At 40.9% G+C, this 288,358-nt stretch overlaps 3 protein-coding genes across 9 annotated transcripts in view; 2 read left to right on the plus strand and 1 right to left on the minus strand.

The window, feature by feature from the left end:
* Positions 1-4,178: 4,178 nt before the first annotated feature.
* ca5a (carbonic anhydrase 5A) lies at positions 4,179-33,609 on the minus strand. 3 transcript variants are annotated; one of them, XM_062961986.1, is made up of 8 exons: positions 25,880-26,007; positions 24,340-24,537; positions 21,568-21,667; positions 19,600-19,718; positions 16,532-16,627; positions 16,075-16,137; positions 10,945-11,100; positions 4,179-6,516 (listed from the first exon to the last, which is right to left on the minus strand). In XM_062961986.1, exons 1-8 carry the CDS (start codon positions 25,883-25,885, stop codon positions 6,316-6,318), a joined length of 939 nt encoding a protein of 312 aa, XP_062818056.1. In that variant the 5' UTR covers positions 25,886-26,007; the 3' UTR covers positions 4,179-6,315. The 3 variants fall into 3 exon arrangements, with proteins under 3 accessions (XP_062818056.1, XP_062818053.1, XP_062818055.1); XM_062961983.1 differs by lacking the exons at positions 21,568-21,667; positions 25,880-26,007 and adding an exon at positions 33,163-33,609; XM_062961985.1 differs by lacking the exon at positions 21,568-21,667 and having other exon boundaries at positions 25,880-26,053.
* A 1,838-nt stretch (positions 33,610-35,447) lies between these two features.
* On the plus strand, positions 35,448-214,907 carry banp (BTG3 associated nuclear protein). 5 transcript variants are annotated; one of them, XM_062961638.1, is made up of 15 exons: positions 35,483-35,579; positions 37,853-37,942; positions 45,574-45,702; positions 45,859-45,953; positions 46,648-46,847; positions 65,243-65,365; positions 65,965-66,140; positions 85,037-85,276; positions 105,189-105,356; positions 119,124-119,267; positions 120,238-120,368; positions 126,828-126,890; positions 132,270-132,314; positions 205,603-205,746; positions 214,130-214,907. In XM_062961638.1, exons 3-15 carry the CDS (start codon positions 45,633-45,635, stop codon positions 214,199-214,201), a joined length of 1,671 nt encoding a protein of 556 aa, XP_062817708.1. In that variant the 5' UTR covers positions 35,483-35,579; positions 37,853-37,942; positions 45,574-45,632; the 3' UTR covers positions 214,202-214,907. The 5 variants fall into 5 exon arrangements, with proteins under 5 accessions (XP_062817706.1, XP_062817708.1, XP_062817707.1 ...); XM_062961636.1 differs by lacking the exon at positions 37,853-37,942 and having other exon boundaries at positions 35,448-35,579; XM_062961637.1 differs by lacking the exon at positions 35,483-35,579 and having other exon boundaries at positions 35,586-37,942.
* Positions 214,908-221,040: 6,133 nt separating this feature from the next.
* znf469 (zinc finger protein 469) overlaps positions 221,041-288,358 on the plus strand; it is a 179,138-nt gene continuing 111,820 nt past the window's right edge. Inside the window, exons 1-2 of the mRNA XM_062961632.1 lie at positions 221,041-221,231; positions 265,224-265,290. The gene's annotated coding sequence lies outside the window, so the exon portion shown is untranslated. The remainder of the gene's footprint in view (positions 221,232-265,223; positions 265,291-288,358) is intronic.

Genomic DNA, 288,358 nt, shown 5'->3' on the forward strand with positions numbered 1-288,358 from the left:
TATCCACCATTGATGGATGGATGGATCTAGCTAGTATCCATCCATCCATGGGCATATTTGTCTGTCTGTCCACCCATCTGTCCTTCCGTCTATCTGTCTGTCTGTCTATCTATCTATCTATGGATCGATCTATCTATCTCTCTGGTCATCCATCAATGGATGGACAGATGGATGAATCTATCTGTCTGTCTGTCCGTCCATCCATCCATGGACAGATCTATCTATCGACTGATCAATCAATCAATGGATGGATAGATCTGTCTGTCCATCCATCAGTCCATGGATGGATGGATGGATCTAACTACTTATCTATCCACCAATGGATGGATGGATGGATGGATCTATCTGTCCGTCCGTCCGTCCATCCGTCCGTCCATCCATTCCTCTAACATTACAAACTGCATGTCTCTATCTTGGGAGATTCCTAACAGAAAATATAGGGCATGGAAATAAACCTTCACGCTACGAAGATCTCATGCTCCATCCATTGCCTCTCTTTCTGCCTTTTGCAAACAAACGGGGTCGGACGATTCCTTGCCCTGAGCTTTGAAGTCCCGGCGCAAGAAGGTAGAAGGAGCAGCTCTGGACCTGGATTCCCTCCGAACCTTTGAAGGGGATTTGATTAGAGAAGCCAGCGCTCCATGTGCGAACGCTCAGAGTTTGTCACATCAAAGGGGGGACATTCTTCCCAGTGGTGGCAGAATCGAGCTCCAAACCAAAGTGGAAGATAATGCAGAGGCCACTTCGAACGGAACGCAACTTGCTTTAAAATGCAAGTTATTTACTACAAGGTCTTTTCTTCTTGTCCAAGTGGTCTCTGGATCAAGACCTGATCCAACAGCAAACAAATCTCAGGGAACAAAGGACATGTTTGCTTCTTCCCAAAGTATCTTTAGTGTAGGCACAACCCATCATTGCTTGCAATGCTTATTTCAGATGTGAGAAGAGGCAGGTAACACATAACAATAATAATAATAATAATAATAATAATAATAATAATAATAAAGATCGAAAAATCAGCTGATGACCCAAAAGGCAGACTGTGCAAGGAAACCGATGAAACCATGGATCATATCCTCAGCTGCTGTAAGAAAATCGCACAGACAGACTACAAACAGAGGCACAACTATGTGGCCCAAATGATTCATTGGAACTTATGCCTCAAGTACCACCTCCCAGCAGCAAAGAACTGGTGGGATCACAAACCTGCAAAAGTCTTGGAAAATGAGCACGCAAAGAGACTGTGGGACTTCCGAATCCAGACTGACAAAGTTCTGGAACACAACACACCAGACATCACAGTTGTGGAAAAGAAAAAGGTTTGGATCATTGATGTCACCATCCCAGGTGACAGTCGCATTGACGAAAAACAACAGGAAAAACCCAGCCGCTCTCAGGACCTCAAGATTGAACTTCAAAGACTCTGGCAGACACCAGTGCAGGTGGTCCCGGTGGTGATGGGCACACTGGGTGCCGTGCCAAAAGATCTCAGCCGGCATTTGGAAACAATAGACATTGACAAAATCATGATTTGCCAACTGCAAAAGGCCACCCTGCTGGGATCTGCACGCATCATCCGAAAATACATCACACAGTCCTAGACACTTGGGAAGTGTTCGACTTGTGATTTTGTGATACGAAATCCAGCATATCTATCTTGTTTGCTGTGTCATAATAATAATAATAATAATAATAATAATAATAATAATAATAATAATAATAGCGAAGTCACAGGTTGACTTTACACATTGCAGTGATTAAAAAGTAACTTTGCACGGTCATTCTGGAATACTTTTATTTGGGCTCCTTTTACAGTACAGTAGAGTCTCACTTATCCAACACTCACTCATCCAACCTTCTGGATTATCCAAGACATTTTTGTAGTCAATGTTTTCAATATATCATATTTTGGTGCTAAATTCATAAATACAGTAATTACAACATAACATTACTGCGTATTGAACTACCTTTTCTGTCAAATTTGTTGTAGAACATAATGTTTTGGTGCTTAATTTGTAAAATCATAACCTAATTTGATGCTTAATAGGCTTTTCCTTAATCCCTCCTTTTTATCCAAGATATTAGTTTATCCAAGCTTCTGACGGCCCGTTTAGCTTGGATAAGGGAGACTCTACTGTATTTTCTGTTGGAAGTTCTGTGTGCCAAGTTTGGCTGAAATCCATCCTTGGTGGAGTTCGGAATTCTCTTTGATTGTAGGTGAACTATAAATCCCAGTAACTACAACTCCCAAATGTCAGGGTCTATTTTCCCCAAACTCCACCAGTGTTCTCATTTGGGCATATTGAGTATTTGTGCCAAGTTTGGTCCAGATCCATAGTTGTTTGTAGTCCACACTGCTTTCTGGATGTAGGTGAACTACAACTCCCAAACTCAGTGTCCAGTGATTAAATAAAAAGCTCTCTTTCGCCCGGCAACTGTCCCGAATTTCCCTCGTGAGGCCCCAGCAATTTGCAGAATCAAATATGCCCAGTAGACAACTTTCCTTGGTCCTTTTTATTTTTAATAGTTACCGCTCAAGCGGAGAGGCAAACACAATGCTATTCCAAACACTTTGCTTTCGGAGTCCGATTTTCGTGCCGCGGGCACTGCATTATCCTTCGGCGACACAAGCGGGCGATTGTTCTTCCGTCCCGATGCCATTCGAGAGGGACTCGCCAAAGGCACTCTCTCTCCGGACAATGAAACAGTTCATTTTGCCTCTTATTTCCAGACGAGAGGAGAAGAGGCTCGCAAATACGGACTGCGTTTGTTTGACTAACTAATCCGAAAGTTTACAGATTCATTTGGCTTGGAGTTGGGACTGGATGGCCCTGTGGAGAGTTATCTTCTGACTCTATAGCATTATTTCTCCATGTGCCTGCTAATTATGAGGTTGCATGGCCATCTGTCGGGAGGGATCGGATTGTGTCTTCCTACATGGCAGGCTTGAGAGTTGGACAGGATGGACCTTCAGGGTTCTCTTCTGATTCTAGAGCATTATTTCTCCATGTGCCTGCTAATTATGAGGTTGCATGGCCATCTGTCGGGAGGGATCGGATTGTGTCTTTCTGCCTGGCAGACCTGAGAGTTGGACGAGATGGATCTTACAGGGTTCTCTTCTGACTCTATAGCCCAATTTCTCCATGCACCTGTGAATTATGTTGGATGGCCATCTGTCGGGAGGGATCGGATTGTGTCTTCCTACCTGGCAGACTTCAGAGTTGGACTGGATGACCCTTGGAGGTTCTCTTCTGAATCTATAGCCATATTTCTTCTTGCGCCTGTTCATTATGAGGATGGATGGCCATCTGACGGGAGGGATCAGATCATGTCATTCTGCCTAGCAGATGGCCCTTGGGGTCTCTTCCGACTCTATAGCCCTATTTCTCCATGCAGCTGCTAATTATGAGGTTGCATGGCCATCTGTCGGGAGGGATCGGATTGTGTTCTCCTTCCTGGCAGATCTGGAGTTGGACTAGATGGACCTTGGAGGGTTCTCTTCTGACTCTGTAGCCCTATTTCTCCATGTGCCTGTTCATTATGAGGATGGATGGCCATCTGTCAGGAAGGATCTGATTGTTTACCCCATGTGCCGGGTAATGTCTATGAAGCTGCATGGCCATCTGTTGGGAGGGATCGGATTGTGTCTTCCTGCCTGGCAGACTAATGGGGTCAGACTGGATGGCCCTTGGGGTCTCTTCCAACTCTATAACCCTATTTCCCCATGAACCTGCTAATGTCTATGAAGCTGCATGGCCATCTGTTGGGAGGGATCGGATTGTGTCTTCCTGCCTGGCAGACTAATGGGGTCAGACTGGATGGCCCTTGGGGTCTCTTCCCACTCTATAACCCTATTTCCCCATGAACCTGCTAATGTCTATGAAGCTGCATGGCCATCTGTCGGGAGGGATCGGATTGTGTCTTCCTGCCTGGCAGACTAATGGTCAGACTGGATGGCCCTTGGTGGTCTCTTCCCACTCTATCGCCTGGAGGGCCGAAGTTTGCCCATGCCTGGACTGGTCGAACTAGTTGAACTACAATTCCCAGGATTGTATATCATTGAGCAACGGCGGTTCAAGTGGTGCCAAACTGCATTAAATGTACAGTGCGGATACATTTCTATGCAATCGCTCGAAAATAAAATTAATCAGAAAATATCAGGTGCACAGTAAGTCATATTAGGTGTATAGCAACATTATTTTAATTATTTTTCCTTATTGATTTTACTCAGACTAGGATCCTAGGAGAAGGCACTTCTTTGTTTGTCGTCCCGAATATATATATCTATCTAACATAAAATAGTCCAACTGTGAAGCAGAGATAAACAGTGAAAAGAAGCGAGATAACCGCTGTAACATTGGAATCGACACGTGTCAGAGGTAGATAGGATTGAGCCAGACGGACCCAAGGTAAACACCGGATCCGACATATATATATATATATATATATATATATATATATATATATGTGTGTGTGTGTGTGTGTGTGTGTGTGTGTGTATGTATATATATATATATGTTGCATGTTTGGTTTTCGAAACGAAAGCAATGCTTTGCAGAGTTTCAAAGGACTAGGCTGTTAGGAATGGTGGGAGTTGCAGTCCAAAACACCTGAAGTTTTTCGGGCTATATGGCCGTATTCCAGTAGCATTCTCTCCTGACATTTCGCCTGCACAAGGCATTGGGGTTTGTATCTATATGGGGTTTGTTGTTCATTGTGTAGCGGCAATGAATGTTTGGCATGTATGTTTCTGTAATCCGCTCTGAATCCCGCCACGGAGATATAGTGGAATATAAATAAAATATACTGTATTATTGTTGTTGTTCTTGTTGTTATTATTATATCTAAATATGTTTGCCATGTATGTTTCTGTAATCCGCGCTGAGTTCCCCCCAGGAGATATAGCGGAATGTAAATAAAGTATATTATTATTGTTGTTGTTGTTGTTATATCTAAATATGTTTGTATATTATAATTGTTGTTATTGTTATTATTATATCTAAATATGTTTGTCATGTATGTTTCTGTATAATCTGCTCTGAATTGTCCCAGGGAGATATAGCGAAATATAAATAAAGATTATTATTATTATTATTATTATTATTATTATTATTATTATTGCTAGATAATAAATACTGTGAAATTATGATGTTGTGTTGACTGTTTATTGCCTATATTTTGTTTTGCCCTTGTGTTTTGTATTTTGTGTCACACCTTGAGTGTATTATTATTATTATTATTATACATCTGTGGAATAATGTCCAGCAGTAAGGGTCTGAGTGTTTTTTATTATTATTATTATTATTATTATTATTATTATTATTATTATTATTATTATACATCTGTGGAATAATGTCCAGCAGTAAGGGTCTGAGTGTTTTTTATTATTATTATTATTATTATTATTATTATTATTATTATTATTATTATTATTATTATTATTATTATACATCTGTGGAATAATGTCCAGCAGTAAGGGTCTGAGTGTTTTTATTATTATTATTATTATTATTATTAATAATAATAATAATAATAATATATCTGTGGAATAATGTCCAGCAGTAAGGGTCTGAGTGTTTTTATTATTATTATTATTATTATTATTATTATTATTATTATTATTATTATTATTATTAATAATAATAATAATAATAATATATCTGTGGAATAATGACCATCATCATTATTATTATTATTATTAATAATATATCTGTGGAATAATGCCCATCAGTAAGGGTCTCTGCATAGAGTTAGCTTGCCTGTTGTTGCCTGGAGGCACCGTCTGCGGAATGGTGTCCAGGGTGGGAGAAAAGAACCCTTGCCTGTAGTGAAGCAATTGCAAATGTTGCCATGAGCCTGCCTGAATAGCACTGAGCAAGCCGTGAAGTTTGCAAAGTCAATCAAGTGAGGGTCTCTGCAAGGAGGTAGCTTGGCTGTTGTTGCCTGGAGGCACCCTCTGCGGAACGATGTCCAGGGCGGGAGAAAGAACCCTTATCGGCTTGAGGCAATCTTGCAATTGAACCAGTTTGATAAACTTTGAGAAGCCTTGCAGCTCCAAAGCCTGGCTGCTTCCTGCCTGGAGGCACCCTCTGTTTGGGCTTTGATTGATGGCAGGATTCTTTCTCCCACCCTGGGCATTATTCCACAGATATATAGATATAGATATGTATCTATCTATATCTGTTGCCTCATTTGCAACAGATCTCTGAACAAGCTGCCACAGATGCAGGGGAAACGTCAGGAGAGAATGCTGCTGGGACATAGCCAGACAGCCCGGAAAACTCACCGCAACCCAGGAACGTCTTTGTTTTTGATTCAAAGGTGGGCGGTCTCCTGCTGAGGCTCCATCTGGTCCTTGTGGGTGGGCTCGCGTGGCAGGACGCTGAGGCGGTGGGGCGTGGGGAAGGAGGCCCGGACCGTGCGGCCCATGATGGGCTGGAGCGGGCGGAAGTTGTCCACCATGCGCTGCTCCTCCTCCCCGGCCGGAGAGAAGAGCAGCATCCGGAACATCTCCAGCTGCAGAGAAAAGCCAGCGGGTTAAGCAGGAGCGGCATGGCCATCTGTCGGGAGGGGTCGGATGGTGTCTTCCTGCCTGGCAGACTAATGGGGTCAGACTGGATGGCCCTTGGAGGGTTCTCTTCTGACTCTATAACTCTATTTCTCCATTATGCTAATTATGAGGTTGGATGGCCATCTGTCGGGTGGGATCAGATTGTGTCTGTCAGCCTGGCAGAACAATGGGGTCGGACTGGATGGCCCTTGGGGTCCCGTCCGAATCTTTGACACTATAGCTCTATTTCTCCTTGAGCCTGCTAATTATGAGGTTGCATGGCCATCTGTCGGGTGGGATCGAATTGTGTCTGTCAGTCTGGCAAAACAATGGGGTCGGACTGGATGGCCCTTGGGGTCCCTTCCGACTCTTTGACATTATAGCTCTATTTCTCCTTGAGCCTGAAAATGCCTATGAGGTTGCATGACCATCTGTCGGGTGGGATTGGATTGTGTCTCCCAGTCTTCCAAAATAATGGGGTCGGACTGGATGGCCCTTGGGGTCCCTTCCAACTCTTTGACATTATAGCTCTATTTCTCCTTGAGCCTGAAAATGCCTATGAGGTTGCATGGTCATCCGTCGGGAGGGATCAGATTGTGTCTACCTGCTAATGTTTGTGAGGTTAGATGGCTATTTGTAGGGAGGGATTTGATTGTGTCTTTCTAACTAGCAGAATAATGCGGTCAGACTGGATGGAGTCTTTGGCACTATAGCCCTATTTCTCAATGTGCTTGCAAATGTCGATGAGGCTGCATGGCTGTCTGTCGGGAGGGATCGGATTGTGTCTTCCTGCCTAGCAGATGGCCCTTGGGGTCTCTTCTGACTCTATAGCCCTGTTTCTCCATGCGCCTGCTAATGTCTATGAGGTTGAGTGGCCATCTGTAGGGAGGGGTCTGATTGTGCCTTTCTAATTAGCAGAATAATGGGGTCGGTCCTGATGGGGTCTCTTCTGACTCTGTCACTATAGCCCTATTTCCCCATGAACCTGCCAATGTCTATGAGGTTGCATGGCCACCTGTCGGGAGGGATCGGATTGTGTCTTTCAGGATGTGAAGCAGGAGAAGAATGCAACGGCTGGGTTTCAGGGGTGTCCCTTTCTATAAGCCCAGTCTCCTCCTTAAACCACAGGTAAACAGTCAGTGTGTCCTGTTACTATAATTCGGAAGATAACCCAAGAATCATCCAGTTTCAATCTTCCAGTTAAGCCCTGCCTTAGTCCAAGGCAGGGGTCCCCAAACTTTTTAAACAGGGGGCCAGTTCACGATCCTTCAGACCATTGGAGGGCCGGACTATAGTTGGCTACCGAGCAATAATAATAATAATAATAATAATAATAATAATAATAATAATAATAATAATAATAATAATGAAAAAGAGGGTTGGAAGAGACCCCTTGGGCCTTTTAGTCCAACCCTCTTCTGCCTTTGTGCACCAAAAGCACAAGCAAAGTACCCCTGACAGATGACCACTCAGCCTCAATGTTAACAACAACAACAACAACAACAAAGAGGGTTGGAAGAGACCCCCTTGGGCCATTTAGTCTATTTAGTCCTACTGGGATCTGCAGCATCATCCGAAAATACATCACACAGTCCTAGACACTTGGGAAGTGTTCGACTTGTGATTTTGTGATATGAAATCCAGCATGTCTAGCTTGTTTGCTGTCATAAAATAAAATAAAAATAATAAAGAGGGTTGGGAGAGACCCCTTGGGCCTTTTAGTCCAACCCTCTTCTGCCTTTCTGCACCAAAAGGCACAAGCAAAGCACCCCTGACAGATGGCCACCCAGCCTCAATGTTAATAATAATAATAATAATAATAATAATAATAATAATAATAATAATAATAATTTAGTCCATTTAGTCCAACCTCCTTCTGCCCTTGTGCTGTGGGGGCCGGATAAATGGCTTCGATGGGCCGCATCCGGCCCCCGGGCCTTAGTTTGGGGACCCCTGGTCCAAGGTATCGATGGCTTTATTGTTAACGGTGATAATTTTAGTCCCAGGCCTTCATTTGGTTTGTTTTTATTGCTGGAACTTAAAGGAAGTTACTTTTTTTGTTGCTAATGGAGTTGGGTATTTTGCGGCCAAAGTTCTCTTCTATTGATCATATGGCCAAATATGGGAATGATCAGTTTCTGCCCCCTTATCCCTCCAGATCTCCTCCTCCTCCTTCTTATATTATTATTATTATTATTATTATTATTATTATTATGCTTTAGCGTTATTTTATATTATTATTATATATTGCAATCTATTTTTATTGTAATTTATATACAATTTATTTATTTTAGCATTCTATTATCATATATTATATATATTATTATAATGTTATTTTTTACATCATCCTTTTATTATTTTAGTATGTTTATATTATTTTAGTATTATTATTATTGTGTTAGAATAGTATTATTTTATATTATTATTATATTGCAAAATTAATTTATTATTAGTATCTTATCATCTATATATATAAAAGAGTGATGGCATCACGGCAGCAGACAAAACAACAAAAGTAATCACCCCACAACCTCGAAAATTGACATCACAACTCCTCATCCATGCCTCTAGGTTGATACAACAAAAAGAAAAGAAAAATAAAGTCCTAATTAGAGGTAGAGGAATAATTGTTTTTATCCAATTACTGCCAGTTAGAAGGCTAAGCTCTGCTCACTTGGTCTCCTAGCAATCCACTCAGCCCAGGGGACCCTTTACCTTAACTACCACCAATTCCTCAATACTTTATTTCCCATACCACCATACTTAGCCACAGCAACGCGTGGCTGGGCACAGCTAGTTGTTATTATTATAATGTAATTTTACATTATCATTGATTTATTATTTCAGTATTTATTATTATAGTATAGTATTACAGTAGAGTCTCACTTATCCAAGCTAAACGGGCCGGCAGAAGCTTGGATAAGCAAATGTGTTGGATAATAAGGAGGGATTAAGGAAAAGCCTATGAAACATCAAATTAGGGTATGATTTTATAAATTAAGCCCCAAAACATCATGTTATACAACAATTTGACAGAAAAAGTAGTTCAATACGCAGGAATGTTATGTTGTAATTACTGTGTTTACAAATTTAGCACCAAAATATCACAATGTATTGAAAACATTGACTACAAAAATGGCTTGGATAATCCAGAAGCTTGGATAAGCGAGGCTTGGATAAGTGAGACTCTACTGTATTGTGTTAGAATAGTATTATTTTATATAATTATTATTATATTGCAAAATTCATTTATTATTAGTATCTTATCATTGTTATTATTATAACGTAATTTTACATTTTCATTGATTTATTATTTCAGTATTTATTATTATAGTATAGTATTATTATAGTATTGTTGTTAGATTATAATATATATATACAGTAGAGTCTCGCTTATCCAAGCCTCGCTTATCCAAGCCTCTGGATTATCCAAGGCATTTTTGTAGTCAATGTTTTCAATATATCGTGATATTTTGGTGCTAAATTCGTAAATACAGTAATGACAACATAACATTACTGCGCATTGAACTACTTTTTCTGTCAAATTTGTTGTATAGCATGATGTTTTGGTGCTTAATTTGTAAAATCATAACCTAATTTGATGTTTAATAGGCTTTTCCTTAATTCCTCCTTATTATCCAAGATATTCGCTTATCCAAACTTCTGCTGGCCCGTTTAGCTTGGATAAGTGAGATTCTACTGTATTGTTGTTATATTATTATTAATATATATATATATATATATATATATATATTATATTATATTACTAATATGGCGTGGGCTGGTCCATGAGTCGGAAGCGACTGAACGAATAAACAACGTTATATTTGTTGTATGTCTTTCGGGCTGTGTGGCCATGTTCCAGAAGCATTCTCTCCTGACGTTTCGCCCACATCTATGGCAGGCATCCTCAGAGGTTGTGAGGTATGGAATATGGAATTCCTCACAACCTCTGAGGATGCCTGCCATAGATGTGGGCGAAACGTCAGGAGAGAATGCTTCTGGAACATGGCCACACAGCCCGAAAGACATACAACAACCCTGTGATCCCGGCCATGAAAGCCTTCGACAACACAACGTTATATTTATTATTATTTCATATCATTTATTTATTTATGAATTTCTGTCCCGCTTTTCTCCCAGGATTGGACTCAAAGCGGCTTACAGCATATTATTATTATTAGTAGTAGTAGTAATAGTAGTAGTATTGTACAATATAATATTTATATATAATTATAGTATTATATTTATAGTTGTTGTTGTTGTTGTTGTTATTATTACTTGAACTGATTGACAAATGGATTTACATTGTGCATTTTTGTTTGGGCTGTTTTATATGCATTCTGGGCCTGGCTCTATCTTGCAACTGGTGTCTCTCTCCCCATTGAACGCACCTGGTCTTCGTCGACCTCGATGGGCTTCTTCTTGATGATCCAGGTGACCGACTCCGAGAGCGGAGGGGTGGTCAAGGACCCCGAGTACGTCCAGTAGTCCGTGCAGGACGGCAAGAGGCAGGACGGGTCAAACTCCTCAAACTCCACCAGGTCATCCTAGGGAAGCCAAGCAGCAGGACGACGGTCAGTCTTGGTTGCTTGCAATGGGCATTTTCCCTTGCAAAACCCAAGGCTTGTACGTCTGTGCAGGTCTCAGCCCTTGGCCTTCTGCAAGCTCTTTCTCACACATTACATTTTGCAAAACCTACACGCATCATTCAGGCAATCTCTACATTGCAAAGTCAAAGTTGTGTATTTTAAGCTCTGTTCTGCGTATGTGAGATCGTCTACGTATAGTAATAAAAATAATGTATTTCTAATTATTACCCTGCAAGCATGAGATCGTCTACATATAGTAATAATAATTACAGTAGAGCAGGGGTCCCCAAACTAAGGCCCGGGGGCCGGATGCGGCCCTCCGAGGTCATTTACCTGGCCCCCGCCCTCAGTTTTATAATATAATATATTGTATATACATATAATATAATATAATAATTCCTGTGGCCGGAATTGTGAAGCTGGAAAAGATGTTAAAAAATGCCTCTGTGTCTGTCTAAAAACTGAATGTTGTTTGTCTGTTGGCATTGAATGTTTGCCATATATGTGTTCATTGTAATCCGCCCTGAGTCCCCTTTGGGGTGAGAAGGGCAGAATATAAATACTGCAAATAAATAAATAAATAATATTATAATGTAATACAATATAACACTAATAATAATACCATATAATAATATTAATTATATATTCTATATTACATATAATATTACTAATAATATTACAGTATAGTGGTATAGTTCAATATAGTAATATATAATGCTAATATTGTTCTATGCTAATAATATAATATATTGTATATACATATAAATTGTAACCCACTCTGAGTCCCCTTCGGGGTGAGAAGGACAGTATATAAATGTAGTAAATAAATAAATAATAATAAATAAAATTTTGACTTAGGCTCGCCCAAAATTTGAAATGACTTGAAGGCACACAACAACAATAATCCTAATTAACTTGACTATCTCATTGGCCAGAAGCAGGACCACACTTCCCATTGAAATCCTGATCAGTTTGAGTTAGTTAAAATTGTTTTTATTTTTAAATATTGTATTTTTCTTTCGTTGTTGTTGTTGTTGTTGTTGTCTTTGCACTACAAATAAGACATATGCAGTGTGCATCGGAATTTGTTTGTATTTGTTTCAAATGATAATCCGGCCCCTCAACAGTCTGAAGGATTATGGACCGGCCCTCGGCTTTAAAAGTTTGAGGACCCCTGCAGTAGAGTCTCAGTAATCCAAGCCTCGCTTATCCAAGCCTCTGGATTATCCAAGCCATTTTTGTAGACAATGTTTTCAATATATCATGATATTTTGGTGCTAAATTCGTAAATACAGTCATTACTACATAGCATTAAAGTGTAATGAACTACCTTTTCTGTCAAATTTGTTGTATAACACAATGTTTTGGTGCTTAATTTGTAAAATCATAACCTATTTTGATGCTTAATAGGCTTTTTCTTAATCTCTCCTTATTATCCAACATATTCACTTATCCAATATTCTGCCGGCCCATTTATGTTGGATGAGACTCTACTGTATTATAATAATATATTCCTAATATAATAATTATCTATATCTATATGTATGTACAGTAGAGTCTCACTTATCCAAGCTAAACGGGCCGGCAGAATGTTGGATAAGCGAATATCTTGGATAATAAGGAGGGATTAAGGAAAAGCCTATTAAACATCAAATTAGGTTATGATTTTACAAATTAAGCACCAAAACACCATGTTATACAACAAATTTGACAGAAAAAGTAGTTCAATACGCAGTAATGTTATGTTGTAATTACTGTATTTACGAATTTAGCACCAAAATATCACGATATATTAAAAACATTGACTACAAAAATGGCTTGGATTATCCAGAGGCTTGGATAAGCGAGGCTTGGATTAGTGAGACTCTACTGCAGGAGTCTTCAAACTTTTTAAGCCGAGGGCCGGTCCACAATCCTTGAGACTGTTGAGGGGCCGGATTATCATTTGAAAAAAAATACAAACAAATTCCGATGCACATTGCATATGTCTTATTTGTAGTGCAAAAACAACAACAACAACAACAACAACAACGAACAATACAATATTTAAAAATAAAAACAATTTTAACCAACATACATTTATCAGGATTTCAATGGGAAGTGTGGTCCTGCTTCCGGCCAATGAGATAGTCAAGTTAATTAGGGTTGTTGTTGTTGTTGTTGTTGTGTGCCTTCAAGTCATTTCAGACTTTAGGCGAGCCTAAGTCTAAAATGTATTTATTTATTTATTATTTATTTACTGCATTTATTTACTACATTTGTATCACACTCTTCTCACCCCAAAGGGGACTCAGAGTGGCTTACAAATTATATGTACATACAATATATTATATTATTAGCATAGCACAATATTAGCATTAGATATTACTATATTGAACTATACCACTATCCTGTAATATTATTAGTAATATTATATGTAATATAGAATACATAATTAATATTATTATATGGTATTATTATTAGTGTTATATTGTATTACATTATAATATTATTATCAATATTATATGTATATACAATATATTATATTATTAGCATAGCACAATATTAGCATTAGATATTACTATATTGAACTATACCACTATACTGTAATATTATTAGTAATATTATGTGTAATATAGAATATAATATTATTATATGGTATTATTATTAGTGTTATATTGTATTACATTATAATATTATTATCAATATTATATGTATATACAATATATTATATTATAAAACTGAGGGCAGGGGCCAGGTAAATGAACTCGGAGGGCCGCATCCGGCCCCCGGGCCTTAGTTCGGGGACCCCTGCTCTACTGTATATGTATATCCATAATAAAAGTGAAAACCCATATGTGTGTATGTGGCACGGGTGTCCGTTCACACAGACAGCCTCCGTCTGGCCTCCACAAACAGGCTCCCGTTCCCAGTGCTGAGGAGCCACCAAGTCACTCTTTTCCACTGACATTACGGTTACAGCGAGCGCCATGAACATGCAGCCCAGCCCCTGCCAATGTCCTCCCCAAACACTACAACCCACCACCCAAGGAACGCTTTCATTTAGGGACAATTTCATCCTACATTTTGCTATTTCTTCCACCACAGGCAGGCATCCCAGGGTTCTCCATTGCTGTGGAATTTGCATGACCCCGCCCACTGCCCTTCCCTTTCAAATCTGCCTGCAGAACAAACACAGCAGAGGAGGAGTTTGGGGGATTGGCTCTACATGGTGGAAGTTGTAGTTCGCCCTGCACCAAGTCAGAGCCCTGGGACTCCCACTGGGGAATGTAGAGGAGTTGTAGTTCACCTACACCCAGAACGCTATGAACCCAAACAATGATGGGTCTGGACCAAACTTGCCATGCAGACCCGATATGCCCAGATTTGAATGCTGGTGAGTTTTGAGGGGAATTGGCCTGGACATTTGGGAGTAGTAGGTACCGGGATTTATAGTTCAGCTGCAATGAATGAGCACTCTGAACCCCACCGATGATGTACGACAGGGGTCCCCAAACTAAGGCCCGGGGGCCGGATGCGGCCCTCCGAGGTCATTGACCTGGCCCCTGCCCTCAGTTTTATAATATAATACATTGTATATACATATAATATTGATAATAATATTATAATGTAATACAATATAACACTAATAATAATACCATATAATAATATTAATTATGTATTCTATATTACATATAATATTACTAATAATATTACAGTATTGTGGTATAGTTCAATATAGTAATATATAATGCTAATATTGTGCTATGCTAATAATATAATATATTGTATGTACATATAATATTGATAATAATATTATAATGTAATACAATATAACACTAATAATAATACCATATAATAATATTAATTATGTATTCTATATTACATATAATATTACTAATAATATTACAGTATAGTGGTATAGTTCAATAAAGTAATATATAATGCTAATATTGTGTTATGCTAATAATATAATATATTGTATGTACATATAATTTGTAAGCCACTCTGAGTCCCCTTTGGGGTCAGAAGGGTGTGATACAAATGTAGTAAATAAATGTAGCAAATAAATAAATAAATAAATGCATTTTAGACTTAAGCTCACCCAAAGTCTGAAATGACTTGAAGGCACACAACAACAACAACAACAACAACAACAACTCTAATTAACTTGACTATCTCATTGGCCAGAAGCAGGACCACACTTCCCATTGAAATCCTGATCAATGTATGTTGGTTAAAATTGTTTTTATTTTTAAATATTGTATTGTTCTTTCATTGTTCTTGTTGTTGTTGTTGATTTTGCACTACAAATAAGACATGTGCAGTGTGCATCGGAATTTGTTTGTATTTTTTTTTCAAATGATAATCCGGCCCCTCCACAGTCTGAAGGATTGTGGACCGGCCCTCGGATTAAAAAGTTTGGGGACCCCTGATGTACGAGGACCAAACTTGGCACACAGAGCCGCCATAACCAAAAGAGCGTATTGGACAAGTTTGGGGGAAAGGGAGTTATAGTTCACCTGCATCCAGAGAAACAGTGACCCCTCACCGACAATGGACCGGGACCAAACTTTGCACAGAGAAGCCTCATGACCAACTGAACATACTGCAAGGGTTTGTGGGAATCAGCCTCGATTCTGGGAGTTGTAGTTCACCCGCATCCAAAGAGCACTGACCCCAGCCAACGACGGATCTGGACCACACTTGGTACACAGACCCACAATGGCCAACTTTGAATACTGGCAGGGTTTGGGGAGGATTGACCCACGATTCTGGGAATTGTAGTTCACCCACTCCAAACTGAGAATACCTAACATTCAAAGACAAATAATGCCTTCTTCAAATCACCCGGGCATCGCTGGGTCCCCAAGCTAGTAGATAATCATAATGAAATATATGTGCAATGTACATGATGAAGTCGTCCACGTTCATATTAAGACTTGACCTGACCTTGTGCTTAATCGATGGCAAAGCGTCGACCAGCTTCTGCAACCCGCCGTGATTGGTTCCGAGCTGTGAAGGCAAAAAAACAAAAACCGTGCATTTTCATTTGAGATTTCAAGTTTTTATTAAAAACTCTGCAATTTTATGGCATGACTTGTTAAGGAAGAAAAGGTGGGATGTCTGTTGGGGGTGTCAAATGGGTTTGCCCCTGCAGATTTCCCCATTTTATAATTTTATTTTTTCTAACTATACATTTATTATTTTTCAGCAATAAAAATATCATGATGCATCTGTCCTGTTTTCCCGCTCTGAAGTGGGCAAAAAAGATTATATCTCCCACTTATTATTATTATTGTAATTTTATTACACAAATCAAAACAAAATGGGTTATTTGCATTGTGTTTGTGGTGTCAACAACCTTCCAAAAGCAACTATTGGGGATCTAATGGTGTGAGCCACGTACCTTCAGAAAGACTCCGATGACGGCCAGGCCGTTCTCCTCCATCAACGCTTCCTCAAAGCTTTCGTATTTGCAAGAATTCCAGTGGACTAAATGCAGCTGGGAGACACAAAAGGGAAGACACTTAATTTTACATTCCAGGAATGAATTTAATATAACCTCCAAAAGTCTTGCAAACCCATTGCCAGGCCGAAGATGGCCACCGAGGATGGCTACTGGCCCAATACGTATATTATGCCTCTCTGCTGACTGGGCACAAAGAGAAATGTTTGCAGAGCCGCTCAATCCCTGGGAACGGAGTTAGACAAACAAGGACAAAATCCATTTCAACGTCAGTGGAGCGAAAATCCCTCCATGAGCTCACTTGCACCGCTTTGCATCTTTGCACAAAAGTAACTACAGAAAATGGAAATTATATCGGCATTGGCTTTGCAAATATGTGACCGTCGGCACAATAGGCTTTGCATGCCCAGTGACATAACTAGACCCAGTTGCTGCATTAAACTGGAAAATTCCAGTCTGCAAATATGGCTTGGGAGCCTCCAAAGCTCATAGTTGCTGTGTTCTTTTACAAGGCATTACTAAATTATTATTATTATTATTATTATTATTATTGTGTTGTCGAAGGCTTTCATGGCCGGGATCACAGGGTTGTTGTATGTCTTTCGGGCTGTGTGGCCATGTTCCAGAAGCATTCTCTCCTGACGTTTCGCCCACATCTATGGCAGGCAACCTCTGAGGATGCCTGCCATAGATGTCGGCGAAACGTCAGGAGAGAATGCTTCTGGAACATGGCCACACAGCCCGAAAGACATACAACAACCCTATTATTATTATTACTATTGCTACCTATGCCCGGCCACATGTTGCGGTGGCGTAGTCCTAGGTGGGATTTTCTTTGTGGCATTCAAGGTGGCCTAGAAAGGATTCTACTTGGTATGAAGCAGCTGTGATGTCTCATGGGCCATGTAGTCCTGTTCCTAGTACTGTTGTGACAGATGAAGAGGAAAACTTGGGTTTCCCACCGTTTCTGCCAGATTTGGAGCCCTTGCAGCTGCAGGATGTTTGCCCACAAGAAGACAGCCAAACAAGCCTTGAGTCGAAATCTCCCCCATTTTCTCGCCGCCTTTATTATAATCAAGATAGACACGCGCGGGAGGCGACTCGCAGAAGCGCTCGGATAGCTGCCAGACAATTAGATGATTAAGTCTATTTCCCTTGGGAAAGTTTAAGGAGTCTTGCATCTGGACAGTATAGGTTTCGGTTCTTGTTCCCCAGAGAAAGTGTGCTTTGGCGGGAAAACAAGATCCTATATAGATGTTGGCCACAAAGAATTCCTTGCGGAGTCAATTCGTCAGCTCGTGGAGTGAGATCGCGTGTAGACTACGTACTCCAGTTCCCAGCTCCTGAATCAAGTTCCCAGCCCTGCCTTGTTCCACGGATCTCTATGGACTCAGTTCTTGTTCCACGATTGCCTTGTTTCTAGTTGGACCTTGCCAAGCCTCAAGTTTTGTCTTGCCTTGCATTTTAAACCCACGGACCCTGTTTCACGGATTCCAGCCTTGTTTCCTTGATCCGGATTTACCTTAAGCCTCAAAGACTATGGACAGTTCCCCACACTATTGCTTGCAAAATAGTGTGTGTTTCGGTGAAGTGGATTATAACTTTGGACTTTAATATCATATATTGGACATTGTTTTTCTGGACTATATTTGACCTTTCCTGAAAGGTCTACTTCTGAACTATATTCTACACTTACTTTTATTGACTTTATATATTTCTTTAATAAAGATATTAGATAGAATCTGGCCTCTGTGTATGGTTATTGGTGCTCTGCAGCCTGGGTCCTGACAGCAGCCAGGCTTTGAGGCTGCAAGGGTATTCAATGTTATTCAACTTGGGTAACAATGGAATCTCCTAGGCATGAAGCAGCCAGGCTTTGAGGCTGCAAGGGTATTCAATGTTATTCAACTTGGGTAACAATGGAATCTCCTAGGCATGAAGCAGCCAGGCTTTGAAGCTTCAAGGTCACTCCTTAGAAAGTGATGAGAATTGTGGCCAAATTTGGTGTGATTTGGCCCAGTGGTTTTGTTGTTAACTCGATCCTAATTATGCACATTACATTTTTATATATATAGATTATTATTATTACGGTATTATTATTATTATGCTGATTTATATCCCACTTTCTCTCTCTGTACGGCTCACAACTAAAAGTATTCCAATACAACTTGAAATATACAATATACTGTACATACATTAACGGCCATACCACCCTGAACACACCCGATCTCGGAAGCTAAGCAGGGCCGGTTAGTACTTGGATGGGAGACTGCCTGGGAAATATTAAAACTGTATTAAGGTAAAGGTAAAGGTTTCCCCCTGACATTAAGTCCAGTCATGTCTGACTCTGGGGTTGGTGTTGTGATGGAGTCTTCAAGTAGAGATACTACTAGTTGTATTAGAACTAGAGTTTGGGTTTTTTGAGTTCTTTTTGGACATTGTTACTTCACACTGAAGAGAAAGTGTTTTGAGCCCTTTTTTGGTTGCTTCTTAGGCTCTTTTGTGTTGTTTTTTGCAATAAACTGAGTTATTTATTTTGGCTGGCGTCTGACTCGTAACAGTTGGTGCTCATCTCCATTTCTAAGCCGAAGAGCCGGCGTTGTCCATAGATACCTCCAAAGTCATGTGGCCATAAGCATGACTGCATGGAGCGCCGTTACCTTTCTGCTGGAGCGGTACCTATTGATCTACTCGTGTTTGCATGTTTTTGAACTGCTAGGTTGGCAGGAGCTGGGGCTAACAGCGGGCGCTCATTCCGCTCCGCAGATTCGAACCTGTGATCTTTCAGTCTGCAAGTTCAGCAGCTCAGTGGTTTAACACGCTGTGCCACTGGGGGTTAAACTGCTGAGCTGCTGAACTTGTGGACCAAAAGGTTGGCAGTTCAAATCTGGGGAGCGGAGTAAGCGCCCGCTGTCAGCCCCAGCTTCTGCCAACCTAGCAGTTCGAAAACATGGAAACGTGAGTAGATCAATAGGTACTGCTTTGCCGTAAGTGTCACATCATCTTACCTCTGCCGGGAAGACCTTGCAGTCGATGGTGTGCTCTGAGCCCCACTCGTTGATGGCTCCCCAATGGAAGTGGAACTGCTTCAGCCGGTAGTTGTTTTCCAAGGGCCCCCCGGTAATAACTGGGCGCCAGAAAAGGAAACGTATTAGGAGATAAAGACACTTTCGCCATCATTATATACACAACTACCTGTGTCTCTGTCCTGTGTGAATATTACCATTATTGTTATTGACACAAAGACAAAGTATGACATAGCAAATGACATATAGAGGCTGGATTTTGTTATACAAGTCTCCTACCAGCATCCTAAGGCATTTATTATTATTATTATTATTATTATTATTATTATTATTATTATTATTAGAGAGAAAAGTGCCATGTTGTTATTGTTGTTGTTGTTGTTGTTATTAATGCCTTAGGATGCTAGTAGGAGACTCGTATAACTTTTAAGTCTTCCCATTCCTCTCAGTGGGTCCAAACCCATCTCCAAAAGAAAAGCTACATTTTCCAAAATAAGCACAGAAACATATTCTGTATTTATATAGAAATAGCGAGAGAAAAACCCACAAAGAATTAGGCTGTCCACGATTGCCATCTTGTGGCAAAACAGTACTTATGCGCCTAACTAGTATATTAGTAATACTGCGTTGCTGTGAGTTTTCCGGCCTGTGTATGGCCATGTTCCAGAAGTAGACCTCACAACCTCTGAGGATGCCTGCCGTAGATGTGGGTGAAACGTCAGGAGAGAATGCTTCTGGAACGTGGACACACAGCCTGGAAAACTCACAGCAACCCAGCGATTCCGGCTATGAAAGCCTTCAACAACACATTAGTAATACAAAAATAAAGTTGTTGTTGTTGTTGTTATTATTATTATTATTTTGCAATAAGTAGTATAGGTAATGCATTACACATTAGTAATACAAAAGTAACATTATTATTATTATAGCAATAAGTAGTACAAGTAATGCATTACACATTAGTAATACAAAAATAAAGTTGTTGTTATTATTATTATTTATTTTTGCAATAAGTAGTACAGGTAACGCATTACACATTAGTAATACAAAAATAATGTTGTTATTATTATTATTATTATTGCAGTAAGTAGTACAGGTAATGCATTACACATTAGTAATACAAAAATAGCGTTATTATTATTATTATTATTATTGCAATAAGTAGTACAGGTAATGCATTACACATTAGTAATACAAAAATAGCGTTATTATTATTATTATTATTATTATTATTATTTCAATAAGTAGTACAGGTAATGCATTACACATTAGTAATACAAAAATAAAGTTATTATTATTTATTTTTGCAGTAAGTAGTACAGGTAATGCATTACACATTAGTAATACAAAAATAATGTTATTATTATTATTATTATTATTGCAGTAAGTAGTACAGGTAATGCATTACACATTAGTAATACAAAAATAAAGTTGTTATTATTATTATTATTATTTTTGCAATAAGTAGTACAGGTAATGCATTAGACATTAGTAATACAAAAATAAAGTTGTTGTTATTATTATTATTATTATTATTATTAGTAGTATTATTATTTATTTTTGCAATAAGTAGTACAGGTAATGCATTAGACATTAGTAATACAAAAATAAAGTTGTTGTTGTTGTTGTTATTATTATTATTATTATTATTATTTATTTTTGCAATAAGTAGTACAGGTAATGCATTAAACATTAGTAATACAAAAATAACATTATTATTATTATTTATTTTTGCAGTAAGTAGTACAGGTAATGCATTAGACATTAGTAATACAAAAATAAAGTTGTTATTATTATTATTATTATTGCAATAAGTAGTACAGGTAATGCATTTCAGAGGAAGGAACAAGCAAAAGCACTTCTGGATATTTCTCGCCCATCGACTTCTCATTTCCCATTTTGTTTACGTCCATTCTATCTATACCCAGAAGCAAAATTTCAGCTCCTCACCTTTAGTGTGAATCCCATTTGCGTCGAATGAGGCATTCCTACAACTTAAACTTTTAATCCATTTCTTTTTTCCTCCTCTATCTGTTTCTATTTTTTGGCGCTGAATGCAGAAGTAAAGGAGAGAGAAAAACACAAAAAGGAAGAAGGGAGCGCAGGAGAGAAAGAAGGGCGGGTTAGGACGATTCCGGAAAGGAAGAAAGGAGCAAAGAAATGCAAAGAACAGGTCGACATTCTCAGTGGCATTTAAATAATAAAATATTCTTATGACTGGAAAAGACTGAGGGTGGCAACAGAAGGAAGAAGCAAGTGTTAATTTCCAAGTTTTACATCTAATTATAAAGAATATAACTCCATGAAAATATGGTTAGATCATGAAAAGGAGTTGCAAAGCACAATAGTCTTAATGTGTTTAATGTAGTGCCACCACAGAGGGTCACTTCACCCAGCAGCATCCAATCTGGCGACACCGCAGAGGGCCACTTCACCCAGCAACAGACAATCCAGTGACCCTGAAGAGGGCCACTCCACCCAGCAACACTCAATCCAGTGATACCACAGAGGGCCACTCCACTCGGCAACAGTCAATCCGGTGTCATCGCAGAGGGCCACTCCACCCAGCCAAAGCCGATCTTGTGTCACCACAGAGGGCACCCCACCCATCAACAGAGGGCCACTCCACCCAACAACAGCTGATCGAGTGACCCTGCAGAGGGCCACTCCACCCAGCAAAAGCTGATCTGGTGTCACCACAGATGGCACCCCCACCCATCAACAGAGGGCCACTTCACCCAGCAACAGCCGATCTAGTGACCCTGCAGAGGGCCACTCCACCCAGCCAAAGCCAATCTGGTGTCACCACAGAGGGCACCTCACCCATCAGCAGAGGGCCACTCCACCCAGCAAAAGCCGATATGGTGTCATCACAGATGGCACCCCAATCATCAACAGAGGGCCACTCCACCCTGAAACAATCGATCCAGTGACCCTGCAGAGGGCCACTCCACCCAGCCAAAGCCAATCTGGTGTCACCACAGAGGGCACCCCACCCATTAACAGAGGGCCACTCCACCCAGCAAAAGCCGATATGGTGTCATCACAGATGGCACCCCAACCATCAACAGAGGGCCACTCCACCCATCAACAGCTGATCCAGTGACCCTGCAGAGGGCCACTCCACCCAGCAACACCCAATCCAGTGATACCACAGAGGACCACTCCACCCTGCAACAGTCAATCCGGCGTCATCGCAAAGGGTCACTTCACCCAGCAACAGCCAACCCCTAGGTGCCACAGAGGGCCACTTCACCCACAACAGCCAATTCAGTGACATCGGGCCACTTCACCCTATGTGGTACAGACAGACAGAGAGACAAACAACCGCAAGACCCTCTGCCTTGGCAGCTTTGACTGTGGATAATCAAAGCCGTGCATTTCATTCAAACGTTCTGTCTAGAACTCTTTAAATATTCTACTTACAGTTAACGCCCATTGAAATATTATATGCAGGAAATGCGCTAATATACTTTTTCAATACAGTTTATGTTGACTATAATATTTTTATTTTAAAAGTGGTGCCATGGATGCATTCAGTTCCCTTTGGGCTTAAATTATTCCAAAGGGATCGAGAGTCTATTAAGTAAAAGAGACTTCTTATCTCACCTTCTAGGTGATTTCAAGAACATTATTCCAAAGCTTATCAGCAAATACTGGCCAAGCGATAAGCAACCAGTGATTTCATTAGCATTTAATGATGTCGTTAAGGAACTTTTTCCATCGGGAACTCCTACAATGCCCGAGCCCTGAGCCAGGGCGGATCAAAGCGGTGTTGAAACGGATCAACTCTACAGTGTACACACACGACGGGACTGGATTTGCACTGCCATATAGTCCAGATTATCTGCTTTGAAATGGATTATATGAAGCTTCTTCTACACTGCCATATAATCTATATTATTTACTTTGAACTGGATTATATGAGAGCCCTTCTACGCTGCCATATAATCCGGATTATCTGCTTTGACCTGGATTATATTAAGTTTCTTTTACACTACAATATAATCCAGATTATCTGCCTTAAATTGGGTTATATGATGTCCCTTCTACACAGTCATATAATCCAGATTATCTGCTTTGATCCGTATTATATGAGGCCCCTTCTACACTGCCATATAATCCAGATTATCTGATTTGAACTGGATTGTATGAGAGCCATTCTACGCTGCCATATAATCCAGATTATCTGCTTTGAACCGGATTATATGAGGCCCTTTCTACACTGCCATATAATCCAGATTAACTGCTTTGAACTGGATTATATTACGACCCTTCTACACTGCCATATAATCCAGATTATCTGATTTGAACTGGATTGTATGAGAGCCCTTCTACACTGCCACATAATCCAGATTAACCGGATTATATGAAACCCCTTCTACACTACTATATAATCCAGATTATCTGCTTTGAACCGGATTATATGAGGCCCCTTCTACACTGCCATATAATCCAGATTAACTGCTTTGAAATGGATTATATTACGACCGTTCTACACTGCCATATAATCCTGATTATCTACCTTAAACCAGATTATATGAGAGCCCTTTTACACTGCCCTATAATCCGGATTAACTGGATGATATGAACCCTCTAGTATACTGCCATATAATGCAGATGATCTGCTTTGAACTGGATTATATGGCAGCGTAGATGGGGCCCCAGAGGACAATAATATTGGAAAAATTACAATATAATATTGTATTGCGATTCAGTTACTTGACTTGTCGCTGGTGTCCTCAAACTCGACCAGGAAGGAGTATCCATTGTTCCAGATGTGGAGGCACGTGGCCGGGTCGTAGCGGACCTCCAGGGGCTCCAGTCGGGGGTCAAAGAGGCTGTCTCTCCACTGGATGTTGATGGGTGATTGGCGGCTGCCACCCGGGATGGTGATGGGGCTCTGCCACAAGGGATGCACTGGGAAAGAGGAGAAGATAAGGAAGGCCAGGTGCGCAAGGCACGATCTCATGGCCTCTTGGTCGGGCTTCAGTCGGGATATTCTATGCGTACTTCGGACACATACATGTATGTACATGAGTGGATACTCCATATATATATATATGTGTGTGTGTGTGTGTGTGTGTGTGTATTAGTATATATATATACACACATATGCAAACATCTATGTTTACATCAGATTAGGACCATTTTAAGGTACATTCACAATGTAAAATTAATGTGGTTTGACACATTTGTAGTTTGGTGACACACCACACTTTTTAGCAGAAAAAAACTAAAGACCTTGTGAAGCTACAACTCCCAGGATTGCATAGCGCTGAGCCCTGGCAGTTAAAGTGGCATCAAATGGTTTTAAATGGTGGGTTCTGTGTTTTTATTTTATTATCTGTCTATATGCACATCTGTTTATGTCTAATGTTTTAATTGCTGTATTTTTTAACTGACTGTATGTTTTCTGATATGTTGGAAACTGCTCTGAGTCCCTTGAGGACATAGGGCGGTAAACAAATAAATTATTATTATTATTATTATTATTATTATTATTATTATTATGTTTACATACAGTGATTTATACATGTTATGTTCATAACTATACAAACATGCATACCCATGTACATACATATCATTGTATATGCACACACATGTATACCTAGTGATGTAAAATGTACAGGTATGTACTTGCACATACATACATATGCATACCATATGTATACACACACTATGTACGCATGCACATGTATGTATTCATACAGCTGCAATATACATGTATGTGTACGCATGGATACCCCACATATATACATACATATATTTGTACATATACACACATACAGCTATGTGGCATATACACGTATGTACATGAGTTGATACTCTACATATACACATGTATATACTTGTGTATATATGCACACACATGTATACATACATCTATGTAATCTATACATGTATGTACATAAACATACATACATATGGATGCCCCATGTATATACACACATCATTTACACATGCATGTATTCATACAGCTATATATGACACATACATGTATGGATACTTGATGTATACACATACATATATTTGCACACACATATGTATATATTCATACCTACAGGTATGTACATAAATATGTATATACACATACATACAAACATACATGTATTGTGTGGATAATATACCTATGTTTGTGTGTGTATAAACACATACACAGATATATATATATATATATATATATATATATATATATATATATATATACACACACACACACACACACATCTATTTATTTCCTTTCCTTTCTGGCACTCACCCCCATCCCGGAGGCGGTAAGAGGCGCAGCAGCCCAGGCTGCACCAGCGCCGCTTCCCGGGTCCCCGAAGGGCTCTGAGCGGGGCGTCGCGGCCGAGGAGGCGCCCCAGGAGCCCGGGAAGGAGCCCCGCCATGGCCGAAGCGAGCGCCGCCAAGCAGGACCGGACCAGGCGGAGCCAGGACGTAGCCCCTTCCGCCCCGAAAAGCAGGAGGAGGAACAGCCAGAAGCATTTTAGTGTTCCTCTGGTTAAGAGTCATGGGCGGAGACTCCCATTTCCCAACGCCTCCGGTGCCAAAAAACTCCAACCCAAAACTGAATTGGGAAAGTTTCCCAACTCAAGAGGTTTAGGTTGGGGATAAATAGATATTATTATTATTATTATTATTATTATTATTATTATTATTATTATTATTATTATTATTAACATTATCATTATCACTATTAGTATTAGTATTAGCATTCAGGGGAAAACAGGTTTTATTATTGTTGTTGTTGTCGTTGTTATTATTGGGTTGGGAGAGAAACAAGTATTATTATTATTATTAACATTATCATTTTTAGTACAGTAGAGTCTCACTTATCCAACATAAACGGGCCGGCAGAATGTTGGATAAGCGAATATGTTGGATAATAAGGAGGCATTAAGGAAAACCCTATTAAACATCAAATTAGGTTATGATTTTACAAATGAAGCACCAAAACATCATGTTAGACAACAAATATGGCAGAAAAAGTAGTTCAATACATAGTAATGCTATGTAGTAATTACTGTATTTATCAATTTAGCACCAAAATATCACGATATATTGAAAACATTGACTCCAAAAATGCGTTGGATAATCCAGAATGTTGGATAAGCGAGTGTTGGATAAGTGAGACTCTACTGTATTAGCATTCAGGGGAAAACAGGTATTGTTGTTGTTATTATTAGTATTATTGGGTTGGGAGAGAAACAAGTATTATTATTATTATTATTAACATTATCATTTTTAGTATTAGCATTCAGGGGAAAACAGGTATTGTTGTTGTTATTATTAGTATTATTGGGTTGGGAGAGAAACAAGTATTATTATTATTATTATTATTAACATTATCATTTTTAGTATTAGCATTCAGGGGAAAACAGGTATTGTTGTTGTTATTATTATTAGTATTATTGGGTTGGGAGAGAAACAAGTATTATTATTATTATTAACATTATCATTTTTAGTATTAGCATTCAAGGGAAAACAGGTATTGTTGTTATTATTAGTATTATTGGGTTGGGAGAGAAAGAAGTATTATTATTATTAACATTATCATTATTAGTATTAGCATTCAGGGGAAAACAGGTATTGTTGTTGTTATTAATTTTTGGATTGGGAGAGAAACAAGTATTATTATTATTAACATCATCATTTTAAGTACAGTAGAGTCTCGCTTAACCAACATTCTGGATTATCCAACGCATTTCTGGAGTCAACGTTTTCAATATATCGTGATATTTTGGTGCTAAATTCATAAATACAGTAATTACTACATAGCATTACTGCGTATTGAACTACTTTTTCTGCCAAATTTGTTGTCTAACATATTGTTTTGGTGCTTCATTTGTAAAATCATAACCTAATTTGATGTTTAATAGGCTTTTCCTTAATGCCTCCTTATCAAACATATTCGCTTATCCAACATTCTGCCGGCCCGTTTATGTTGGATAAGTGAGACTCTACTGTATTAGCATTCAAGGGAAAACAGGTGTTGTTGTTATTATTGGGTTGGGAGAGAAACAAGTATTATTATTATTATTATTATTAACATTATCACTTTTAGTATTAGCATTCAGGGGAAAACAGGTATGATTGTCCAACGCATTTTTGTAGTCAATGTTTTCAATATATCGTGATATTTTGGTTCTAAATTCGTAAATACAGTAATGACAACATAACATTACTGCGTATTGAACTACTTTTTCTGTCAAATTTGTTGTATAACATGATGTTTTGGTGCTTAATTTGTAAAATCATAACCTATTTTAATGTTTAATAGGCTTTTCCTTAATCCCTCCTTATTATCCAAGATATTCGCTTATCCGAGCTTCTGCCGGCTCGTTTAGCTTGGATAAGTGAGACTCTACTGTATTACTACATCACATCAAAAGGCTACTTGAAGACATAGACAAACCCTCCAGCAATGTAGCTGGGGATAACTAGTTGTCAACTTAACCATTTGGATAAAATTAAAGTGTCCTTTAAATGCAACAATTACTTTGTGTGTTTGATAAACAGGCCGGTTTTTGTTATGTAAATAGCAGCCTATTGGTAGTCTGCTAAATTATAAACAAAATCGGTGCCTTGAGTCTACTACAGTACTACAGTACATTGAGTTTGTAAAAGATTCCTACGTATTACTTTGCACTATAACTCCCAGAGTCAGCATTGGATGGCCATTATTTGCGGGATTCTGGGAACTGCAATCCTTCTAAGTTGCCATAGGACTTTTTGCAAAGCGGCGGGGGGAAATCATATGATGTTTTGAGAAAAAGAACAGACCTGTTTGTCCGTCCTGTTTGCCTTAAATAATGTAGGGAAAAGGGCAAGATGAGCTGATAGGAAGGATTGCAATCTTCTCTGTCTGTGCAAACAGCCACGGACATCGCATCACGGCTCACCTTTGCCATTTCAAACTGCATTCTATGGATTTACGTGGGCCATGCAATGCCGTTTCAAACTGCCTTGTATGGGCTTACGTTAGCCATATAATGCCATTTCAAACTGTTATCATACATTAGTGTAGACCAGGGGTCCTCAAACTTTTGAAGCAGAGGGCCGGTCCACAATCCTTCAGACTGTTGATGGGCCGAATTATCATTTGAAAAAAAAATACAAATTCCTATGCATACTGCACATGTCTTATTTGTAGTGCAACAACAACGAAAGAACAATACAATATTTAAAAATGAAAACAATGTTAACCAACATAAACCTATCAGGATTTCAATGGAAAGTGTGGGCCTGCTACCGGCCAATGAGATAGTCAAGTTAATTAGGATTGTTGTTGTTGTGTGCCTTCAAGTCATTTCAGACTTTGGCCAAGCCTAAGTCTAAAATTAATTATTTATTTACTGCATTTATTTACTACATTTATATCCCACCCTTCTCACCCAGAAGGGGACTCAAAGCAGCTGTATGTACATACAATATATTATATTATTAGCATAGCACAATATTAGCATTATATATTTCTATATTGAACTATATCACTATACTATTATATAATATGTAATATATAACATATAATTAATATTATTATATGGTATTATTATTAGTATTATATTGTATAACATAATATTATTATCAATATTATATGTATATACAATATATTATATTATTAAAACTGATATAAAAATATCTATATATATAAAAGAGTGATGGCATCAGGGCAGCGGACAAAACAACAAAACTACAGGCCCCCCAACCTCGAAATTTGACAACACAACCCATCATTCACGGCTCTAGGTTGATACAGCAAAAAGGAAAAGAAAAATAAAGTCCTAATTACAGGGAGAGGAATAATAGTTTTTATCCAATTGCTGCCAGTTTGAAGGCTATGCTCTGCCCACTTGGTCTCCTAGCAACCTACTCAGCCCAGGGGACAGGCACAGTTAGGCCTCACTTAGGCCTCTTCTACAGATGATCAGATTTTAACTGGATTATATGGCAATGTAGACTCAACGCCCTTCCACACAGCTATATAACCTATTTAGAATCTTATATTATCTGCTTTGAACTGGATTATCTTGACTCCACACTGCCATATAATCCACTTCAGTGTGCATACGAAACATAAAGACAACCGTACAACAGACATTCAATACCACCACTACCTCAACAATTTCTCAGCAATACTACCAGACAACGGCACAGCAACGCGTGGCCGGGCACAGCTATTATATTATAAAACTGAGGGCAGGGGCCAGGTAAATGACCCCTGGTATAGACCTTAGATCAGAGTTTCCAAACTGTGTGTTGGGATGTACTAGCGTGTCACCTGTAGTGCCCAGGTGTGTCATGTGTCATGTGAAAAATGCCCACCACAAATAAAAGTTATTTGGCCAGAACAACTGAGTATCCTTCTTGAAATAAGCAGCCACCCAGCCTGAGTTCAAAAAGCTCCAGAGAAGGAGACTCCACTGGAAGGGACCCCTCAAGGGCATCTAGTCCATCCTTCTGCCAGGCAGGAAAGATACAGTCAAAGTCTTCATTTAAAAGCCTTCTGAGAGGATTTATCCTGGCAGAAATGGAGCACAGGTGCTGTTCAAGTGTTGGTACTTTGGATCTGTTATAATTTGCACCATTTGTGGATTGAGTTGGAATCATTATCACTAAAATGTATATGTTCCTAATTCAGAATATGCGTTGACAATGGCCATACAGCCCGGAAAACTCACAGTCCACCCAGCCTCTATCAAAGAGATTTCCAAGTCAAAGTATTATTTCCAATGTTTAGCTGGAATTGGGTTTTTGTTTTTGTAATTTTAATCCATTGGTCCCTGCATCTCTTTCAGCATCATCCGTCGCTTTCAAAAGAAACTTCTTACTCTCTATTTTTGCTTATGGGTCTTTGGAAGGAGATATGACAATAATGGTGTTATCTACTTCCAAAGATATGCCCTTGTTGTCATTTCTCCTTCCAAAGATCTGTAAGCAACATATATGAAGTGTGCAATTCTTGGTCTTTTCATCTCTTTACTTGGCAAAAATTTTTCGGAGAGGATGGCATGCTTTTGAACCAGGAAATGGTCCGCTTTCGGTGAGCCCAAGCTTAATCCCTTAAGAATATATAAATAGGGTTGGCATTTTGTGTTATTTTTCTGCACCAACTCCCGTTCCCACCCTTGCAAAGAATGCAATGTGAATGGAGCATGTAAGACTTCCTAATGCTGGATGAGCAACAAAGAGGGTTGCTGAGTGACCTTTCATTCCCTGAAATAGAGCCATTTAATTTATATATTGAGACTAAACATGAACATGAGTGTCTAAGGCAGAACTTTCCAAACAATGCATGTTGGTGACATATTTTTTAGACTTGCATCCTTTCGCGACTCTGTCATTCAGTTTTACTAACAAGGGAAAAGTTAAACCACATCTTTATAAGAGTTTTAAATGTGTATATATATATATATACTGTATATACTCGAGTATAAGCCTAGTTTTTCAGCCCTTTTTTAAGACTGAAAAAAACCTCCTCGGCTTATACTCGGGTGAGGGTCCTGGTGGGCTTATATTCAGGTCGGCTTATACTCAAGTATATATGGTATATTTATTATTTTTATCTATTATTATTGGTATTGTTACATTTATTATTTTACTCTATTAATTATTATTATTACATTTATTATTTTACTCTTATTATTGTTGTTACTTTTACCTTTATTTTACTCTATTTTTGTTATTATTATTAATACATTTATTATTTTACTCCATTATTACATTTATTATTTTACTGCATTTATTATTATTATTATTACATTTATTATTTCACTCTATTATCAGTAAAAGGATACATAAGCACATTTACATTGAAGAAGATGAAAACAATGATTTAATCAGAGTTGGACAGTCATATCTTAAATTACAGTTTGATGTAAAGATTCAAAAAACATTTAAACTACTGAGGCCTCAATTAATGTAATTTTATTGATATCTCGGCTTATACTGGAGTCAATTTTTCCCCAGTTTTTTGTGGTAAAATTAGGTGCCTCGGCTTATATTCGGGTCAGCTTATACTCGAGTATATATGGTAATTTATCCCACCCAATTTACCTATTTTACCCAATTATTCTACCTATTTTACACCATTACCCCAATCCTACCTATTTAACCCTGTTACCCTAATTTTCTACCTATTTTACACTATTACTTCTCCTTGTGTGCAGATGTTGAACACTCCTTGCAACTGGTGAAATAGGTTGCAATGAACAGGAGCTGCTGCCAATTAAAACCTATAATCCTTTAAATACCTTAAGAGTCCTATTATAATTACACACACACAATATATATATATATATATATATATATATACACACACACACACACACACACACGTACACACACACACACATACATACAGTAGAGTCTCACTTATTCAACATTCGCTTATCCAACATTCTGGATTATCCAATGCATTTTTGTAGTCGGAGAGTCTTATCTTAAATTTGAGTTTTATGTAAATATTCAAAAACATTTAACCTACTGATGCCTCAATTAATGTAATTTTATTGGTATCTGTTTTTATTTCTGAAATCTACCACCCTCGGCTTATACTGGAGATTGTTTTCCCAGTTTTTTTGTGGTAAAATTAGGTGCCTTGGCTTATATTCGGGTCGGCTTATACTCGAGTATATACGGTAATTTTATTGGTATCTCGGCTTATACTGGAGTCAATGTACTGTATATATATATACACACACACACACACACGTGTGTGTGTGTGTGTATATATATATATATATATATATACGCGCATATATACATACAGTAGAGTCTCACTTATCCAACATAAATGGGCTGGCAGAACATTGGATAAGTGAATATGTTAGATAATAAGGAGAGATTAAGGAGAAGGCTATTAGACATCAAATTAGGTTATGATTTTACAAATTAAGCACCAAAACATCATGTTATACAACAAATCTGGCAGAAAAAGTAGTTCAGTACGCAGTAATGCTACGTGGTAATTACTGTATTTACAAATTTAGCACCAAAATATCACAATGTATTGAAAACATTGACTACAAAAATGCGTTGGATAATCCAGAATGTTGGATAAGCGGATGTTGGATAAGTGAGACTCTACTGTATATATATACACACATACATATACATAAACATATATACACACAAACACACATATATATACATACTCTTGATACAGTAGAGTCTCACTTATCCAAGCTAAACGGGCTAGCAGAAGCTTGGATAAGCGAATATCTTGGATAATAAGGAAGGATTAAGGAAAAGCCTATTAAACATCAAATTAGTTTATGATTTTACAAATTAAGCACCAGAACATCATTTTATACAACAAATTTGACAGAAAAAGTAGTTCAATATGCAGTAGGATTATGTTGTAATTACTGTATTTACGAATTTAGCACCAAAATATCATGATATATTGAAAACATTGACTACAAAAATGGCTTGGATAATCCAGAGGCTTGGATAAGTGAGACTCTACTGTACTACCATTCATGCTCTCTTATATGGATTCCTCCCATTCAAATATGAGATGTGGATGCTACTTACGTGATGCGTATCTGTTTTTATGGCCAGCGCTGACCAAGCCGCATAGCCTTGCTGACATCGGCCGCCATAAACTTTTCACTTGTTGGATCCACTGCATTGGTTTTGTTTTCCTGGCGTGGACCAGAAGCAGCATTTCGGATCGGAACCAGGGCTTCTAGTTGAATCTCTACCAGCAAATGTTCCAATGACATGCTGCATAAAGTCCAGACTTTTAAGAGCATTGGTCCCATTTCTGAACACTTGTGATCACACCCATTCAGGGAAGAAAAAAAAGATAAGCCAAACAAATAGTTAAAATTCAACTTTTCCCTCTGAAGAGTTTTTGATTGGTTCTGGGTTTTTGGCGGAGGGGCCGGAGAAACCGGCTGAGCCCCATAGCCAGTCTTTCTCTCTTTTTCTTCTTTTTTTTCAGCTGCACTCTTTGCCTTGAGAAATGGTTAGGGAATGTTTTTCCGGTAAGTGGACCTGTTGCAATATTGGAAGTGGAGGCAAAGGTTATTTGCACATTGCATGCTCTTCCAATGGTCCCAATTTGATAGACAGCCCTCATTCATCCTCTGTTGTCACGCTTTTGCAGCAGCTTTTTAATTATCCCAGGCTGGATCTACACTGTCATACGATACAGTATGAAACGGAATTATATGGTCAATGTAAACCCAAACAATACAGTTTGAAATGGCATTATATGGTCAACGTAGACCCATATTATGCAGTTTGAATTGCATTATATGGTCAACGTAAATCCATATAGTAATCTAGTATGGACTGCATCAAATGGTCAATGTAAACCCATACAATGCAGTTTGAAATGGCATTATATGGTCATTATATGCAAACCCATATTATGCAGTTTGAATTGCATTATATGGTCAATGTAAATCTATACGATGCATTATATGATCAACCTAGACCCATACAATGCAGTGAAATGGAATTATTTAGTCAACGTAAGTCTATACAATGTGTTATATTATCAATGTAGACCCATACAATGCAGTGAAATGGAATTATTTAGTCAACATAAATCTATACAATGCATTATATGATCAACATAGACCCATACAATGCAGTGAAATGGAATTATTTAGTCAACGTAAGTCTATACAATGCGTTATATTATCAATATAGATCCATACAATGCAGTGAAATGGAATTGTATGGTCAATGTAAACCTATACAATGCATTATATGATCAACATAGACCCATACAATGCAGTGAAATGGAATTATTTAGTCAACGTAAGTCTATACAATGCGTTATATTATCAATGCAGTGAAATGGTATTATATGGTCAATGTAAACCCATACGATGCAGTTTGAAATAGCATGATATGGTCAACGTAAACTCATCATGTAGTTTGAAATTTATCATATGATCAATCTAGACCCATACAGTGCAGTTAGAAATAGTATTATATAGTCAATATGGACCTATATAATACAGTTGGAAATGGTATTATACTGTCAACGTAGACCCATATAATACAGCTTGAAATTGGATTATATGGTCAATTTATACCCATATAATACAGTCTGAAATTACATTATACAGTCAACGTAGACCTATATAATACAGTTTGTAATAGTATTATATGGGCAACGTAAACCCATACAATGCATAACATGACCAGCATAAGCCCATACTATGCAGTTTAAACTGCATTATATAATCAACATCAACCCATACAATAGTTAGAATATACATATATTATAATAATATACATACTATAAATAAAAAATATATTATAAAATACATCTATATATAATATATATTTTAATATTATTTTTGAATTTTATTTGAATATTATTTTAAAACAAAAATAATATTTTAATATTATTTTTGAATTTTATTTGAATATTATTTTAAAACAAAAATAATATTTTAATATTATTTTTGAATTTTATTTGAATATTATTTTTGAATTTTATTTGAATATTATTTTTAAAGTAAAATAATAATATAATATTATTTTACTTTTAAAATAATATATAGAATATATATAAATATTGTATTGTATTTGCTGCATCTGGGGTAACACTTGCAGTTGCAATGTCCAGGTGCAAGCCTGAACTACGCTTTGAGTCTAAGGACTCCAATTCCCAGCGCGCATTGCGGCCCTCCCTGTTCCCCTACAACCCCCAGAAGGCGCGAAGGAGTTAAGACTTCTTTAGCTGCCCTTCGCGCAAGGCACTCTGGGAGTCGTAGTCCGGCGGCAGGCATACCATTGGGACTGAGTGGTGGGGACTTCCACTGCGCCTGCGCGAGGGAAGGAGGGAGAGCGAGCGCGCGCGCGCCCTTCGCCTGTGCGCCTGCGCAGTCGCCTTCTCCTTGGAGGATCTCTCGCGAGGAAGGACGCCATTATCGCCCAGAGCCGCCCGATTTCCCAAACACCACGAGAATTCGTCCAGGCAAACGGTAACCTCGTTTCTCCCTGCGGCGGGCGGCTGAGGATGGAGCTGCCGGGTCGGGGCCTCCTCCTCTGGCGGGGTTTCTCCTCACGGCGCCGGAACCGCCACAAAGGCCCGGTTTTCTCCCCCAAAAAGACTAGGCCTCTAGAGGGGGCGGGGCTTCGAAGGGGGCGGGGAGTAGGCATCCTGGCCCCGCCCCTTAGGGCTAGAGTGGGAATTGTGTGCTTCTGCAAAGTTGAATGAAAGCCTTTACCATTCCAGTTGTAGTTCAAACTGCGTTAAGTTTTCAGTGTAGATGCATTGTACACAAATGACATTACTCAAAGCATTGCATAAAATTGCCTTCTGTCTATAATAGTAACAATAACATATTATATAGTGTTTTCTATATCTTCTAAAACAATTCCTATGTTACATAGTGTTTTATATTATATATGTTTATATATATATATATATATATATATATATATATATATATAGGAGCCCTCAGTTGCGCAGTGGGTTAAACCGCTGAGCTGCTGTACTTGCTGCCTTTTTTTTCGTGTCAGGAGCAACCGGAGTTGCTTCTGGAGTGAGAGAATTGGCCGTCTGCAAGGACGTTGCCCAGGGGATGCCCGGATGTTTTTTGATGTTTTACCATCCTTGTGGGAGGCTTCTCTCAGGTCCCTGCATGGAGCTGGAGCTGATAGAGGGAGCTCATCCGCGCTCTCCCCGGGTGGGATTCGAAACTGGCAGCCTTCAGGTCAGCAACCCAACCTTCAAGTCACAAGGCTTTTATCCCCTAGGCCACCGGAGGCTCCTACTTGCTGACTGAAAGGTTGGCAGTTCGAATCTGGTGAGCAGGGTGAGCTCCCACTGTTAGCCCCAGCTTCTGCCACCCTAGCAGTTCGAAAACATGCAAATGTGAGTAGATCAATAGGTATCGCTCTGGTGGGAAGGTAACGGTGGTCCATGCAGTCATGCCCATGGCCACATGACCTTGGAGGTGTCTACGGACAATGCTGGCTCTTCGGCTTAGAAATGGAAATGACCACCAACCCCCAGAGTAGGGCACAAATAGATGTAATGTCGAGGGAAAGCTTTTATATAGATAGATATTTATATATATAATATGTTATAAAACAATTCCTATGTTGCACAGTGGGTATCCGGCAGTGCCTGGTTTATTTGAAAGGGCACTGTTTTTGGATGTTAGGTAATATCAGTTTGATCATATGTTACGCTGTCTTTGAAAAAAACTCAGTCTTTGTTGTTCATTATGAATGCTACCATTAAAATGCATAAGGATGCAGGTGAACTACAACTCCTGTACATACTTGGGTCTGTGTACCAAGTTGGGTCTGTGTACCATATTGGGTCTGTGTACTAAGTATAGTCCAGATCCGTCCTTTTCTGGGATCAGTGTTTTCTGAATTCGTGTGAACTGTAACTCCCGGATGCCAAGTTCAATTATCCCCAAACCCCGCCAGTATACAAAGTTGGCCACGTTGGTCAGTATGCCAAGTTTGGTCCAGATCTGTCACTTGTTGGGTTCAGTGTTCTCTGAATACAAATGAACTAAAAGACTTTGATGGCATGTTACGCTTCGATTTGTGTGTAAGAGACTAGAGTGCTTCCAAAATAAGTCTTAATGGAATGAGTAATGCGCCGGTTGTTTTAGAAAAAAAAGATGCATTTTATTTGTGACTATACACAAATACCACAAATAAATCAATGGACAAGATTTCTTCTGCTGCATGGTGGCTCTCAATTTAAAAAACATCCTTTTCCACTGAAATAGGTAACAGTTGTGACATGATGTAAGGCAATGTTTGAAAACAAAATGAACTTAAGTAGCAACAAAGCAAATACCACAAAACAGCTTGATGTTTTGAAAAACAGTTAGTGTATCGGCTTTATGGGTCACAGATGTAACAGAATGTTGCGACCATGTCCAAAGTATTTACTGTAAATAGCATTTGTATAGTATCTATTCTTAGCAAATTGTTTACTTCCAAGTTTCCCTTGAAAAAAGAAGAATGCCCATCCTTTGATCCGACAAGAGTCAAACATTTCTATAAAGGAGATCAAAAGACTGTTTCATCAATTTAGAAATTGAGCATTGCATACATGTTGGAACCTCCCATTCTCAAACCTGGATGCCTTTTCTTTGTTTTGCGTGTAATGCAAGGAAACATCATGTACGAAATATATAAAGTACATTTAATACCCTTCAGCTGCATTCATTTGTGGCTAAACCAGAGCTGTTTATATAAATGTACGCATTTGTTTTCATGTTAGGTTTGGCCTTCTGAAGAAAAGGCAGAACACCCAGACAGCATATTTTTAGGACAGAAGCAGTACTTGTTCTAACCATTCCTTATTGTTGGTGTAAGTTAAATTAATAATAACATAATAATATTTTTTATTTATTACCTGCTTCTCCTGATGGCTCAAGGCAGGGTACAACAAAGTCAAAAACATATGTACATAAGATATATACAGTAAATTACATGGATAGAAATACAAAAATATAAAAAACTTGCACCAAACATAGATACAGAATTGACTTATAATAGCAACAGAACGTAGATGAAATCTCAAGATTGACAGTTGACTGGGTAGGCCTGCTGTTCATTAATTTAATTTAATTGAATGCTAGTGTACGCAAGGACAATATCTCTGATTTTGTGTTGTCAAAGGCTTTCATGGTTGGAATCACAGGGTTGTTGTGTGTTTTCCAGGCTGTACAGCCATGTTCCAGAAGTATTCTTTCCTGACGTTTCGCTCGCATCTATGGCAGCCATCCTCAGAGGTTGTGGACCTCACAACCTCTGAGGATGCCTGCCATAGATGCGGGTGAAACGTCAGGAAAGAAGACTTCTGGAACATGGCCATACAGACTGGAAAACACACAACAATCCTCAATCTGTGATTTTATTCTGTAGTATGGAACTGCTGGATCCCAAATGTCCCATCTGTAGTTTTAAAAGGACAGTGATGCTGACGCATACGTCATGCACATCATGGAGGGGTGACAGTATTGAACAGGTAGCAAAAAGGATTTGGGGAAAGATGACAGCTTAGTGACAGTATGAGATTTGCATGCAAAATGTCCCAGGTTTTATCCCAGATTGAAAAGGGTTAGGTAAACAATTATGGGGGAAATAGGCCTCTCTCCCTGACCTTGGGGCAGACAGGCAGTGACTTGATTCCATTATAAGGCAGCTTATTTTATTCCTAAGATGGGCAGCCCTTCTGAAAAATGTCTGAAGCTGTTTCTCTCCCTCTCTGTTCGTCCTTGTCCTGTTATGGGTCAAAATATATATTTCCTGCTGACATTTCCCCCCTGCTTCGTTCTGTTCTCAACCATATGGTACAACTCCCATATCTGCACAATTCTATGGTACTCTTGGGCCAGAAGTTTTTCATTTCAAGAGAGTTTTTTTCTGCGCGTTTGCATATTCAGGCAAAGTCTGGGAGTATATCCCCTGCAGATATGGAGTTCATATTGTACGTCATTCCATCGTTACTATTTTGATCAGGGAAATTAAACCAAAAGCAAAGTTCACCTGATTCTTTCACTATGTTTTTGCTGCTCAGCAGAGGTAAAAATGATAAGTGTGCAAATATTCCTTCTTCATCAGGTGGCGCTCTACTCCTTGAAGTTACTTTTTCCATCATGCGATATTAATTTGCCTCCAACTACCTTTTCTATTGTTGGATTTTGATCCCCCCCCCTTTTGTTTGAAAACTGCTGGAAATCTTCTGAAGGATATTGAAAACACAACCTTCGCTTAAAATAAATATTTAAACTCGGAACTGTTCTGCTGTGTAATTTGTTTTGACAGCGTCAATCAAGTCCATTTGGCATAGTTACACCGTAATCTGTGTCTGGATTCCCTGAAGCGGATTACAGGCGATCCAGGGCCATCCTTGGGGCATGCGGTTTTAGTCGCTTTGGCTGCCCTGTCTGGATTGTCACAATAAGCGAATCAAGTCCAAGTGTGACTCTTGCAATCAGTGTTTACTCATATTCGAGTCTTGGCGGGTGCAATGAAGCTCACTCGTTCTAGGTGTGTTGAGCACTGGAGCATTTCCTTCTGCATTTCTTTTCTCTGTCCTGCTTATTAACTCCAAAAGAGGAAAGTAGAGGATGCTCTTTGGTTGGCTAGATCAGGTGTGGGAAGCAGTCAGCCCTTCAAATATTGTAGGACGAACCTTAGCCAGCATTGGCCTGGCATGATGGGAGTTGCAGTCCATCAACATCTGGAGACCTTGTTTCCTTAGAGGAAAGCTTACTTGGAAATGAACCTTGTGTAACTTAACATCTCTTATGGGTTGCATGTGTCCAAGGCAAAGGAAATATTGGTTGCTTCTTTCTAGGTACCCTCTTGGTTTATGGATCCCTTGGCACCTTCCTGTAAATGAAACTTTCTAAAGAGAGTCAGTACTGATCCATGTTCTGTACTAGGCAGGTTTTTTTTAATGAGCTAGCATCTCTTGTTACTAATGTTTGCAAGAATGTACAGCATTGTAATTTAGAACTGGAAGCCCAATGTTGAGAAGGGACTGCTTCCAGGAACAGAAAGGAACAGAAAAACAAAACCCAACGTGGTCTATGATATATAGATGAATAAAACTAAATATACGAACATTTGCAAGACCATTTCCAGTTCTGACAGTCTCCAATATTCAGGAGGGATTGCCATAAGGAACAGAATGAAAAAAAAGCCAATGTGGTCTATGACTAGTGGAGGAATACAGCAGAAGATCCTAACTGTTTTTGGATGCTAAATACATGGTGCTCAGTTTTTGCATGATCAAAAGTTTGGGATATTTCTAACTAGTAGGAAGCCATTGTAATGTACCTGTTAGGACTCAAAGAAGAATAAGAAAGACCGTAACAAGAGCAGTGGCGTTAAGTACACATGGACTCCCTTTGTACTTCTCTTTTTCTTTCCAATTGGCATCCTCCTGAGATTTTGTATCTTGATTAATTACTCCGGCCTTCAAAGTGGCGCAGGAAGTCCCTGGGAGAATTGGCTCACAACGGCGGTTGACCTTCTCCGACGAAAGGGCTGCTTTTTATTATGTTATCCTTATTAATCAGCCTTGCAATATGCTGACATATGAGGTAATTGGTTATGGAGTGATGGTCCGGCCTCGAAGGACTCAGATCTAGCTGCCAGGGGCTCTGGAGCCTTGAGCCAAGCTTTGGGTTTATAAAGCTAGAACGGATTACCGTCAAAGAGCCTTGTTCCCCGCTCACGTCAGAGATGGACTTGAGGCCAGCGGGCTACTAAAGGATGGAGGCCTTGGCTGCCATTTGGGGCCTGAAGAAGAAAAAGCCATGTATGAAATTACCATGACAACTCTGTATGAGAATGTTAATAACTTTTTACTTTTTTGTTGGATTGATTCTACTCTCCTGTGGAACGGGGTTTGCTCTCAGTCCAGCATTTTCCACAGGATTTGTATTGGTACAGTGAATTACTACAAACATGTGGAAGAGAAGCAAATTGGTTCGGAAGGCACTAGAAGAGCCAAGAACGGCACTTCCAAGTAAATACCCTTTCAATACTGGAAAAAAACTCTTCCTTATGTCTTGACAGGTGTCCCAATTTAACAAGTGTTTCCTTCATTTTGTATGTTGGAGAACAATGGTGACGGCTTTCATACTCCGAGTACAGATTTTTGGATTGAGACGGTGAAATTCCTGGAAGACAATGCTGAGATGGTTTGGTTTTATCTTTTACAAATGTTTGGATGGTTTTGTTTTCGAATTGGAATGAATTCCTGGACAAAGTTGGTTCCCAATTTGGAATTGAAAAATAATTTGTGGTTCCGAGTTGCCATGCACAAATCAGCTTTATGAAGAAAGGGGAAAATGCTGGTATTTTTAGGTGTCTGAGCAACTTGGTTTTATTCTTAATGACAAAAACATCAGTACCAAAGGAAACCCCAAAATTCTCGACGTTTTGGTGTTTGCTACAAAAATAACAGAAGACCTGGAGAACTCCATTCAGTTTTTGTCAGATGGTCCATGTTTTCTCAGAAGTAAGCCCCCATCTTCTAGGATTTGGGTTAAAGATTGCCAATTGAATTAATTTGGGATGAGTGATCCACAATTTTTCATTTTTTTCCTAACAGGCAAAAGAGACTACACCCTGAGATTTGCTGAATTTTCCCCAAACTAATATTTAAGTCCGTCATTTATTTCTGTGAAATGTTCCAACTGGAGATGTCAAGAAGATGTGTGATATGACACTTGGATGAAGTCAGTTGCAAATTTCAAGCGGTTTCCGAGATTTGGGTCTCGTCCTTAAACTGATCCAAAGCAGCTTCGTTTTGGAGCTGAACCCATTTCAATAAATGGGCCTTATTTTCAAGTTAAATGTGTTTTGAGTGTTGAAGTGCCAGTAAAGAATGGATCTGACAGCTTGCAAATCAACTTCCAATCCAATTCATTTGGCCTTTGACACTTGACGGAGTCAAAATAATTTTCACTTTTCATTAAATGAAAAGCAAACACCTTGGTAACAGCATAAAGGATAAGAAGTTATATTTTTGTGGCCTTGGAACAGAGTTTGGAAAGTATGTCCATCTTAAAGCCTCAAGCAAGCTTTCAGGAATTTGGGGAAAGGAAATCTGTTCACATGTGGTACCCAGTTGAACATGAAATGAATAAACCAACCTGATACTTAAAATCGTCTTAGTGTGAAAAGGCAGGAACATGCCTTTCATGCTATTAAACAAACTAAACCTTGCATGGCTAAAGAAGGCATGTAGTATTTTCAGACTGTTTCAGGAAGTATCCCAAAATATCTGACTGTGTTAGTGTGAGTTGAACCACATTTAAGTAAGACAAATATTGAGAATGATGGATTTTTGGCACTTTGGTACATGAAGTTGCATATAAGTTAGCAAGCAACATTAGAAGAGGATGAACTATACATCCCATTGCTCTTCTGTGTCAAGTATGCTCCCAACCCTCCTGAGCTGTCCAACCTGCTGCTGCTGCTGCTGTTGTTGTCATAATCACCACAATTCCACCTTTTCCCAAGATTAAGACTCAAGATGGGTTGGAAGAAATAATAGACATACATAGTTAAACATTACAAAATACAGAAGTTTAAAAAATTATTAAAGAGTTAAAAAAACCGAACCCCCACTTAAAAAACACATCAAAAATAACCCACCAGATGTACCTTCCTGGCAGATCTCAAAACCTAAGGTTGGAACGGGAGACTACAGCCCTTCAAATAATATGGACATAGCCTATATAGTCTCAAGGTTGGATTCCTGTCTTCATGCCATTTGTGGATTTTCCCAAAGGCATCTGGTTAAGGTCTGTGGAAGCTGGACTTTGTGATCAGAGCTTTGGCAAGTTACCTTTTTGGGCATCAAGTTTCCGAATCTTGCAGGCAGCTAGGTTATCTTGGCTATCTGTTTGGGAAGGCTGTTCTCAGAATTGTAGTCCAAAAAAGTAACTGTTCCAAACTCTGATCCCCTTCCAGTTGGGCTGGTTTTCTTTCCTTAGTCTCTGCTGCAAGTAGAGCTGGAATAAGGGGAGCACAAACATTATCCAAGAATCTCTGTGTTCAGATTGGAGTCACTGCATGTATGTACAAAAAACGCAGAAGGTACCTTCCGTGGAAAACACCCCAGAATAAACTAAAAAAGGAGTAGATCCAGCCAGCTAGCTTTATATGGAATTCTGTAATAAGTTTCATGTGAGACAAGCTTCTCAACTATTTTTAAAAACAAAAGAGGAAATGTCGGAGACTAGACGAAATTCCTCTTCCCTGGCAGGATGCAACATGGATTCCTGAGTCCGATAAAGATCCAGCGTGACTTGAGAGAGATATGCCTGTATCTTGTCTCTGTAGAGATGACAACATGCTAAGTTACCCCTGTGTTGACTAACAGGTTCAATAAAGTATTATTCACATAGTTGAATCTGGGCTTCTGTACGTTTTCAAAAAATAATTATCCAGCGACATCCATAAATCTGGAAAAGGCCTTTGATGGGCTATAATGTAGGGTAGACAGAAGCCATGAATGTCAACAAATAATCTTTCACTGTATTTTAAAATATATGACATAAACATCTAGGATGGTCAGACTGCAAACTCAAACATAAAGAAATTACTTAAGAAATGCTTGACACGTGAAGTACATACTGTGGAAAATTTATATAATTGTGGACTCCCTTATCATGGCAACCTACTGAATAGTGGTTGTAAAATAGAGATATTTCAGAGCTGTATTGATTTCATTTCTGTGCAGTTGTTATTTTCTTTGGGGGACAGTAGAATGGATGAGACAGTGAACGTGACTTGGTTTTCTTCACACCAAAAGATGAATCCTCTTGCAAGGGCAGGGCAGGACTTTCCAAATTGCGCTTGCTTTTAGTGACATTATGAAACCGTAATCCTCGCACAGCTGTTTTACTATGTTAGCACTGGCCGCTTCCCAGGACTTCTGAGAAACGGCAAACCTGATTTGCCAAAAGGATCGAAATGGCAACCACATGCCCGAAAGCCCTTGCCAGGCAGCTCGGGCACATTGCCACCGTGAATGCAATCATAATAGTTTTCCGAATTTCAAATGAATCTCTCTTGGCAGCGGAAGTGTTTTGAATAAACAGCTCCGATGCCGTATGGTGTCCTCATTTGGATGAATTTAGAATGCATGCATGCATACATACATACATATTGAACAAACAGTTGCTGCCTTGGCTGGTCTAGAGGTCTGAATGATGCTTTGGTGTGTGTGTGTGCCTGCCTGCAAGTTATATAGCCCACCTGCCTCTTTTAATTTCATTTTTACATTTGGGCAAAAGGAGGGGAATGGGGGAAATCATTGTATTTAGCTGGCATTTCTTCAGAGATTCAGATAGGTTGCCATTTCCACTGGCAAACCAGATTGGCTTGCCATATATTTTTTTAAAAACCCATTCTGCATCTCCTTGTGTGCATGTCCCCCACACTATTAAATCTCTCCATCCCCTCCATTCCCAAACTGTGGGAAATGCAGATGTGAATTGCTTCAGCCGTTTTAATTCAGCTTTTGGATGCGAGGCCTTTCCCTTCAATAGACCTCTAACAATCCCTGACAGGGAACTCCTGAGGGATGCCGTTGGAAAAATATTTGGCCCTCGAACCGGATTGGAATTAAATCTTGCAGGAGCCGAATTGTGGAAACTCTGGAGACTAAAGGCTGATTTAGTTCTAACCGGAGAAGCTTCCAAATCTCATTTTGCACTGACAAAGCGATCCTATAAGAGCCATCACTCCTTGTGTGTGTGTATATAGATAGATTGATTGTGAAAGCTCTGAGTGAGCTGAAACCCAAAAGTCAGACGAGAGTTAATATGCTAAAAGCAGGACACATGTTAATCCAACCTAAACATTGCTAAGGCCCACAGACGTCAGTGTGCTTTATTCTTTTTGAAATCATGTGCAGTTCAAAAGACTAAATCCTGGCTAGATTCTGCCCATAAACAGGTTGCGTTTCCCTAATCTGAAATCTTCTAAAACATAAAATTGTCCACCTGGGTTCCTGAGAGAGTAACACCTTTATTTTCTGATAGTTTTAGTGTTTATAAACTTTGTTTCATGTACAAAATATAAAATACAGTCTATTAAATTACCTTCAAGCCATGTGTACAAATTGTCTGTGAAATATAAATGGTTTTCATGTTCAGATTTGGGTCCCATCTCTAATCTGTTTCATTATGTACATATATGCAAATACAGGGATTCTACAATCTGAAATAAAAAACCCAAATCCAAAACATTTCTTATCCCAAGGGATACTTAACTGTATTTAAATAATTAGGTGAAGGCAAGAAAGTTCCATTAGGACTCTTAAAATTAGCATTTTTAAAAATAACTCATAAATCCTTTGGATGTACCCTTTACCTAATTTTGAGAACATGACTTTTTTTTTTGAACAAGAAACATACATAGCACAACCCTGGAGTGACTCAAACTTTTCTTTATGGTGTTTTGCAGGATCTGATCTGCATGAATTAACAGATCTCTTCCGGTCAAACCCTGCGGCCTGTTTCTGAATGATGACAGAACAGGATTTAGCGGATGTGGTTCAGATTGCGGTGGAGGACTTGAACCCAGATCATCCAGGTATGTGTTTGGAAGGATACACAGCACAAAGAATAGTTCAGAGTTTAATGCTACCCTTGTGATTGTGTGCATGTGCTTCATTACGTGCTTTGTTACAATACATGGATGCCATTTATAGGAATTCTGAAAATGTTTTGCTATGTTTTTGCTCCACAGTGGTGCTGGAAAACCATGAAGTGACAGATGAAGATGTAGATCCACCTTTAAAACGTCAGCGGATAGAAATCAATTGCCAAGACCCCTCCATTAAGGTGGCAGCTGTTGATATTTTGCTTTTGTTGTTGGCTAGTACTGGAATGTTGTGTTGTAAAATATTTACTGGGTTGTTGGGGCATAGATTAAGATCCTACATAGAAAGCTTGGTTAACTTGGTTTGGAAAAGACAATATGTGCTTTTTGGCACCAGTTTATATACTGGTTTTGGAGGACCCTTGCATACAGACTTGGAGAAAACAGAGTAGTGATTTGCCAATTATCTTTAGGGATATAATTTTGTGATGAGCTTTTCAATAACTAGATTTTGTCTTTCATGATTTCTGCTAACTTCGGCTCAATTTTAACTTCAGTCCACCAGAGGGCACATCAGAGACTTTAAAAAGGAAATTAAGAGGAAATTAAACAATATAATTTCTATTTTAAGTCTGAAAAAGGTCCCTCTCCACCACTCGTCATTGATTAAAAAAAACTCAATTGCTCTGAATACAATAATTGCAGAAAAGAGGTATATAAATAAAATTGAGTTGCTTCAAAATACCTCTCACGGCTGCAATTTGTTTCTGAAAGCATTCCAGGCTCTTGAAATAGCTTAATTTAAAACATATCATGTTTCTTTTTTCAGCAAGCTAGAATAACTGATAAATTTCTGTTTGGAGAGAGTTTGATGCAAAAGTCTTGTTTGATGATAGATTTGACTTGAAAGAGCTCTTCTTTACATCTCCTCCACAGTCCTTCCTGTACTCCATCAATCAGACCATATGCCTGCGCTTGGACAGCATCGAAGCCAAGCTGCTGGCCCTGGACGCTACCTGCAAGTCCCTGGAAGAGAAGCTGGACCTCGTCATGAACAAACAACACAGCCCCATCCAGGTCCCCATGGTGGCCGGATCCCCACTGGGCGCCACCCAAACGTGCAACAAAGTGAGATGGTAAGGCCACATTGTGCGAAGATGACAAGGGAATCCGTCTGGTACGGACATAGTGCCCAAGACTTGGTGTGTAGTTTAGAATGAGGATTAGACTGGTCTTGATAGAAGTTGCTTTGCTAGAAAGGAACACGTCGCTTTGTGCTGTTGGGGCTGTGGCCCAGTTTCCTTTTATTCATTTATTTATTTGCAACATTTATATCTCACCCCGAAGGGGACTCAGGGTGGCTTACAAGTTATATGTACATACAATATATTATATTATTAGCATAGCACAATATAAGCATTATATATCACTATATTGTACTATACCCCTATACTGTAATATTATTAGTAATATTACATGTAATATATAATATACAATTATAATAGTGCATTATTATTATTATTGTATTACATTATAATATTATTATCAATATTATAGGTATATACAATATTAAATATTATTAGTATAGCATCATATTAGTATTATATATTATTATATTGTTAAATTGACACAGGAGACATGATGGAATGGTGTCTTCCTGGCCCTTTCGGGCAGGGGGGGGGGGGGGCTCCCATCTTTTGGTTACAGCTTGTACTGGTTAAGCTGTCATTGGTGGGTTTTTTCCAGCAGAACTGCAGTCGTAAACTATTTTTAAGTGCCCTATATACCAGGCACAGGCAAACTTTGGTCCTCCCGGTGTTTTGGATTTCAACCTCCACAATTCCAAAACACTTGGAGAGCCGAAGTTGGCCCATGCCTGCTATATATTCATGTATAGGCAGCCCGCAAGTTATGAACAAAATGGGTTATGTATGTTTATTCATAAATTGAATTTGTATGTAAGTCAGACCAGGTACATTTTTAAAATGTAACTTCCAGATGTTATTGGTCTAAAACTTCCAGCATGCCTCACTGGGCTGGCAAGGACTCACAGGCCTTGCAGTCCTATCTTTGGATGGTTGCTCTTCATCTGTAGGATACTCTGGCAAAAAGTCCAGATTTCTTCTTGATGAGTGTAGGGTTAGATTATTCTGTGTCCATCAGGGATGAGTCACTGAAATTTTATTTTGGTTCTTTGAATGAAGGATTCAGTGTTCTTGGGATTTGAGAATAAAAGTAATATTTCAAAATATGTGAAAAATGTTTGACAGACATGTTTCTTGAGCATTAGCAAGCTCTGATGAGAAGAATCCTGTGTTGGGGATTGTAGATGATAGATGGAAGCTCTTACATGTGCCCATGAGCCCAGAGACACCCTGCAGAATGATGCAGCACTCAGCTTTGCAAAACAAAGTAACTTAGGAACTTTCACTAAATCCAGTAGCTCAACAGAACAATGGTATAGTAGAGTCTCACTTATCCAAGCTAAATGGGCCGGCAGAACCTTGGATAAGCGAATATCTTGGATAATAAGGAGGGATTAAGGAAAAGCCTATTAAACATCAAATTAGGTTATGATTTTACAAATTAAGCACCAAAACATCATGTTATACAACAAATTTGACAGAAAAAGTAGTTCAATACGCAGTAATGTTATGTTGTAATTACTGATATTTAGCACCAAAATATCATGATATATTGAAAACATTGACTACAAAAATGGCTTGGATAATCCAGAAGCTTGGATAAGCGAGGCTTGGATAAGTGAGACTCTACTGTATTTACAATAGTCCCTCTATTTGCTTACAGAGAACAGCGGATATAGGCGATCCTTTCTTAGTCCATGAATCTGCTTCAGTGAAGATCAGCAGCAAACAAGGCCTCAGAAATAGTCAGGCCTCTCTGAGTACAGAGCCATCTTCTTTCCAGCCAGCACTTAGTAGACTCACACACACACACACACACACACACACACACACACACACACACACAGAAACCTGTTCAAACTGGTTCTCCAGCAGCAGGATAGCAACAATTAGAAACCAATTCCCAGGTCCTTGCAAACTCGCCCAATCGGCTTCATGCATTTGATTTTCCAGTTAACACACATATAGAATCTTTGCAAGCTCTGATGAGAAGAATCCTGGACTGATGAAAACTTTGATAATTAGGTCTGTGTGCAAAAATTATCATATGTTGCAGAAAAGGGCTTTTTTGGTGCAGAAAACAGCATTCTCCTTGTTTTGATGAAACAATTACTCCAGCTTTTGCTTGTGTTTTGTTCTCAGTTTCTTCACTGGAGTGGTTCCTTTTCACTTTATTGTATCCATAACCTAAATAATATTTGTGTGTGTGTGTTTGTTTATGTGTGTGTGAGAGAGACATGTATTGGTAGCCTTCCTGCACATTGCTGAATATTTTTCCTGGTATGTGCTGCTAGAAAGCGATCTCAATATTGCAGGTGCCCTGCAATACAGAAAGGAGCTGTTCTCTCTTGACTCTGTAATGACAGCCTTGCACATCCGTAGCACAGAACAGCTTTTGTAGACATATAAATCCCTCTTGTATCTGATTTGGCACCCGCCTTTTGCCTTAATGCTCTCCTGGATGGCTTCGTTGTCCTTGGTTTCTTTCCAAAATGGTACCTCTCTGATGCTCTGAAACATGTCTTTTCAGTAGCTGCAATATTTAGTTGATTTCATCAGTGTACAGTTCAAATCCTGACTTATATTTCAAGCAATCAGTTTATTAATGCTCCGACCAATGGTAATATTCATTTACAGAAACAACACCAAACAAACATCTATAGAAAACACTGTAAGATCCAACAGTTAAAGTAGGATGCAAGCTGGATAAAACAGAGCGTGCAAAATATACATTGTGAGGTGCAGCCACACAAATGCAATATGTGCTGGGAACTACACATTTACTGGTAAAAAGCCAATATAAAAGATCAGACTTATATTTAAAATGCATATATTGAAATGCTTCAGGACAGGGTTTTATGCAGTCCTGGTTTTCTCAACTATATCTGTCTAAGCATCCAGTCCCCAGCAATTTTATGGATGTGGTGTTAATAATTTTTATTCTACCTCTGGAGACTGCGGAGGGATTTTGCCTCCTGCAGAACTAAATATTCTGCAGTATGGGATTTCTTCATTATTACTTGAGCATAAACCCTTCAATTCTAAAAAAAAAAATCTTTTCTAGCTAAGGGAAGCAGAATTTAGGTCAGCCATCCTATTCATGATATATTCATAACAGGCAGTTATTTATATGACAACCGTCTCTAGTAAAGTGCATGTTCTTCAGCCTTTCAGCAGAGTATTTACTTTAAAGGAGGTTTCTTCAGCTAGATAACTTGCTTACAAACCCATCCAGCCATTGTCATCCATTGCCTCTTTTTATCAAACAGAATCTGAGACCTCTTTGATAGTTTTAGCTTGCATCCTGAAATTGTATTTTAATCTGGGAAGCCTTGGGGGCCCTTTGAGAAAGCATTCCAAGGCAGTTTAGCAGCTTGTCTCTCACCTGGGGAAGTCCTTTTTTCTAAAACTCTTTCCCTGCAGGTGGATGAAGGATGACATCTGAGTTATATGCTGGTGATCTCTCTAAATGCCACAAAAGGAGCCTTGCTGCTTTTATGGGTTCCCATAAATAATCAACTTCCATAAGAGAAAGCCAAAATGCTGTAGGTAAGAAAAAGATCAGGAGAAGGTTGTTATCACTTGGCTTATCTTTAAGAGCCTTTAATTAGATTAGTATGACTTATTAAATGACTTTGCCCCCGAGGTTTAAAGCTAAACTGGCCTTTCTCTTCCATATATCTGCCATATTTCATTTGCTGTCTAGTTCTGTGAAATACAAGTAAGAGGCGTCTTATGTCACTCCTCACTAGCCTGAGGGGCTTTGGCAGACATTAAGGAATGCTCGTACTGTCTTCCTTGCTCTGTTACTCCGGAATAGTTTGGTTTTCTGGGAGCTGAGTTCATAACAGAGGAAAGACTCAGCTTCTCCAGTGCGAATGATAACTGCAGCCTTATTGTGACTTGATCCATTGACAGGAGATGATATAGAAGCCACTTTAAGATAATGATAGGGGTTGAACTCTGGTATTTTTTTGTTATTAGAGCTGAAGTCTATTTCTAACTGAAATTAATTTGCAATGTCACACAGAGTATAAAAGTATGAATAATAATAATAATAATAATAATAATAATAATAATAATAATAATGAATTTATTTATTACCTGCTTCTCCTTGCGCCTCGAGGCAGGGTTCATCATGGTTACAGCAGATAGGCACAGCATTCTTAAAATGCATATACTGAAAAACACCCAGAATATACCTCACAATCTCTGAGGATGGCTGCCATAGATGTGGCGAAACATCAGGAGAGAATGCTTCTGGAACATGGCCATACAGCCTGGAAACACACAGCAACCCAGAACACTGATCCCAACACCAATAAAATGCAGGTTAGAATTCACACTTTAAAATTGACTGGGTAGCTCTCCCTGATGATGATGATGATGATGATGATGATGATGATAATGATAATGATAATGATAATGATAATGATAGCTTGTGATGTATCTATTCCTTGTGCCATTTGCTCCCTGCTCTAGGAATTCAGGCTTTCCTTGTTTACTTTACATCTAGTAGGCTTGCTGTTTTCTCAAAGGTTTAAGATAGGATTTTAGACTCTTGCGAAAGTGGAAGAACCACGAATTTAAAAATGCTATTTCTTTTACGTGAAAACATTTCTCTAGGTCTTTCAGTGTGACTCTTATGATCAACTTTTGCTGGAAATTGACTATGGAGTTGCACAGGAGGGCCTGGAGCTTCCTTGACATACCATATAAATAAAAATGCAAATAAAGCAAAAGTTAAATCTGCAAAAGTGGAGCGCCAGCATGAGCATAAAGATGCCAAAAGACTTGGGAAGCCTCTTCCGGCATATTCTCAGCAGTGATTCTGTTGCTGTGCATTGGGAAATGTATAGCAACATCTAAAATAAAGCTTTGGGGCCTTAGCATGATCCAAAGAACCATGCAGCTAGGTCCATATGTACAAACTTCACTTGACCAAGCCGCATCTCAAATAAGCTTTGTACTTTTTACATATATACTTTTCATATTCATATGCGGCACTCAAAAGACTGCTGCAGACCCTTCTCAGTGTTTCCCAGCCCCTTGACTGCTGCTGTTAATCCGGACATGGATGAAAAACAAGGAAAGTTCATTTCTTTCTTGGTGAGGTTAGAGAGATGAGACTCTTGCGTCCATCCTTTTAAGGCTTGCCAGCACATTTCTCAGTTGGAACGTGTGCAATTAAAATGTTTCAGCTTTGGACTCAGTGGATTGCTGGGCTCTGCATCTGAGACCTTGTGTTCTGCCATAAAAAACACCAGACCAGATTTATGGACTGAACTAGACATGCCGGACTGGTTGGGGTAACTCTGCTGTCTTTTTTGAGCCAAAGGTTATCAACCTCAGGAGATGGAGGGGCTTGTCGACTTGTCCAAAACACTTTGTAAGGTGGAATCATGTCTGTTAAGATTGTTTGGTGAAAGGTTTCCTCCTTTGGTCTCCCTTGTTGCCTGACCCTGAGGTTAAGACTGGGAAAAGATATGAAAGCTGGGAGTGGACTGGAGCAATGGGAGTGGACTGTTCTCATAGCTATGAGAAGAAGAATATCAGTCACAGATACATATTTCGGTTTCTTTTAATGCCTTCTGCCCTATATAACCCTTGAGAAATCTGTCTTTCTTTGGAGTGCAAATGGATTGCAGGCCAGAGGTGATACAAATAAATGGCAGTCAACTTTCCACATCCACTGACGTGAGGGGCTCAGGACCAAAAAGTTAAAAATCATGAATACATAAATTACTCATTTTTATCTGAGAGAGAGCACCTCTCTAGGAAATTCTAGGCTTTCCAGCATGCCTCTGTGATTGAATTCTGCTGGAAACTGACTATAGAATCACACTGGAGAACCTAGAAAGTCTCTAGAAATCTTTATTGCAGAGCTTTTCAAACTGTGTGTCATGACATATTCATGTGTCAGCTGTAGTGTGTCGCACTAATATAATGAGAAACCTCTGATTCTGTGTGAAATAAGCAAAGAATCGTATATATCTAAAAATATAAATGGAACATTTTCACAAGGTATGTTGTGTCCCTATATATATTGTTATACAATTTAAATATGTGTCCCTATCTCAGAAGAGGGTTGTTTCAACCTCTGGTTTGCTTGTGAAATTGAATCACTATGTCGTGAAATGATGCATGTCTAAAAATGATGTATCACCACATGAAATTTTTGGATAGCCCTGCTCGAGGCCCTCCAGCATGACCAAATGTTGACTATCACATTACGTTGGAGGAAGTAGAAATTCCTTAAAAGACAAATTTTCATCAAATTTGCCAAATCCACAAAGGTCAAAACCACAAATGTGGCAGGACGACTGTAGTTGTTTTGGGGCCCAGTTCTGTACTTGGCTGTAAATGGATGCTGGATCTGAAATGCTTCTCTCTTGTGGACCATCATGGACCACAATAAAGATTCCCTTACAGCAGTAACATACCAGTATTTGGTACTAAATGAAGTCTTGGGAGTTCCAAGGATTGCAGTCAGTTCCAAAACCGAACCCCCAGTTACTTCAAGATTTGTTATTGGCTCCTTTTGCTTACCCCTCTCCTCCATTCACCCTCATTTCAGGTTGGTCATGAATTTGCACAGTAAGGAGCAGTGATGGAAATGGGCTGTTTGTAACTGTAGGAGGCCTTGGTGTGTGTGTGTGTATGTTTTGTAGGTGTAGTTGAGTGATACGAGGTGTGTTACCTTTTGATAAATGGGATGCAGCCTGCCCTGTGTCTCCGTTAGGCCAGCTGGAATGCGTTTTGGCTCTGGACACACACATACTCTTTTTTTAATGTACATCAGAGGAAGAGAAATCAGGGGAAAGGTTTCCAAAAAAGCTACAGAGAAGGGAATTATTATAGTTATTATAATTCAGCAACACACAGGAAAATTACTGTGGCGATGTATATCGCCCTTAGGAAGTTGCACACAAATACAAATGAAAATATAGACCCAATAAATGGAATTAATGGAAACGTAGACCCCTAAGGGGAAAGTAATTAAGTCATACATACATACATTTGCCATCAGCACCAATACATTAGCGGGACTATATTCTGGCTGTCAGCAGCAAAGCCCGCTCTTTTCTTTATAGTTGAATTGTAAAGATGTTCATTGATTACAATAAACTACCGCACAGCCTTGGCCAAGTGTTTCTGAAAAGTAAAAAATGGTTTTGTCAGTTTTAATCACGAAACTCCAATGGCTTCGTCTCTGGGGTCTGCAGTAATCCTCTATTTCCTACACTTAGAGGAGCAGATGTGATAATTCACCCAATAATATGCTTTCCACGCAAACGTTTTGGTTTACATCTGCATTCTTTCCCCTTCCTACCCCTCCTCCCGAGGCTAAGGCATGCAGATGGGGTCTTTCTGTGACAAATGAGTTGGGTAGGAAACCATCTTTAGTCCATCCTTCTTATCTTGTGGCATTTGGAACATTATTTGTGCGTAGTTGCATTCTGTATTGTTCTGCCAGAGGACATTATTATTTTTCTTTAAATCTAAGTTAAATAATCATTCTGGAATAGGTTGGCTTTTGGTCTGATCCAGCACGGCTGTTTTTAGGGTGGAAATCCTTGCTACTAGTCAGTGCAGACTTTATGGTGTTAGATGAACCATGGTTTGACTCAGTACTATCAGTCCACATTTGCCAGTGTTGGGGATGCAGGACCCTTAACAGAGGCTGGATGGCCATCTGTTAGGCATGCTTTGATTGTGCTTTTCCTGCAGGGCAGCGGTTTGGACTGTATGGCCCATGTAATCTCTTCCAATGACATTCTATGATTCATGGAAATGGAAAAAAGCATGAATGGAAAACTACTATTTTCTAATCTCCCTAAGAATCTTTAGGTCCCCCAGCAGGACATTATGGTCGACTTTTGCAGGAAATTGATCATAGAATAATACTGGAAGACCTGGGGATTCCTAGAAAGGTGTTCTTCCTGGCTACTTCTAGGTCTTCCAGCTTGACGCTCCAGCAGAAAGTGGCTATAAAGCTGCATGGAGTTGGAGATTCTTAGAAAAAGCAGTTTAATCAAATCGATAATAATCCAAGACAACACTTCCCTAGGAAGCGCTAAGTCTAGACTTCCAGGACAACTCCATGGTCACCTTGCACTAGAAAACGGCCTCGGAGTTGCACTGGAGGATCTATAGATTCCCAGAAAGGTGTTTTCCAGAAGAAATTGAGCACAGAATTGCGCTGGAGGACCTAGAGATTCCCAAAGAGGTATTCTCCGGAAGAAATTGACTATAGGCTTGTGCTGGAAGACCTAGAGATTTCTAAAGAGATTTTAATCAGAAACATGAATAATCAAATCTGAAAAAGTCAACCCCATAAATATAGAGAGACAGCTGTATAGGAATGATCCAATAGATATCATTCAGATGAGAAGATGCAGTTGTTTGCCATATACCTGTGGAGACCTGCTTCATATGGTAACTTGCCCAAAGTAACATCCCTGATGAGGATTGTCAGCCTTGATGAAACAAAAGGGGGAATTACCTCCTTAAATTCCGCAGCTTTTTCATTGCTTCTCCTCCCTGGAATTTTGCATTTCTTGCTCTTCGAGGTGAAAGGGCCAAGCGCTCTGTAATGCAGTGTCCACGTCTTACGATTCCTGGAAACACGTAGCTTCTTCCAATATGCGGGTTTGGTGTTGAGTTTCCCAAGGTCAGTTTACAGAATTAAGAATAGCGGCCTCAAGCCAACGCAGCTTATGGGGCTGAGAACGGAGCACAATTATTCATGCAAACAGATTGCGGAATTAGATTTGTCAAACTTTCTCAAACTGACCGAGATGTGAACCACATCCACTTGACGTTTCCAAAGCCAGCTGCTATTAGCTAAACGGTTTCTAATGAGTTGTTTGTTTTTAAATTGTTGAAGGCTTCCCTGTCTCGAGTTGAACACTTCGGGCAATTGATAGATAACTGATGAGATCAAATAGAACTCGCTCCTTTTCATACGTGGCTTGGGGCGGGAGGGGGAGCCGAAGCGAGCACCTCTGAATTTTTAATCGCGTCTCTTGGAGCAAAGAACAATAAGAAGTTTCATGTTGCAGGAGATTACGGCGAGAAGATCTTGTAAAAATCTCGAAATCTCCGCAAGCCAAAAAGTTCATAAAAAGATTTCAAAAGAACACAAAAATTAACAAGGTGATAACCCTAACCAGAAGAGAAGGGCTGTAAAGGCATCAAAGGGAGGACATTTGAGATTGGATGTTGCATTCGGAGGATTATGTTTCCTTCCAAGCAGTCAGACATAACAAATGCTAAAATGGGGGACTATAAAGGGTCTCGCCTTCATAAAACAGAAGAATTGCTGAGCCCATTCCTTTGGAAGGATGGACTTTTAAAGGAAGAAAATTGGGTGGGCTGGCATTTATTTATTTAGACCAATTTTGAGGTTCTCAAAGGAGAACGCAGATCCTTGCTGGTTGAAGCCAAGAAAGTTGATAGTCTGTGTCCAGAGAGGAAATCTATTCGGTAAAGCTTTGTACGAGTTGAGGCAGTATTTTAAGAAATCTGGAATGTGAATTGTTAAACCCATTCTTTGGGCCCACTTTTATTTCTTTTAAATGTTCCTGCACTTTGCAGTCAACTTATATTTTGCAATTTACATGCCTTAGGGGCATCTGATTTAATTTGTGGTTTCAGGAAATTCACCATCTCTTGGTAGCCCTCCATAACCCCCAGGTTGCCCTCGAAGATTTTATTCCAAAATGGGGCTGGGCAACAGATCTGTAACTTCTAGGATTCAGAGCATTTCGGTTGTGTGTTTCCTTCTGTGTCCATCTCAAGCGGATATGTGTTTTTTCCCAGATTTCTCCATTGCCAGTTGAATGACTAATTTAATAGGGCAATGGTCACATTGTGGCTGATTTTTTACTGGGAAGATTTTTACAACGGATAATAAACTGGGGGAGACCAGGAAGTCATCTACAATACTGTCTCCCTATGATGATAGATATGTATAATGTCAGATGGTTGGGAAAGACTATTTTTGGAAGGGAAAGAAAAGTCTGTCTGCAAATTATGTAGCACTCCGCTATATTTTGCATTAAAGTGATTTGTTTGTGTGCTCGTTTTTTATATTGCTTTTCTTTTAGAGTGAGAGCCAAGACAGCTCACAAAAAGAAGCCATTAAATAACGCTAACATTTCAAAACACAATTGATTTATAGTTTTGAATGCATGTTGACGGTTTCATGGAGCATATAAAGATTGTTCCTTAGTGTATATTTTATGCTCTAGTGTTGTTGCACCTCACTTTGAAATCTTTGGATCAGTTTATAGACTCTCATAGATAATATACGTTGAGCATTTAACTGGGTACGAATGTCATGTGTCCTTAATAGCTTCTTTCTTTGCTTTGTAGAGAACTAGTGTCCCTGTTAGTTTTCATTGTGATTTTAGTTCCATGTGCTTCAAAGCAACATACACTGCATATATTTTGTATATTGCAAAATGTTTGACTGGTTCATTACATTGGGAATGTACTCCTTGAAACTTTATTTCCAAGTCTCATTGTTCTTGGGGAATTTAAAAGTTTCCAAAGGATTGTAATCCAAGTAAAAAAGGGGAGATGTCTGTGATCATCATTTACCGAATTCCGCTGGTACTTCTGAAGGTCTTAGTAGGTCTTAATAGGTTTAGTTTGCCACCAACTGGAAGAGCTGTGTGGTGTTTTCCTAGCTCTGTTTAACAGTAAACAGAAGGGGGCAGAAAAGCGTTATATATCAAGCCAAACCTTTGGCACCGAGAACTGAAAATACTTGGCAAGTCTAGCCTTTGCTCTTGGGGATTGGGTTTGACAGTTCAAGCTTTAAAAGCCACCTTCCATATAATGCGCCTATAAATCACGCCACATGACACTTCGAGTGTCCTTCCAGTTATTTATTTATTTTAAAGCTGAAAGGGAAGCTTGTAGGTAAAACCGTGATGGGAAAGAATGGATGGGCAGAATTCCTTGTATACAGAAAACATCTGAGTCATAAATAAGACTGATGGTTTATCACACGCCACATGCGCCTCAATATGGAGCACATGTCCTCCGCTCTCAGCGTCTGGTGGAAAAAGAATGTCCTCGCCTGCAACATAAACGCTTGCATACTTTAAGAGAGTTAAATATAGCCTTGTGAAGGATGCTAATTTCTGGATCCCGCTCAATTCATTTGGGAGAAATTAAGGAAATTAAGCAGAGCTCCAAAGATGAAAAAGGTGCGTTGGCCTCACTTCCAACAAAGAAGAGTTTGGGATGTTGCCATTCATTTGTCTTCTTGTGGGTTCTTGATCTTGTCTCGCTTTTTCTCCCAACCTATTTTTTTTAAAGAGAGAATAATAATAAATTAATAGTCCTCACCAAACTACAAACTGCATGATTCCATAGGAAAGAGCCATGGTACTGTAACAGTGTGATGTGAAAAGGCTTTGGGTGTACAACCAATTTTCTACATTTGCAGTGAAAGTGAGAAATTGCAAATAAAAACTGTTGTTTATTTACCTATCTCAGAAATTCTAGATCTTCCAACACAACTCTGTGATCATCATCTGACACACATTGACTGTAGAATTGCACTGGACAACCTAAAAATAACAATGACACAAATAATATCCTGCCTTTTTCTCTGTAGAAAGAGACCCAAAGAGACAATTTTTTAGACGATCTTCTGTGATCAATTTCTGGCAGAAGGTGGCCTTAGGGATGCACTGGAGGCCCAAGAAATTCCTAAAGACAACTTTTTAATCAGATCTGTGAATAATCAAATTCTAAAAAGTTAAAGCATCAAATGTGGAAGGACAATTATATGATTTGCCAAGTCTATAGACTGAGAATGGATCTGCCGCCAAAGATATCTTGACCATTCAAGGCTTTACATTTTATTTTGAAAGGCACCTTTGTTTGTGTTTAAAAATAAAGGTCCCCCATAAAGGGAATGTATGAGCAAGCAAGACGGACATCCAGGTATTACAAAGCATGTGCCGACCCAAGCTTCCTTTCCCCACTTTTGGGATCTCTGAGTCACTGAAGCTTTGGACCAATGATTGGTCTATAAAGAGACTTTTTGCCATGCAACGTTTCCTCTCCCTTCCCTTTTCTCAATGGGTGCTTATGTTAAGGAATGCCTCGGCATTATGAGTCTCTGTATTCAATGGCTTCCCTGGAGACAGAACAAACCATGACAGACTTTGTTTAAACAGCCCCCCCCCCCCACAGTTTGGTTGGTGAGGTTGGATTTGAAACCAGTAAATCACCCCCCACCCCTCTCCATGTCTGTATGTTCAAAGGGGGTCTTTGTGGAGCAAGGGCTGGGGACCTAAACCCCAACATAAATGTCTTCTGTAGCTTAGAGAAAGCCACAATTTTGCAGCAGAGCTGAGCTGAAGAGTTTTTTTTTTTCAAGGGGAAAAACATACTTAGAATGTTTGGGCTGTTTGAATAAATGCTGCTCTTTTTTGGCTGTTCGGTTTTGCAAAATTGACCACAGCTTCATAAATCTTACAAGTCCGTGAGTCACCTTGGGCGGACGTCTGGCATGTTTTAACATGGCTTCTGACTGTAAAGGACATCATCATCACTGCCACAGAAGGCATTATTATTAAAGTGTCTGGCTAGTCGTCCCAGTGTCCAGACTCTAGTAACCCAAAGAGAAGTTTCTAGGTGTGGACTTAGGGATGCCATGGAGATGTAAACGTAGGGTTTTTGAGATGTTTGCCATTCAGCTTTTGAAAGAGTTTTCCACTGCAGTTGTCTCCTTTGCTTTTTGCTGGTATGGTCAGCCCTTCACATTCGCAGGGGTTTGGGGCGCAGGACCCCTGTGAAAGTGGAAAAACGCAAATTATAAATGGCTATCAAGAGAGAACATTTTTTAGGATTTTTTAGACTCTACAGTGTCATTCTATGGTGTGAGTTGGCACAGAGTTGCACCAGAGAACTTAGATATTCTTAAAGAGGATATTTTAATCACATCTGCAAAAGTCAAAACTAAAAATGTGGAGAGACAACTGTGAGACTTTTTATTTCTGGGTAAAGAGTGGACTGTCAATGAGAATAGGTGTCCATACTTGGGTTCCAGACTGAAAACTATAGATTGTTTTTGTACCTTCGACAACTAGTATCCCTTGTCACCCAACAAGGTAATAAGCAGCAAACTTGACTTTCCCTAGAAGCCCATTGGAAGCGGTTGGGCTGAATGGCATTCTCTGGTACTATATATATCAATCATCTATCTATCTCTGCACTATCTAGTGATACGTATATTTAGAAGCGATGTCACAAATCTGCAAATTTATTCTTATTTGTAGGACAAGCGGTAAAGTGATTTTCCTAGTTAATCTTTGACATGATAAACAGTCTCTTACAAAACGCTTGGTGCCATCAGCTATTTTTGCAAAGGTCATCTTCTCTTTTTGATGCATTATTGTCATAAGAGAAGACAGAACCTGTCTCAAGTCCAGTCCTTGAAATCTCCTGCTTTGTCCATTCAAAGTAGTTCTATAAATAGGGCTTTTTTCCATGTCAGGAGTGACTTGAGATCAAGTCACTTCTGTTGAGAAAGAATTGGCCGTCTGCAAGGACGTTGCCCATGGGATGCCTGGATGTTTGATGTTTTACTATCCTTGTGAGAGGCCTCTCTTATGTCTCCTTATGGAGAGCTGGAGCTGATAGAGGGAGCTCACCTGTTTTCTCTGGATTCGAACCACTGATTTGTTGGTCAGCAGTCCTGCCAGAACAGGCTACTATTTTGCAAGAACTGACTGCTTGTCCTGCATGAGTTTTTCCATAATATCTTTGAAGGCTTTACCTTGCGGGAGGTGAAATGTCAGTGCCTTCCTTTCCCGAGACCTTCCGCCCACCTTTCTTTCCTTTTCCTGTCAGACTGTTAAAATCCTCTCAATGAAGCCAGGCAGAGCCATGCCACTTGGAGGGTGCCAAAAACTTTCTTCTTATTTTATTGGCCGTCTTCTGGAGGCGAGACAGATCATGGGCCAAACAAGCCACAAGCAAAGGGCTGTGAGTCACACATTACACTTTTCCATGTTAAAACTTGCCTCTGGCAGGAGCTTACTTGCCAAATACAAACGGGTCTTTCCTCCCCTCCAAACAGAGGCCAATGTTATGACTGCCTGAAAAAAACACACTCTAAATCTCTTGCTTTATTAATAACTTAAGTGACTATTCAGGTTTATTGTCTCAAAAATATGCCTGTTATTTTTATTTCCCCACAATATTGGGATGGCATTGCAACTAACAAGTCTGTGTGATCTGCAATTCCAGAAAAGAGGTTCTGTCGGAATCTAATGTTAGGTCCTTATTTCTCTCCTTCCTTCGTTCATTCTTTGGATCTGGACAGAAAGAAAAATCTCAGGTTGACAGAATTTTTTGGGGAAAACTTTCTCTTAATGTTGAATCCTGAAACATGCTCTGAAAGTCTCATTTAAGCTTTCTTTGAGTCCCAATTCGGGAGAAAAGTAGGATACAGTAGAGTCTCACTTATCCAACACTCACTTATCCAACGTTCTGGATTATCCAACGCATTTTTGTAGTCAGTGTTTTCAATGCATTGTGATATTTTGGTGCTAAATTCGTAAATACAGTAATTACTACATAGCATTAATGTGTGATGAACTAATTTTTTTGTCAAATTAGTTGTATATCATTATGTTTTGGTGCTTAATTTGTAAAATCATATCCTGTTTTGATGTTTAATAGGCTTTTTCTTAATCTCTCCTTATTATCCAACATATTCACTTATCCAACATTCTGCCGGCCCATTTATGTTGGATAAGTGAGACTCTACTGTATAAACCAAATAAGTAAAAAGAAATAATTAAGATGTGACACCATTTGCAATTGGCTTTTAATCCAATTCTTCCACTTTCTTTTTGATAGATGAGAGATGATTGTTTGCTTGTTCAGATTTTTATTTATGGTTGGTTTGGGATTTGTTTAGATGTGAAGGGAAACAGTTTCATGAGGTTGTTCCTTGCAAGAAAGTATAGTATGATTGGTAGACAATGACATTCTTTCTTTCAGCCTTTAACTGTGTGGATTATTCTGTTTAATGCCCGGGGAGTTTTATTTTGGATTCACATTTAGAATACAAGTTACTTTGTTGCACGTACTGGATTCACATTTAGAATACAAGTTACTTTGATGCACGCACTGGCTTTGCAAAGATGCCTGCAAAATAGGCTGCTTGTTTTGGGCAGGATTTATTGTTTCCTTTAAACATTGCAATGAAGAAGAATCTTGTCGGAGACATATCTAATGTATAAAGAAAATCATTATCTACCTCATATGGGAGCCACATCCAAGTACAGTAACTCCCACAAAAGAAGCAAAGAAAAGATGGGAATGCACTTGTTGCATTTACGGGGACATTGAACCATGGTAGAACATCACATCTGAACCACCTTCTTGACAATCCAGTTGCTTTCCCATAAAGTGTGGGCTTTACTGAAGGTACATCAGCGAGAGACCCTGTGCTGGAAATATAATCTCTGTACTCACAGTCTTCTCTCACCTGTAGAAAAATACAGAAAAGTACAGACACCTGCAGCAACGTACAGTGGTCAAGCACACCTTCCGCATCTCACTAGCTCCTGCTGCCTCTCTCCTTTTGAATAGTGCATTCATGCGCTCAATGTGAAGAGCCATTTCAATGGCAAGGATTTTTCCTCCAGGTTTGTTAATGTATCCAGCACATGCCGTATCATCAATGGCCACATTTAGAAGTTCATCTCTTCACGGGGCTTCGACGTATAACGGCTTGAGTCTTGGCACTTCCTCGTTGTACAGATGAAGCTGTGAGCGCATGCATCACGCACGTAGCTCCAGTCAGTTTGAAGTGCCTTTTTTGCCAGGATATTTTATTGAGCTGGAAGAAGATACGTGTGGCCTAATTCAGTGTCGCTTTGGGAAGGGAACGCGAAAGTTGTTTTTTGGGGAAGGGGGGGACACAAGGGGCACTGAGCAGAGTCCTATCCTCTGCAGTGCTGAAGAACCAGAACCCTTTGCGTTCGTTAAATTAATTACTAATGGCTTATATCAGGGCATTTCTTCTTCTTTCATTTTTAAGTTGTTTTAAGTTAATTAAATGCCATCAGGCACACTTTAAAACGGTCTACAAAAAAACGAATTAGTTCTTTTTTTTAAAAGAGGACTTTCCCATTTTATATCAATTTTCATTTTTAAAAGGTTTTCTCTATTCAAAGGAAACTCCGGAATGAGCAAAAGCCCGAGGTGTCCATAAACGGAAGCTTAATTTTATTGCATTTATCTCTATGGCTGCAATTAATTATTCAGAGGGTTCATTAAAATCACAGTCTCGGTAAGTGACACTTTTAAAACAGGCATTCCGAGTTTATTGAAATGGAGGGATGTGGGCGATAAAAGGATCGGACATCCAGAAGAAGAGCCGTAAAGCGTCTGAAGGGAGGTTTGGGGGAATTTTAGACACCTGAACGGGTTTTGGAAAGACATGAAGCCATTCGGATTAGGATGCTCTCCATTGTGAGCCTCTTTGCGCTGTTTGAATTGGAGCGGGGCATTTGATACTCATGCAAACAAATGCAGAAGCAGAGCTGACCTTTAGCAGAAGCGCCTACAGAATGTAGAAACATCGTTGTAAGAGAGAACAGTGCAGGTTGCACGTTCTTTATCTGATATTTCCAGAAGCTAAAATTACTAAAAGAGTCCTGCTGCTTCAGAATCAAGGCCTATCTTGTCTGACATCCTGTTCACACAGTGACCAACCAGTTGCCTGCAGGAAATGTACCAGCAAGACGTGAGTTCAGCATCAGCCTCCCTCTTACATTCTCCTGTAATTGATATAGCGAGAGGGAGAGAGATGTCATCCCTAGAATCGCATGGGATAAATCCTACTCCAATGTCTTCAACCTCCAAGAATGACTCTACATCCAGCCGTTCTCATTTTTGTGTGAAAATGGAAAAATGCAAATAAAAATAGCTTTTGTTTTCAACTTCAGAGAACACCTTTAATTGCTAGGTCTTCCAGCACATCTCTATGATCAACTTCTATAGAATCGCACTTTAGATTCCTTGAGAAGTGTTCTCTTTAGAGATCTTTAGGTCTTCTTCCAGCATGACTGGAGGGCGTTGTCCATTGAGTCACACCACTGAGTCACACTGGAGGACCTAGAGATTCCTGTAAATGACATCAAAATCCGTGAATCCACCAATGTCAAAACTGCAGATGTGGAGGGATGGCTTTACATCCCTTTTTAAAACTGTCCAAGTTATCAACCATCACTATGTCTTGAGGCCATGAATTACAAGATTGACTTCGCATTGTGTGGACAAACACGATCCTTATTCTCCTACGATTCAACTTTAGCAAGTATCTTAGGATTCTGCTTGGATTTTAATTGGAACCGGCTTCATTGGCCATCGAGACCAACCCAATACCATGCAGAAAGGTGCTGTTAAAATATGTCCTATAGATTGTCATACAGTTCCTGTTTAAAGACCTCCAAAGAAGATGAGCCCACCGTCTTCGGAGGCAGTTTGTTTCTCTGTTGAACAGCTCTTACTGATGGGAAGTTCTTCCTAATGTTTAGGTGGAATCTCTTTTCTTGCAATTTAAATTCATTAGTTTGTTTCTCCGGACCACAGAAAACAAGCTTGCACCATCTTCTTAAAGATGTCTGTCATACCATCTTCTAACCTTCTCTATGCTCAACTCTCTAAATTGTTCCTCATAGGTTTCCAGACCTTTCACATCTTGGTTTCGTCTGGACTTGTTCCAGATTGTCCCTCTCTTTCTAGAGAGAGAGAAAAAGAAAACTTCTCCCTATCTGCATTCTGCACACCATACATAATTGTATACATCTTTATCAAGTCTTGCAAATACTTATCTTCATCTTCTCCCTACTCTCCCTTTTCTGCTCATAAAACAACCCCATAACTTGTGTTGCTTTTTTGTTTTTATTGGGAGGAGAACATAAATTATCACTGTAGGAATGTGAGGCATTGTCAGATTTTGGGGCTAGCCGCCTTGTTCTTCTCCTTCTGTATACTTTGAGCCGATTAGAGGGGGGGAAAAATCATAATTCTGCTAAAGGTCAAAGAGCATTACATAATTCCACTGGAGCAGTCAGCTCCTTGAAAGAATTACGAGTTCTTGGAATGGTACGAATATCCTAATATGATAGATTACAAGCTTTCGTGCATGATACATAAGTAAACAGCCTTGAAACCAAAAAAGAAAAAAATGTGGAGAGGGGAGGTGATCCAACACATCTATGCCGATAATGGTTTTCATGGAAGAACAGATTAAAATTCCAAAAGCGGATTAATGAATGGTGGAAGAACATTTCAATCCTTCTGTTATTTCTCTCTCTGCTTTATTGTCTTTGCAGCGTTGTTCCCCAGACCACAGTGATACTCAACAATGACCGCCAGAACTCCATTGTAGCCAAGATGGTCGGACAGGAAGAGCCATTGAGCAGAGCAGCGGATTCTCTGGACAATATCCTGAGCAGGTTGGTAACAACTCTAGTATAGTTTTTTCCTCCTATGAACGCAGGCTACATTCTCTTGCACACAACTCAAGTCCAGATACCGGTGCTCCTCTACCATCTTTCCAAAATGGTGACAGGAAGTGATGTTATGTAGAAACTCCTTCCTCAAATGTCAACAGAAAGTGACACAACATCACAACAAACAGAGCAATTAGACGGAGTATGGGGTTTGGAGGACTGAGAGATGCCTATAAACTCTTCTGTTTTCTTGGTAATGAGTAACTGAAACTGTGGGAAGTGAACCTATGGATAATGGGATCCTCCAGCATATATTTATAATTTACACTTGGAGGTCTGTATATAGCATCTTGCTGTCATCATGGTGTATATTGCAAGTTCAGAGCTTGGAAAATGTAATTGTTTGGAGTACAATTCCAGTGACCATGCTGGATGAGACACTCTGGGAGTTGTATTCCAAAATACCTTTGCCATCCTCTGAACTGTGAAACACACCTATGTAAACACACCTGAAGATCACCTTAAGGCCGAAATTGATCAAATGTTTTTCCCCTCCCAATTCATAAGTGAATGTGTCCTCTCTCTTCCTCCAAACTCCCCAGTGCTGTGCCTGGGAGGAGGCAGAACACAATTGTGGTGAAAGTCCCGGGGCACGATGACAGTCACAATGAAGACGGGGAGAGTGGCTCCGAAGCCAGCGACTCAGTTTCCAACAGCGGTCAGTTGGGAAGCCAGAACATCGGGAACAACGTGACTCTCATCACACTGAATGCCGAAGGTAAGCCTAGCCTTGGGTTAAATTTGCTTTGAGAGTCGATACCACAATAATATTTGGACTCTCGGGCTGGGTGGACTCAATCCCATTTTGAGGATGTCCAGACCTTTCAATTCCAAAAATATTTTATTAGAGATAAGATTTTTGAAGCTTGAACTTTATGTGCTTACTGTCTCTTTGGTACTGCCTTCTAAAAAGAAAAGAATGTTTTCAACTGTATTTCTATGGTGTCAAAAGGAAAACCTTTACTGCCCCCCTATTTCAGACAACACCATTGGCTCACCTACAACCTTGGACAGTGCAGTTATAATGCAAAGATTTTGAGCCCTTGTGAGAGTGCTGAGAGTAAGAAAATCCCTGATTTTTTAATATTAGTGACTCTTAGAGCTTTGGCATGCCAATCTGGCCCAAAGCCTCCCCCCCCCCAGTTGCCCACCCTTGAACTAAAGAGTGATAGGAATTGGACAGCTTTCTAAAAGCTCACGAAATGGCCCTCTTGGCTGTGGTTTAGCGTCACTCAAATACTGCTTTCTGCAGATCTTGAGGCAGCAGATGGTAGGAGCAGCTCAGCCTCCTAAAAGCAATTTCCTACTTCACCGTCCAGCTTTCTTTCATTACTTCTTCTTATGGGTCCAAACAGTCTTTGCATTCCTGGACGCATCCAGGACAGAATTCTTTTTGCCAAGAGACCCTGGAAGTCGCACAGATCAAGAGCACTTGATTTCAATTTCAAATGTATGTATGTATGTATGTGTGTATGTCAGGCTTTCAGAACGGTGACCTAATTCTGCGGTTGCGCCTCGGAGTTGAAACGCAGCCTTGTGAAAACAACTCCATCCCTTTAGGAAGCAACATAATGTACCCGCATGCTCCCTCCTGCAATTCATTATGCCCTTCGATTAATGTGGAGCCCTCTGGAAAGTAAACACTGACTTTAGTAACTCTAAACAATATTTTTTGGAAACAGGAAATTCCCATAAAAATGTATTGTTTATAAGATAGCCTTGTCAGCGTTTTCACCGCTTCCAAAAAACCAACAAACCTCTCAGTTCTGCTCTTCAAATCTCTAAAAGAAAGGGGGAAAAAACAGCATTTCTGGAATGCAACCATTTGGAATATGTCTCTAATAATCCTCCCTTCTGTGAGTTGCATGTTGTGCTCATATATATTTCAAAATTAAAAATAGGTGCAACTATCATTTGAGCAACAGATGGACGGAAAAGCATGGCAAACCCAAGGCAGAATTCCAATGAGATGTTTCATCAATGCCTGGTCTGGAGTGGTGTTGATAGCAATTGGAAGGTAGATGAAGGGCTGGCATGATAGACTATTTCTTTGGAAATTAATAGAGAAAATTACACGTGAAGGAAACAGATGTGTTAATGCCAAGTCTGGTGTGCTGGTAGTCTGTAGCTGGTGGCCAGGCTGGTTGGAGAATGGTTGATTTTGCATTAGGGAAGAATAACATAGGGGGCTTCAAAAAGATGGACTTGATTTGAAATTGCTTTATCTCTGCCCATGAAAGAAACCCTTGAAAGGATGAGGCATAGAGTGTAAAGGATTACCGCTAGATGCTTCTTCCAGTGCACAAACAGCCCCTAGCTTCAATCATTTGCAAGATGGTGACCCTCCAACGTAAGGTGCAGCATGTGTTTCAATGGCATTTGGGGAGATGCATCTAGTGGCAATCTTTTGAAACTCTACACCCCACTCTTTTAAGTGCCAAATGTTTCACTCATGGGTGGTTCTTGGTTGCAGAGATACAGCGATTTGAAATCGGACCCATGTTTTTCTCTCAATTTTTACAGCAAGGAGGCCAAGCATAGGGAAATTGTTTCTAGGGACCTCTTCTTGGTTTGCCTGTCAAATAATTTTAAGCTCCAGTTATTAAACAGAATCATAGAGTTGGAAGAAACCACAAAGGCCATCCAGTCCAACCCTTCAGCTATGGAGGACAATACGATCAAAGCCCTCTGGACAGATGGCCTCCAGAGAAGGAGACTCAACTGGACTCCCAGACATCATATTCCACTGTTGAAAAGCTCTTACCATCAGGAAGTTCTTCCTAATGTTTAGGTGGGATTGCTTTCCTGCCATTTGAACTAATGGCTCCGTTGTGTCCTAGTCTCCAGAGCAGCAGAAAATAGGACTCCATTGTGTCCTGTCCCCTCTCAACCTTCTCTTTGCATAGGTAAACATATGCAGCTCCATAAGCCACTCCTCATAAGCCTTGGCTCCTCAAGTGTGTGCTTTGTGCTTTTTATTTGCACCCTTCATTTTGAACTCAAGCAGGATTAAGCAGTGCTTTTGTCCAAAGTGCAGCATGGTTTCAACATTTTCATCACCTACCCTGGGATATTTTTAATGCTCCAAGCAGAACACGGAGCAGAATTTTGCATTCCCAAACTGTTTATCTCTTAGGGAGTAGGAGACTTTCTCACAGCATCATCACTTTGTCTTCTTGTAGCATTTGCGTGAAGGCAAGGTGTAAATTTGTGTATATTCGAAGGCTATAAAACTCCAGCAGCTCCACTGAAATGTCTTTTTTATTTGTTGCTCCAGACTGAATCCAAATTTTTATTTTATCCCTTTCTCCCCAGTAAAGAGGCAGAACTTTCGAAGTTAAACTCCTTTGTTTTCATTTAATTATGGAATACTTTTATAAAAGTCTCAGAAATGATGAATTTTTATTAGAAATGATTCTGGTTTTGTGCATACATGGCCCATCTTGAAATCATATTCTTTGCAAAAAAATAATAAAAAAAGTTCAGATATGAATGGGGTCTTCTTCCTGCTCCGCGTGAGAATCGAAACATTTTGCATGTTGTGGTCAAATTTTCTAACCAGCAGGCAACTTTTAAAATGTTCTCCCACCAATATAAATATCAGAGAAGGCAATAATTTTGAGTAATCCTCTCGACTGTTTATTTAAGTGAAGCCGTTTCTAATGGGGTAAGAAGAGGTTGTCGCAGTCTGACCTTTTCAACACCATTCTTTGGCAGCAGACCTTCAACGCAGACAGATGTTGGCCTTTTTATAGGATCCTTGTATATATAAAGGCTGGTGAAAACTGCCTTTTGGGAGACCCATCCAGTAAAAGCTCTTGCTGAGATTTATGTAGGCTTGGGGAATGAGGATTTGTAGCATGAATTACCCTCTGGCCATTGCCTCGGTCCCACCCTCGCGCTTCCGGCTTTGGAGGACAAGAAGTAGCTTTGCTCTACTGGGGAGAAGAACGGAAATAGAGACGTTCCATATAAAATTCCTTTTTAACATTTATGTTGTGCTTTATGGTGTCTGTCGCAAGAGGTTTCTCAAGGAAGAAGGCTAGAGCCATTATTATCCAGTGGAAGCCTTTTTTTTTCAGGGCCTTTTGGACTGTGGTTGAAGAGTAGCTACAGAAGAAAGAGATGCAGATAAAGAGAGGGTCCAGTTACCTGGTTGTTGCACTAGCTGCTTTCAGATTGTTGTTGTGTGTCTTCAAATTGTTTCCGACTTATGGTGACTCTAAGACAAACTTATCCTAGGGTTTTCTTATTTATTTATTATTTATTTACAGTATTTATATTTATATTTTCTTGGCAAGATTTACTCAGAAGTGGGTTGCTTCTGCCTCCCTCTGAGGCCAAGAGAATGTAACTTTCCCAGGGTCGCCCAATGTGTTTTGTGACTGATCAGAGCTTCGAACTTTGTTCTGGTCCGGCACTGAAACCATTGCACCATGTTTATAATGTACAAATGTGTTGGGGAAGAAGGATGTTGAGTCTAAATGGCATCAGAAAGCCCTGTGAGATGTTGTTTTAGGAAGGAAGCAAAGGCCAGTTCAGAATTTGGAAATAATACATGTCTTGGACCCTAATTCCAAAATCCTCAGCTGGCATGGCTGGACTTTCCCCCAAGTTCTGATGAGGTTATCCATTGGAAGTTGAAACAGGGGATGTCTTTGGGTCTCTTAGCGTTCCTTGGGCTCATTTGGTCATTCTTAGTAAATTATGTGTTTGATTTCCTCCAGTGAACTCCAGGTGGCATATATTGCTGTCCTATCTCGTATTTTTATCCTCTTAACCTTGTGAAGGATGTCAAATTGAGACAGAGTGACTGGACCCAGTGAGTTTCATGGCTTGGGGTTTGCAAATGACAATCTGACACAATGAACCAACCCATCAAGAGGTGTTATTGTTCTTATTCTTATTCGCTGGCGATGACAGGTTTTTAAAGCAATTGTTGTGATTATGTGTTTTATGCTGTTTTTAGTTAATTGTTCATACGGTTTTAATTTATGTACTATCTTTTAACCTATGTTACTGTTGGGCTCGTCCCCATGTGAGCTGCCCCGAATCCCTTTGGGGAGATGGTGGCGGAATACAAGAATAAAGTTGTTGTTGTTGTAATTATTATTATTATTATTATTATTATTATTATTATTATTATTATTAAGAAGCAGAGCAATGCTTAATTGTAGTGCCAGAAATAGATGAGAATAATATCTTGCCTATCAGTTCGAACCAGATTCCTTCCGTCCTCCCTTCCTTCCTTCCTTCCTTCCTTCCTTCCTTCCTTCCTTCCTTCCTTCCTTCCTTTTTAGAGGAAATATTATATGAGTGTCTTTGAATACTGTAGAGGGAGCTCCGTGTCAACGGAAACGAAATCCTTCTCATTTGTGTGCAATGCCCATTGCACGGGGCGAGAGCTGTAGTATTTTACCGATAAGTAGGTCACTTTCTTCACCTTTTCCAGACCCGTGAAATGATGTCAGTATATTAATGTTTCTCGACCAGCCCCCATCAACCTTCAGGTCCCTGCTGCTTTGACCGCAGGATTTCCTCAGGCACGGGGCAGCTCAGCGCCTTGACATAACATTAAATAGTTTCTGTATGCTTCTATTCGTAGCCTTCACTTCCTTGCTAATTCATTCTTAATTTTATTTATATAATACATTTGTATCCTGCCGCTTCAAGGAAAATGTTGGATGTGGTTTTTTCCAAATGGCATGCAGTCCTCTCTCCCTCTACTTAGAAGGAAATTCTGTTGCCTTTAGTCTTACTTCAAAGTAAATGGGTTTTTTGGTTGCAATCTAAGAAAATAAAAATGTTTATCTTTTGATTCTTGGGCATATATATATATATACAGTAGAGTTTCACTTATCCAAGACTCGCTTATCCAACATTCTGGATTATCCAACACATTTTTGTAGTCAATGTTTTCAATATACCATGATATTTTGGTGCTAAATTCGTAAATACAGTAATTACTACATAACATTACTGCGTATTGAACAACTTTTTCTGCCAAATTTGTTGTATAACATGATGTTTTGGTGCTTAATTTGTAAAATCATAACCTATTTTGATGTTTAATAGGCTTTTTCTTAATCTCTCCTTATTATCTAACATATTCGCTTATCCAGCATTCTGCCGGCCCGTTTATGTTGGATAAGTGAGACTCTACTGTGTGTGTGTGTGTGTGTGTGTGTGTGTGTGTGTGTATATATATATATATATATATTCCATCAGCTTCAATGCCTTATACAGGGGGAGAACAACTCTTCCTCATCTTCTAATTTGGACTTTATTTTTCTAGGCTTTTTGTTTGAAAGACATAGATTGGACGACTATGTCTTTTGTGGCCAAATTTGGCGTGATTTGGTTCAGTGGTTTTGTTGTTTACTCCATGGGAAAGGCGCACATTACATTTTTATATATATAGATGGTAAAATCAAGCTTTGTTATTGGAGTGTTTTTTGTAGAGATGCGTTCAAGTCACGCAGAGTTAAATCCATTAATACCGAATCTGTGGATGCTTAGGTCCGACTGTTCAAAGGCTTTCTCTTGCTTTGGGGTCTTGCCACCAAGAATGCTTCTTCATCCCTCTTTTGACACAATGGATAAGAGGCATTATGATGCATTTTAATGGATGCAGGCTTTAACTGGGCGACATCATCTCATGGGAGTATTTTAGGCCAAAGTGGAAGACCACAGTTCATGGAAATGGTACCTGTGCAAGTGTTTCCATGGCAGAAAAACCAAAGGATTAAACATCCACACCCTCTGAAGTGCTTTCAAGAAAGTGACAAGGGTAATGGTTAGAACAATTTCCAAATTAACTATTAAGTGTTCTTTAAGAGCCACCCTTTTTTTCCTGCAAAGAAAAGGTTCTCGAAAACTGACATATATATTCTTAACCGTTTCCATGTGCGTTAAAGGGCTCCCATCTGCTTTTGCCTTGGAAACTTGCTCGTTCTTTGCTTATACAGGCATTTTTTATTTTAGTGTAAATGTTTGTTTTTTAGGCAAATAATTCTTACAAGTTATAGCAGAACCTGTCAAATATTTCAGCAGAGTGTTTTGTCATGCCAAGGTTTATCAGCGTAGATAGGGGCTCGGCTTCTCGGAGGTTTTGGTGGATCACAACAGAATAAACAGTCAGGATTTTTGCAGCGTGATAACATTTTTCTATACTCTAGAGAAATCAGAGTTCAAGCTGGAGCATGGGGATATTTTTTCCTGTTGGCCACAATTAATACAAATATATATATGTATGTGTATTGGGATAGATGCATATGTTGATATATTGCAGAAATTTGGAAAGGGAAATGGTAGCTAAGCAGCCTCTTTATCCTTTTTGTTCCAAACTCATTGGTTTGTGAAAGTATCGAAAATACAGATGAGGACTTCACAAAAGTATAGGTAAATGTAAAGTTTTCCCCCTGACATGAAGTCTAGTCTTGTCCAACTCTGGGAGTTGGTGCTCATCTCCATTTCTAAGCCAAAGAGCCGGTGTTGTCCGTAGACACCTCCAAGATCATGTGGCCACTGGCATGACTACATGGAGTGCCATTACCTTCCCACCAAGCGGTACCTATTGATCTACTCGCATTTACATGTTTTCGAACTGCTAGGTTGGCAGAAGCTGGAGCTGACAGCGGGAGCTCACTCTGCTCCCCGGATTCGAACAGTTGACCTTTCGTTGAGTAAGTTCAGCAACTCAGTGGTTTAATCCACTGCACCAGAAGTATAGACATGCATTAGACTGCATTAAGAGGCCCCTTTCGACTTATTTGTGTCTATCAGACTAACAGAATAGGAATGCGAGAGATACAAACTTCAAGCCCCAAAGAAGGCAAGAGCTGACCTAAGGAAAGTTTCGTGTTGTTGTGAAAGTTATACATATTACAGAATTTAGAAAGTAAACCAATAGCGGTCATTCATTTTTTGCCTTTCATAAATAACTTACTGCTTTACTCTTTATGTTAGTCATTACTTTCCCGCCACTGTTCCTTACTTTCAGAAACTTCAGACCCTTAGATTGATGAGTGAAAAAAATGCCGTTGAAGCAGAAAATGCAGCCTGTGTCATCAATAAAAGTAACTTACTTCCAGCTTGTTTAGTTTTGAAATATTAACAGGATAAAGAGCTACAGCTCAAGATTTCATCTCGGAGGGAGGAGTAAATTGGTCCTACCCAGTTTTCTGAAATGTGTGGCGATGGGGAGAGAATGGCTACGGTGTTTGTGATACTTTCCGCCAATCAAATGTACCCCATATGGGCTTCCAGAATAACTACCAGCTGGGTTACATATGGATTTTGACATATTGGCATGGTCTCTTATATGAACAAATTATTTCCAGTTACATTGCAGAGCAAGATGGCATGATAGGTTTCCTAAGCAGCAGGTGCCCTCCTGAGATAACCCTTTGTGTCTTAATATAAGATTTCAGATTTTGAGTACCTTCTTTTTCCATTTTAGAGAATGAATAGTTTTCTGCTGTAGAGGCTGCTATAAGCTTTCAAGTTTGCATTTAGGTCACCCTCCTATTTCTCAAAATAAGCCAATGCAGATCATTCCGAAACATTTTAGGAAAAAAAAGATCAGCAAAAACTAATTAATAAATTAGGAAAAGTTGTTAGCCTTTGTGGGGATAAACTTGGTCACCATTGCTGAGCCCATTAAGTAGTGGCGTTGGAGTCCCAGATTGCTTCCAGACACTATGAATGACAAAACTGTTAGAAAAGCATATGTGCATGAAAGCAGTCTTGTGCAATTGAACGACCCATCTGTAGGGAATCTTGCCATACTTGAAGAAAACCATTCGTTTGCAATGGGAGAAAATATTCCTGTCGCAGTCACGGCTGCTTTCAAATTTTGCCACTCTCCCACAAAGACAGCAGAGTGGGACCAAGGTCTGTGGAAACAAGAGGAAAAGATTTGTTTCTTGCATTCCACTAAATTTTAACTTATTACCATTATACAGTAGAGTCTCACTTATCCAAGACTCGCTTATCCAAGGTTCTGGATTATCCAATGCATTTTTGTAGTCAATGTTTTTAATATATCATGATATTTTGGTGCTAAATTCATAAATACAGTAATTACAACTTTACTGTATATTGAACTACCTTTTCTGTCAAATTTGTTGTATAACATGATGTTTTGGTGCTTAATTTGTAAAATCAAAACCTAATTTGATGTTTAATAGGCTTTTCCTTAATCCCTCCTTATTATCCAAGATATTTGCTTATCCAAGGTTCTGCCGGCCCGTTTAGGTTGGATAAGTGAGAGACTACTATATTTGGTACAGAACTAATATATCAACAAGAGATCCGTTTCTAGACTCCCATAGATACCTGAAAATAGGAATACAATAGTCTCGCTAATAATAAATATAATAATAATAATAATAATAATAATAATAATAATCTTTATTTATACCCTGCTCCATCTCCCGAAGGACTCAGGGCGGCTTATACTGGGACAAGCCCAAAACAGTATTACATCAATAAAAACAGTAACACAATAAAATCACAATATAATAACACATCTTACAAAAGTTAAAATAACTTAAAACATAGACAGTAATCCCAATCTGTATCCAGCATAAACGGGCCAGCAGAATGTTTGATATGCAAAAATGTTGGATAATAAGGAGGGATTAAGGAAAAGCCTATTAAACTTCAAATTATGTTATGATTTTACAAATTAAGCACCAAATCATCATGTTTTACAACAAATCAACAGAAAAAGCAGTTCAATACATGGTAATGTTATGTGGTAATTACTCTATTTGCGAATTTAGGATCAAAACATTGCAATGCATTGAAAACATTGACTACAAAAACACTGACTACTAAAAGGCAGACTGTGTTGGATAATACAGAATGTTGGATAAGCGAAGGTTGGATAAGTGAGACTCTACTGAAATAGCAAAACCATATTTTGACTAGTTCAGCTGTAACCAACCCATAAAATTGCACTGGAAGTGAAACTCTGGACACTGAATCTGTGGATAATGAGGCTGTACTGTACTTTACTGAACTGAGTCAGTGCTTCAGTTCCACTTGGGATTAATAATTGGATTTAAGAAAAGTTATCCAAGAAAAACTGCTCTTGAAGGAGTAGGTGGAAAGCTGATCTCTGATCGTTGTAATGCCTCACTTGCCAGTCATGGGGATTGCATTGGAGTTGTTTTGCATGATTATTTCATGTATTCATTTGACATATAACCTGCCTCTGTCTCAGGACAGCTCACAACGATTTTAGCCAAGAAGATGCATCCAAGGTGATAATAAGTTTATGTATTTATTTATGTATTTATTAGCGATATTTATATCCCGTTCTTCTCACCCCGAAGGGGACTCAGGGTGGCTTACAAGTTACATATACATACAATATATTATATTATTAGTATAGCACAATATAAGCATTATATATTATTACCGTATATACACGAGTATAAGCCGACCTGAATATAAGCCGAGGCACCTAATTTTACCACAAAAAACAGGGAAAACATTGACTCCAGTATAAGCTGAGATACCAATAAAATTACATTAATTGAGGCATCAGTAGTTTAAATGTTTTTGAATCTTTACATCAAACTGTAATTTAAGATATGACTGTTCAACTCTGATTAAATCATTATTTTCATCTACTTCAAGGTAAATGTGCTTATGTATCCTTTTCATAATAATAGAGTGAAATAATAAATGTAGTAATAATAATAATAATAATAATAATAAATGCAGTAAAATAATAAATGTAATAATCAATAGAGTAAAATAATAAATGTAAAAGTAACAATAATAGAGTAAAATAATAAATGTAACAATACCAATAATATTAGAGAAAAATAATAAATATACCATATATACTTGAGTATAAGCTGACCTAAATATAAGCCCAACAGGACCCTCACCTGAGTATAAGCCGAGGAGGTTTTTTTAAGTCCTTAAAAAGGGCTGAAAAACTAGGCTTATACTTGAGTATATACAGTATATTGTACTTTACGACTATATTGCAATATTATTAGTAATATTGCATGTAATATAAATATACAATTAGAATAGTGTATTATTATTATTACATTGTATTACATCATAATATTATCAATATTATATGTATATAATATTAGTATAATAAGTTGTAATAAGTTATAATAAGTTGCAACATTAAACACAGTTCAACAAAGACATAATGAGTTTTTTAAAAATGTAAATGTCCTGAATTCAAAAAATTAACAGAGGTATGTCTGATACAGAAGGAGTAGGCTACGAGATCAGAGTCCCCCAAATCTTTATTCTCACCAAGTGTTGCATAAACGACTAATAAAGCTGACGTTTCAGCCAGCGGGGAACCTCTCAGTGTTTTTGCGCGAGGTAAATAACCTTTGCCAAACAGAAGCCTATTGCAGCAAAGCAACAGTTGAGCACTTGGTTATCTGAGAATTGCTTACATCACGCTTCCATTTCCTTGGACACAATTATTGGCCTCCAAGGAGCCGTTGTTTCTGTGCAAATCTCCTTATAGATGGTGAATTAACAGAATGGTACAGTGGGGAAAATAATGGCTAATTGTTTTTCCTAAGCGAGATTTATTTTACTGGAATCGTGTCTCCTCCATCCTGCCTTTGCCTCGGTTCCTCCTCACCCCACTCTTCTCTATTTCATTCTTCCGTCATCTGAAACTTGTTTATAAGGCCTAAGGGAATGTTGGAGCTGGAGATCACGAGTGGATCCCTTCTCTCTCTCTCTCTCTGCTTGTTTTCCTCTGTGTGTCCTTGATGTGTCTCCCGCAAATGGTCTCCTGGTCCCAGGGGTGATCTGGTGCTCCTTCCAGTGGACTTTTGGTGGTAACTGGTTCCATATGTTGCGAGCCCTTTGGGTGATATTGTTTTGCCAAAATAATTCTTGTTCCCAGTTTCCAAGCGGTTGAGATCATTTTCCTTGGATTTGTTTTCTTGATCGTTTTGTCAGTTTCATAAATCTTCCCCCATAATGTAAGGAAAAAAACAATTAAGTCACCAGCAAATCCATTTGTCTTGGCCAAAGATAATACGTCGAATGGATGAGCGGCCAGGGTTACAGTAGAACTTGGAAGCGGCGCCTGGTTGGGAATCACGGAAGGGCCTTGTACGCGGCGGACACTCAGGCGAGTTGAGAGAAAAATAAGGGCAGAGAGTGAGTCCTTTCACAAGTAGCGCTGTGCTTTTCATGACTGCGATGGTATCCTTACTCAAATTAGGAATTCACATGATATATATACAGTAGAGTCTCACTTATCCAAGATAAACGGGCCGGCAGAACCTTGGATAAGCGAAAATCTTGGATAATAAGGAGGGATTAAGAAAAAAGCCTATTAAACATAAAATTACATTATGATTTTACAAATTAAGCACCAAAGCATCATGTTTTACAAGAAATTGACAGAAAAAGCAGTTCAATACATAGCAATGTTATGCAGTAATTACTGTATTTACGAATTTAGCACCAAAACATTGCAACATTGACTACAAAAACAATGACTACTAAAAGGCAGACTGCCTTGGATAAGTGAAGCTTGGATAAGTGAGACTCAGTGCTGTTCAAAGTGGTAGCTGCCAATCCCTGATCAGTTTCCAGGAAAGGAAACTATAGTTAATACTAGCTTTGCCCGGCCACGTGTTGTTGTGGCTTATGGGAAATCTTTGTTGGCCAGGTGGAATAGCAGTGAATAGCCTTTCAGTCTCAAAGCCTGGCCGTTTTCTGGAGTAGCTGGAGCTGTTTATTGTAAGAATGTAGAGGCATGGATGAGGGGTTGTGCTGCCAAGTTTAGTGTTTCTGGGATGTGTCGTTTTGTTGTTTTGTCCTAGGCCGAAATTTCATTACCCTTTTTTATATATAGATAAGTTGCTTTGAGTCTCCTTTGTGGAGAGAAAAAGCGTTGAATAAATAAGCACAACAACAGCAATAATATAATGGATCATTTGTTTACTGCTCATTCAAAATTAATTTTATTTATTTATTTATAGCATTTATATTTTGCGCTTTTCACCTCGAAGGGGACTCAGGGTGGATCACAGGACACATATACGGCAAACATTCAATGCCAGTTATAACAATGACAAGACAGATAACAGATAGAGGTATATATAGGCTTTCCCATCTCTTGGCATCTTTGGAGGCTGTGCTCGGTTCAGGCCACCGGAGGATGCTGTCACTCCATTTCCCTGCCGAAGAGCTTTCTTTGTTTGTAAACCTTCTCCTTTTTCTGATCAAAATGCTGAGCCTAAATAAATACCTCCCCGCTTTTAATGCCGTCCCTATTTATCCACTCACATTCACATTTGTTTTCGAACTGCTAGGTTGGCAGAAGCTGGGCTAAAGGTCAGGAGCTCACCCTGACCCGGGCTTCAAACTCTCAACCTTCTAGTTGGCAAGATTATTGCAGCTTGGTGATTAACCTGCTGTGCTAAAGCCTGGCCACTTCTTCTCAGGCTATTTGATGTGAGGGACCCCAATGCCACGGACAGGCACCATATATTGCATACATGTATCATGTTAATTTTAATTTCCAGGCTCATATCCACTTTATTGCAGTCACATATCAGTTATCAAACATAAGAAGAGCAGGTAAAAAACAGCTCCCAGGTTCAAAAATTCCTGGATATGCTACATTGGTCCTCTGGTATCCATTGGAGTTGGTTCCAAGACCTCTATAGATATCAAAATCCATGGATGTTCAATTCTCATTATGTACAGCAGCATAACAATGGTTTCCCTTATATAAAATGTAGAATTTAGATTTGTTGAGGAATATTTTAAGGCTGTGGATGGTTGCATGCATGGATGCAGAGTCTGTGGATGTGGTTGACATATGTATATGTGTTTGTTTCTAAATCAGTACCAGGATTAGGATGAGCCATGATTGGATTTGTCTCAGTTGCTTCTAGCAAAACATGTCAATTTATAAAACTTCGTAGCCTTCAAAACCAGTTAGAGGAATCTGAAAAAAGAAGAGAGGTACGAATGAATGAAGCTACATTCAGTTAAACGAATGGAATCATCCCAAATAGGTTTCTGGCTCGGCAGTGTTGTTTTCATCTCATCTCAAGTGGTCACTTACTGAGAACGAAAAACAGAGGCGTCCCTGTTTTGTGCTCTATTTTCACAAAGCATCTCGTTGAAAATAAAATTATGTGGACTATAAGGCTGTTTTTATGTTCTCAACGCCTTTAAGTCGTTGACAGCGCTAATCAAGATAATTATGGTGTAAAAATAATTGGGATGGTTGCAATGGTGGTCTCTTTCCAAGATGCTCATGGATAGCGATTTAGAGAAAGAGAGGGGGAAATCAAGTGCACAGAGCACTTAGTAATGACAACCAGAGTCAGAACAGCTTCCACACACGATGTCTTTTGTGCAATTCTCTTCCACATAAACACCTCCATGTCTTGGCGCACCAGGCCTGGGAAGGAGACAGCATGAGAAGATCCTCAGAACTTTATGAAGTGTAAAGGGGTTTACCGTCTCTGTCGGGGAAAAGTTTGGACATATTTTGATTTTTGGCAGGGGTTCACGTGTCAGAATTGAGCGTCTGCTCTTGGAGCACCTTACCTGTATTCCCTGGATTGAGGTATTTTGATTGTCCAACCAATTGAAGAAATCCCTTGGTGCGATGCTAATAGCTTACAAATTAGGTTCCTCGGGTTGTGTTTATGATGTCTTCCTGGCTTCCAGCGAGAAGGATGACATCAGTGGGAGAAAGCAAGTGGAAAAAGCTCCTAGACCGTGTTCCAAGCTGCAACCCTTGGCTGACCTGCAAAGCCCATAATGAATAGGCAGCAGCACTCTCCGTTGAGGAGGCGCCATAGTTTTAAGTTAGTTGGACACTTGCCCATCTAGGGTTTGTCTGAGCCCGGTTTCAGGCCCGGCTTTTCTGTCCATGTTGGCCGTTTAGTTCATTCGCTCTCCTTGCCCAGTTGAAGTAGACTCATTGAATCAATGGGAACTTGGTACGCTGACTCTTAATGTATGTCCCACTGGTTCAATGTGTCTACTTTTGTTAAAACTAATTGGATTATGGACTAGTGCAGTGATGGCCAACCTATGACACGCGTGTCAGCACTGACACGCCTAGCCATTTTTGCTGACACGCTGCCGCATGCAGATTGATTGGATGACTAATGTCTTTTGTGGCCAAATTTGGTGTGATTGGTCCAGTGGTTTTGTTGTTTACTCCATGGGAATTATGCACATTACACACACACACACACACACACACACACACACACACACACACACACAATTATTCTATTATTATTGTAGTATATTATATTATTACTATTATATTATTATTATATTCATTATTCATGACTACATTGAAACTACAATAGAGAGAAATCAGCGTGGAAATTGCAAGAGGTACCATAGATTGTTGTACATGGAAATAATGGTAGTAAATAGTTTTTGATTTATTAAATACAGTTATATATTACAATTACATATTTTTGTTATTTAAACTATATATATTGTGAAATTATGGTTTTTTTCTTGAAGTGACACATCACCCAAGTCATGCTAGGTTTTTTGGTGAATTTTGACACACCAAGTGCAAAAGGTTGCCCATTATTGGACTAGTGGCTTGAACAGTGGACCCTAGAAACCCGTCTTGGGTAAGTCGTGCTCTCTCAGCCTCAGAGGAAAGACAAAGCAAACTGCCTTTGGGCAAAAGTTGCCAAGGAAACCTGTCAAAAGGTGCTCAATGACTTATCGAAATAATGGGTGCTTTAAAATTGTTTTGATTTGGTAAGCCTTAGTTAGATCTGTCAGATATTCTTTATGTTCAGAAGAAAGTCTACATGTCTATGACTTCTTTATCATGATGCCTTCAGTCATTGGTTCTCAACCTTCCTAATGCCTTGATAACAGTTCCTCATGTTGTGGTGACCCCTAACCATAGAATTATTTTCGTTGTTACTTCATAATTGTAATTTTGCTACGGTTATAAATCGTAATGTAAATATCAGATATGCAGGATGTATTTTCATTCACTGGACCACATTTGGCACAAATACCCAATATGTCCAAATTTGAATACTGGTGGGGTTGGGGGAGATTGATTTTGTCATTTGGGATTTATAGTTCACCTACAATCAAAGAGCATTCTGAACTCCACCAATGATAGAATTGAACCAAACTTGGCACACAGAACTCCCATGGCCAACAGAAAATACTGGAAGGGTTTGGTGAGCATTGACTTTGAGTTTTGGAGTTGTAGTTCACCTACATCCAGAGAGCACTGTAGACTCAAACAATGGTGGAAGACAGGCGGAGAGATCTTCAGCTTTCTCTGCCAAAGGGGTTCTTAAGACCATCAGAAATACATGTTTTCTGATGGTCTTTGGTGACCCCCCAGGGTTGAGAAACGCTGCCTTAACTGAAAAGATCCTAAATTATCTCTTTTCTGCGTAAATGCAGTGCCATCAGGACCATCAGGTGGACCATCATATAAAGTTTTAATATAAGTAGAATATGGCTGAATTCAAGTAGCTCGCCCCTCTGTTAGTAAATATACCAGGAATATCATAGCAATGTTGATGGCAGTCCCTAGAAATTGCATTCCCAAATCTGGGGCTATTTGGAATTTGGCTCAGTCACCAAGCTCATGTATGCAGTAGTTTTTTAATACTTGTATTAAAAAACCAAGTTTTAGGGGAGAAAAAGCCAAAAGCATTCCTCATTCTTTTTTATATTAATTTGTATGTTTCAGGCTGTGCTTTTTTCGTCAGTGTCATCTTTCTTTTTGTTTTGGAAATAATTACAACACCCCCTTCAGCGGGAGAATGTATGTCTCTCTCTGTTTCTGTTTTTCTTTTCTCTCTCTATTAAAACGTTTTGGCCGCAGCGTACCATTTCGTGAAAGCCTAAAGCTGAACTTGATGCTCTTGAAAAAAAGCTGGAGTCCATCATGAATCCATCCAACTGACAATAAATGGACTTCTTGTTCCCTTTGCAGAAGAGGGATGAAAACCAGCACGACCCATCCTGTTTATACCACACAAAAGGGTCCCGAAGGAAACCGTCTCTTGGCCAGTTTTGTTATTCTTGATTAAAAGCAGTTTGGAAAATACAAAAAAGAAATCTAAGATTATTTGTGACCGAAAGGATTTTCACAAAGGAAGATGGTACTGAACTTAAAATTTTATGTGCTTCAAGTGAAAGTGCCAATTGTTTTCAATAAGGGAATCCGCATCATTTGAAACGCAACCAAACTGAGGAAAACAATGATATGGAATCCAGCCATGCGTTCTTCAGGCTTTGAATTGCTTTCAGAGTGAAAAGTAATGGAAATAGGAATCTAAAAATAATAATAAAGTAAATTGTAAAGTCTCTGCAAGGTAGGCTAACAGCTATTCTAATGATCAGAAGGGGAATTGATATGATTTGATCGCTTCGTTCTTAGACAGACAGGAAGATGAGCGCAGCATCCTCCCTTTGCTGGCTGCAAATGTTCACACGGAGACAGATGCATTTCTCCTTCCCAAAAAGCAATTTCTGTAAAAATATCTACCGGATAGCTTGAGAAGCCCTTTTCAATTTAGCGTCTCGTGTTATCGCAGTTCACCTAAGTTAAGCCCGCATCCCGCGCTGGTTACGTCAGCGCGGCTCTGATGAGGTGTTCGACAAGTGATCCTGAGCACCGGAGCTCGCCTCTTGGGCTAAGCTTTTATTGCTTTTGCTTCTTGGCCTCTTATCTCATGCAACGCGGGCCGTTTAGCTGCCTCCGATGGCAGGAAATACAGAGCGTGCGGCTTCGGAGGTCATGGAAATCCATCCGGCTTAGAGCAGCTCCCCGTCTGAACTCGGCATGGCTTTGGAGCCTTTGAAGGAAAGACCCGTGGAAAAAGAATCAAATGAGCGGCTCGCATCTGCTGCGGAAGAAGAGCAGAGCTCGAAGCAGATGTTTCCTGGAGGTCTCCTGGCAGGGTATGAAAGCAATAGCCCTTCCCAGGTATCCGTCTTTCTACGCAACTGGTATTTCAGGGGAGCCATAAACTGCTCCAATCAATGTCTATCAATGGAAATTCTCACTCTCATTGCCTTCTGGTATGGGAGCATATCATATAATGGCCTGGAGGACCTAGAAAATTCCTAGAGATGACATATCTTGTCAAATGTGGATAGGTAAAGCTGCAGATCTCTTAGATAGATAGGCAGACATTCTTGGGAGCTTTCGTTCACCTCAGAGGAATCAGTCTTGTTGGGGAATTCCATTGAGTAGATCAAGAAGAAGATGGCTTCCACCTAGGAACACATTGAAACTGGTGATAGGTTCACATTTTCCTCTTCAGAAATTGAGCTGCTACTCCCAACTACAGTAGAACTATCGAATCAATGGGATTTACCATAACTTACAATATTATCTGTAACCAGTTACCTTTTGGGCAGCAAAGCTTTAATAAAGTTACTTTATAAAGGTGGCAGAACAACTAAGAGTGAAATTAATTTATTTGGGACAATGAGCAACAGTTTTCAGTTACAGTAGAGTAACTTATCCAACATAAATGGGCCAGCAGAACGTTGGATAAGCGAATATGTTGGATAATAAGGAGAGATTAAGGAGAAGCCTATTAAATACCAAATTAGGTTATGATTTTACAAATTACGCACCAAAACATGTTATACAACAAATTTGACAGAAAAAGTAGTTCAATACACAGTAATGCTACATAGTAATTACTGTATTTACGAATTTAGCACCAAAATATCACGATGTATTGAAAACATTGACTACAAAAATGCGTTGGATAATCCAGAACGTTGGATAAGCTAATGTTGGATAAGTGAGACTCTCCTGTATTTTCAAAAGTGACTATTATTTTTATTTTTAACAGGAAGTTTTCCTGATGTGTGGAATTTTCTTGTTTCCCTTAAGCTTCTTCCTCATAAAAATAGAATCTTGTTTCATTAATTATATAATATAATAATATAATTTTATTTATATACTGCCCTATCTCCTTAGGGGACTCAGGGGAGTTTCCAAAAGGATAAAAACCAACACGATACAATACAATACACACAATAAAAACAGAACTATACAACAATTTTAAAACAATACACAACATAAGATCCAACAATGAAAAATAAAACTGGTAGCAGTACTTCTTTTATGAGCCAGTTATGGTGACCCAGAGTTCAACGTTGGGATTTTAACTAATTATTAAAATTCTTGATTTATTTTGATTGCTGTTTGGACCATCTCAGCCCGGGGCTGTGGCGCAGACGGGAGAGCAAACCAGCTGCAATTAATCACTCTGACCAGGAGGTCATGAGTTCGAGGCCCGCTCGGAGCTATGTTGTTTGTCTTTGTCCTATGTTAAAAGGCATTGAATGTTTGCCTATATGTGTAATGTGATCCGCCCTGAGTCCCCTTCGGGGTGAGAAGGGCGGAATATAAATGCTATAAATAAAATAAATAAATAAATAAATAAATCTCAGGGGTCCAGAATTCTGTGGAAACATAGGATACAAATGTATGTTAGCAGAGTCTTGGAAAAATGTCAGAGAAGTCCTGGGAAGGTATACGAATGATCGAAATGTCGTCCAGGTGGACGGGATGTAAAATGCCTGTTGTGTCTCTTTCAGAGGACTATCCCAGCGGGACGTGGCTCGGAGACGAGAACAACCCTGAGATGCGGGTGCGGTGTCCCATCACGGCGGCCGACATGCTCCACATCAGCACCAACTGCCGCACGGCTGAGAAGATGGCCCTGACGCTCCTCGATTACCTCTTCCACCGGGAAATCCAGGCCATCTCCAACCTCTCCGGGCAGGGGAAGCACGGGAAGAAGCAGCTCGATCCGCTCATGATTTACGGCATCCGTTGTGAGTAATCGTGAGATGATAACACTTCTAATTACACTATTTCCACCAAAGGGTGGAACATCAAACACATCAAAACAAAGGCAATAGAACAGACATGGGCCAACTTTGGCCCTCCAGGTGTTTTGGACTTCAACTCCCACCATTCCTGGCCTCAGGCCTCTTCCTTTTCCCCCTCAGCCACTTCATAAAAGTGAAAACCCATATGTGTGTATGTGGCACGGGGTGTCCGCTAACACAGACAGCCTCTGGCCTCCACAAACAGGTTATTTTTCCCAGTGCTGAGGAGCCAGCAAGTCACTCCCGTCCACTGACATTGCGGTTAAAGCGAGCGCCATGAACATACAGCCCAAACCCTGCTAATGTCCTTCTCAAACACTACGAACCACCACCCAAGGAATGCTTTCATTTGGGGACCATTTCATCCTAGATTTTGCATTTTCTTCCACCACAGGCGGGCATCCCAGGGTTCTCCATTGGTGTGAAATTTGCATGACCCCGCCTACTTCCCTTCTGTCTGCATCACAAACAGAGCAGAACTGAGCAGCAACTACACTTACTGGAGGAGTTTGGGGGATTGACTCCACATGGTGGAAGTTGTTGTTCACCCTGCATCAAATCAAAGCACTCTGACTCCTACTGGGGTATTTAGAGGAGTTGTAGTTCACCTACACCCAGAACGCTATGAACCAAAACAATGATGGGTCTGGACCAAACTTGCCATGCATACCTGATATCTTGCAGGAGGTTGGACTCGATGGCCTGTGAGGTCTCTTCCAACTCTACGATTCTATGATTCTATATGCCCAGATTTGAATACTGGTGGGTTTTGAGCGGAATTGGCCTGGACATTTGGGAGCAGTCTGTACTGGGATTTATAGTTCACCTGCAATTGAACCCTACCCATGATGGACCAGGACCAAACAGACCCAAAATGTCCAACTTTGAATACTGGCAGGGTTTGGGGAAGATTGACCCACGATTCTGGGAATTGTAGTTCACCCACTCTAAACTGAGAATACCTAACATTCAAAGACAAATAATGCCTTTTTCAAATAACCCAGGCATGCCGGGTCCCCAAGCTAGTAGATAATAAAATAAGTCAGCCTTAGGGTTGCTATAGGTCAGAAATGGCTGGAAGGCACTCAGCAATGACAACAACAATATGTAATATGTAAATTAAAATTCCCATCTGGGGAGGGGTCTCTCCATCCATCCTCTGTCTATTGCTCAGTGCAATCTTGTCAAGTGTTATACAGAGTGCAGACTTACAGAGGGCCTTTGACATTAATCCTCTCCTAACGGAGCAATGTGCTCGCTGTCTCCCACAATTGCTCTGACATGTTGGCGTATGCATCAGTCCCATGGTAAATCAGTTTGGAATTTCATTCTGACTTTCCCGGGAGGGAATCTGAGGCCAGTTTTCTCTGTTGATGGGATGGGTGCCCCATGGGTCCAACATCTGCATAGCTGTAGTCTAGACCAAGGATTCCATCACAACCGATGCGTCGTTTTTCCTTTTGCTGCAGCATAAGGTGTCAGAATTCTTATAAATGGATTCTTCACTTTGCAAGTCCAAAATTGCTGGAAATTACACACGAAGGATGTTCGCCTGCCTCAAACGATCAAATCCCGGTCTTAACAGCCCTGCAGATGTTGGGAGCGGGTTTGTTTTCTCTTACCTCCAGGCAGATGTTTTTTCTTAAGCTTCTATTTTGAGTTCCTGAAGGACCAATTAGAGTTGTAATGTTCTCTATGTTTTCTGTGGATGAGGCATCCCAAACCCTGCTTCCAGCGCAAGGTGTCACTCCAAATTCACGCTAGCCGTGTTGCTAAAGAACATGCCCAGGTGTAACACACATTCCTGATGGAGAAAGTGATTGAAACAATAAAACTTGGGAGGAATAACAGCCGCAGCTCAAAGCACAGATGTTGGGCACGTATTCGGGATAGCCGCAGATTGGATTCCCCATTTCTGTTCAGCTTAATACAGGGAGTGTATCTGGCTGCTTTGGCTGCTATTCCTGCCCATTGCATGTTTGTTTTCCATGTATATCATTTCAAAATACTAAATCTTGCTCACGTTGAACCAGAGCAGGGTTTGCAGTTGCAAATATATGTAGAAAGAGAGCATTATAAAAGAATGCTCCACTTGAGGGAAGACATCAGAGCCAACTTCAGTTATGTCCCCTTAATTTGACTGGGGATGGGTGCATCTGTGTTCTGCCTTTAGTTTCTCATAAGCAAATGTGGCCATTCTGTGAAATGAATATTGACAATCATCATATGCCTCTCCAGTGTTGAAAGTTCAGACATTAGAAAGTTCATGGTTTCTAATTCAGGGATGGATCCTGTACAATACCTTCTGCTAACTGAGAAGAAGGTTGATTCAGGGGATTGTCAAGAGGGAATGAATCTGGAACCACAATAAAGGGAATCAGTTTCAAGACCTCGGGGCTTTTCATAGTTGTGCTCAATGTTGGTACATTTATCCCTTGTTCCACTATATTTCTTTATTCCGAGTCCCTGTATTTTGAAAGGAGAAATGTAAATCGTCCTGATTCCTTTCATATCCCAGAGAAAGAGGGAAGTCACTCTTTTAGTTTTCATGAACTTACTGTACAAAACTAAGGAGACCTTTTTTCTAACTTCATACAATTTCTGAATGGGCACAAAGTGTTTCTTATCGTCCAGCAAACCAGCATCCAAGACCATGTTTTGAAGTGGGCTTGCCAATCATGTTTCTTGCTTACTAGGATTTAGCAGGAAATCTGATAACTAGGATCTGGCAGAACTCCTCCTTTGCCGTTACCAGCTGAACCACCAAGATGAACTGGGTTGCTGTGGGTTTTCCGGACTGTATGGCCATGTATCAGAAGCATTCTCTCCTGACGTTAGGAGAGAATGCTTCTGGAACATGGCCATACAGCCCAGAAAACTCATAGCAACCCAGTGATTCGGCCATGAAAGCCTTTGATAACACACCAAAATGAACTTTGGAAAGATGGGCTTCAAAGGCAGAGTTGTAGCTCCAAACTGTGACTTCTTCTGAAAAGCCATAATAGGGTTTGATTCTGAGCTGTTAATGTGGACTCTCTCATTTTCACTGGGTTAGGAAGGAATGCCAGCCTCCAGAAGTGACCTGGTGACAAGTTCTGGAGAGCTTCTGGAGGCAACCATCAGCCGGCATCCCATTTCTGAAGGCAGCTTGAGCAATAGCAGCAACAGCAACAGTTTTAGCAGATCAGAAGCTTCTTGAGCGTAGCAATAGAGCCAAACGAGCTTACAGGAGTCAAGCCGTAAAAGTTGCAAAGGACTTTATTGAAAGAACTACATACATAGGAAAGTTGGGGCCTAGCTATCTATCTCTCTGAACACATCTTGTTTCTTTCCATGCTTACAGGAGAAGAACAAAACAGGGCTTCTTGAGCTTTGATAATTGCTGTGACTTATGCTTGTAACTTGATCCTCCAAAAGTTACGTTTTTGGACTCTAATGTCTACAATTCCTGCACCCTGGTTTCTGGGTGTTTTGATCCAATATTGTTCTAAAATTCTGGGATTGTACAGGAGGCATATAGGTCAAGCTGGCACTTCTATTTAGAAGGGCATTGTATGGTTTAATTTTCTGCTTGGAGGCTCCTCAGATGTTGTCAAATGCCAGCCGCATGCTGCGTTTGCCAGTCGCTCTTGAGCCTCTTCTCTTCTTTCAGCTTGTCAGTGGAAAGTTTCTTGTCCCTTCCCTCCTTCTGGGAAGAGAGCCCCCAACCAAATCTGTATTTAATAGAAAATATTTTGAAAAGTATAGAGTATTCCGAAGCCACACTTTCCAAACGGAGGGAAATCGGCTTATTAAAAATTCTTGATAGACTACATAAGCCTTCCCACAAAACCATTTATCTTTTGAGGTACATGTTTTCGTTTGGTCGCTTGCTGTAATGGCAGAGGGCTTCGTGGAGAGAAAAAACTTTGGCCAATTAATCAATCAATCTATGTACAAATCGGGCAAAACGTGCCTTTTTCAGTAACTCATTACATCAATAACAAAACAAAGTTTTCTTATGGTGGTTAAGTTGAAGGGTGAAAAGTGATAGGCCACAGTTAGAGGTTTCTTTAGGACTGAAAATATAGGTTTGGGCATTGTGATCTTTTGTAATAACAGCTGCAAACATGTGCCTGAAACATATTTAGCTCAGAAGATTTCATATTGAAAGATATCTTCATAGATTAGCTATTTGCATTGAGATTGGGGTATCTCATGGGCTACCTACTCCTACAACTGGGTAGAACTTGGGAAGGTTTTGTCACCGAAAAAATGTGATTCTTTCCTTGGGAACTGTATGATTTTATGCCAGTGCTTTCTTGGGTGTTTTACTGCTATACTTTTTACAAATGTGATATTTTTTCAGTGATGTGAGCAAGCTTTATTAACAGGAGACTAAATCTTCTAGTTCTCCATCTTCTTTGGCCTTCCCAGTAATGCTAGCCAGAATGGTCTATGGGAAGGGATTCCGGGAGTTGGTCCAAAACGTATGAAGAACCAAAGGTGGACCATCCCTGCTCTCTTGTTAAGCTGTCAACCACCTGTTGTTTTGGCAGAATATTTTACTGGTACACGAGTTGGTCTGAACTTGGGAGTCTTCGAGTCATCTGTCAACTTATGGTGACCCCATGAATGTCACAGACTGAGTTTTCTTAGGCAAGGGATCATCAGAAGTGATTTTGCTAGTTTCTTCCTCTGAAATATAGCCTACAGTACCTGGTATGTGTTGGCCGTCTTCCACACAAATATTTACCAGGATCAGAGAAGATTTCGTGCCTTTAAGTTGTTTAGACCAAGCCTGAAATACCTTTGCAGCTCTTTAAATGTATAAATATGACTTCTCCAGCCCTTTCCCAACCTGTGACACCAAGGAATAGATTATGTCTACTTTGAGATTCAAGACAATGGGAAAACTTGTTTGGTTCACTGTGGAAAAAGCAGGCAGGCATTATCCTGCCCGAATGTACTACCAATAATAGCATTGGGTAATAAAAAGGATTATGTCTGGAGGCCAAAAAGGAGGAGGCTATAATAGTTAGGCTGGACCTGGAAACCTAGGAAAGGCTTAGCCTTGGATCCTTTTGCAGACGGTTGAACTCATTTGGCGATCATACTGGAAAAAGGCAGGAGCAGGCACCAGAAGCACAGAACGGCCATTGTTGGAGCAGCTGGAAGAATTTGCTAATTTTAAAGCACATCTTTTTGGAATTATTATTAATAATAATCTTTGAGATGTTAGAGCGTTGCCGCCTGGCTCGCTCCGCGCATTGAACCTGCTATCGGCCTGATTCATCTGCCGTTTGGGCGTGTTTCATCTGGAACCCATCAATGTTTAAAGTAGCGCAGACAGATGACTGCAACCTCGAGTGCCGATTACACCAACCTATCAAAATAGAACAAGGAAAATAAGCTTTGAGCGCTTTCCCGCTAAGTCAAGATGAACTTCATCGCCGAGTATTTGATTTTCAGGTGATGTAAAAATATTGCTTGTCTTCTGGGAGATCAAGATCGCAAAAGAGGAGGAGGAAGAGGATATTCCTCACAGACTGAACGGTGTGGTGCTGAGTTGCAGTGTTGACAGTGTGAAAGATAAGGCCGCTGTGGAGAGGCTGGCTGTCACCAAGACAGGGAAACAATGTGCAAAGACATGGGGTATGAGCCTTCTTCAGAAAACATCCAGGCAGCTCCCGTACAATAATGAAATATCCCTCTACTTTGTTGAGCTTAATGTGGAGAGGCAGACCACCCAAAAAGATTTAATGGAGAACATATTGGAATCCTGCTGGATGGTTGTGTTTCTCCCCCAGAACTTTCCCTTCGGTGTTCTTTCCCTGGTTGTGAAAACGACCCTCTCTCTTTGCTCCTTGTAATGCCAGAATTGAGGAATTATGTGCTGAAATTGAGTCTTAGCAGTGACCCCTCTGGTCCGGGCAAAGGAATATTTATTTGACCCCAAACAAGCTGCATCTTTATATCGGTGATTCAAATTTTTTTGGACTTCTGGTCAAACTAGTTAGGGATTCTGGGAGTTGAAATACAAAACGCAGAGAACCAAAGTTTGTGTTGCACCCCAAGGCAGCGAGAGCACTGGAAACCAAACAGAGACCAATAATCATATAATATCTTTATTAAAACAATTGTAAATTCAGGAATGAATAAGTGGAAAGGATGAGTGGGCAATAGTCCTTTGTAAAGAGGTATAAATTAGTCCAAAGAGTTGAAGAGAAATGTCCAATATTATTGTCCAAAGTCCAGAAACCGAAACACGCTCAAAACTGTTGGAAAGTTCTTGAGCGGGGAGAACTACAAAGAAGCAAGGCTGTATAACAAAGTCCAAAGTCACTAGAAAGTCTTTGATATCAAGGCAGGAATGAGACAAAGCTAAAATTAATCTTGATTCAGGAACAAGGCAAGGAAGTGAATTTACTCTGGTTCAAATCGGGAGTTGCGGCTCGGCTTGGCCGCCAGGAACAGGGAACTTGGCTTGGTGAAATCAGGAAACTAGAGTCGGTGAACTGTTCTCAGGAAATTGCTACGTTGACACCGCAAAGTGTTCACAGTGTAGGGCACTTTTATGGAACTTAGATCTGATCACATTGAAGGGAAGCCACAGGTTCCCAAGGGAATCTTCTATCCATTATCCCCTTGAGATGCCAAATATTGACTCCTTCGAAGCCCTTGTTTTTCTGATCACTGGCGATGCAGAAACTCCCTTCTGTTAAAGGATACATTCCCTGGAGAACTTGGAACATCTGGTTGAGCCACGGGAGTAATATTTTCAGTATCTCTCCCAATTAAGGAAGCATCCGAGCTATCAACAGCTGGGAACTGTAATTGGAAGGAGCTCTGTGGAATAGGTAAAAAGTCAGAATAAGCTTAATCCTAGTCAAAGTTCATTTCTGAATCAGGTTCAGAAGTCAAAGGTGGCTGGGGTATGACAGTTTGAGAACCACAATTTTACGTGCATCAGATTTTCATTGGGATTGATTTCTAAGCCGTTGATGTTTGGCCTGTAGCCTTAATTTGCCGAAGGCTTGAAAAGGTGTCTCTTAATCCAGAGACTCAGATTCTGCAGAGCTTACTTCAGCCCCAAAAGGTCTGCTTGCTTCATGTGTGCTGGGAAAGGGTCCAGGCCACGTTATAAAGCAGTTGAGTCAGTTTTGGGCAGTGCGCTTGGCCAGGTCCACTTGGTTTGTTTGGGAGACTTCAAGAAGAATAAGAAGAAGTAGTCATGACCAGATGGGAGTCAGAGCCTGGGAGTAAATTCCCAGATCAGGAGCATCAGTTCTAGGAATGTGGTTCCAGCAGCACATTCTTGCTTTGTCCATCTCGTTTAAATGCCATTCGTAGCGACTCCTAAACATTTCTGGCATGCTCCCTTTAACCAGAATACAGCTCATAAAAATGATCCTGATACACAGACTGTAAATTTTAATGCTCATATTGCCGACTCCCGCATTTTCCACAAAGGATCCCTGGGCCAGGTGTTAAATCTGGAAAGGGATGAGGTTCGGCATAACAGCCTCTGCATGATGAACGGTAATGAGAGGCCGAGCAGAGCCAGAAGAAACAGGCAGGCCTGCCATTTTCTGAGCTTGGCGGCTTATAAAGCCACGCATGAAATACTTGGAGTCTGTTGGCAGAACCAGAAATGAAACTGTTCTCATGTTTTACCTGCCGCTGTCTTTTTTGGATCAAATGCTCATTAAACTCTCTTCGGCACCTTGTCCAGCAGATCTCTTTCTTTTCCTTTTGGGTTGAAGATCAAAGCAAAACCCTTCTTGCGGGAATAGGAATGTGAGAAATTAAACCTGGGTTCCCCAGGAATTTGGCTGCAGAAATGTGCTCTTCTGATCCACAACCAGCCATCATTCCAGGCCTTACTGCAAGATCTTTTGGTGTCAAAGGCTGACATACAGGACTGCCCTTATTGGTGGTAAAGATGCCATCGAAGATATACAGCAGTCAAGCAGTAGGTTGATAGGATCCAGCATCCCCTATGATCATGAGGAACTGGATCACCAAACCAATTCTACCCAAACTAGCTTTGGCTGGAAAGCATATTCGGTCTCCATTTCTCGCTATAAAGGTCTCTGAGGGTGGAGATGGGAAATGGGATGGAAAATGGATTCCCAAAGGTTATGCGATGCAGAAGTAAATAAAGAAAATAAAAAAACCCAAGTCCAATCCATTTCTCTCTATTTCTGTTAGCAACAGAGGGAAATTCATACACTAACATAATTCATCCCCAGCCTTCAAATCTTCCCCTAGCTTTAGACTGCCAAACAAATGCCATAAGTATCTAGCAAAGTCAGAAAGACAATTTGACTCTTCCTCTACACTGGATTGTGGCTCATGTTTGGAAGAGGTGTGCACAAGGAATCCCAAACTCTGGTCGTTTATTCAAGGTGCAAAACAAATGTTGATTTTTAACGGCAGTTAAAATAATAATAATAATAATAATAATAATAATAATAACAATAATAATAAATCAAATCACATTTTATTGATTAGCCCATCGGCCGTATCAAAACATTTAACACATAGACATACATACAACGTACAACCCGCGGTAAAAAAGTAGTTAAAATAAACAAGCTGTTAACACGATCCCGTTCAGTTCAAATATCTGCATCACCTCCACAGTTTACCCCAATTGATTCCAAATATGCCATTCACAGTTGTGTTGCTTTGAATAGGAAAAGGGCTGTTTTGTGTGTTATTTTAGGATTCTGGCCGGCCAACAAAAATGAAATTTTAATATGTGGGTCCCAGTGTGTTTTGTGAATAATGTATGGCCCGAGGCATTGGTCTCTCTCTTTCTTATACAATTCAATAATAATAATAATAATAATAATAATAATAATAATAATAATAATAACAACAACAACAACAACAACAACAACAACAACAACAACAACAATAATAAAAGTGTCAGTTCCCAGATTGTTTGGATCCTGTTTGGACTTGCGTTGGACTATTTCAATGACAAGAGAATATTCTCTATTTTAGTGGCCCAGTCTTGGACACTGGGCTTCCTAACAGTTTTGGAATTAGAAAGCAGGAATTAAATGGTTGTGATAGTCCAGGGAGGGCAAGAGAATGCCCTCTGTGTTGTCGGACTGGAGTTCCTATCATTCCTTGCCAATAGTGAGGAATGCTGGGTTACTGAAGTCCAATAACATTAAGAGGGCTCTCAGTACTATAGTTGGACTCTGCTTTGAGGCATCAAGAGGAATACTAGCCAAAATCCTTTCCCATCCCTTTTTCCAACTCCCAGTTTGGCCGGGTGCCTGTGGATTGTATGGTTGACTTGGAGCTCTTCACTTCAGAGGGAGCTGGGATTTTACTTTGCCATTGTGTTTCCATGTAGTGCAGTTTGTGAGAGAACGAGGACTCCACTTCCCAGTTTCAGGTATAGAGCAAAGGATGGCAAGAGCAGATTGTACCTGGTTTTTTGGAGCTCCAGGCAAGATATTCCTCTTGATATTGGCTGGGAGAGGGGTATGGCTGCTAAGCCGGCCAAGCTTTTTTAGACCCCGGCACATGCAAAAGACATCAGAATGAGATCTTCAAAGCAAGGCATTAAAAATGGCCATAAAAACGAAACGGTTTTTTGTTGCTGCTGTTGGACCCTTCTCCAAACCCTTCTTCTCCTTACTGGACTTTCCAGAGCCTGGCTTTGATTTTCAGACTCGCTCTTTGTAAATCAGTGCAGCTTTGTCATAAAGAAGGAGGCGAGACTGGAGCAAAAGACAGATGTCAGCGCGGATGGCTCCAGCATGCCAGAAACCTGCAGAATCCGACATTCCCTGAGTAAAAGTGCCTGGGAATTGTCGTTTTGCAAAGTCTTTAGCCTCCTCATACTGCTGCTTCATTAAACTACAACTCCCAGAATTCCATAGCATTGAGGTATGGCAGTAAAAGTGCCATGAAATGCAGACAGATTCCCTCCACCTTCTTCACAATTGCTCAGAGACCCATCTTTTTGCAACTGTTTGATTTCCTATCCCAACTCTCCCTCCTGGCTTTCCTCTTGAATTTGTCCAGAGATATGCACTATGTGTTTTATTATGGCATTGTCTGCTCACAAGTCATACAGCTCTCTATCTAAGTCTGAAAACAGCCCTGCTGTTTTTCAGTTGGTTTTGCCATATAGGAAACTTTACCCGGCTGCTGACTGTCTGCCTTTTTATTTACAGTGAAGCGCTTGTACAGCCAAGTTGTGAAATGTCCTTGGCGGCACAAACAATCTTGAAAGGCAGTCAGAGCTGGGCCACATCCCTCCCTTGAGCCTCATGTGAGAGGGACTGATGTGGATTCACCCCAAGACAGATTTACTAAAGTCATCGCCAATGTCTTCACTTTTAAAGCAGTCCCTTTTCAAAAAAAATAGAGCTTGGGGACTTTGGATCGTGGGGATGAATCAAGCCTCTTAAATTCCCAGTTTCGCTCATTGAAAAACCACCAAAATTGCCATATCTTGTTCCCCCCGTTACTGCTAGCTTTTGGATGGGATGTCTCACCAGTTTTGAATGGTTGCTGTGCCTTTTGAAATACTGAGTTACGGAGAGTAAGCGCTTGAAGTTTAAATACGCTGGTCTTTATTTACACTGTGATCTTCGTATCTGAAGGACTGATGTTCGCCTTAATTTATCCACTTCCAACCAAATCTAGCCTCTCTGGGCATTTTCTAGGACCTCCAGCACACCTCTGGATGATTCTCAGGCCATCATAATAATAATAATAATAATAGTAATAATAATAATAATAATAATAATAATAATAATAATAATAATAATAATAATAATAATATAATAATAATAGATAAAATCACGATCTGCCAACTGCAAAAGGCCACCTTACTGGGATCTGCGTGCATCATCCGAAAATACATCACACTGTCCTAGACACTTGGGAAGTGTTCGACTTGTGATTTTTTAATACGAAATCCAGCATATCTATCTTGTTTGCTGTGTCATAATAAAATAATAATAACAACAACTACTACTACTACTACTACTATTACTTTATTTTTATACCCCGCCTCCATCTCCCCAAAGGGACACAGGGTGACTTACATGGGGCCAAGCCCAAGTGGTTACAGACATAGTAATAAAAACACATCAATATAAAAACAGAACAATAACATAATAAAACCACATTAAGATAAAACCAGGTTTGATAAAAAAAAACCTGAGGAAGTTCATAAAAAATGAACTGGGGAGTAAAAAGTGCATATAGTGAAGAATGTAAACTAGAGAAAGAAGTAAGTAACCTGGGACTATTATTATTGGTAAGGAGCTTGGGATGAGGTAAAAATAGGGACTATTTCTAACTGAAGGAGTAGAATAAAGTGCAACAGATATGTTATTGATCACCAGGACGAACCCTAACATGAAGGCGAGGATCAGAAGACCATCATGTTAATAGGGCTATTTGTTGTCTATAGTTTTGTGTATCTACTAGCTGTGCCCGGCCACGCGATGCTGTGGCGTTGTCTGGTGGTGTTGGTGAGAAATTGTTGAGGAAGTGGTGGTATTGAATGTCTGTTGTATGGTTGTCTTTATGTTTAGTATGCACACTGAAGTGGATTATATGGCAGTGTGGAGTCAAGATAATCCAGTTCAAAGCAGATAATCTAAGATTCTAAATGGGTTATATAGCTGTGTGGAAGGGCCTTGAGTCTACACTGCCATATAATCCGGTTAAAATCTGATAATCTATGGAAGAGGCCTAAGTGAGGCCTAACTGTGCCTGTCCCCTGGGCTCAGTAGGTTGCTAGGAGACCAAGTGGGCGGAGCTTAGCCTTCAAACTGGCAGCAATTGGATAAAAACAATTATTCCTCTCCCTCTAATTAGGACTTTATTTTTCTTTTCTTTTTGTTGTATCAACCTAGAGCCGTGGATGATGGGTTGTGTTGTCAAATTTCGAGGTTGGGGGGCCTGTTGTTTTGTTGTTTTGTCCGCTGCCCTGTTGCCATCACTCTTTTATATATATAAGATGTGAAGCCCAGGTACACATCACCCTCGTTGTCATTTTTGCTCATATATGAATTGGGCTCGCAAGAAATGAATAAGGTTTAGTATGCACCTAGTCCTCATATTGCTTGCTTCTTGCTGTCCTGTATATCATTCTTTTAGGTTGTGTCTCCCCACCTCCTCCTCTTTCTCTTTTTCTTCTTCTTCCTCCTCTTTTCTTTCCCATTCCTGCCTTCTCCTGTGAGAGATCAGGTGGGAAGAAAAGAATCAGCGGCTGGATTTGTTTGCAACCTGCTTTGCTCTCCAGAACGTACCATCTGGCACTTGATTTTTCTCACAGAGGGTTTAGAAGTCAGAAGGTATCCTTGGAATCACTTGATCCCAGTTGTCACCGAGAGAGGAAAAACAGCCTCACCGCCGAACGCAAGCTGCTCCTTTGCGTGAGAATTAATGTATGGCTCATCTGGAAAAGGCATTGCATGATTCAAGGAAAGTTGCGAGTTCATGAACACTCATAAAAGTGAATTCCATACCGTTGCAAGGCCCATCCTTTTGAGGCATTTTTCTCTCTCTCTTATGCATCCTCTCTCTTCTGAATGAGTTAATCCCCCAAGAACTGGAGCTGCTGACCATGCCATTGTCGGCAAAATGTAAATAAAATTCACACAGAAACCATTGGGTTTCTGTCACGCCAGGGCTTTCCAAAGCCACAAGCTCCCTTGGAAGCGGAGAAATTTTCATTGTTGATTCCTCAGTTAGTTTTTCTTGGCGGCACAACAGTTGGCGCTTGCCATCCAGCTGGAATTCTGCGATACTGTGGAAAAGAGCTTATGTAACAGGAAGGCTTTTACGTTTTTAAAATATATATTTATGGAGTGTGTGTTGTGTGTACACACAAATTAGCGGAGAAGATTGAGGTGGAAATCTCTGTGTCAGTTCTTTCCATCTACAAATTCTGGTATGTTGAAACTGGATCATACATATTTGTGTGTGTGAAAGATGGGCAGACAGGCAGACGTATGTATAAATAGTACATGTTATTCATTAATGCATTGCCCTGGGGCTTGGAAGCAATAAAGGTGGAGCCATTTGTAAGTTGTGAGAGCACAATCCCAGTACAATAGAGTCTCACTTATCCAACCTTCGCTTATCCAACATTCTGTATTATCCAGTGCAGTCTGCCTTTAAGTAGTCAATGTTTTTTGTAGTCAATATTTTCAACATATTGCAATGTTTGGTGCTAAATTTGTAAATACAGTAATTACTACATAACGTTACCATGTATGAACTGCTTTTTCTATGGATTTGGTGTAAAACATGATGTTTTGGTACTTACTTTGTAAAATCATAACATAATTTGATGTTTGATAGGCTTTTCCTTAATCTCTCCTTATTATCCAACATTTTTGCTTATCCAACATTCTGCCGGCCCGTTTATGTTGGATAAGCGAGACTCTACTGTATCAGGAAAAATCTCCAGTTCTGAATTTTGGATTACTCCCATAGAAGAGCCCCTGGTAGTGCTGTGGGTTAAACCGCTGAGCTGCTGAACTTGCTGACTGATAGGTTGGCGGTTCGAATCCGGAGTGAGCTCCCACGGTTAGCTCTAGCTTCTGTCAACCTAGCAGTTTGAAAACATGTAAAAGTGAATGGATCAATAGGTACTGCTTCTGCGGGAAGGTAACAGTGCTCCAGTGGCCACATGACCTTGGAGGTGTCTACTGACAACGCTGGCTCTTCGGCTTAGAAATGGAGATGAGCACCAACCCTTAGAGTGTGAGTAGATCAATAGGTACTGCTGCGGCAGGAAGATAATGGTGCTCCATGCAGTCATGCTAGTGGCCACATAATCTTGGAGGAGTCTAAGGACAACGCTGGCTCTTCGACTTAGAAATGGAGATGAGCACCAACCCCCAGAGTGTGAGTAGATAAATAGGTACTGCTGTGGCAGGAAGGTAATGGCGCTCCATGCAGTCATGCCAGTGGCCACATGACGTTGGAGGAGTCTAAGGACAACGTCGGCTCTTTGGCTTAGAAATGGAGATGAGCACCAACCCCCAGAGTGTGAGTAGATAAATAGGTACTGCTGTGGCAGGAAGATAATGGTGCTCCATGCAGTCATGCCAGTGGCCACATGACGTTGGAGGAGTCTAAGGACAACGTCGGCTCTTCGGCTTAGAAATGGAGATGAGCACCAACCCCCAGAGTGTGAGTAGATAAATAGGTACTGCTGCGGCAGGAAGATAATGGTGCTCCATGCAGTCATGCCAGTGGCCACATGACGTTGGAGGAGTCTAAGGATAACGTCGGCTCTTCGGCTTAGAAATGGAGATGAGAACCAACCCGCATAGTCGGACACGACTTGACTTAATATCAGGGGAAAACCATTACCTACCCATAGAAGAATCCAGTCAGTGGCTTCAGTTTTTCTGCAAAGAACCAGAGCTCGAAGACATTACCGCAGGGCAGCACTGGGGTATTTCCAAATATGTCCCCATTGAATCATAGGATAGAGAAGCACAGAATTTAAACCTTAAATAGATTGTAAATGTGGAAGCGTTATTGTTGGTTTAATAAGATGCAAAGTCTCTGAAAGTCAGTTTGGATAGAATGAGGCAGGTGAAGATTTTGAGAGAATAGCCCACATTAACTGAACCATCCTTCCACATCTTGCCACTTGGAGCCGACGGATTGCTGGGATGTTCATCATCATTAGATGAGAGTGTGGTTTGGGACAGATAGGCAATAAAAATGGCATCCCGTCCGCAGAAGCCTTGCTTCCTTGGGGCTGAAGAGCAAGTGCTGAAAGGTTTTACAAGCCCCCTTGACCGCTTTCCTCCACCTCAATCCCATTTTGACACTGGCACATACAAAACCCCTTGGCTCTTCCTCCTCTCCCTTCTTGGACTTCCTTCCAGGACTTCTTGGTTCAATTCTCCTGGTTGCAGCAACATCTGGAATCTCTCTGTGGTTTTGCTGGCAATCCTGGCTCTTCCTTGCCCAGATCATGGGGACGGCACATATTTTTATCCTTCCAGAACTTCAGGTAGCAAACGCCTCTATGCAGCTCTGTTCTAGAGATGCTTTCTTCCCAACCTGTTTTGTTGGATCGCCAACAAGAGCCATGCAACATGTGTGACTGATTGTTGACATTTTCTTGGCCATCCACTTGGCCCTTGACAAGGCCCTTGCACCGTTCCAACACTTAATGCTCCAGCTATGCTGCTTTCTCTGTTTCGACCCAGTGTTCCACTGAGAATGCTTCTGAGATTCTACGAGAGAGAAGGAAGGGCACACAAATCAATCAATACCCACAATAGCATACATAGATGTTGGTTTTCGATCAGGGTTTGTGAAGCACTAGCTCTGGTTCATGCGCTACAGCTTCAATATCCTTTATCCAAAATGCTTGGGCCCAGAAGTATTTTGAATTTCAGATTTTTTGGATCTTGCAGTCACCTGTTTTTGCATATACAGTAGAGTCTCACTTATCCAACATAAACAGGCCAGCAGAACGTTGGATAAGCAAAAATATTAGATAATAAGGAGGGATTAAGGAAAAGCCTATTAAATGTCAAATTATGTGATGATTTTACAAATTAAGCACCAAAACATGACGTTTTACTACAAATCTACAGAAAAAACAGTCCAAAATACGATAACATTATGTAGTAATTACTATATTTATGAATTTAGCACCAAAAAATCGCAACATATTGAAAACATTGACTAAAAAAAATTGGCTACTAACAAATTGACTACAAATAAAGATAAAATTGCATGAGATGAACTTACAGTAGCAACACTGTCGGAAATTAAATCCATAAAAAGTTCAATCCTTGCTGCCTAGAGAAACAACTGTGGATCCGGGCAGGAGGCAGATTGCGTTGGATAATCCAGAACGTTGGATAAGTGAATGTTTGATAAGTGAGACTCTATTGTTATTTGCAACATCTTGGAGATGGGAACTCAATCTAAACATGGCATTCATTTATGTTCTATATACAGTTTATACACACAGCCTGAAGATAATGTTACACACAACATTTTTCACAATTGTGAGCATGAAATAATGTTTGTATACATCAGAATGTCGGAAAGCAAAGGTGTCCTTATCTCATCCACCCATGTGGACAATTTTGGAGTATTTCCGGATGAGGGATGCTCAATCTGTACAGACCGAGAACTGTGCAATAAGGATTTTTGATGCAACAACAAAGACTCTGAATCACGTCCGTATGAGAATCACGCAGAACCACTTCTTGGTTGCGTTGGGAAGAACTGAAGACTAAAGGCAAAGCAACAGCCAAACACACCCGGCACCAGAGCTGTTTCCTTTCCTCTTATATGAACTATTTTGACTCTAAATCTGGTTAGAATTAGATTTACATGAAACTTGTTGAAAGCATCTTTTTCATTTACCGAATACACTCAAGTATAAGCCGATGCTAATATAAGCTGAGGCACCTAATTTTACCACAAAAACCTGGGAAAACTTATTGACTCGAGTATAAGCCGAGGGTGGAAAATGCAGCAGCTACGGGTCAATTGCAAAAATAAAAATAGATCCCAATGAAATTATTTTGAGGTATCAGTAGGTTAAAGGTTTTTGAATATTTACCGTATTTCAAGGAAAAACAGTAAACTAGCTCTGTAAGTGGAAAGGTAGGGTTAACAAAAACAATATGGTATTAACAATAACTTAATAATAATAACAATAACAATAACAATAATAATAACAACAACAACAACTTCATTTGTACCCCTCCCTATCTCTCCATGGGGACTCAGGCCGGCTTCCAGCATAGTAACATTCAATGCTTATATAAACAATGCAGAGCTAGATATAGATCTATAATTATAGATACTAATTTCACGTATGCATTTCCCCCTGAAATGTTTGCAAATTCTCTCTATATATGTGCATTTTTCTCCTGCAATATTTACAAGCCCTATATATTTATGTTTATATTGATCTAGAAATCTGTGTGTGTCTGTGTGTGTGTGTGTGCATTTCCCCTGCAATATTTACAAGAGTTGGACATGGGAATGCTCCAGCATGGAGTTATCCACCTTTCCTCAGAAGACCAAAACTTCAGCAGACTTGCCTTCTACTCGTCAGTCGAGAGCAAGACCAGTGTCATAATTTTAAAAGAAGCTTCGCTTTCCCTGCATATTCTTGGTATGCATTTCTTGGCTGGGTCCTTTCCATGCTGGTGTTTAGCTCTGCCACCCATCATCTGTTTTTCCCTAGCCAAGATGTGCCCTGCGGTCATTTTCAACCCCAAAGTTGGCCCGCTTGAGGGCACGGTGGCACGAGCTGTTCCTCCAAGCAGCAAAAGGGGTTTATCCAGGAACTTACGAAACGCTGACTCGGTCTCGGGTGTTTGTTTCCCTTTTATTATTATGATCTTTTCAACCACCCGCCTGGAATCTCAAACCACAGTTTTCTAGACCACATTTCAAATTGCCAGTGTATCTGCTACAGTTTGCCGTCCTTTGATACCCGGCCATTACCAGCCTTGCTACAATCTCCAGATGAAGCAAGTGTCGCCAACATCCTTCAATGGACCCGGATGGAACGGAGGGAGGCCTTCTTCTGGAAAGTATAGAAAACAAACATGACGTCCTCTCTTTGGATTTTAGAGCCTCTTGAGGAATGCGAGCCCCGGGGAATTTAATGCTCTCCTCCGCAGGGCTGTGGGGAAGATCTTTCCATCTCTTTCTCCACCCAAATAGCTGGCCTTATAAAGACTGGCTACTGTGGGCAGCAATTGAATGTGACATCTGGTTGACTCATTCAGTGCCTTTAGGCTTTTAAATAGTCTTAGCGCTTCAAATAAATGCACACATATTGACTCATGTTTTTATTGTACCTTTTATTTATTTATTTACAGCATTTATATTCTGCCCTTCTCACCCCGAAGGGGACTCAGGGCGGATCACATTACACATATAGGGAAACATTCAATGCCTTTTAACATAGAACAAAGACAAGACAAACATAGGCTCTGAGCGGGCCTCGAACTCATGACCTCCTGGTCAGAGTGTGTCAGAACCCTGGCAACAGAGCACCAATAACCATACACAGAGGCCAGTTCTGTCAGTTCAGTTCAGTTCTGTCTTACGCCTAAGAAGTAAGACAGAGGCCAGTCTCTATCTAATATCTTTATTAAAGAAATATATAAAATCAATAAAAACAAGTGAATAATATAGTTCAGAAGCAGACCTTTCAAATGAGGTCAAATATAGTCCAAAAATGTATTGTCCAATAAATGATATTAGAGTTCAAAGTTTTAATCCACTTGACTGAAACACACACTTTGCCAAGCAATAGTGTGGGGAAATAGCAGAGTCCTAGAGTCCAATGAAGCTTGACAACAAGGCTGGAAATAAACTTGATTCTTGACTAGATCCGTGACTGGAGACAAGGCAAAGCATGAAGCAGGGTTCGTAGTAAACCCGCGAGGCAGGGCAAGGCTTGAAGCTTGATCCGGGAAGCAAGGAACTGGGATTACGAAGTCCACACACGATCTCTCTCCTGAAGCTGATCAATTGACTCCGCAAAGAATCCCTCGCGCCAAACACCTATATTGGGTCTCGTTTTCCCGCCAACAGAACTCTTTCCCTAGAGAACGAGAAGCGAAACCCAACTCTGTCCAGATGTGTGACTCCTTAGAATTTCCCAAGGGAAGCAGACCTAATCAGCCATTTGTTTGGCAGCGATGCGTAAACTCCTCCGTTGAGCTTCTCTGACTCCCCTTTCTCTGGAATAAGATTCTTTTCTGGGAAATGGAGGGGAGTTCTGCCCAAGGCCTGTTTGGCTGAATTCTTGAGGGCAAACATCAACATCCTGCAGGTGAAGGGACTCCGGCTCTTGCTGAACCGGCGAAAACCCCATGTTTTCCTCTTCGTCTGCCACAATAGTACTAGGAACAGGACTACAAGGCCCATGAGTCCTCACAGAGTGATTCATTGCAGCTGGTTGCAGCTGGCTTGCTCTCCAGCCTGCGCCACGGCCCGGGCCCTTTTATTGTGTTATTGTGTGCCTTCAAGTCATTTCCAGCATATGGCAATTTTAGGATGGCTCCATCACATAGTTTGTGGGGCTGAGAGTATATGACTTGCTTGGGGTCGCCCACTTGCTTTCCATGGCTGAGTGGGAAATCGAACCCAGGCCTCCCAAACTGTGGTCCGGCACCGAAATCACTGTATTGCGTTTTTCAATCCATACTGGTTTTAATGTGAGTTTGAAAGGTTCATTGCATCCCAATGTTGTGAACAAAGCAGAATAGGAATGAAAATATTATCATCGTCGTCATTGTCAAAGCTTCCATGTTTATAATTTTGGGCATGGAATAATGGATATACCCTGTTTCCCCTAAAATAAGTCATCCCCAGAAAATAAGACCTAGTAGAGGTTTTGCTGAGTTACTAAATATAAGGCCTCCCTCGAAAGTAAGACCTAGCAAAGTTTTTGTTTGGAAGCATTTCCAATGAACAGAACACCAGAGCATGAAGGATCGGTAAATGTACGTACCATAGAGTGTTGTACATGGAAATATTGGTAGTAACAAGAAATTCTTGATGGGATTCACAGTTTGTCTGGTGGTTTGTGATGACAACTACTGTACAGTATATAATAAATGTTCATTTTTTTGTTCAACAATAAATGTGAATTCTTCTTCATGGAAAAATAAGACATCCCTTGAAAATAAGACCTTTGGGAGCAAAAATTAATATAAGACACTGTCTTATTTTCGGGGAAACATGGTAGGAGGGAAAGTGGTAGAACTTGGATCAAACCAATATGTGTTTCTAGGTCTGCAGTGCCACCAATTGAAGCTCCCAGACTGTGGATTTTATATGGTAGATGTCCTTTCCTTTGCAGGCCACCTTTTCTACAAGTTTGGCATCACAGAGTCTGACTGGTACCGGATCAAGCAGAGCATAGACTCCAAATGTCGGACAGCTTGGCGGCGAAAGCAACGAGGGCAGAGCCTCGCGGTGAAAAGCTTTTCAAGACGGACACCCTCTTCCTCCTCCTACAGCGGCTCAGGTAAGGAAAGGCTTCTTATCCTGGTACAAACTAGAAAGCTTTTGCTCTAATGGTGGGCAGTGTGTGACCCTCTAAGTGATGTTGGACTACATCTCATGGTGCTCCTCACCATTAGATCTCATGGGAGCTTTAGTTCATAGACTGGTCATCTCTGTTTCATAGGTTTGACTATCCACAGATTTGACTAATTTGTTCTTTCTAGGATTTTCTAAGTCATCCACAAAGGTCTTGCATCCCTGTCCCCTTTGAAAGTACAGGCCCTACTGTGTTTTGAAAAAAGTGTCACTTTTTCTAAGAGAGTTCAAAGTATCCAATGAGAAAGTAGCTAATAACATTAGCAAAACATTGCGGAACAACAAGTAAAGTGCAACAGCAATCATAACAAATGCATGACTTGCTACAGAAAGAGACAAAGATAGGTGATGGGGATGCAAAACTACAGGCTTTTGTAAGGGGCAGCCTTGTAGTAGAATTGTTTTGGTTCTGTCTTATGATGTTGTTTATTATGTTTATTATGTGTACTATGTTGTATGGCGTTTTTTGACCACTGAATGTTTTTTATGTTCATGCTGGAAACCTCCTTGCATCCTCTTGAGGAGATGGAGCAGTATATAAATAAAGATTATTATTATTATTATTATTATTATTATTATTATTATTATTATTATTATTATTATTATTATTGTATGACACAGCAAACAAGATAGATATGCTGTATTTCATTTCACAAAACACAAGTCGAACACTTCCCAAGTGTCTAGGACTGTGTGATGTATTTTCGGATGATGCGTGCAGATCCCAGCAGAGTGGCCTTTTGCAGTTGGCAGATCGTAATTTTGTCAATGCCTATTGTTTCCAAATGCCGGCTGAGATCTTTTGGCACGGCACCCAATGTGCCCATCACGACCGGGACCACCTGCACTGGTTTCTGCCAGAGTCTTTGAAGTTCGATCTTGAGGTCCTGATAGCAGCTGAGTTTTTCCTGTTGTTTTTCGTCAATGCGACTGTCACCTGGGATGGCGACATCAATGATCCAAACCTTTTTCTTTTCCACAACTGTGATGTCTAGTGTGTTGTGTTCCAGAACTTTGTCAGTCTGGATTCGGAAGTCCCACAGTATCTTTGCATGCTCATTTTCCAGTACTTTTTCAGGTTTGTGATCCCACCAGTTCTTTCTTGCTGGGAGGTGGTACTTGAGGCATAAGTAAATATTATAATTATCATCACCATCATCGTAGCTCTTGCCCATGACTGCTTTTCTCTACCCTTTGCTTCTCTTCTTTGGAGAAGAAAGACTGAAATTCTTGGAAAGCCTGGCTCTTGGACACAACAAGAAGCAAAATAAACAAGCACATTCAGATGTGTTTTATTTGGCTCACTGTTGTGCCAGATATGGGAGTTAGGTCGGATTTTTCCCCCATGAAGGGCCCCTTTCGTAGAAAATTCAATTATTATTGATAATAGTTCATTAATACACCAGCCATGATAATTCTTATAAATCTTGGAGGTGCCACAAGGGTTTGAAACAGAAAGGAAAAAGGGCTGTGCTGTGTATTGGTTCCATTCAGAAACCATGCCCCATGTTGTTTTCCATCCTGAAAATGTTTCTATTGTCATAAAACTCAGTGAGCAGCTTTGCTCTCCTCCATAGGCTTTAAGCAGAAAGAACAAATGGCAAAGGAATGTCCTTTTGGGATTCTTCTGGCTTATGTTGATATTAAAAGCAGGGCTGTGGGACATTTGTATGTCATGTATTAAAAGCAGGGGCTTGGGAGGAAGCCCAAAAGAGGGGAAATAAGCTTATTTGCCCACATGAAGGTTTGGGTTAATGCTAACCGCTCTACCATCGGCAAGGAATGACAAAATCGGCTTTTTTTACTGGAAAATATTATATGCTTTACCCGATAGGCTTCACCAAAAATGACAGCTAAGAAGTACAATGTCTACACTATCCGTGTCTATAGTTGGGAATTTTCCCATCCAAATTTTAATTGTGTTGTTTATGTCTCTAAACCCTGCAAGCAAAGGGAAGAGGTAGATCTCTGGGTGATTCGTAGCAGATCAGAAAACGTTGCATTGCGAAATAGCAAAAGCATCATAAGTTTTATTATTGAAACTAAGATGCTAAGTGGAGAAGAGGGGAAAGCAGAGTAGCCATAGAAGTGAAAGCACCGTGAGAGCTCAACTTCAATGCTTAAAATAACACCTAGCCAGTGCACATGCTCCAATGCTCCCTGTCTTTCCATTCTTAGTTTATGTATCTGCCACTATACATGGTGGCAGCAAAAAATTAGAAGTTTTTCATCTTTATGGTGAGTAGTATCCTCGTATTTTAGTGGCAGTTAGCCTTTGAGTGGAATGGATAAAGCTTTAGCATAGAATCATAGAATCATAGAGTTGGAAGAGACCATATGGGCCATCTAGTCCAATCCCCTGCCATGCAGGAAAAGCACAAACTAAAGTTTCCAAGGAAGGAACTTCCATCACACTCTGATGCAGAGAGTTCCATTGCTGAACATACGGTCTTCCTAATGTTCAGGTGGAATCTCCTTTCTTATAATTTGAACCCATTGCTCCGAGTCCTAGTTTCAAGGGCAACAGAAAAGAAGCCTGCTTCCTCTTCCTTATGGCATCCTTTCACATATTGAAACATGGCTCTCATGTCTCCTCTCAACCTTCTCTTCTGCAGGCTAAACATATCCAGTTCATTAAGGTTGTCCTCATAGGGCCTGGTCTCCAGATCTTGGATCCTTTTAATTGCCCTTCTCTGGGCACCTTCCAGCTTGGACTCAATATCTATTTTGAACAGTGGTGCCTATAATTGGACGCAATATTCCAGGTAAAGAGGTCTGACCAAAGTAGAATACAAAGGCACCACGACTTCCCTCGATCTGGACACTCGACTCCTTTGGATGCAGCTCAAAATCTCATTGGCTTTTCAACTTGTTGTCCACAAAGACTCCAAGATCTTTCTAACATGAACTGTTGTCGTGCCAGGCATCATCCATTCTGTATTTTTGAATTTCATTTTTTCTGTCTTACATTTGTCCTTGTTGACATTCATTGTGTTAGTTTTGGCCATTCAGCTCTCTAATCCGTTAAGGTCATTTTGAAAGCTGATCCTTGTCCTCTGGAGTATTAGGTCTCCCTCCTAATTTGGTTCCATCTGCAAACTTGATTTGCATTCCCTCTAAACCTTCACCCAAGTCATGGGATGATCTGGACTTGTTCACATTTAATGCGGAAGTGAGAAGCAAGGGAATGAAAATCAAGATAGGAAGGATGGAAAAGAAAGAGGGAAGAGAAAAGGTATAAAGCCTTGGAACTATGGGGAAGGAGATAGGAAAAAGGCAACTTCATGCAAATCCTATATATATATATATATATATATATATATATATATATATATATATGGAGAGAGAGAGAGAGAGAGAGAGATTTCCATATACCTGTATATCTGTATCTATGTGTATACATTATTTTTATATATGAATTTCTGCCTCACATGTTTGCAAGTCTGCAAATCCTATGCAGATATAATTATCTATATATAGAGAGATGTCTAGATAGATATATATGAATATAGATATATAGGGTTTGTAAATACTACTTGGGAATGCACACACACATATAGAGAGATCTCTAGATAGATGCAGGATGGAAATGCACATATATAGAGAGGATCTGCAAATGTTTCAGGGAAAAATGCATATGTGAAATTAGTATGTATAACTATAGATCTATATCTAGCTCTGCATTGTTTAGATAGGCATTGAATAGATAGGCAAATGAAGTTTTGTTGTTGTTAAGTTATTGTTAATACCATATTGTTTTTGTTCACCCTACTTTTCCACTTACAGAGCTAGTTTACTGTTTTTCTTTGAAATACGGTAACTATTCAAAATATTTAACTTTCTGGTGCCTCAATTAATGTAATTTTATTGGTATCTATTTTTATTTTGAAATTTACCAGTAGCTGCTGCATTTCCCACCCTCAGCTTATACTCGAGTCAATAAGTTTCCCCAGTATATATGGTAAAATTAGGTGTCTCGGCTTATATTTGGGTTGGCTTATACTCGTGTACATACGGTATGTGTAATTCTGCCTCTGTAGTCAGGTAGCTTCAGCAACCTGTCTTTGTTTGGAAAGGTTTGCTTGGAGTTACAGCCCTGTAAAAGTCACAGCTCTGTCCAAGTTCTCATATCCACCAAACAATACATCTTGCAACGTTCTGACTGCTAGGTAGCAAGGAAAGTAGGCAATATTTCTCGGCACTGAAGGGATCGGAGGCCTGGCTTTCCTGCTTATGATAACAAAGCTGTCAACCATGGCTTTGAAACGTGTTACTTGGAAACCTCAGGCAGTTTTTCTGCAATAACGTTTGTTTCTGGAGGCAGCTCAAGTGACGCTGAAAATCCAGATAATTTAAAGGAACGCTCTCCCACTTCACCCCACATTTTTTTTCCTGGGATGGATCAATCAAAGGAGGTAGCCACGTTGATCCGTTGCAACAAAAGCAGTACAGTCTTGCAGCAACCTGGAAACAAACACATTGAGCTATATTTGGCTCGCTTCGAGAAGGCTTGAAGTCAGCCCTTGAAAGCTTAAGCTGTAATAATTTCGTCAATCTTCAAGGGGCTCTTTGTTGGGCTGATTGGGTTTCAGTGGCTGGGAGGAAGTTGGCCGGCGTTAAGGCCGCAGACTCAGGAGGAGGCTTGGGTTGCTCCAGGGGGTTTATTTGTCCTGATCTTTGCAGAATGCAATGCATCGGAAATGGTTGCGGGCATCTCCAGGGTCAGGGGCAATGCGTCTCTGTGATTCCCCTTTGTTTTGTAGATGTGTTTGAGACCAGCAGGAGGGCATTGTGTCCTTCAGATCTGGCTTGTGGGCTTTCTAGGAGCAGAGGGACCTTAAAGGGAGGTCGCCGAGGGTCTTGGGATGATCTCGAATAGCAGCCATACATATCAGTAAAGGAGATGGAGGAAGGCAGTTGGTTCTCTGTGTATTGTCAAAGGCTTTCATGGATGTATGGCTATGTTCCAGAAGCATTCCCTCCTGATGTTTCGCCTGGATCTATGGTAGGCACAGAGAATGCCTACCATAGTTTTTCAGCCCTTTTTTTTTTAGGTGAAAAAACCTTTCTCGGCTTATAATGGGGTCAAGGCCAGGCAACAGAACCTGTAGGCCATTGCTTGTATGATATATTTCTCTCTTACCCTCCCTTATCAGTGTGTTTTCCAAAGCGCTTAACTAAGGGAATGTTTTGAAAAGGGAAAGACGCCCTTGCAAGTCAGGAAGAAGAAATATATATATATCCATTAATCTTATAAAAGCATTTTCCCCTGAAATATTTGTTAAACACTCCTACAGATATATAGGCATTAACCCTCTGCATACATTTGCAATCCCTATGTACTTATATATCTCTATCTATCTATCTACATTAATTTTATATATTAATTTTCCCCTCATATGTTTGCAGGACCTTGCAAATCCTATATACATATAGGTCTTTTTACCTGTATATCTATATCCATATATATACATTATTTAACCTACTGATGCCTCGATTAATGTAATTTTATTGGTATCTATTTTTATTTTGAAATTTACTAGTAGCTGCTTCATTTCTCACCTTCGACTTATACTCAGGTCAATAACTTATCCCAGCTTTTGTGGTAAAATTAGGTGCCTTGGCTTATATTCAGGTTGGCTTATACTTGAGTATATACGGTAAACAAAAAGCTTATTTTGGCATTAGATAGATAGATGATAGCTGGAAGAAAGAGATGTCATATTTAAATTTATAGTCCAAGGGTATATATTAGGGGCAATAACAACTGGAATTGGATGGTGTCATTGTTTTATTACATTTACAGTTCATTCCACAATACTGGTTTTTTAATTGTTTTTATACTTTTTTATCTAGTTTTATGGTTTTATTGTATATTTGTATTATTTCTTTGAATCCATTTTTGATTGTTATATTGGTTGTGATTTTATTGTCCTGCTTAATATTTTAACTTGTTTACACTTTGTCTTCTTCTGGGCTTGGTTCCTTGTTAGCGGCCCGAGTCCCTTCGGGGAGATGGTGGCGGGATACAAAAATAAAGTATTATTATTTATTATTATTATGTATGAAGAATACAACCTGTCACGCCTATCTTGCCAATCCATTCCCCCCTTCTGCCTTTCCCTAATTGTCCCTAGATGTTAATTAACGTTGTTCTCGTTTAATTGGTTGTGCTAGTTTACCAGTCTCACAAGATTTACTAGTAGTAATCGGAGTGGAGTGCCTTCTCTTGCAGTTTCTGGCAGAAAAGGAAATAAGAAAAAAAAAACCTGTTGCCTTTTTGTGCTGGAGGTATCGATTGCGGCGTCTGGGCCGTGCTTCCCAGAACTGGGCTTCGGGCTTCTCTTCCAGGCGTCTGTTTTGGTTTTGCCTTTTCCCTGACCAGGGTGGCAGGCAAGGAGGAGGAGAAGGCCGCTGGAACACTTTTTGACAGATTCCTGTTCCGAGACCAGCTTTCTTTTTTTGGAAAACAAACAAAGAGCTAGGAAACAGGGCTCAGCTCTTGGACACGGCTTGCCTCCTTGCTATGAGAGGCATTCCCCAAAAGCGGCTACTTTTTAAACCCCAGACTTGGCAGTGACGCTTTTTTTGGGATCACAACTCTCAGCATCCCCACCCAGCATGGCGTTTTCCCAGGAAAGAAAGGTGTAGCTATACTATCTTCAGGCGACTTTTATGTTTGCCATGAGCCCATTGTATGGAATCCTGAGATCTGTAGTTTGACAAGGGACCTGAAACTCTCTCTAAAGTGTTATTCTTGGAGTGCATAAGTGTTGAGGCTGGGATGCGATGCCCTTTTTAAAGAAGGCAAACCTTGCAGAAACCCTAGTGCCGGTTTTCCAATAAAGGAACTAGGAGGCAGAGGAGATAGAAATACAGTAGAGTCTCACTTATCCAAGCTAAACGGGCCGGCAGAAGCTTGGATAAGCGAATATCTTGGATAATAAGGAGGGATTAAGGAAAAGCCTATTAAACATCAAATTAGGTTATGATTTTACAAATTAAGCACCAAAACATCATGTTTTACGACAAATTTGACAGAAAAAGCAGTTCAATACGCAGTAATGTTATGTTGTAATTACTGTATTTACAAATTTAGCACCAAAATATCACGATATATTGAAAACATTGACTACAAAAATGGCTTGGATAATTCAGAGGCTTGGATAAGCAAGGCTTGGATAAGTGAGACTCTACTGTATACAGCAACTAGAGCTGCGGGTGACCATCATAAAAAGGAGTGGCACACCGACTGAGATTTCACATGGAGTATTTATAATATTCTTCCAGGTACAATTCATTTCACAAACATCCTTGTTCTCATGCCCCCTCTTTCTTTAATCTCGTTTCATCCTGACATTTATCAAAACAACAAACAACAAATGTCCATCTATCAAAATCAAACTGAAACAAAACACCATCTCTGATCCTCACATCTAGGACTGTTTCTAAGGTTTTATTGCCCTGCCTGCATGTGTGAGTTCCTGGTCAATTGATTTCTTTTGCATCCCCAGGAAGGCGATGGGCTTGTTTTATCGCTGGCCATTTGGTGGCCAACTCTGTGATTCCGGCCATGAAAGCCTTCGATAAAACATTAGAGCCGTGTTTCTCTGGCTGTTTCAAGCAGAAGACCAGCAGTTTTTACCTCTAATGTGCCAGGGACTGGTATCATATTTGTCCCCATTGCCTGCAATTGTTTTCCTTCCTTTCCTGAAAACCTTGTGGATCAGCAGCTTATGGCTTTCAAACCAGCACCAGACCAGAGACCACCAGTCTGAATATTGGAGGCATCTAAATATATAAGAATATCATAGAATCATAGAATCATAGAATAGTAGAGTTGGAAGAGACCACATGGGCCATCTAGTCCAACCCCCTGCTAAGAAGCAGGAAATCGCATTCAAAGCACCCCCGACAGATGGCCATCCAGCCTCTGCTTAAAAGCCTCCAAGGAAGGAGCCTCCACCACGGCCCCGGGGAGAGAGTTCCACTGTCGAACAGCTCTCACAGTGAGGAAGTTCTTCCTGGTGTTCAAGTGGAATCTCCTTTCCTGTAGTTTGAAGCCATTGTTCCGTGTCCTAGTCTGCAGGGCAGCAGAAAACAAGCTTGCTCCCTCTTCCCTATGACTTCCCCTCACGTATTTGTACATGGCTATCATGTCTCCTCTCAGCCTTCTCTTCTGCAGGCTAAACATGCCCAGCTCTTTAAGCTGCTCCTCATAGGGCTTGTTCTCCAGACCCTTAATCATTTTAGTCGCCCTCCTCTGGACGCTTTCCAGCTTGTCAACATCTCCCTTCAACTGTGGTGCCCAAAATTGGACACAGTGTGATTCCAGGTGTGGTCTGACCAAGGCAGAATAGAGGGGGAGCATAAATATCTATCTATCTCACTAAACTAAAAATTCCCGGATTCTGTAGGATGAGAAGGATGATCATATTCTGAGAAGGTGAGAGAAGGGTCTCTATAATAATAATAACTTTATTTTTATACCCCACTCCATCTCCCCAATGGGGACTCGGAGCAGCTTACATGGGGACCAAGCCCGAAATCATACAACAATAAAATGATAAAACCACAATAAAACATCAATATCAATAAAACTATCATAGTAATCAACATATAGCATAAAATATTAAAAGCAGAAGAGTAAAACAAGGATCTGGGCCAAAGTGCAAAGTATATCAAATGGGAGAGGTAGTTTCTCAATAAAGTGCAAAATAGTAGTGGCAGAAAAAATCTGTAGTTGGATGGGCAGATAGTTCAACCTAATAGTTAATCGTCTCTCTCGCTGACTTCTAATGGGCTCATAAAGATGATATGGCCCATCAGTTTGTGTCTTTATTTAACCCACAGGCAGAAATTGTGAGATTGAAGAAAATGAACTAATAAAAGTAGAGTATGAAGTGATGGACCAGGGAGAGGTACAAAAGGGTAGTTTGGTGGTGGATCCTCTCATAAAACATCCCTCTTATAAAAATATCCACATCAATGCAGGTTTATTTCCATCTGGCACTCTCATTTTCTGCTAAAGACAGCTTCATAAGTTAGGTGTGAAAGCGGTGATACCCTTTTCACTCCAAAAACAGAACTGGGTTTTGCCATTGTTTCAAAGCAGCCGATTAATGTCAGATGGCCTTTAGAAGTCAACTTCTGACTTTTAGATTTTATGGGGTCCTAGCAGCTCCTCTGCAAATTGTTGCAGGATTAGGGCTAAGTTATTTTAAGAGGCCACAAAGAGAGGTAAAAATGGAAAAAGTGAGGTGGCGGCAGCCAAGAGGTTTTTGTCTGTTGGGTGAAAAATGTTCATATTTTCATAGCTGGAAAGTTGGAGGAAGAAACCATCCATTTTTTTTGGAAACAGCCATGAATTGCTTTTGTCTGACAAATCTTTTTGGTTTTGTATAAGAAACTATACTTTTAGGAAACAGCCTGCAGGAGTGGGCCTGGGTTGTTTATATAGGACACTTCGCAAAGTGTTTACAAACTTTACTACAAGGGTTTCTTGAAGAAGGAAGTGGAAAAAGAAAATCTCCTTAGGCTGGTTTACACCTTGTAGCGTATGTTTCAAAATAAGAATGGCCTTGTTTATGCATCCCTTGCTGTATGCAGATATTTACTTTGAACATCCTCAGATGACCCCATCTTTTCCATAGACAGGCAGTCCCCAAGTTACAAACGAGAGGTTCTGTAGGTTTGTTTCCTTTGCTGTCTGTTTTTCCTGTTCAGAAGATTTCATCTCATTTTCTCTCCCTGTGATAATTGGATTTTTAAACATTTGGTTTGTTGTGGAAACAAGGATTGAAGAGACGTCCTTTCCCCATGATAATAACTTTTCCAGGAGTGAATTTCCCTTCCGAGGGTAGGTTTCTCTCACTGAATAGCTCTTCTTGTGGTCAGGAAGTTCCTCTTAATGTTCAGGTTGAATCTTCTTTACTGTCATTTAAATCCATTGCGCTTAAGGTGTTTCTTTTCTGATGATCCATGAATCCTTCCACTTTTGGGCTATATGCAACATCCATGATTTAATCTCGTGCATGTTGAAAAGCATTGATATACTACAGGTCGAATCTTCCTTATCTGAAACTCTAGGGACCAGAAGTGTTTGGGGTTTTCTATTTTTAAATTTTGTACTGGAATCCCTGAATTGACATATGTATTCATAATGAAATATCATGGGGATGAAGCACAAGTGTAAACACGGAATTCCTTTCAGAACCTGAAGGTAATTTTATAGAATATCTTTAGGTATTTATTTATTTACCATATGTATATCCCACCTTTCTCTACATAGTGTCTAAAACATAAAACATGAAATAAGACTAAATTAAAATTGAACATACATAAAAACACAGTTAAGATACAATCCAGTGTTGAGACATGTCATGGTATTGGTTGCAGTTTGCTGTCAGGATTCTAGCAGATATAAAAATCTATGGATACTTAAGTCCCGTAATAAACTACGAAATAGTAAAATGAGCTTCGTGTATTCCAAGTAAACTGGAACGTACTTAGGCCTAATCTTTTTTTATACTGGTTTAAACCACTTTGTTGGATGTGTTGCAATAGCAGATTCCCAGATTAGCTTAGTGTTTACACCTTATTTTATTTTTTTGGTTATTTAATATTTACTTGATATTTTTCTTTATTGTTCTAATGTAGCACAAATCCTTTGTAAAATCATTCTACGTATTTTTGACATTAATATTGAAATCTGAAATAGATGCAGAAAGTCTTTACTGGTGTGTTTTATGCAAAATGGCAAAAATTAGGGTTTTCCTTTTGAGATTTAAAAAAATAAATATCTAAAGCCATGGATGGTTGAATCCATGGATGCAGAATTTATGGATATAGAGGACCAGCTGTCCATTGAACCACCAGGAAGCAAAAGTGTCACTATCTCAGCCATGCAATATGTCAGGTTTTGGATTTCTGGGTAAGGAATGTTCATCCTGTACTATTGTTGCTTTTTAAAAAAATATTCTGTCAAATTGTATTGTTCTGGGCATGGCCCCATGTAAGCCGCCCTGAGTCCCCATTGGGGAGATGGTGGCGGGGTATAAATAAATAATAATTATTATTATTATTATTATTATTATTATTATTATTATTATTATTATTATTACAATTTATTTCAAGGTGTTTTTCCTCCTTTTTTGCCCTTTCTTTTAGTGGTGCATCTGACAGTACATCAGGCTTTGGATTTGGATTCTCCCCAAACCCCTCCCTTTCCCCTTCCTATCTGGGGCCATGACATTACAACCAGATGCTGAAGTTCTGTTTATATCAAACTTCCTTCTCAGAAGATGCCCTTGTGAATGTATAGCATTTGTTTGAGTGTTGTGTTTGCAGCATTCCCTGCTTTAACTCGGGGGAAGTAAAAAAAATAGCCTTTCTCCATCTGTAGCGGAGCAGCTGGCCAGCGACAAATAGGAATCTCTCTGTGTTGCTCCACTACAAACAACTTTCAGCACTGCTGTCATGCGCTGGAGGTCTGGTTGCTCCAGAGCATCCATAGATTAACAGGGCAATTTGGGGGTCAGCAAACAAACCTGCGGAGAGTCTCTTTTCTTGGAAACGCCACGCTGCCAGGAAATGGAGTTGGAACACAGAGAGAAGCATCTCGTTGTTATCTGTCATTGGCTTTCTTCTACGCTGTCTTGAAGTTGACATGTAGATAAATTTTGCAATTGATACAAAAACATCCCAAATAAATGCATGCCACATGTACAGTCCTGATACATTTCTGCCTGAATCCAGATAATTCGGACGATGCTAAAGCAGTAAGTTCCTTATATTGATTCCGCTCCTTTGGGGACTGTACATTCGGGATCATAAACGGTTCATAAACGGAACTGCTTATCTCAGTGTATATTGAGAGTGCCTTTCCCCCCGTTCTGATCATTCTTATATCTCAAGCCCCATCTAGAGTTTACTTGTTTTACCTCGGAAAGTCCAGTTGTTATTATTGGCCAAGTTTTTAATTGTTGTTGATATTGCTTGTGTTTTTATGTAATTATTATATTTAATGCATTGATCTGTATTTTAATCTGTTGTTGTTTGGGCTTGTCCCTATGTGAGCCGCCCCGAATCCCTTCTGGGAGATGGAGGCAGGATACAAAAATAAAATTATTATTATTATTATTATTATTATTATTATTGACACAACAATGTTGTATGACACAGCAAACAAGATAGATATGCTGGATTTCGTATCACAGGATCACAAGTCGAACACTTCCCAAGTGTTTAGGACTGTGCGATATCTTATTATTATTATTATTATTATTATTATTATTATTATTATTATTATTATATTATTATGACACAGCAAACAAGATAGATATGCTGGATTTCGTATCACAGGATCACAAGTCGAACACTTCCCAAGTGTTTAGGACTGTGCGATATCTTATTATTATTATTATTATTATTATTATTATTATTATTATTATTATTATTATATTATGACACAGCAAACAAGATAGATATGCTGGATTTCGTATCACAGGATCACAAGTCGAACACTTCCCAAGCGTTTAGGACTGTGTGATGTATTTTCGGATGATGCGCACAAATCCCAGCAGAGTGGCCTTTTGCAGTTGGCAAATCGTAATTTTGTCAATGTCTATTGTTTCCAAATGCCGGCTGAGATCTTTTGGCACGGCACCCAGTGTGCCCATCACCACCGGGACCACCTGCACTGGTTTCTGCCAGAGTCTTTGCAGTTCAATCTTGAGGTCCTGATAGCGGCTGAGTTTTTCCTGTTGTTTTTCATCGATCCGACTGTCACCTGGTATGGTGACATCAATAATCCAAACCTTTTTCTTTTCTACAACTGTGAGGTCTGGTGTGTTGTGTTCTAGAACTTTGTCAGTCTGGATTTGAAAGTCCCACAGTATCTTTGCATGTTCATTTTTCATTATTTTTGCAGGTTTGTGATCCCACCAGTTCTTTACTGCTGGGAGGTGGTACTTGTGGCTTAAATAATAATAATAATAATAATAATAATAATAATAATAATAATAATAATAATAATAATAATAATAATAATTATTATGACACAGCAAACAAGATAGATATGCTGGATTTCATATCACAAAATCACAAGTCGAACACTTCCCAAGTGTCTAGGACTGTGTGATGTATTTTCGGATGATGCGTGCAGATCCCAGCAGGGTGGCCTTTTGCAGTTGGCAAATCGTGATTTTTATTATTATTATTATTATTATTATTATTATTATTATTATTATTATTATTACTACTACTACTACTACTACTACTATCAAAATGTGAAAAATGTAGATGTGTCATCAAAACATATGCATTAGTGTTATGGGAGTTTCATGAAAGATGGGGGCTTTTGAATGAAAATTCAGAATTTAATAGACTCCAATCGAGACTTTACAGAATTATAGAATCCTAGAGTTGGATCCAGTCCGAAGGCCATCCAGTCTAAACCCATTCTGCCAGGCAGGAAGACACAATCCAAGCTCTCCTGACAGACGACGGTCCATCTTCTGCTTAAAAACCTCCAGAGAAAGAGACTCCACCGGGCTCCGAATCTCGTGCATCGTCTATGGAGTGTAGTTTTTACCTTGCCATTTCTCCCCGTTCTTTGCCATTAAGTATTTAAAACAAAGGGGTTCTTACAAAATGGGAATAATGTGCCGCATGGCCCTCTTTCTTGATGCAGTCATTCTGGCCGGTTGTGAACTTGGGGGAGAGAAGAATGGGACCGTTTGGGATTATGGATTTGGACAGGGGAGCTGCCCAGCTGTATCGCAGGGTTTGAACGGCTTTATTGGAAAACATGAAGTCACAACTGGATGGACTCAAGGTAATCAGGCAATTGAGAAGCACATTGTTGCAGTGCCTGTGACTGGACGAGGTTGTAAAAACGCTTTACAAATTGGAAAGACATCTAATTAATAATCTGGAAGCATTTATGGGCTAATAAAGCAGCTGGTGGAAATGAGTTGTGTGAGCGCATTGGAGACCCAGATTTGTGCAGCTGGGCAGAAAGGTGCCGATATACATATTTTTATAAATATCCCTCCCTCAGAATACTTTCAGTTTTGTCAATTTACAAGATATTGTTGTAGTTTGATAATTTGAAAAAGATGTATTACAGGTCTTGCTTTCCTTTTGAGTTACTCTTTTTACGACGGACCTGGGATCAATTGCATTCTCTTGTTATGGAATAATTATAGCTTGCAAAAAAATACTTTTTTTGGTGTAGAACTCCTAGGAGCTTAGGAGTTGTAGTCCAAAAAAGGAACTGTTCCAGGACCTGGAAATAACTTATATTGCCTTTCTCTATGAGTTTTTCTGTCATCTAGCCTGAATATCCATATCTGAAATCCTTTGGGACCCAAAGTGTTCCGTACTTCAGATTTTTTCAGTATTTCCATATGCAACATCTTGGTGATGGGACTCAAGTCTGAACCTGAAATTCATTTTTGTTTCATATACGCCTTACATACATAGCCTGAAGTTGACATTATATATAATAGCTTTAATAATTCTGTAGACTGAACCACTGGGAAGCAAAAGTGTCACTTTCTCCATCATTTTTGTGGCCGATTCTGGAGTGTTTTGGATTCTGGAATTTCTGATAAGGGCTAATAATCAACTTCTACTTAAATGTTCTGCAGATGAATTTATAGTGAACTAGCTTAGGTGCCCAGCAATGTCCAGGTTGGGTATTTTGTAATGTCATTTATTAGAAGCAGTGGCTGTTTGGTTTTGGATTTTATGAATGGTCCCATTAGGGATATAATATTGACTGTTTTCCTTTTCTTTCATAGAGAGCACTCAGAGCACAACATCGGCCCCAAACGAAATGCAAGCTGGCCAACCACAGGCTCTTCACTACGCTCTGGCCAATGCCCAGCAAGTCCAGATCCACCAGATTGGAGAAGACGGCCAGGTCCAAGTGGTATGTCCTCATTCTTTTTGGTGTCTTCTCTCCTTTGCTTTCACCTAACGGCAACTTCAACACGGACTTCCCCTTCGTTCCAAAATACAACCCACCACAACTTTCTTGGAATATCACTAGGGATGCTATGAGTTTTCCGGGCTGTATGGCCATGTTCCAGAAGCATTCTCTCCTGATATTTCGCCCACATCTATGGCAGGCATCCTTAAAGGTTGTGAGACATTTTGGAAACTAGGCATGTGAGGTTTATATATCTGTGGAAGGTCCAGGGTGGGAGAAAGAACTCTTGTCTGTTGGAGGAAAGTGTGATTGTTGCAATTAATCACTTTGATTAGCATTGAAAAGCCTTGCAGCTTCAAAGCTTGACTGATTCCTGCCTGGGGGAATCCTTTGTTGGGAGATGTTAGCCGGCCCTGATTGTTTCCTGTCTGGAATTCTCCTGTTTTCAGAGAGTTGCTCTTTATTTACTGTCCTGATTTTAGAGTTTTTAATACTGGTAGCCAGATTTTGTTCATGTTCATGGTTTCTTCCTTTCTGTTGACACTGTCCACATGCTTATGGGTTTCAGTGGCTTCTCTGTGCAGCATGACGTAGTATTTGTCAGAGTGGTCCGGCATTTCTGTGTTTTCAAATAATATGCTGTGTCCAGGTTGGCTCATCAGGTACTCTGCTATGGCCGACTTCTCTGGTTGGGTTTTTGTGCAGTGCTTTTCTTATTCCTTGACTTGTGTTTGGGCAGTGCTTCTGCTTTTGGAAGTTCCTATGCCGACTTCTTGTCCAAAGCTGCACGGTATGCAATAGACTCCTGCAGAGGTGAGAGGATCCCTCTTGTCCTTTGCTAAAGGTAGCATTTGTTGGATTTTTTTAGTGAGTCTGTATTACTAGGGATGTATGATCCTGCCTCTGGTGGTGCAGCATGTTAAAGTACTGAGCTGCTGAACTTGCGGACTGAAAGGTCTCAGGTTCGAATCTGGGAAGCAGAGTGAGCGCCCACTGTTAGCCCCAACTTCTGTTAACCTAGAAGTTCGAAAACATGCAAATGTGAGTAGATCAATAGTTACAATAGGTACAACTGCAGTCATGCCAGTGGCCACATGACCTTGGAGGTGTCTACGAACAATGCTGGCTCTTCGGCTTAGAAATGGAGATGAGCCCCAACCCCCAGAGTGTGAGTAGATCAATAGGTACTGCTCCAGCGGGAAGGTAACAGCACTCCATGCAGTCATGCCTTTGGCCACATGACCTTGGAGGTGTCTACGGACAATGCAGGCTCTTCGGCTTAGAAATGGAGATGAGCAGCAACCCCCAGAGTCAGACATGACTGGACTTAATGTCAAGGGGAAACCTTTACCATTTCCTATGAACCTGCATTCAAACGATTCCTCCATGGGGAATTATGCATCTATACCCCTTCCCTTGCTCCAGCTCTGGAAATCTGGAAATCCATTTGTGATTCATTTACCCTCATTTTTTCCAAAGTACGTTCCGAAGTCTTATTTTTTTCTTTTGACATCTGTTAGCTGCCTTCCTTACATGTGCATCCACTTAAATTCATGTATATAAGCAAAGCTTATAAACAGTGACATCAAATTCTTTTTTTTTCTCTTTCTCTAAAAAAAAAAGTTAAAACAAAGTTAACACTTTGACCCCAAAACCCACAGAAGGCAGGAAGTTTAAAAGTTAAGCATGACACTTCTGCCATTACTTAAAAATACGGAATCCCAACGCGGGCCACTAAGCGCTTCCATGGGCTTCTCTGGCTTTGTTTCGTTTCGTTAAACAAAAAGCAATGTTGCGTGGAAATTAAACATGTTCTGTGCAGTTCAGTAAAGAAAATACGTTGTTCTCCCGCTGATCTTTTCAGGAGTTTCAAAAGTACTTGCAGTTCTCTTTGGCACCAATGGATCGGAGAGAAATCCAACATTTCTTGGATAGTTCTGTCCGGATGACGGACAAGTACATCGCTGTGGATGGGTTGCATTCCCGCGGTGAAATCCACCCGCTTAAAGCTCCTGTTTGCCTTTTAGGGTTGGGTTGCCTAAGAAAATCCTATGAAATCCATGGGGTCACCATAAGCCTGCAGGCAACTTGAATGCAAACACATATAGAAACATGTTGCTTCCAACAAACTGACTTGACTCGCAAACAGCTCATCGGATTATGAAAAACACCCACGTTTTGAATGCTTTGAGCGAGAGAGCTTTAGCATTGCGAAGGGAAGGAGATCCTAATCTCAACATGGATTGGATCTGCGGTTCTAATTTTATATACAGCCCCTATTGTCGTGCCGCGATACATTCCGCATGCCACTTTCCCCCTATAAATAGACCGCTTCCTTCCAAAGGAAATGAAACTGTTTGAAAGGAGAAGGATCTGTGTGTCTTTTGAAATTCATGGGCGATTGTTGGGGCCGCTGCAGTTGTAATATAAGGGAGGCCTTTGACGGAATTCCACAGGGATATCTTTCATCTCGCTTTCATACACGGGCAGATGAAAAGGAACACAAAGGGCTTTTAGAAAAACAAAAGCCGCTGCCAGTTTGCCAGCAGGTAAAATCGCGCTTTGCAAAGGGCCAGTTAAGATTCACAAGGAGGTTTCTGTGGTTTTTTCTTTAATCAGGTCTTTTTCTTCTTTTTCTTCCCCTCCTCCTTTCTCTTCTTTCTCCTCCTCCTCTTCTCCTTTTTCTCCTCATCCTCCCTCCATCTGCTTCTTCATCATCCTCTTCCTCCTCTTCTCCATCTCCTTCTCTTCCCCTTCCTCCTCCTTTCTCTTCTTTCTCCTCCTCCTCCTCTTCTTTTTCTCCTCATCCTCCCATCTGCTTCTTCATCATCCTCTTCCTCCTCCTCTTCATCTCCTCCTCTTCTTCTCCTTTTTCTCCTCATCCTCCCTCCATCTGCTTCTTCATCATCCTCTTCCTCCTCCTCATAACAACAACAACAACTACTACTAGAAGAAGAACATTTTATTGATTAGCCCTTAGGCCATATCAAAGTACCAAGCCAAACAACCAGTAAGACAATACGATTGAGATCCACATATGTGGGGCTGATAGGGGTAAACTGTAGGGGTGAAATGACATATGATGTACACACCCAGTTTTATTATATTTATTTACTAGCTTTGCCCGGCCATGCGTTGCTGTAGCTTATGGGAATCTTTTGTTGGCCAGGTGGAATAACAGTGAATAGCCTTGGAGTCTCAAAGCCTGGCCGTTTTCTGGAGTAGCTGGAACTGATTGTTGTATGAACGTAGAGGCATGGATGAGGGGTTGTGCTGCCAAGTTTAGTGTTTCTGGGATGTGTAGTTTTGTTGTTTTGTCCTAGGCCGAAATTTCATTACCCTTTTATATATATAGACTAGCTGTGCCCGGCCACACGTTGCTGTGGCAAAGTGGTGGTGGTATTGGTTAAAAATTGTTGTGTAATTTTTATTTGACGTTATTTGTATTCTTTAATTAATTTTATTGTAAGTTATCTTTTTATTTATTATATTTTATTATTTTCTTGTATTATTTTTAGTTATTTTCTGTTATTACAGTATTTTATTGTATTAATTTTTTAGCGTTTTTAATTATTTTTTAGTGTTTTTTTTATTATTTTTTATTGGGTTGCTAGGAGACCAAGTTGGAGGAGCTTAGCCTTCTAACTGGCAGCAATTGGATAAAAGCAATTATTCCTCTCTCTCTAATTAGGACTTTATTTTTTCTTTTCTTTTTGTTGTATCAACCTAGAGGCATGGATGATGGGTTGTATTGTCAAATTTCGAGGTTGGGGGGCCTGTAGTTTTGTTGTTTTGTGGGTCGCCGTGATACCATCACTCTTTTATATATATGTGTGTGTGTGTATATATATATATATATATATATATATATATATATATATATATATATATATAGATTTGTATAGAATGTAACCAGGTCTTTTTGAGCCTGGTTGTTTGGCTTGGTACTACTACTACTACTACTTTATTTTTGTACCCCGCCTCCATTTTCCCGAGGGGACTCAGAGCGGCTTACAAGGCGAGGAGCCCGATCTACATCATAACATCATAAAATCATCAAATTAAAACACATACATCATGATATAAAAACAGGATAATCCAACATCATTTTAAAACAACATAAAATTATAAAGCATAAAAACAATCTTAACCAGTCATCAGTGAGCTTATGAAAGGAACAATCCTAGGCATAAATGGGTGGACTGTTGAATGAAGTGCATGAGTCATCTCCTTCCTCTTCCCCTTCCTCCTCTTTTTCTCCTTGTCCTCCCTCCATCTTCTTCTTCATCTTCTTCATCTCCTTCCTCTTCCACTTTTTCCTCCTCCTCCTCTCCTCCTCCTCCATCCTCTTTCTTCTTTCTTTTTCCTTCTCTCTCTCATGTTAAATCTAGCAGTGCGTCTGTTTGGTTTCCTTCCCCCTCAAAATGATTGTCCAGGTAGAGTAGGGATGCTCTAAAATTAAAACTCTTCAGGCTAGATTTTCTGTTCGCTGGCACAACTTCAGTAGAGAACGCTTGGAGGGCTGCCATCCCACCTCATTGGAAAGTTTGTCCTTTGGTGCAAGATAGAGTTGAAACAGAGAGCAAAGAGCAGAGGCAGTTCCTCTCACTAATGCAGGAGGCTTTGTAATAGCAACTATAGCAGGCATGGGCCAACTTGGGCCCTCCAGGTGTTTTGGACTTCAACTCCCACAATTCCTAACAGCCGGTAGGCTGTTAGGAATTGTGGGAGTTGAAGTCCAAAACACCTGGAGGGCCCAAGTTGGCCCATGCCTGATCTATAGGGCAGTCATGGTTTTTAAGCTTTCGCATCAAATAGGCGTTTCATTTTAATTTGTTGGGAGCTGCCTTGGATCCCATACTGGAAGAAAAGCAGGGTACTAATTAAATAAATCAACACAATGATCATGAAGCTTTAGGAAGCTGCATTCCTAAATTTTGTAATAAAAATTAAATACAGTAGAGTCTCACTTATCCAACCCTCGCTTATCCAACGTTCTGGATTATCCAACACATTTTTGTAGTCAATGTTTTCAATACATCGTGATATTTTGGTGCTAAATTCGTAAATACAGTAATTACTACATGGCATTACTGCGTATTGAACTACTTTTCCTGCCAAATTTGTTGTTAAACATGATGTTTTGGTGCTTAATTTGTAAAATCATAACCTAATTTGATGTGTAATAGGCTTTTCCTTAATCCCTCCTTATTATCCAAGATATTCGCTTATCCAACGTTCTGCCAGCCCGTTTATGTTGGATAAGTGAGACTCTACTGTAGCTTTTTTATTGTGTCAGCAGTGACTTGAGAACATACTGCAAGCCGCTTCTGGTGTGGGAGAATTGGCCGTCTACAGAGACGTCGCCCAGGGGACACCCGGATGTGTTGCTGGGAGGCTTTTCTCAAGTCCCTGCAAGCTAGAGCTGACAGGCAGGAGCTCACCCCATCTCGCAGATTCCAACCACCAACCTTCAAGTCAGCAACCCAACTTTCAAGTCAGCAGTTCTTCCAACACAAGGGTTTAACCCATTGCACCATCACGGCTCCTAATAAATCGCTCATACTAACAGTAGATTGGGTTGTTGACCTGAAGGTTGGCAGTTCGAATCTGCAAGATGGGGTGAGCTCCTGTCTGTCAGCTCTAGCTTGCGAGAACATGAAGTAAGCTTCCCAGCAACACATCCAGATGTCCCCTGGGCGACGTCTCTGTAGACGGCCAATTCTCTCACACCAGAAGCGATTTGTAGTATGTTCTCATATCTAATTATTTGGAAAACTCGATCCCTCCACCGTGAATGGAACGTTTGGTAAAGATTCTTGGTGGCTGCACCCAAATGATAAAATTCCCTGAGATTTACCAGTTGTTTGGAAGGAATGCCATAGAAGCAGCTTTGTATGAAATGAGAATTTTGCATTTTTTGGACCCCGAAGTGCATTGAGGGAAGGAGAGAAGATTTGGTGTTGGAAAACAGACTAAAAAGCCAAGATCCACTTCTTCCTTTCGACGTGGGATATATGTTAGAAAGCATATTCCATATATCACATCCTGGGAAAGGATTACAAATGGGGCTTATTCTCCTTCCCTTGGAGAGGGTTCATGGTTAAAGAGTTTGACCCTGAAACGTCGAGCTGAGCTGTGCCCCAGTTGATGGTTTCCAGGCTGCACATCAGGCGACCTGTTCTAATACTCTACAAGTATTTTAAGCATCTTTTTTTATTATTATTACAAACAGAGTCAGAAAAAAAAACCTAGATACTGAGAAGAAGGAGATTTGGATAGGTTAGTCCTCTGGCTCCCCGTATTGAGTATTTATTAAAATGGAGTTACGTTGAAAGATAGATGCAGCAGGTATTCTGAAACAAGGTTTTGGATTGAACTGTATTGAGTGCATTTCGTGCCTCTGTTTCTGACTTCTGGGTCTCATGTTTCTTCCCTTTCTCCCTATGGATCCCACAGGGTCACCTTCATATCGCCCAGGTGCCGCAAGGAGAGCAAGTCCAGATCACGCAGGACAGCGAGGTGAGCTTGAAAGAGGCCGAACTTAACTCATCACCAAGTGGAGAGTATTGCTTATTATAGTATGGCTACTGTACATCAATGCACGCACCATTGAAATAAAGGGAAGGTGTATAGGGTCCGCAAAGTATAATCACTTCACCTCAGTGGTTTTGTCTTCTAGGGGGAATTGAGGCTCGATTTGCTCCCAGGCCCATTTAGTTTCCAAGCAAACTAAGGATGACATCTTTGGAAACCGCCCTGAGTCCCTTTGGGGATATAGAGCGGAATATAAATAAAGTTTTTTTAAATTATTATTATTATTATTATTATTATTATTATTATTATTATTATTATTATTATTTTATTATGACACAGCAAACAAGATAGATATGCTGTGTAGTATATATTATTATTATTATTATTATTATTATTTTATTGTATGACACAGCAAACTAGATAGACATGCTGGATTTCATATCACAAAATCACAAGTCGAACACTTCCCAAGTGTCTAGGACTGTGTGATGTATTTTCGGATGATGCGTGCAGATCCCAGTAGGGTGGCCTTTTGCAGTTATTATTATTATTATTATTATTATTATTATTTACAACATTTATATCCCGCCCTCAGGGCGGCTTACAAGTTATATGTACATACAATATATTATATTATTAACATAGCATCCTATAAGCCTTATATATTATTATATTGTACTATACCGCTATACTGCAATATTATTAGTAATATTACATGTAATATATAATATACAATTATAATAGTGTATTATTATATTGTATTACATTATAATATTATTATCAATATTATATGTATATACAATATATTATATTATTAACATAGCGCAATATAAGCATTATATATTACTATATTGTACTATTCTGCTATACTGCAATATATTCTTTATATAATATGCATATTATAGCAGCATATGGTTGCTTTCAAAGGGCTGTTGAATCCATGGATAGAGAGTCCGTGGATACAGACGGCCAACTATAATTCTTTTACATAAAGATCAGTGCCCTTTTGTTTTTACCCAATTTGGGTGCCATCGCTTTTAATTATCCACCCTGTGGACTGGGAATGTTGGGAATTGCAACTCAATAGCACTTGTGGTTCTGGGATTGGAGAAAAGTTAAAAAGACATTTTAAAGTCAGACATCATATCCATAAGCCTTGGATTTAAATGCAAACCCCACTCTCCTGACTCAACAGAGCAGATGTTACTGAATCACAACTCCCATTGATGAGGAATACAGGAGTTCTAGTACAACATCTGGAAGGCCACATAAAATGACATGGCAGGAGAGATTTGGAGAACGTGCCTTGAGTTTGACATAGAGTGAGAGAAGCAACATGGTGTAGTAGTTTTAGCCTTGGACTATGACTACGGAGACCAGGCTTTGAATCCTGCCCAGCCATGGAACTCAAAGTCACACTCTCTCAGCCTCAGAGGAAAGCAACAGAAACCTCCCTTTGAACAAATCCTGCCATGAAAGCCTCAGGATCATTATAAGTCGGAAGCAATTTGAAGATACGTAACAGTAATGTTTTATAGTGAGCAGCCATGCGGCAGTTTCCCTTCTTGACATATTCATCAATGTCGGTTATTTTTTTGCTTAAAAGCATTTGTGCAGGATCTCGGAAGAAATACGGTTTGCAAACCAAAATGGAGAGAACGTGAGGAAGCAGATGATATTTCCCAGAGATGGGAAGAACTTGCTCAAGGGATTCTGGGGGCGGTGGTCCAGAGGAGGACCTTTTGCAAACCCCGAACCTCATGCATTCAAGGCAACTCCATGGAGGTTGTGCCTCTCGAGATGTTAACGAAACACAGGAAGAATCCGGCGGTTGTTGCCCGGCCCATGACTTCAGAGGGAGTAACCTTGGACCTGAAGGGAAGAAGGATCAGGTCCATGCTTCATCGGGATGGATAGAAAACATCTGGTTTTGAATCGGCTCCAGTTTGTGCTCCTTTGGAACGGAGAGGATCTCCGCTGGCAGCAGAAAGTGCATCTGAAGCGATGAAAGGCGGCTTTCTCTCTCCGCAGAAGAAGACTCATTTCCCCTCTTTGTTTGCAAACCATCCGTGGAACGTTACCTTTCCGTCCCTCCCTTTCATGCAGCCTGTTTCCAAGGTCCTCTAATTGCAAATTAAGGAGAAATTTCTTCCTGTGCTTCGTTTCTCCTTTCATGTTTCTAGACGCGGAGTCTTCTCCGAAATCAGCGACGGCCATTCAGAATCTTTTGCCTTTTGTGGTTTCCATAATGAAGCCCTTGTCTGCTTTATGACGCAGGGTTTTTCGATAAAGGGAAAGCAATGGAGGCTGGCAGAAATGACCGCATTGATAGAGTAGATATTGGAGCCATTAGAGTATCCATGCACTGTACCATCCAAAGCTTTATCTGGTTGCTCTACTAATTTTAGGCTGACAGACACGTTGATTTGAGGCATGTCTACAGATTTGTACATCATGGTTTGAAAGCCAGGAAGCAAGAAAACTGCTTTGTTTACTGGTCAGCATATTCTAAAACATTGCTGAAAGGGAGAATGTCTACCCTACCCTTTCTCTTTCTAGCATGGAGTTTTGTAGAAAAGAAAGCATGCTGCCATTGAGAAACGAGGGCTATTAAGTTGCCCTTGGATTGAAAAGGAAAACCTGAGCCCAATTGCTCTTTGAGTATTAAACTTAGCCTTAGGAAGCCCAGTTTCTGGTCTGTGCTGAAGCATGAAGCTCCTTGGAAAGGTCTTGGCTCAGTCACTCTCTTAATAATAACTTTAATCACTTTATTTTTGTATCCTGCCTCCATCTCCCCAAAGGGACTTGGGGCGGCTCACATAGGGACAAGCTGAGACAACATCAGTTAAAATACAGGTCAATAAAAATTTAAGAACATCATAACTACCGTACATGGAAAAAAAACCCATAAAACAACATCAACAAATATTTTAAAACTTGAACAATAATAACTTTTGATATTAATGAAGAAACTGTGGCATTGACTGTTTGCCATTTATATGTATGTTAACCGCCCTGAGTCCCTCTGGGGAGAGAGGGCAGTCTAGAAGTAAAGTTTATTATTATTATTATTAATAATAATAATAATAATAATAATAATAATAATAATAATAATAATACAAAGCCACACTACAAACTAGATCTGACAACTGGCACAACAAAACATTGCATGGAAAGTTCCTTGACAAAATTGAAGGAAAAGCTGATAAGGAGAAGACCTGGCTCTGGCTCACGAATGGGACCCTGAAGAAGGAGACAGAAGGCCTGATCCTTGCAGCCCAGGAGCAAGACATCAGGACAAAGGCAATTCAGGCCAAGATCGAAAAATCAGCTGATGACCCAAAATGCAGACTGTGCAAGGAAGCTGATGAAACCATTGCACAGACAGACTACAAACAGAGGCACAACTATGTGGCCCAAATGATTCATTGGAACTTATGCCTCAAGTACCACCTCCCAGCAGCAAAGAACTGGTGGGATCACAAACCTGCAAAAGTATTGGAAAATGAGCATGCAAAGATACCATGGGACTTCCAAATCCAGACTGACAAAGTTCTGGAACACAACACACCAGACCTCACAGTTGTGGAAAAGAAAAAGGTTTGGATCATTGATGTCGCCATCCCAGGTGACAGTCGCATTGACGAAAAACAACAGGAAAAACTCAGCCGCTATCAGGACCTCAAGATTGAACTTCAAAGACTCTGGCAGAAACCAGTGCAGGTGGTCCCAGTGGTGATGGGCACACTGGGTGCCGTGCCAAAAGATCTCAGCCGGCATTTGGAAACAACAGACATTGACTAAATTACGATCTGCCAACTGCAAAAGGCCACCCGACTGGGATCTGCACGCATCATCCGAAAATACATCACACAGTCCTAGACACTTGGGAAGTGTTCGACTTCTGATTTTGTGATACGAAATCCAGCATATCTATCTTGTTTGCTGCGTCATAATAAAATAATAATAATAATAGGACATTCAGAGGGTAAAATTGTGTAGAACTCTGAAATAGGGCTCCTGAGATGTATAAGGACATCTCAGGATCTCTTTGCTGGAAATTGTGAGAATCCTTGGGAGATTCCTGGAAGAAAGGCAGGATAAATACATTACAAGCAAAGGAAACAACGACAAGAATGGTCTCAGAAGAAATATTATGCCAAGTAGACCTTGTCTTCCAGAGAATCTGTGCCAAGGCTCGGCATGTTTTGCATCAGTGCAGAATTTCTCATGGGGTATGTTTTTTTAGCAACCTGGGGATCTCTGCTTTTATTCAAAATGGCAGAAAAATTTCTTGCTCCGATGTATTCAAAGATAAGTCTGAAATACTAAGAAAGATGGCTAGCCGATGCTCATAAAACAGCAGCCGAACAAGCGTTTGCTTGGAGCAGGTGCAGTTTTGCAATTCTGAGAGCTTCTTTGTACAGTAGAGTCTCACTTATCCAACATAAACGGGCTGGCAGAACGTTGGATAAGCGAATATGTTGGATAATAAGGAGAGATTAAGAAAAAGCCTATTACACATCAAATTAGGTTATGATTTTACAAATTAAGCACCAAAACTTCATGTTATATAACAAATTTGACACAAAAAGTAGTTCAATACGCAGTAATGCTATGTAGTAATTACTGTATTTACGAATTTAGCACCAAAATATCACTATGTATTGAAAACATTGACTATAAAAATTTGTTGGATAATCCAGAATGTTGGATAAGCGAGTGTTGGATAAGTGAGACTCTACTGTACTTATCTCTATTTGTCTTTGATACTATTTTTTCTTTGCTTCCTATCTAAGACATGTACTTATTTTAATAGATTATATCTTTTTTGGTGCACTCTGGAGGCTTGCAGTGCGGAGCATGCTTAAAGCAAATGCTTGTTTTCCATTAATTATGAGAAAGTTTGAAAACGTCTTTATAATATCAGGAACTACAAATCACTTGTAATACAGTAGAGTTTCACTTATCCAACACTTGCTTATCCAGCGTTCTGGATTATCCAACGCATTTTTGTAGTCAATGTTTTCAATATATAGTGATATTTTGGTGCTAAATTCATAAATACAGTAATTACTACATAGCATTACTACATATTGAATTACTTTTTCTGCCAAATTTGTTATCTAACATGATGTTTTGGTGCTTCATTTGTAAAATCATAACCTAATTTGATGTTTAATAGGCTTCTCCTTAATCTCTCCTTATTATCCAACATATTTGCTTATCCAACATTCTGCCGGCCCGTTTATGTTGGATAAGTGAGACTCTACTGTAGCAGGCAAATTTCTACAGGTTATCATTATGGAAAAATCTAAGCCCTTTGTGACACTAAAATACACATTTGTATATTTTATTTTACAGGGTAACTTGCAGATACACCAGGTTCACGTCGGACAAGATGGTCAGGTAGGAATGCGTTTCTTGACTTCCAGATTGAGCTCTGCTGTTGTTTGTTCTTACTTGGAAGCGCAAGCTGTCCGCTGACTCATAAGACTGGGCACAATAGGATGTTTTCGTGTTGACAGATGTGTAAATTAAGCGAATGTGGCCTATCTGACATCCTTGTACGCCTTCACATTACGCTCCCACGAGTTTGGGCTCCCTTGGCATCGCGCTAAGCAAGAAAGATGTTCCCCTTTTCTTATCATCGGTTGTTAGCATAAGCAGATGTGGTCACCAGACTGCAGAGAAGGGGACGTGTGATGCGGAGATGATAACAGTTGCTAGATTTAATCTTCATTGTGAGAAAGGAAGGCTTTCCACATCTGCTTTTCATTTACTCCGGCAAATGCTAACATGGTTATTTTTTGGCTGTTCTCTGGGGACTTAGCGAGGGTTCATGATCATGGGACACTTTTCACATGCTTTCTCTGTTCCAGGGCATATTTCACAATTGTTCTCCAATCTTTCCCCTGTGGATATGACTCTTTTTGCCAAGGATACTTGTAGTTTTTTGAGAAACGGTGTGCCAAAGTATCAGCGTACCCACATAACACTATAAGAGTATTCCAGTTCCACTTTGTCAACTCAAAAAGGGCAGAATTGCCGTAAGATCGCACAAAAAGCAGGAAACTACTGTCAAGTCCTACCTATAAAATGTTATTCTTCTGGTTTTCCCAAAGGCCAGCTTGCCTGATATTTGTTATTCTCAGTGTCTCTTGCAATATGTCACCCGTTGTGTGTCTCTCTCCCTCGCTCTTCCCCTCCCTCTGTATTTTTTTGATTTATTTTATTTTATTTTTGTCCTGGTACTTGCATTGGATTTCGGTCTTGTTTTTCTGGCATGATCGTCCGTGGAACCAGCAAAATCCTGCCAAAAAGAACGCTCTCTCTCTCTCTTTCTCTCTCTCTTTCTGTGCCTCCACATGTGTTCTATTAGCTTGACGTTTTGTATTTCAGTGCACGTTTTAATAGAAATACCCAACTGCAGAAATAATTAGACGTTCTATTTTAACTAATGGAGGGTACGCGAGGCCTCGGAACAATGGGAGGGTTTCGTTCTTGGCAGCAGGTACAGATTCCCCGAGGTTTCCTCATCGTTGCCTGTCTTTGCTCTTCTCTCATCTCATCTCCAGCGGTTTTCCTTCCCACTCCCAGCTCTTCATACCAATGGTGAACTCGGGGTCCCCACAGGAATGGGATGGATCCGACCCCGGGCCCACGGAGATCAGGGTTCAGGGGTTCCGCCTGGGAAGAAGGAGGCGTTCCTTTCTCTCATTATCTCTGCTGGGTTGTTGTGTGTTTTCCAGGCTGTATGGCCATGTTCCCGAAGTATTCTCTCCTGACGTTTCATCCACATCTATGGCAGGCATCCTCAGAGGTTGTGAGGTGTTGTCTCTGTTGTTTCCTTCAGCCTCAGACTACCTCTTTTAATACAGAAAGCGTTTAAATATGACATGATCTGTAAGGTAAAGGTAAAGGTTTCCCCTGACGTTAAGTCCAGTCATGTCTGACTCTGGGGGTTGGTGCTCATCTCCATTTCTAAGCCGAAGAGCCGGCGTTGTCCATAGACACCTCCAAGGTCATGTGGCCAATGGCATGACTGCATGGAGCGCCGTTACCTTCCTGTCGGAGCGGTACCTATTGATCTACTTATGTTGGCATGTTTTCGAACTGCTAGGTTGGCAGGAGCTGGGGTTAACAGCGGGTGCTCACTCCACTCCCCGGATTCAAACCTGCTACCTTTTGGTCCACAAGTTCAGCAGTTCAGTGCTTTAACACACTTCACCACCGGGGCTCCCAATCTGATACGGACATGATCTTACCCCATGGTAATAACACATAAGACCACTTTTACTAGCAGGCTTATGTTTGGCCTCTGGTGGGGGGAACGTGATTTGGGAAACTACGTTTTTAATCTGTTTTATTGCATTTATGTGTTTTAACTGTTTTATGATTTGAAATGTTATATTTATTATTTGTATGTATAATGCGACATTGAATTTTGCCATAGTCTGTAAGCTGCTCTGAGTCCCCTTCGGGGTGAGAAGAGCGGGGTATAAATATAGCAAATAAATAAATTAGGTAAACAATGAGCTGGGGCTATTTAACAGTTGGGCACTCAATCCGACTCAGGCTTTGAACTCACGACCTCTTGGTCAGTAGTGATTTATTACAGCAGGCTACTAACCAGCTGCCCTGTCACGCTGGTTGGCACGCATTTTGCAGGGCAATGAAGGATCAATGGTAACCCCTGTTTCCCTATCCAAATGCCCGTCTGTTGGAAATCTCTATTGCCAAACAGATGCCAAAGGAAGACGTGTGTGCCTCTCTTCTTCCAACGAAGAATCACCTTCTTCCTGTCCTCCATCTGGCCCCTGGTTTGTTGTGAGTTGGGTGACGTTTAGGGCTTTGCTGCCTTGTAACCGAGCCGGATTTATTTCATCTGTTCCCAGTATGTCCTGCCCATAGATTTCAGTGCAAAGGAGTGTGTTTGTGTGCGTCCCAGTGACCTCACAGCCGTGTCTGGAACGGCCGTGGGAGCATCTGCCGGAGGACAATCTGTACATTTGATGGGAAAGGCAAAAGAAAGAAGGAGGGGAGATCCCGGCCGGACCCCAGGACGTCTCAATATCCCTGCCAGTCACTGCACAAGGCCTTTGAGAGCTTGTTTATTTCAAATTAGCTCATGCTAAGAGGCCAGTGTGCTTGGCTCCTTCTCAGGGAAAAGCCTCAAACCATCTTCTTTTCGGTTTCATCATCTTTGTTTTTGTTCTGCGCTCTGAATGAGACTATTTCCACCTACTGTATATACTTGTGCATAAGCCTAGTTTTTCAGCCCCCTTTTTAAGACTGAAAAAGCCCCCCTCGGCTTATACTTGGGTGAGGGTCCTGGTTGGCTTATATTTGGGTCAGCTTATACTCGGGAATATATGGTACATTTATTATTTTTCTCTATTATTATTGGTATCATTACATTTATTTTACTCTATTTTTATTTTACAGTAGAGTCTCACTTATCCAAGCTAAATGGGCCGGCAGAAGCTTGGATAAGCGAATATCTTGGATAATAAAGAGGGATTAAGGAAAAGCCTATTAAACATCAAATTAAGTTATGATTTTATAAATTAAGCACCAAAACATCATGTTATACAACAAATCTGACAAAAAAGTAGTTCAATACGCAGTAATGTTATGTTGTAATTACCGTATTTATGAATTTAGCACCAAAATATCATGATATATTGAAAACATTGACTACAAAAATTGCTTGGATAATCCAGAGGCTTGGATAAGCGAGGCTTGGATAAGTGAGACTGTACTGTATTATTAATACATTTATTATTTCTTTCTGATCTTATTATTATTATTGCATTTATTATTTTCCTGTATTTATTATTACATGTATTATTTTCCTGTATTTATTATTATTATTAATATTATTACATGTATTATTTTACTCTATTATTAAAAGGATACATAAACACATTTACATTTAAGGAGATGAGAATAATGATTGGATCAGAGTTGGACAGTCTTATCTTAAATTAGAGCTTTATGTAAATATTCAAAAACATTTAATCTACTGATGCCTCAATTAATGTAATTTTATTGATATCTATTTTTATTTTCCTAAATTTACCACTCTCGGCTTATACTGGAGTCAATGTTTTCCCAGTTTTCTTGTGGTAAAATTAGGTGCCTCGGCTTATATTCGGGTCGGCTTATACTCGAGTATATACGGTATTTTTATTTTTAACCTAATGATTGATTGAAGGTCTGGTGAAGATCCAGAACAATCCAGAACAAATGCAGCCATGCATTCGATAGGAGGAAAATATCCTCCATTAAAAAGAAAAAAACACACTGAGTTGGCTGAATCGTAAGACAAAAAATGCTTAATGTATATAAGGAAACAATTCACGCTGCTAACTCTGGGTCAAATAGAAAGAAAAAGCAACCAGGCTTCACTTTTTTCTTGCTAAAATAACACCTCAGATTCAAATGTATGTTGTAGCCTTATGTTTATTCAGTTGTACAGAGGTTTAAACGCAATGTCAAAGGTGTCTTTGATTTATGTCACATAGGGACGTCCTGACAAGGTAATTGGCATAAAATGCATTAGTTTTCATATTTTGCAGAGCTGAAAATTGGAACAGCCTTATTCTCACTATTCATTTTTGTTATGTATGTACATAGATTACATATGTATAAATATTAACAAAAATGTATAGTGAAAATAGGGCTGCTCCATTTTTTAGCTTTGCAAAACATTTTATTATGTCAGAAGCGACTTGAGAGCATACTGCAAGTCGCTTCTGGTGTGAGAGAATTGGCCGTCTACAGAGACGTTGCCCAGCTTCTCTCACGTCCCTGCAAGCTAGAGCTGACAGACGGTAGCTCACCCCGTCTCGCGGATTTGAACTGGCAATCTTCAGGTCAGCAACCCAACCTTCAGGTCAGCAGTTCAGCTGGCACAAGGGTAGCGCCACTGCAGCTTCTTTGCAAAATATGAACATCGCCCAGATGTTATCCTATATTGGACCTTTAATGCCTGGATGATTGTTTAACATTTTAACTATGTCGATTTTAACTATGACTTGTTTAAATTATTTTTAAATTGTGTTGTCTGATGTCTAAATTGTTATTTTATGATTTTATGTGATTATATTGGGCTTGTTCCCCGTGTGAGCCATCCTGAGTCCCCAGCTGGGGAGATGGAGGCAGCATACAAAAATAAATTTATTATTATTATTATTATTATTATTATTATTATTATTATTATTTTATTATGACACAGCAAACAAGATAGACATGCTGGATTTCATATCACAAAATCATAAGTCGAACACTTCCCAAGTGTCTAGGACTGTGTGATGTATTTTCAGATGATGAGTGCAGATCCTAGTAGGGTGGCCTTTTGCAGTTGACAGATCGTGATTTTGTCAATGCCTATTGTTTCCAAATGCCGGCTGAGATCTTTTGGCACGGCACCCAATGTGCCCATCACCACCGGGACCACCTGCACTGGTTTCTGCCAGAGTCTTTGAAGTTCAATCTTGAGGTCCTGATAGCGGCTGAGTTTTTCCTGTTGTTTTTCGTCAATGCGACTGTCACCTAGGATAGCAATATCAATGATCCAAACCTTTTTCTTTTCCACAACTGTGATGTCTGGTGTTTTGTGTTCCAGAACTTTGTCCGTCTGGATTCGGAAGTCCCACAGTATTTTTACATGTTCATTCTCCAATACTTTTGCAGGTTTGTGATCCCACCAGTTCTTTGCTGCTGGGAGGTGGTACTTGAGGCATAAGTTCCAATGAATCATTTGGGCCACGTAGTTGTGCCTCTGTTTGTAGTCTGTCTGTGTGATTTTCTTACAGCAGCTGAGGATATGATCCATGGTTTCGTCGGTTTCCTTGCACAGTCTGCATTTTGGGTCATCAGCTGATTTTTCGATCTTGGCCTGAATTGCCTTTGTTCTGATGTCTTGCTCCTGGGCTGCAAGGATCAGGCCTTCTGTCTCCTTCTTCAGGGTCCCATTCGTGAGCCAGAGCCAGGTCTTCTCCTTATCAGCTTTTCCTTCAGTTTTGTCAAGGAACTTCCCATGCAATGTTTTGTTGTGCCAGCTGTCAGCTCTAGTTTGTAGTGCGGTTTTCTTGTACTGATTTTTTGTCTGCTGTGCTTTGAGGAGTTTCTTATTTTTGACTTCAATCAAAGCAGGTTCTTCATTTTGCTTTACATATTCTGCCAGGGCATGTTGTTGTTGTTGTTGTTGTTGTTGTTGTTGTTGTTGTTGTTCTTCTTCTTCTTCTTCTTCTTCTTCTTCTTCTTCTTCTTCTTCTTTTGGTATGACACAGCAAAAAAGATAGATATGCTGGATTTCATATCACAAAATCACAAATCGAACATTTCCCAAGTGTATTATTATTATTATTATTATTATTATTATTATTATTATTATTATTATTATTATTATAAAGGACAGTACACATTATCTTAGACCATGTGCTGATTTCGACACAAACAAGTGAGAAACTTGGAGAAATTTAGCTCCACCATATTTCTAAAAAGCATGATACTTGCACTAATGGCTTCTTGATGAGGGTCTTTAGGAAAACAAACAAAAAATCAAGCAATTCTGCTCAACGGATCCCTCTTCCCCAAATGACACAAGTTTGGTTTCTTTCCAGGATAGAAGTAGAGCTGTACTATCTATGCCAGTTCAACAATATTTATTTGGGGAATTATATCTCTATATCCATTCTATGTAATAAAGCATTTACTGCCAGGTAGGAAGGTTTGAGTGTTCCTAAAATGCTAACATTCTTTGGGGTCATGCGCTCTCTCCATGGCATCTCTTTTCTTCCGTTAGTTTGTTGCTTCGTTGTTGACCAAGAGAGGGCACTGCTGGAAAAATCTTGCTTTGGATCCGTTCCGAAGGAGGAAATCCGAATTGCAAGATCTCGTTTACCTCCTACGGACGTCCTATTACGGGCACACGGATACTCGGCAGGTAGCCGTCCCCATCATACTCCGGACAGAGACTCTTCTTTCCTTTTGTGCATTCAGAGCTCTCTGCTTCGGCAGCAGCTGCATCGCGGCAAACTGGAGGAGGCTGTTTTCTCATCTGCACACATCTGCTTTGAATAATCAAGGCGGAGAAACAAACAAGATCGTTAGGGGGAAAACATCAAAATGAAGAACGGCAAGCTCCGCAGCTGGAAATCCGAAACTGTTACCATTCTTCGTAGATGAAAAAAAAAAAAGCAGGAAAGGGAGCATTGTAAAGGGCAGTTTGTTGATACGTTACGGCAAATGGGTCTTATTGGATTGGCCCTTGTTTTCAGGGATTACAATATTAATTAGGAGTGAAGAGAATTAAATAAGTGTTTGAGGGTAGAGGCTTAGCAAGCAGTACATGAAATACCGCATATACTCGAGTATAAGCCGACCCAACTATAAGCCGAGGCACCTAATTTTACCACAAAAACTGGGAAAACATTGACTCAAGTATAAGCCGAGAGCGGTAAATCTCAGAAATAGAAATAGATAATAATAAAATTACATTTTTGAATATTTACATAAAACTAATTTAAGATAACAATGTCCAACTCTGATTAAATCATTATTCTCAACTTCTTCAATGTAAATGTGCTTATGTATCCTAATAATAATAATAATAATAATAATAATAACAACAATAATACTAATAATAGAGTAACAATAGACATTGACAAAATCATGATCTGCTAACTGCAAAGGGCCACCCTACTGGGATCTGTGCGCATCATCCGAAAATACATCACACAGTCCTAGACACTTGGGAAGTGTTCGACTTGTGATTTTGTAATGCGAAATCCAGCACATCTATCTTGTTTGCTGTGTCATACAATAAAATAATAGAGTAAAATAATAAATGCAATAACAATAATAATATCAGAACGAAATAATAAATGTATTAATAATAAAAATAGATTAAAATAAGTGGATTAGTAGCAATAATAACAAGAGTAAAATGATTAATGTAATAATCCGAAAATACATCACACAGTCCTAGACACTTGGGAAGTGTTTGACTTGTGATTTTGTGAAATGAAATCCAGCATATCTATCTTGTTTGCAATATGTCATACAACAACAACAATAATAATAATAATAATAATAATAATAAGTAGAGTAAAATAATAAATGTAACAATGCCAATAATAATAGAGGAAAATAATAAGTGTACCCTATATACCCGAGTATAAGCTGACCCGAATATAAGCCAACCAGGACCCTCACCTAAGTATAAGCCGAGGGGGGCTTTTTCAGTTCTAAAAAAGGGCTGAAAAACTCGGCTTATACTCGAGTATATACAGTACTCTGGGGTTCTTTTTCTTGAAGACAATTAGTGCAAAAAGCAATCTTCGTTGGCCTTGCTAAAAAAGCTATTTGACTCTTTTATTCTTGAGATATCTTGTTTTATACTACCATCTTCTTGGCACATGTTCAAACCCTCATCATCATCCCATTTCCCTCTCTTAAAGGAGACCTAAAAGTGTCAGGATTTCACTTCATAGTTAGGAATCCAAATGCAGAATAGCTTACTGTTCACTGCAGGGACCTGAGATATTTTATACAAAATTTGGGCACATAGCAGGATAGCAATTTGATTGTATGACTCTCAGACCAGGATGCGAACCTCCATTCATCAAGTTTTGTCCATTCCTGGCTGACGAACATGATTTTAATAGTAAAAGTATATGGGGAAAAAAACCCAATCCTATTCTGAAGTTGATGGTAAAAGTCCGTAGAAAGAGCAGGCTGCTCTTAGCACCAACATTTTACAAGCTTCTGAAGCCATTTGCAAAGCTCTCCCCAGCCATTTCCATTTCAGAACAAAAATAGACCTGTGCTCCAGCAAGAAAAAGTTCATTTGTGTTTCACTTTTTCAAAAGTATATATATTTAAGACTCTGAAGTGTGCACGTTTCTGCCCAGTAAGGCTTTTCGTTTCTTTGTTTTTACTCCTTTTACACTCTATTTATCATGGCAAGCAAAGCCGCGCAAAGCACCATCTCTCCGTTATTGCTTTGGAAGAACAGCTCTGGGTGCCGTATAACGGCTCGTGATACTCAGTTGAATGTGAAATGTCAACTGCAGGTTATAAACTTTGATGGCTCTGTTGCAAGCATTCTTTCGGATTTAATGGGAGAGGGGAAGTGGGGAACACCGTGGTGCGTTCCAGCACAAAGGAAGGCCTGACACTTGCGCAAATGGGGACGCATCCGGGTATCGGAGAGCGATCAAGCCAACCAGGCCTATACCAAGTAATGTGCAACCAGATTGGATCTGCTTTTTGGTTTGGAGTGGAAATTTTGAATATGGAGTCTGCAGGGAGAAGTTGAAAGACAACTAAGAGTTCCCAAATCCAAATCAATGGAGACTTCAGGTTCTTCTACACTGTAGAATGAATGCAGTTTGACATGTAGCCCTGGTCTATAGTCTTCTCTGCCAAAGAGTGAAGGTGTCTCTTCAAACTACAACTCCCATAGCATTGAGCCAGCTGAGATCCAGAGGGTTTTGAGAACTGGATTAAGATTAGGACTTAGAGTGGACCTCAAATCCCTGGTTGGCCACAGAAATCACAAGTCGAACACTTCCCAAGTGTTTAGGACTGTGTGATGTATTTTCGGATGATGCATGCAGATCCCAGTAGGGTGGCCTTTTGCAGTTGGCAGATCGTAATTTTGTCAATGTCTATTGTTTCCAAATGCCGGCTGAGATCTTTTGGCACGGCACCCAATGTGCCCATCACCACCGGGACCACCTGCACTGGTTTCTGCCAGAGTCTTTGAAGTTCAATCTTGAGGTCCTGATAGCGGCTGAGTTTTTCCTGTTGTTTATCGTCAATGCGACTGTCACCTGGGATGGCGACATCAATGATCCAAACCTTTTTCTTTTCCACAACTGTGATGTCTGGTGTGTTGTGTTCCAGATCTTTGTCAGTCTGGATTCGGAAGTCCCACAGTATCTTTGCCTGCTCATTTTCCAATACTTTTGCATGTTTGTGATCCCACCAGTTCTTTGCTGCTGGAAGGTGGTACTTGAGGTATAAGTTCCAATGGATCATTTGGGCCACATAGTTGTGCCTCTGTTTGTAGTCTGCCTGTGCGATTTTCTTACAGCAGCTGAGGATATGGTCCATGGTTTCGTCGGTTTCCTTGCACAGTCTGCATTTTGGGTCATCAGCTGATTTGTATCCAGAAAGTATCCTGGAATTGTGTAGAATACATTACTCGGATGTAACTAGAATAGATCAGTTTATTATTATTATTATTATTATTATTATTATTATTATTATTATTATTATTATTATTATTATTATATTTGCTACTAACCTCTCCTAACGGCTCAAGGATGGGTGCAATACAGTCAAAACACATCAACCTAAAATGTATACATTAAACTACATTACTTTAAAATGCGTGTGTTAAAACACATGGTACAAAGATTAAAATCATATGTAAATTTGAAATTCATGGTTTAAAATTGACTGGGTAGACTTGTCGGACGAGATGGGAAGAGACTCCAAGGGCCATCAAGTCCAACCCCTTTCCATATAGGAATCCATGATCAAAGCATCCCCAAAATTCACGTCAAGAATATTCAATTGGATTCTTTTCTTATATCCAATTGATCTTGTTTTACTTGTTTGAATTTTAAGTGTTACTTTTCTTCCCTCCATCATACTATTGCTCTGATTTACAACCTGCGAGTCTGTCCTGCATTATTTTGGGTTCCTGGCATGCAATCGCATGAGGATGTCTGGATTTTAAACAAACACGGGATGCATATATGTGCCTCTAAAAGCATATGTGGACAACCATGTGGGAATATATAGGTCACATCTTGCCGATGGTTTACCTGGATGAAGTATCAGGGCAGCAAAGTCCTTTCCGGAAGAGACAAATCCCTTTGTCATGTTTTGCTCGGCTCCATTAAAATTCCATCCACGCAACCGGGAGTATTTACTGCTCTTTAAAAGAACCTCTTCCTTCGCCGGAGTATATTATATTCTCTATTCACCCAAATCTTGTTTTAATATTGCCGTAAACTGAATAAGGAGAGATGCGATAAGGCAGGGTAATCTTTTACAATGAAGGGGGAAATAATTTTCTTCTGCCTTCAAAGGTAGCGCCTCTGCCTCGGCTTCCTCTCATTACTTTTTTTAAGGAATAAAAACTGTCCTCTGTGCCGACCAGCAGCGATTACAAAGCTATCTTCCGAGGCAAATCTATCCTTAATCTGTGGAAATGGTTCCTTTCTTTCTTTCCTTTTAAAAACAACAACACATTCTTCATTTGCGATTATCTGATGAGAAGCCTCCCCTCGTACTTTTCAGCACTTCCACGTTTGGAAGCCCAAATCGGCGACCTTTGCAGGCTCTTTTACCCTTCCTTTCACACTTTTCCCTTCTGGTTGTTGCGTTCCCTCCTGTTTTCTAGATTTTCACGTTCTAAAAAGACCCTTTTTGGCAAAGTCTAAGGTCCCAGGAACCTTTTCAAAACCACATCTTTCCAAAGTTGAAAGATATCTCCGTTAATGCCACCTTGGCTCTCCTCCTTGGCTTTCCCAGTTTGGACCAGTCCGATGGAAGAGGTTTATCTTCTTTTTCTTCTTCTGATTTATATGTCGCGTTTTCTCATTTAAAAGAGGCTCAAAGTGCAGGTAACACTGAGTCCTGGCCAGTCTAATGGGAGAGGTCTATTTATTGCTGTTGTTATTGTTGTTATTCTGTTTTTTCTCTTTAAAACGAGACTCAAAGCAGCTAACTCTGTGTCCTGGCCAGTCCAATGGGAGAGGTCTATCCATCTATTATTATTATTATTATTATTATTATTATTATTATTATTGACACAACGGCATAGTCTGACACAGCAAACAAGATAGATATGCTGGATTTAGTATCTATCCATCTATTATTATTATTGTTGTTATTATTATTATTTTATTATGACATAGCAAACAAGATAGATATGCTGGATTTCGTATCACAAAATCACAAGTCGAACACTTCCCAAGTGTCTAGGACTGTGTAATGTATTATTATTATTATTATTATTATTATTATTATTATTATTATTATTATTATTATTATTCTCTTTGAAAAGAGACTCAAAGCATCTAACACAGTGTCCTGGCCAGTTCAATGGGAGAGGTCTATCCATCTATTATTATTATTATTATTATTATTATTATTATTATTATTATTATTCATTTTCTCTTAGAAAAGAGACTCAAAGCAGCTAACACTGTGTCCTGGCCAGTCCAATGGGAGAGGTCGATCTGTTGTTGTTGTTGTTGTTGTTGTTGTGTTTTTTCTCTTTTTTGGTAATTTTGTCAGTGCTGATTGTTTTCAAGTGCTGGCCATTATTATTATTATTATTATTATTATTATTATTATTATTATTATTATTATCATTATTCCTCTTTTTCTCTTTGAAAAGAGTCTCAAAGCAGCTAACTCTGTGTCCTGGCCAGTCCAGTGGGAGAGGTCTATCTATCTGTTGTTGTTATTATTATTATTATTATTATTATTATTAATAATAATAATAATAATCTGCTTTTTCTCTTTTAAAAGAGACTCAAAGCAGCTAACACTATATTCTGGCCAGTCCAATTGGAGAGGTTTATCTATTATTGCTCCTGCTGCTGCTGCTGTTGTTGCTGTTGTTGTTGTTGTTGTTGTTGTTGTTGTTGTTGTTGTTCTGCTTTTTCTCTTTTAAAAGGAACAGGGCAAGAGGAGGATGGGATGAGTAGCAGACTATCTTATATGATTCATAGGCTGTTGCGTCTTCCTTGCATTCCTTCCCAATAGAACTTTTCTAGTTCTTTACTGCAACTCCCAGAAGCCTTGAACCATCATGGCCATGCTGCTTAGACGATACTGGGAGCTGTAATCCCAAAAGGGACAGGGCAGGAGGAGGATGGGATGAGCAGCAGACTGTCCCATATAATATAATTCAATAGGCAACTTGAAGGCACAGACACGCACGCCCTGATTGTTTTCTAATTCATTGCAATCCCCCCATTGTTGAGCAGCACGTTCCAAAGCTTGTTACAATTAAAGTGGTATCCCGTCCTTCTCATAAAGCAATTGGCATTCAGTTATGGGGTATTTGTATTTTGTTTGTTTGTTTGCCTTATTTTTGTTTTGATTTTAGGCTGGGGAGGTTCCACCAGGCCCTGGAAATACTTTATTGTTAATTAAAATATAATAGAACATTCTGCAAATGAGGAACACACTTCTCTTGAGAGGGAGAGGGAGGAAAGCTGGCTGGTGGGCACTCTTCTTTCTGCCTAGGATCCAATTAATCGACTTTCTGTTGTTCATTTACTTGATTCTTTCTGTTGCGGGATTTTTTTTATGGCCGAAAGAAGGCAAAGTGACAACATTCCATTCTTTGATGGGCGGTGGAAATGACGTTTAGCTCATTGTGTCGCCATGTTGTGGGGTTTTATTTTCAAGTATTTCTCTCCTTCCTTCCTCTTCTCCTTCATGTTTCAAAGAGTGCAAGCGGCAGAGCATCAGTCCAGAGTCTCTAGTTATATTTCATATGTATTGGCTAGAACTGCATCAACTTGAGCCTGTCTTTCGGGATAATACATCTCTCTTAGTCCCATTGAAAAAGCCCCTCAAGAATTCATAGTCTGTGTTTAGTTTCTAGTAGTTTGACCATTGTGAATCCAAGGCTGGCCTTTCTGCTCAACCATGGAAACCCATTGGATATCATTGGCCAAACCATGTTCTCTCAACCTTCAAAGACAGTAGACAAATCTTGGCATGAAAACTCTAGACTTTGCCATTTTATATGAGAACACCAGATTATTATACCTTTATATATAACGAGACTTGAGCATCCATGGATTTTGGTTTTGGAGCCAAACCTCAGCAATACCAATAGTCCACTGTATTTTCCATAAGAAAGGAGCAAGTACTGGATCTTGTTTTCATAGCAAAAGACAAACCTCAATCCATCAATCCAAATGTCTATTTAATGCAGAACTTTGTAAAGTTACATTTGTGGATTACAGCCCCCACAATCCTTATCCTAATAATAATAATAATAATAATAATAATAATAATAATAATAATACTTTATTTATACCCTGCCACCATCTCCCCGTGGGGACTCGGGGCGGCTCACAATGTTACAAAAGTAACAGCGCAAATACATTAACAATACACACAGTTTAAAACACAAGAAGATGATAAAACAAATTAAAACAAAGATTTAAACAACAGTAATAATATCAATAGTAATAATATCAAACAACCACCAATGCAATTCAGTCAACTTCAAAGGCGGGGGGACTATAGCAGCAATATAAGATAAAATCATTAGATTAAAATATCCCAGTGAAAGGAACCTAATAACATTCAGAATAGAATTATAATTATAATGAGGCTGGTCATCCAATGGCTGTCTCTCCAAAGGCCAGCCCAAACATCCAGGTTTTCAATTGTTTCTTAAAGGATGGTAGGGAAGGCGCCAACCTAATCTCCCTGGGAAGTGAAATCCTAAGTGCTGAATCTTTGTTTTAAGAGCCTAAGAAGAACGCTGCAGCATCTATCCAAATGAACATCAAATCAAGAGCTTAGAAGATCCAATGGCCAATGCTTTTGAGGTTTCTGGATGCGATCATAACCCCAAAAGGAAACTTTTGTATGCTCTGATCAAACTAATAGACATGGGGATGCTGTAACATAATGAGTTTTGGCAATGGAAGCACAAGAGGGAAAGGAGCCCTATGAATCTAGAAGGCAACCCTGGGTCTGCTGCAGTGCCTTTGTTCACAGTCCAGTTCATGAAGCTATGCAGATCAGGATGCCTTCTGCTCAATGAAAATATTTTCAATGAGCACGAAGTTTTATAGCCTCGTAAAAAATGGCATGTTTGGGTGGAGTGTCGGTTGAGGGATCTGCACAACGTTTGCATTCCTCCATTCTTCATTAGCAGGCTTCTGGCTCGGAAATGACTTTCGCTCACCCTGAGCCGTTGTTTCCGTACGCTTGTTGCCCAGCTCTCTTTCTCCTGAGGAAGTCCACTCTGACATTGTATAAGCGAGTGAACTTGAGGATCAGGTTGAACTCGAGGAAGTGCAGCCATGTCGCTTTGGGGGACGCCAAATGAAGGGCTGCATTCATTTGGGTCCTCAGCTGTTTGTCCAGATGGCCAGAGACTGCGGAGAAGAGCAGGATGTGCTGGGAAATGGAACCTTTCCACCTTCCTGAGCTGCAAGGAGTCTTTTGTCTATGGACGGCAGGCGGTTTGGGAGTGAGACTCAATGTTTCTTCTTATTAAAAAAAGCAGAAACCCATCCAAAACTTCCAAGTAGGGATAGCTGATCAACGGAGATTGCTAACATTCAGACTAAAGCTCCCAGAGTCTAACCAGTGGTCCTTCTGGAAGGTGTCATCCTCCTTCCTTGCCTTCCACTATCTCCTAATCAATTGGGGACCTTCTTGAAGGAACAAGTCTCCTATATAAGTCTGATTCCCATATAAGATCAGGTATAGGGGTTTGCAGTTTCATCCAAATGCAACAAAATATTTCTTCTAGCAATTTTCTTGAACTTCCAGGCCATTCTAGGTTATACATCTGCCAGACGTTACCATAGAATTACCAGTATTCTGACAAATTCGTAGAGAGGATCCCTCTATAGTCACCTCTAACTGAAGTCATTTATCTCAACAGAGTTCACTGACCTATGGTTGACCGTTTCCACAATAAGTTCAGGAACGTATCCCTTGGTTTAAAGGTTTAAATTGCTTCTGTCTCTGTCTCTGTCTCTGTTCTGTGTTATATGGCATTGAATGTTTGCCTTATATGTGTACAATGTGATCCGCCCTGAGTCCCCTTCGGGGTGAGAAGGGTGGAATATAAATACTGTAAATAAATAATAACAATAAATACATTGTGATACTCCACTGCATGCATATATATCTGCCCAGAAACTGGGCTGCACATTGGAGGAAGTTGTGGGGCTTCTCAACTGTGCTCCCCCCCCCCCCAGTTGTGCGATTCCCTCCTTTTGGAAGCCTGATTGACACTTGTATTGTCATAATTCTGATGCCAAGTGAAAACATAGCTTTGGGGGCCTGAATGTTCTATACTTAAAGTTTTAATGGTTTTTACTTGCTACATACTTCAGTGTGTTTTATTATTTTTTTCAACTGCTTTCAACTTCAAATTCGGTTCAGTGGTGTGAGTTGATGTTCTAATTTTTGGAGCCCATCTTGGACCATTTTCCTTATCAGTAGATTTGGATAAAACTGTGGCTCTGGATCTCTTTCTCTAAGCAGTTTAGCCCATTCCACTGGCGGTTTCTCAATGCATATGTGCATCTTGGAGAACTCCTTCCTTCCTTTTTGTCCTGCTTCAAGTAAGACTGCAAGGCCTTCCTTACCCCAAGGTGGAATTCCACTGATACCTCCGTGGAGTTCCTTAGAGAGAACTAATTATCGTAGACAGGCCTGCGAGCAGAGCATCTTTTCCCATTCCCCATCTGGTCTGCGCAAAACGCAATCTGGGTTTGATTGCGTTAATTCTGCCCTTTTCCCCTCCTCGACCCACTTGGTGGGTGTTCTAATAAAGGGTCGGCCTGGTTGGCCCCATATGTTTCCCACTTGACTTTTGCCGGGAGATCTGGGGAGGCGTATTCCCATACTTGAAGCGTTTATTTTTTACGAGAGAAGACTTGTAAGATGGTACCACACTTCAAGGATAATTGCCTACCTCTTGGTAAAGAGACTCTGCTGTTTTATGACGTTCGGTCACGAGCGAAAGAATGGGACGAAATAAGTTAATGACCCCATTAGAGAGGAGAGGAAATGTATGGGGTGAGAGCGAGGGAAGGGATTCGTAATGAGTTTTCAGGCCGTCCGAATTCCTTCGCATATCCGAAGACACTTTTAATGGCTCCCATAAGACACATTTTACAAATACACTCTGTTCTCTGGACTCCTAGGATTTGCAATTTAGACTTCAATTGCAAATGTCTTAAGTGACTTCAATGCCAGTGATATCTAATACAGTAGAGTCTCACTTATCCAATGTTCTGAATTATCCAATGCATTTTTGTAGTCAATGTTTTCAACACATCGTGATATTTTGGTGCTAAATTCGTAAATACAGTAATTACTACATAGCATTACTGCATATTGAACTACTTTTTCTGTCAAATTTGTTGTATAATATGATGTTTTGGTGCTTAATTTGTAAAATCATAACCTAAATTGATGTTTAATAGGCTTTTCCTTAATTCCTCCTTATTATCCAACATATTCGCTTATCCAACATTCTGCCGGCCCATTTATGTTGGATAAGTGAGACTCTACTGTAGTTCAATACGCAGTAATGCTATGTAGTAATTACTGTATTTACGAATTTAGCACCAAAATATCACGATATATTGAAGACATTGACTACAAAAATGGCTTGGATAATCCAGAACATTGGATAAGCGAGTGTTGGATAAGTGAGCATCTACTGTAATAATAATATAATAATAACTTTATTCTTGTATCCCTCTCCATCTCTCCGAAGGGACTCGGGGCGGCTCACATGGGGAACCAAGCCCAACAATGTACAAAAAAATACAACAATATAAAATACAATACAATCACAACAAGGGTTGTTGTTTGCTTTCCGGGCTGTATGGCCATGTTCCAGAAGTATTCTCTCTTTACATTGATTTAATACAATATTCAAACCTCAGATATGAACTTCCACAAATTTGAGAATTGATTAATAACGAGCCATTGTCCGTGCCATCATATTTCCATTTTCTATATATGGGTTTAAACACTGGATAATGAAGAAAGCGGATGGGATGAGCATCAACTCATTGAAATGTGGTGCTGGACAAAAACTCTGTGGATATCATGGAAAGCTAAAATAATGCCAGCAAATCTGGTCCAGATAGCTTGATTTTGACAGTGTCAGATTAAATAGATATCTGTTTTTCAAATCAGTTCTCTCCTACAGCTTGTAAATAGACATATGGGCAAACAGGCAGAGAGGTAAGCTAGAGGTGATTACTTTTACTATGGAATAAATTGTATTGTTTCTGCTCAGACGTGATTTGAGATGCAGTTTTATGGCAGCATATATATTATGCATTTATGTCATTCCTAGTACAGCCATCTCTAACATCTTGGGATGCTTATTGCTGATAAGGAGCCATTTTAAACCTGTGATTTATAACCATCGCTGATAATGTAAACTGCAGTTATTCAGCAACGTGATCCATATTCAGAAACATTTGTGACGCTAACAAAACCCTAAACCCCTTTAATATACTTTTCTCAATGGGCTTTATATTGAAGTCTGGTGGGCTTGTCTCGGCAGTGAATTTTGGGCTGTTCCTGGGGTTCAATGCAACCCAGAAAATTTTGGTTGGGTGGACCTTATCAGCTCTAGTTTCTTCGATAGGGTTTGTCATAATTTTGGGATTACTGTCTAGGTTTTAAGTTAACTCTTGTAAAATGTGTTATTATACCGTGATTTTATTGTGTCACTGTTTTTATTGATGTAATACTGTTTTGGGCTTGTCCCAGTGTAAGCCGCCCCGAGACTTTCGGGAGATGGAGCGGGGTATAAATAAATTATTATTATTATTATTATTATTATTATTATTATTATTATTATTATTATTATTGACCCAAAGACAGAGTATGACACAGCAAACACAAAATCACTTATTATTATTATTATTATTATTATTATTATTATTGACACAACGACATTGTATGACACAGCAAACAAGATAGATATGCTGGATTTCGTATCACAAAATCACATGTCAAACACTTCCCAAGTGTCTAGGACTGTGTGATGTATTTTTGGATGATGCACGCAGATCCCAGTAGGGTGGCCTTTTGCAGTTGGCAAAATAATAATAATAATAATAATAATAATAATAATAATAATTATTATTATTATTATTATTATTATTATTATTATTATTTTCTTCTATGGGTGAGCAGATGAAAAGTGGTAGATGGCATATATTCTGTATCTCAAAAACTAGAGGAAAACCAATGCCATTTTGGGAATCAGCAGGCAAATGTACCCAGAAACAGGGCTAACTTTTGAGACAACCAAAATGTGTATTGGCTAGTGGAATTATTTCAATTAACTAAGCCTATGTTCAGGAGTCTGTGCTGTGTCAACCACATGTACAAATGGTTGTTTTTGAAAGTACTTTTCCTATTACTGTGTGCCTCGAGTCGGCTTTGACATCTGGTGGCACTTTGGAAGAGAGACATCCAAGAGGCCCTGTTGTTAACAACCCAAATGTAAGTCGTGGCTGCATTTATTTCGTCTCTTCTTCAAGAGCCAGGAGTGGTGGAGTGTTGGGCAAAACAACTCTGAAAACAAGGGTTTGACCCATATAATCCATTGGGAAACATTGGGTGAGTAATTCTTTCAGCCCCAGAAATAATAATAATAATAATAATAATAATAATGTAAAGTTTTCCCTTGACGTTAAGTCCAATCGTGTCTGACTCTGGGGGTTGGTGCTCAACTCCATTTCTAAGTCGAAGAGCCGGCGTTGTCCGTAGACACCTTCACGGTCATGCATGGAGCGCAGTCACCTTCCCGCCAGAGCGGTACCTATTGATCTACTAACATTTGCATGTTTTCAAACTGCTAGGTTGGCAGAAGCTGGAGCTAACAGCGGGTGCTCATTCCGCTCTCCGGATTCGAACCTGCTACCTTTTGGTCTGCAAGTTCAGCAGTTCAGCACTTTAACACACTGCGCCACCAAGAACTCAATAAAATAATAATAATAATAATAATAATAATAATAATAATAATAATAATAATAATGATGATGATGATGGTGGTGATGGGCACATTGGGTGCCGTGCCAAAAGATCTCAGCCGGCATTTGGAAACAATAGACATTGACAAAATTACGATCTGCCAACTGCAAAAGGCCACCCTACTGGGATCTGCACGCATCATCCGAAAATACATCACACAGTCCTAGACACTTGGGAAGTGTCTGACTTGTGATTTTGTGATACAAAATCCAGCATATCTATCTTTTTTGCTGTGTCATAATAAAATAATAATAATAATAATAATAATAATACACCTGGGATAGGTTTTCCTAGGGTCACCATAAGTCGGGAATGACTCAAAAGCACGCACCAGCACAACAGCAACACCAAAGTTGGAATTCCTAGATCAGGACAGTGGGTGCACTGACAGTCCATTCATTATCATGGTTGTCCCCTTCTCATCCAAGGAAGCTTTAGCATGGAAATGAGTTGTCCTCCCCAAAGCTTGAAGCTCCAGCCAGCCTTGAGTCGGGGACTTCTTCCTCAGCTTTTATTCATTAAGTTGCGTTAGTCTTCAGAGCCGATCGAAGCCTATGCCGATTGTGCAAGAGTATAAACAAAGACAACTGTGCGGTCGCAAGCATCTGACATGTTCCCCCGGCCAGGCTGGGAGTTATTGGATTCACGTTCCCGTCGTGACTGTGGCTTTTAATTCCCATCGCTTGCAGACCTGCTGGAGCAGCCAGCCTTCATATGGGAGGCACCATAAACGTTTCAGCATTAAATGTCAGGCAAAGGAGAGGGAGACCAGTGTATGAATCATTTATTTTTTTGGAACCACTTAGAGAGAGAAAGAGAAAGAACAGGACCCAAACCTGATGTGCAATATATGCAAGACCCCCTTTGTTTTCTTCTTCTCCTCTTCCTTGGCCTCCCAATGCTGTTGTGTAAATGTAGTGACTAAGCTGGGATGTTTAGAAATCTGCATTAACACCTGCGGAGCTATGGGCAGGGTTCCTCTAACTTTTTACAAAATGGGTTTGGGGAGAAATATTTCACGAGGCGTGCTGCGCAGACAGCATCGAAAGTTCATCCAGGATACAATCAAAATGATTAGTTGGTAGGATGTACACTTTTGCGCAGGCGAGCACTCAGATGAAGATGGCTGTTGGCCCTGTTTTCTGCCTTAATGGTTGGGAGGTCAGAGAACGGTGCACTTTGATACTATATTGGGCGTCTTGCGCTATGCGCTCGGTTCCTCGGGGCATTACATTGTCAGCCGTACAATGAAGATCTGATTGATATGGGATGAGTTTCCAGCCCACACATTATTTCTGTATTAATCAAATAATGAGATAGGAGAACGGAACCTTCCTGCGGCAGAAAGAGAGCGGAGGAAATGGCTACTAGGAAGATCGATGTCCATAACCATGAAGTTCTGATTTTGATTCTCTTTTGACACCCTTTGAATCCTCATTTGACCATGTCAATCCCACTTTGTCTCAGCCTTCGAGACAAAGCAAGAAAACCCTGTGGTGGGTCCTCCTTAAAGTCGCCATAAATCGGAAACAATTTGAAGGCACAGAGATATGGGAAATTTTTGAAATATTCAGACACAGACTTGCAGGACTGATTCCTTTGCTTTTCAAAGGCTGCTATTAAAGTGCATGTGCTTGTCAAGGGCACATTGGGAGGGAAAAGCGTCAACTCTATGAGCACATAGCACAGTGTGCCTTGAAAGAAAACAGTTTTGGCTGGCCTCTCACATCTGCAGTTTGGATGAGCTTCACGGAGGGAATCTGCTGGCAAACTTTGGAGGGAAGTGTGGGTCTTTTCTTGAGGTTATCAGTCATGATGTGCAAATGTTAGAGAAGGGAACAAAAATAGAACGTCTGCGGGCCAGCGTTATTTCGGAGAGTAAGCAGTCGGAGTCAGTCGAGCATGGAGAATATAAATTTCCAGCCTTTTAAATGGAAATGCGGTATACTCATGTAGCTCTGATCTATTTCGTACTGGAAGATCTGTCCCTCTGCAAATGCCCTGGGTGGGTAGAACCGGTACAATTTTGCTGTCATCATACTGTTTACTGCGGATTATCACTTCATCATCCCATCATGGAGTTTTCCTAACTGTGGGAAATGTCACTTCTTCCTCTTGTATAACTTTATCACTTAAATTTTTGTTCTGGTATTTAGTTGGGAGATAATCCCCAAGTAATTATACAAGGGCTTCTGTTTTGGTTTAGGAGGGAATGAAACCCGCATGGAATCGTCCTCCTTCTATGCCTTGTTCCCATAAAATGAATATTTTATATTACTCATAAAGCTTGCCGCAGCTCAGCAAAGAGTCTGCTGAAGCAAAGGAGGTCTAGAACCTGAGAAGAAGAGGAATGATAGATAAGCGAAAAGACTATCTAGTCCACTCTCTTGGACTTCAGTTCCCACAATCCCTGACCATTGATCAAAGCGACTGAAGCTTCTGGTAGCTGAAGTCCAAATCACTTGAGAAGTAAAGTTTGGAAATCATTGATCTACTCAATCATTCTGTTGTTGACCATAATGTGTGCCTTCAAGGTGACTCATAGGATTGTCATAGGATTGTCTTTGCAAAATTTGTTCAGAGGATAACATGACTTGCCCACGGTCAGCAATAGGTTTCCATGGCCAGTTGTGGATTCCAACCCTGGTCTCCAGAGTCATAGTCCAATGCTCAAACCACTCTTCTCTCATAAAGTTCTCTATAAGGTGAGAATCTTTACCTATCCGGGTTTTGGACTTCATTTGTTTGAGGCAAACAAACCGCTGCTTTAAAAGAAATGTGTGGTCTTCCGTTGGAGCATCCAACTTCTTGATTTTTTTTGTTAGAGCTACTATCCGTTGCAAAAGGTCCTAAAAATTATCCCCCAGCGGCAAATTCTTCATTTATTTTTAGACAATTGGCATCGGCTACTGGCTGGCTGTAGAAGACTTCTTTGATGACAGTCTGTGATCCAGCTGGTCTGTTGAACTCCTGAATAAGCAAAGGCAAGGGGGAGGAAAAGGGGGACATGTATATACATATATCAAACATTAGCTTTGTGCAAGCTGCAGGTTTGGGTTTTTAAGTGCCCAGCTGACATCTGTCCAGTTGCCTTTGATTTATTATCCCAGAGCGCCAGAGGTTGGAGCAAGGTCACTTCCCAAGGCTGGAGTCAGGCGAGAAGAACGAGAAGAACGTGGCCACCAGCTCCGTCCTCCGACAGATCTCTCTTGCGAGAGGATACGAACACACTCAGTCCCAGCAATTTTAATGGCACAGTTCTGGCTTAACAGACCTACCAGACTAGTGACTCCCAAACTCTAGTCCTCCAGATGTTTTGGACTTCACCTCCCAGAAGCCTCAGATGCCTTGGCCAATGGATCAGAGATTCTGGCAGTTGAAATCCCAAGACACCCAGTAGACCAGGGTCTGGGAATTATTAAATGTGGGAAACATCCCTGTCTTTCCTAGAACAATGTTCACAGGTCTTCAGTCCTGTTTTTCTCAGTTTCAGCTGATGTTTGAAGTACCAAATGATTTCAAATAATGTCAGAAACATCACCCCAGGTTTCTAGGGAAATTCTCTAAGTTAGGATGACTTACATTAGGCAATTCCTTATGTTTCTCCAATGTGGCCAATGGAGATAATAATTATTATGATTAAAATAATAATTTTATTTCTTACCCACTTCTCCCCATGGTTCGAAGCAGGTCACAGCATAATCAAGCATAATCAAAACACACAAATACTTTAGATCTTTAGTAAGCATACTCGTTGGTGATATTCTGGGAGATGTAGTTCCAAAATAGCATTTCCAAGCTCCGGTGATGATATTCAAGAGGAGGCACCAAGAATTTGTGGATGTCTCCCAGGAACTAGTAGCTTGTTTGCCATGGCTTAGGCTTTGCCAGCCATAGTAGCAGCTAGGCCCATGGAAATTCAAATGTTTTTGCTATAATAATATTTTCTCGGGTTAGAGCCGCCGCACAAATGTTCTGCAAATATTTTCCCTTTGCAAATCAGCCAGATCTGCAATGCGTTTTATGAGCGATCGCTGGGGTGTTCACACGAGAAGCCGTTTTTAAGTGTACCTAAAGTAAGGAGCCTGCTGGGTTTCGGGGCTGAAATCCCGCTGCCTTGTCAACACGGACGGCTGTTTCTACCGCATGCAGCCATTAAGGTGGCTGAAGAAAGCTTTTTCTAATAATGGTATTTGTCTTGGATTAGCGGGCTGCAATTGGTTTATTTTGAATCTTTTCTCTTGCTTTCTCTCCGGAATGCTGAGAGTAGCTTTTTGCAAATTAAACACAATGTTTGGTGTATTCGGCGTAGTAGTAGTAACCTTATGCAGAATATTTAGAAAATATTACTATTACAGTAGAGTCTCACTTATCCAAGCTAAACGGGCTGGCAGAAGCTTGGATGAGCGAATATCTTGGATAATAAGGAGGGATTAAGGAAAAGCCCATTAAACATCAAATTAGGTCATGATTTTACAAATTAAGCACCAAAACATCATGTTATACAACAAATTTGACAGAAAAAGTAGTTCAATATGCAGTAATGTTATGTAGTAATTACTGTATTTACGAATTTAGCACCAAAATATCACGATATATTGAAAACATTGACTACAAAAATGGCTTGGATAATCCAGAGGCTTGGATAAGCGAGGCTTGGATAAGTGAGACTCTACTGTATATGTATTTATATACTACTTTTTTCTCTTAAAAAGACTCTGAGTCATTTAAAATAATTTTGTGCATGAAAAATAGTTTGTATACATTGAACCATCAGAAAGGAAGGTGTCACTTTTTTAACCTTTTATGTGGACGGTTTTGGAGCATTTCAGATATCAGAATTAGGGATGCTCAGACTCTTTTAAAAACCTGTTTTAAAGCTTTTAATTGGTTTGGTTTTGTACTGTTTTAATCATAGAATCATAGAATCATAGAGTTGGAAGAGACCTCACAGGCCATCCAGTCCAACCCCCTGCAAGAAGCAGGAAAATTTCATTCATAGTTTTTAGCTATACAGTAGAGCCTCGCTTATCCAACCTTCGCTTATCCAACACTCTGGATCATCCAACGCAATCTGTCTCCTGCCCGGATCCACAGCTGTTTCTCTAGGCAGCAAGGACTGAATTTTTACTGATTTAACTTCCGATAATGTTGTTACTACAAGTTCATTTTATGCAATTCTACCTTTATTTGTAGTCAATTTGTTAGTAACCAATGTTTTTGTAGTCAATGTTTTCAATACATTGCAATGTTTTGGTGCTAAATTTGTAAATATAGCAATTACTACATAACGTTACCATGTATTGAACTGCGTTTTCTGTCGATTTGTTGTAAAACATGATGTTTTGGTGCTTAATTTGTAAAATCATAATGTAATTTGATGTTATGATATGAATAGTTTTTTCCTTAATCCCTCCTTGATTATCCAACGTTTTTGCTTATCCAACGTTCTGCCGGCCCATTTATGTTGGATAAGTGAAACTCTACTGTATCTGTTTTATCATATTCTCTGTCTTTTTGTAAGTTGCCTTGGGTCCCAGCTTGAGAGAAAAGCAGGATGTAATGAAGGGATGAAGGGACATTTAGGGAACCAAATAGTTCCAAGCTCCGCTCAGAATAGCAGTGTTTATTTCAGAGCTTGGAAAAGTTACTTTTGGGGCTCTAGCTTCCCAGACCCTCTGTCACAGTTTACACTTCCAAGGTGTGATGTCTCTGACTTTCCAGAACCAGCTCTTCCCAGGCTGGATGGAGGTAGAATGGAATTTCATAGAATTATAGAGTTGGAAAAGAACAGAAGGGCCATCCAATTGGACCCCATTTTCCAGGCAGGAAAATACGATCAAAGCACTGCCAACAGATGGCCATCCAGCCTCTGTTGAAAAGCATCCAAAGGAGACTCAACCATACATAATCCATGGCCAAAGAGCCTTCAGGAAGTTCTTCCTAATGTTTAGGTGGAATCTCTTTTCTTGCCACTTGAATCCATTTTTCCATTGTGTCCTGGTCTTTAGAGCAGCAGGAAACAAGTGTGTCCCTTCCTCAATGGGACCTCCTTTCCAGTATTGAAACATGGTTCTCATGTCCCCTCTCAAGCTTCTCTTCTCCAAGTTAAGCTCCGCAACTTCCTCAGAGAGATTAATCATTTCCAGACCTTTGACCATTTTGGTCACCTGTCTCTGGACATGTTCTATCTTGTCCATCTCCTTCTTGAATTGTGGTGACCAGAAAACAGTTGTTGAGAAGCAACCCAAGAAACTGGCAAGCCTGGAAGTGTGTTATTGTCGCACCTCAGGTTGAAGTCTTTTGTAGTTTATTAGGAAATAGGAAATAAATAGTTCTTAAAAAGCAAAAGTAAAGCTCCAAAAGATTGTTGCAAAATAAGGCTGTAAAGAATAATCCAAGAAAACATTAGGCATAAAACAGGGTCCCATAAATCATGACAAAGTCCCATGAACATGAACACACCAAGGCTGTAAAATAATCTGGGAAAGCAAGAGCTTGCTTCTTGACTCAGACGAGAAGTTGCTTTGACAAAGGTTTCTCTCTCAGCACGCTCTTTTAATACCCTTTGCATAGTATGAATGCACTTCTTTGGCCTCTGACCTCCCTCTTGTTTGCTGTCCTAACACTCCTGTGAACCCTGATCTGCCCTGAGTCCCCTCCGGGGTGAGAAGGGCGGAATATAAATGCTGTAAATAAATAAATAAATAATAAACCCTGCTCAATCCAAAGATTCTGTTTTGTCAAGGCCAGACAGCTCGTTAGCATTAGCGTCTGTCTGCATGCTATCAGATTGGGAGCTGTCCTCCCTTCCTGAGTTAATTTGCACCTGGCTAGCTTCAGTATCATCTTCAGTATCATCAACACCATTCCCTGTCGCGGGAAAGCCTCCCTGCTCCTCATCTTCCACAGCAGGAACACTCTGAACCTGAATCCCATAATTCCCATCAGAGTAATCTTGAACCTGAATCCCATAATCCCCATCAGACTCACTCTAGGCTCCAGCTGAGTCACAACAGTGATGGAGAACAACAGTGCCATCGAATCCCTCTATCCCACCCCATGGCCTCTGCTTACTGACGCTTCCTGGCTGGTTTGATTCACGTTCTTGTAGTTGTTTGGCCGCAGCTTCCAGGTTGACCTCCCACCCAGTCCCACAAGGCCACTTGTTCCAGACCGAGGCATGACATGAACATTCATCATGAAGACACACCCCGGAGCACTCCACTTGGCCTCCAGTGTGAATACACAGCAAAGTAAATCAGAATTTGCTGTTCACATGACAAGGGGACCCTTAAGATTCAGTCCCCTGGGAACTCCGGCAGCCCAAGTTGTGCATTGCAATGCAAAATGCTTTCATGATCCAAACGTAAAAATAGAATTTATATGATTTCTGATCATTCCAGCATCCTTGAGAAGAGGCCAATCCCTCAGGGACCTTTCCCTTAGAGTCTACTTTTCCTTGGCTTTGTGTCTCCATAACAATAAATTACACTCGGTCGGGATAAGTTAATAAACATGTTCGTGGTCTGAGCATAATGCTGTTGACTCTGATTAGGTTTCTGTGATTTAGATGGCCATAAGCTGGCCAGCGGAATGAGCGCTTGGGTCGGGGCTCTCAAACTTTGCGCCAAAAAGATTGCTCAGAATGTTGTGCTTTTTCCGATTCATCTTGTTGATGCCAGAATCCCCCCTTGTCCCGGTTCCAAGGAAAGCATCCGGTAAGTTAGACCAAACAGAGTCAGCAAAGGGCCGACCCTAAGCGCAAGGGGGCAATTGATTAGCCCCCGCCAATCATGTAGCCCTGCAGCAGTTTGAATTCAGAGCCAGATAGACATGTCATGCCCCAAATTTGCTTTCAACAGACGTTTTTGAACAACAAAATACACGGTTAATTGAGAGAACGGGGTTTGGTTTTAACTTAAATCTCTCCCTGCACGGGAAAAATTACTTTGCATACGACAAAGAGCCTGCATATGATGTTTTATTCATTATAGTAAAATGCATAAATCTGATTTTCTGGCCCAAAGGGCTGGAGTGACCACTGGAGCAGTAAATGAGGCATAATTTGTTTTTACTTCTTTGCTTTTAGGGGAGGAAAAACTCCCGAATTTTTCTTAATCTCTGCCCAGAAATAAAAAACCAAAATGTCACCATAAATTGGATTACCTTGAATTAAAGTAAATTATATTTATGAAGTTCCCACTACGGCCCTGGAATCTATGACTGGTTCTTAGTAATGCTCAGGAAGTCAAGCGCCAAAGGCTTTCCTATGAATTAAGCCTTTGCTTCTCAGCCATTTCCAATCGGTTGCCTCCCAGATCTGGGTGCCATGATCCCAGATCCAATTCGGTGCAAGGCATGGAAACGTACCTTGTTTGCACTATCATCCCCAGAATCTCCCTAGATATTTAGTTGCGGGACTCAAGCATCATTGCACAAAAGTCATTTTTCCAAGCTTTGAGCCATTTTGTGATGTTTTTTGCTGGTTAGCTCATGGAGTTCTTCATGGACTGGTGTAGCAGAATATTTCCATCACTTGAAAGAAGAACTTTGTTTGTGGCTCATAAAGGTCTGTTTCTTACAAGTGTTTGCTACATGCATGTGGACAAATATGAACGTTCAATCTGCTTTGTGCAAGCAAATCAACATTGTTGTAGACCTCCTTGCCATGCACCCGAATGAATTAGCTTTCCCATATTGACGTTCCACATTTGAAAGATAGATCTCTTTGGTCCAAAAATGCCACATAGTGTTGTGACTCAGCCTTTGTGTGACTCTGATGAGGATTCTGGGATGCAGTTTCGGGATGATGGGATTCAGGTTCAGGATGAGTTTCAAGATGACTCTGATGGGAATTATGGGATTCAGGTGGAGAGTGTTCCTGCTGTGGGAGATGAGGAGCAGGGAGGCTTTCCCATGGGAAGAAATGATGTTGTTAATGATGATGGTTTTCAGGTGCAAGAAGCAGAAAGGGAGAGCAATTCCCAGCCTTAGTTTGATAACACTAAGAAGCCCTGTGGCCTTGAAAGCGAAAGCAATGAGACCGCTTCTCTTGATCGAGCTAGTTGTCTGGAATTTCGGGGGTTGCGCAGAAGTTTCAGAATAGCGAATAAGAGGGGGGTCAAAGGGCAAAGAAATGCCTTCATGTTATGCTATTAAAACAGTCTGCTGAGAGGAAAATCTTTGTCAAAGCAATTTCCTCGCTTGAGTCAAGAACCAAGTCTGCTTTCTTATATTATCTTGTAGCCTGGATGTATTCTCGTTTCTGGGACTTTGGCTTCATTTTAAGGACCTTGTTTTGCCTAATGTTTCCATGGATTTATTCTTCAGCCTTGTTTTTGTAACTTTCTTTTGGAACGGAACTTTTACCTTTTATGAATTATCTTTTCCCTATTTCCTAATAAACCACAAAAGACTATGATCTGTGTGCAGCCTGGTGTCTTTAGCAAGGTGAAGCTAACCTGAGGTGCGACACATAGAGTCAAAAGAGATTCCAATCACCTTCTAATCCAAACCCATACGAGGAACCCACAGCTGCACCATCCATCCTCTGTTTAAAGCCAAAGGCAAGTCCATCATGTTCTGAGCTAGTCTCTTTTATTGTCTCTTACCATCATGAAGTTCTTCCTAAAGTGTAATTTGAGTCTCTAGTCTTGCATTTGAAGCCATTGAGGTTGGATTCTCTTTAAGTGCAGAAAACAAGTTTGCTGCATCTTCTGAGTCAGGAATGTGTGGCATACATCAACAGGAGTCGGATAATCCCTAGGACTGGTTATGGCATATTCCGTCCGCTCCAGTCCTCCCAATATTGCTGAGTTCTCCCTAGGTCAGTTGAGCTGAAGCAGTCCTGCATCAGGATACATGCCTCTTTATCTCAACTATGATTTAGACTAGGACTGCTTCGTGCTTTGAACTTGATTTGTGTCAGGTTTATCCAAACTGTGGACTGAAAACTGCTGTTGTAAAACTCTGCTCTAAGGCTAATAGAGTCCATCAGGCTTGGGTTAAAACTGCACATCTAGATGATCAGAATCTCAACGTGATAATCTGAGATATGTGCAAGTTGTCTGTAGCCCCTTTGTCCCTGCCCAAGAGCCTTGGGAGTGTCCTGTAAGACATCCAGACCAGAAAACTGTCCAGAGAAGGACAAATCATGAAGCTCCAGTTCTGTGTCTTGGCTTCTTTGGAAGCCATTGGCCATGGCTCCTGATCTGGGATAATGTCAACATGTGACTAAATCTGGTTTGAGTGACAGAAGAAGCAAAGCGAATGGCTGCCTGACGCTTGTGCCTATATTAGTGAGTTGAGACGAATGTGGCTATCAGTTGCCTTTCTTTGGAGAAGGTGAAAAATGGATGCCAAACAGCTCCTGCTTTAAATTCTGCTCATATCTGAGCCTTTCTTTCAAATGAGGTTCTTTCTTTCTCTTTCTTCCTTCCTTCCTTCCTTCCTTCCTTCCTTCCTTCCTTCCTTCCTTCCTTTCTTTCTTTCTTTCTTTCTTTCTTTCTTTCTTTCTTTCTTTCTTTCTTTCTTTCTTTCTTTCTTTCTTTCTTTCTTTCCTCCTTCCTTCCTTCCTTCCTTCCTTCCTTCCTTCCTTCCTTCCTTCCTTCCTTCCTTCCTTTCCTCCTTCCTTCCTTCCTTCCTTCCCTCCCTCCCTTCCTCCTTCCTTCCTTCCTTCCTTCCTTCCTTCCTTCCTTCCTTCCTTCCTTCCTTCCTTCCTTCCTTTCCTCTTTTCTTCCTTCCTCCCTTCCTTCCTTCCTTTCCTCTTTTCGTCCTTCCTTCCTTCCTTCCTTCCTTCCTTCCTTCCTTCCTTCCTTCCTTCCTTCCTTCCTTCCTTCCTTCCTTCCTTTCCTCTTTTCGTCCTTCCTTCCTTCCTTCCTTCCTTCCTTCCTTCCTTCCTTCCTTCCTTCCTTCCTTCCTTCCTTCCTTCCTTCCTTCCTTTCCTCTTTTCTTCCTTCCTCCCTTCCTTCCTTCCTTTCCTCTTTTCGTCCTTCCTTCCTTCCTTCCTTCCTTCCTTCCTTCCTTCCTTCCTTCCTTCCTTCCTTCCTTCCTTTCCTCTTTTCGTCCTTCCTTCCTTCCTTCCTTCCTTCCTTCCTTCCTTCCTTCCTTCCTTCCTTCCTTTCCTCTTTTCTTCCTTCTTTCCTTCGTTTCCTCTTTTCTTGCTTTCCTCCTTCCGTCCTTCCTTCCTTCCTTTCCTCTTTCCTTCCTTCCTTCCTTCCTTCCTTCCTTCCTTCCTTCCTTCCTTCCTTCCTTCCTTCCTTCCTTCCTTCCTTTCCTCCTTCCTTCCTTCCTCCCTCCCTTCCTTCCTTCTCTCCTTTCTTCCCTTCCTTTCTTCCTTTCTTCCTTTCTTTTTTCTTTCTTATCATTGCATGCATCTTGCCAAGAATAGCATTGGCACCCTTAAACCTTGTGCCCGCTCATTATGGAGAAAAAAACCTTATTTCATAACTCTTTTGAAGCCCATTCCCCCTCTAAATATTTCCCTGGAACCAAAGAGGGGGGAAATGTTAGGACAGATGGGACTGGGTGGCCGATTTTTACGTTTTGCGGAGCCTGCCATCGGAGAGAGTTTTTCCTCCTCCTTCCAGATATATTTGACCTTCATGAGATTGTCACAGCAGGGAAAAATATGCTCGGTTTTACAGACAGCACACCGTGTCACTTTCCTCCCCATAAAAAGCGTTCCTTTGTAGGGTGCCAAAGGGAAAGCAGGAGTCTTGGAATGGCCCAAGGTAGGAGAGGGAATCGATCCCACATGAGGAACCCTTTCCTTTGCAAGTGGAAAATATCGCTATAAAAGGGTGTAAGTGAGAGGGCTTTAGGGCTGACCGCTTCCAAGAAGTGTCCCAGAGAAGTTAAGGGCCAAGAACTCCACATTGAATGTAGGTTGGCCAAATAGGAACGCCCAGCCAAAAGAGGCCCAGGAGAAGAGCGAGGTTGAGAAATAGACAAGGATCGCTGATGCTTTTTATGCATTGTGCGGGCACTTTCCCTTCCGTTCTTTCTCTCTTTCTTTCTTTCTTTCTTTCTTTCTTTCTTTCTTTCTTTCTTTCTTTCTTTCTTTCTTTCTTTCTTTCTTTCTTTCTTTCTTTCTTAATCCTTCTCACCATGGTCGATAAAGATGCTGGACCCCATTTCCCTGTTGCTTGCTATTGTGCGCCTTTGGCTTTCGGTGATCTTAAGGCAACACTGTTCTTCTATCCATACAAGGAAACCTTTGAACAGATGGTAAAAGGTAGTACTATTTCAAAAAATAAAATCTTCAGCAGAATAATTGTCCGTAGGATAATACGAAAGTTGTTATTTACATACTGTGCCCTGGGCTCTGCCTTTAGTTGTAGCTTAATCTCTGCTTAATGCAGTTTCTGTTTTGGCAAAAACCAACAACTTACTCCCTGCACATATTCCTGGACTTTGGAAAGGGCCTTAACATGCTTCAAGAGAAGTGAAAGCATGTTTACCTGTGTTAGGTGTTAGGTATCCTTACAGGTTGAACATCCCTTTTCCGAAAGGCTTGGAACCAGAAGTGTTCCGTATTCTGGATTTTGGAATACAGTAGAGTCTCACTTATCCAAGCCTCGCTTATCCAAGGTTCTGGATTATCCAAGGCATTTTTGTAGTCAATGTTTTTAATATATCGTGATATTTTGGTGCTAAATTCGTAAATACAGTAATTACAACATAACATTACTGTGTATTCAACTACTTTTTCTGTCAAATTTGTTGTATAGCATGATGTTTTGGTGCTTAATTTGTAAAGGTAGGTAAAGGTTTTCCCCTGACGTTAAGTCCAGTCGTGACCGACTCTGTGGGTTAGTGCTCATCTCCATTTCTAAGCCGAAGAGCCAGTGTTGTCCATAGACACCTCCAAAGTCATGTGGCCACTGGCATGACTGCATGGAGCGCTGTTACCTTCCCGACGGAGCGGTACCTATTGATCTACTCACATTGGCATGTTTTTGAACTGCTAGGTTGGCAGGAGCTGGGGCTAAAATCATAACCTAATTTGATATTTAATAGGCTTTTCCTTAATCCTTCCTTATTATCCAAGATATTCGCTTATCCAAGGTTCTGCTGGCTCGTTTAGCTTGGATAAATGAGACTCTACTGTACTTAAATATACGCAACGAGATTCAAAACACGGAATTCACTGCTGTTTCGTATATGCTGTAGACACAGAGCCTGTTGGTAAATTTATATGTACTCTTTTTAATAATTTTACATACGAAATTAAGTTACTGTGCATTGAACTATCAGAAAGCAATGAAATCACTATTTCAGCCATACTTTTGGAGTAGTTTCGCCCACATCTATGGCAGGCATCTTCAGAGGTTGTGAGGCATGGATAAACTAGGCAAGGAAGGTAAATATATATCTGTGGAGAGTCCAGGGTGTGACAAGAGTCCTTTGTCAGTTGGAAGTCCGCGTTAATGTTGCAATTAATCACCCTAATTAGCATTGGAAAGGTTTGTCTCTTGCCTGGGGGGGCATCCTTTGTTCAGAGTCATTAGCCGTCCTTGGGGCTCCTCTGCCCTCAGAGTGTTGCTTCCCATCTGCTGTTTTGATTTTAGAGTTTTTTAATACTGGTAGCCAGATTTTGTTCATTTTCATGGTTTCTTCCTTTCTGTTGAAGTTGTCCACATGCTTGTGGATTTCGGTGGCTTCTCTGTGTAGTCTGACATGATAGTTGTTGGAGTGGTCAAGCATTTCTGTGTTCTCAAATAATACAACAGCAACAACTCTTTATTGATTAGTCAGTTTTGACCATATCAAAACATGTAAAACATACAAAACGTACACCCTTACCCATACATACAGTAAAATCATGTAAAACAGTAAAACCATGTAAAAACAAGGCATCCTGGTTTCTCTTCAGATCATAAATCTTCTAAAATAATATACTGTGTCCAAGTTGGTTCATCAAGTGCTGATGGCTGATTTCTCTGGCTGAGTGAGTCTGCATTGCCTTTCATGTTCTTTGTTTTTAAAAGTGAGCCACTCACATTTTTATTTCCTTTCCCTATCCATGTTGGGTGGCTTTACCTCCGCATTCCCACGTCCCTCTCTGCTCCTGTTGAGATTGTGCAAACATGCCTCGCCAGCCACGCCGAAATATTCCCCACGTGCAGCTGCTCAGGTCGCACAAGCAACTCGAAGGTTTGTTTTGGCCGCCTTCCAGGAGAGGTTGCCGCTTGACAAATGGGGGAACGTGAGCGGGCTTTGCAAGGGGCTTTCATCTGTCGTGGGAGCGTGCGCAGCTTAAAGCCTCCCCCCTCCGGCATCCTCCGCCTGGCCCTTGAAGAAAAGATATATGATCCTTTAGATTATGATAAAACCATGAGACAGCAGAGAACACGGCCCGTAATGCTGGGTTGCTTCAAAGGTACAGACGTGTATATCGATCGCTCCGTGGGAAATCAGAAACTTTATTCTTGGCAATCAAAGTCAGTGTGCGCTGTATTATGTAATGCATTTTATTTAGCAGTCTTGGGTCCCTGTATCAAGAGACAGGTGGAAAAAAATTACCATATATACTCGAGTATAAGCCGACCAGAATATAAGCCAAGGCACCTAATTTTACCACAAAAAACTGGGAAAACATTGACTCCAGTATAAGCCGAGATACCAATAAAATTACATTAATCGAGGCATCAGTAGTTTAAATGTTTTTGAATCTTTACATCAAACTGTAATTTAAGATATGATTGTTCAACTCTGATTAAATCATTATTTTCATCTTCTTCAATGTCAATGTGCTTATGTATCCTTTTAATAATAAGAGTGAAATGATAAATGTAATAATAATAATAATAAATGCAGTAAAATAATAAATGTAATAATAAATAGAGTAAAATAAGGGTTGTTGTATGTTTTCCGGGCTGTATGGCCATGTTCTAGAAGTATTCTCTCCTGACATTTCGTCCACATCTATGGCAGGCATCCTCAGAGGTTGTGAGGTGAATGTATTAATAAATGTATTAATAATAATAAAAATAGAGTAAAATAATAAATGTAACAATACCAACAATAATAGAGTAAAATAATAAACATAATAATAATTAATAGAGTAAAATGATAAATGTAACAATACCAACAGTAATAGAGAAAAATAATAAATATACCATATATACTTAAGTATAAGCCAACCTGAATATAAGCCCACCAGGACCCTCACCCAAGTATAAGCCAAGGAGGGGTTTTTTTCAGTCCTAAAAAGGGCTGAAAAACTAGGCTTATACTTTATATACAGTAAGTAGCTATAGGTAAAGGTAAAGGTTTTCCCCTGACATTAAGTCCAGTGGTGTCTGACTCTGTAGGTTGGTGCTCATCTCCATTTCTAAGACGAAGAGCCAGCGTTGTCCATAGACACCTCCAAGGTTATGTGGCTGTTGGCATGACTGTATGGAGCGCCGTTACCTTTCCACCGGAGCGGTACCTATTGATCTACTCACATTTGCATGTTTTCGAACTGCTACATTGGCAGAAGCTGGGGCTAACAGCGGGTGCTCACTCCGCTCCCCGGATTCGAACCTGCGACCTTTCTGTCCGCAAGTTCAGCAGCTCAGCGCTTTAAGATGCTGCGTCACTGGGGCTCCAAGTAGCTATACAAAAGTCAAAGTATGTATATGTGTGTGTTGTTTGTGCCACAAAGGCTGTTGCTAGGTGAAGTGGCCCTCTGTGACGTCACTGGGTTGGCTGTTGCTAGGTGAAGGATTGCCCAGGTGAAGAGGCCTTCTGATGTCACTGGGAAAGAAAGGTGTAGGAATAGAAGGAAGGAATTAATGAAGGAAGGAAAGAAGGAGAAAAGAAGTGAAAGAAAGCAAAAGAAGTGGGTGATAAAAAGGAGAGAAGAAAGGAAAGGAAAGGAGAGAAGGGAGAAAGTCATCAACAGTTGTTGCAATCACACCTAACAACTCTAGATATATACACTAGCAATAAATGAATATACAGTAGAGTCTCGCTTATCCAACATAAACGGGCCGGCAGAATGTGGGATAAGCGAATATGTTGGATAATAAGGAGAGATTAAGGAAAAGCCTATTAAACATTAAATTAGGTTATGATTTTACAAATTAAGCACCAAAACATCATGTTATACAACAAATTTGACAGAAAAAGTAGATCAATACACAGTAATGCTATGTAGTAATTACTGTATTTACGAATTTAGCACCAAAATATCACGATGTATTGAAAACATTGACTACAAAAATGCGTTGGATAACGTTGGATAAGCGAGTGCTGGATAAGTGAGACTCTACTGTATGTTCTCTTTTATATTGTTACTAGCTGTGCCCGGCCACACGTTGCTGTGGCGAAGTATGGTCGTAAGGGAAATAAAGTATTGAGGAATTGGTGGTAGTTAAGGTAAAGGATAAAGGTGTGGAGTCCAGATAATCCAGTTAAAGCAGATAATATAAGATGATAAATGGGTTATATAGCTGTGTGGAAGGTCCTTGAGTCTACACTGCCATCTAATCCAGTTCAAATCTGATAAGTTGTATTTTATAGGCAGTGTGGAAGAGGCCTAAGTGAGGCCTAACTCTGCCTGTCCTCTGGGCTGAGTGGGTTGGTAGGAGACCAAGTGGGCGGAGCTTAGCCTTCTAACTGGCAGCAATTGGATAAAAACAATTATTCCTCTCCCTCTAATTAGGACTTTATTTTTCTTTTCTTTTTGTTGTATCAACCTAGAGGCGTGGATGATGGGTTGTGTTGTCAATTTTCGAGGTTGTGGGGTGTGTAGTTTTGTGGTTTTGGCGGTCGCCAGGATTCCATCACTCTTTTATATATATAGATAAGGTACTGCCTCATTGGTCCTGAAACTTAAACCAGTCGGCCGTTTTGTGTTGTGTCTAAATCACATGCTAATGATTGAGATCTCTGCAAAAATGACCACATCATCTACCATATCCACACACATTCCATTTCAGATGTAAACATATGGCTACGGGGGGGACGGGACCAGAAATGAATGTTATTAATATATTCCTAGTGAAACACATCTTTATAGAGTGGAGTTCATAGTCAAAAGATGGAGTCAGGGCTGCTAAGTAAGGATCGAGAGATATTCACGAAGGATGGGGCCATCCAGAGTTACTTACTGCTTGGGATGGCTATATATCATTCCCTTGTATCAGCGGCAATATGTCTCTTTTGCTGCTGGGAAATGCTAGATAGAGGGTGCAGCCTTGTTCTTATCTTGCTGGCAGGCCTTCCTTAGGCGAACGAGGAACTGTGGAAACAGAGCTCACGACCAGATAGATCTGATCCAACATGGCTTTTCTTATGATCACATTATTCTCTCTAATTGCATCACTGGGCGAGGGAAATGCCTATCGGAATAAGCCGGCAGCGCCATGGTTCCCACCAAGATTGTTCTTTCCAACATGTTGCCAAGAGTTTGTCCAGTCCATGTTTCAGCTCAAGGCGATGGCTCCGTTTCAGCCCATAATGTATTCCTCTCTGGCAGCAGGAAGGAAAACTGTGGGAAGAACGCAGAGACTTGCCGAGGGACGTTCTTGGATGAAGACAGAATACAGATAAGGTGATTGGTCAGTGGGAAGCCGGTGCCAAATGGGAGAAGCTTATCTTAGGATAGTTGGACCACGACCAATAAGTCCCATCCGAAGAGAAGGAAGAAGGAGGAAGATATTGTCTTGGAAACTAGTTGGAGCTTGTAACACATACAAACTCTTATAATTAATAAGCATCATTCCGGATTCAGTTTCTGAGAACTTCATTGAAGCTCCATCAAAATACACCCTATGACGGTACTCAGGTCAATGTTCAGGAGGAGTTTCCATTGGACCGATCTAGATCAATACTTTGACAACTTTGGCAATTTTATCTTTACCACCTAAACTGGGCTCTACAGGCCAATGGAGACTCCACCACAGACATCAGAAGAGCTGCAAGGCCAAGAACAAGCCATGAGAGTCAAGACAAAGATCCACCCAGAGGAAAGGTGTTCTTACCATACATCAAGGGAACCACTGACCGCATAGGCAAACTGATGAAGAAGCACAACCTACAAACTATCTACAGACCCACAAAGAAAATCCAACAAATGCTACGGTCAGCGAAGGACAAGAGGGATCCTCTCTCCTCTGCAGGAGTCTACCGGATACCATGCAACTGTGGACAAGTCTGCAGAGGGACCACCAAACGCAGCATTGCCCAAACACGAGTCAAAGAACATGAAAGGCACTGCAGACTAATTCAACCAGAGAAATCAGCCATAGCAGAGCACCTGATGAACCAGCCTGGACACAGGATATTATTTGAGAACACAGAAATGCTTGACCACTCCAACAACTATCATGTCAGATGACACAGAGAAGCCATTGAAATCCAAAAGCATGCGGACAACTTCAACAGAAAGGAAGAAACCATGAAAATGAACAAAATCTGGCTACCAGTATTAAAAAAAACTCTAAAATCAAAACAGTAGATGGGAACCAACACTCTGAGGGCAGAGGGCAGCTAATGACTGAACAAAGGATGCCCCCAGGCAAGAGACAAAAACCTTTCCAATGCTAATTAGGGTGATTAACTGAAACATTAATGCTGGCTTCCCAGTGACAAAGAACTCTTGCCACACCCTGGGCTCTCCACAGATATATATTCTTTCCTTTCCTTACTTAGTTTCTCCATACCTCACAATCTCTGAGGATGCCTGCCATAGATGTGGGCGAAACATCAGGAGAGAATACTTCTGGAACATGGCCACACAGCCCGAAAGACATACAACAACCCAATTTTATCTTTGTTTGTCCATGTATTTTACTTTATGTTGTCGAAGGCTTTTATGGCCGGAATCACAGGGTTGTTGTGTGTTTTCCAGGCTGTCTGGCCATGTTCCAGAAGTATTCCCTCCTGACGTTTCCATGCCTGCCATAGATGTGGGCGAAACGTCAGGAGAGAATACTTCTGGAACATGATCATACAGCCCGGGAAAAACACAACCCCTATTTTACTTTAGCTGATTGTGTCATTCCGAAGGTTTCTACACCTTGTCTTAACCATGAATCAAAATTGAGGATAAAGTCAAGAAATCACAAGGATACAGCTATGAAAGAAGTTGGGAAGACAGCTATGGAAGATCCTCAAGTGGAAAGATACATCATTCAATACAAAGTCGGAATGAGCGGGCTGTGGTGTTTCCTTGTTTTGTTTTAGGAAATTATGCTGTTTTCTTTGAATTGTAATTATCCAATTGGTGGAAGAGTGGTTTCAGAATGTTTTAATTACAAGCAAAGCCTGCCCCTGAAAATACGAGACGCCTCACTCCGCTTGCTTTTTCTATTAAAAATATATGAAGTGTTATGACGCACGGAGCTGCCTCCATTGCACTCTATTGGAGTCCTGTGCCAAGAGAGAAAAATCTAGTTAGGTTCAGTAGGTATTGGGGAGAAAGAGCATTTTGAGTTTGAGAATTGGGATTTACAAGCCATGAAGATGTGGGAGAGTGCTTTTACTACCCGGCTAGAAGGGAGAGAACGGCAAGAAGGGAATGAAGGATGTATGGATTTGGGGCCAGTCTCATGCTAAAACGAGCAAGGAACGACCTGAAAGAGAGTCATTTATTTTATCCCAAAATGAGTGCGAAGACTCCAACTCTTCCTTCCAAAAAAACCGGCGACCCAAACTTTTTGTAACCCACTGCTCAACCTGACAGTGACAAACCCCAATGGTGTTCAGAGAAACTTGACCACAAACTTTTAAAGTACAGTATATGCATTTAATAAACTTGGAGTTTTTCTCAAGCCAGCCTTCTGTGCGGTTTATGGCTGAGTTTTGATTTACACAGCATTTGTTTTACAGCGTCAATCTTAACTGGCCCATTGGCGCTGCCAGGTTTTTGCCAAAAGCATTCGGTCAATATCGCTTGCCTTGCAACGGTCAAGTGTCTTTGCAAAACGCCCCGCTTCCCTTTTAATGGAAAAATGAATAATCCTTACGATCCCATGGAAGCAACAAGATACTACTGGTTTTAGTTCTCAAATTCTCCTGAGTTTCTTTAACTCGCCTTGATTTAAAAGCCACTGACAAGTCTGCTATAATTCTGCCAGCATCTGCGTCCATATTTTAATATATTTTTTGTATTAGCAATTGCCTAATAATGTGGGAACTTGCTACTGAACAAACCCAACACAGAGCAGCAAATGAGACTGTAAAGTGATCTCAGTTCTTCCAGAACAAAAACAAAAGTAGGAATTTAGTATCTCAACTAACAAAGCTTCTGACAAATAAGTCTGTCCCGGGATGCATTTTGGAGAAAAGTTTTTAAGTTCACTCTTGAAAGTTCAATGTTCTTTCCTCTTTGCTTACTTATGCAAAACTTAACAGAATTGGTCGTTTCATTTCCCATGTGCATATTTATTACTTTTGAATAAAATATTTGCTGAAATATGATGAATTATTCTTTGTTTTTGTGGTGTAAGAACCTATGCATATCATTTCCATCTTATTTTTGCCCTGAATTTTCTCTTAAAGAAGTAATGCTGAGGAACCTATCTACATTAGAGTCTCACTTATCCAACACTCGCTTATCCAGCGTTCTGGATTATCCAACGCATTTTTGTAGTCAATGTTTTCAATACATCGTGATATTTTGGTGCTAAATTCGTAAATATAGTAATTACTACATAGCATTACTGCGTATTGAACTACTTTTTCTGTCAAATTTGTTGTATAGCATGATGTTTTGGTGCTTAATTTGTAAAATCATAACCTAATTTGATGTTTAATATGCTTTTCCTTAATGCCTCCTTATTATCCAACATATTCGCTTATCCAACGTTCTGCTGGCCCGTTTACGTTGGATAAGCCAGACTCTACTGTATTTTTTATTTGCATGGAAAATATGACCAGAATTGAGTTGGTAGATTATTGTAATGGGATCCAGCAACCTCAAAGAAAGCAAAGGTCTTCATACTCAAGCATGTTCTGATTATAATGTATGGGTAAAGTAACTTTACCAAAAGGTCCCAGGTTCAAATCCCGGGAGCAGAGTAAGCACCCGCTGTTAGCCCCAGCTCTTGCTAACCTAGCAGCTCGAAAACATGCTGTGAGTAGATCAATAGGTACTGCTCCGGCGGGAAGGTAACGGTTCTCCATGCAGTCATGCCAATGGCCACGTGACCTTGGACGTATCTACGGACAACGCTGGTTCTTGGGCTTAGAAATGGAGATGAGCACCAACCCCCAGAGTGTGAGTAGAGCAATAGGTACTGCTCCGGCGGGAAGGTAATGGTGCTCCATGCAGTCATTCCAGTGGCCACGTGACCTTGGAGGTGTCTATGGACAACGCCAGCTCTTCGGCTTAGAAATGGAGATGAGCACCAACCCCCAGAATGTGAGTAGATCAATATGTACTGCTCCAGCAGGAAGGTAACGGCGCTCTATGCAGTCATGCCAGTGGCTACGCGACCTTGAAGGTGTCTACAGATAACGCCGGCTCTTCGGCTTAGAAATGTCAGGGGAAAACCTTTACCTTTACCTAAAGTAACTTGCCCTTCTTCAAATATCTAAGCCCGCAAAATTAATAGCAACCTGATTGTCCATCCTGAGTCCCCTTACCGCCTGGGGTCCCTGTTATGAGTAAGGCAGAGTTAGGCATATACTGCGAGAGGGATAAACAGTATCATTCAGCTTCATCGGCTGCTCAGAAAGCGGGACCAGCCTGGGAATGTTGCATTGCAGTCCATGTGACTCACGCAGGATGAGTACATGGGGAGAAATGCACAGAAGTCTCAGCACCCTTCGCCTTGACGCTTTGGTGGTCCTTTCTGCTATCTAATAGAATTCAAAACAAAACCGGCCCTTGGAAAATCCATATCAAGCTTGTTTGGGTTACTCCTAACATCATGTGCTTTCTTGTGTGTGCAGAGAAATAGCTTGGATATAAATGGGGAAAATAATAATGTATATAACTTGAAAAATTCCTTTTCTCTTTCACCCTGATCATGTATCTCGCAGCCAAGCCTGGTTTGTGGTGCCTGAGAAAGTTTAGGGCTGTCACACCCTTGGGGTGGCTGTTTAATCGCACGTAATTTAGCCTCCGCAGCCCAGACTGGAATCTTCTCTCGCTCCTTGGTTTGACGGGTCAGTTTCATTGTCGTGTTTCCCTTGGCCCAAAGCCTCCCGCTGCTATCATCTCGGCAAATAAACAACACTTTGTCTTCGAGAGGGAGTTCAAAAGGCTTCCCTTCCCGCTTGGGCAATCCCTTCGGGTTTGCAATACGTCGGACGGACGGCACAAAAGGTCACTCGTCCAGCAGAAGGAGGGACCGTCCATTCTTCCTGCCCTTGGTCCACTCCCCTTAGGCCACGGAAGCCAAAACACAAAGCCAAAACATCTCCTTACAAATGCGTCTGTGAGGACATGGGGGTCATGTATTGGGTTATAATATATACTATATATGTATTTTCTTGCGCTCGACCCTTTTATCCATAGTAGTGATGTTTATTGCCTTAACTTACTGTATATACTTGTGTATAAGCCTAGTTTTTCAGCCCTTTTTTTAAGACTGAAAAAGCCCCCCTTGGCTTATACTCGGGTGAGGGTCCTGGTACATTTATATTTATATTATTATTGGTATTATTACATTTATTATTTTTCTCTATTATTGTTGCTGCTATTACATTTATTATTATTATTATTATTATTATTATTATTATTATTAATACATTTATTATTTCACTCTGATCTTATTATTATAATTATTACATTTTTTATTTTACTCTATTTATTACTACATGTATTATTTTCCTGTATTATTATTATTATTATTATTATTATTATTATTATTATTATTATTATTATTATTATTATTATGACATAGCAAACAAGATAGATATGCTGGATTTCATATCACAAAATCACAAGTCAAACACTTCCCAAGTGTCTAGGACTGTGTGATGTATTTTTGGATGATGCGTGCAGATCCCAGTAGGGTGGCCTTTTGCAGTTGGCAGATCGTGATTCTGTCAATGTCTATTGTTTCCAAATGCCGGCTGAGATCTTTTGGCACGGCACCCAGTGTATTATTATTATTATTATTATTATTATTATTATTATTATTATTATTATTATGACATAGCAAACAAGATAGACATGCTGGATTTCGTATCACAAAATCACAAGTCAAACACTTCCCAAGTATCTAGGACTGTGTGATGTATTTTCGGATGATATGTGCAGATCCCAGTAGGGTGGCCTTTTGCAGTTGGCAGATCGTAATTTTGTCAATGTCTATTGTTTCCAAATGCCGGCTGAGATCTTTTAGCACAGCACCCAGTGTATTATTATTATTATTATTATTATTATTATTATTATTATTATTATTATTATTACATGTCTTATTTTACTGTATTATTATTAAAAGGATACATAAGCACATTTACGTTGAATAAGATGAGAATAATGATTTGATCAGAGGTGGACAGTCTTATCTTAAATTTGAGCTTTATGTAAATATTCAAAAACATTTAATCTACTGATGCCTCAATCAGTGTAATTTTATTGATATCTATTTTTATTTCTGAAATTTACCACTCTCGGCTTATACTGGAGTCAATGTTTTCCCAGTTTCCTTGTGGTAAAATTAGGTGCCTCGGCTTATATTTGGGTCGGTTTATACTCGAGTATATACGGTACTTATCTTTCTGACTATTCATAGTATCCATATTTCAAAGGATTTGATTCTCTCCCTGTGAGCTTTCTTCCCAGTGCATCTGTCCCAGCCATACATAGACATTGCACTGTGATTACATATATAGCATGTACTGGATGTACAAAGCAACTTAATCAGAAATGCAGTTGTTTAGGAAACCGCATTTTCCATTAGGATGCTATTGTGTGGCTCATGGAATTGTCTCTGCGGAATCTTCCTTTTCTTTTGGGCGAGATTTGTCGTCATGGTAACTGTTTTGGAAAATTGGGAGAAAAATTAAAAATGCACGGTGCATGCACAGCTGTTCTCCATTGCATTTCCTGCGAGTCGAGAACAAAGGAAGACCGGATGTGCTCGAGGCTTGGCTTTGATCCCGTAGCATCCCTTGTCTATTAAAAATTCCCCACGAATTTTTCAGATGCTGTTGGACTACCGCTCCCATCATCCCTTGCTGTGGGCTGCACTCCTAGCAATTGCAATTCATTCAGCAGAGGGTCCAAACATTTGTCATTCCAGCGCCATGTTATCACAACATTTCTTTTTAAATGTATAGTAGAAATACCAGCATTAAGGCCAGTACTTTGCTTTTGTACCTGATGATAAATCTCTATCTATCTATCTATCTATCTATCTATCTATCTATCTATCTATCTATCTATCTATCTATCTCAAGCTTACACTTACAAACTCTGGCAGGATTATTTGCATTGTGTTTTGCTTGACCTTGTTTGTTGGAAAGGGAAATCCTTTGGAATTTTGCCTCCGTGGCTATGGACAATGCGTTTTAAATAGCCTTTAGAGAAATCATGGATGTTCCTCTATCTCTATTGGTACTATTTCTGGACCAGATGCAGATTCTAGTTTGCATCCATAAGTGTAAAGCTCTGTCACAAAGATGGATGGATAAACAAAGGTTGATGTCCAAGACACACAAAGGCCATCACGTGCTGAGCCAATAATAATAATAATAATAATAATAGTAATAATAATAATAATAATTCACACAACGACATAGTATGACACAGCAGGCTGTGGCGCAGGCTGGTGAGCAGCCAGCTGCAGCCAGCTGCAATAAATCACTTTGACCGAGAGGTCATGAGTTCGAGGCCAGCTCGGAGCCTATGTTTGTCTTGTCTTTGTTCTATGTTAAAGGCATTGAATGTTTGCCTATATGTGTAATGTTATCCGCCCTGAGTCCCCTTCGGGGTGAGAAGGGTGGAATATAAATACTGTAAATAAATAAATAAATTATTATTATTATTATTATTATTATTATTATTATTATTATTGGGATCTGCACGCATTATTCACCGATACATCACACAATCCTAGACACTTGGGAAATGTCTGGCGTGTGATCCAATACAACAGCCAGCAGAGTGTCTGCTGTGGACTTATCTTGTTGTGTTTCAAATAATAATAATAATAATAATAATTATAATAATTATTATTATTTACGATCTGCCAACTGCAAAAGGCCACCCGACTGGGATCTGCGCGCATCATCCGAAAATACATCACACAGTCCTAAACGCTTGGGAAGTGTTCGACTTGTGATTTTGTGATACGAAATCCAGCATATCTATCTTTTTGCTGTGTCATACAATAATAATAATAATAATAATAATAATAATAACAACAACAACAACAACAACAACAACAACAACAACAACAACAACAACACTTTATTTTTCTATCCCTCCACCATCTCCCCGAAGGGACTTGGGGCGGCTCACATGGGGCCAAGCCCAAAGCAATACAAATATAACAGTTAAAAACCAACAGATAAGTAAAACATTATCAGCATAACATTCAGATATAATAAGCAAAATTAAAAACACAAAATAGAAAAAAACCCATGATGACAAATAGGGAGGGTAATAAAAACGAACATGGGGCCAAGCCTGGATGAAAACAGCAAACCAAAATAAAATAACAACAAAAAATACAGACACAGATATTAAAATTCAACACTCTAAACATAGTAAAAGTATAAAATGATAATCATAATATCAACCAGGGATGGGAAAACTTCAGCTCTCCAGGTGTAGGCTGTTAGGAATGGTGGGAGTTGTAGTCCAAAATACCTGGAGGGACAAAGTTTGCCCATATCTGCTATAAACCATTTCCAAACATTGACTGTATTTTTAAAAGAGCTTTCTCCTGCTGGATATATGAGATTTGGATATTTTGCACAGGATATTTTTGACATTCCTATCATCAACAACAATAACAACAACAGCAATTATTCACCTCTCCTTGCGTCTTGAAGCAGGGTACAACACGGTAAAAACACAAGTCACTAAAATATCACTGGTTGCAGGTTGTTTTAACAGAATGAGAGTGCCTATTTTACTTTTTAAGAATCTACAGTGTGTTTAAATTGCATTGTAAAACATTATTGTTATTATTACCGTTTATTTATATAGCACCATCAATGTACATGGTGCTTTACAAGTCAAACAACCCAAAACAGTGGCTCTTGCCAAAGGCATACAGTCTGAAATATATGCCTATGCACATAGAGGGAAGGAATGAATAATAAAACTAAATACTATACAATACACTCGTAAAACAAATTATCCCTATAAAAGACTAAAAATACAATATAATGTAAAGCAAACTGACCGATTCATGTCATCAAAATATACAGAATTCTAAGATAATATTAAGTTGAAACTCCAAAAGCTTTGTGGGGGAAAGAATGTTTTGAACTGAGATTTAAAAATAACGAGGAAAGGATCCACAAATGTTCAGGGAGGCAATTCCAAGAGTATGTAAAAAAAAAAAAAAAGGATGAAGCCGAGCCAAGGAAAAGGGAACGCTGGGTTAGATGATTAGCTAGGATTCCTAGAAGACTAATCTTGAGCAGGTACATAAAAAGAAGTAAGGCTGGAAAAGGCGGGAGGAGATAGGAGCTGCAAATGAGAAGATTTTCTTCTTTGTGTTGTGTTTCTTTTAGGCCTAGAAGCAGGGCACAGTAAGCCCTTGGTATCCCCTGGGATTCAGTTCCAGGACTTTGAGGGATACCACCTACATTGATGGATGCTCAGGTCTCATTATACAGCACTAGCTGTGCCCGGCCACGCGTTGCTGTGGCAAAGTGGTGGTGGTATTGGTTAAAAATTGTTGTGTAATTTTTATTTGACTTTATTTGCAATTTTTATTAATTTTATTGTAAGTTATATTTTTATTTATTATATTTTATTATTTTCTTGTATTATTTTTAGTTATTTTCTGTTATTATAGTATTTTATTGTATTAATTTTTTAGTGTTTTTTATTATTTGTTATTGGGTTGCTAGGAGACCAAGTTGGAGGAGCTTAGCCTTCTAACTGGCAGCAATTGGATAAAAACAATTATTCCTCTCCCTCTAATTAGGACTTTATTTTTCTTTTCTTTTTGTTGTATCAACATAGAGGCGTGGATGATGGGTTGTGTCATCAAATTTCGAGGTTGGGGGGCCTGTAGTTTTGTTGTTTTGTGGGTCGCCACGATGCCATCACTCTTTTATATATATAGATTGTACATAATAGGACTTGAGGATCCACCAGTGGGTGTCCCTTGTATAAAGCAAGTATGCATCAGTCAATGATGACGATGATGATGATGATGATGATTATTATTATTATATTGAACTCTGTGGTTTCACATTGATATGGCACTGGGGGCTGTGCGGTGGTGGTGGCACTGTGAAGGGATGGGTATATCGTTTTCATATATTTTTATTATATTATTATTGTGTTGTCGAAGGCTTTCGTGGCTAGGATCACAGGGTTGTTGTATGTTTTCTGGGCTCTATGGCCATGTTCCAGTAGTATTCTCTCCTGATGTTTCGCCCACATCTATGGCAGGCATCTTCAGAGGTTGTGAGGTAATGTGTCCAGAGCAGAATTCGGAGAAATTCCTTTATGCACTACAGATTTCACAATCTCCCAGCTAATCACCTCACGACCTCTGAGGATGCCTGCCATAGATGTGGGCGAAACATCAGGAGAGAATACTTCTGGAACATGGCCAGACAGCCCGGAAAACATACAACAACCCTATTATATTATTATTATTATTATTATTATTATTATTATTATTATTATTATTATTATTATTATTATTATTTCCCTATGGGTGAGAAGGGTGGGGCAAAGTGATGTAACTAAATAAATAAATAAATTAGTATTATTATTGTACATTGTACAATGACAAAATTATTAAATTCTATTATTATTATTATTGTTATTATTACTATTACTACAGTAGAGTCTTACTTATTCAAGCTAAACAGGCCGGCAGAACCTTGGATAAGCGAATATCTTGGCTAATAAGGAGGGATTAAGGAAAAGCCTATTAAACATCAAATTAGGTTATGATTTTACAAATTAAGCACCAAAACATCATGCTTTACAACAAATGGATAGAAAAAGCAGTTCAGTACACGATAACATTATGTAATAATTACTGTATTTATGAATTTAGCACCAACATTTTGCAATTTATTGAAAATTTGACTACAAAAACATTGACTACTAAAAGGCAAGCTGCCTTGGAGAATACAGAACCTTGGATAAGCGGAGCTTGGATAAGCAAGACTCTACTGTACATATATATTTTGATTAGATGGCAAAAAAAATGTGTCCCTTATATAAAATGGCAAAATCATGGTTGCTTTTTGTGATTTAAAAGTAATTGCGAGCCATGGTGGAATCCATGGATGCAGAAGTCCGACTACAGACACCTAAGAAGCTGTGCCATCCCGTGTCCTGGAGTATAGTGGTTCCCAACGTTTTGTGGACAACCTCTTGAGTGGAATGATGCCTTTTCCTTATGTCGGTGTTCTTGCTTCTTGACTTGTAAAGCAAACTGTCTTAATCATCACGTGTGCCATGTTATCCTCACCAATGGTTGAGTCATCCAAGTTTCCTCATTCTTGATGTTTCCCTAACCTTTTGGCCCCCCATGGCACCACCTCCATCCCTTGCAGGCTGCCTTGAGAGGACAATTAATCCTTGAATGTCAAAGGCAAGAGCTCCGTTCTTCATCACCAAACGCCACCGGTTGCTGATCCTCCATCACCAGGGACTTTGGCCCGGCAATCAAAGGCATTCTTTGTCAACACGCCGTGCCACGGGTGGGAGGGCGGCTTTGTGTGGGCCCCTGGAAAGAACACAGTAAATGTCATTAGGAGCAAAGCGCAATTATCCAAATGACCAAATGTGTGTATTCTGGTGGGAATTAACGCTGCGGCAAAGTTTGAACTCGGGGCAGAAATACCAAGGGTCAGCAAAGGTTCATGCCATTGTGGGCGCTTTGCAAACATTACTTGCTACTTGGTCTGCCTGCCAACCCAAAGCATGTGCATTTCTTAGCATAAGAAGTGACAGTAACTTCTGCAGTAGGGAACAGGTGTCATCTCTGCAAGCATGAATTCAGCGGTGAAATTTCAGCGACTTCAGTAGCATTTTATTAAAGCCAAATAAATGGATAAAACCTTGTTTTATAAATGTACTAGCTTGGGGAACCGGCGGTGCCCGGGTCATTTGAGAAACTTGTGTGTCAAGTTTAGTCCAGATCTGTCATTGGCTGGGTTCAGTGCTATCTGGATAATGTGATTTCTTATGACTTGTTTTTACTGTTTTCAATCTGTTTTATGGTGTTATTTTAATGTTGTTGACTAGGTTTGGCCCCATGTAAGCCGCCCCGAGTCCCTTCGGGGAGATGGGGTGGGGTACAAAAATAAAATTATTATTATTATTTTATTGTATGACACAGCAAACAAGATAGACATGCTGGATTTCGTTTCACAAAACCACAAGTCGAACACTTCCCAAGTGTCTAGGACTGTGTGATGTATTTTCGGATGATGCTGCAGATCCCAGCAGGGTGGCCTTTTGCAGTTGGCAGATCGTGATTTTGTCAATGTCTATTGTTTCCAAATGCCGGCTGAGATCTTTTGGCACGGCACCCAGTGTGCCCATCACCACCGGGACCACCTGCACTGGTTTCTGCCAGAGTCTTTGCAGTTATTATTATTATTATTATTATTATTATTATTATTATTATTATTATTAGGGTGAACTACAACTCTTAGAGCCAAATGCAGCTGAACTATAACTCCCTTTCCCCCCAACTTGTCCAATACGTTGTACTGGTTATGTGGGCTCTGTGTGGCAAGTTTGGTCCTGGTCCATCATCGGTGGGGTTCGAAGTGCTCATTCATTGCAGGTGAACTATAAATCCTAACTGTAGATTAGATTTAGATTAGATAGATTAGATTAGATTTAGATTTAGATTGGATAGTTTTGAATACATTTTAAATCAGTTTTTCAGGATTGTAACTTTTTACTTTTCATGGACCCTGTGATTCATGTTGAATCCGTGTTGTGTAGTGATCCGTATTGGAATGTTTGTATATTTTTAGGTTTTCAATTGTTTTTCATTTGGTTTTACTGTAAGCCACTTTGAGTTTGTTTTGTAGAGAGAGAAAGCAGAGTATACATAAACATAACAAGCATTATACAGTAGAGTCTCACTTACCCAACACTCGCTTATCCAACATTCTGGATTATCCAATGCATTTTTGTAGTCAATGTTTTCAATACATCGTGATATTTTGGTGCTAAATTTGTAAATAAAGTAATTACAACATAGCATTACTGCGTATTGAACTACTTTTTCTGTCAAATTTGTTGTATAACATGATGTTTTGGTGCTTAATTTGTAAAATCATAACCTAATTTGATGTTTAATAGGCTTTCCCTTAATCCCTCCTTATTATCCAACATATTCGCTTATCCAACATTCTGCTGGCCCGTTTATGTTGGATAAGTGAGATTCTACTGTAATAACAATCCAAGAAAGAGGCAGGTGCCACAGGTTTGTTTATTTCCCATGCATTCAGATATCATAATGCAAAACCATTGAAAGAGTTATATCTCCAACTAGCGTGGAGATTGTGAAATCTGTAGTCCATAAAGGAACTTTTCAAAATTCTGCTCTGGACATATTGCTTTCTTCTGCCTCTGCTAAAATCCAAAATACGATGTGAGATAGCCTTGTATCTGTTTTTTTCCCCCAAAATGAGAATTGTGTCAGCTTTGTCAGAAATGCACTCCGTCTTACGTTTTCGGATTTGTTGAGTTTCTCAGGTTTGTCTTCCTTTTCTTAAGACATTATTGAGATCCACTAAGGATACATGTCAAGAGCTTTTGCGTTGCATTTAGAAGAGGAGGTGATAGTGAGCATGTTCTCAACGGAGAAGCAGGCTATAGGGCAGCCATCATTTTATGTCGAGAGCCGAAGGCAGGAGCCAAATGCAAAGCAGATGAAACATATTATAAACATATCAAACTTCCATAGAACATCCCATACGTCAAATACTCCTAAATTTGAACAACTGTAATAATGACACACTCGTCTGGAAGGAGGATTTTCATGAACTGGGAATTTCCTACAGAATTCGGCAGTTGATTACTACCATATATATTTTCTATAGTCTTTTACTATATGTTGTTTGCCTTTACAACTCCATGTGTTGGGCTGATATTCCTCCTTAGCATTCATTGGGTAACTAGATTTTGCTGCACAATGTACTGTATATACTCGAGTATAAGCCTAGTTTTTCAGCCCTTTTTTAGGACTGAAAAAAAAACTCCTTTTCTTATACTCAGGTGAGGGTCCTGGTGGGTTTATATTCAGGTCGGCTTATACTCAAGTATATATGGTATATTTATTATTTTTCTCTATTATTATTGGTATTGTTACATTTATTATTTTACTTTATTAATTATTATTACTTTTATTATTTTACTCTATTATTACATTTATTATTTTACTGCATTTATTATTATTATGACACAGCAAACAAGATAGATATGCTGGATTTCATATCACAAAATCACAAGTCGAACACTTCTCAAGTGTCTAGGACTGTGTGATGTATTTTCGGATGATGCGTGCAGATCCCAGCAGGGTGGCCTTTTGCAGTTGGCAGATCGTAATTTTATCAATGTCTATTGTTTCCAAATGCCGGCTGAGATCTTTTGGCACGGCACCCAGTGTGTCAATCACCACCGGGACCACCTGCACTGGTTTCTGCCAGAGTCTTTGCAGTTCAATCTTGAGGTCCTGATAGCGGCTGAGTTTTTCCTGTTGTTTTTCGTCAATGCGACTGTCACCTGGGATGGTGACATCAATGATCCAAACCTTTTTCTTTTCCACAACTGTGATGTCTGGTGTGTTGTGTTCCAGAACTTTGTCAGTCTGGATTCGGAAGTCCCACAGTATCTTTGCATGTTCATTCTCCAATACTTTTGCAGGTTTGTGATCCCACCAGTTCTTTGCTGCTGGGAGGTGGTACTTGAGGCATAAGTTCCAATGAATCATTTGGGCCACGTAGTTGTGCCTCTGTTTGTAGTCTGTCTGTGCAGTTTTCTTACAGCAGCTGAGGAGATGAGGAGATTTTACTGCATTTATTATTATTATTATTATTATTATTATTATTATTATTATTATTACATTTATTATTTAACTCTATGATTATTAAAAGGTTACATAAGCACATTTACATCGAAGAAGATGAAAATAATGATTTAATCACAGTTGAACAGTCATATCTTAAATTATAGTTTGATGTAAAGATTCAAAAACATTTAAACTACTGATGCCTCAATTAATGTAATTTTATTGGTATCTCGGCTTATACTGGAGTCAATGTTTTCCCAGTTTTTTTGTGGTAAAATTAGGTGCCTCGGCTTATATTCGGGTTGGCTTATACTTGAGTATAATATATGGTAATTGTTTGATGTATGCATCCATAAATAAATATATTCAATTAACAAAAAACCTATATTAATTAATTAAATATGCATCCCATCAAAACCTTCAGGTAGTGTAAAATAATATACACTAATTAATTTGAAGGAAGCACTCTCTTAATATTGCCCTTCTTATCTTTGTTATGTGACATATAATCAATCTTAGTGTCGAGAAAAGGAAGTTGACTCTTGATCCTTGGCCCTTGGTAATATTAGTTATTGCTGAGTTTGAAATTAAAGATTTGGCGGATGCATACGGAATATATGAAATGTTGGGAGGCACATTGAGATGATAGGAATCTCAGACATGCCTTGAAACAATGAGGAAATAGGTTTAAGAGATGCTTCACAGGAAACAAACGAGGAAAACAACCCAAAATAGGTATAACAAGAAAAGTTTTTATTTAATTTAAAGTGTTTACACAATTGCCATTCCAGTTCACAGCAGTGGTCTCTGGACGTCCAAATCGAACGGTATAAAACACAAACATACCAGCATCAATAAAACATCAGGCAAGAATGTAAACATATAGCGTTCCTATTGAAAAATCTCATCCGCTTTGGCACAGCTTTTATTTGGTTGGGTTTGCAATAGACAGCCTTCCTGCAGGATTGTGTTCATATTGGCTGCCTTCATAAAACCTGGGAAAGGGCTGCAATTTAATAACTACTCAATATAATAAATATTCAATATAACTTGAACTGACTGGTTATTATATGGCTTTCAGCTCAGCTATTTATTATATAACAAATAGTCAATATAAGTTGACTTGACTGGTTATTATATGGCATTCAGTTCAGCTATATATTATACAACAAATAGTATAAGATTATTGACTTGTTATTATATGGCATTCAGTTCAGCTATATATTATATAATAAACAGTCAATATAAGTTGGATTTGGTTATTATATGTCATTCAGTTCAGCTGTGTATTATACAACAAATAGTCAATACAAGTTGTATTGACTGGTAATTATATGGCATTTAGTTCAGCTATTTATTATATAACAATAGTCAATATAAATTGAATTGACTTATTATTATATGGCATTCAGTTCAGCTCTATAATACAACAAATAGTAATATAAGTTGAATTGACTTGTTATTATATGGCATTCAGTTCAGCTATTTATTATACAACAAATAGTCAATATAAGTTGTATTGACTGGCAATTATATGGCATTTAGTTAGGCTATTTATTATACAACAAATCAATATAACTTATATTGACTGGTTATTAAACCAGCCCAGGTCTTGGGATACACACTGCTCTCAAAAGAGATCAAATTGAGATGATGATGATGATGATGATGATGATGATGATGATACGAATATGCTGTGACAGCCATAATTTTATATAGAAGTTCTGTAGATTGTAACTGGAGAGCAGCGCAATTGATAGTTGTGTAAAGCTGGGATTGCATGAAATCTGCTTTCCTAACTGTCACAATTCATACCGTAAGAAGGAGCCTGGCAAAAATAAAAATATATATGTTTTAAAAATGACTCCCGGCAAGGCTTCTGGGAAGTCTCTCTTATGTGGAAAGAAAAGGACATATGATGGAGAGCATGCCCAGATACCCTTTCTGGACCTTGTTCTAAATGTTCGGCCACATTCTTTCCGCTTTGCCCATCCAGCGCTCTTGCTTTGGGTCTGTTTGAGTTTTGTGGCAAATCCCCATTTTCAACACGGATCATGGGGTCCTTAATCATCTCTTAGCTTGGAAACTTGAAATGACTCTGTGATTTTTCCATCCAGATGTAGCATGTTCTCTGCGGCATTTGGAGATGAAAAAAGAAAGCCTTTTATTACCGCATGCGAGATCGAACAGAGTCTTGGCATTTTTCATTCCCAGGGCGGTTGCAGAAACCATATGATCGCTGCAAATCTAATTGTACTGTAATTTGTATGAAGAACAGATTTTATCCACTCCAAATGAGATCCTCTCTTTACTCTCTGAAATACTTAAATCTATTTTAGGGGATTTGAATGGCTAGTCGGATAGGTCTACGTGGAGGGGTTGTGTGTAGGAGTTTCCTCCGAGTGGCTTTGTTAGTTTACAAATTGTAAATGAATAAATGTAAGCTGAAGAAACGGGGAGTGTAAAATATACCAGCTGTAGCATTCCTGATCTTTATCTGGCTTTGTGTTTTTGTTGAATATGGCACTCGGTTCAGCGTTCCCATCCAACTTAAAATTGATTTTCTTTCTAATTTTGAAGCATATGGTTTCTATGCAAAGACGGGAAGGGTCGTGTGGCGCATAACGCATCTGAATTGTGTATACACAAAAAAGGAGAGGTTGGCAGTTTCTTCAAGTGGTTTATCAGGAGATTATTGTTATTATCATCATTAAGAATGTTGTTCCTTGTTGATCATTTGCTTTCCTGTAAATAGATAGGCATGTCTGGCCAGTAGAGGAGACCTTCTCGCCTCCAACAAGGAGAGTGTTTTATGAACATTCATTGATAATATTGAGATAATATTAATTGATAATATCAAGATTGTAATCTTCCAGTTGTGCGAGAACTATTTTTCTCAGTGTTTTAGTTTAGATGCCAAAAGAAAAGGTAATTTCTACTATATCAGAGCCAGGGAGCCACGTTTCTGATTGTGAAATAAAATGTAATACCTTTATCTTTATTGACCCTGAACTTGCGCGAAGAGACACCTTTTTCCTTCAGCTAAAAGACTGTATTTACAAGGCTTGTTGGAACCCAAAGAAGCACTCTCTGCCTTTCCTTTTGGTTGAACACTGCTCCTATATTCTCCCAGTTGGGTCTTCAACTGAGTTACAGAACTGGCAACGCATTGGAAAAGCCAGATGTGAACTGTAAGAAAACAATAGTCTCAGATCCAGAAATTTCATGGAAGTCTGCTTTGAATTCACACCCCATATTGCTCTCTGCTTCTCTTAAAGAAATTGGATAGCATTCAAAAAAACTTTTAAAAAAATCAACCATCTATTCATCGAAAAACCTAACATGCCTGCAAGACCCTCTTAGGCTAAGACATCAAAGGGAAGAGACTCTTGGATGGGCCAGTCTGTCAGCTGGTGTCCAAATATATATTGCCCTAAAGAGAAGGCTGCGTCAAAGTCAGCCACAGGCCGGGAAGTACTGGCTCAAAGCCCCATTGAGGTCAGCGCAGAGTACGATGGTGCTGTGAACTTCTCAGCACTTGTGATAAGTCACAGAGGAACCATGTTTCCAGGCCTCCTCCTCCAGCTGCACACAATGACTGGATGGCTGTGGATGCAAGGTTGCCTTCCACAAACAAGATTGCCTTTTACAAATGATCCATCCAACAAGGTTACCTTCCAGAAATAATCCATCCAATAAAGTTACCTTCTACAGATGGCCCATCCAACAAAGTTGCCTTCCACAAATGATCTGTCCAACAAGGTTGCCTGCCACAAATGATCTATCAAACAAGGTTGCCTACCATAAATGCTCCATCCAACAAGGTTGCCTGCCACAAATGGCCCATCCAATAAGATTGCCTTCCACAAATGGCCCATCCAACAAGGTTGCCTTCCACAAATGATCCATCCAACAAGATTACCTTCCACAAATGATCCATCCAACAAAGTTACCTTCTACAAATGGACCATCCAACAAAGTTGCCTTCCACAAATGATCTGTCCAACAAGGTTGCCTGCCACAAATGATCCGTCAACAAAGTTGCCTTCCACAAATGATCTATCAAACAAGGTTGCCTACCATAAATGCTCCATCCAACAAGGTTGCCTGCCACAAATGGCCCATCCAACAAGGTTGCCTTCCACAAAAGATCCATCCAACAAGATTACCTTCCACAAATGATCCATCCAACAAAGTTACCTTCTACAAATGGCCCATCCAACAAAGTTGCCTTCCACAAATGATCTGTCAACAAAGTTGCCTTCCACAAATGCTCCATCCAGCAAGGTTGCCTGCCAAAATGCTCCATCCAACAAGATTGCCTTCCACAAATGATCCATCCAACAAAGTTACCTTCTACAAATGGCTCATCCAACAAAGTTGCCTTCTACAAATGATCCGTTAACAAAGTTGCCTTCCACAAATGATCCACCTACGATAAATGTTCGATCCAACAAGATTGCCTTCCACAAATGGCCCATCCAACAAAGTTACCTTCTACAAATGGCCCATCCAACAAAGCTGAACTTCCACAAATGATCTGTCAACAAAGTTGCCTTCCACAAATGATCCGTCCAACAAGGTTGCCTACCATAAATGCTCTATTCAACAAGGTTGCCTGCCACAAATGACCCATTTTCTGTGTCATTGAGCATTACTTCACATCTCTCTGAAGATGCTTCTTTTGGGACATTTTGGAAAACAAATTCCTTTAAATAGAATTAAGATAACTAGATATTCAAAAGCAACACTGTTCCACCAAGGGATACATCACTCATAGGACAGGACTCTTGATCAACGTGCTCCTTCTTTCGTTACCTCTGTATGGACCTACTTGAAGTCCTATCTTACTTACATTCACTTGGGCTCATTTGGAGACACAGGCTTGAATCCTTTTGGTTCTTTTAGCTAAAGTAGACCCATTAAATCAATGGTGGATTGATGTAAATACCATTAATTCAGCGGTCCTTCTCTGGTTGAGGCCATCTATGGAATTTGGTCCATACGATTCGTGTTTTCATTTTAAAGCAGCATGAAGCTTTCACGCTATGTCAAAATGATTTTGCAACAGACACCATGCAGTCCTCATTGTCTAGCAACAGACAAATAATCAGAAATAAAGGCAGGGAAACACATGGTTCTGAGATCAGAAATATTTCCACAGCCAAAATTATCTTGATCTTCTTGACATGGTTGCTTATGTTAATTCATCAGGACAAAAAATAGTGTATAAACAATCCCTTGTGTCCCAAGGGTAGTAAACATGTGGGTCTTTAGGAAACAGTCCAGAGTCCAAAAGGGTGGGATAATGGGGGGAAATAATAGGTTTTGGAGTTCTCCAAGAATCAATCCACTGTATGACCAACACAGCTAGCTAAATTTAACGTATTTCCCTTAGCCATTTTGGATCCTATGTCCAGTGCAATGAAACACACTTCATTCTCAAATCTTTACCAGAACAAGAATATTTCTATTTGACTTTTCCCAGCGTGAAGTTTAACCGAGTTCCAACTCACATTTTTAAGGCCTTATTTAATGCTAACATGTCAGGTTATTGGCGCCGAGTCGAAGAGAACTTGATTGGTGGGGAAGGAGAGGCTATGTCTTCAACTACCAAGACTTTCACAAATGGGAAATCATCATCTGCATAACCTTAGCATTGAGCGCATAATGCAGCCAAATCATTTGACAGCCTGCGAGGGTTCATTCAGTCTTTAAGTCTTTATGCAACAAGAAAATTGCATGTTTGGATCATTAAAGTCCAGTGTGGAAGAAGCATCCATTCTGTTGTCACCAGGGGATAATACACACATGTCAAGTTTTTGCTCGCGATTAAAGAGCAAGCAGATGTGCTATAAATTTATAGCAAAGTCTAATGGAAGTGATAAGATTGCCAGTTGGATGTCTGGAAATGCAAGGAGAGATGAGCCTCACTCTTGTCTTATCAATACAGTAGAGTCTCACTTATCCAACACTCGCTTATCCAACATTCTGGATTATCCAATGCATTTTTGTAGTCAATGTTTTCAATATATCGTAATATTTTGTTGCTAAATTCGTAAATACAGTAATTATTACATAACGTTATCGTGTACTGAACTGCTTTTTCTATCCATTTGTTGTAAAGCATGATGATTTGGTGCTTAATTTGTAAAATTATAACTTAATTTGATGTGTAATAGGCTTTTCCTTAATCCCTCCTTATTATCCAACATATTCGCTTATCCAACGTTCTGCCGGCCCGTTTATGTTGGATAAGTGAGACTCTACTGTAGTTTCGATATAGTCTTTTCTTAAAGCAGACAGATGCATGAATAAATTGACAAACTGGAACATGTCAAGAGAAGTATTTGCAGAACTGTGGAAACTAGAGACAATACCAGACAAGACTCTATGGCTACTGAAAGTTATGGAAATAAAGGAAATTGATAGCTTAACTTTTTTTAATGAAAAAGAATAACGGCAGTGGAGTAAAAATGACCAATTGGTCAATGGTCGATGACTATCTGAAAACAGAATTCAAATGATAAAGGATACAAATAGAACTCAGAACAAGAGGGAAAGAAGATTTTGCCATTAAAAGTAACTTACGAAATATTAAAGGGAAGGAAGAATACAGTAGAGTCTCACTTATCCAAGCCTCGCTTATCCAAGCCTCTGGATAATCCAAGCCATTTTTGTAGTCAATGTTTTCAATATATCATGATATTTTGGTGCTAAATTCATAAATACAGTAATTACAACATAACATTACTGCGTATTGAACTACTTTTTCTGTCAAATTTGTTGTATAACATGATGTTTTGGTACTTAATTTGTAAAATCATAACCTAATTGGATGTTTAATAGGCTTTTCCTTAATCCCTCTTTATTATCCAAGATATTCGCTTATCCAAGCTTCTGCTGGCCCATTTAGCTTGGATAAGTGGACTCTACTGTAATGGAAGTTGAACCAATATTTTTATTTTCTTTATTTTTTGTTTTTTTTCTTCTTTTTTATTGTTTAATTTTTTCTTTCCTCCTTTTCTCTTTTTCTCTCTTTATTCTTCTATCGCTCTCTTTACTTAAAAAATTGTTCTCACTCTTTCGATGTAGACATTTACTAAAACCTAATAAAAATATTTTAAAAAGAGAGAAGGGCGACCAAGATTTTCAAATGTGTGGAAACCAAGCCTGATGAGGAATGATTTAACTGGGAGAAGACTGATATGATAGACATCTTTAAATATCTGGGGGAATGTCATGTAGAAAATAAAGCCATCTTGTTGTCTTTGTTTTCCCATTAAGTTGGATTATTCTCCATCTTAACTGATCTTAGAAGGCATGGAGATAGAGTCACAATCTTCTGAGAGCTCAGTTTTGCATCTAGAAGATACTCGAGGAGAGTCCACTTCTGTCACAAATGAGCATGGATGTCTGGCTTTCTAGGCCCAGTGAAATAATCCCATTTCACTTTCCGCAATGTCACAAAGGGAATTTGATCATCAAAGCATCCATTACTTAACCCCACTGATTTAATTAAGGCACCGTTGGCATTTTTGATAAGCCATCACGTCAGTGGCTACTTATTTGCCTTGTGTGGCAACCAGACTCTTTGAATAGCTGCAGATGTTTATGTCTTCGTCTCTCCTTTATGACCAATCCAATTGGGATGTTTGTTGTCTGATTAAGATCCAAATTGGGCGGATGACCTAACTGCTTATATAAAGTTGAGGAGGCCGACTGTTTGTTTTGTTTTCTGTTGAATGTACAAAGGAAACACAAAGGACAGCGGTTGTTTCTCGTGCTTCTGTTGATGTGAAATTTGTATCACCATTTGCTCTCGCTTTTCTGCTTCATCTCTGACCGGCTTCTCCAGGATGCTGGCAGAACAATGTTTTGTTACCTTGGCTACAAAGGCCGTATTTTACATGCTGTTTTGCTTGCACTTCTCTCTCTTTTTTCGAAAACTCCCGCTGCCAGTTATGATGTAAATTAAAACATTTGTAAAGTTTACTTATTTTACTACTTGTTTCTGCTTTTTTGCCCCGGTGGAATTTGGCTTGGACCTCGTGTTTTGAATATAAACCGAAGCACTACATAAGTATGAATTTATGTCCAAGTTATGCTAGTGGACTTTGGAAGAATAACACAAGATTATTATTAGTGGATTCTAAATACAGGACCCAGATGCAGCTCAATAAGAGAAGAGACAGAGTCAACTGTGGGAGTTGACAGAAATGGACAGAAAGAGAACAGAAAGCTTTAGCAGTCCATCTCCAGGGCATGATGAGATCTTGCTAAGATCTGGGTAGATGAGATGAGATCTCTGGCTAGATTAGAACTTGAGATCTCTGCATTTGATGATCATGTATCGTTAGTCCACATGAAGATACTTACATAAGTTAAATTTCTCTATAGACTGGCAGATGGATTCTAGTTGTCCTTCTCAAGAAACAAGTCTAAATATTCCAGGCAAAGTTCTCATCTGATTCGTGCATTCGTTTGTGTGCCTTCAAGTCAATCCCGACTCCAGGAGATGCTCAAAAAAGCCTTCTACTTGGTTTTCTTGGCAAGCTTTAGGGCTTTTGCCATTTCCTTCAAATGAAGATGAAAGAGGATGGTTTTCTTGGGGTCTCTGAGTGAAATTTCAATGCTTAAGTGGCCATTTGAACCCTGAGTCTTCCTCTCATTGAGCACTCAAGACCTGGCTCTTTACTAGAGCTTTTAATCTATGTTAATTTTATCAATATTTGTATGTATGTATTTTTATCCTTTACAATTTTATCTTGTAAATCGCCTAGAGCATCTTGGATGGAGGGCGATTAATAAGTAATTAAATTATGATGATGATGATGGGGCCGGGCTGTGGCGCAGCTGGCTAGTAACCAGCTGCTATAAATCACTACTGACCGAGCGGTCATGAGTTCGAAGCCCGGGTCGGGTTAAGCCTCCGACCATTAATAGCCCCGGCTTGCTGTTGACCTATGCAGCCCCGAAAGACAGTTGCACCTGTCAATTAGGGAAATTTAGGGATGCTTTATGCGGGAGGCTAATTTACAACACCATAAAACTGCCAGCAAAACACGAGGAAGTACAGCCACTTCTGGACGGTGAAGCAACAGCTCCCCCTGTGGCCAGAATCACGAAGCTGGAAAAATGTTAAAAATGCCTCTGAGTCTGTCTAATGTATGTTATTTGTCTGTTGGCATTGAATGTTTGCCATATATGTGTTCATTGTAATCCGCCCTGAGTCCCCTTCGGGGTGAGAAGGGCGGAATATAAATATTGTAAAATTAAATACTGTAAATGATGATGATTATACTACACTGACACCTGGATCTAATCTGACAATTCTTGAAATACCTAGAAATTGTATTTGGACTTCCAAACTATGCTGTAAGTAGAGAGTAGTGAACTTAGCAGAGGCTTCCCAATAACCCCATATCCAAAAATATTTTGAAGGCCAACAATATTCTCTGCTCTCCTACTTAGGTCCTCAACTGAGCTATGGAGGAATACGTTGTTTTTGCTCTACACATTCTCGTTTCATTGCAATTTTGCTAAAGAGATGGACAAATTTGAAGCCAAGGAGTGCTGCTTGGAAGATTTCCTTCCTTCTCCATCCTCCCATCAAAATTATCAAATTGAAAGATACTGCAAGGAAATTGGTTGGGCTGTTACATCCTCTTGAACTTTGTGCAAACTCTGGCAGGCGTCCTCCACATTTCTCAGCCAGGCTTCCTAATTCTATGAGGAGTTTCTTGAGAAGCAAATTAAATTGGCAATGTGACTGATGGCCTTCCACAAGGACACACACTTATTGGTCTAGAAGATGCTCTCATGTAAATGTGCACAGTGGGAATTGGTCCATCTTGACCTTGTGTTTGGCCGACGTCTCCAGCTTTGGCTACATGGTGTCATAATCGGATGTTTCTCTCTCTAACCGGCCAGTTTGGGTGAGTCACGACCGATTATTCACTCCATGGCTTTTATCAGACTTGGCGTGGAGACAGGATTGGGCCATTATTGCGCCTCCTAGCCTTGGGTGTTCTTCTGAACTGTATTGTATCCGGACCCCATTTTCCCAGGGATAGCTTGTCTACTTTGCAGGAATACCCATCCTTGCAGCAAATCTTGTCCAAACAACAATAAGAAAATAATATTTTGTGGCTTTTTGGGGGGCAGTTTTCAGGATGCAGAATAGCCGTCGCATCTGGCTCATGCTGTGTGTTCCCAAAGTTAGAGGACAGGGGTGGTTTCTTAAGACTTTTGGGCTGTTTCCGCTTGAAACGGTTGGCCACTCTGGACACTAGCTGTGTTTCAAGTCCAGTTCTTTGGCTCCGTTCTGGTAATGGTCGGAGAGTTCAGCAAAGGGCCTCCTGGGGCAAGAAGAGACCCATTAAACATCTGTTCCTGCTGGTGAGTGAGCAAGCCTCCCAGTTTCCTGAAGCCAGAGTAGGCGAAGCCTCCTTAACTGCTTAAGCCAATTTGAGCCTGAACTATGACCGGCATATTAGCTTTTGGCAGTGGCTCCGAGCAAAGCAACTTTACAAACAGAAGAAGGAAAAGCCTGGGAATACACAATCTCCGGTACCCAGAATGGCTTATAGTTCTCAACGGGCCGATATCAGATTTTCCTCCACTGTTCACGTGAACCTCATTCCCCTCTTGTCTTCCACTCTGAATGCAGACTCTAAGGAATGGAGTTATGTATGTGCACTCCCAGGAAGGAACTCTTTAACTGCTCTCAAAGCAGATGCTGGAGTTATTTGAGTTTTCAAATAACCTTAATATGAGTCTCTGCATTCCAAGTCTCTGCATTCCATGTTTGTGTTTATCAGGGCAACCACAACTGACATCACATTTTGTCGTTGTTGTGTGCCTTCAAGCCATTTCTGACCTATGGAGAACTGATCACAGGTTTTTCTTGTCCACAATTACTATTATGTGTCTAGATTTTTCTTCACTTTGAGCACAATATATCAATACCTTTGGAACTTTGTTTTCGTTGACTCAACCCTTTGTATCTCTGATTTCTCTTCCCAAACATGTGTGCCTGTTGGATACTTTCTCAACTGGCTAAGGGAAAATGTGGTGTGACTCAGGTTGAATCTAGGATTGACTCTGATGAGGAAAGAGGGATTCAGGTTCAGAATCTCCCCGGAAGGTCTGTAGTTTTGGAAAATGAGGAACAGAGAGTGCAGGTTCAGTTTCCCACAGGGAGGGTTGGAGTTGATGACCCTGAAGCCACTGAAGCCAGCCAGGTGCACACTGACATGGAAACGGAGGAAGGGAGGATAGAAGGCTCCCAGCTTAATAACGAGTCTCAGCGAAATAACAAGCAAGCTGACCTTGATGGGATGGGCTCCTTAGATAGAGCTGAGCGTTTGGAATTGAGGGTACACGGTAGTGTAAGAATTGCAAACAGGCGGGGGGAAGTGAGAGGGCAGAGAAATGCTTGCATGTTTTGCAAAGAGTGTTAAAAGGGGTGTGTTCGGGGAAAAGCTTTTGTCAAAGCAACTTTCTCGCTACCGGAGAAGCAAGCTCCAGTTTTCCTGCTGTGCTTTGGATTATATTGCAGACCATATAACCATGTTCCTTGGAATTTGTCATGCTCTCCTTGGATGTTGTTTATTCCTTGTAAGCTCTGGACTTATATCTCAAGACTATAATTGTAACTGACTTTTGGATGCGTTACTTTTGCTTGCTTTGGAGAACTTTTGACTATCTATATATATAAAAGAGTGATGGAATCCCGGCGACCAACAAAACAACAAAACTAAACACCCCACAACCTCGAAAATTGACAACATGACCCTTCATCCATGCCTCTAGGCTGATACAACAAAAAGAAAAGAAAAATAAAGTCCTAAGAGGAATAATTGTTTTTTATCCAATTGCTGCCAGTTAGAAGGCTAAGCTCCACCCACTTGGTCTCCTAGCAACCCAATCAGCCCAGGGGACAGGCAGAGTTAGGTCTCACTTAGGCCTCTTCCACACTGCCTATAAAATACAGATTATCAGATTGGAACTGGATTATATGGCAGTGTAGACTCAAGTCCTTTCCACACAACTATATAACCCATTTATAATCTCATATTATCTGCTTTATGAGCACCAACCCCCAAAGTCAGACATGACTGAACTTAATGTCAGGAGAAAACCTTTACCCTTTACCTTAACTACCACCAATTACTCAATACTTTATTTCCCATATCACCATACTTTGCCACAGCAACGCGTGGCTGGGCATAGCTGGTCTTTTATAAACTATAAAGACTCAAACCTGCTGTGGAGTTTGTGTGCTAGAGCAAGGTGAATCAGTGCTGAGGTGCGACAAAATGTTCATTTCATTCTCACATTTCTTGTCAAGATTTGCTCAGAGGAGAGTTTGCCGTTGACTTCCTTTGGGAATGAGAGTGTGTGACTTGGCCAAGGTAATCCAATGGGTTTCTGTGGGGATTCAGACTCTGGTCCCCAGAATTGTAGTCCAGCCTTCAAACCAATACTCCTTGCTGGCTCTAGCAACACCATTTCCCCCTCAAAGGAGGGCTATCTGATTATTGGGAGATTCCACTGTATTTTTCAATATGGTGCCCTTGCTTCACAACACTGTTGTGCTTTGGTTATAATTTCTAACTACTATGTATAAATGGAAAATGGTGACAATCAATTTCTGACATGTTGTATGAATCTGATTGAGGAGAAAGGGAAAAAATACAAATGACAGAAGTAAGCTCAGCATTTTTCAAGAGGGGACTGGCTGCAAACCTTTGCACATGCCGCCATGATCAAAACAAAAAGAACTGGAAACCTCTGATACCTTGAGGCAGTGTGATTGAGCTGGGAAACGCAAAATTAAATGTAAAACAAAGCATTCCCAAGTCTCCTGATGAGGAATTGGATGTTACCAATGCAACTTGGATGCTCTTCCCCAGAATAGCCTCAGTAATGGTTTGCAGACAAGGCAACGAGATGAGGTCACTCTTCCTCCAGCCACAAGATAATACCCTAAAACTCCAATTCTACTTTAATCAATGATTCATGACAAAATGTGCCTTTGTATCACTGCCAGTTTTACAGCCTGGTTTCCACCATGGTGTTTCCTTTCTCTTGTCCTTGGTTGTTTGCTTGTGGCAATTTTTCTTTTCTTTTCTTGATGATTTTTCATTAAGCCAAAACCATCAGGAACTGGATTCAGCTCTAAACTGAGTTGTTTTAATATTGACTTTTGGTCTGTTTTTTAACTGTGATCATCTGGATATGTAATCCCTTGAATCCCAATCTTTTCCAAAAGATGATGATGGTACCTGACGTAGTTGGAGCATGCCTTCCTTCAAGAGTTTTTTCGAACTGTAGAAGAGAACATCGTGATTATTTTATTTTGGACAGAGCGGGTTGACCTAGAACAATGATGGGCAACCTTTTGCGCTTGGTGTGTCAAAAAACCTAGCATGACTTGGGTGGTGTGTCACTTTGAGAAAAAAACCATAATTTCACAATATATATAGTTTAAGTAACAAAAATATATAATTGTAATATATAACTGTATTTAATCAATAAAAAACTATTTACTACCATTATTTCCATGTACAACAATCTATGGTACCTCTTGCAGTTTCCACGCTGATTTCTCTCTATTGTAGTTTCAATGTAGTCATGAATAATGAATAATATAATAGTAATAATATAATAATATACTACAATAATAATAGAATAATAATAGAATGATATTATATATATATGTATTAGCTGTGCCCGGCCATGCATTGCTGTGGCAAAGTGGTGGTGGTATTGGTTAAAAATTGTTGTGTAATTTTTTTTATTTGATGTTATTTGTATTTTTTAATTAATTTTATTGTAAGTTATCTTTTTATTTATTATATTTTATTATTTTTAGTTATTTTCTGTTATTATAGTATTTTATTGTATTAATTTTTTAGTGTTTTAAATTATTTTTAGTGTTTTTTATTATTTTTATTGGGTTGCTAGGAGACCAAATTGGAGGAGCTTAGACTTCTAACTGGCAGCAATTGGATAAAAGCAATTATTCCTCTCTCTCTAATTAGGACTGTATTTTTCTTTTCTTTTTGTTGTATCAACCTAGAGCCGTGGATGATGGGTTGTGTTGTCAAATTTCGAGGTTGGGGGGCCTGTAGTTTTGTTGTTTTGTGGGTCGCCGTGATGCCATCACTCTTTTATATATATATATATGTATGTATGTATGTATGTATGTATGTATGTATGTATATATGTATGTATGTATGTATGTAATGTGCATAATTCCCATGGAGTAAACAACAAAACCACTGGACCAAATCACACCAAATTTGGCCACAAAACGCATTAGTTATCCAATCAATCTGCATGCAGCAGCGTGTCAGCAAAAATGGCTAGGTGTGTCAGTGCTGACACGCGTGTCATAGGTTGGCCATCACTGACCTAGAACTTATTGTTCTAGGTCAATCAGATCTGTCCAGGTCAACCAAGTCTATTCCCATTGACCTCTAGTCAACTTCAATTTATGGTGATCATATGTGCGAGATACCTCCAAGAAACCATATTATGAACAGGCCATTGCTTTGAATCCATGGCTTTCTTAATTAAATCAATCAATTTGTAATTTGGTTTTCTGCTTTTCCAAGCACTGCTGTATTTTTGTGTTAGATAAGTAGTGAATCCAGTAGTCAGAAGACAAGCTGATGAGACCATGAAGAACTTCTCATTTGAGGAAACAAACGGAAATGAGAGCAAACAGAAGATGTGGGATTCGATGTGTTGTCGAAGGCTTTCATGGCCGGGATCACAGGGTTGTTGTATGTCTTTCGGGCTGTATGGTCATGTTCCAGAAGTATTCTCTCCTGACGTTTCGCCCACATCTATCCTCTGAGGATGCCTGCCATAGACGTGGGCGAAACGTCAGGAGAGAACATGACCACACAGCCCGAAAGACATGCAACAACCCGATGTGGGATTCCTCTTTCTCTCATCTGATTTATCCATACTCCAAAAACATATCTCTCCATAGATATAACTATCCTTTTGTTGAGATCTTCCTTCCATAGGCCGCCATCTGGAGTAACACTGGCTTAGAAGGCAACCAAATATTTGGGCTTATTGACAGCATGCCAACTATTGCTTCCCAAACTGATGGTTGTCAGCTCAACAATTCAAGTTGAGTAACATCCTCAGTCAGGGATGCATTTGCTATACATTCCCTTATTAGCATTGATGGAAAAAGATCATTCCATCAGGATTGCAATATAGGAAAGACTGTTGCTTGAAGGCTGCATATGGTTTAAATACAAACAATCACAGCTTGCCAGGAGCTGGGTCTGGCTCGGGTTGGCCGTAATTGCCCCAAATAGGCATTTTCCATTAGTTCTGTATCTTCAGCCGTCACATGATGGGCTTCATGTTTCCTCTGATTGACAGGTGTACTGAGAGTAAGACGTTACCAAAGCAATCTCTATTAAGGCTTCATGTGGAAACAAAAAACAGATGATGAACTTGGGCAGCTAGGAGTGGCAACCTTCATTGTGCCAGGAAACAGTCAAGAGAATGGAAGCGCTCTGCAGAATTACTGGTTTTCCGTTGTCCCTCCTGGTAGAGTTTAAACAGGTTTCGGTTTTCACATTGTTTTGGCGAAGGCATCCAGGAAAGAAAGCCTACACTTGATTTGCCTATGACGTTCTGACAGATTTAAGGCCTCCGTTGAATTGGGTTGAGGACACACACTTGGAAAGACTGAGCTGCCACTTTGACAAGCATGCTTCCTATTGTGTTGTCAAAGGCTTTCATGGCCGGGATCACAGGGTTGTTATATGTTTTCCGGGCTGTCTGGCCATGTTCCAGAAGTATTCTCTCTTGACATTTCACCCACATCTATGGCAGGCATCCTCAGAGGTTGTGAAGTATATGGAGAAACTAAGCAAGGATGGTTTATATATCTGTGGAAGTTCCTGGGTGGGGAGGAAGAACTCTTGTTTGTCGGAGGCCAGTGTGAATGTTGTAATTAATCACCTTGATTAGCATTAAATGGCCTTCCCAGCTTCACGTCCTGGCTTGGGGAAATCCTTTGTTCAGAGTCGTTAGTTGCCCCTGATTGATTCCTGTCTGGAATTCTCCTGTTCTCAGAGTGCTGCTCCTTATTTACTGTTCTGATTTTGGTGTTTTTTAATACTGGTAGCCAGATTTTATTCATTTTCATGGTTTCTGCCTTCATGTTGAAGTTGTCCACATGCTTGTGGATTTCAGTGGCTTCGCTGTGTAGTCTGACATGATGGTTGTTGGAGTGTCCAGGTTGGTTCATCGAGTGCTCTGCTATGGCTGATTTCTCTGGTTGAGTTAGTCAGAACAGTAAATAAGGAGCAGCACTCAGAAAACAGAAGAATTCTAGACAGGAATCAATCAGGGGCAGCTAACAACTCTGAACAAAGGATTCCTCCAGGCCAGGATGTGAGGCTGAGAAGGCAATTCAATGCTAACAAAGGTGATTAATTACAACATTCACACTGGCCTCCAACAGACAAGAGTTCTTCTCCCTCACCTAGGAACTTCTAAAGACATATACATTTTCCTTGCTTAGTTTCTTCATACCTCACAACCTCTGAGGATGCCTGCCATAGATGTGGGTGAAACGTCAGGAGAGAATACTTCTGGAACATGGCCAGACAGCCCGGAAAACACACAACAACCCTCTAATACCGTATTTTTCCCCAACTGGAATGCATTTAGGAACTGTGCAAGCAGACTGCACCAAGCATTTTCTCTCCAGTTCTGATCCAAAACTATCTGGAGGAAGGAAGCCTTTTCCTTGCCAAAGGCCTGGCATTGAGCACAAGCACAGCTCCCAGGTTACCTGCCATTGTGTGATGCAACCGTATTTAATCAGTGCCCCGTAAAAATACAATTTAAAAGACCGAGGAATTTTGCACAGCTGAGGCAACAATTCTGTTGCTTCTCAAAGCCTCGACCCCGATCTGCGTTCTTGTTTGCATTGTCTGCTAGAGACGGTATGGCTGGTTGGTTTCGCGATGCCTTTGGACTGCACAGAAGGTCCTCTCCGTCATTTGATAAGGAAAAATGGGAGATCCCTGTGCCAATTGGAAGGCAACCAAATGCACTGGGCTGTGGCCGAGTCTGGGTTGGCCCACGCTTTGGCTCGACCGATTTAAAAATAATACACTGCAAGGCTGTGTTGGCTCCCTTTCCAAATTCTTCGGCGCTAAAAGGATGAGCTGGGGAGAAAAGTAGTATATTTTTTTCTCCCAGTGTTTTTATCTCTTCCCCGTAATAATTCCACAGGCGCGGCAGTCGTTTTGAATAGTAGCTGTAAAATAAATTAGATTACAATCTGTACACGGCGAACTTGCTCCCTGCTTCTCGAACTGCGCCGCAGACAAATGTTTTAATGAAGAGGCATGTCCTTCGCTGCTCCCTCCATTTGTCCAGCCAGCGTTTGCTTAATCTCCTAAACCACGAGGATCTATCTTTTAAGAATCCCCAGCCAATAAATAATGCATTTTTCCGCAGGGATAGAGGTGGAAGGGGGAGCACCCATAAATCATGCTACACATTCCACTTGTTATGTCTTCAGTTTACTTACAAACAAGTTTGGAATTTGTACTGTAAGCAAACTATTTAGCCCGTTTGGCAAACAAATCTACACTGGAAGAATGATATAGAGCTGGCCCTCCATTTTCATGGTTTCTTCTTTTGCAGGTTTCAAGCAGCTATGGCTCGAAAATAATCTGAAAAGCAAACTGTAGCTGGGTTTATTGATGGAGTTTTTGTCATTAGGTTTTAAATCTTTAACTGATTATATGTCTTATGCATTTATGTTCATGTGGTATGATGTCCTAATTACAATATGTTTTTAACTTGTTGTATGTTTTCTGTTGTATTGGAAACCGCCTTGGGTCCCTTGAGGAGATAGGGTGATATATAAAGTTATTATTATTATTATTATTATTATTATTATTATTATTATTATTATTATTATTATTATTAGGCTGTTGTATGTTTTCCGGGCTGTATAGCCATGTTCTGCAGAAGCAATGGATCAAGACAAGAGTTTCCTTCTTTGCGGGGAAAACATACAACAACCTTGTGATTCCGGCCATGAAAACCTATTATTATTATTATTATTATTAGTAGTAGTAGTATTACTACTTGATTTTGCTTTGAGCCAAGGTCTACACTGATGTATGGGCAAACCCTTTCCTTGCCTCCCACTATTTCACAGAGCCTCCAACTCTCTCCATCACTCATTTAACTTGTCCGTCATTTTATATTGGGGATGGCATTTTACTATGTCATTATGTATGATTGGACTTGAGTATCTACATATTTTGGTATCCACAGGGGTCCTGGAAGCAAAGGTGGTCCTGGTCAGGGTTGGCTTGTTGCGCTTTCTTCCTCTTGGCACATTTCTCCCTTTTGCCCTCCATTTGTGCCTCTTCAAATTCCACAACACTGCTGGTCACAGCTGGCCTCCAGTTAGATCGTTCAAGGGCCAGGGCTTCCCAGTTCTCAATGCCTATACCACAGTTTTAAAGGTTGAGCCCATCTGTCAATCTCTTTTTCTGTCCACCAACATTTTCATTCTTGATTTGGGAGTATAGTAACTGCTTTGGGAGACAGTGATCGGTCATTTGGACAGTGTGGCCAGTCCAGCGGAGTTGATGGCATAGGAGCATTGCTTCAATGCTAGTGGTATTTGCTTCTTACAGCATGCTGACTTTTGTCCAGCTATCTTCACAAGAGATTGGTAGGCGTTTTCAGAGGCAACACTGTTGGAACCCTACTTCTACTTCTACTGTGGTTGGTGATCTTGGGGCATTTGGGCAGCATGACTAGTCCAGCGGAGTTGATGGCATAGGAGTATCGCTTCAATGCTAGTGTTCTTTGCTTCTTCCAGCACATTGATATTTATCCACCTGTCTTCCCAAGAGATTTGCAGGATTTTCAGAGGCAACCCTGATGGAACTCTACTTCTACTGTGGTTCTCTGATAATCAGAGACTACTCCAATACGATGACCCCGAATCCTCGGATCTTTCTTTGATCCCTTTCTGTGCTCTCTTTCAAGCTATACCATTATGACCCCTCATCCCCAGATCTTTCCTTGATCCCCGTTTCTTTCTGTGTGTCTTTTGGCCGTAAAGAAAGATAGTTTACAAAACTCAGCCCCGCAAAGAAGGAAACTCTTGTCTTGATTCATTGCTTCCGTAGATCATTCAATAATATAAGTCTCCAGTGTCTGGATGTGACCAAGGTATCTTGCTTTTTTCTCCTCCCAGAATTTAGTCCCATTTGTTTTCTTTGGTTGGAGAATATTTTTAAAAGAAGGCCAACCTTTCTTGTTTCAATAATTTTCTTGTCTCTTTGGCATTTAAATAAAAGCCGAAGGGATCGAATCAGCATCTTGCCCACAGAGATGGAGTCAGATGGAAAAATTGTGGCATTCTTTTCTGGAAGGGCAGCAGTTTGCCGTAAAGAAAAAAAAAGCGGCCTGTTTACTCAGATGTTTTTGACCAGTTTGCTTATTTCAAGGTTTGGACCAAGATTTTCAGAGCTCGGAAACAAAAGGTTTTATGTGAGAGGTTTTCTTTTTTGGGGGAATTCACTGAGACACGGTGCAGCCGTAATGACAGAAAGGGAAAGAAAGGAAGTTCTGTTTTAGGAACGTTTTATGCTGACTTGTGCAAAAAGGTATTCCAAATTCCAAGACTTTATGAATTGTTAAAAGTTTTGATTCTTTTTTTTAAAAAAAGGGACTAAAAGAAAGAATTGGCACATTTCAACAACTTGATGGGCTTATATTTCACAAAGTAGCAGGATTTTCCATTCTAAACGTTCCTCATATTAGAAGAGTGGCTACATTATTACGATGTATTCATTTATTTTCTTCCTTTTGCCTAATACAAAAATTCAGGGTAGGTTACAAAAGTTGAAATTGTTACAGTTAAAAACACTTATGGAATAATAAGAAAAACGTTATTGTTAAAGTGCAATTAAATTACCCATAGAGTTTTTAAAATTAAATATTCTTGCTTTTGAAAGTTATGGGGATTGTGGTACATTTTATTGATTAGCTCTTGGCCATATCAAAACACTTGATAAACACATATACCTACAGCATACAACCCACATGTGGGCATTGTGATAACATGTAATTCATATGTCCTTGGCCATGAAAACATAAGATTGCCTAAATGGGAGAAAAGGCATTTTATGAGTGGTCTCTGAATGAGAATAGATTGGTAACTTACTCAAACCTGCTGTGAATGGTTTGATCTTCAGAAAAGTAGTGGGATTCTTACAGAGGCAATGGAAAACGTGGGATTAAATCCTAGTATTCGTTCTGATTATAATCGGAGTTGAATAAGTGGAATCTACTAAAGGTTGACTTGCCATCCAACAAGCACATCAATGGGTCTACTTACGACTCACCAACAATCTGCCCAAGTATATTTCTTTCAATTCCATCAGTTGGCTAAGGAACATTCATTCCATATTAAATATTGCTTCTTTACCAGTTGAGTTGAAGGTTATAATTGAGTCGGACTTTCAGGTGCCGTAAGATTGTTTTATTGTTCTTATTTCCATGATACAGCACTTTATGAAACCTGTCCCCACTGGTTTTCTTTTAATTACTCTGATTTTATCTGCTTGGATTTTAATGTATTGTCCATTATTTTATTTTGTATATCGCTGGAATGTTTTAAGATTTTGTCAAATATGTTGTGTTGTTGTTTCGGGCTTGTCCCTGTTGTGAGCCGCCCAGAATCCCTTTGGGGAGATGGGGCGGGATATAAAAATAAAGTTGTTTATTATTATTATTATAATTACTATTATTATTATTATTATTATTTTATTATGACACAGCAAACAAAATAGATATGCTGGATTTCATATCACAAAATCACAAGTCGAACACTTCCCAAGTGTCTAGGACTGTGTGATGTATTTTCGGATGATGTGCGCAGATCCCAGTTGGGTGGCCTTTTGCAGCTGGCAGATCGTAATTTTGTCAATGTCTATTGTTTCCAAATGCCGGCTGAGATCTTTTGGCACGGCATCCAGTGTGCCCATCACCACCGGGACCACCTGCAGAGTCTTTGAAGTTCAATCTTGAGGTCCTGATAGCGGCTGAGTTTTTCCTGTTGTTTTTCGTCAATGCGACTGTCACCTGGGATGGTGACATCAATGATCCAAACCTTTTTATTTATTTATTTATTATTATTATTATTATTATTATTGGAATATATTGAAGTCTTGTTGAATTATGACCCGTGTATGCGAATAAAATATGCAATTTGCTTTAAGAATCTGCACATTGCAACAATAATTGCTTCTGGATCTATGGCCCTCCAGATGTTTTCGATGTTGACTCCCAGAATCCTTGACCGAGGTCTCTATAAGCGGGAGTCCAACAAACTTGACAACGGCTGGCCCAGAAATTACAATATTTCCACGAAATCTCAAAAATTATGGATTTTGGACCATAAGAGGACCAAGTATGGAATGCCTGTGGAGCAAAGAAGAATTTATTTTTCCTCTGGGGCGGATGGTCTATCAAACTGTATGTGCCCGGACTCCTCCCAAACCTTCTGGGAGCTCTTGCGGTTGAAGGCAATTGCTTTTTGAGATTTTGTGGGACTGTATCTGCTTGTGGTCTTCCAGATGTTCCACGATGCCTTTGTAATGATGTCTGTTCTCTCTCTTTCTCTGCCGGTTTCCCTGCTGCAGGTGCTACAAGGGGCTCAGCTCATTGCCGTCGCCTCTTCGGACCCCGCAGCTGGTGGCGTTGATGGATCTCCGCTCCAAGGGAGTGACATCCAAGTCCAGTACGTCCAGCTGGCTCCCGTGACAGACCACTCGGCCGCCAGTCAAGTACGTAGATCCTCTCTCTGTTCTAAAGGGAATCACGCTTGGGAGCTGTCAGAGCTGATGCCAACCTCCGGCGCTTGTCTCCTTCCGGGCCTGTAATTCTCCGTTGATCTTGTAAAAGTGTCTCCGGTGATAAGTTCAGTCCTGTCAATGTAATGCCATAAGTTTCTCCCCCCACACATATGTTCTTAGTGGACTTCGCCTATGATGTAAGTAAGGCTGAAGGGCTGTGGTCAGGGCTGGAAACCAAATTCTATGTTAGAAAAACCGGAGCTCTGGAGTCTGTAACCCAGAAATACCACATGTGTATATTTGCTTATTTTGCAAAAATTAACTTGATTGTTTCCTTAACTATAGGGAGAGTCAAGAAAAACAAGGAACACCCCCTCCACTGATCATTTCTCTTTACATCCTAAGATTTCTTCAGACACCACACTACATTCTCAAAGGTTTTTTTTTTTACAACCATCAGTGCAAGATATTTGTCTTTTGTATGTTTAAAGAAGCTGATAATCTCTGGAAACCATGCTCTGTACAGTCACCTAGTAGCTTCCTCTTAGGAATTCCTTGGGATGGACGCAATAAAAAGGCCCAGAAATTGACATCATCCATAAAGGAGGTGTCCTCAAGGCCCATAAGTTTTACTTATGACTCTTATAATCATAAGTTAGAATGGTGGTTCTCCATCTTTGGTCCTCCAGATGTTTCCAGCTTCAACTCCAAGAAGTCCCACCACTAGCAGCATGGCTCATGGTCCAGAGGATTTGGGAGTTGAAGATGTCCTAAGTGTTGGGAATTGATGAGCTGCTAAGCTCTAATCACCCCCTTTACGAGGTTAATTCCCATTAAAATAGCAAATGCAGCAGTGAGACTCACGCGGTGTGAGTTTTGGAAGGCCTCTGTGTCTTCAGGAAGGCAAAGGAATGCAAAGTTAGCTTTAAAGTTTAAAAGCATTTATTGAGGTAAAAAGAAATCCATTGATGGATAGAAAAGGTTTGGAGCTAACTAGCTAATCTATCCTGTTCTAATACACATAGACGGATTAAAATAACAAAGGTATAGATAGCTACATCTTGGCTAGTAGAGGGAAGTGCGTCCTCTCTCTGGAACAAGTGCGTCCTCTCTCTGGAACAAAGCAGGAAGCTGGAATGGCCACCAAGCCTTATGGGTCGCTTCTTCTCTAGGGCCATAAACATTCCAAAGGTCAAATTTGGGAAGTTACGTCAAAGCCCTAGGAGAGATCACGTTTCTAAAGCATCAAAGGGTGGGGTTGACCTAAACAGGACATGAGGGAGGAAACAATAGTAAAGCCTAATCAAAGCATGCATGGAACTGGGAAAGGTGTCCCTAACTGTTTTCTAGGCTTCCTATCTAACCATAGAGACTTAAGCAGTACAGGATGACATTTTTCCAACACAAAGCACCTGAGGGACCAATGGTTAGGAATATCTGAGTTAGAGGATGTCCTTCAGAGTTTTGGACCAGTGTTTCTAACCCAGCAGCCCAAGCCGATGGGGCTTCTCTGCTTCAGAAGTTGCTGTTTCACCGCAGATAGGCCTGTTGACGTGGTCCAAGCACAGGATGAGCTTGTGCCTGGCTCACCCTATGCTGCTACTGTTTGGCTCTCCAAGAAGTGCAAGTCAAGGGCATCTCCCCATGTTCAGAAGATGGTGCCATCAAACCCTTCATGATGCACTCTGCATGGGTGGCCATTGATGTTCCCAACTGCTTTGGCCCTGTACCAGAGTCTGTGGCCTTGGAGGTGATACAGAAGCCAAACCTAAAGAAGGCCTTTGGTTTCAGATGTATTCCCCCCGGACAGCCTGAGCCGCTTTCTCCCCCAGGATGAGCCAGAGGCAGGGTCAAGAGTGCCAGGGGTCAGCGCCAGAAAGCCAAGTCAGCCCCAGATGAGTCACTCTGGGGCTTGGCAACTCTCCGGCCCAAGAACGGCCTGTACTTTTCCTTAGCCAAGGAGGGGGAAAGGTTTGGCCTTGGAATCAAAAGGGATACGGACCCCATCTCTCTCCCCTTCTCAGTCTTTCTGGGACCATGATGGGGCCGGGATGAGCTCACCAGTTGTGGGGAGTGATGGGCACCCAGCCGAGCTGTTGTGTTGCTGATACACTCTTGCTCCATTCGTGGGGGTCAGGCAGCCAGCTTTTCCATTCCCAGCCCCGTCTATTTCTAACCTGGCTGCGACCATTGGCTCAGAACAGCCTGTTCCATTATTTAAGTTAGAACGGTTCCCCTTTCCTTAACACACATCTTGTGTGGATGCCAACTCGAGGTGCCTCTCTCTCTCTAAGTTATAGCTTTGCCGTGTTTGACGAGGGGCCGAGGGGGAGAGGAGCAGGCCCTGGATGCCAAATGCCTCATATTTCTTGGCCCTCCTTTTGGGAATTTGCCGTCTCCATGTGTAGTCTCTGGTAAGGGGCACTCCAGCTATTTGGCCGGCAAGTATGGCTCATCTTGACATGATTTATAATTCAAAGAGACTGGGACAGCAATATGTTCAGGTGACGTGGAATGTATCTCTTTTGCACCTTTCTCTGCAAAACACTTGGCAGGATAGATAGAGAGATAGATCAATCAATCTGGAAAAGGGATACAGTGTCCAGACTACCACACCTCCGTGGCTCTCTGTACACAATCTCCATCAATACTCAAACCTTGATTCAAGGACCCTTGCCTTTCCTATTACAGAGTCCAGTAATGTCAAATCTGTTTCTGTGGAAGATAACATGCCCATCGTATGGTCAGTTTATCACTTCCAATTGAAGTAGACCCAATGGAAACTTTCATACACTAACCACTATGTAAAATAATAATAATAATAATAATAATAATAATAATAATAATAATAATAATAATAATAATAATAATAATATTTTTATTATGACACAGCAAACAAGATAGATATGAAATCCAGCATATCTATCTTGTTTGCTGTGTCATAATAAAATAATAATAATAATAGTAGTAGTAATTATTATTATTGTTATTATTGACACAACGACATAGTATGACATAGCAAACAAGATAGATATGCTGGATTTCGTATCACAAAATCACAAGTCGAACACTTCCCAAGCGTTTAGGACTGTGTGATTATTATTATTATTAATAATAATAATAATAATAATAATAATAATAATTTCCCGTCCCCTCTCCCCATTCATTCAGTCAATCTGTTCTATTTGGGAGTAACAATTGGATCAGTTGGATTGGAAAGATTGGATTATGCATGTATACATACATAACGTACATACATACTTACATATATTGTTGCATTTATTCACCAACTTCACTGGCTACCGATCTGTTCTTGGGTCAGAATTCAAAGTACTGTTTATGACTGATAAACCGCTGTATGACTTCGATCTTAGGGCCTGTCCACAGAGCCATATAACCTAGAATATCAAGGTGGAAAATTCCACAATATCTGCTTTGAACTGGGATATCTGAGTCCACACTGCCATATATTCCAGTTCAAAGAAGATAATATGGGATTTTATGCGAGTTCCTGCTTCTTGGCAGGGGGTTGGACTGGATGGCCCATGAGGTCTCTTCCAACTCTAGTATTCTATGATTCTATGATTATCAGAAAAACTATGTCTCCCTATATGAGCTTGTTAAATGTGTAAGATCTTTGAAGGAGAGCTTTCTCTTGGCCTGGTGAAAATACCTGATGAAAGGACTTTTTTGATGGCTTCTTCCAGTTTTGGTCCTCTCTTTTTGCCAGTACAAAGCCTGGCAGAGGTCATATCATGTAAAGGCCTAAGAGTTCTTCCAAACTTCCCTTAAACTAAGGCAGAGACATTCTCATGTTCACCCAGAGCAATGCTGTCTTCATGACAGGAGATTTCAGACTTTTGGCATCAGGCACCTCTGGGATGAAGAAGACTTCACGCATCATATATTCCAAAGAGTTCCCTTTGAACAAACAGCTCTCCTGGTTACGGGGCTCCAAATTCCTTCCCTGGGCTCCAATGTGAGGTCTCTGTGTGTCCGCACTGCCTGTGACTTCACCCTCCGCTACTTGACGGCTCAGATTTTGACAAGAGCTGGCCATTGGTTTTGAAATCCAGTGATAAATCTCTCCATCTCTCCCCCACACCGTTGGTTGGCAGCGAGAGCGGAATTGCTCTCTTTCAGACCCTTTGCGCCGTGTTAGCTTTTAATATTGTGGTTAACCACAGAGGGTTATAGCACACTGCAGATAAACTGAAAGGAATGTGGAAACTTATAGGAAGGTGTGTGTGTAAAAAATGTAGACGGGGCTGGAAATAGGTTTGCTGCGACTGGTAGGTCCATCTCCATAACACGACGATGGAGCCAATAAAAATAGAGGGTGTGACATGAATTTGCTATGCTCAAGTATGGACTTTCGTTAGATCTCCAGTCTCATGCAAAGACCTCTCAACAGATGGCCATCCAGCTTCTGTGTGTTGTCAAAATCTTTCATGGCCAGGATCACAGGGTTGTTGTATGTTTTCCGGGCTGTATGGCCATACTCCAGAAGTATTCTCTCCTGACGTTTCACCCACATCTATGGCAGGCATCCTCAGAGGTTGTGAGGTTGTGAGGATGCCTGCCATAGATGTGGGTGAAATGTCAGGAGAGAATACTTCTGGAACATGGCTATACAGCCCGGAAAACACACAACAACCATCCAGGTTCTGTTGAAAAGCTTCCAGAGAAGGTGACTCCAAAACACTCCCAAGCAGCATATTCCAAAGTTAAACAGCTCTTACCATCAGGAAGTTCTTTCTAATGTTTAGGTGGAATCTCTTTTCTTGCAGTTTGAACTTATTGTTCTATGTCTTGTCTCCAGAGACCAGAAAACAAGCTTGCCCCCTCCTCAATATGACATCCTTTCCGATATTTAAATATGACTCTCATGTCTTCTCTTGACCTTCTCAAGGTAAACATACCTAACTCCCTAAGCCACTCCTTATCGGGATTCATTGTGTCCAGACATTGGACCATTTTGGTTGCCCTTCTCTGGGCACTTTCCCTCTTGTCCATCTCCTTCTTGAATTGTTTTGTCCAGAACGGGATACAATATTATTCCAGGTGAGATGTGACCAACACAGAAGAGGGTAGGACTATGATTTCCCTCCTTCTTAGACCAGTAGTTCTCAACTTGGGGTCCCCAGATGGTTTTTGGCCTACAACTCCCAGAAATCACACCCAGTTTACCAACTGTTAGGATTTCTGGGAGTTGAAGGCCAAAAAAACATCTGGAGATCCCAGGTTGAGAACCACTGATCTAGACACTAGACTCCTGTTGATGCAGCCTAAAATCCCATTGGCTTTTTTAGCTGCTACAACATACTGTTGACTTATATTCAGCTTGTAAGTAAGTAAGTAAGTAAGTAAGTAAGTAAAAGTTTATTTGTATACCGCCCTCTCTCCCGAAAGGGACTCAGGGCGGTTTCCAATATAAAATCAGCATAAAACATTGTACAATAAAACACTGAAAACACTATAAAACGCTATAAGAATACAACCCCCCCCCCCCATAACAATTGACTCAAACAATCACATAAACAGAAGCAATATAATCACTCAAATAACATATGAATCACAGAAGAAGAAAAAAGACCACTGGGATGGAGGAGAGGATGGCCTGGATGGGCCACTAGAACTAAAGTGAAATGTTATATTCTAAGATGCTTTGGGGCAGAGGCATAAAGTGCAGTGTTTCAAGTCAAAGAGATGGCTTGTGCAACTACTATAGCTATGGGCTTGGTTATCCCAAGGCGCAGCGGAAGAGCCAGGTTTTAAGCAGCTTTTTGAAGGAAGCCAGGGTTGTGACCTATTAAGACTCTGAGATCCCTTTCTCTTGGACTATTTCCATGGCAGGTGACACCCATCCTACATCTGAGTTTTTTTATTTTTATGGACCAAGTGTAGTATCTTACATTTTTCCCTGTTGAATGTTAATTTTGTTAGTTTTGACCCAGCTCTCTAATCAGTTGAGATCATTTCTGATCTTGATCTTGTCCTCTGGGGTATCATCTGGCCTTCCTTATTTGGCATTATCTGCATGATGAGCATGCCCTCTATTCCATTGTCCAAATGGACAGAACCCTTTGGCACTCCGTAGAACGATGCCAGTCACGGTGAGACGTCTGGTTGGTTTGTGTTTCTCCCTCTTCCCAGATCCAGCTCAAAACATAGGCATGGACATCCCTCCGCTCTAGAACCAGAGTGGATGCCCACAAAGGCACATTTGGGCAGCTCAGGGGAGCGGTCTTGCAACAGGCACCGAAAGAAAGAGATTGCTCCCGGCGTGAACAGATGCCAGCTCACCACTCCGCCTGACCCCCTTGTTTACTTTCCTGCGCTGATTGCATTCTTTCCTTACAGAAGTCGTAATGGTTCCTGACATGTTAAATTGCAGTAATAACATTGGAATACCACACAGGATTTGTTTTTCCTTCTCCCCGCCGAAACCGGCAAGAGGGGAAATGGTTTCCGCTGGAAAGCCTTCTGCATCTGACTAAACGCTGGAATCATTAAGAGAACTTCGCTGGGCCTTTTAGGCGGATTCCTTCTCCAGGTGTCTGGGGAGTGCCAGACAAATGCCTCTTGCGAGCGACCTTATTGGTGACTGCATTAAACACACAGGGAGAAGTGACCTGTAGAATAGGGAAGGGGGGTTGGATATAGGACTGGGAGTCTGTAGCAACATGTTATTGCTGGCAGGAGAACAGACAGGAGGAGGCAGTCATTCATTGCAAAGGGCCTGACCCTCATTGCAGAACAAAGCCTTGCCGTTTTGAACTTGGCAGAAGCCTCCTGTATTAATAAGCAATCATTTACCACAAATACAAAAACATTAGGGAGGAAAACAGCAAGGCTTCTTTTCGGCTGCTCCAGAACTATCTTTGAGAGCAGAACTTTGCTCCTTGCTTTCTTTCCAGAGCTCCAAAGGGGGTTGAGCAGGGGATTTTAAACCAATAATAATAATAACAACAACAGCAACAACAACCTGCCCGCTGCAGAAGGCCACCTGACAGGGGTCTGCACGCATTATTCGCCGATACATCACACAGCCCTAGACACTTGGAAAGTGTCAGGTGTGTGATCCAATACAACAGCCGGCAGAGTGTCTGCTGTGGACTCATCTTGTTGTGTTTCAAATAATAATAATAGCAATAACAACAACAACATTTTTTTATATCCTGCCACCATCTCCCCTGGGGACTCGGGGCGGCTCACATGGGGCAAAGCCCAACAACACAGTTAAAATGAAAATTACATAAAAATGCAATTCAAACCATAGGACCGAATACTCACAAAGCCATCTTTCTCAAACTTTTTACCCTGGAAGAACCCTTGAAGTAATTTTCAGGTCTAAGGGAATCCCTGTCATAGCTACAGCTAAAAAATAATTATCTCTATAGGAAAGCAACTCCTGGGATACGACTGAACGCCACTAAATCACTTCTCTTCCCAGCATAACCTTAGAACGGTGTCAGAGTAGTTTTCCTAGAAAGATATCTTCTTCAGGACTAGCAGGAGAACAGTCCTGAAGAAGATACTCCAACCCAACTGTATGGTAACTTATGGGGAAGAACTTATGGAGCAACAACAAAATGCAGGTAAATGGTACACAGATATGGGTCCTGCAGTTATGGGAGTCTTATATCATTTAAAAACCTATTGAGACCTCATGTGGAAGACAGAGTGAGCTTGTGGATCAGTGGGTTCAAATGATAAGAACAGAGATCCCCACCTTTACCATTAAGAAGCACTTCTTGACTGTAAGAACGGTTCAACATTGGGATGGACTGCATTGGAGGGTGGTGGACTCCCCATTCTTCTTTCTCCTCTTCCTCCTCCTCTTCTTGGAGTTCTTTGTATGGCCTTTGTTTGGGAGTGTTTTAGTTGTGTCTTCGTGTAGAGTTGTGAACTAGATGGCTGTTGAGATCCTTCCCAGTTCTGTGACTATCTGAAGCCAGCCATCTCCAGGTTCTACTGATGCTAAACTGTCTTATATTAAACTAGCTGTGCCCGGCCACGTGTTTCTGTGGCTTATGGGAATGCTTTGTTGGCCAGGTGAAATAGCAGTGAATAACCTTGCAGCCTCAAAAGCCTGAACCCTGGCTGTACCCCGGCGCCATTGTGGCCAAGGGGGTTACTAGGAGAGGAAGAAGGCCTACCCTTCTGACCAGCAACCAGGGTTGAAAACGGCTCTTCCTCATTCTCTAATTTGGACTTTATTTTCCAGGTTGTTTTTGTTTGAAAGACATTGATTGACTATGTCTTTTGTGGCCAAATTTGGTGTAATTTGGTTTGGTGGTTTTGTTGTTTACTCAGTCCTACAAATGTACCTTACATTTATATATATATTATGTTCTTCTGTCCACTACAGAATCCAGATTCTCTTCCAACAGCCATCCAGCCAGAAATGCAGATCGACCATGGAGCCATTCAGATCCAGTGAAACGGAGTCAGCAGGACAACGAGGAGCAGCTATATGGACTCCATGCCCTTGGCAGCTAAATATTCCAAGAAGACAAGCAAGTATGTAGCTTCTCAGCCTGGACACAGATGCTCTCCTTCAGCCTCCATTGATCTCATGGTTCAGACCCAACCCTCAAACAGGGCGCCATAGGAAAGGCCTTGCGTCCTGGGCATTGCATTCACTCCAGACCAAAGAACTCCTCCGTGGGTTTGGTCCCTCCTGAAAAAAACCTCAAACCAGACCTGTCTCAAGACAAGAACTTTGCTCATCTGAATTAAATGAATTGACGTCCCACCACGTCGTCTCTCCCTGTAGATCCCTTCCCTGCCTGCCTTGCAGCAACACGCCGAGAAAGAATCAAGAGCGCAAGAATATTTTGCCATTTGAGAGAAGGATTTTTTGAAAAATCTGCTATGTTTATATTGAGAGAGAGAAAGAGAGATGCATTTATGAAATGAATTAGGGAAAGATGGGGAGCCTGTTGTCGCAAAAGTTATGCTTTTTTGCTGCTTTTTCCCCCAGTATAATGATCAAGTATTTGCAAGAGAGAAGACTCATGTACAAACACAACCTTTGCCCTTTTTATTTGTTTTCGTTGACTAACGATTTTTCTAAAAAGGAAAAAAATATAACTATTCAACACTGTAATTATGCATTTCTAAAGAAATAAATGTGTATTTATGAAGCTTGCCTTTCTTTGCCCGTCTTTGCACTAGAATTATTTTTCAAGAATAGATCCCTTCTTCTGACTTTGGTTTAGCGGCTGAGTTTTTCCTGTTGTTTTTCGTCAATGCGACTGTCACCTGGGATGGCAACATCAATGATCCAAACCTTTTTCTTTTCCACAACTGTGATGTCTGGTGTGTTGTGTTCCAGAACTTTGTCAGTCTGGATTCGGAAGTCCCACAGTATCTTTGCGTGCTCATTTTCCAATACTTTTGCAGGTTTGTGATCCCACCAGTTCTTTGCTGCTGGCAGGTGGTACTTGAGGCATAAGTTCCCATGAATCATTTGGGCCACATAGTTGTGCCTCTGTTTGTAGTCTATCTGTGCAATTTTCTTACAGCAGCTGAGGATATGATCCATGGTTTCGTCGGTTTCCTTGCACAGTCTGCATTTTGGGTCATCAGCTGATTTTTCAATCTTGACCAGAATGGCCTTTGTGCTGATGTCTTGCTCCTGGGCTGCAAGGATCAGGCCTTCTGTCTCCTTCTTCAGGGTCCCATTCGTGAGCCAGAGCCAGGTCTTCTCCTTATCAGCTTTTCCTTCCATTTTGTCAAGGAACTTTCCATGCAATGTTTTGTTGTGCCAGCTGTCAGCTCTAGTTTGTAGTGCGGTTTTCTTATACTGGTTTTTTGTCTGCTGTGCTTTGAGGAGTTTCTGATTTTTGACTTCAATCAAAGCAGGTTCTTCACTTTGCTTTACATATTCTGCCAGGACATGTTCTTCTTCTTTGACTGCTTGTTTTACTTGCAAGAGTCCTCTGCCCCCTGATCTTCTAGGCAGATATAGCCAGTCAACATCACTGCGAGGGTGCAGTGAATGATGAATGGTCATGAGTTTTCTTGTTTTTCTGTCCAAATTGTCCAGTTCCATCTGTGTCCAGTTTATAATGCCAGCAGTATATCTTATGACAGGCATGGCCCAGGTGTTTATGGCCTTGATGGTGTTGCCTCCATTGAGCTTGCTTTTGAGAATTTTTCTGACCCTTTGTGTGTATTCTTTACTGACCACAGTCTTCACATGTTCATGCTTGATGTTGTCAGCTGTAATATGCCCAGATATTTATAGGCCTCTGGCTGGTGACACTTTATTGTTTGGCCATTAGGCATATTTATGCCCTCACTTTCAATGATTTTTCCTTTCTTCAATGCCACTGTCGAACATTATTATTATTATTATTATTATTATTATTATTATTATTATTATTATTATTATATGGCAATGTAGATCCATCCACAGTTGAGTCATCTTGGTTTCTTAGGAGAATTCAAGCTGCAAATGATGGGAAATGGCAACCAAGAGGTGCAAGCATTTGTTGGAAACAAAAAGGCATTGTGGTCTTAACGTTTCTGTCATTTCCAGCTCAGGCTTAGTAATAAATTAAGGAGCAATCTTGACCATAATAAGAGATTGGACTTGTCATCCCGCTTCCACTTCTCCTTGCCTGACCATGAATGTAGTCACTTGCCCTTGGGACTCAAAAACAAAGAAGTTGGATGGAAGGATGGCTTGAGAAATTCCGTCTTCCCTGCCAGGAAAACCCAGGCCCTGCAACCGGGCGGAATGATGCCAATTAGAAACTCCGCATCTATGTGCTGATGCGGAGAAATTGCAGTCGGAAAGCAGGCTCTCTCGTTTCAGGGCAGGCAAAGGGAATAATGGTTTGCATGCCCAACCCTGTTATAAGTGGCGCGGCGGAGCAGAGATTCCCCGCAATTTGGTTGAGAAACTGCTACTTTCAGAAACCAACTCTTCCAGATTTTAAAAAGCAAAGCCCAAACCCTTAAGACAGAACCAATTGGAAAACCATGTAAGGAGGAGCCAGGTTGCAAAACAAGGTAAGGAGAGCCAAGGAAGCCAAAGTTGTCATTATCCAACATATTTTTTCTCTCCCCTTTCTCAGACCTTCCACTTTTTTTTTTGTATAGACAGAATCTTAGGAGCCCCGGTGGCGAAGTAGTTAAAAGCACTGAGCTGCTGAACTTGCAGACTGAAAGGTCCCAGGTTCAAATCCCGGGAACGGAGTGAGCGCCCGCTGTTGCCCCAGCTTCTGACAACCTAGCAGTTCAAAAACATGCCAATGTGAGTAGATCAATAGGTACTGCTCCGGCAGGAAGGTAACGGCGCTCCATGCAGTCATGCTTGCCACATGACCTTGGAGGTGTCTACGGACAACGCCGGCTCTTCAGCTTAGAAATGGAGATGAGCACCAACCACCAGAGTCAGACATGACTGGACTTAACGTCAGGGGAAACCTTTACCTTTACCTTTTAGACCCAATCTGGATCATTAAATGTACAGTAGAGTCTCACTTATCCAACATTCGCTTATCCAACATTCTGGATTATCCAACACATTTTTGTAGTCAATGTTTTCAATACATCATGATACTTTGGTGCTAAATTCATAAATACAGTAATTACTATGTAGCATTACTGCATATTGAACTACAGTAGAGTCTCACTTATCCAACATAAACGGGCCAGCAGAACGTTGGATAAGCGAATATGTTGGATAATAAGGAGGAATTAAGGAAAAGCATATTAAACATCAAATTAGATTATGATTTTACAAATTAAGCACCAAAACATCATGTTATACAATAAATTTGACAGAAAAAGCAGTTCAATACGCAGTAATGCTATGTAGTAATTACTGTACAGTAGAGTCTCACTTATCCAACATTCGCTTATCCAACATTCTGGATTATCCAACGCATTTTTGTAGTGAATGTTTTCAATACATCGTGATATTTTGGTGCTAAATTCATAAATACAGTAATTACTATGTAGCATTACTGCATATTGAACTACTTTTTCTGTCAAATTTTTTGCTAAACATGATGTTTTGGTGCTTAATTTGTAAAATCATAACCTGATTTGATGTTTAATAGGCTTCTTCTTAATCTCTCCTTATTATCCAACATATTCGCTTATCCAACGTTCTGTCGGCCCGTTTATGTTGCATAAGTGAGACTCTACTGTATTTTGAAAGGGAAAATGGGTCTTGTCTGTCCTTCTTTCCCCTGAATTGTTCATCAAGAAAGTGATTCGATTTAAGACATTAATATTAGTGTTTCCAAATTGCAAAGTGGTTTACGCTACAGATTTCACCCTATGAAGCTAAACAATTATACATGAAAGAAGAACCACAAAAATGGTGCATCTGTCGGGAGAGGAAATGACGTCATTGTCACGCAAAATAATAATTCTGACCCCTGAATACAATTTTCCTGCAATTTCCAATTTTTTAGCATTGCAAAGAATAGAATGCTGAAAATCACTCCCACCCAGAACTCATTTGCAGTGGTTTCATTCCTTTGGTCCCTTTCTAAATGCAATGCTAGAAGCGTAGGGAAATGAAGGAAAATCACACCTTCCTAGTTATTTCCTACATATAGCAATCCTGGGGCGATTTTGTGATAGTTTTCTGGACAATATTTGTTCAGATTGGGTTTGCCTATACCTTCCTCTGAGCCTGAGAGAGTGTGCCAAAGAAAGAAAAGAAAAGAAAAGAAAGAAAGAAAGAAAGAAAGAAAGAAAGAAAGAAAGAAAGAAAGAAGGAGGAGAAGAAGAAGAGGAGAAGGGTAGTGGAAGAGAAGAAGTAGACTGAGGAGGAGGAAGAAAGGAGATTCGTTCCTTCCTCACCATGAGAGCTGTTCAGCAGTGGAACTCTCTGCCCTGGAGTGTGGTGGAGGCTCCTTCCTTGGAGGCTTTTAAGCAGAGGCTGGATGGCCATCTGTCGGGGGTGCTTTGAATGCGATTTCCTGCTTCTTGGCAGAATGGGGTTGGACTGGATGGCCCATGAGGTCTCTTCCAACTCTACTATTCTATGATTCTATGAAGCCACCCCTGCTCCTCAGAAAACCCTGTGAGGATTCCTGGAGTTGCCTTAAAGTGGACAGGCAATCTGGAGAATAATAATAATAATAATAAAGAGCACGCAAAGATACTGTGGGACTTCCGAATCCAGACTGACAAAGTTCTGGAACACAACACACCAGACATCACAGTTGTGGAAAAGAACAAGGTTTGGATCATTGATGTTGCCATCCCAGGTGACAGTCGCATTGAAGAAAAACAACAGGAAAAACTCAGCCGCTCTCAGGACCTCAGGATTGAACTGCAAAGACTCTGGCAGAAACCAGTGCAGGTGGTCCCGGTGGTGATGGGCACACTGGGTGCCGTGCCGAAAGATCTCAGCCGGCATTTGGAAACAATAGGCATTGACAAAATCACGATCTGCCAACTGCAAAAGGCCACCCTGCTGGGATCTGCACGCATCATCCGAAAATACATCACCCAGTCCTAGACACTTGAGAAGTGTTCGACTTGTGATTTTGTGAAACGAAACCCAGCATATCTATCTTGTTTGCTGTGTCATACAACGTCGTTGTGTCAATAATAATAATAATAATAATAAACTTTATTTATACCCCGCCACCATCTCCCCACCGGGGACTCGAGGCGGCTTGCCATTTTTTACCGCACTTTATTGTCCATTCAACTGTGAAATCTCCTTTTCCCATTTCGTAACACTCTGCACTTTGCCTGGGATCTACAAATTAGTCTCCTGTTTTTAACACTGTATCCTGCTTGTTGATTTTAATGATTGTTTTTATTGATGTTGATGTTTTTACTGGGATAATTGTTTTATTGCTTTGTTACTGTTATTTGTTTGTTTTATTGGGCCATGCCCCATGTAAGCCGCCCCGAGTCCCTTTGGGGAGATGGGGCGGGGTATAAAAATAAAGTTATCATTATTATTATATTATGCCCAGGACAATACAATATAGCAAAATATAAAAACAACATATCATAATACAAGTAAACAATACAATAAATAATAATGTACAGTACAACACAAAGTCAAAAAAGCAATATAACAGGGCGGGCCGCATGAACACTCAGTTAAAACTTGGGGTGAGAAAGAGATAAGAATAAAAACCACAGGGAACAGGGACGTAAGATAGAGAAACAGTCTAGAGCAGGGGTCCCCAAACTTTTTAAACAGGGAGCCAGTTCACGATCCTTCGGACAGTTGGAGGGTCGGACTATAGTTAGGCCACCGAGCAATAATTAATAATAATAATAATAATAATAATAACAACAACAATAATAAAAAAGAGGGTTGGAAGAGACCCTTTGGGCCATTTAGTCCAATCCCCTTCTGCCTTTGTGCACCGAAAGCACAAGCAAAGCATCCCTGACAGATGGCCACCTAGCCTCAATGTTAATAATGATGATGATGATGATGATGATGATAATAATAATAATAATAATAATAATAATAATAATAATAATAATAATAATAAATAGGGTTGGAAGAGACCCCTTGGGCCATTGAGTCCAATCCCTTTCTGCCTTTGTGCACCGAAAGCACAAGCAAAGCATCCCTGACAGATGGCCACCCAGCCTCAATGTTAATAATAATAATAATAATAATAATAATAATAATAATAATAATAATAATAATAAAGAGGGTTGGAAGAGACCCCTTGGGCCATCTAGTTCTATCCCCTTCTGCCTTTGTGCACCAAAAGCCATTAGTATTGCCCCTGACAGATGGCCACCCAGCCTCAATGTTAATAATAATAATAATAATAATAATAATAATAATAATAATAATAAGGATTGTAAGAGAAGAAGAGACCCCTTGGGTCATTTAGTCCAACCCTCTTCTACCCTTGTGCCGTGGGGGCTGGATAAATGGCTTCGATGGGCCGCATCCGGCCCCCGGGCCTTAGTTTGGGGACCCCTGGTCTAGAGGATAGATGTTGGGGGGAGTAACAAAAGAAGTGTATAACAGTTACTCTTCGAAAGCACACCGGAAGAACCATGTTTTTAAATCTTTCCTAAAGGCTAAAAGAGTGGGGGCTTGCCTGATTTCAATGGGCAGTGAGTTCCACAAATGGAGAAGGAGGAGAGGCAGAAGCCTTGTGTTGATGTTTTGCAGCGCTGAGTTTGTTCCAGGAGCAGAGCCTTAACCCTTGCCAAGGGCATCCATCCATCCTCCTCGGGGCCTCCTCGGAGACTGCGGGCCTTGGTCCTTTCCGGTGGGCAGAGGGTTAAGCCGTGGGCGGGAGGGCGGGAGGGAAGGGAATCCCTGCCTTGGAACTTGATCCTTCCCAGCTGAGGCCAGGGATGGAGGCCGACGTCACCCTCCATCCTCGGCCCTCCTTGCGCCGAGTTCCCGTGTCAGAGGAAGCCCAGGCGAGGAGCATCAGGGGCCTCTGGATCTCCGAGATGTCACTCCCGAGCATCACTCCACATGCACTCCTCCTCCGGTAAGCCAGTCTTTGCAACATCCATTGCTTTGCAAATGCTCCTTTTTTGCAGCCGGCTGCAGTCGATGAAAGAGAACGATGATGAGTCCAGCTGTTTTGGTCCCCGGGGCTCAGCAACAGGCTTTGAGGACCCGGCAAAAGGAAGGCAAATGCTTCCAAGACCTGGCAAAACTAATGCTTTAAGGACCTGGCGAAGTGAAGGTAGGGATGCCGTCTGTATAATACAATTCAGAGAGAAATAAGAGAAATGCAGTGCTGTGAGTCTTATTGACTGTTTTATGAATTGGTTTTGGATTGAGTTGGAATGCCTTGCTCTTAGGAAAAATCCTCTTTGCTGTGACATTTTGCAGTCTGTAGAAGACAGAATTCAGGCTGAAAACAATAATACAGTGCTTTGAGACTTATGAATTGTTTTCTGGGTTGAGTTTCTGGGTTGCAATGGTTTGCCCTTAGGAAAAACCCTCTTGCAGTGATATTTCGGCCTCCTTGGAAAGTAGGATTTGGCACCTTTAGCGGGTGTCTACATTTACAGAACGAATGCAGTTTGACTCTGCTTTCATCCCCACGGGATCCTGAGAGTTGATTTGTACGTTTCCAAGCCTGTGCCAAAAAGTGTGAGTGCCACACCAATCTATATAGCTATGGAATCCCAGGATTCAGCAATTAATTGCGTCAAAACTGCATTCATTGTATCATGTAGAGTAGGTATGTGCAAGCTTTGGCTCTGAGTGTTTTGGACTCCAACTCCCACCATTCCTAACAGCCTCAGGCCCCTTCCTTAGGAATGGTGGGAGTTGAGTCCAAAACACCCACAGGGCCAAACCTTGCAAAAAAGACCCTATCCATGGCCATCAGTCTTTGTTGAAGAACATCTCAAGATGGTTTTCCTGCTGCTTGGCAAGCTCAGCTAGGCAGGAAGACCCCATCCATGACCATTAGTCTTTGTTGAAGAACATCTCAAGATGGTTTTCTTGCTGCTTGGCAAGCTCAGCTAGGCAGGAAGACCCCATCCATGGCCATTAGTATTTGTTGAAAAACTTCTCAAGATGGTTTTCATGCTTCTTGGCAAGCTCAGCTAGGCAGGAAGACACTATCCATGACCATCAGTCTTTGTTGAAGAACATCTCAAGATGGTTTTCCAGCTTCTTGGCAAGCTCAGCTAGGCAGAAAGACTCCATCCATGGCCATTAGTATTTGTGGAAAAACTTCTCGATGGTTTTCATGCTTCTTGGCAAGCTCAACTAGGCAGGAAGACCCCATCCATGACCATTAGTCTTTGTTGAAGAACATCTCAAGATGGTTTTCCTGCTGCTTGGCAAGCTCAGCTAGGCAGGAAGACCCCATCCATGGCCATTAGTATTTGTTGAAAAACTTCTCAAGATGGTTTTCATGCTTCTTGGCAAGCTCAGCTAGGCAGGAAGACACTATCCATGGCCATCAGTCTTTGTTGAAGAACATCTCAAGATGGTTTTCCAGCTTCTTGGCAAGCTCAGCTAGGCAGAAAGACTCCATCCATGGCCATTAGTATTTGTGGAAAAACTTCTCAAGATGGTTTTCATGCTTCTTGGCAAGCTCAACTAGGCAGGAAGACCCCATCCATGACCATTAGTCTTTGTTGAAGAACATCTCAAGATGGTTTTCATGCTTTTTGGCAATCTCAGCTAGGTAGAAAGACCCCATCCATGGCCATTAGTATTTGTTGAAAAAGTTCTCAAGATGGTTTTCATGCTTCTTGGGCCAAACTTGGCATACAGATTCCCCCATGACCAACAGGAAATATTGGAAGGGTTTGGTGGGCATTGACCTTGAGTTTGGGAGTTGTAGTTCACCTACATCCAGAGAGCACTGCGGACTCAAACAATGATAGATCTGGACCAAACTAGTTTTGGTGACCCCTCTGACACCCCCTTGCAACCCACCCAGGTTGAGAAACGCTGCTCTAGATCTTCCAGAACAACTGAACTAGAAGTCTCATCATTTAATGGTGTCTGTCCTATTTGCACACTATAACCATGCTTAGGGTTGAGACAATTTGTATGTATTTTTGGGAGCTTGTTAGATTCTTGGGTGTCGTCCAGCGACCGCTAAAGTTGCCCTTTGATTTTGAACTGAGGTCCAAGATCGGCAGAAGATGGTTTGATGGACGGGTTTCAATATTCCTCCCGTAAAGCAAGTTAAAGTTGCTGTGTTATTTGTTGTCTTTTGGGGTTTTTTTTATTACTATTTAAGGAATGTGTTGCCCAAGGCTTGTGTACACGCGGGGAGGGCCGAATGAATCCGTTTCACGGGTTTAGTCACGGTGGGAATTTCATCAGATTGGTGTGTTGCTAATGATGATGCGCCATGCAAGCGATAATCAACGGTTTGTGTATTAAGACGCTGATAAGATTGGGCGCATTTGAGATTCCGGGTGATGAAAATTTTGCGTAATCCTTTGCCTCCTTCTCCTGGCTGGTTGCAAGATTTATATATCTATCTATATAAAAGGGTAATGAAATTTCAGCCTAGGACAAAACAACAAAACTACACATCCCAGAAACACTAAACTTGGCAGCACAACCCCTCATCCATGCCTCTACGTTCATACAACAAAAAGAAAAGAAAAATAAAGTCCTAATTAGAGGGAGAGGAATAATTGTTTTTAGCCCATTGTTGCCAGTTAGAAGGTTAAGCTCCACCCACTTGGTCTCCTAGCAACCCACTCAGCCCAGGGGACAGGCAGAGTTAGGCCTCACTTAGGCCTCTTCCACACTGCCTATAAAATACAGATTATCTGATTTGAACTGGATTATATGGCAGTGTAGACTCAAGGCCCTTCCACACAGCTATAGAACCCATTTATAATCTTACTAGCTGTGCCCGGCCACGCGTTGCTGTGGTGAAGTCTGGTGGTATGGGAAATAATAATAATAATAATAATAATAATAATAATAATAATAATAATAATAATAATAATTTTATTCTTATACCCCGCCCCATCTCCCCAAAGGGACTCGGGGCGGCTTACATGGGGCCAAGCCCGAACAGAACAATAAAAACAAGACAAGAAAACCAATAAAACCAATAATCAAACCATAAAAACAAGTCATAAAACCCACATACAAGATAAAATGTTAAAATCATGGATTAGGTTCAAAGAATCTAGACCAAAGTGCTAAGAGTGCAAATAAATAAAGTATTGAGGAATTGGTGGTAGTTAAGGTAAAGGGTAAAGGTTTTGCCTTACATTAAGTCCATTATAAATGGGTTCTATAGCTGTGTGGAAGGGCCTTGAGTCTACACTGCCATATAATCCAGTTAAAATCAGATAATCTGTATTTTATAGGCAGTGTGGAAGAGGCCTAAGTGAGGCCTAACTCTGGCTGTCCCCTGGGCTGAGTGGGTTGCTAGGAGACCAAGTGGGAGGAGCTTAGCTTTCTAACTGGCAGCAATTGGATAAAAACAATTCTTCCTCTCCCTCTAATTCGGACTTTATTTGTCTTTTCTTTTTGTTGTATGAACGTAGAGGCATGGATGAGGGGTTGTGCTGCCAAGTTTAGTGTTTCTGGGATGTGCAGTTTTGTTGTTTTGTCCTAGGCCGAAATTTCATTACCCTTTTATATATATAGATATTATCTGCTTTGAACTGGATTATCTTGACTCCACACTGCCATATAATCCACTTCAGTGTGCATTTTATACAGCTGTGTAGAAGGGGCCTCCTATAATCCAATTCTAAGCAGATAATATAAGATACTTTATTTCCCATACCACCATACTTAGCCACAGCAATGCGTGGCCGGGCACAGCTAGTGTGTGTGTGTGTGTGTGTGTCTATATATATATATATATATATATATATATATATATATATATATACACACACACACTAGCTGTGCCCGGCCACGCGTTGCTGTGGCAAAGTGGTGGTGGTATTGGTTAAAAATTGTTGTGTAATTTTTTATTTGACTTTATTTGCATTTTTTTGTTAATTTTATTGTAAGTTATATTTTTATTTATTATATTTTATTATTTTCTTGTATTATTTTTTGTTATTTTCTATTATTATAGTATTTTATTGTATTAATTTTTAGTGTTTTTTATTATTTTTTATCGGGTTGCTAGGAGACCAAGTGGGCGGAGCTTAGCCTTCTAACTGGCAGCAATTGGATAAAAGCAATTATTCCTCTCTCTCTAATTAGGACTTTATTTTTCTTTTCTTTTTGTTGTATCAACCTTGAGGCGTGGATGATGGGTCGTGTTGTCAAATTTCGAGGTTGGGGGGCCTGTCGTTTTGTTGTTTTGTGGGTCGCCGTGATGCCATCACTCTTTTATATAGATAGATATATCATTCCCTTTGCTGGCATTTCTGCAGCGCATACCCATTAAGCCCGAGGAGATGATGGATGAGTTCGATCATTGGGTTCCAGATCGTTGCTGTTTTTCCCTCCTCTTTTTCTCAATTGGGAATGTGTGAGTTTGTTGGCAAAATGGGGGGCTTTGTATAAATAACGACGTCGAAAATGCCCCCTTAATTGGAGACAGATGCGAGCGATTGTGAAGCAACCTTTTGGATCCGTGAGCATTAATAATATCCAGCAAAGAGGGTGAGCATGAGTCTTGCCTTGCTGCTTTGGCATGCATTTCTCCCACCTGATAGGAAATTTATTTACTGTATATACTCGAGTATAAGCCTAGTTTTTCAGCCTTTTTTTAGGACTGAAAAAAAACCTCCTCGGCTTATACTCAAGTGAGGGTCCTGGTTGTCTTATATTCTGGTCAGCTTATACTTAACTATATATTTATTATTTTTCTCTATTATTATTGGTATTGTTACATTTATTATTTTACTCTATTAATTACTATTATTACATTTATTATTTTACTCTATTATTGTTGTTACTTTTATATTTATTTTACTCTATTTTTATTATTATTAATACACTTATTATATTACTCTATTATTACATTTATTATTTTACTGCATTTATATTATTATTATTATTATTTCACTCTGTGATTATTAAAAGGATACATAAGCACATTTACATTGAAGAAGATGAAAATAAAGATTTAATCAGAGTTGGACACTCCTATTTTAAATTACTGTTTGACGTAAAGATTCAAAAACATTTAAACTACTGATGCCTCAATGTAATTTTATTGGTATCTTGGCTTATACTGGAGTCAATGTTTTCCCACTTTTTTGTGGTAAAATTAGATGCCTTGGCTTATATTCGAGTCAGCTTATACTTGAATATATACGGTATTTACAATATTTATATTCTGCCCTTCTCAGAGCGGATCACAATGCACATATACATGGCAAACATTAAATGCCATTAGACATATGACATATATAGACAGACACAGAGGTAATTTAACGTTTTCCATCTTCCAGCTTCATGAGGGTATGCTCGATTCTGGCCACTTGTGACACCGAGTCCTTGATGGAGTACTTCCTCATTCTTCCACACACTGCAGGAAGATATTTATGGTGTCGTAAATTAGACAAGAGGTTGCAGGTTCGTATCTAGGGAGCGGAGTGAGTACCCACTGTTAGCTCCAGCTTCTGCCAACCTAGCAGTTCGAAAACATGCAGATGTGAGTAGATCAATAGGTACCGCTCCGGCGGGAAGGTAACGGCACTCCATGCAGTCATACCAGTGGCCACATGACCTTGGAGGTGTCTACGGACAATGCCGGCTCTTGGGCTTAGAAATGGAGATGAGCACCAACCCCCAGAGTGTGAGTAGATCAATAGGTACCGCTCTGGCGGGAAGGTAACGGTGCTCCATACAGTCATGCTAGTGGCCACATGACCTTGGAGGTGTCTATGGACAACGCCGGCTCTTGGGCTTAGAAATGGAGATGAGCACCGACCCCCAGAGTGTGAGTAGATCAATAGGTACTGCTCCGGCGGGAAAGTAACGGCGCTTCATGCAGTCATGCCAGCGGCCACCTGACCTTGGAGGTGACTACGGACAACGCCGGCTCTTGGGCTTAGAAATGGAGATGAGCACCAACCCCCAGAGTGTGAGTAGATCAATAGGTACTGCTCTGGTGGGAAAGTAACAGCGCTTCATGCAGTCATGCTAGTGGCCACATGATCTTGGAGGTGTCTATGGACAACGCCGGCTCTTGGGCTTAGAAATGGAGATGAGCACCAACCCCCAGAGTGTGAGTAGATCAATAGGTACTGCTCCGGCGGGAAAGTAACAGCACTCCATGCAGTCATGCTAGTGGCCACATGACCTTGGAGGTGTCTATGGACAACGCCGGCTCTTGGGCTTAGAAATGGAGATGAGCACCAATCCCCAGAGTGTGAGTAGATCAATAGGTACTGCTCCGGCGGGAAAGTAACAGCGCTTCATGCAGTCATGCCAGTGGCCACATGACCTTGGAGGTGACTACGGACAACGCCGGCTCTTCGGCTTAGAAATGGAGATACCACTAATACTCCTACTACAGCTACAGTAGTAATTATACTGCAAATTATTACAATTTTAGGTTATTAATGGCTCAAAAATCATAACTAACCTAACATTGTTTCTATTTTCTGCATCTCTGTGTGCAACTACACTATAGAGTGAATGCAGTTTGACACCACTTTACCAACCCTGCTATGGAATCCTGGGAGTTGTAGTTTGGAGAAGGCAATCGTTTTAAACCCAAGCGCCTTTCAGGATGCGTTTTGGGAATCTTGCCAGCCGGGACTGGAGATGTCAGAAGACAGAAGGAGGAATTCAAACCTATTTGGTGTCCAGGGAAAAAAATTGGCGGATCCTTGAACGTGCAAAAAGAGCCCTCATTGGCTTTTCATAGCTCCACATTTGCTGGTTTTATGGGTGCGCTGGAATTCACACGTTTTACACGCTCCATATGTTGCTGCTGCTGCTGCAAAAATGTTCCAGAAGCCGAGCATTCGTTCCTGCAACTTCCAGCAACTTGTGGCTCTCCTTTCAAGCTCATCCGCTTTGTATTTCAGTCTGAATTTGAATGGGTTTCTCCAAGCTGCTATTTTTTTTTTCATGTCAGGAGCGATTTGAGAAACTGCAAGTTGCTTCTGGTGTGAGAGAATTGGACGTCGCCCAGCTACCTGCTGCATCGTTTACCATCAATAAGGCTTTCAAAAATGGAAACCGAACCCCGAGAGAGGTTTGGTTTTGCATTCAGTTCCCTCTCAAAACTAGTTCAGAGCACAATCCTATGACACGATGAGTCTGCATTCAGAAGATACAAGTTTGGAGCCTTGGTATCTCTGATTTTGGGATGGAAGTCTTACAGATGGCTAGGAGAGACCAAGAGTAGACAAATGAAGAAGGTAAAAGAAGGTCCACCACCATCTCTCACAAAGCTGCTACATTACAAAGACACTCGGGACGATATCTTCTTCGTCACATAGACGGCAATAGGAAGAGAGAAAGACTTCCATCCAGGTGGATCTACTCAAGCCATGGTGACCCTAGGGATGTTTTTGAAGCAAGTGAAGGTCCACCACCACTTCCCAAACAGAACTCTTGGTATCTCTGATTTTGGGGTGGAAGCCTTACAGATAAGGACTAGGAGAGACCAAGAGTAGGCAAATGAAGAAGGTAAATGAAGGTCCACCACCATCTCTCACAAAGCTGCTACATTACGACGACACTTGGATGATATCTTCTTCATCACATAGAGGGCAATAGGAAGAGAGAAAGACTACCATCCAGATGGATCTACTCAAGCCATGGTGACCCTAGGGATATTTTTGAAGCAAGTGAAGGTCCACCACCACTTCCCAAAAAGAACTCTTGGTATCTCTGATTTTGGGGTGGAAGCCTTACAGATAAGGACTAGGAGAGACCATGAGTAGACAAATGAAGAAGGTAAAAGAAGGTCCACCACCATCTCTCACAAAGCTGCTACATTACAAAGACACTTGGATGAGATCTTCTTCATCACATAGAAGGCAATAAGAAAAGAGAAAGACTACCATCCAGGTTGGATCTACTCAAGCCATGGTGACCCTAGTTTTTGAAGCAAGTGAAGGTCCACCACCACTTCCCAAAAAGAACTCTTGGTATCTCTGATTTTGGGTGGAAGCCTTACAGATAAGGACTAGGAGAGACCAAGAGTAGGCAAATGAAGAAGGTAAATGAAGGTCCACCACCATCTCTCACAAAGCTGCTACATTACAAAGACACTTGGATGATATCTTCTTCTTCACATAGAAGGCAATAGGAAGAGAGAAAGACTACCATCCAGATGGATCTACTCAAGACAGGGATGTTTTTGAAGCAAGTGAAGGTCCACCACCACTTCCTAAAAAGCTACTATGGGACAAAGACCTTCTCAATGGTTACAATGACTATATCTTCATTTTCTCAATGTTTCTTTATGACAAAAGGCAGTAGGACAAGAGTAGGTGGGTAGACTCAAGCCATAGTTGCTGACTCTTCAAGACATCACTCGTGGTGTCCAAATGACTTGACGTCAACAAGAAAAGCTCTTGGGGTTGAGACCCTTGAGGTCCCCAAAGAGTGAAGGGTTGCCCCACTTTTCCCCATTGCTTTAGCATCCAACCTGGTCTTCTCCGTCTCCGTGTCCTTCCTACGAAACCCACAAGCGAGGCTGCTTTGCCCGCTCCATGTGCGAGGCGACCTCTGCGAAGCAAATAGCCGCCCGTAATCGCCTCCAGATCTTCGGCTCGCTTTGATCAGCTCAAGCATCAGTTTATCTTCGGATATAAATATGTAAAACATCCCATTTGTTTTTCCTCGCTGGATGCAAATAAATCATTGCTTTGAGGGAAGGAATGGGTGGAAGTGGTCGGAGGGAAAGCCATAACTCACGAGACGGGGAGACGGAAAGGTCAACGCCTCATGAATGTTGATGGGTCCCCTTTCCACCGTTGCATAAATGTGTCCTTCTCCATCATCGGCAAGGAGAAGAAGTAGGGCATTTGTAGGGTGAGGTCCAAAACCTGCCTTGAGGGATCACTCCATGGGTCAACCTGATGGGATGGTTTGTGGATCTGGCTGTTGCTGTCATCAAAGCATCAGCCCAACCTCAATTGGATCTCGCTTTTAACTTTGGAACGGAAGCCAAAGTACGACTGAAATCCAGCGTTCCCTGATCCATAACAGATGCAGAGTCGGAGCATGGAATGCTTTTATTGTGGTTGCGTGCCTTCAAGCCCTTTCCAACTTATGGAGACCTTCTCGTGGGGTTTCCTTGGAAGGATTGGTTCAGGGAGGAGAGATTGCCTTTGCTCTGAGGCGTGGATACACGGAAATGGAGATAAGACCAAACCCTAGGGGGTTGAAGGACTTCTGGAAGACCTAGAAAATGTGTGGGGAGGACAGATTTTGTTGGACTTGGGTAAATGAAACCATGGACAACAGTGAAATGAAGGACTTCTGGCCTAAGGATACAATAGAACTACACTGGAGGATCTAGAAAATGTCTAGTGGTGACATATGGATGAATTAAACCATGGACAGAAGGACTTCTGGTCCAAGATACTATAGAATCATATTGGAAGATCTAGAAAATGTCTAGGGAGGTCATAAGGATGAATGAAACCATGGAGAACCCTATTGAAATGAAGGACTTCTTGACCGGGATACTATAGAATCACAATGGAAGATCTAGAAAATGCCTAGAGGTGACACATGGATGAATGAAACCATGGAGAACCCTATTGAAATGAAGGACTTCTTGACCGGGATACTATAGAATCACAATGGAAGATCTAGAAAATGCCTAGAGGTGACACATGGATGAATGAAACCATGGAGAACCCTATTGAAATGAAGAACTTCTTGCCCGGAACACTATAGAACCACATTGGAAGATCTAGAAAATGTGTAGGGAGGACATATTTAGTTGGACGTAGATAAATGAAACCATGGATTGTTTTGTCTTCTCCAATAGTGTCACCTGGTTGGCAGAGAAGGCTAAAGGCCTTCTAAAACTACAATTCCCATGATTCCATGACATTGGGCCATTGCACTTGTCAAACTGTATTCTTTCTACAATGTAGATCCACCTTGTTCTCCAATGGTCTTGGCCAACAATTGTAGACACAATGGATGCAAACCATTCTTCTCCAGATGTTTTGGACTTCAAAGCCCACCATCCTTGGAAATTGGGCATGCTGTTTTGTTTGTTGTTTTGGACTCTAGATGGGATCTAGAGTCCAAAATACCTAAAAGATCGAGGGGAAGGGGTGCAGTTGTCATTTTCCAAGCGCCAACAGCATCTCCCCCGAAGATTAAAAACAGGCCTGGACTTGATGGTAGATTTGCTTCCCGTGTTTATTTTAACAGGAGGGTTTGCTGGTGATTTGCGGCCTGACAGTTTATAATCATTATTACCATGTTTTGATGGTTTCAATTGCACCGTCTCCTCCCGAGGAAATGAAATATTATATCATTAAAGCCGGGGAGTGAAGAGGAAAAGAAAAAAAGAAAACCCACAACAAAAGTAGTTTCCAAGCTGTAGAATGAATGCAGTTCACCAAGACCCTGCAAAGCTACAACTCCCATGTGTCCATCGCACTGAAGGATGTCCGTCAAAGTGGTGTCGAAACCGTACTATATGCTTTCTGACGTCACACTTTGCAGATTTTTTGCACCAAGCAAATTGCAACAGGAATCCACACCTTTTTATGCAATCTCTCTATATATAAAAGAGTGATGGCATCACGGCGACCCACAAAACAACAAAACTACAGGCCCCCCAACCTCGAAATTTGACGACACAACCCATCATCCACGCCTCTAGGTTGATACAACAAAACGAAAAGAAAAATAAAGTCCTAATTAGAGAGAGAGGAATAATTGCTTTTATCCAATTGCTGCCAGTTAGAAGGCTAAGCTCTTCCAACTTGGTCTCCTAGCAACCCAATAAAAATAATAAAAAAATACTAAAAATAATTAAAAACGCTAAAAAATTAATACAATAAAATGCTATAATAGCAGAAAATAACTAAAAATAATACAAGAAAATAATAAAATATAATAAATAAAAAGATAAGTTACAATAAAATTAATTAAAAAATACAAATAACGTCAAATAAAAATTACACAACAATTTTTAACCAATACCACCACCACTTTGCCACAGCAACGCATGGCCGGGCACAGCTAGTTTTGGATATAATAAAAGTGAATGCTTGTATGTATGTATCTGGGTATGTGGCAACTTTCTGATTGGCCAACCCTTCCACAGGCCACTGAGACCACCAGAAATGACGGATCTGGCCCAAACTTGACACATTTAACCCCCATGAGGCACTTTATGGCCTGGTGCCGTTTGGGGGATGATGGGCCATGGAGGATGGGATTTGCAGTACTTTCAAACACTCTCTCTCCCACAGACTACTGCAATGCCCACCAATGATGAAAATGGACCAAACTTGGCACACAGAACCCCTGTGGCCCCCTTTATGTCCTGATGTATATTAGGACAGGATGGACCAAGGATGATGGAATTTGCAGTACCTTCCCTCACTTCTTGAGACCACAGCAACTGCCACAAATCACAGAACTGAACCAAACCAGGCACACACATCCCAAATGACACACTTCACATGCTGCAGCATTTTGACGGAGGATGGACCAAGGATTATGGGATTTGCAGTACCTTCATCCAATTCACCTCCCACAAACCACTGTGATGTCCATCAATGACAAAACTGTATCAAACTTGACACGCACGTACAGGATAGCCCACTTTACATCCTGGTGCAGTTTGGGGGAGGAGGGACCGTGGATGATGGGACTTCCACTATCTTCACTCACTTCCTGGGACTACTGTGACCCCCACCAATGACTGATCAAGACCAAACTTGGCACATAGAGCCACCATGGCCCACTCTACATCTTGGTGAGGTTTGAAAGAGCTTGGACCTTGGATGATGGGACTTACAGTATGTTCACTCACTTCCCGAGACCACTGTCACCCCCATCAATGTCTCATCAAGACCAAACTTGACACAGACAACACCCAGGACTCACTCTACACCCAGGTGCAGTTTGGATGACGATGGACCATGCACGATGGGACTTCCAATACCTTCACTCACTTCCTGAGAGCACCGCGACCCACACAAATGACTGCTCAAGACCAAACATGGTACAAGGAGCCCCCATGACCGACTCTACATACTGGCTCTGTTTGGACACTGGACGATGGGACTTGCATATGGGAGTTGGAGCTCACCCGCACCCACTGAACCCACCTGACATTGGATATAGGCTACACTTGGAACACAGGCAAACAATTCCTTTCTCAAATGACCCGGGCACCGCCGGGTCTCCAAGCTAGTATTAAATATTATTATTAAATATTAATCCCGCTTAGTCTGTATTGCATTGGCGCAACCGAAGTGCGGAGATGTCCAACAAGGGCAACCGATCCCTCGATAAGATCTCACCTTTGAAAGCTCACGAAATGATAAATGAGGCGCTTGTGCGATATCATCCATATTTATATTCAACTTTTAAATATTTGCTCTTATTCTGCATAACGTCCCGCTATCTCCGAGTGCTCAAGGACAGATGGGGAAGTGCGATGATAAAGTTCTGAAATCTTCCCTGACTTTGTTATTATTACACCTCGATAGCAATGATTTTTTCCTTTCCGTCCTTTTGCAATCGGGTGCCTCCGAGTGCGTCTACACTGAAGAATTAATGCAGTTTAGCACCACTTTCACTGCCATGGCTCAATGCTATGGAATCCTTCAAGTTGTCATTGGACATTTATTTTATTTATTTACAGTATTTATATTCTGCCCTTCTCAGGGTGGATCGCAATGCACATAGACATGGCAAACATTCAATACCATTAGACATACAACATATATAGACAGACACAGAGGCAATTTAACATTTTCATGAGGGTGTGCTCGATTCTGGCCACAGGGGGAGCTGTCCACTTGTGACACCAAGTCCTTGATGGAGTACTTCCTCATTCTTTTCCGCACGCTGCTGGAAGTTTTTATGGTGTCGTAAATTAGTTAAATTAGCCTCCCCACATAAAGTGGTACCTAAATTTCCCACTTGACAGATGCAACTGTCTTTCGAGGTGCTTAGGTCAACAGCAAGCTAGGCAATTAATGGTCGGGAACTTAATCCGATCTCGGCTTCGATCTCGTGAAATTAGCCTCCCCGCATAAAGCGGTACCTAAATTTCCTACTCGACAGATGCAACTGTCTTTCGAGGTGCTTAGGTCAACAGCAAGCTAGGCAATTAATTGGTTGGGAGCTTAATCCGATCTGGGCTTCGATCTTGTGAAATTAGCCTCCCCACATAAAGCGATACCTAAATTTCCTACTCAACAGATGCAACTGTCTTTTGAGGTGCTTAGGTCAACAGCAAGCTAGGCAATTAATGGTCGGGAGCTTAATCCGATTTGGGCTTCGATCTCTTAAAATTAGCCTCCCCGCATAATGCGGTACCTAAATTTCTTACTTGACAGATGCAACTGTCTTTCGAGCTGCTTAGGTCAACAGCGAGCTTGGCTATTAATGGTATTAATGGTTGGGAGCTCAATCTGATCCAGGCTTCGATCTCATGACCTTTTTGTGAGTAGTGATTTATTGCAGCTGGCTACTAACCAGCTTCACTGCTTTTGCCAGGTATCACGTGAATGGCTAACAACTGGGAGAACATATCTGATACATGTCCATACAGCCTGGAAAACTCACAAGAACCAAATGATTCCAGCCATGAAAGCCTTCAACAACACAATGGATTCATCTGTTCCAAACACCTAATCCTTTCACTATGGAAGAGGGTTGGACTAGATGACCTCTGGGGTCCCTTTATGATATGATAGGACCCCCCCCAAAAAGTGAAGATTTTCTCATCTAAATATTGGTTTTGATTGGGAAGCCTTAATGCGCAACACATTGGCTTTTCAAAGTGTTCCGTCCTTATCTTTTTGGTGACGGAAGCCAATCTATTGTTATTACCAGCCTTCCAATCTCCGCTTCCTTTCTCACAAGATCATGCCAAGAAATGGAACCGCTTTGCCTTCCATTTCCTCTGTCGTTCTCCCCCGGTTTCCTGATTATTCGTCATGCTTTATTATATAAGAATGTGCATTAATTTCCTCGGGGACGAATTGCGTTGGCTGCAGATCGGGATTGGATTTGCCAAAGGTTTGGGGCCATTGACAGCCTTGGCTCTTGGTTGTTTCGGATGAGGAATCTGGAGACATCGTTGCACAAGGTATCCGTGCAGAATGGATTCTCGGAGACATCCAGCATTATAATGCATCAGCCCTTTGTTTGGAAAATAATTGAATCCTTTGGTGTTTTGGAAGAAGACGCTTTTCTTACCACTGCACAGAGTCCCCTAGGTATGAAACAGCCAGGCTTCGAAGCTGCAAGGCTATTCGATGGTATTCAAGTTGGGTAACAATGGAGTCCCCTGGGTATGAAGCAGCCAGGCTTTGAAGCTGCAAGGCTATTCAATGGCATTCAAGTTGGGTAACAATGGAGTCCCCTAGGTATGAAGCAGCCAGTTTGAAGCTGCAAGGCTATTCAATTGTATTCAAGTTGGCCAACAATGGAGTTCCCTAGGTAGGAAGCAGCCAGGCTTTGAAGCTGCAAGGCTATTCGATGGCATTCAAGTTGGGTAACAATGGAGTCCCCTAGGTATGAAGCAGCCAGGCTTTGAAGCTGCAAGGCTATTCGATGGTATTCAAGTTGGCCAACAATGGAGTCCCCTAGGTATGAAGCAGCCAGGCTTTGAAGCTGCGAGGCTATTCGATGGTATTCAAGTGGGTCAACAATGGAGTCCCCTGGGTATGAAGCAGCCAGGCTTTGAAGCTGCAAGGCTATTCGATGGTATTCAAGTTGGGTAACAATGGAGTTCCCTAGGTATGAAGCAGCCAGGCTTTGAAGCTGCAAGGATATTCGATGGTATTCACGTTGGGTAACAATGGTGTCCCCTAGGTATGAAGCAGCCAGGCTTTGAAGCTGCAAGGCTATTCGATGGTATTCAAGTTGGGTAACTTTGGAGTCCCCTAGGTATGAAGCAGCCAGGCTTCGAAGCTGCAAGGCTATTCGATGGTATTCAAGTTGGGTAACTTTGGAGTCCCCTAGGTATGACAGCCAGGCTTTGAAGCTGCAAGGCTATTCATACCTAGGGAACTCCATTGTTGGCCAACTTGAATACCATTGAATAGCTTTGCAGCTTCAAAGCCTGGCTGCTTCATACCTAGGGGAATCCTTTCTTGGCCACCTTGAATGCTACGAAGAACACCCCACTTAGGACTACGCCACAGCAACATGTGGCTGGGCACAGCTAGTATATCATGTATAATGTTTTGGGGGCTTCGTGGCTCCTCCTTCCCCAAACGCTGAGCCTAAATGCAAGCAGATGTGGGGCCTGATATATGCGCAGGATGGAATAACAACTCTGTGGTCACGGCTTTCAAGCGCAGGCCAGGGAGATATGAATCTTCCGGCTTGGAGAGGAAGGCAGCATCCATAAGGCCGCTTAAGGACAACCGGAGCGCTCATGGCAGGGGATGCAAGCTTTAAAATGTGTCGTTTGCATGAATGCGCATTAGATATCCCTTATCTGAGATGCTTGCAATCGGATGTGTTTAGGCTTTGGGACTATTTGCATCTACAGTGTGAGATATTTTGGAGACGGGACCGAAATCCAAACCCAGAATTCATATCCTGGGACCAGAAGTGTGCCCTATTTGGGGAATTATTCATATGTTGAACCATTTACGCATACATCATGCCATATCTTGGATATGGGACCCAAGTCTAAACACTTGCATTTATGTTTCCTACTCATCTTCTTGACATAACCCAACAGTCCTGGAATCTGGGAGCTGTAGTTCACCCTTATCCAGAGAGCACTAGACCCTGCCAATGACGGGAGTTGTAGTTCAGCCTTAACCAGAGAGTACTAAACAATGACAGTTCTGGCTCAAACTTGGCACACAGATCCAACTTGGCCAACTCTGTATACAGGCAGGGTTTGGGGGTGATTGCCTTGGGAATTTGGGAGTTGTAGTTCACCCTTATCCAGAGAGCACTGAACCCAGCTGATGACAGATCTGGACCATACTTGGCAAACAGACTCAACATGGCTAACTGTGCATACAAGCAGGGTTTGGGGGTAATTTTCCTTGGAATCTGGGAGTTATAGTTCACCCTTATCCAGAAAGCACTAAACCCAGACGACAATGGATCTGGACCATACTTTACACACAGATTCAAAATAGCCAACTGTGCATATAGGTGGGGTTTGGAGGTGATTGCCCTGGGAATCTGGGAGTTATAGTTCACCCTTATCCAGAAAGCACTAAACCCAGCTGACAATGAATCTGGACCATACTTTACACACAGATTCAAAATAGCCAACTGTGCATATAGGTGGGGTTTGGAGGTGATTGCCCTGGGAATCTGGGAGTTGTAGTTCACCCTTATCCAGAGAGCACTAAACCCAGCTGACAATGAATCTGAACGATACTTGACAAACAGACCCAAAATAGCCAACTGTGCATACAGGTGGGGTTTGGAGGTGATTAACCTGGGAATCTGGGAGTTGTAGTTCACCCTTATCCAGAGAGCACTAAACCCAGCCGACAATGGATCTGGACCATACTTGACAAACAGACCCAAAATAGCCAACTGTGCATACAGGCAGGGTTTGGGAGTGAATGCCCTGGGAGTCTGGGAGTTGTAGTTCACCCTTAACCAGAAATTACAAAATCAAGCCAATGACCAATCTGGACCAAACTTGGCACACAGACCCAACATGGCCAACTGTGCATACAGGCGGGGTTTGGAGGTGATTGCCCTGGGAATCCGGGAGTTGTAGTTCACCCTTTTCCAGAGAGCCATAAACCCAGCTGATGACAGATCTGGACCAAAGTAAAGTGATATTATCTTACATCCCAAAACAAATAATGCGTTCTAATAATCTGGGCACCACCAGATCCCCAAGCTAGTAGTAGTAGTAGTAATAATTATAATATAATATTTTTCATAGTTTTGTGCATGGAACCAAGTTTGTTTCATTCACAAAACTATTGCAAATACTATGTATAAAAAGAAGGCAACAGTGTCACTCTCCCTGCCATCCAAGTGGGTATCTCATGGTTATAAAGACTCACTTGGTCTTTAAATTGTGACCATTGTTTGCACGAAAACAATGTGATTTTAATACATAAAACCAACTCGATTGGTTGAGATCCCATTTCAACGGAAATTCTCAAGATGCAACTCTTGGAAAGGCCTGGGCTTGCATTAAAAACTTCTGATCCTTTCGTGCTTCCAATATTGTAAATTGAATTGATGTTCAACGCCATTGACTGGCAAGCTGGCATGCTCTTGCAGTGCGTCTTCTCTCCTTTTAAACTCATCCAACGATAGGAATTTCAAAGCAAACAAATGCAACATTCAGGACAGAGCGGCCAGCTTTTTACAACGGTCGCGCTACCTTGGAAAGGAACAGATGCTTGTTTTGAAATATGGGAGAAATGTCCCCGTTTCCACTTGCGACTTCTCACGGACCGTCCGTTTCCTCTTCCTGACCTCTTGCAAGGATCGCGTTGCTCCTCTTAATACGGCAAAACAAAAAGCCCCGTCCAAACCCGCAAAATATCAAATAATGTACGCATGCCACTGAGTTGTTTTAGTTTCTTAAGAGGGGGAAAAAGTACAAGGAGCGCATTGACAGCCTTCATTTGGACCGTCAAAGGCGGAGGGCCTGGGTCCAGAGCGAGGAAGGAAGCGGAGACATTCGTGCAAATATTTTTATGTGATGTGTTCTTAATTTCCACGTGGCCGCGAAATGTCAGCCGAGGACAACTCCAGAAAAGGAGAAAGAGGAGGAGGAAGAGACACCTGTTTTTTTGACACGGTTTCCTCCCTCCTGCCATGCTGTCGCCTCCAGCATTTCACTATTTGCATCAAAGCCGGACTCAAGACCGTTCAAGACCAAGGTTCAAATGAGACGTTGGGCCGCTTTGCCAAAATGAGGAGGAATCTTGTAAACTTGTCTTCCCCCAAAGCTGTTTTTCTGAAGTCCCTTCGGCACTTGGATGCTCCAGCAAGGCGTTGCAGTCTGGCACGGATCTGACTCGTATATAGAGTAGTGTTGTGCATTCGTGGAGAATCGCTGTTCGTTTTGTGTAGTTTTACTTGTGTCGTCTCATCGTATTTGGTCGAAACGAAACGATAGCACGAAGGAAACAAAGGAAACATTTTCATGCACATCTATATATATAAAAGGGTAATGGAATCACGGCACCGGACAAAACAACTAAACTAAATGCCCCACAACCTTGAAAATTGACAGCACAACCTCTCATCCACGCCTCTATGTTCATACAACAGAAAGAAAAGAAAAATAAAGTCCTAACCACAGCAACGCGTGGCCAGGCACAGCTAGTCTCTAATATAGAATTAAGTCTGTAATGCCAAAACTAAATAAAGGTACAGCTACACTGTAGGATTAATGCAGTTTGGCAGCACTTGAGCAACCATGTCACAATGCTAAGGAATCCCGGGAGTTTGGTGATGCACCAGCACTCTTTGGCATATCAGGCTCAAGAACGGGTTTGGGCAAACTTCGGTTCTCCAGGTGTTTTGGACTGCAACTCCCACCATTCCTAACAGCCGATAGGAATTCCACAGATATATAAACCCCACTTAGTAGCCCTTCAATCTAACAGTAGCAGAAGAGCTCATGGAGATGAAGCAGCCAACATCTCCCAGAGACAAGTTTATACCTCCCTGCTACTTGTAAATACTAATCCAGCTACAACCTACAATATTGCAAAGTTTTGTGCAGCAGCATACAACATACATCAGGAGATAACAGCCTCCAAAAGTTAACTATGCATTCAGTAATAATCTCCCTTGATTTTATAATTTGTATGTTTTTATTCTGTTTCCCCCTCTGCTTATTTACCCCCTATTGTGTTTCAGTACCTACAGTAGAGTTCCGGTTATCCTACATAAACTGGCGGGCGGAATGTCGGAACATGGCCATACAGCCCAGAAAACTCACAGCAACCCATTTCCAATGCTGTTTCACTAAAATCTAGCCTGGGATTCGTTGGTGGTCTCCAATCCAAGTCCTCACTGGGGTTGACCCTGCTTAGTTTCCAAGATCGAATGGACTCTGGTTGCCTTTAGCTTGCTATATTTAGGCCTCTATCTGATGTAGAATAGTGTCCAATTGATATTATTTTTAAAAATATCAGTCCAATTCAATCATGTAGATGCAAAGAAAGTTCTTGAGAACTTCCAATGGCATGTCCTGTTGTTTCTAGGCACAGATGCAGCGCAACCTTTTCCAAAATCCCAGCAAATCTTGATTTACGGCCGAGGACAAATAAACGTACAGAACGGTTGAACTTTTCCGGACCTTCTGAAATGCAGACGGTGTAATTTTTAAAAATTCTATTCTGGAAGGAATGTGAAATAATGTGCGGCTCGGTAACATCACAGTGGACTTTGGCTGATCTGGACGTGGACATTTGGACAGTTCCGTCTTGGCCAAATGGACCTTTCTGCAAAGATGTTGGGTGGGCTTTTCTTCAGGATTGAAAATAAAAATCGGAGGAAGTCGAACTGGAAACGTTTCATGAGAATATCTTTGTTTGGACAAAACCAAAGCCAACGTTTGCTCCTTCGAAAGGAGAGATAGACGAGCCCTTTCGCTTCTGGAAATGGACATTCTTGGGTGGCTTTTTTTGGAACGGATTCCGTATCAAACCGGCTAGACGGATGTCTCCCCCGTGATATTTGTATGATCAAGTCAACATGGTGTTGAGGCGTTGCTTTTTCGGGCGGAAAAAAAAGCAACGATGCTGGATTGGTATTTCAACCATCAAGACAAACAACATTGGAGTTGACGGCAATTCCGGCCGAGATTGGACTCCGGAGAGTTACGTGTCTTGGATTCAAAGTCCGGCTCTTTCTGTTCAGAGAGACTTGGCACCGGCCTCCAACGCACAGGGTCAGCATTCCAGAGCCTGAACTCGAGATAATATTGAAACAGTGTGGATTTCCCCAACCATCGCTCTTTGCGTTTCTTTTCCGTTGGGTCTCTCCGCTTCTTCCAAATCTCCGTAGTGAGCTTCCAAGCCGTTTCTGACTCATGGCGACCCTCAAGTGAACCTATTTGGGCTTTTCGGAGAAGGTTGGTCACTCGATCAAATTCGCCCAATGGGTTTCCATGGAAGAGCAGGGATTCGAATCCGGGTCTTCCAAAATACTCAAACCAATGCACCAGGCTGGCTCTGTTTCTGGATCTATGTTCTCTTAAAATATTTCTATTCCCATATAATACTGGTTTTTCCTTCCTTGCTCCCTTCCTAACCCTTCTCCTTCCTTCCTCTTTCTCCCCTTGCTTTACTCTTCTTCTCACGTCTTTCCTTCCTCTCACTTCCTTCCTTCCTTCCTTCCTTCCTTCCTTCCTTCCTTCCTTCCTTCCTTCCTTCCTTCCTTCCTTCCTTCCTTCCTTCCTCTCCCTTCTCTTCCTCCCTCCCCCCCCCAGTCTTACCCTTCCTTTCTTCTTTAATCTTTTCCCGTCTTTCCCTAATTCTCTTCTTTACTTCTATTTCTCCTTTTCCCATTTCCTCTCCTTCTTTATTTCCTTCCTTACTTCCCTCCCTCATCCACTCCTTCCATCTCTCCTTCATCCCTCCTTTCCTGCCTCCCTCCCTTCTCTAATCATTTCCTTAGTCCCCTTCTTTCTTCTATTCTTCCCTTTCCCATTTCCCCTTCTTCTTTCCTCCCGTCCTTCCTTCCTTCCTTCCTTCCTTCCATCCATCCATCCATCCTTCTTTCCTTCCTTCCTTCTTTCCTTCCTTCCTTCCTTCCATCCATCCATCCATCCATCTATCCTTCCTTCCTTCCTTCCTTCCTTCCATCCATCCATCCTTCTTTCCTTCCTTCCTTCCTTCCTTCTTTCCTTCCTTCCTTCCATCCATCCATCCATCCATCCATCCATCCATCCTTCCTTCCTTCCTTCCTTCCTTCCTTCCTTCCTTCCTTCCTTCCTTCCATCCATCCATCCTTCTTTCCTTCCTTCCTTCCTTCTTTCCTTCCTTCCTTCCTTCCTTCCATCTATCCATCCATCCTTCCTTCCTTCCTTCCTTCCTTCCTTCCTTCCTTCCTTCCTTCCTTCCTTCCTTCTTTCCTTCCTTCCTTCCATCCATCCATCCATCCATCCATCCATCCATCTATCCTTCCTTCCTTCCTTCCTTCCATCCATCCATCCATCCATCCATCCTTCCTTCCTTCCTTCCTTCCTTCCTTCCTTCCATCTATCCTTCCTTCCTTCTTTCCTTCCTTCCTTCCTTCCTTCTTTCCTTCCTTCCTTCCTTCCTTCCTTCCTTCCTTCCTTCCTTCCTTCCTTCCTTCCTTCCTTCCTTCCTTCTATCCATCCTTCCTTCCTTCCTTCCTTCCTTCCTTCCTTCCATCTATCCTTCCTTCCTTCTTTCCTTCCTTCCTTCCTTCCTTCCTTCCTTCCTTCCTTCCTTCCTTCCTTCCTTCCTTCCTTCCTTCCTTCCTTCCTTCCTTCCTTCCATCCATCCTTCCTTCCTTCCTTCCTTCCTTCCTTCCTTCCTTCCTTCCTTCCATCTATCCTTCCTTCCTTCTTTCCTTCCTTCCTTCCTTCCTTCCTTCCTTCCTTCCTTCCTTCCTTCCTTCCTTCCTTCCTTCCTTCCTTCCTTCCTTCTATCCATCCATCCATCCATCCATCCATCTTTCTTTCCTCCCTCCCTCCCTCCCTCCCTCCCTCCCTCCCTAATCATTCTCCTTCCTTTTCCCTTAATCCTTTCTCCTCCTCCTCTCATTCCTTCTCTCCCTCCCTTCCTCTCTTCCTTCCTTCCTTCCATTCTGGACTCATATACAGTCAGCACTCCACATTTCCAAGTTTAACTTTTGGAGGTTTGATTATCAAGCAGATTGGGCATGTATATGTTCTCACTGGGAACCTCTTACTAAAGGTTTTTTTAAAAAAAAAAATAGTCACATGGCCTTGGAGGTGTCTATGGACAACGCCAGCTCTTTGGCTTAGGAATGGAGATGAGCACCAACCCCCAGAGTCAGACATGACTGGACTTAATGTCAGGGGAAACCTTTACCTTTACCTTATTAACAAACCAATGCAAAGGCCGGCTTCTCTGGGAAATCCCTTCTTTGGAAACCGAGTCAGAAAGTTTTGCGTCCATTCCGCTTCAACGCAGCCACGGATCCTTCAGCTCAGATTAAAATCTCCTTCGCAAATGGGTTTGGAAGGCAGAGGTGACTGTTACCCAAACTTGCAAGCGGCTCCCGTCCAAGAGAAAATAAACACCTTTTCCTTTTGCCCCTCTTTTTAAAAAAATATTTTGCAAATTGAATTTTGTTTCAGTTCATGTGAGGACTGATTGAATCCCAAATTGCATTCGGCACGAACGAGACCCCTCTCTTCTCCTTATTGGATTACCTTCAGGAAAAATGAGCTGCAAATTGGATGCAGGGCTTGGACGCGTCCAAACGGTGGTTTGCAAACACGGTTTAGATTGAGCCGCGGTTCGTTCCAGGCTGTGTACATTTCCAACATCTGCGCAATTGGAAACAGGCGTAATAGATCTCTATCTATAGGGATGGCTTTCTATAGCCTTCCAATCCATTGCTGGTTTGCGATTGTTTACATTTGGGGCCTCGTTGGCTGCATCTACATTAGAGAATTGGTGCAGTTTGAGCTTGGCTCAGTGTTTATAGAAACCTCGGAATTGGAGTTGGCAGAGAATATCAACTCCCAGGACTCCGCCGCATTGGGCAGTTGAAGTGGAGTCAAGCTGCATTCATTTTAGATCAGGCCTGGGCCAACTTGGGCCCTCCAGGTGTTTTGGACTTCAACTCCCACCATTCCTAACAGCCTACTGTTATGAAGTACGAATTTTTGGTTTACAGATGTCATGTTTAATTGTGTGTTTGTGTTTTAAAAGGGTAAATATTACAGTTATTGCATGTCAGCATTCAGAGGCTGGTTGCCATGGAGAAGTAGGCGGAGCCAACTGCCGGTTAGCTGAAGAAGTGCAGAGTTTAAAAAAGAGAGTCAGTCTGTGCTCTGATGAGGCACAGGGAAGATTGATCCTAGGTTGAGGGGATCAAAGAGACTCAATTGTTCATTTTGAGTCGATTTAAAATAAGTTTAAAATAATAACTATTTAATGTAGTCTGTGTCCTGGTAAGGAACAGAGAATCTGTGATAGCATATCACAGGGGTGACTGCGGTTTAAAATAGCAGAGAAAGAAGTGACACTTTAGAGAGTATGACTCATCTCATTCTAATATTGTAACTGTTAATAAAAATACCTCTAAGTGAGAAACAACATTGTAACCACTAAGCTCTGTGCCTGAATAAACTTGTTTTTGTTTTTCCAAGATCGAAGCCTCTGTCGCATATATTATAAACCAAGTTACGCTACCATCTAAAGTGAATAAGAAGAAGAAAGAGAAAAAAAGTAAACTGTCTCCTCCCTGAGTCTTTGGTGGTTGCATCCTTACAAATTGGTGGCAGTTGTTATTAACTCCTCACACCTACCGGCTGTTAGGAATGGTGGGAGTTGAAGTCCAAAACACCTGGAGGACTCAAGTTTGCCCATGCTTGTTATAGATGTACTCTCTGTTTCGGAAAGGATGCATTTCTTCCTTGGAAGAAGGACGTTGACCCATACAGTCAAGAAAATGACTGATGCAAGGATGGGTCTGATTGTGACAGAATGTAAAGGAGAACATGACTTTGGAGACTACATCTCCCAAAATCTCCTAACCCTTCTCAAGTTCTAGGATTTGGAAGATAGTATTTCTAGGCACCAAACTGTTGAATGCAGTATATCGTCATGGATAGGAGTCCGGAACATTGATTCTGTATAGATGTATCTACACCAGGCATGGGCCAACTTGGGCCCTCCAGGTGTTTTGGACTTCAACTCCCACAATTCCTAACAGCCAGTAGCTAACATGAGATTATAAGCTTGAAAATGATCAGCCTGTGTCTCCAACCGTTAGTGAAAGTCACATTCCAGAGAGGTGCTGAGATAGTGCGGAGGAGCTATTCTTTGGGGAAATGAGTTCAAAGGATGAACTCCCAGGTGGAGAGAATAATGAGTTGCAAGATAATGAGCTGGTTGATAGAATACTCGGTTTTCATAAACTTTGTGCTGCTCAGCAGAATCTCCGAAGGTCACAGCTCTTGTTACAGAAGAAACCCATATCAGGCAGTCATGGGAAAAGGCACGATTTCATGTGCATATTAGAGACGCTGGGGATTTTGCCAGCCAGTCTGGTCAACGTTGGTAATGGAGAAACAGCTTAGTCTTAGTCAAGCTTGGTAAGGGACTTGTCTTTGTAGTTTCTTGTCTTTGTTCATGTTTCTTACTTCCAATTTTGAAGGATTGTTCCTGGAATTTTTGTATGGAACTGCAGACTTCTGGTTTTCTTGTATTCCTGTGCTGAATGCTCTGTTGCCTTGGGACTTTTGGATCACTCTTACACCTTGAACCACGTGGGCTACTGAATGCGTATAGACTTTGACGTTTTTTTATTATTTTTGCCGATGGGCTTTTTTACAACCTTTAATACACTGCTTTGCTGATTTAACTTGGACTGGAGTGTGGTGGTTAAGTTCAGGGGTGTTTCCTGGCCGGGAGTGCAACACCTCCTTCCTTCTCAACTCCCATCTCCTTTTCCTTAATTATTCCAGGAAGGGTTTTGTTGTACTTGCCCAATTGTACTTGCCCATCCCCTTGCATGGCTCACTTATTAAGCATCTGGAAAGACCGTGGAAACGGAGAACCACGATCCCAGCATGTCAGTAACCTTGGAATGTGGGAAGTCGGAGCTGGAAAGTTGTGTTGGTTTTCCTGGCGCACCTTCTGCGGTTGTCGCCATGGTCAGTGTAACCTCTGAGTAGAATGGCACGAACCTAGTTTTTTGTTGCTCCCAAACCGAACAGCTTCTGCAGGTTCTCGGTGCCACTCCAGAAAGCTGGATCCGCACAATTTTGGAAGTGTTTGTGCGGACAGGCTTTTTTTCTTTTTTACTCCTACCGTTCGTGGAGTTTCCACTTTCAGGACCGGCTGAGAATCCCAGGACCTGGATTCCCGTCCAAAGTAATCTCGGTGCCTGCCAGTTGGTGTTATTTATAATGCTCAAAGTGTCCCGGGTTCTTTCAAAGGCATCACGGAGAGAGGAATAGATCATTTTCATGGGATTAGGGTTTGCAAAGCGGGGAATGTGCCTCCTTTGCCCGGATCGCAGGCCGAAATTTACTGGAAATGGGAGGCGGATGGGGAGAACGGGGAGGCTAAGGAACGTACAACGTTAAAGGCTAAATCCGACCACAAAACCTCAATGGAGAGGCAGAAAGATCTGACTCAACGCTTTGATTCGTCACCTGATTGTATTTGGTTTGCATTTGGTGTTTCATCAGAGCTTGGGTTGGTTTGCTCATCTTGCCACCTTAAGTCTTTGTTCTTATAGCTCAAGACCATAGATTTGCCACTGACGTCAGGTAGGATTTGCAATGTGATGCATACATGTGTGTTTATAAGCAGCCAAGAGACCCCAAAGGCACCAGGTCCTGGAAGCTAAGCAGGGTCGGCCCTGGTCAGGACTTGGATGGGAGACCACCAATGGATATTGGCTGCTGTAGGATTTATTTCAAAGCCACCTTGCCTAAGAAACTCAATGGATTTCATGAAGGTTGTCGTAAGTCGATGGGCAAGTTGAAGGCACATACACACATGGCTTGAGATTGGAAGCTAAGCAGGGTCAGCCATGGCTAGTACTTGGATGGGAGACCATATTCACAAGGTCGGCCGTGACATCTACAGGGCCAGAGGGACCCCAAAAGCACCATGGTTGATCTTTGATGCTAAGGAGGGTCAGCCATGGCTAGTACTTGGATGGGAGACCATATTCACAAGATCGGCCGTGGCATCTACAGGGCCAGAGGGACCCCAAAAGCACCATGGTTGATCTTGGATGCTAAGGAGGGTCAGCCATGGCTAGTATTTGGATGGGATTCCATATTATTGGGGTCGACAAGTGACCTCGAGACGGTATCTTCCAGGCTAGGAGACCCTAAAAGCACTATAGTTGATATAAGAAGCTAAGCAGGGTCAACCATGGCTAGTACTTGGATGGGAGACCATCAATGAAAACCTCTGGGTATTCCTTGCCAAAGAAAACTTTATGGAAATTATGGGATCACCATACCTCAATATAACATATTTAAACAGAATTGTATAGCATTGGGATCAGGGTAACATGGATCTGGAAAATGGTTGCAAGGATCGCAACTTGCTTCTATTTTGGGGGTTAAAAGCTCTTCTTTGACTTTGTGGTTTTCATAACAAACAAACCCAAAAAACGCTCTGCATCTTTGTTTTGCATTTCTCAAAATTCTTCTCCATTAAAACCGGATTATTATCGAGGAAAGAAACCGAAACGTTTCCAGAAATGGTCCTGAGTCTTCACTCATCTCTTGCCAGTTGGCACCCAAAGAGGCTGCTGTAAAATATATATATTTTTTGGGGGGGAGGAGGTGCATATTCGACGTATATTTCTCTCTCTCTTTGGCGTTGGCTGCAATGAGTTTGCAACTCTCCTCCTTCGATAAGTCGGGCTGATGTTTTGTCTCCTTCCCAGATACGTTTTTGTCCCGCTGCCCTCGCTTTCATCTCTGTACCAGAGAGAAGAAATGCTCGCAAAAGGCACACAAAGCTCCCAACGTGGTATTAATAGTCTGCGTATTCTTCTTCCCTTTCTTTCCTTCTCCCGTCTTTTTTCATTTCCTGTGGTTTTGCTCCAGATGTGTCCAGAAGTGAAGTGTCAGCTGAATTAAATTGCAAAAAAAGGGCCTGGTTTCACAATAGTTAGTTTGGGAAATCCCTTACAAAATTAGGAATGAGTTGGAAAATACTTGCGTGTGTCTATCCATTTTCTCTCTCTTCCACCTTCCATCCGTCTTTCCCATTATTATTATTATTATTATTATTATTATTATTATTATTATTATTATTATTATTATTATAAACACAGCAAGATCAGTCCACAGCAGACACTTTGCTGGCTGTTGTATTGGATCACACGTTTCACAATTCCTATTATTATTATTATTATTATTATTATTATTATTATTATTATTATCATCATCATCATCATCATCATCATCATCATCTTTTTGTGATATGAAAAGTATATTATTATTATGTGTTGTCGAAGGCTTTCATGGCCGGGATCACAGGGTTGTTGTATGTCTTTCGGGCTGTGTGGCCATGTTCCAGAAGCATTCTCTCCTGACGTTTCGCCCACATCTATGGCAGGCATCCTCAGAGGTTGTGAGGTATGGAGAAAACCTCTTTGCTTAGTTTTCTCCATACCTCACAACCTCTGAGGATGCCTGCCATAGATGTGGGCGAAACGTCAGGAGAGAATGCTTCTGGAACATGGCCACACAGCCCGAAAGACATACAACAACCATATTATTATTATTATTATTATTATTATTATTATTATTAGAAACACAACAAGATGAGTCCATATCAGACACTCTGCTGGCTGTTGTATTGGATCACACGTTGGACAATTCCTATTATTATTATTATCATCATCATCATCATCATCATCATCATCATCTTTTTGTGATATGAAAAGTATATTATTATTATTATTATCATCATCATCATCTTTTTGTGATATGAAAAGTATATTATTATTATTATTATTATTATTATTATTATTATTATTATTATTTGAAACACAACAAGATGAGTCCACAGCAGACACTCTGCTGGCTGTTGTATTGGATCACACATCGGACACTTCCTATTATTATTATTATTATTATTATTATTATTATTATTATCATCACCATCATCATCATCATCATCATCATCATCATCATCATCTTTTTATGATATGAAAAGTATATCATCATCATCATCATCATCATCATGTTTTTGTGATATGAAAAATATATTATTATTATTATTATTATTATTATTATTATTATTATTATTACAACAAGATGAGTCAACATCAGACACTGCTGGCTGTTGTATTGGATCACACATCGGACACTTCCTATTATTATTATTATTATCATCATCATCATCATCACCATCATCAACATCTTTTTGTGATATGAAAAGTATATTATTATTATTATTATTATTATTAGAAACACAACAAGATGAGTCCACAGCAGACACTCTGCTGGCTGTTGTATTGGATCACACGTCGGACACCTCCCATTATTATTATTATTATTATTATTATTATTATTATTATTATTATCATCATCATCATCATCATCATCATCATAATCTTTTTGTGATATGAAAAGTATATTATTATTATTATTATTATTATGATTATTATTATTATTATTAGAAACACAACAAGATGAGTCAACATCAGACACTCTGCTGGCTGTTGTATTGGATCACACGTCGGACACCTCCCATTATTATTATTATTATTATTATTATTATTATTATTATCATCATCATCATCATCATTATCATCTTTTTGTGATATGAAAAGTATATTATTATTATTATTATTATTATTATTATTATTATTATTATTATTATTAGAAACACAACAAGATGAGTCAACATCAGACACTCTGCTGGCTGTTGTATTGGATCAGACATCGGACACTTCCTATTATTATTATTATTATCATCATCATCATCATCATCATCATCATCATCATCTTTTTGTGATATGAAAAGTATATTATTATGAATCCACAGCAGACACTCTGCTGGCTGTTGTATTAGATCACACGTCGGACACTTCCTATTATTATTATTATCATCATCATCATTATTATCATCATCTTGTGTAGTTTATTAGGAAATAGAATATAAATAGTTCTTAAAAAGCAAAAGTAAAGATCCAAAAGATAGTTGCAAAAGCAAGGCTATAAAGAATAATCCAAGAAAACATAACGCATAAAACACGGTTCTATGAAGGCTTGAAAAAGTCCCCTAACTTGAATACACAAGGCTGCAAGGTAATCTAGGAAAGCAAGAGCTAGGTTCTACACTCCAAAACGAGACGTTGCTTTTGACAAAGATTTCTCTCTCAGCACACCCTTTAATATTCTCTGCACAGCATGAATGCATTTCTTTGGCCTCTGACCTCTTTCTTGTTTGCTATTCTAACACTCCTGCGCCGAAACTCTAAATGGCCAGCTCGATCCAGAGATTCTGTTTCATCAAGACCAGAAAGCTCATTAGCAGCAGCCTCCGTCTGCACATTATCTAATCAGGAGCTTTGGTATCATCTCCAGTATCAGCAACACCATTTCCTGCTGTGGGAATATCTCCCTGCTCCTCATCTCTCATAGCAGGGACACCCATAATTCCCATCAGAGTCATCTTGAACCTGAATCCCAGAATCCCCATCAAAGTCACCCTGAGACTCCAGCTGAGTCACAACACTTCCCTTCTTGTGGGCTGTTGCTTTTCTCCAGAAAGTTCTGAGGAGAGAAGAAAGCTCAAAGTAAACAAATTAGGCCATTGGTATCACTTGTGCCAAAGTAGGTGTGGAAGGTGAGGAAGACCCTCAGCAATTGGTCAAGTTTAGATAAGCGAGGATATATATTCTTTGTTTGCTGCGACATGCTTCGCAGCGGCCATTTGCATGGTGCAGACCTTTGCGAGTGTGTATGGCTGTTTTCATAGCTATGACAACAATAAAAGGCTTGTTTTCTCTCTTTTTTCTTCTCTTCGAATGTGCTGAACCAACTCAGGGACAAGTCTCCTAAAATGGGATTGGGATGCAATGGGAATTTTGCACAGTTGATTCTGCTGCTTGCAATTACACTATGTAACAAAATTTGAGGGGGAAAAATATGGTCTGAAAGTATTATTTCCTGTGTAACTGTGTAGCCTTTACATCATCTATATATATAAAAGAGTGATGGAATCCCGGCGACCAACAAAACAACAAAACTAAACACCCCACAACCTCGAAAATTGACAGCACAACCCCTCATCCATGCCTCTAGGTTGATACAACAAAAAGAAAAGAAAAATAAAGTCCTAATTAGAGGGAGAGGAATAATTGTTTTTATCCAATTGCTGCCAGTTAGAAGGTTAAGCTCTGTTCACTTGGTCCCCTAGCAACCCACTCAGCCCAGGGGACCCTTTACCTTAACTACCACCAATTCCTCAATACTTTATTTCCCATACCACTATACTTCACCACAGCAACGCGTGGCCGGGCACAGCTAGTGTGTTATAAGAAGTCTTTAGACTTCTCTTCCGTGTTGTTTCAGATTAGGATTTTTGCATCGTCGATTCCGCCGCTTGCAACGAAAGAGGGTCTTTGGCTCGTTTTGCAATTTTGCTTTTCTCTTCTGACAAACACAAGGAGGAGAAAAAGGTTGTTGACGTTTCAATATATATCATTGCTGCGATCCTACGCATTTCTGTGAACTTGTGTCCTCAGAAATGTGGATGAACCTGGGGGAAAAATGGAGAAAAAAAGGCTGTAAATCAGAAGCCGCCAAGTTTGCAACGCACAGCGGGTTACCTGGCCCTGGGCTGCCAATTCCCAGCTATAAAAACACCAAACGTTTGCTCCGTTCACACAAAACGCACAGATGGATGGATGGATCGCGGCTGCCAATGGGAGAAAAATATGAACAAAAATATATATTAAAATTGGAAGAGAAGAACTGGACACCTTGTCCTGCAAAAAAGGGAGGAAGAAATAAGACAACTTTTTGCAACTTTGGCAAAAACAGGTCGAGAGGATGGATGGGAAGCGCATTAAGAGATCCCTTCCTTGGCCCGGATGGATGTTATTGTGCTCGCTGACTCCTCTGGCACAGCCTCGGTGCCATAACTCAAAGTGAAGTTAATGGGAACCCGAATCTGGATTGAGCATGAAATGGCGCTTCCACCGATTTCCACTTTGTGCCGAAGACGGGACTGGGAACGCGGAAGGTTTGTGGCTCCGAGGAAGGAAATTCAGGACCAGATGGAACCGGCTCCCCACCGCTCCAAAAGCCATGACACGCTTCGGTGACCCGTCCGCGTTGACGTCCAAACTGGCTTCAGATGCCGAATTTTACGCCGTGTGTAAAGTTTACGGTTTCCCCAATGGAGACAGGGGAAGAGCATAACTCATGTCGGCGGATATTCGGAAAAGACAAAAGTTTGGATGGCGTAAACTCAAGATTATGGGCCAACTTGGGCCAACTTCGGCCCTCCAGGTGTTTTGGACTTCGACTCCCACAATTCCTAACCGCCGGTAGGATTCACAGACCCTCATTTCGTCTTGTCCTTCCAAACAATCCAAGTCATCAGATAGTCACATACAATATAGGCAGATACTCAGACTGAGTCACACAGGAGAGAGAAAGAGGGATTCTTTCATCTTCCTTTTATAACAGGCATTGAGCAAACTTGGGCCCTCCAATAATAATAATAATAATAATAATAATAATAATAATAATAATAATAATAATAATAATAATAATAATTGCACAGACAGACTACAAACAGAGGCACAACTATGTGGCCCAAATGATTCATTGGAACTTATGCCTCAAGTACCACCTCCCAGCAGAAAAGAACTGGTGGGATCACAAACCTGCAAAAGTCTTGGAAAATGAGCACGCAAAGATACTGCGGGACTTCCGAATCCAGACTGACAAAGTTCTGGAACACAACACACCAGACATCACAGTTGTGGAAAAGAAAAAGGTTTGGATCATTGATGTCGCCATCCCAGGTGACAGTCGCATTGACGAAAAACAACAGGAAAAACTCAGCCGCTATCAGGACCTCAAGATTGAACTCCAAAGACTCTGGCAGAAACCAGTACAGGTGGTCCCGGTGGTGATGGGCACACTGGGTGCCGTGCCAAAAGATCTCAGCCGGCATTTGGAAACAATAGACATTGACAAAATCACGATCTGCCAACTGCAAAAGGCCACCCGACTGGGATCTGTGCGCATCATCCGAAAATACATCACACAGTCCTAGACACTTGGGAAGTGTTCGACTTACGATTTTGTGATACGAAATCCAGCATCTCTATCTTGTTTGCTGTGTCATAATATAATAATAATAATAATAATAATAATAATAATAATAATAATAATAATTTCATTTCTACCCGTCTCTCCTCATGACTCGAGGCTGGTTATAGCATAATTCATGACTTTAACTGCTATGGTCCAATGCTATGGAACCCTGGGAGTTGTAGCTTTACAAGGCTCCCCAGCTCTCCTTGGTAAAGAAGCCTAAGGACATTGCAAAACTACAACTCCCATTGCTTTCTATAGCTTTTTCATTTAATGTGGCGTTAAACTGTGTGGATGCATCCTTACTGTTTGGCAAAATTCACATGTGATTTGGGGCAGAGAGGGAGCATTTTCTGCACAGAAATATAATTTTCTGCTCTTTTTGTGTGTGTGTGTGCAGAAAATTCCCTCTGCAACAAACGCATGCAAATATTGAGACGGACCTAAAGTCTGAAGATTTTCCAAGCTTTTCAATTATTTTTTTGGACTATCTGGGAGATATTCGTTCTCTCCTTCCATGCTTTTTAAAAAAAAATCATGTCAGAAGCGAATTGAGAACACTGCAAGTGGCTTCTGGTGTGAGAAAATTGGCCGTCTGCAAAGACGTTGCCTAAGGGACGCCCGGGTGTGTTGCAATCCTGCAGGAGGGTTCTCTCATGTCCCTGCAAGGGAAGCTAGAGCTAACAGATGGGAGCTCACCCCATCTTGCAGATTCGAACCACCAATCTTCAAGTCAGCAGTTCAGACGGCAAAAGGGTTTAATCTGTAGCGCCATTGTGGCTCCCACTTCCATGCTGAGTTTGGTGAGTTTGAAACCTCTGCGGGGAGATTCGAACTCGGGCCTCTCCTGCTGACATCCAGCCCTTCAACCACAAGACCCACCGAGGTAAACGTTGGCCGACCACCGCTGATGACCGATGGCCGGACCTTCGATGTGATCCAGCGAAGACATTCCTTCGTTATTACTTTTTTTTGGGGTTGGAAAAACCTTCACGATGATGAGCGACTTCTCCTACATTGCAAATTCTTCCCTTTCTCTTCTTGTAAAACATCAAGATGGGGTTTTGGCATGCCAACCCTTTTTTGTTTTGGGTCTGAGGATAATCTCTTTTGGACCTTTGTCTCTTTTCCGCAAGAGCTCTCAGCACCTCTCGCTCGAGGGAGGAATGGCGTCATGCTTGCCTCGCAAATCTGGAAACGTTTGTCCGATCCGTCCTGGAGCCAGATGATGTTTGCAGGTGCCAAGGACATGTTCAATAACTTGGATCCTTGGGTGCATCTACACCAGGCATGGGCAACCTTCGGCCCTCCAGGTGTTTTGGACTTCAGCTCCCACAATTCCTAACAGCCTTGGCAAACTCTGCATTGAAACCCTGGGAAGGAAGAGAAGGAACGCATTCGCGATATGGATTGAGATGACCATCAAGGCATCAGAAAAAGTTCTGGTCTTGAAAGGAGAACCTTGAAGGAACCAGAGAAGATTCATAGAATCACAGAGTTTGAGGAGACCACATGGGACATCTAGTAGCTTGGAGAACTCTGCATTGAAACTCTGGGAAGGAAGAGAAGGAACGCATTTGAGATATGCATGGAGATGACCCTCAAGGCATCAGAAGAAGTCCTGGTCTTGAAAGGAGAACCCTGAAGGAACCAGACAAGATTCATAGACTCACAGAGTTCGAGGAGACCACCTGGGCCATCTAGTAATTTGGAGAACTCTGCATTGAAACTCTGGGAGGGAGGAGAAGGAACACATTCAAGATATGGATGGAGACAACCCTCAATGCATCAGAAGAAGTCCTGGTCTTGAAAGGAGAACCTTGAAGGAACCAGACAAGATTAATAGAATCACAGTTTGAGGAGACCTCATGGGCCATCTAGTAACTTGGAGAACTCTGCATTGAAACTCTGGGAAGCAAGAGAAGGAACGCATTCGAGATATGGATGGAGATGACCCTCAAGGCATCAGAAGAAGTTCTGGGCTTGAAAGGAAAATCCTGAAGGAACCAGACAAGATTCATAGAATCGCAGAGTTTGAGGAGACCACATGGGCCATCTAGTAGCTTGGAGAACTCTGCATTGAAACTCTGGGAAGGAAGAGAAGGAATGTATTCGAGATATGGATGGAGACGACCTTCAAGGCATCAGAAGAAGTCCTGGTTTTGAAAGGAGAACCTTGAAGGAACCAGACAAGATTCATAGAATCACAGACTTGGAGGAGACCACATGGGCCATCTAGTAACTTGGAGAACTCTGCATTGAAACTCTGGGAAGGAAGCGAAGGAATGCATTCGAAATATGGATGGAGACGATTTTCAAGGCATCAGAAGAAGTTCTGGCCTTGAAAGGAGAATCCTGAAGGAACCAGAGAAGATTCATAGAATCACAGAGTTTGAGGAGACCACATGGGCCATCTAGTAACTTGACGAACTCTGCATTGAAACTCTGGGAAGGAAGAGAAGGAATGCATTCGAGATATGGATGAAGAGGACCCTCAAGGCATCAGAAGAAGTTCTGGGCTTGAAAGGAGAATCCTGAAGGAACCAGACAAGATTCATAGACTCACAGAGTTCAAGGAGACCACATGGGCCATCTAATAACTTGGAGAACTCTTCATTGAAACTCTGGGAAGAGAAGGAACGCATTCGAGATATGGATGGAGATGACCATCAAGGCATCGGAAGAAGTTATGGGCTTGAAAGGAGAACCTTGAAGGAACCAGACAAGATTAATAGACTCACAGAGCTGGAGGAGACCACATGGGCCATCTAGTAGCTTGGATGGAGATGACCTTCAAGGCATCAGAAGAAGTTGTAGGCTTGAAAGGAGAACCCTGAAGGAACCAGACAAGATTCATAGACTCTCAGAGTTCAAGGACACCACATGGGCCATCTAGTCCAACCCTCTGCTGTGCAGGAAAAGCACAATCAAAGCACCCTGGATAGATAGCCATCCAGCCTCTGTTTATAAGTGGTCCATGGCATTGTAGTCCCCGTTTCTATATATGGTTGCAAAAGGTGAAGGAAACCCAAGTAAGATGTGATGCTGGAGAAGATACCATGGATGGCTCAAATAGATGGGTCCAAGAGCAAGTTGAACTTGGACTCTTCCTAGAAGTCATGATAATAAAGTCGTCGTATTTTGGACATATGGTGAGAAGACAAGACTCATTGGAAACAATGATAATCCTTGGAAAGGTTGAAGGTAGAAAGTAGTAAGGAGAGAGGAAGATGGCATTCCAGATGGATGGATGGATCCCACCAAGGAAGGCATATCTGCCCCAACTTTGAGTATTTAGAGATGTTTCTTCCATAGTAGTCACCATAAATGGAAGCCAACTTGGAGACACCGGACAATAGCGATCCACACCCTTACAGGACTTCGGAGCCGTTGTGTTATTGCAACAATCAATCTTATCTGTATAGTTGAGTCAAAACTAGATGAGAAATCAATCATCAGCCTTTCCAAAGTCAACAAAAGGGCTTGCCGATCGCATGAAACCATCATCGTATATCTATTACTTTTTCTCATTTGCTCAGCAAGGCCCAACTTGCTTTTAAAAAAAATCTGCACAAAATTGTTTAATTTCTCCTCCTCTGCGACATGAAAGATTCCTGCCGACTTGACAAATGAGTCACAATCACCCCGTTTGTTCATTAATTTGCAGTTTCAGCAACATTTGCTCGAATGGAAGGGGGTTTTCCACCCGGGTCCATCTTTCATGTTTGGCTTGAATTTTTCCGGGATTTGGAGGGAGAAACGGAGATTTAAAGTGACAGTCACATTGGCAAATTATCATTCGTGGATGAGATTATTTGAAGATTTCTGCATTTGCCACCAAGGCAACTGAAATAATAATAATTTTTCTGTAGACATATCTAGGTCCTTCTGTGCAATTCCATGTCAACTTCTGCCTGAATTTACCCAAACCAGCAATATCTACAGTAGCAGTAATGCAATGCAATGCAAAGCAAAGCAATGCAATGCAATGTAACACAACAGAATGCAAGTCAACGCAATTAAAATCAATGCAATGCAAATCAATGCAATGCAGATCAATGCAATGCAAATCAGTATAATGCAATGCCTCCAACACAAATGAAATAATAATATTTTTTCTTTAGGCATATCTAGGTGCAATTCCATGGTCACCTTCTGCCTGAATTTACCCAAACCAGCAATATCTACAGTAGCAGTAATGCAAGTCAATACAATGCAAGCCAATGCAATGCAAATCAATGCAATGCAACACAACACAACACAATGCAAGTCAACACAATGCGAATCATTGCAATGCAAATCAGTGTAATGCAACGCAAGTCAATGCAATGTAAGTCAATGCAATCCAATGCGAATCAATGCAATGCAATGCAAGTCAATGCTAATGCAATGCAAGTCAATACAATGCGAGCCAATGCAATGCAAATCAATGCAATGCAACACAATGCAAGTCAACGTAATGCAAATCATTGCAATGCAAGTCAATGTAATGCAATAGAAGTCAATGCTAATGCAATTCAATGCAAGTCAATACAATGCAAGCCAATGCAATGCAAATCAATGCAATGCAAATCAATGCAATGCAACACAACACAATGCAAGTCAACACAATGCAAATCATTGCAGTGCAAATCAATGTAATGCAATGGAAGTCAATGAAATGCAAATCAATGCAATGCAAATCAATGTAATGCAATGCAAGTCAATACAATGCAAGCCAATGCAATGCAAATCAATGCAATGCAGCACAAATCAATATAATGCAATGCAAGTCAATGCAATGCAAACCAATGCAATGCAATGCAGAGTGAATATGCCATGCATCCTTTTGAGTCCTCCTTGGAACACATTCCTGCTGCCTTTTGGAGCTGTCCAGGGTCTGGCACAATTTCCATTGGTCTGTATGTTTTTCTCCTCTTTTCCTGCTACCTTTCCCCACCTTGCTCTTTCTCTAGGGGTGCATCCATACTGTGGAATTAATGCAGTTTAACACCACTTTAACTGCTATAACTTAATGCCATGGAAATCCTGGGAGGTGCAGTTTTAGAAGCTCTTTTGCCTTCTCTGCCCAAACAACAAGTCTTATGATTCCATTGCACTGAGCCAGGACAGTTGAAAGTGGTTTCGAATTGCATTACTTCCACTGTGTAGATGCACCCTGAGCCCACATCTTGCTGAGATGTGGGATTTTCCTTCTGGCCGCTCTTCTTTCTGGCCCTGCTTTGCAAACAGCATTATGCAACCTGCCATGTTTATGGAAGAGGCCATTCGGTAACATGGAGTGACTAATGAGATTAGGAATTTTGGCGCCCTGCTTCCTTGTTGTTATTTTATTTCTATTCTCCTTTGGAACGCTTTGTCGCAAAAGCCATCCAAGAAGGGAAAGGGAGAAAGTGAAAACAAAGCAGCAGCAACCGAAGCAACGCCCCGAGCTTTGCAGAGTTGCTGCTGCTTACAGTGGTAGATCTCCACTGTAGAATTAATGCAGTTCAGCCCCACTTTAAGGGTTTGGGGAGGCCACAGAACAGGCATGGGCCAACTTGGGCCCTCCAGGTGTTTTGGATTTCAATTTCCATCATTCCTAATAGCCGGTAGGATTCGCAGACCCGCAATTTGTCTTGTACTTGCAAACAATCCGAGTCACAAGATAGTCATACTCAGACTGAGTCACACAGGAGAGAGAAAGAGGGATTGTTTCATCCGCCTTATATAGCAGGCACGGGCCAACTTGGGCCCTCCAGGTGTTTTGGACTTCAACTCCCACCATTCCTAACAGCCTACCGGCTGTTAGGAATGGTGGGAGTTGAAGTCCAAAACACCTGGAGGGCCCAAGTTGGCCCGTGCCTGCAATAGAAGATGCTTGCCTCGGACCTCTTCCTTTTTGCTTCTCGCCTTTCTTCTTTCCCTTCTTCGCCTTCCTCTTTTTCATGGGTGTGCTTCAGAACCATAAAAGCATGATGGATGGCCATGCTCTGCAAGCTGCTGAGATATTTATGGATCTGCTGGGATCCTGAGCCTGCCAACGAACAGGCAAACCTGTAGCCAAGGGGCGGTTTTGTTAGGGAATCCTCTTCTTCTTCAGAAGAAGGGGAGCAGGAAAGTGTTCATGAATCTGAGGGTGAGTTGGAATCTGAGGAAGAGGAAGGGGAGCAGGAAAGTGTTCATGAATCTGAGGGTGAGTTGGAATCTGAGGAGGAGACTTTGCAAGTACCCTCATTCCAGGAAAGGCGAAAGAAACAGAGCAGAGGTGTCGTTCAGCTAGAATCGCTGCCAGAAATGCAGCTGAGTAATTAGGAACTGCCCTCGCAGCTGTGAGGGGACTCAGGGCTATAAAGCAGAAGCAGGTGCAGACAGCTCTTGCTGGTAACAAACTGACTCTAAAGCCTAAGCCTTTGCTCCCCTTGTGCCTGCTTCAAGACTGCATCTGGGAAACTGCTCCTAAGGATTGTTGTATGTTTTCCGGGCTGTATGGCCATGTTCCTAAGGATTTATTGCTGTTTCTTTGTCTGAAGTAAGACTGCTATTTGATTTGGGACTGTATCAGAGACTAAGAACTGCATTTGCCCTAAGACTTCCTGGCTTCCTTTTGCATTATTCCACGGAGTGTGCTGTACTTTATGTTTTGCTGAAGTAAAGCAGTTTTCATTTACTTACTATAGTGTCTTAAGGCTGTTCTTGAAAGACAAAAAATAGAAAAAATAATAGTAGTAAAGTGAACAAAAAAAAGTTTGTTGACTTCCATCTAACTTTAACTGGCTTTTCATAGATTTTTGTATATATATGTATATAAGTTCGCAAAAATTGGTAAATCACCGCATCCCCTTCGTCCTCATCAGTCTCTAAGATTGTATCTGATTCAGCAGATAGGGTCAAATTTCATTTGCTTTAAATAGTCCTTTACCAGGTCCCAGTTGGTTTCTTTCTTTGGTAAACCTTGACTTGGGGATAGCCAATATGTAAGTTTATCCAAGTTCATCACCTCCATGACTTTGTTTAACCATTCCTCTGTAACGCTCCTAAGCAGTGCGAACACTGGGAACCAACACGGAGGCCAATAAACAATCTAATATCTTTATTAAAGCAATAAAAGTTTCAAACAAAAATAAGCAGAATAGATAGTCAAACAGTTGACCTTTTAGGAAAGATCAAAATTAGTCCAAAAAATGAAAGTCTTATGTTCAGTATTAGAGTCCAAAGTCCAATAACCGAAACACACTCAAACTTAATGGAAGTTTGAGTGGGGAAAGGAGCAAAGTTTCTCAGGAAAGTACTTGAAATAATAGTCCAGAGCAAGGTTTCAAGGCAAGGCTAAGGTTGTTCGTGGTGGATCTGAAACGCAGTCCAAACTTGGCAAGGGACGAGGCACAACGCCCGGTCTACTCGAGAGTAAGCCCGCCAGCAGGCCGCTTGGAAGCTCAGGATCAAAAGACGATGTATTCTTCAGTCAGAAGTTCAGTTACACCGCAATAGAGATTCTCGGCACAGAACTTTTATTGAAGTCCAAGAGCTTCCCCAAGCAGGTGCTTGACTCCCCAAATCTTCCCAAGAGAAACGAGCTGCTAACAACGAGGCGCCAGATACCTGCCTCCCTAATTCTTCCCAAGAGAACTGGCTTAGCCACAATCGCCTCGCTCTGCTAATCTCACACTTCTCCTTAAACTTTGTCTTCGAGAGCGATCTGTTTGGAAAGTAGCCCTTCTATCAAACTCTAAACTCTCCGGAGATCCGGGAAGAGCCGGCAACATCTCAAGGGCATTCCTAATTGGCTCTGGCACGGCAATGTCAACAAGAGACATCTGGAAAGGGATTGAATCTTGCTGAGGTGGCAAAAAACCCAAATCCTCTTCAGTTTGATCAGCAATGGCTGCGGGATCAGGGGCCAAAGGTGCCTGAGACATCACATCCTCCTTATTTAATTCCAAGGGTCGTTCTTTAGCAACAGTGGAAAAGTCAATTTCTCTTGGGAATCAGCCTTCAACTGATGGGGAGTTTTCCCGTGATATCAGATTCGGTCTCCACACAGAAGGAGTGAAGGATAGATTAATTAGGCATTCAGACAGTGAGAAGTCCTTGAAATCAAGGTGTGTGAGGCACGATCTCATGGCTTCTTGGTCGGGCTTGGGTTTCAATTAAGTGGTGTCTCTCAGAGCAAACAACGTTGCCAAAAGGTTCAGGCTCCTGTCTCAGCTCTCAGGTTCATGATTCAAGTTGCCTATGTTTGCCTATGTTCCTGGAAGAGTTTTGCCTTGGGAAAAGTTCCTGCTCTTATTCTTACGGATTCATTCCTGGGATTTTGATGTCCTTGATCTTAACAATAGGATCCAGGCATTTCGCTAAATTTAATTCCATCACCAAACAGTCAAACACTTCCTTCTGTGGTTGCGTCAATTCCAGGGCGAATATATATCCCTTCCAGGTCTCTCTCTTTTTTCTGCCTGGTGCATTAATATCAGGAACTTCTGCAGCTAATTTTAACTTTTAGGTCCAATCAAAGGTAGACACAACAACGAGGAGATTTCCCTTGAAGCGTGAAAGAGGCAGGCAACAATTAGAGGATCCAAAGGAAGCATTTTTGCATCCTGGTTTATATTCAGGGGCAGGAGGAATATTGAATCGCAGAAGGCTAAGACGGTCAGAGAAAGATAATAAACAGAGATTTCCTACTGTGCATTTATTTTCTACTTGCTGTATGGTTCAGGAGGGATGGATAAGAAAATAATAATAATAATAATAATAATAATAATAATAATAATAATAATAACAACAACAACAACAACAACAACAACAACAACAACAACTAGCTGTGCCCAGCCACGCATTGCTGTGGCGTAGTCTGGTGGTATGAAAAATAAAGTAATTCGAAGCAGCCTGGGTTTGTAGCTGCAAGGCTGTGCAGTGCTGTTCTAGCTGGCCAAGTAAGGATTCCCCTGGGCAGGAAGCAGCCAGGCTTTGCAGCTGCAAGGCTGTGCTGTGCTGTTCTAGCTGGCCAAGTAAGGATTCCCCTGGGCAGGAAGCAGCCAGGCTTTGCAGCTGCAAGGCTGTGCTGTGCTGTTCTAGCTAACCAAGAAAGGATTCCCCTGGGCAGGAAGCAGCCAGGCTTTGCAGCTGCAAGGCTGTGCAGTGCTGTTCTAGCTGGCCAAGTAAGGATTCCCCTGGGCAGGAAGCAGCCAGGCTTTGCAGCTGCAAGGCTGTGCTGTGCTGTTCTAGCTGGCCAAGTAAGGATTCCCCTGGGCAGGAAGCAGCCAGGCTTTGCAGCTGCAAGGCTGTGCTGTGCTGTTCTAGCTGGCCAAGTAAGGATTCCCCTGGGCAGGAAGCAGCCAGGCTTTGCAGCTGCAAGGCTGTGCTGTGCTGTTCTAGCTGGCCAAGTAAGGATTCCCCTGGGCAGGAAGCAGCCAGGCTTTGCAGCTGCAAGGCTGTGCTGTGCTGTTCTAGCTAACCAAGTAAGGATTCCCCTGGGCAGGAAGCAGCCAGGCTTTGCAGCTGCAAGGCTGTGCAGTGCTGTTCTAGCTGGCCAAGTAAGGATTCCCCTGGGCAGGAAGCAGCCAGGCTTTGCAGCTGCAAGGCTGTGCTGTGCTGTTCTAGCTAACCAAGTAAGGATTCCCCTGGGCAGGAAGCAGCCAGGCTTTGCAGCTGCAAGGCTGTGCAGTGCTGTTCTAGCTGGCCAAGTAAGGATTCCCCTGGGCAGGAAGCAGCCAGGCTTTGCAGCTGCAAGGCTGTGCTGTGCTGTTCTAGCTAACCAAGTAAGGATTCCCCTGGGCAGGAAGCAGCCAGGCTTTGCAGCTGCAAGGCTGTGCAGTGCTGTTCTAGCTGGCCAAGTAAGGATTCTCTTAGGCAGGAAGCAGCCAGGCTTTGAAGCTTCGCGGGAGAAACTTTCCCGCTCCAAGTCCCTTTGGGGAGATGGGGCGGGGTATAAAAATAAAAGTATTATTGGAAACACTAGCAATGGTCCTCTATGCAGTGGATGTCGGGTATTTTTAGGGCCACAACTCCAGCAACCGAAATACTCATAGAGCTGCAGACGACAATTTTGGAAAAATTATTTTGGGGGAACTGCAACTCCAATTATCCCGCAATGAGCGGAGTTGTAGTTTCCCCAAATAATAATATGTCCCAAGTGGGTTCCTTGGACACCGATGGTTGCTGAACGTTGACACTGAGCAGGCGTCTTGGGGTGTTGATGTGTCAGTCCGACCTTCCATTCCGGTCGGATAAATGAACGACTTCATGTTCCGCAGGGCAACTGTTTGAAAGGGAAAGTGAGTGCGAGAGGGACGTCTCCGTCTTTTGCTCAGACTTGCCTGATTATTGAACACATTTCCGCATGTGCGAAGGTGCAGTGGGGGAGGCGGGAGAGACCCACACCTCGCATTCTTTGGATGCGCTCCAAAGCGGAGATGTACCTCCTTGAAGCCAGGTAGCAATGCAATGCAACTTCGTCCTGTGTTTGCTAAGATATACTCTATGGAGTCATGCGCCATCGAATCTAATGTGCACCACAACTTTCATAACCCTGAATTCGTCGTTCGTTTTTTATTTCAACCCGATACGCCCAAATTTGAATACTGGTGGGGTTGGGATCTATTTTGTCATTTGGGAGTTGTAGTTGCTGGGATTTATAGTTCGCCTTGAACCCCACCAACAATGGAATTGAACCACACTTGTCATGGATACTCAATATGCCCAAATGTGAACACTAGTGGAATTTGGGGAAAATAGACCGTGAGATTTGGGAGTTGTAGTTGCTGGGATGTATAGTTCACCCACAATCAAAGAGCATTTCGAACTCCACCAATGATGGAATTGAACCAAACTTGGCACACAGAACTCCCCACAGGAAACACTGGAAGGGTTTGATAGGCATTGATGTTGAGTTTGGGAGTTGTAGTTCACCTACATCCAGAGAGCACTGTGGACTCAAAGCATAATGGAACTGGACCAAACTTGGCACCGATACTCAATATGCCCAAATGTGAACACTGGTGGAATTTGGGGAAAATAGACCGTGAGATTTGGGAGTTGTAGTTGCTGGGATGTATAGTTCACCCACAATCAAAGAGCATTTCGAACTCCACCAATGATGGAATTGAACCAAACTTGGCACACAGAACTCCCCACAGGAAACACTGGAAGGGTTTGATAGGCATTGATGTTGAGTTTGGGAGTTGTAGTTCACCTACATCCAGAGAGCACTGTGGACTCAAAGCATAATGGAACTGGACCAAACTTGGCACCGATACTCAATATGCCCAAATGTGAACACTGGTGGAATTTGGGGAAAATAGACCGTGAGATTTGGGAGTTGTAGTTGCTGGGATGTATAGTTCACCCACAATCAAAGAGCATTTCGAACTCCACCAATGATGGAATTGAACCAAACTTGGCACACAGAACTCCCCACAGGAAACACTGGAAGGGTTTGATAGGCATTGATGTTGAGTTTGGGAGTTGTAGTTCACCTACATCCAGAGAGCACTGTGGACTCAAACAATGATGGATCTGGACCAAACTTGGCAGCAATACTCAATATGCCCAAATGTGGACAGTGGTGGAGTTTGGGGAAAACAGACCTCGAGATTTGGGAGTTGTAGTTGCTGGGATTTATAGTTCACCTTGAACCCTACCAATGATAGAATTGGGCCAAAATACTGGAGAGATTTGGGAGGAATTGACAGTGATTTAGGGGAGATGTAGTTCACCTACATACGGAGAGCACTGTGAATTAATATGTGTTTTCTGATGCTTTTTGGTGACCCCTATGACACCCCCTCTCAACCCACCCAGGGGTCCCGACCCCCAGGTTGAGAAACACTGCCTATCACATATTTTATAGAGTATTGAGGATTATAACAATTTTAATTGTGAGTCTATTGGTTGTATCTTCTTATGTATTACGTAGAAGGCATGCTCAGGCATTAATTTCTTTTGCAGATGCTCCTGAGCCAAGAAAAATCTGGAATAATAAACCTCTCATTGCAAACCATGGACTCTTCTAAAGGTAAGATTTTAATATATATGCATATATGTGTATGTGTGTATACATATACAATGCTTTAAATTATGCCAGTCTAGCCATTCCTTCCATGTCTCCTAAGGATGCATCTGCACTTGGAATAGTCAATGTGCCAAGGTGAAAACGTTATTATTATTATTATTATTATTATTATTATTATTATTATTATTATTATTATTATTATTGGAATGGCTAATGGACCAATGTGCCAACATCAATATTATGATTATAATTATTGGAATTGTCAATGTGCCAAGGGTGAAAACGCTGATATTATTATTATTATTATTATTATTATTATTATTATTATTATTATTATTTTCATGTCAGGAGCAACCGGAGTTGCTTTATAATTATTGGAATGATCAATGTGCCAAGATGAAAATGCTATTATTATTATTATTATTATTATTATTATTACTATTGGCTAATGGACCAATGTGCCAATGTCAATATTATTAATATTATAATTATTGGAATGCTCAATGTGCCACGGTGAAAACGCTGATATTATTATTATTATTATTATTATTATTATTATTATTATTATTATTATTATTATTTTCATGTCAGGAGCAACCGGAGTTGCTTTATAATTATTGGAATGATCAATGTGCCAAGGTGAAAATGCTATTATTATTATTATTATTATTATTATTATTATTATTATTATTACTATTGGCTAATGGACCAATGTGCCAATGTCAATATTATTAATATTATAATTATTGGAATGCTCAATGTGCCACGGTGAAAACACTGATATTATTATTATTATTATTATTATTATTATTATTATTATTATTGGCTAATGGACCAATGTGCCAATGTCAATATTATTAATATTATAATTATTGGAATGCTCAATGTGCCACGGTGAAAATGCTGATATTATTATTATTATTATTATTATTATTATTATTATTATTATTATTATTGGAATGGTTAATGGACCAATGTGCCAACATCAATATTATGATTATAATTATTTGAAAGGTCAATATGCCAAGGTGAAATTGCTGATATTATTATTATTATTATTATTATTATTATTATTATTATTATTATTGTTATTATTATTGGAGTGGCCATCGTAGCTTAAGCTTCTTCGAGTTGCAAGCTGCATTCGGTGTCGATGTGCCCTTTGTTTTGCAACGCCGCCTTGCAGTGCGCGGCATGCGCATTTCCTTGCCGAAGTGTGAAAATGCTATTTCTGTCCAGACGGTCCAAATCCAAGGCAATTTCTTTCCATCCCCGTCCCATTGCTTTGCAAAGAAGCCAAGGAGCCCCGGGGTTTGTTCTTGAGCCAAAACCGTCTCCAAACTCTGTCTTGTGTATGTGTGTGTGTATATATATATATATATAGAGAGAGAGAGGGTTGCCTGGAAATTTGGTGCTTGCGCATTGCTATTTTTCGGGACCAAATGCCAGCCAGGAAATTCCACGAAACTGAAGATGGGACCCTATACAAACACCCTAACCATCCTCAGATGTCTCTTTTTTAATATCGGAAAACAGAGCCTAATACGCAGCACATGGGCCTTGTAAATAATGAGATTATTAGCGAAAGGCTGCAAAACAAAGACATTTTTTGGGCGCATGAATCCAACGCACACTCATTGGCAACAACACTGGCGCTCCACATTGTTCCCTAAGTGCATCCACACTGTTGACTTAAACACCTTTTTATTCCACTTTTAATGCGAGACCTAGAGATGTTAGGGCCATTATTCTTTTTATTTTTTATCATGTCAGAAGTGACTTGAAAACATACTGCAAGTCGCTTCTGGTGGGAGAGAATCGGCTGTCTACAAAGACGTTGCCCAGGAGACATTGCCTGGATGTGTGACCATCCTGCTGGGAGACTTCCCTGCAGAGGAAGCTGGGGCTGACAGATGGGAGCTCACCCCCATCTCACAGATTCGAACCGCCAACCTTCAGTGCCTTATTTACAAACATACAATGGGACACACAATACAAAGGCAAAGGCTTCTCCTTTCATTTCCAGCTTTGGAAATTGTGTTGTGTGTCTCATTGTATGTTTGTAAATAAGGCACTGAATGTTTGCCTTTGACTGCTCTATAGATATTGTAATCTGCTCTGAATCCCTCCAGGGAGAAGGGCAGAATATAAATAATGTATATTATTATTATTATTATTATTATTATTATTATTATTTTATTGTATGACACAGCAAACAAGATAGACATGCTGGATTTCGTATCACAAAACCACAAGTCGAACACTTCCCAAGTGTCTAGGACTGTGTGATGTATTTTCGGATGATGCGTGCAGATCCCAGTCGGGTGGCCTTTTGCAGTTGGCAGATCGTAATTTTGTCAATGTCTATTGTTTCCAAATGCCGGCTGAGATCTTTTGGCATGGCACCCAGTGTGCCCATCACCACCGGGACCACCTGCACTGGTTTCTGCCAGAGTCTTTGCAGTTCAATCTTGAGGTCCTGAAAGCGGCTGAGTTTTTCCTGTTGTTTTTCGTCAATGCGACTGTCACCTGGGATGGCTACGTCAATGATCCAGACCTTTTTCTTTTCCACAACTGTGATGTCTGGTGTGTTGTGTTCCAGAACCTTGTCAGTCTGGATTCAGAAGTCCCACAGTATCTTTGCGTGCTCATTTTCCAATACTTTTGCAGGTTTGTGATCCCACCAGTTCTTTGCTGCTGGGAGGTGGTACTTGAGGCATAAGTTCCAATGGATCATTTGGGCCACATAGTTGTGCCTCTGTTTGTAGTCTGTCTGTGCAATTTTCTTACAGCAGCTGAGGATATGATCCATGGTTTCGTCGGTTTCCTTGCACAGTCTGCATTTTGGGTCATCAGCTGATTTTTCGATCTTGGCCTGAATTGCCTTTGTGCTGATGTCTTGCTCCTGGGCTACAAGGATCAGGCCTTCTGTCTCCTTCTTCAGGGTCCCATTCGTGAGCCAGAGCCAGGTCTTCTCCTTGTCAGCTTTTCCTTCAGTTTTGTCAAGGAACTTCCCATGCAAGGTTTTGTTGTGCCAGCTGTCAGCTCTAGTTTGTAGTGCGGTTTTCTTGTACTGGTTTTTTGTCTGCTGTGCTTTGAAGAGTTTCTGATTTTTGACTTCAATCAAAGCAGATCCTTCACTTTGTTTTACATATTCTGCCAGGACATGTTCTTCTTCTTTGACTGCTTGTTTGACTTGTAAGAGTCCTCTGCCCCCTGATCTTCTAGGCAGATATAGCCGGTCAACATCACTGTGATGATGATGATGATTATTATTATTATTATTATCATCCCTCTGGGGAGAAGGCCAGAATATAAATAATGTTGTTGTTGTTGTAATAATAATAATAATAATAATAATAATAATAATAGGCCTTGCAAAACTACACATCTCAGGATGCCACAACGTTGAGCCAAGTAGTGTCGAACTGCATCAACTCTACAATGTGGATGCTTCCTGAGAACACTTTAGTCTAAGTTGGAGCTTCTTCTCTCGGCTGTTAATGATTTTAGTTGGTGACTTAATTGGCCCTTTGCATGTTTTTCCAATAGCAATTTTTTTTAAAAAAAAGGCAAGGATCTTTGGAAATGGTCTCATATGAGGCCGATTTATGATCCCGAGGCAGAAATGTATGCGCAAGATCTTCTGGAGAGCAAAGGGATTAGGCTGCGGTTGGCGCGCTTTGTGAGTCATGCACCCAGGGATGGTAATAGGGGCTGTTTACATGATTACGGATTAACTTTAATGATACTGGAATCAAACCGTTCTCGTCTGAGATGAACTTGATTACAGAGGCTTTGATTCCCTCCTTCGTAAACACACACACATTTCGGTACAGCTCAAAGTTAACAAACCAAAGCTTTGCTCGCAATGGTTTGATCGGAGAGAGATTCGTTGGCTCTTTTCACATTCAGAGCTTGGAGAAGTTATTTTTCCGGACTCAAACACACAGAATTCCCTAAACATGGTGCGCAGCTTCATTGTTACTACTACGGATAATAATACAGCCCAACAACAACAACAACAATTCCTGGTGTCTTTGTTTTTAGGTCTGTTCCTTGGGTTATTTGGGGTGCTGATATCAAAAAATTGCATTGGATAGACCACATCAGCTCTAGATTATTAATTAAGGTTTTCTCCCACCCCGGACATCATTCCACAGATATATATATAAACTCCACTTGCCTAGTTTCCAACAGACCTCACAGCCTCTGAGGATGCCTACCATAGATGTGGGCGAAACGTCAGAAGAGAATGCTTCTGGAGCATGGCCATAAAGCCTCCACCCTAGACATCATTCCAAAGATATATAAACCCCACTTGCCTAGTTTCCAACAGACCTCACAACCTCTGAGGATGCCTACCATAGATGTGGGCGAAACGTCAGGAGAGAATGCTTCTGGAGCATGGCCATAAAGCCTCCACCCTAGACATCATTCCAAAGATATATAAACCCCACTTGCCTAGTTTCCAACAGACCTCACAACCTCTGAGGATGCCTGCCATAGATGTGGGTGAAACGTCAGGAGAGAATGCTTCTGGAGCATGGCCATAAAGCCTGGAAAAATCACAGCAATCCAGTGATTCCAGCCATGAAAGCCTTCGACAAGACGATTCAATATAGTTTGTGGCAGAAAAACCAAGTTTGTGGGGTAGAAGAACTAATAATAATGTGGCCGGGCTGTGGCGCAACTGGTTAGTAGCCAGCTGCAATAGATCACTACTGACTGAGAGGTCATGGGATCGAAGCCCAGGTTGGATTGAGCTCCTGACCATTAATAGCCTTGCTCATTGCCCACAGTTGCATCTGTTGAGTAGAAAATTATAGGTACCGCTTTACGCGGGGAGGCTAATTTAACTAATTTACGACACTATAAAAGTACCAGCAGTGTGCGGAAAAGGAACGAGGAAGTACTACCATCAAGGACTCGGCGTCACAGTGGACGATGAAGCGGAGCTCCCCCAGTGGCCGGAATCGAGCATACCCTCATGAAGCCGGAAGCTAGACAATGTTAAATTGCCTCTGTGTCTGTCTATATATGTCATATGTCTAATGGCATTGAATGTTTGCCATGTATATGTGCAATTTAATCCACCCTGAGTGAAAAAAAAAAAAAAGGGCGGAATGTGAATACTGTGAATAAATAAATGATGATGATGATGATAATAATAATAACAACTTTATTTTTGTATGCCGCCACCATCCCCCCCAAACGACTCGGAGCGGCTGACATGGGGACGAGCCCAATCCGTCACATTTACATCATAAAATATGCAATTAAGACACAAGTATCGAACTAAAAACAGATTAACAAACCATGGTTAAAATAGCATAACTCTAAAAAGATTAAAAATATTAACCATCATGCGTGAACCTTTAGGAGGTCCAATCCTAGGACATAATGGGCGACTAACAACTCGTTGAATTTAGAGCTGATGTAAAATAACTCTCACAATTAGGGCCGGGCTGTGGCGCACCTGGCTAGTAACCAGCTGCAATAAATCACTACTGACCAAGAGGTCATGAGTTCGAAGCCCGGGTCGGGTTAAGCCTCCGACCATTAATAGCCCCGGTTTGCTGTTGACCTATGCAGCCCCGAAAGACAGTTGCATCTGTCAATTAGGGAAATTTAGGTATGCTTTATGCGGGAGGCTAATTTAACTAATTTACAACACCATAAAACTGCCAGCAAAACACGAGGAAAGGAATGAGGAAGTACAGCCACTACTGGACGGTGAAGCAACAGCTCCCCCTGTGGCCGGAATCGTGAAGCTGGAAAAATGTTAAAAAATGCCTCTGAGTCTGTCTAATGTATGTTGTTTGTCTGTTGGCATTGAATGTTTGCCATATATGTGTTCATTGTAATCCGCCCTGAGTCCCCTTCAGGGTGAGAAAGAAGGGTGGAATATAAATACTGAAAATGAATAAATAAAATAAATTAAACAGGGATAACACTTTCAAATCAGGAACAGAACCTTTTCCAAGTTTCGTGAAATAGTGTTATTCTTGTTAGAATTAGACCATAAGGACGGGATACGTAATTCCCAGTTGCACCATCATCGTAGTTGATGGGTCCATTGACCTGAATGTGAACTGGCGTGCAGGGACTTGAGCTTTCCAGGAATCCCAAATCTCCCTTTTGAGTCGAGTCCTTTTTGTGCGCCTGACGTGGACTCCTCTCCTTCCCTTGAGTTTCTCTGCCTCGAGGGCCTTGATTTAATTGAAAACTCTTCACGACTCACCTGTGGCTCCAGTGGAGAAACCGTCTCTGCTTGACTGGAGACGCAATTCCTGTTGGCAGTGACAGAACGGGTGTCCAACCGTCTGGAAACGAACCTCGGGCTGTCAAAAGCATTGAGGCTTCTGTATTTCAGCTCCTTTGGTGGAAACCGTGCCAGGTTTCGACAGAGCCGGATACCTTTTTCATGACGTGTGCCGTCCTCCGAGGAGCAAAATGACGGAGTTGTTAATGGCTCGCTCTCCGCCAGTTATCCTTGGGTTGCAACCCTGAACTCGGAGTAACCTCTGCGTAAATTGACTACATTCATGGAGAGAAATGGACATGGAAGTGGTGGGATCAAAGCCCTCCCAAGAGTTGGTTGGACTTGTTTTTATGACTCAGGAGGAACAGGAGAGGAGTCTGGTCGGGAAGCATGGCTCATCAGCTTCATGAAGTCTTCGTTGACCCAAAGTATGGTCCTTGAGGTTCTCCAATAGATACTAAAAACCTGGAATAAATATTATAATACTAATTATAATACTGATAATGTGAATGATGAGGAGGATCATCATTGTCATCATCGTAATGGCTCATAAGCTTCATAAAGTCTTCGTATGGTCCTTGAGGTTCTCCAAACATCCCAGAAAACCTAATAAATAGATACTAAAAAACCTGGAATAAATATTATAATACTAATAATAATTGCGTATCGTCAAAGGCTTTCGTGCTGTTGCGTATCGTCAAAGGCTTTCGTGCAGTTGTGTATCTTCAAAGGCTTTCGTGCCGTTGCATATAGTCGAAGGCTTTCATGCCGTTGCGTATAGTCGAAGGCTTTCATGCTGTTGCGTATAGTCGAAGGCTTTCATGCCGTTGTGTATAGTCGAAGGCTTTCATGCCGTTGTGTATAGTCGAAGGCTTTCATGCTGTTGCGTATAGTCGAAGGCTTTCATGCCGTTGTGTATAGTCGAAGGCTTTCATGCCGTTGTGTATAGTCGAAGGCTTTCATGCCGTTGTGTATAGTCGAAGGCTTTCATGCCGTTGTGTATAGTCGAAGGCTTTCATGCCGTTGTGTATAGTCGAAGGCTTTCATGCCGTTGCGTATAGTCGAAGGCTTTCATGCCGTTGCGTATAGTCGAAGGCTTTCATGCCGTTGCGTATAGTCGAAGGCTTTCATGCCGTTGCGTATAGTCGAAGGCTTTCATGCCGTTGCGTATAGTCGAAGGCTTTCATGCCGTTGCGTATAGTCGAAGGCTTTCATGCCGTTGCGTATAGTTGAAGGCTTTCATGCCGTTGCGTATAGTTGAAGGCTTTCGTGACATTGTGTATTGTCAAAGGCTTTCATGCTGTTGCGTATAGTCGAAGGCTTTCATGCCGTTGCGTATAGTCGAAGGCTTTCATGCCGTTGTGTATAGTCGAAGGCTTTCATGCCGTTGTGTATAGTCGAAGGCTTTCATGCCGTTGTGTATAGTCGAAGGCTTTCATGCCGTTGTGTATAGTCGAAGGCTTTCATGCCTTTGTGTATAGTCGAAGGCTTTCATGCCGTTGTGTATAGTCGAAGGCTTTCATGCCGTTGTGTATAGTCGAAGGCTTTCATGCCTTTGTGTATAGTCGAAGGCTTTCATGCCGTTGCGTATAGTTGAAGGCTTTCGTGACATTGTGTATTGTCAAAGGCTTTCGTGCTGCTGTGTATAGTCGAAGGCTTTCGTGCCGTTGCGTATAGTTGAAGGCTTTCGTGGCGTTGTGTATGTCAAAGACTTTCATGCCATTGCATATAGTTGAAGGCTTTCGTGACATTGTGTATCGTCAAAGACTTTGTGCTGTTGCGTATAGTCGAAGGCTTTCGTGCCATTGTGTATCGTTGAAGGCTTTCATGTCATTGTGTATAGTTGAAGGCTTTCGTGGCGTTGCGTATCGTCAAAGACTTTCGTGCCGTTGCATATTTTCGAAGGCTTTTGTGGCATTGCATATCGTCGAAGGCTTTTGTGCCGTTGTTTATAGTTGAAGGCTTTCATGGCGTTGTGTATCGTCAAAGGCTTTCGTGCCATTGCGTATAATTGAAGGCTTTTGTGCCGTTACATATAGTCTAAGGCTTTCATGCCGTTGAGTATAGTTGAAGGCTTTCATGCCGTTGCGTATCGTCGAAGGCTTTCGTGCCATTGCATATTTTCGAAGGCTTTCGTGGCGTTGTGTATTTTCAAAGACTTTTGTGTCATTGTGTTTGGTCCTTGTGGTCCCTTCCAACCTCCATGGTGGCCGGCATCCCAAAGAACCGCAGCGTTCTCGTTGTATTTGCGCCTTGAGCTGCGTTTCCAGCCCTTGCATGTGCATGTGCTCTCTGGCCCAATGGAGTCCTTATCTGATCGACTCTCCGCTGTTGTTTGTTTTGGTAGCAAAACGCTCATTTCAACAGTAAAGAAAGCTCATTTCCGCAACCAGACATTCTCACAGTGCGTTCCTGTAAGTGAGAAGGAGGGTCTTTGCTCCAAGAGTCCAGAAATGGATCCGCTTTTGGCTCCGGGGATGCTCGGCTTTGGATTTCTTTTCAAGCTCACCCCGGGGCCTTTAATATCAGGATTTGACGAGGGAGAATCAAAATCAGCCAGGCCCGTTTCAGCGAGATCGCATGACGGAATCGGGGTCTTTGGGAAAATAAATGAAAAGGAGATCTTGGCACGGTATGAATGGAAGTCGGTCTTGGTGAGTCCTGGTCTTGTGTGGAAGGATTCCAAAACACACTCTTGGGGCCGTTGGCTTTAATTTGAGAAAAAAGAATCAAGTTTCCAGTCCTTGTGAGGACAAAGTTGAAGTGGTTTCAAGCTGTATTCATTCTCCAGTGCGGATGTAGAATAAATTCATCTTGGAGCCACTTTAACCATATGGGTCAATGGTGTGGAATTGTGGGAGTTGTAGTTTGACAGCAGTCTCTGCATTCAAGGAATTGTCATGTCTAAACAAACTACAACTCCCATGATGCTGTAGCATTGGCCCAACATACAGTGTAGAACGAAAAGGAAATTGAAGTGTTTGTCGATGGCTTTCATGGCCGGAATCACTGTGTTGCTGTGAGTTTTCTGGACTGTATGGCCACGTTCCAGAAGCATTCTCTCCTGATGTTTCGCCCACATCTTTGGCAAGCATCCTCAGAGGTTGTGAGGTCTGTTGGAAACTGGGCAAGTGGGGTTTATATATCTGTGGAAAGTCCAGGATTAGAGAAAGAACTCTTGTCAGTTGGTCACCTTGATTAGCATTGCATGGCCTTGCAGCTTCAAAGCCTGGCTGCTTCCTGCCTGGGGGAATTCTTTGTTGGGAGGTGTTAGCTGGCTGTGATTACTTTCTGCCTGGAGTTCCCCTGTTATCTGAGTGCTGTTCTTTATTATTATTAGTATTATTCTCCATTCACACCAAAAATTTTTTATATATATATATATATACACACACACACACACACACACACACACACACACACACATATACATACATACAGTATAGTCTCACTTATCCAACACTCGCTTATCCAACGTTCTGGATTATCCAACACATTTTTGTAGTCAATGTTTTCAATATATCGTGATATTTTGGTGCTAAATTCGTAAATACAGTAATTACAACATAACATTACTGCGTATTGAACTACTTTTTCTGTCAAATTTGTTGTATAACATGATGTTTTGGTGTTTAATTTGTAAAATCATACCCTAATTTGATGTTTAATAGGCTTTTCCTTAATCCCTCCTTATTATCCAAGATATTTGCTTATCCAAGCTTCTGCCGGCCCTGGCCCGTTTACGTTGGATAAGTGAGACTCTACTCTATATATAAACATACAGTGTAAACAGAACACCAAACAATTTTACAAACATGTAACTCCACCACCAAGGCCTGAACAAGTATCATTTCCTTTGCCATAAATTTATGAATCAAGTGTGGCAAGTGTGAATGGTGCAATTGGCCACCATGATTAGCATTGAATGGCTAATCATTCCCAGGCAGGAAGCAGCCAGACCTTGAAGCTGCAAGGCCATTGAATGCTAATCAAGGTGGCTCATTGCAACATTCACACTTGCCTCAAACAGACAAGACTTCTTTCTCCCAATCTGGACATCATTCCACATTTATATAAACCCCACTTGCCTCGTTTCCAACAGACCTCACAACTTCTGAGGATGCCTGCCATAGATGTGGGCGAAACGTCAGGAGAGAATGCTTCTGGAACAGGGCTCGAAAAACTCACAGCAACCCAGAAATGGAAGTAACCATAAAAAGGACACTATAGAAGGTTCCCCGTGTTTTTCTTTGGGGTTTGTCCATGGTGATCCCCGAAATCCAGAAGCTTGGGAGAAATCTGGACGAGGCAGAGGAGGATTGTTGACATATCTGCGGCTTCCATCTGTCACAAACTTCCAAGATAAAGAGAGAAGCTGGGCCTCTTCCCATCAAATCTTTTCTTGTCCCGCTGTCTATCCCGCTAAGCCCCTTGTTGAGATTGACAGATTTGCAAAGCAGTTAGGTGAAACCTGTCAAACGCTCCTTGCCGCTTGCTGTTTACGGCGATGACAGGTGAGATAGCAGCGATGTGGGCTTGTCTCCCCCCGGAAATAGTTCAGAGAGAGGTCAATCAGCTTGAGTCCTCCTCCTGCCATTGTCCTCTTGTGGGAGTTGAAGTCCAAAAGGCCTGGAAGGAGGGCCGAAGTTGGACCATGCCTGCTCTACCTTGTAGACTCAATCTGTTTTGGGTCTACAGAAAACAGATGGAGATCTATCTCCTTCCACATTTTTCTCTGGGCATTTGTAGGTCCTCTCATATGGTTCCATGGGCAATGTCTAGTAGAAGTGGACCCTAGAGTTGTTCTGGAGGACCTAAAGGTTCAAGGCAGATAAAAAACACCATTCTCTTCACATTTGGAGGGACTCTGGTATGGTTCTATGGTCAACGTCCAGCAGAAAATCTTCTGGTGTGGTTCTGTGTTCAACATACACTATGGTCTAGGCATTTGTAGGTACTCTGTTGTGGTTATATGGTCAATGTCCAGCAGAAAGTCCTCTGGTGTGATTCTGTGGTAAATGTCCACTATTGTTGAGGCATTTGTAGGTCCTCTATTGTGATTCTATGGTCAACATCCAGCAGAAAATTGTCTGGTGTGATTCTGTAGTCAATGGTCACCATTGCCGAGGCATTTGTAGGTCCTCTGTTGTGGTTCTATGCTCAACGTCCAGCAGAAAATCCTCTGGTGTGATTCTATAGTCAACGTCCACCATTGTCGAGACATTTATAGATCCTTTTGTGTGGTTCTACGCTCAACGTCCAGCAGAAAATCCTCTGGTGTGGTTCTGTAGTCAATGTCCACCATTATCGAGGCATTTGTAGGTCCTCTGTTGTGGTTCTATGCTCAACGTCCAGCAGAAAGTCCTCTGGTGTGGTTCTATAGTCAACGTCCACCATTGCTGAGGCATTTGTAGATGCTTTGGTGTGATTCTATGGTCAACATCCAGCAGAAAATCCTCTGGTGTGGTTCTGTAGTCAACGTCCACCATTGTCAAGGCATCTGTAGATCCTTTGGTGTGATTCTATGGTCAGTGTCTAGCAGAAAGTCCTCTGGTGTGGTTCTGTAGTCAACGTTCACTATTGTCTAGGCATTTGTAGATCCTTTGGTGTGATTCTATGGTCAATGTCTAGCAGGAAGTTCTCTGGTGTGGTTCTGTGGTCAACATTCACTATTGTCTAGGGATTTGTAGATCCTTTGGTGTGATTCTATGGTCAACGTCCAGCCGAAAGTCTTTTGGTGTGATTCTGTGTTCAACATCTACTATTGTTGAGGCATTTGTAGATCCTTTGGCGTGGTTCTATGGTCAACGTCTAGCAGAAAGTCCTCTGGTGTGGTTCTGTGTTTAACATCTACTATTGTCTAGGAATTTGTAGATCCTTTGGCGTGGTTCTATGGTCAACGTCCAGCAGAAAGTTCTCTGGTGTGGTTCTGTGTTTAACATCTACTATTGTCTAGAAATTTGTAGATCCTTTGGTGTGATTCTATGGTCAACATCCAGCAGAAAGTCCTCCGGTGTGGTTCTGTGGTCAACGTACACTATTGTCCAGCAGAAAGTCCTCCGGTGTGGTTCAGTAGCCAATGTCCAGTAGACATTGACCACAATGTTGGATTTGAGGACCTAGGTATTCTAGAGAGGTGTTTCTTCAAGTAAAAGAACCCAACTTCTCTATGCATTTTGGGTCTTCTCATGTGGTTCTATGGTCAACGTCTAGCAGAAAGTCCTCTGGTGTGGTTCTGTAGTCAACGTCAAGGAGAAGTTGACCATAAAGTTTTATTGGAGGATCCAATGCTCTTTCAGGTAAAAAAGAAAGGGTGTTTTGATGGGGTTCAGTGAAGATGGAAGTCCATCTGTAGCCTACAACATTCATCCAGTTACCAACCAGAGCTGGTCCTGGCCCTTAGAAGATCTGGTGTCTTTATGGTCTTTGGGTATTTTGGAATGAAATGTTCCAAGATTTACTGCCTTATGAGTTTCCTTTTGGGAAGAACTAGTCATTGGATGAATCAGGCCAGAACCTCACCTGGGCCCAGGTGTGCTGGGAGTAAGTTGAGGGACCTTTGGGCCGCAACACCTTTTTTTGGCATGTTTCCCCCACGTTGCTCTCCCTGAGCTGCAAAAAACGAAGCTGTCAAGGGTGGGGAACGCTTTCGTGTCACCGCTCCGGTGATTGGGAAGGTGATTGACAGGCCTGTGCTTCCCTGGTTGCGCGACACCTGCGAGGAGCAGATGTTCCAGGAATGCGGGGAGGAAAGAGCGCATGGCCTGAGGACGGGCCGCCAAGCCTTTGGGTATTTCGCAGCCTCAAATCCTGAGGAATTGCAAGAAGGCAAGGCGAGGAACCATTGCGAAAGCTGTACAATATAAATATTGACATAGAATCAAATATTGCAATTAGTAAAATAAGTAAAAATATTTAAAATAACTCCTGAATCCATGCAGAAAGCAACCTCTTCTGCAATTTTTTTTCCTATTTATATTGTCTTGTTTTGTTGTGGGTGCCATTCATTGGTCTTTCAATACAAGGCTTCTGGAAGCTGGGCTTGAAATGCCACCACGCTGTGTATCCACTAGAGGGAGCTGTAGGCTTGCTCTTGGCTTAATTCAACAGTAGTCAGGTGACCAAAAGGAGCCAATAGGATGCAACTGGCCCTATAAATATAGCCTCCATGTGGGCTCCAAAGCTCAGTCTGAGCAAGTTGTTGCTCCATGAAGATGTAGCTATTGAGGTTCTATGTATGTTTGGCATTCATCTTGGCTCTTGCGGTGGTTAACACGAGGTTTATCTTCATTGTTTCCTCTTCTTGAGATCAATCTGATATTTTTCATGGGTGCCACAAAGTCATAAGAATCAAAGGTTATATAAAAAGCGCATCATCAAAAATAGGGGGGGAAACTTCAAAGTCTATACGCATAAAATAGTCCATGAGATTCAAAGTACAAGAGTGATCCAAAAACCCAAGGCAACAGGAATACAAGAAAACTAGAAGTCTGCAGTTCCGTACAAAAATTCCAGGAACAATCCTTCAAACTTGGAAGCAAGACACATGAACAAAGACAAGGAACTACAAGTCCCTTACCAGGCTTGACTAAGACTTCGTAAACACTATTACCAATGGTGACCAGACTGGCTGGCAAACCTCCCAGCCTCTCTAACACACACATGAAATCGTGCCTTTTCCCATGACGGCCTGATACGGGTCTCTTCTATAACAAGCGCTGTGGCCTTTGGAGATTCTGTTGTGTAGCACAAAGTTTACGAAAACTGAGTCTCCTGTCAACCAGCTCATTATTCATCCTCTGAACTAGTTTCCGCAGAGAAACTTGTAAAACTTGTCCAAACTGGTTCTGCAGCAGCAGAACAGAAACAGTATCAAATCAATCCCCAGGTCTTTGCAGGCTCAGCCAATCGGTCCTGCACTTCATTTTCGAGTTAACACACACAGCACAGTGTCTTTGCAAACCATGGATGAAATCACTGGGTTGCGGTGAGTTTTTCAGGCTGTCTGGCCATGTTTCAGAAGCATTTTCTCCTGATGTTTCAGCCACATCTATGGCAGGCATCCTTAGAGGTTGTGAGGTATATGGATTCTAGACATGAGTCAATCAGGGGCAGCTAACGACTCTGAACAAAGGATTCCCACAGGCCTGCTTAATTTCTCCATATACTTCACAACCTCTGAGGATGCCTGCCATAGATGTGGTTGAAACTTCAGGAGAGAATACTTCTGGAACATGGCCATACAGCCCGGAAAACACACAACAACCCTGTGATCCCAGCCATGAAAGCCTTCGACAACACATTCCAAACATTTCCCAATGCAGGAATATATATATATATATATATATATATATATATATATATATATTGCATGGGGTTACCACCACGTTGGTGGCATTACCATTGGCAGTTAGTGGATCATGTACCAGTGTTTAATTGATGTCAGTAGTGTGGTCACTGGAATTTAGTGGGTCCCATATCAGTGGTAGATCCAATGTCTGTGGTATTACCATTGGAATTTGTTGCATCCCAGATGGAGAGAATAATGAGTTGGTTGATAGGAGACTCCATTTTAGTAAACTCCATGCTGCACAACAGAATCTCCAAAGGTCACAGTGTTTGTTACAGAAGAAACCTATATCAGGCAGTCATGGGAAAAGGCACGATTTCATGTGTGTATAGAGGGGCCAGGGGATTTGCCAGCCAGTCTGGTAAACATTGGTAATGGAGGAACAACTTAAAAAGTCTTAGACAAGCCTATTTATTGTAGTGTTTGGATTTGTTTTTACTGTTGTATTTTATTATACTATTGGGCTTGGTCCCTTGTAAGCTGCCCCGAGTCCCCTTGTAGAGATGGGGCGGGATATAAGAATAAAGTATTATTATTATTATTATTATTATTATTATTATTATTATTATTATTATTATTTTATTGTATGACACAGCAAACAAGATAGATATGCTGGATTTCGTTTCACAAAATCACAAGTCGAACACTTCCCAAGTGTCTAGGACTGTGTGATGTATTTTCAGATGATGCGTGCAGATCCCAGTCGAGTGGCCTTTGCAGTTGGCAGATCGTAATTTTGTCAATGCCTATTGTTTCCAAATGCCGGCTGAGATCTTTTGGCACGGCACCCAGTGTGCCCATCACCACCGGGACCACCTGCACTGGTTTCTGCCAGAGTCTTTGAAGTTCAATCTTGAGGTCCTGATAACGGCTGAGTTTTTCCTGTTGTTTTTCGTCAATGCGACTGTCACCTGGGATGGCGACATCAATGATCCAAACCTTTTTCTTTTCCACAACTGTGATGTCTGGTGTGTTGTGTTCCAGAACTTTGTCAGTCTGGATTCGGACGTCCCACATTATCTTTGCCTGCTCATTTTCCAATACTTTTGCAGGTTTGTGATCCCACCAGTTCTTTGCTGCTGGGAGGTGGTACTTGAGGCATAAGTTCCAATTGATCATTTGGGCCACATAGTTGTGCCTCTGTTTGTAGTCTGTCTGTGCGATTATTATTATTATTATTATCCCATGTCAGTAGGCTTTGCAATATTTTGTATTTCTGGATAAGGACTGCTCAGCCTGTGCTTGGAAGATATTTCTAATTGATTTGCAGTGTAGCCACCGGTGACACATCTGGCACTGTCCTTTTGCCCTGGCCCCTTCTCATGTTCTCCATCAGAGATCACACACATGAGAACCCCAAAGAAGTGAAATCCATGGACTTCAGGTAGCCTTAGAGGTGCCAATGGTTCCTTCCCTTTTGCTTGGAATCGTACTCGGCTGTCAGTTTTACTTAACTAATCTCCCGCAGCGGGGAGGCATCAACCTTCAGGCGGACTTGAATGGCTTAATTCCCTCCTGCCAGTCATTTCAACAGCCTCCAGGAAAAGCGCCCAAGGTTTCTTGTCATTCTGTCACGCCGATGGCTTTCTCTTTCCAGCCCAGATTGGGAACCCAGTGCTTTCTCTGCCAGGCTCTCTTGACAGCGGGAAAAGCTGCCTTCTCCTGCTTTCTTCCCTTGTTGCTCTTCCAAAGAACTGTTAGGAATGGTGGGAGTTGAAGTCCAAAACACCTGGAGGGCCCAAGTTTGCCCATGCCTGTCCTGGAGTATAATTTGCCCATCACAAACGAGTCTTCTTTTGGAGAGCTAACTGTGGCAAGTCAGGGATCACTTACCATTGGGTTACACAAGATGCAAGTCATCTCTCTCAGATGACTCAGATAAAACAATTTTAAAACTTACAACAAGCACCATATGAAAGATAATATATAAATACTGTATATACTTGAGTATAAGCCTAGTTTTTCAGCCCTTTTTTGAAGACTGAAAAGGCCCCCCTGGGTCCTGGTTGGCTTATATTTGGTATCTCAGAAATATGCACCACGATAAAGGTTCAAAGCATAGAACACAATATGTGTATTAGAGCATCATATACATAATAATGTTAATAATAATACAAATAATAATACAACTGATGATCAATTCTGTCAGCTGTAGTAGCACACAGTCGTAACTTATAGAGTAGTAACTTACAGAGTATAAAGATTTATAGACTGCAATCATCCAGATTTAAATGCTACACAGAGCAGTTTTCAGTATAGAACATATATCAGACTTATATCAACAAGACTCCAACTAAAGTTTGTTAGCGACACAGTATGTGTACATTCAGTCTCTTCAAAATGGCATGTAATATGCTGTGAAACTAAATATATCAGTGTACAAATCAATTGGCTCAAACCTGGCTTGGAGTCAAAACAAATCAAAGTCTCTGTAGTCTTGGAGCAATTCTATTGGACTCCTCAGGATGTAAATTACGTTATTATTACATTTATTATTTTTCTCTATTGTTGCTACTATTACATTTATTTTACTCTATTTTTGTTATTATTATTACATGTATTATTTTACACTATTTATTATTACATGTATTATTTTCCTGTATTCATTATTATTATTAAATGTATTATTTTACTCTATTATTATTAAAAGGATACATAAGCACATTTACATTGAAGAAGATGAGAATAATGATTTGATCAGAGTCAGAGAGTCTTATCTTAAATTAGAGCTTGATGTAAATATTCAAAAACGTTTAACCTTCTGATGCCTCAATTAATGTAATTTTATTGGTATCTGTTTTTATTTCTGAAATTTACCACTCTTGGCTTATACTGGAGTCAATGTTTTCCCAGTTTTTTTGTGGTAAATTAGGTGACTCGGCTTATATTCGGGTTGGCTTATACTCGAGTGTATACAGTAATTTTATTGCTATCTCGGCTTATACTGGAGTCAATGTTTTCCCAGTTTTTTTGTGGTAAAATTAGGTGCCTCGGCTTATATTCAGGTCGGCTTATACTCGAGTATATGCGGTAAATACTTTCCAACCAGAACAACCCTAAATTATCATCTCTCCGGAATATTTTTAATAGCTCCCTCCTTCTATTCTATTTTCTACCAACCCTTGATTTTTCTTCGTTGACCTTTTCTTGGGCTTGGCTTTTGTACTGATGTTGTCACAGCCATCTCTCCATAGATAGTCTTGGCGTGCGGCCTTGACAGCAGGCCTGGGCAGGAATTTCTCAAGCAGCAGGTGCTCCAGAGAGATTCGAATGCAAAGCTATAGCCGAGGGGTATTTTGAGGCATTTTGCTGCGACGCCGGCTCAGAAAGGCAGGCGGTTGAAGTCGCAGGAAATGCAATCCCAACACCTAGATTCCGTCCAAGCGTTTTTTTTTCCCTATGGAATCAATGCCATTTGACACTACTTCTCCGTGGCTCATTGCTATGGGCTGCTGGGAGTTGTAGCCTGCCCTCTTTGCCCTTGAAAAACCCCAACTCTCTTGATGCCATAGCACAGGCAAACTTGGGCCCTCCAGGTGTTTTGGGCTTCCGTTGTGGGAGTTGAAGTCCAAAACACCCAAGGACCCAAGAGAGTTGTGGTTTTCCAAGGCCAAAGAGAGAAGACTACAACTCCCAGGACCCCGTAGCAATGAGCCACGGAAAAGTGACATCCATAGCATCTAAAGTGATGTCAAAATGCACTAATTCTACATTCAATCCCCATGCCTGTGCTACGGCATCAAGAGAGTTGTGGTTTTCCAACCAAAAGTTTCTATGAGTGCCCAAAAAGTAACTCCGGAAGTTGCTGCATCAGTCTCCATGCCTGTGCCATGGCAGCAAGAGAGTTGTGGTTTTTCAAGGCCAAAGAGGGAAGACTAAAACTCCCAGGACCCCGTAGCAATGAGCCACGGAGAAGTGACATCCATAGCATCTAAAGTGGTGTCAAACTGCATTCATTCTACTGTGCTGTGTGTGTTAACTGGAAAATGAAGTGCAGGAGGCCGATTGGCTGAGCCTGCAAAGACCTGGGGATTGGTTTGATACTGTTTCTGTTCTGCTGCTGCAGAACCAGTTTGGACAAGTTTTATTTGATACTGTTTCTGTTCTGCTGCTGCAGAACCAGTTTGGACAAGTTTTGATACTGTTTCTGTTCTGCTGCTGCAGAACCGGTTTGGACAAGTTTTGATACTGTTTCTGTTCTGCTGCTGCAGAACCAGTTTGGACAAGTTTTGATACTGTTTCTGTTCTGCTGCTGCAGAACCAGTTTGGACAAGTTTTGATACTGTTTCTGTTATGCTGCTGCAGAACCAGTTAGGACAAGTTTTATTTGATACTGTTTCTGTTCTGCTGCTGAAGAACCAGTTTGGTCAAGTTTTGATACTGTTTCTGTTCTGCTGCTGAAGAACCAGTTTGGACAAGTTTTGATACTGTTTCTGTTCTGCTGCTGCAGAACCAGTTAGGACAAGTTTTATTTGATAATGTTTCTGTTCTGCTGCTGAAGAACCAGTTTGGTCAAGTTTTGATACTGTTTCTGTTCTGCTGCTGCAGAACCAAATTGGACAAGTTTTTCAGTGCTGACTGATTACTGCTGGTGAAGAAAGCAGGGTACTCAGAGGTCTTGTTATTTTGAGGTCTGTTTGCTGCTGAGAAAAGAGGAAGAAGAACCAGGACTGTATTTTTCTCTGAAGCAGATTTGTGGACTGAGAAAGAACTGTTTATGACTTTGGACTTCTGTAAGTGATCAGAGGGACCATTGTAAATACTACTGGTTTTTATCTCTTGTTATTGTTCTGCGAGTGACTCTAGCTTCCATTTATCATCATAAATCCATAACAAATACAACCACGAATGTATGGTAAGAATACTTTTCCTCTGGGTGGATCTTTGTCTTGACTCTGGTGGCTTCTTCTTGGTTGGTCTGTATTGAATCTGTATCCACGGATTTGTCAACCATGGACTTTGAAGGTGTCCATAATAAGGCGGGTGTGTCTCCTGATGGGAATGAGTCTCTTGAGATCAAAAAGTCAGTGCTGCCATGTGTCGGACGGAGGACATTCCCTGTTTCAGCAGATGCTGGTTTTGCACAGACATCTTGGACTGATTTCCCAGTCTGCTCCGAAAAGCGTTCCGAGTTGTTTACTGAGTCTTGTTTGAAAACTCCGCAAGAGATTTGGGTTCCCACCCCAAAGGTGAAGCCTGTTTTGGTGCCTTCATCCTCGAGAGATGCTCCTTCCATGCTCCACGGCCCGCATTGGCTCCGGTGCGGCTTCGACAACACAGGTCACCCGAGGGCTTTGGCGCAAGCGAGCCAAGCGCAATGCTGTCATGAAATGTGCACGCAACCGAGCGTGACTCTGGAGCAGAGTTGGGCCAGCAGCGCCGAGGAACACGCTCTTGGCTTTGCGAGAGTTGGTGGAACAAGGAAAAGAAGGAAGGAAGGCTGCGAGCATTTTTTCAAGAACCGGCAGATGAGGCTCCAGCATCTGCCAGAAAACAATCAACCCAGAAAGAACATTTGTCCGCTTCTGTTTTGTCCACAAAAGTCCAGGTAGAGCTAGAGAAATGCAATGGGTGTGAATGGAGTCCGGCTTTGTGGCATCCATTAGCCTACGGAGCAATGCGTAATCCTATAATGTTACCTATTTCCTTAAATAAGAGTGATCCAAAAATTATTCAGCTGGGGGAAATGAAAAAACTGGTGATGATTTTACTCACAGTGGCCAAACTTATAGGTAAAGGTAAAGGTTTACTGACATGAAGTCTAGTTGTGTCCGACTCTGGGATGATGGTGCTCATCTCCATTTCTAAGCTGAAGAGCCGGCATTGTCTGTAGACACCTCCAAGGTTATGTGGCTGGCATGACTGCATGGAGCACCGTTGCCTTCCCGCCGGCGCGGTACCTATTGCTCTACTCACACTTTGGGGTGATGGTGCTCATCTCCATTTCTAAGCCCAAGAGCCGGCATTGTCTGTAGACACCTCCAAGGTCATGTGGCCGGCATGACTGCATGGAGCGCTGTTACCTTCCCGCCGGAGCAGTACCTATTGCTCTACTCACACTCTGAGGGTTGGTGCTCATCTCCATTTCTAAGATGAAGAGCCGGCGTTGTCCTTACACCAAGGTCATGACTGCATGGAGCGCTGCTAACTTCCCGCCAGAGCAGTACCTATTAATCTACTCACATTTGCATGTTTTTGAACTGCTAGGTTGGCAGAAGCTGGGGCTAAGAGCAGGAGCTCACCCTGCTCCCCGGATTCAAATTGCTAACCTTCGATCAGCAAGTTCAGCTACCTGCAGTACCTATTGATCGACTCACATTTGCATGTATTCTAACTGCTAGGTTGGCAGAAGCTGGGGCTAACAGCGGGAGCTCACCCCCGCTCCCCGGATTCAAATTGCTAACCTTTGGGTAGGCAAGTTCAGCTACTTGCAGTACCTATTGATCGACTCACATTTGCATGTATTCGAACTGCTAGGTTGGCAGAAGCTGGGGCTAACAGCAGGAGCTCAACCCGCTCCCTGGATTCAAACTGCTAACCTTTGGGTCAGCAAGTTCAGCTACTTGCAGTACCTATTGATCGACTCACATTTTCATGTATTCGAACTGCTAGGTTGGCAGAAGCTGGAGCTAACAGCGGGAGCTTACCCCGCTCCCCGGATTCGAACCGCTAACCTTTGGGTCAGCAAGTTCAGCACACAGAACTCCAACAGGAAATACTGGAAAGGTTTGGCGGACATTGAACTTGAGTGTGGGAGTTGTAGTTCACTTACATCTAGAGAACACTGTGGATTCAAACAATGATGGACATGGACCAAACTTGGCAGAAATACACAATGTGCACAAATGTCAACACTGGTGGATTTTGGGGAAAATAGTCCTTGACATGTGGGAGTTGTAGTTGCTGGGATTTATAGTTCAGCTACAATCAAAGAACATTCTGAACTCCGCCAATGATGGAATTGAACCAAGCTTGGCACACAGAACCCCAAGAGAAAATACTGGAAGGGTTTGGTGGACATTGAACTTGAGTTTGGGAGTTGTAGTTCTCTACATCCAGACAGCACTGTGGACTCAAACAATGATGAATCTGGACCAAACTTGGCATGAATATTTAATTTGCCCAAATGTGAGTTTGGGGGAAATAGTCCTTGATTTCCTACTTGATAAATGCAACTATCTTTCGGGTTGCTTAGATCAACAACGAGCAGGGGCTATTTTTTATTTTAATTGTCGGGTGCTCATTCCAACACGGACTGGCCTCGAACTCATGACCTTTTCGTCATAGTGATTTATTGCAGTTGGCTGCTAACCAGCCTGCGCCACAGCCCGGCCTTGCTACCCTGTTTCCCCTAAAATAAGACATCCCCGAAAAATAAGACCTAGTAGAAGTTTTGCTGAATTGCTAAATATAAGGCCTCCCCTGAAAGTAAGACCTAGTAAAGTTTTTGTTTGGAAGCATGCCCAATGGACAGAACACCAGAGCATGCAGGATCGGTAAATGTACATACCAGTTGTATATGGAAATAATGGTAGTAACAAGAAATTCTTGATAGGATTCACAGTTTGTCTGGTTATGCTGGTTTGTGATGACAACTACTGTACAGTATATAATAAATGTTCATTTTTTTGTTCAACAATAAATGTGAATTCTTCTTCATGGAAAAATAAGACATCCCCTGAAAATAAGACCTAGCGCATCTTTGGGAGCAAAAATTAATATAAGACACTGTCTTATTTTTGGGGAAACACGGTATTCCTGGGACTCTGTACTTTTATTTATTTATTTACAGTATTTATATTCCGCCCTTCTCACCCCGAAGGGGACTCAGGGCAACATTCAATGCCAACAGACAAACAACATACAGTAGAGACAGACACAGAGGCATTTAACATTTTTTTCCAGCTTCACGATTCCGGCCACAGGGGGAGCTGTTGCTTCACTGTCCACTAGTGGCTGTACTTCCTCATTCCTTTCCTCGTGTTTTGCTGGCAGTTTTATGATGTTGTAAATTAGTTAAATTAGCCTCCCGTATAAAGCGTACCTAAATTTCCCTACTTGACAGATGCAGCTGTCTTTCGGGGCTGCATAGGTCAACAGCAAGCCGGGCTATTTAATGGTCGGGGGCTTAACCCGACCCGGGCTTCGAACTCATGACCTCTCGGTCAGTAGTGATTTATTGCAGCTGGTTACTAGCCAGCTGCGCCACAGCCCGGCCCTACAAACACTCTGAACTGTGTTTCGTGGATTGCACTCTCAATTGGATTATTGCTTTCTTTGCTGCTTAGCAAGTGATGGAGAACTGGAAGCGCACTGAGTAGGGTTGCTCTTGGCCTCGCGAAGCATCTCCGCATTGCGCAGCTGAGCCTGTGATTCAGTCGTCAAATATGTGGGTCATTCTCCGGCATCGTTGCAAAGAAGTCTCTCCATTTCTCCCCATTCCTTTCCCTCCCCAA

Source organism: Anolis carolinensis, unplaced genomic scaffold (genome assembly GCF_035594765.1).
Source record: "Anolis carolinensis isolate JA03-04 unplaced genomic scaffold, rAnoCar3.1.pri scaffold_9, whole genome shotgun sequence".
In the NCBI taxonomy this organism is placed as follows: domain Eukaryota; kingdom Metazoa; phylum Chordata; class Lepidosauria; order Squamata; family Dactyloidae; genus Anolis; species Anolis carolinensis.

Excerpts from the sequence above, each read along its gene's own strand:
- ca5a (XM_062961983.1), bottom strand. The coding sequence starts at position 33,295 with ATGCTGCTTCTGGTCCACGCCAGGAAAACAAAACCAATGCAGTGGATC. Across the intron at positions 19,719-24,339 it reads GGACACCAGCGACAAGTCAA|TTATTACCGGGGGGCCCTTG; the intron begins GTAACTGAATCG and ends TCTGGCGCCCAG. Across the intron at positions 11,101-16,074 it reads TGCCATCGATTAAGCACAAG|GATGACCTGGTGGAGTTTGA; the intron begins GTCAGGTCAAGT and ends TGGCTTCCCTAG.
- banp (XM_062961636.1), top strand. The coding sequence starts at position 45,633 with ATGATGACAGAACAGGATTTAGCGGATGTGGTTCAGATTGCGGTGGAG. Across the intron at positions 45,954-46,647 it reads GCCAAGACCCCTCCATTAAG|TCCTTCCTGTACTCCATCAA; the intron begins GTGGCAGCTGTT and ends TCTCCTCCACAG. Across the intron at positions 119,268-120,237 it reads CACAACTGGATGGACTCAAG|AGAGCACTCAGAGCACAACA; the intron begins GTAATCAGGCAA and ends TTTCTTTCATAG.